The sequence below is a fragment of the Chamaea fasciata genome, unplaced genomic scaffold (assembly GCF_029207755.1).
Source record: "Chamaea fasciata isolate MVZ Bird 193981 ecotype frontalis unplaced genomic scaffold, bChaFas1.0.hap1 SCAF_9, whole genome shotgun sequence".
NCBI lineage: Eukaryota > Metazoa > Chordata > Aves > Passeriformes > Sylviidae > Chamaea > Chamaea fasciata.
The window spans coordinates 25,970,695-26,259,052 of NW_027094094.1; the positions used below are offsets into that span (position 1 = coordinate 25,970,695).

The 288,358-nt window shown below is 40.2% G+C and overlaps 1 protein-coding gene and 3 long non-coding RNA genes across 8 annotated transcripts in view; all 4 read left to right on the forward strand.

Moving 5' to 3' along the window:
- Window positions 1–12,325: 12,325 nt before the first annotated feature.
- LOC136293702 (uncharacterized) lies at window positions 12,326–17,914 on the forward strand. Its single transcript, XR_010722231.1, has 3 exons — window positions 12,326–12,444; window positions 12,523–13,608; window positions 16,771–17,914. It is a non-coding gene; the product is annotated as an uncharacterized lncRNA (long non-coding RNA).
- A 25,746-nt stretch (window positions 17,915–43,660) lies between these two features.
- Window positions 43,661–145,927, forward strand: LOC136294110 (uncharacterized). The gene is made up of 3 exons (XR_010722314.1): window positions 43,661–43,911; window positions 138,700–138,803; window positions 144,129–145,927. It is a non-coding gene; the product is annotated as an uncharacterized lncRNA (long non-coding RNA).
- A 118,167-nt stretch (window positions 145,928–264,094) lies between these two features.
- GHITM (growth hormone inducible transmembrane protein) lies at window positions 264,095–275,733 on the forward strand. Of its 4 annotated transcripts, none has more exons than XM_066191562.1 (9): window positions 264,095–264,166; window positions 267,042–267,201; window positions 268,741–268,840; window positions 269,079–269,190; window positions 270,458–270,599; window positions 271,642–271,750; window positions 272,857–273,045; window positions 273,477–273,648; window positions 274,488–275,733. In XM_066191562.1, exons 2-9 carry the CDS (start codon window positions 267,073–267,075, stop codon window positions 274,573–274,575), a joined length of 1,041 nt encoding a protein of 346 aa, XP_066047659.1. In that variant the 5' UTR covers window positions 264,095–264,166; window positions 267,042–267,072; the 3' UTR covers window positions 274,576–275,733. The 4 variants fall into 4 exon arrangements, with proteins under 4 accessions (XP_066047659.1, XP_066047657.1, XP_066047660.1 ...); XM_066191560.1 differs by lacking the exon at window positions 264,095–264,166 and adding an exon at window positions 265,518–265,588; XM_066191563.1 differs by lacking the exon at window positions 264,095–264,166 and adding an exon at window positions 265,539–265,560.
- An 8,151-nt stretch (window positions 275,734–283,884) lies between these two features.
- The window catches only part of LOC136293703 (uncharacterized), a 7,365-nt gene continuing 2,891 nt past the window's right edge, over window positions 283,885–288,358 (forward strand). The window contains exons 1-2 of one of the 2 annotated variants that reach the window (XR_010722233.1): window positions 283,885–284,000; window positions 286,150–286,212. This is a non-coding gene — a long non-coding RNA (uncharacterized lncRNA). Of the gene's footprint in view, window positions 284,001–284,196; window positions 284,286–286,149; window positions 286,213–288,358 lie in introns of those variants that run through there. The other variant, XR_010722232.1, reaches the window with a different exon arrangement.

Consider the following 288,358-nt stretch of genomic DNA (forward strand, 5'->3'; position numbering starts at 1 on the left):
TGTCAGCCTACTGAGCTGCAAGCTCTGAGGCAAAGCAATGGGCTGCAGTTTGCAGAATGGCTGTCCAAATGCTGGAGTTCCTGGGTGCTAAAAGCAGAGTAAGTACCCTCTTAAAGTGCGCGGTTTTAGGTACCAAGTCAAATCCTTACTGATTCAGCCCAGGAGCTCTATTTAAAAAGTCCATTTCCAAGCAAATTGATATGAAAACAAACTTCCTCTGCCCTGTTAGCAACACAGTTCCTCACGCTCATACTTGGACACAGCAAAGCTCTTAAGCACTTATTAATGCCTACATCCTGTCAGCAATTTTTAATATTTGAGATGCCTTTGATTCCTGTGAGACCTGTCATTAATGTTAAAAATGTTCTTAAACACTTGGTTACTAAAGTTCTGCTCCAAAAGCTATGGACCTTAGTGGGACCCCTTGCAGATTGTTTTGAGGGATGTGAAACTACAAATACCACAAAAAGTGACAGCCAGGCATTTTTATTTTGAGAGTCCTCAGCACGACACTCCCAAAGAATGCCTTCTTAGGAAAGTGTTTTGGCAGGTTTTTAATTCCTTTTGAATTTTATGATCACTAAGCATATGTCTGAATGGATACATTTTGAACAGGGAGGGGCATATAGCCCAAATCTAAGTAGTGTCCTACTGATTCTGTTCTCAAAGTTTTCATGAATCATGAATATGTCCATTCCCACTGTAATACCTCATTTTTAAACAGGTTGCAAAATCACATCGAAGAGAAACTTCCTCGCAAGGCTCACATATATTGGCCAATCATAATTAAACTTACAGAGCAAAAATACCTTTGCAGTGTAGCTACCAGGCACCTGTTTATGGCATTATCCCATTATTTGGGGATTTGAGAACTGCAGAAGTAATGGCAGCAAGGGGTAAGGAAAAAAGAGACAGAAAGTCCATACTTCAGTGATCCCAACCATCACTTTTGATTTTTGACAACCAGTCAGTCATTTACTGCATATCTCATGTCTAGAAAGTATAAATGCTTTCCCTGGTATTATGCAAATATACTTCCACAAATAGCATAGGCAAATACCTGTGCATTTGTCAAAAATGGACTATTTCCATTGAAGATACAAACTAGGTTTTTACTGAGTATTTTGCCTTTCAGCACCAGGCTCCAGTTGGACTCTGAACAGTTGATTCCTTTTGTAACTGAGGCCAGTTACTTTTGAAAGCACACTCTGCTTACTGCTCACTGTAGAAAAACCTCAGCACATTTCTGCAAGAAATCAAAGGTATAGCTTTTTCTCCCCAGGTTCAGAGTGTAATTCATAGTTTTAAGATGGCTCCTCTCCAGACAGAAGCAATGAATGTACAAAATTGTTTCATTTCCAGACATACACCTCAGGTTTACAATCCTTCTCTCTCTTTCTCCTCTATTTCTCTACTACTCACATCACCCAAGAAACAAAGAGGTGTGCCAGGCAGACATCATAACTATCTTCACTAACATCTGTTACAAGCCAGTTTCAATGCTATTGCTACATCTTCTCTCATTCTGTATGTATGAGCTGGTATTAATATCTCCAAGGAAAGCAAATGCATGAATCAATGTGTCTGAATCAAACAGGCTGAACGAATGAAGCATATGTATTAAAAAAGCATGGGTTTGTACATTCAGGTTTTGTGTTGAGCATCGCATGTGGCGAGGGGCACATTGTGGAGCTCACATGCAGCTTGTCCAGGAAAGGCAGGAAAGGCTTTTTTTCTTCCTTGAAAAAAGGTGTGGGAAGTCTCTGGGGCTGTGATGCTCGTCTGTTCTGATGCCACACAGGTCTCAGAGGAAAGGACTGGCAAACAGCCCTCCCATCGAGCCAGAAGGGCAGAGGAGAAGGAGGACAGAGCATCAGAATGTGTCAGGAACCAGGAGCAAAAAACCTAAAGATGTCGTGGCTTCTTGTGAGGTCAGTGCCCAAGGTAAGAAGCTCCTTCAAAGGGAGATGTCTTCAGAAAATACAGCGTGTCCATCCTGGGATGAAAAACAGGGAGAAGGGGAGGTACTATCAGAAACTGTTTCTGAAAATTGCTGCTGAATAGGTGTAGCGTGTATTACAGCTGCCCTTCAGCTGGTCCCTTTTGATTTGCCCTCGCAGAAGCTGCCTGTGGAAGCAATGTTTGTCCCAGTGCTGCTGAGAGTGGATGGGCACTCACTCACCTGGCTGTCTGACATGGGTGAGCTTGTTCAGAGCCACTTCAAGCCCCACATTTCCTCAAGCACCCACTGAGGAGACAGTGCTTGTACTCTCTCCATCCTTGCTGGCCCAGTTCAACCTCTTGTCAATAAGGCAGCCCACTGCCAGTCAGTGAGTAATGGTCCAGCCAGTGCCACACTGACCCTGTCCCCAGCCCCAGAGGCTCCACCTCTTCCACTCATCCATCATACCTGTAAATCAAGTCAGAAGTGTCACAGTCAGCCACCTCCAGCTACCCTGTCCCAGCGAGCTGTTAGAACAATTTTAGCAAAACAATAACAGGAGGTAGAAACCGGCAGCTGACTAATAGGGAGAAGGGTGATTTGCCTGGAATGTATGAGGGTGATAGATACCTTTTCCTAGTGTTCAAATTTGCCCCTTTCAAGACCCGGTGTAGCTGTGGCTGAAAGCTTCCCTCATTCAGCCAGGCCATGTGACTGTCCTGTCCTACGCGGAGTGAGAAGAGTGCATGGCCCAGGAACAGGGTCTACTCATGCTATATAATGTTCTGAAGGCTGGTGTCACTGCTATTTTGCCTTTTGTGATAGCAATAGGCATTTTTGCAGGAGAAAAATATGTACAAGAAGCTCTCCAAGGTCAATATAACAGTCTAAACAGCCAGATGCTATTTCCCTGTGAATTACAAGGTTGAGCAGCCAAACATCTCTTAGTCATGTAAATTATGAAAATTCTGAGAACTGCAGCGCAGACAAAAAAAATCTGTGGCCGCTGAATCATTTTCTTTGGTTCAGAAATGACCGTATCTTACTCTTTTGTTCCAGATTTTATTTGCATTGCATGATTGTGTTTCTTCCTGTCAGATCTAGGAATGAAGCTAACATCTTTGCTTTAGGATATTGTTCTTTTATTATCAAAAAGGCATTCAGCAGACTTGCAGAGATTCTTTTCAGACACGGAGAAAATAATATGAAAGCAGCATTGAGCTATTCCTTTTAAGCTATCTGCAGTTAAAGTGATTATTAAACCCCAGGACAGGTTTCAGGCTAATCCAGATTAATATTGTTTTCATCAAAGCAAAAATAAAGTCATCTGCTTTTTCCTTGTTGCCTTAGGACTGACATTATAAAGGAATACCAAGTGAGATTGGGAATTATTTTCCTTCACTTCCTTTAAAGTTCAATTTTTATCAGTTACTGCTCGTAGTTATCTGATGTAAGAAAGACTACTTCCATTTTGAAAAATGCTATGGATAAGTGTTGTTTTCCCACTTTCACTTGGGAAACATACTGCCTTTATGGTAAAAAAGTCCACAAGATGAAAATGAACTCCTTTTCTGGAACAATAAATAAATAAGGGCTATGCAGAAAACAAGCAGGAGCGATTTGCAATATGTGAATGCAGAACAGATATGAGAATAGCAGTGAGTGTTAATGCTACAGACTTGAGTCTCATCTAAGAAATAGGGGGTAAATGCTAATCTTTTGTTGATAAAGTCAGATGACAACAGAGAAATTAATAAAGGAAAATAGATGTCACAACATTTCATGGAACAATTTATAATATCAGGATTGCCCATGTCAGGACAAAGTGAGTGGAAAATGCACCTATATTAGAATAATTAGGGTTAATAGGCCCTTTGCATTGTAATGAATAATTACTTAATTGACAGGTCAAAATCAGTCTCTTTGGGTTCCTCTAATATTTTTTTATTTCATAGAGTGTAAGAGGATAATAACTGAAACAAACAGCACTGCATCTGGAGAAGGCTTGTGGTCCATATAAACTCAATCATTAAAGTTAATTCTACTTCATTCACTGTTTCCCCAATTTGATCATCTCAGCTGCTTCCCTAGAGAAACAACATTCTTATTTTTTTTCTGTTTTTTCTGTTAATCTTCCTTGGTCTTACATGGCTTCTTGCAGTGGTGCTGTCAGCAAGATGATGTCTAGTCGCAATTAGAAATTCAATCAATATTCACATAATGAGGGTTCTAGCAAAACCATGTCATTTAGTTCAAAGACATGGATATATTACTGTAACAATTCAGGATTCAAGTAATTTAGGGCACCTCAGTGAAAAAAGATAAAATAAAGCTGAAGGGCTTAGAGGTAGTTAATTGTTACTATGGCAACTTCCTAAATAAGCTTTAGATTCTAGTCATTTTTCAGTTTATTTGGAGGCAGAACAGAATCATTAAAAATGAAACTTATTTAAAGCTCAGAACAGTTACGGGATCTTATAGTTTCCTGCTGTTCCTTATAGAGTTACTTAAAGTTTGTCCATGTCAACTTTGAACTGTGTAAAAGAGCAAGATGCAGCCTGCATAGATTAAAAAATGACAGCATGTTATGTAACAATGATCTAATTTAGTAACTTTGGCAATTGTATCTTTACATTTTTATGTCCCACTAGAACTCTTTTAAAAGTATTGTGTAGGAAGGAAATAATCCTCAGCAAAGAATGCTCTCACCTGTCCATAAAGATTAAGCTAAATTGTTATTAAGATCTGATTTTCAACAATGGGCACTGAGGATGGGGGCACATTTGTTGACCCTTCCTTCCACAAAACCCCGTGTGTGGAATAGCAGGGCTCCATTTTAGCCTGGCCCTTAGCCAATGCTGTAACAAATCTGACGATAAGGACCCAGGAGAAAGGCTGCCATATCAAAATCTTGCCGTGCTGATTGTGTCCATTTGTGTTCTGAAAATGAATGAATGTATTTGGCCTCTGTGGGGCTGCATCACTGGGCAGATCCAAAGGGCCTTCTATAGGCAGCAATGGAGACAGCAAAGAGGATAGACATCAGAGTTGAGAAAACTCTCATTCCCTGCACATTAATTAGGTGAGGATCCATGTCAGCCTAAACTTTTTGCATGATGTCAGCAGCTGTAACTCCCTTAACCACTCCCTAGTGAGTGATAAACCAGCAGAGTTCACGAAACAAAATCATGTCTCAGTAGGAGACATCCCTTGACTTCTCACAGAAGTCAATTCATACCTCAGACCTGTTTTCTCTCTTCTGTAGGCTGGAAATCTCTGAAGTCACTGAGTCATAACTCCAAAGTTGTTGGGGAATGATGCCTTAGGTGTGAAGATACTCAGAAGACACCCCTAGAAGCGAAGGTATGAGCAGTGTAGACGAATGCAACGTGTTCTTCTCAAAAATGCAGGACAGGTTACCTGGCTGTGAACTGAGTGCTCCAAGGGTGAGCAGCAGCATCTTTGTAGGCATCATTAAACCAACCTCAAGGAAATTAACTGAGCAGGATGGGGAAACTGAGGTGTGCAGGTTTCGCTCCAAAGGAGGTAAATGAGGGCTAGAAAAGTGACAGCTCTGTACGTGGCCAAGTCAGTACAACACTGTCATAAGGTAATTCCCTTTCTCACCACGTGCTAACCTGTCTTTCTGTCACAATAGTTCTGGATATGGAGAGTCACCCAGCCTGGGAAACACCTGCCTCTGTTTGACAGGCTCAGAGTGACTTGACTTTCTCCATAATCAGTGTGGGGGAAACAGGCTTTGCCAGGCCATGCCCCATTCCATCCCTAGAGATTAAAGTTCAAAAGAAATCAAGGAAAATTAGCCTGCTTTTCTCCCTATATCTTGAATTATGAAACAGAGAACCATTGAAAAAATATATCTTCATTTTCCAAATTAAATTGTTCTGTTGACCTAAAAAGAGAAAAAAAGCCTTTGTTTTGAAATGTAAGTTGAACATCAAAGTTTCATGATAGAAACCAGTCATAATGGATATAAGTTCGAATTCAGACTGGTTCCATGTTACTTCATCAGACTTAATTCTGCTGGTCTTGCTCCCTCCTTTTGTCCTCAGATAACTCCTCCAGACTGTTTTCTAATTTAGAACAATAAGAACGCTCTTTCAAATTTCACATGATTAAAAAGAAATGTGCATCCAGCTGCAAGAGAAACTACTTTTCTCTCCCATCTGAAAAGGCAGTACCATGGGCAGGAATTCTGCACTGCCTATTACTTGCACCACTCCTTTTCTATGGAAATCTGGTCTCCAGAGTTATAATTCAGGGAACTATAGTCAGCAGTAACTTGACTTAATTTATAAGAAGAGTAAAAAATACCTGCTGAGGAAAAAACAAAGGAGAATATAGTCTGATCCTAAACAGCCTGAGCATTATTTACTGTATTTTCTTTTCTTTGCTGTTATACAACCACAGCACCCGGCTGTTTGCTGTGTTGCAAGGGAAGTATTTTCAAGGTTAGCACAGAAGTAATCAACCACTCAATGGTGGCATGAATATTCATATCAAGACACATTATGAGAAAGTAGATAGAGGTAAATATGCAATTTAAATATAGACTACAGCAGGAAATGGGACATGAAACAGTAATTAAATAGTGAAAATTACATGTTATTTACATAGGTAAATACACTGCAGGGGTTATGCATGTGAACTTTTCTATTAGCATTTGTTCATTTGTGATTTAACCCTGATTTAAAGAGGGAGGCTTTTGAAGCATGAAAATGGGAAGAAAGGAATGCTTACTTTGAACTAGAAAATCTGCATTGCTTGAAGGATTACCAGTTTGGGCTGCCAGCCAGGTTTCACAGCTAACGTGGATCAGAATAGGCCTGTACTGCAGAAGGTACTGGTGGCAGCTCTCTAAAGCACAGGCTTTCTCCACAGCCCTGCTTATGCAGTTCCTTCCTATTTGGGCACTGGAAGCATGTAAGTGATGGGAACAAACGCCTGAGCTCCTACTACCCGGGTTAAATGGAAACCATATGGCAGTACTGAATTTCTGGGGGGAAGAGTATCTAGAAGGGGACAAAAGCATTTACTTTCCTTCTTCAGGGAACACCTAGTTTTAGACTGTTTCCTGCTTTTCCTTTCAGAAATGGAAATGTGGCTCCAGTCTATTTGGATCAGCACAAGCACACTGAGCCTCCACAACCATCATACCAAAGGCAGTAATACTAATTTTTACTTCTACTCTGAACTACCTCATCTTGCTGGATTCCATACCTCTGTCTGTTCTTTCTTCCTGCTCCCTTAGCCAAGAGGAAAGTGAGAGAAAAGGCTTGATGAATGGATCTCCCTTCTTCTCTTCAGCTGCCATGAACACAGAGTTCGTTGATAATTTGGATTCCCGGAGAAAATGGCTACTAGGGAATTAATGGGAGGAAGAAGGATGGAAACAGATTTTCCTCTTGCAAAGGCTCATTTCTTCCTTAGCCTTTCACCTCTGGGGGTTGCTTTTGCTTCAGTATTTCCTGAGTTGGCAAGCAAGAAAAACAACTTCAGAGTCCACAACATTTATTTCTTGGTGAACATATGCAGTGGGTAGCTGAGACTACTATGCTACACAGCCACACAAATTTTCTTTTGATTCTGGGTGAGTCTCTGCTGAACAGGCAGTCATAAGTCAAGTGAGGAAAGGGTCTGCCCCTGCTCCTAGGCTGATCTTTGATGTTGCAGATTTGCTCTCTTCTTATTCCTTGCTTTTCCAAGAATTTTTACAGCTTTTCATGTCAGTGTTTTCCTCTTGAATCCCTGAGCTTTAAGTAACCCCATCTCAGCAAAGACTCTTGAGCCTATAGTTTTGCTTTTCTTAGCCTGCGTGGCTTTAGCTCATCTGTTTTCTCACAACTTAACAGCATTTTTCCTCTAAAACTCTGCGATGATGGCAATCGTGTTTTGTAAAACCAGGCTGGGTGCATGACAGCCAAAGTCCTCAGCCACAGGGCACAAAGGGTTGTATCTTCAAGCCAGCTCACATCAGCTGCCCCAATGACATAAGGACTGCAAAATAATGCTCAAAGGCAAATTTGTAAGACAAGTACATGGTGCTGCAGTGCAGTAACATTTTCAAGAAATTCCTGGGTGTAGGCTACTGAGCTGACACTTAGCAAATGCCCAGAATCTGGCCTGAGAGGGTACTGCCCTCCTGCAGGTCCTGTGCTTCTTAATATTGAGAAATGGAGATATTTGACAGGGACTGAGTGGCTTCCCAATGGGCAAGTGTCTCAAAATTGGTGCTCTGGGCAAATTCCAAGCTGGTCAGTCCCATTCTATTTTTGAAGTTCATCTAAAATAGGGGTTACTGTATTTTTTAAATCTAATTAAGACTTCAATTTAGAAATCATGATAATGCAACCTTTGTTCTTGGTTATCTTTCATTTCCAGTTTTCTTTTCATCAACAGACAAATACTGTGGATATGAGGAAAACCCCTGAAAACTCTTCCTATCTTTTATGCATGCTTCAATGCACAAGTGCTCTGCGTGAGTCTCTCTATCTGTCCTCTGTAGAGTGCCTGTGCATATTTGATTTGCCACTTCCCCTTGTGGAGGTGGCAGCACATTGGTCCTTATTCTTTACAGGAAGTTTATTACTTTTTGTGAAGTGTCTTGAGACTTCGTGGACTAAAAGGGTGTGTTGAGATAAAGATTATTTATTATTCATCATTCCAAATACATTTGTTCATACATTCTGAAGCTGGGAACAGAGTGTGATAAGAGACAGCTGCATAGCTAGGACTCTTCCTGAAAGCATGCAAATTATTTTTCAGATGTGAAAAGAGGTAATGGGCCCAAGGAAACACTTTTCTTTTTCCCAGCTGTGTCAGATGGGTCAGTGAAAGCTATTACTTTTCCCCACAAAACAGAGCACAGGGAGACCCCCAATCTATTGATAAAATCACATTGTAGCTATCAGAACAGGCACACAAAAAAGGAGGTAAAAATGTCATAAAAATCACCTAGTCTCAGATTTGAATCTTTTGTACAAAGAAGGCATCCTGGAAAGTGAGGTATCCTTTCTCCCTGTGTGCCCAGCTTCTCCAAGTAAAATTGTTTAAGGCAGCAAGAGGCAATTCAGTTCAAGAAATAAAAGCAAAACCAGCCTTCCTGCAGAAACTAGACATTTTGTGTAACCAAATGGAGCAGAGTGAAGAGTGGATGTCCGTGACTGAAACGACCATGACAAGACTATCTCTCGGTATGTCAGATGGATAAAATAACAACTGACTCCACTGTGGAAATTCAATTGAAACTCACTCATATCAGGCCTTTGGGCTTTCTCAGAGAATGGAAATTAAGATTGTAGTAACCCTTCTCCACCTGTTCAAACGCATCCCACTTCTCCATTTTTCCTCACTGAGGAGACAGAGAGGATTAAACAACTCCTGTTGCTTTTGGATTCAGTTTGAAATTGCTTAGTATTTCACAGGAAGCAATTTTTAGGAGGATAATGCCTCTAACTTGGGCTGAAATCATCTGAGCACCTGTGACATTTCAGACTGAAAGAAGGACAGATTGCTACAGACCAAGCCACGTTTATTGCAGTCACTGCAGTCAATTCTAGAGACTTTGACACAAAAATATTTTATTCCATCTTATTTTTGGGCAATTAAAAGGAGCCTCCATGGAAGGGGAAAGCTAATTTTTCTTTTTCCTGGTAACAGTTTAGTAGTCAGTTCCATTTAGGATGAATTCCAAAGGATTGTTTTCCTCCCTTTAATACTGTTCAGGATAGAGAAGCGTTACAATGGTCATCTGAAAGAGCTTATATTTATATTAGGGATAGCCACAAATTTCAACAGTGGTTTGTCTCTGAAAGCTGCAGGTGACTTTCCAAATTACAGGCATAAGACAAAAGAGATCCTGTTCTGTACTATGCACTGGTCAGTGGTGCACAGTACTTTGGCGGAGTCCATTTTCAATGAATGACTCAGAGAGAAAGAAAACCTGAAATGTTCACATGAAAAAGACACTGCTAAATTTCTGGTTCTGCTAAACTGAGGAGAAGCTGCTGTGATAGGTGTGGAATCCATGGGGAATATTCCTCAAATAACAGCACAAAAAACTTTTCAGAGTGAGCAGGCATCAAGTCAAAGGTCCAGAGTGTCAACTAAATTAGTCAGTGGAGTCCAATCCAGTAAAAATTCACAATTTGTAAATACCAGGCCACCAGCTTCACCTTCAAGCATCCACATACCTTTCAAAAAATATCTTCTTTACTCCTTCTCTGATTCACATCTCTTATCTCTTTCCTTCTGCGTTAAACCTAAGAAATTTGTACAGAACAGATCATAGCAGAGGGTCTAATCTCAGGTGAGGAATTTAGGCAGCACTGTACTTAATTATTTCTTATATCACTTTCTTTCACTTAAGAGATTCCCTTTTTTTTCCTCTTTTCTTTTTTAAGCTCTCAAGAGTGATCAGCTATTTTTTAAGGTATTAAGTACCTTTATTTCCAGTTTAGAGTCCCTGTGTGCATAGGATTCTGCTCTGCGAGACATTCCCACACAGCAGACATTCTGGCATAAAATCTTAAAATCCTTGGTTTGGGGAACACATTTTTCCAGTTGTCTACCTGCTGCCCAAGATAGGAGCAGCGACTGTCTATGGCTCCTGAATGCTGTTTCAAATGATTAATTCATGCCTTACACTCAAGAACACACAAAATATCATGATGAACTTTTGCAAACAGAAAAACAATATCTCCAGGTATTTGTGTTCAAGATTTGATTTATATAAATGACATTTTGCATGTAAATATGCAGCCACTCATTTCACTGCCTGCCAAGAGGCATTTCGGCTAAACTCAATGATGCTCCTCTTAATCCAAAATGTCACGTTCTCCTATGCACCTACTGCAAAGGTTATCGCACACATCTGAAAGTAAACAAATTATTTGGCAAATAATTAAGCCTCACCAAATTTTTGTCTTTTCTTCCTGGTTAAAATAACTTCTGTCAAGGAATATGAGTCCCCAGAAAAGCATGCATCAATTCTGAACACCTGACTTAAGATGATAAGAAAATACTAATTGCCTTCCATTCACCCCAAATAGAGCTGAGTCCCAGCTCCAGGGGGATTGAACAGATGTGCTCAGAGAATACCAAGCCCTGGGCCAAAGTCCTGCAGACAGTCCTGTCTGTAAAGCTTCCTTGGAGTTTTATGAATAACCAAAGCCTCACTTTGTCTTTCCCAAAACTGGTCTTGCACTCAGAGCCCTGCATGAATAGATCATTTATAACATGAGATTGCACTGGCTCAGTGTGTGTTGAGATCGGTGTTTCTTCAGAAAAGTAGGAGTGGCAAACATCACAGAGCATCTCTTATTTTCTCCTTTTGGAGTTCAAAAGGCTTTCAGGCTTCTGATCTGCTAGAAGATCTGATCTGCTACTTCAATACATATTTACTGAATATCTCTGATGTGTCTTTTGTCTGCTCCACAGCTCCTGCAGCATGGATTTCCCAGGCCCCAGGATGCTTCCTCAGAACTGAGGCTGCAGCAGAAGTACCTCAGGCACTCCTGGTGATACTGCCTATATCTACCTATCTATAGGTACCTATCTATAGATACCCATCTGTATCTACCTATGTACCTCCCTATCTATACATTTGACATGTTATAGATAGCTCTGGGGAGAATATGGGACCCATGCTCTGAAAGAGAAATTTGGGTCATGATGATTACATGAGCCTCATCCTCATACTGCAGGATGCTACAGTTACTGCCTCTGTTGCCAGGCAAAATTCATTCCTGTCCTACCACAGAAACATTCTCCAAATTCAGTTAGTGTTTTCACCTTTTCTTCCCCCCTCTATATACTTCCGCCACCTATATTACTTTTAAGTAATCAAAGTTTGTATTATTGATCCCTTCTCTAGCAGAACAACCCTGTGCTCTGCATTTTGTCACAGGTGCAGTTAAGCTGCTGCCATGGAGCTGCTCTCCTACAGCGTGACATTGCCTGCAGCTCAGAAGTCACCTTTGTTTCCTCTCCTAGACTGTTGAATGGGAAGCCCCAGTGAGGCCTGCCTCATTTTAGTCTTTCTCATGTCACATACAATATGTATACATCTTGTTTTGTGATGCTGAAATTAAAAAAAAACTCATAGCTTTCCAATTATACCCCCCAATTTTCAGTTGAGATGCTTCAGAAAGGATTTCTTTTTCCTTTACATGTGTATATCATGCTATACACAATGAGGCAAAGAAAAAAAGAACTGGAGTCTGCCTGAGGAAATTTAAATTTTTTTTCACTTTTAAACCTAGCAGGAAAAAAGGACTAAAATTCAGGTTTCGTTTCTTTTCTTTCCATGCATGCTGAACCTTTTATTAAAAAACAACAACAACAAAGAAGATCAAAATGAAACATGAAGAGGAAATGTTCTTTCATTTTCAATCACAACAAAATTGATGGTATTTTTCACTGCAAGGACTAAATTCCTGCTACCTCAGACTGAAGGAATTTTTTCCAAACTCAAATGGCACGTATGTATGTATCTCCCATAAATTAGGGGAGCCCATAGAGGTTGCTATTGTTCAAATGGTGTTACTTTATTTTTCCAGTGAGATGGCTATGCATTGGTCTCCTGCTGTCCTTCAGCCCTCTGTGTGAGCTAAGTACCAAGTTTATTTTCCCTCAGATTTTTCTCACTAAGACAAGCTTCCAGAACTAGGAGAGGCAGCCTGTTTGAGTAACAACTAAAGGAAAACAGCCTCCAGGTTTTAGCATACAGGAATGTAAGCCGTAGTCCAATTGCTTAAAAGGCTGAAGGTTTGTCTTGAGCAAGGATCCAATCCTCACACAAACACAAGGCCCACATACATGACCAGCAAAGTTCCCAGAAGGATCTGTGATGGTCTGCAATGGAGGATGAGTCAAATGTTAAGGCAACAGAGTCACTCGCCAGTATAACTCATCCTTTAACCAAAGCCTTAAATCTGAATTTCCTTTTCTTCCAGTCCTTACTTCCTTTTTCTCCCATTCCACCTGAGGTGTAAAACTCAGTTTTATCTACAGAAATAAGAAGTCTGTAATCATCTCAGTTCTGTGCCTGTACCTGGAGGTTAGTCAGTCTCCAGGCCTCAAACAGAGGTAGAGTTCTAAAGTACACGTCTCTGTCCTGTAGTTGTAAGATAAGGCTGCCCTTTTCATGGAATGCCAAATTATTGCTCCTTGAACAAGAGCCAGCATCCCAGGAAGAGCTCACCCTGAGCCAAATCACCACTTGTGCTTGTTACTTACTCTGTGGTGATAACCTCTGGCTTAAAACCACATTTGTGGCATTCAACTGTAGAAGAGATGATGGGCTAAATTGCTTCCTGAGTGGCACTCACAAATAAATATTTGAACAGATCAAACAAAAACTAGACTCTGAAGCAACAGCAAAACCAGCAATTAGTTTAGATTTGTCATTGAAAACCTAAATTTTTTTTGAGGCTGAAAATAGTTCAGCTACAACATTTTGCTAAAAGCCAAAAGACACTATATTTGCTGTTTTCCAGGATTCAGCAAAAGCAAAGAAGATAAAACAGAGGAGACCAGGGAACCAGCACTGTATCCATTTCAGCCCTGAGTCTGTGGTGTTGCTGTGGTTCCAGGTGTCGTCAGGACAGGGGGACATCAGGACACTTCAGCCTCTTGATGGCATGGTATGAAACAGCTGGTGAGGAGCTGTGGTGCTACACAGACACCAAAGTCCCACCTGGAGGGAACCCCTCATTAGTTTCAGCTTCAAACTATGGCACCCACCCTACCTTAAGAACTGGGAACAGAGAGCAAGACTGCACTTGCAGGACATTTTGATCACCACTATTAACAGTGCAGAGATGTCTTTTTCTGTAGAAAGAGCTGTGTTAAAAGAAACACAGAGGTCTGGACAAATATAAAAACCCCACAAAATGCTCTCTGCTGTATACAGACATCCTCTCTAGAGGTGATTTTATGCTCTAAGCCCATTCATCTTTTAAGCTCCCGGCTGCAATGAGAACTAGAATGAACTTTTTCACAGATGTTATTAAGATCATTCATGTGGAACTGCCGTTCTGTGCTAAAATCCACATGTTTTGTTTTACGCAATTTCAGGTGGGTCATGTGCTTATGAGGCTGGGCCCCAGACTGGATTTTAAGTGCAGGTCCTTTAAATTGCTACCTCATGCCAAGTCTTCCAAGCAAGTACTTCCCAGTTCTTTTTGTGGATTTATAACTTTCCCAAAATCTCCAGGGGAGATTCAGATTACCTGTCATTAGGCTGCCTTCTCTTTAAGGACCTCTGCATGGCTGTCCACATCCTCCAAGAGAACATAAATGCAAACCCACTGCCTGCCAATCCCTTCCAATACCCAAGACCTTGGAATTAAACTTTTGCAATATTCGAGCATTTTGCAACAAGTAATTTGCACAGAAAACCCTTTCACAGGTGAAGCATTCTCAGAGTCATTTAGTAAGTCAAGCCACCTTTTATTTTAACAGCATAGTCAGTATTTTTCACATAATGTTTAGATGTGAAATCATTAGCATGAATAATTCAGCTATGCTTTTTTATCTTTTTTTTTTCCTATTCACACTCTCCATTAACAAAGAAAACCTGGTGAGCAGAGTGCTGCAGGAACAGTAAATTCATGAGTTGAAAAAATAAAATATATATGTTGAAGCATTTCTAAGTGATCTATTATTCCTGAAATACAATATAACTACATGATTTGTTGATTCTAACTTCGTTATTAACTTTCTTTGACCTATTTGTTAAAAATTGCCTGCATATAATGTGTTTCTTGTACAAAGCAAATCTGTGGAACAGAAAATAGCATTGCTGACATTATGATGCTAGTGCAAAGAAAATAATGTAAAATGAATTTACTCAGAGTTTAGGGAATATCAAAATTATCACTGCATCCATTTAACTCACCATTGAAATCAATTTGCTTTATTCTTCCACCAGATTCCTGCCTCATTTCCTGCTCTTGACCTTTCTTCTCATGCCCTACACTCACTCTGTAGCTAGCTATTTAATATATTTTTTTACATCTTTCTCATTCATTGTGTGACCTCAGTGCCTTATTTGCTGCACCACTCTGACTCTGTGTGGATGAAAAATTTACTAAATGCCCTCAGAGTCATTTGTTGGTAGTTGGTTGGGTTTTTTGTTTGCTGTTTTTCTTTTTTTTTAGGTCACAATATTTTAAGTTCACTTGCCAAACTACAGGGATAATAAATTTCCCAATTAAGCAGGTTTAAATTACTTGTGTTGCAGATTAACCTATGAGCTCTCTCCCCAGAATCTTCCCGATAACTGACAGAAGAGTTTTACTTGGTATATATAAAGCTTATGCAAAATATGATGCTAAAATGTGGCAAAGCCATAAGCTACTGATAGTTCCCATAGCTGACAGTGTTAAGAAACTAGCACTGCTGAGTTTGGAGGTTCAATTAAATCAATAATATCCAGTTAGGAAAAAACTGGCCTTGGCATTTGTAATGTCCTATATTTTTTGTAGTATTGACTATTCCATCCATCTTCAAAATACATTTCAAAAAAATTAAAAAATTTGGAAAACAGCTGATTTAATCAAATGGCCCAATCCCTATATTCCTATGAGTCATTCTGCAAGGAAAGTGATCTTTTTTCAATGTATTTTTGTTTTAGGAAACATTAACATTTAACTGTGTTTAGGAACGTGGAAATTAAACCTTTCTCATAATTTCATGTTGATTTTTAGAAAAGCTACAGCTGGGCTTTTCTTTTGATTATCAGCTGATTTTTGGCTCAAAAGTCAGAAAAAAAATCACCATTCTTTATTTAGCTAATTTAATTGAGTTGCATTGAACATGGTTTTGAAAGGAGAACTGTGAAGCCAATATTACAGTAATGTTAGTTGGTGGAAATTAATTAATTCTGATTTTTGGGTTAATTATTGGGAGTAACTTTATTAGGGGAAAGGGACAATCAGGTGTAGATTAAAGAAAAAAGATTTGAAACCTTGATAAGATCAAATGAGATTAAAACCTCAGCTATGTTCAGAGCAACTATTTTCTTCTTTTAAACAGGAAAAATAGGAAGATTAGCAAGCCAACCCTGGCTATAATTTTGTAGGGGTTTATGGTAACTGTTGTCCTTAAAACGTTCAAGGCTTAGGGTCCATCCAGAGCCATCACTTACCCAGCTGACAGGCAGGGCAGGTTGACTAACTTACTTTGTGTTTCACGGAGGCTTTCCTGGGCACAGCACAGGCGGACTGGATTCTATTCACCCACGTGAATAGAACAAATGAAGGCCTTTAACTGTTGGTTTATGATTGTGACAGGAAGGAATACGTCTGGTCTATTTTTAACAGCTTTTTGTCAGAGAAAGAGATGTCTTCTTTTCAAGGCTTTTCAAAATAGAGAGACCTTAAAAATGTACTTCACTTTATCAGCTCACAGTGCTCATGCAAACAGAAATGAGACAGGGAAGAGCAGGAAGGTCAAACTTGCATAAACACACTGTTGCATATGTTGACTGCCAGGAGAAAGAGCAGCTGAACTGAATGCATTATGCAGAGAAGAAGAAGATGCTACTCTGGCAAAGTCAAATTCCTCTTTCATGCAAGCTCCCACAGGAGAAAGCTTATAACTACTATTTCCTTTTAGTAATGTAGGAAGCATAAACTAGAATGGATTTTTGTGAATCTGGCATGATGTTTTTAATGACAAAGGCAAAAGGAGCTTTTGAATGTCTTTGTTTTAAAGTACATCCTATATATTTTTCTGTTTCCATCAGCAAAAAGCTAAATTTCCTAGAACCATCCTTCTAATAAAGCTCTATTTCTTTTCAGGAACCCCACTTGCTGCTGCAGAGAGGCATCCACCAGAAGCTGACCTCCTTATCTTGAATTTCACATGTAATGAGTAGCTAAACGTGACACCAAATGATTTGAGGAAGAAAATTCAAAGTCAAGCCATTTCCTTTGAAAAAGCCATTTGAAACCTTTGGGGAAGGTTTCTGGGAACATAATTTAAAACTCATTTCCTCACACAAGTGACTGGGATTAATTTCAATAAATCCAGTGTTTACTATGCACAGAACATCTCCTCCTCTCTCACCACAAGCCCTGGACATTTCGGACTACTCTTTCATTTGTTGCTTCCAATAAAAGTGCTCCCTCATTCTGTTTGTGTAATTCAGATTAGTTTTTATCTGCAAGAAAATGCCTCTTCAGCTATTGAGAGTAAGTCTGCTGTATCTGTGGGAGAAGTGCCTGGCCTGGACTATGCAGCAGTGAGGCAGCACCGAGGTCCCTCCGCAAGCCATGCCTGGGACGTGCGACCCCGGCTTTGCCTGTGGGCACCTCCACTGGCAATGCTCAAGGACTAGGGGAGAAGCTGTGCTGTCTGGCACTCTCTGTATTGGAAAGCACTGTTTGCATTTGTAATGCAAAGCAGACATGATTTCAGAACCTGATCTCTTTGACAACAAAGGCTGTAGAAGATTAGAAATACTTAGATTTGCAGTTCATTAAAAAATGTATTTTCCTCTGTAAAAGGAATTGGTTTTCTTAACTCATTTGCCTTGCTTCTCTCTTGAGTGTGTATTTCCATTTGTGTCTTTAGTGTATTCTGGTAGTTCTATGAACTGTGGATGGGTTTTTTGAAACAATTAGTTCCTCTGGGACTATTTTATGAAAGTCTTTTTGGCATTTAAAATATGTAGATGATATCATTAATCCGATTAAAATGTAGGTAAAGTTGATAATACAAAATGTGAAAAAGCAGTGCAAGGTACAATTACTACCTTAATTATTTTCATTATCAATACAATTATATTTTTCAGTTGTTGCTTGCTTAACCTTTTTATTTTTTTCTCCATTTCTTTCATTAGGTCTAATCTACCACTGTGAGAGGCAGTTCTCTGCTTCTTCAAGCAGTACAAAGGTAGAAGTGGACAGAAATATTAGGAGAGGAATAAAAGCCTTTTAATCTCTCTGTGTCTGTCTGAACTCCATTGAAGTCAACTGAGACAGCAGAACTGTTCATTTTTCTAGGGGGATGAGCAATTGGGGTCTGCGTTTATTTTCCAGTCCCGAATGGTTTTACTGAAAAATCGTGACAGTCTATAGGCTTGTAGGCAATATCAGGAAAAAGAGCTATAAAACACCACTTCATCCCTGGAAACGTCCCAGGAATTATTTTAAAGGCCCACTCTATTCTGTTTCACTGGCAGGCTACCACCAGTGGCATTTCATCAGTACAATAGAGCAGCTCTAGCACCTGGGCATGATGGGCAGCAAAATAAGTCAGTGGCAGAAAGAACTGCAAAGTGAAAAGGGTGAAGATAATGATAAGGAAGTAATTTAAGACAGGAATTCAGAGTGAAGAGGTAGGTTTAATTTTAATGGGAAAGACAGGAAGCTCCTGGGTTGTTTACATAGGTTAATCCTCGTGTGATACAGTTCTCTGAGGGAACGAATTTTTTTGACTTGAAATTGGGCTGTGTCTGATGGCACTACCCTTTTTGTCCATTTTAAGGGAGTGATCATGGAGAGATTGTGAGCTGGTAAAGTCTGAATGGAAGGAAAATGCTGGCTTTGAAGTCCACAAGTGCACGAGTTCCCACACCTACACTACAGTTGAGACTAATCAGTGGATGATGTTTTTTCCTCTGGGATTGTCATGCTGCTTTCCAGGCAGCACTCACTTGAACTAATGCAAGCAGATACTTCCAAACCTAAATCTATATCCCTAAGGGAAGCAATTCAAAGTTGAATTTATTGATGTAAATTAAGGACGACTTAATTCCAACGGCTTGTATATGTAAAACGATTTGTCCACATCTAACCCTGGGACTTCTTGATTTCTCAATTAAAGGAGCAGGTTAAGAAACTAGAATTCTGTTCTTGCTAAGACTGTGTCAGTACAATGTATTTTGCGGCATCGTTTTCATTCGGTGTATTTGGTTTGACCACCTATCAAAATAGTCTGTTATAATAAATTAATTTTTGTCTTTTATTAGGTTCTACAAAATCCTTTAAAGTTTCCACATATTTATGTTTGCATGTGCATGATTCTTTGTCTTGCTTTGGTAAAGTGTCTTCTAACTGCATGAGGCTGCAGTTGGTGAAATGCCCGGGGAGGTGGCCATGTCAGCTGAAATTAGGGTGAATTGTGCATGGAGCATGTATTGTCCTCATAGACATGATCTCAGCATCAATGAATAAAAAATATTTGTGCAGGCTCTCCCAATGGGAAGCAAGTGAATGAAAAATGAGAGTCACTCTTAATCTGTATGATACTTTCAAAAAGCACACAGGAACCAATTCGGTCTTTCACACACAATTAAAGGTTGCAGAGCTATCCTAAAAGAAAACCCAGTGTGCAGCTGCCATTCAAAAACTCAGCCCCCAGGCTACCTGAATGAAAGGCTGAGTTACAACACAACATTAGAGAAGCAATGGAGAAGAAGACAGCAATCAGAAAGGTTTATTCTCTAAATGAGCAGCACAACCCCATTAAATATTAAAAACTATGACCATACAGAAGAGTAGATTAATGTACAGTCCTGAAACATGAGTCCTGATCCAGATTCAGAGCTTGGCATGTGTACTGGACAAAACCTCAGAGCCTTATTTTTGCATAGATTATTAAAGATTGTATTAATTCCTCTAATGCCTAGGAAGTAAATGTGACCGAGTTCTCCCACTTACCCTAAAACAGTTGGCAGATCTAAAGTTGAATCCTGACAAGGCTAGAGTAGGAGCACCATTGGGAGGTTTTTTAGTCCCTTTTCTGGCACACACAGGACAGCTCCTGGCCTCTGCAGTGGCCCCTTGGCATGCTGCCAGTGCTGTACTCCTTGATTCTGCCCTTCTGAGCAAAAGGAGCATTATCCAAGATTCACACATACTTTCTGAGTCTGGGAGCCCCTTCCCCTTGTCCCAGGTACTCTACAAAATGTATGGAATGGCCATGGATATGACACATCCAGAGTGAATTATGAGATGCTGTTAAACAACACTTTAGTTCTGTAACTTGGGAGGTGAAAGGGGTCTAATTAGTAAGAAAAAGAACAGAAGGAAAAGAGATAACAAGGCAAGGGAGGGAAAAGGTATTTAGTGATGCCCATGATGAATACAAACATATGAAAGCAACTCAGGAACAGGCAACCTCTAATTGAGCTTTTTTTTCTTCGTGCTACTATGTTCTTGTACGCAGCTGAAGGGAAAGCTTTTTGAAAGAAACAAGCAAGGATTACAAGAGAAGACAAACAATATTCATGAAGCATTTCATGATCATCAGGCTTCCTAATGCAATCCCTCATCCCAAATACTAGAAATGCTTTGAAGTCTGATGGCTGCTCCCTCTGTTCTTCCTCTCCAAAAATGTGGTCTTCTAAAGATAGCACGTTATCCAAAAGAAGCATACTTCAAAATTTTAAAATGTTGCCATAGAGAGTTTCTTTCAAGTTATGTCAATTAGTTTGCTTTTGTAATTCTATTAAAAGAAGTCTATAGGTCCAAAGTCAGCTGTCAGCAGATTTTGTTGTGGTACACCACATGTAGTCCCTCAAACATGAGAGAGCAAGGAAAACACAAGTTTACGTGAGATGACACATCAATCATCCTCTAGGAATACCAGGGAATTACAAGAAAGTAATCTCTGATTTATGTTTGTGCCAGTAAAACAATCTCATGTAACACACTGATGCATTCAGACATTCGCCCTTATTAGTAAATCTCTAGCAGCTGCATGTCTTTTCTCTGAATATGGTGACCAAGCCTAAGCACAGTACACTGTAGTTTGAACACAAAACTGCTGGAAGAAGATACTATTTCTACACAGAGATTTCTACACAAAGAACTCTCAGCAAAAATACCAGTAAACTATCTATAAACTGCTTAGAAATAGTAAAAAACCCCAAAACTCTAGAAACAGCAACACTTTTTCCAGCTGAGAAATGTATGCCAAATTTTAGTTCTACTGTTGAAAAGGCTGTCAACCCAGGCATTCAAATGAAATTCCCTTGGTGCTTTCCTAAACTGTGGTTGAATAAACCAGTAGAAGAGCAAAGGTTTTGGTTAGAAGCACTCAATATCCAGAAGTTCCCAAGACTGGTGCTCCTGTAAGGCATCCAAGTGCTGGGACATGAGACCAGGACATCAGCTGATCTGCAGAGCACTGGCTCATCCATCCCCTGCTCCCTGCATGTGTGTTCTGTAGGGTGAAGAACAGGTGCCAAATTCAAATATAGGTGACACCTCCTTATCCATCCTTTCGTTGTAAGAGGATAGGAGGAGACTGGAAGGCCACTCTTTACTCTGTGGGGAAAGGTCTGGCTGACTGTGCTGGACCATCCCCAAAACTTCTGGAGAAAAGTGCTGTCACAAAGATGGGCCTGATGGTTTGTTTTTAGAGAGATGGACTATGGATGAATAATGGCATTCAAATCCAGCAGATGCATATAATTAAAGCAACTTAATTTAAAATATATAGGTGTGGAAAGGAAGTATAGGAGAAGTGGGTTACTAGCTTTTTTTAATAAACAATGCTCTCTTTAAAAAAGTCTCTGCTCCCTTAGTCTGTTCTATTAATGTTTAGTTTCCTGCTGTACTTGTGTATCTGCAGAACTACAGTAGAAAGCTCAAAATCACATGGCTTATTTGCACTGTGTTTATTTACACCATGTTAATCTCAAGCCTCCATGTTTCTTCTAAGGTACCCATGGGAGATCATGAAGGCATATTTATTTATTTATTTATTTTGATATTCTGCTCGGCTTTGGAACAGTATTTCTACTAACCTCTGCAGCATTGTGGTTTGGCTTTAGTTCCAGGTAGGATTTTGGCAAGGTACACACAGTAATCTGCACTTGAGGTATTATGTTTTTCATACAAGAGCAAAATCTGAATTCTGTGGAGAATGTGTGTTAGTAAGCTGACAGAAAAACCAAAGAGCATGAAATTCAGATGTGTTTGGTTGGTGTTTTACTAATCCACTTAGCATAAAGCCAAACACAGATATGGAGCCAAATGGGACTTGTCTCTGCATCAGATCATGAGCAGGTATTAAGGTTTGTTTTCTACCTTTTTCTACAGACTGAGTCATGATAACACAGCAGGTTCATCTGGGAGCTTTATTTAGGAAAGCCACTGCTTTTATAGGGATGTTATTAGCCCCAGGACTCTATTATTACTGCGTCATTTGTGTGAAAATACAGCACGTTTGGGCACAAGGCAGCGCATCTCCCCCACTGCGTGATGCTGCTTGGACTTGTCTGCAAGAGACATTTCTGGCATTTTTAAGAAAAAGCTTTGGAGGCAGGACCCTGCGGGTCAGGAAGTCCCTTTCCACTCTGTGCTCCTAAGCCATTGCAGTCTGCGTGCCATGGAATCTGCCCAGTAGACGGAATGGGCAGCAAAAGCCTCTGTGAGCACTGGCAGGTTCTGAGTATAACCCAGACATGAGGCAGGTCTGTGCTGTCACAAGCGGGTGGCTGAGTGTGTGCAACACAGCCAAACTTGAGAGCCTGTTTAATTTTATGCACGGAAACTTAAGTATCGACAAAGTTAGGTGAAAGAGTTTGTGACTGAGTGACGCCTAATATTGGGAAAGTGCCATAAAAGGTAAGTCCTCTTGTACATGGCCCTAAATCTTGTTCCTTTAATACTCAAAAAATGCCACACGCTTTCATGGGAAGGGACTTCAAGAGGAATGGTGCCAGAAGATCAAAAATGCAAGTGCCAAGGAAACAGCACCGTGTCGGTGCCTTCAGTTCCAAGCGCAGCTGGTGAAACCGGAGCAGTCCTGCCTGCAGCATGCTGGGGGGTGTGGAAAAATTGAGTTCTGTACTTTGTTACTTCCTATTTTACAGGAACTTTTAATGGGTGAATGCTATCAGCTTCTATGGTCAGATGGATATTCGTAACAACTTCAGCTGTTTTCAACCTCTACTACAGTCTCTGGGTGAGGCTTGGCATTGGAGACTCACACTGGAGACTCACACAGAGAAGTGGGTGTGGTTCCTCTCTTTAATATGGAGTAGTTTTGTCACCCTTCAGCCAGTCAGCCTCTTGCACATGCTTTAGCTTTTGACAAACTGGCAGGCTTGGATTTTCCATGATGGAATGCCAGGTAGCTAATTCCCCTCCGGAGAATGCACGCCATCATCTCCTTATGCAACGCTGCTTCACCACCCAGCGCCATGAAGCCAGAGCTCTGCTGCCAGCACGTGGTGGAAGGCTGAGGGCCAGAGAGCTCTACTGCCGACCACACCGGCTCGGCCAGCTTAAAACCTTGGTAGTGTTTAAATGGTTCCGAGTCCTTCCAGCGCCTTCTGCCGCTGCCGAGCCGAGGGCACCCTCACAGCTGCGCCGCGACAGCACGGGGCAATGGCGGCGCGGCTCACGTGACGCCGGCGGGCGATTTAAACGCCGTTGGGAGCGGGATTCCCGGCCCCGGGACGGGCGGCGGCCGCTGGAGCTGCTCGGTGTGTCCTGCGCGGGGCTGGGGCTGGGCACAGCAGCGGCGCTCCGTGCCCGTCCGTGCCGTGCTCGGGCGGCGGCGAGGAGGGCAGCGCTCCCCTGGCGTCGTGTGCTCCCTCGGCCGCGCCATGCGCGATGCTCGGCGGGCTCCGCTCTGCTTAGCAGCGGAGTCAACCGGCGGGAGCAATGCGAACTCTTGAGTAGGGATGACTGAGGCTTCGTAATAGCTGCGAGTTCGCAATGCCTCGGGAGTGTTGGAAGGGTTGCCCAGGAATAGTACTGTGCGGACGGGTAGAAATAAAACCGATTCGCTGCTGTGGGTTTTGTTTGTTTGCTTTTTTTTCTCTCCGGGATGTTTTGGCTCGGAATCTTGAGATTCCTTGGGTTGTTGTTGTTGTTGCTCCGGGGCCCCGCCGCTCCCTGCCGGGGCTTGGTGGGTTTGGGAGAGATTTGAGCTCCGGGGTGGTCCCTTGTAATCCTTCCTTGCTTCGGTTCTCTCTGCAGTACCACCAGTAGTTTCGGGTACTCAGGCTAGTAAGTCCTCCATGCCCCGTAATTTCATTGCAAGTGTTGCCTTGCATGAATTCCAAACAGGAGCGCTTTTTTCGTTGTTTTGTCAGGTGGTGGAGAGAATTTTTGTGTCTCTTGGTTTGTTTTGTGAACTTTTATCCTAATGTGTGGCTACTTCAGTCTCCAAATTTTGAATATGAAAGAAACATCTGGTTTGTGCTCAATACTGTTATGAGCAGCAAATGCAAATAGAGTTTTGTATTTTAACAAAGCACTCTTGGATTGTCATTCTAATGAAAGTTTCCTACTTCTCAATTATCCTAATGTCAGGCAGGGATTTGCTAGCTCTTGCTTCAGCTGAAAAAGAAACTAACTTGCTAAACATTTCAGTGCAAAACTATCCCTTAAGATAACTGTCCATTTTAATAGCATTAACTAATCTGCAACTTGCAGTTTCTTCTGCTTACCGGATTTTAAAGCCTCTGGGCAATACATAAAATCTCTTTTTAGGTCTTCTACAGTCTGTTGTGCAGATTGTATCAGGCATGGACTAGTACTAAGCTGACACCCAGCTCTTCACACATACTTGATACTGCTGCAAGGTAAAAGTGGCACGGAAAGGACATGCTGACCTAGAACTGTTAGGAGTATCTCCAGTGGTTTTTTGGGGTGTGCATTTCACTTGGGAGAGGGCTCTTTTGAGGCCCACCTAGCAAATAATTGTACCAACATTTCCTGTTGTCTTTGCTTCTGGGATTTAATTTGTATTCCCCTGGTGGTTTGAGTTGTTGCTACAAGTTGTTGAGTTACAATAAACTCTTGTTGAGTTTCTTGTAAGTTTCTGCTTTTTGTTGTATGGTTTGCCTGGTGACTCAAATAATGAAGTCTTTTTTCCAGCTGTTGAGTATCACTGTGATAAACCTGGTTCAATGTAAGAAAGAAAATTATGAATAAAGTGTTATGGAAGTTTATTTTTACATTGGATAATTATTTCGTTTTATAACTGTTTTTATAACTGTTGTGCAGATTACCTGACGGGGAAACAAACAAACCTACACCCAAAAACTTCCTTCCTTGTAAGTTTCCCTCTGTGTGTAAGTGAAATGGTTTCTTTGTCTATCCTAAAGAAAATGGATTTAGCTGTTTTTCACATAACAAATTTCCCCCTTCCTCCTCCCTCTTTAGTCATTTGCATTTTGAATTCTCTGGAGAAGGATGGTAAAATCCTTCTGAGGTGAGGTGAGAAAAGTAGTGGTATTGCCACAAATCGAACTTACTGAACAATTGTTTTTCTGGTGTGTTGTAGCATTGCAGTATTGCTTTAGCAAGATTCAGAGGAGGAAATGTGATGACTGCAAGTGTTGGAGAACTCAGGGATGATGTTATAGATGTGGGTCCATCAGCTTCCTATCTCTCTTTAATCGTCACCTACCTGGCATTGTCTTGTTTCTCATTTTGTGGGGTGGGCACCTTTGCATTTCTATAGCCACATTTATATTTCTAAATTAAGTTTTCTATTACAAACATGTCTTTTCAAATGAATTGCGATTTTTCTGTAGCATCTCTTCATTGTACTTCATTAACGTGATCATTAGTACAGCGTTTGCCCCAGCCATGCAGTACTTGGCTAGAGATCATAGGGCTGCAGAGTTAGAGCACAGTTTACTTCAGTCAAGAGAGGACACAACTGCAAAGGTCGTAGTGCAAAAGGACTCCCAAAGGCTTGAGCATCATGTTCAGCCCCTCCTGCAAGAGATGAGCAATTTCAGCCAGAGACTCCAAGGAATACAGGAGCTGTAGCCATAACCTTATGCCTAAGCTCAACAAGTCTTTGAAGAGAGTTACCTGTCTTCAGTACAATTCCCACCCTGTAGTCACTTTGCTCTGCACAGCTGGGTTGGAAGTGTCTAACATACAGACAAGAGCAGTTAAAAGCCTGTCCAGCAGTGTTTGTAACTGCATGAAGGGCTTATATCATGCTTTGATAATTTAGCTGGAACTGTTGCTTTTTAATAATCTGCCAGGTAAAGTAGTAAAAGGTAAATTGATCAGAAAGGTACAGAGCCTGTGGCTGCTTTCTTCTCTAAAAGCCAAGCAAACACCACAGCTTATTAGTTTCAAAAGGAATTATGTGGAGAAATGCCTGGCATTGCTAACAGATGTTTGGAAGAAATTTGTATCTAGTTTCCTGCTTCCTTTTCTTTATATTTTCCCTAGTGAGTAGGACTAGCCAGAAGCATTTTTCTTAATATTTTAAGGTTATGGGAATACTACAGAGGAAAACAAAGCAGTTATGGTCATGGCTGGTAATGAAGATCACTGGAGTTGGTGGTTATGGAAGCCTGAATATGTGACAGGAGATTCAAGCTCAGTCACTGGACTCCTTTGTGGTGACCTGACATGCACAAATAGTAGAGCTCAACTTTAAAGCATGTTGTATAATATTGAGATCAGAGGGTGGGGGGGGGGGGGGGGGGGAAGGCAACAAACAAAAACAAATTAACCCTTGTCTTGGTTTGCCTGACTGTGGGATCCATCTGTAAATGAAGCAGGTGGGAAACCAGCAATCCTGAACCAAGGAACTGCAGCAAGTCAATTACTTCTGCATGGTACAGACATGACAAATAGAGCTAATCCCAGCTGCTTGCCTCCTGTACACAGAGGCAAAAGATGAGATTAAACTGGGCCATCAATTCTAGTGTGGAAATACTGAAGCATCTGTCAAATATTTGACACTTATGAAACCAAAATTTGTTCAGTCTGGCACTGCTGGAGGAGCATCTGGTAAAAAAAGAGCAGAACCTGGAACAACTTCAAACAAAGTCTTGTTCCTGGAAGGGTATTGCTATGGTAACTAAGTTATCTTAGCCTCACTCTTCCCTTTAAACTAGCCAAAAAGCAGCAAAGTGTCCCACAGGTAATACAGATTCACAGAACAAGTTTATAATTTCTAGTAGTGAAGATGCTTTGGTGTTCTTTTTCAGATATCTTAAAAATCCTTATATGCTTAGAAATTAGGCATTCTGATACTAGAATACCTAAGGAGTGAAAATGAAAACTGAATGCATTGTGGTGGTTTCCATGGAACTTGTCACTTTGGGAGTGAATATTGTAATGAATACTTGGGAAATCATGGTGGTGGTTTGTTTCTGCTGTGTAAAAGGCTGAAATGCAGCCTAAGGTTTCCATCATGATTTGAAAGTATAATATGCTGAGCTACATTATATGTTAATTTTGTTTTATTTTTGCTGCAAATTAGACCTCTTTTAGCACAGTTATAATATAAATCTTACCTTGAAAGCCATGCTGTATTGGCAGAAGATGAAAGCATGAGTATACTGTCATATTCATGGTCTAATCTTACTTCTAAATGATGTTTCACGGGAGTATCATTTAGCTACAGCTCTCCTGTCTTTTAAATGGAGATAGAATTTGCTTGTCACAGAAAGTTGTTCTGAGAATTAATTGCCTAATGTGGTATGTATGCACTGCTTTGAAAATTAGGGCATATAGGTGATGAACATCATTACCAGGTAATTATTATTAATATACTGACTTATAATTAAAGCAGCTATTGGTAGATGAAGAAGGTAGTTTCTGATTGCCCATTTTGATGCCAATAATGCTACAGTCGTAAACCTGATATAATGGGGTGAAGAAGCAGCTGTGGGAATTGCTGCTACTTTGAAGGAATCTCTTTCATCACTGTAACCTAATGGTAGAATGAATACACATTTTACTATTTACCCTGTTAAGGGAGTGATAACTGTAACTACTGCCAGACAGGCAGCTTTAGCATAAACAAAAATGCAATAGGGTTCTGCACATCTCTAGACAGGAGATTGTTGATGACTGGCAGCACATGAGTTGTCTTTTCTGACCCCAAAGGTAAATGGTGCTGTGTAGTGTTTTTGCTGCAAGCAAAATGCCCAATGTATGTGTTTTAAATTAAGGGAGTCTATTAAAAAGAAGTATCTTGGCAACAGTATGTATGAGTGTAACCAGGTCATTGTGTTAGAATAGGAAAAGCTCTGCTGATCAAATTGTTAGGAGTTCAGTATCCAGGCTGGGGATGAAATTATGAATGTGGATACTGTAAGACCTAATTTCTGAGATAGATCTAAGGAGTTCTGTGCACTCGCTGTCTCAATATTGCAGTATTGGAATTGCACAGGTAAAATTATCTGCTCTAGGCTGGGTGATTATTTAGGAATGTAAAGCAGTGCAATTTCATCTGAGACCATGAGTTAACAGTTCCTTCAGTTTCAGTAGTGCTGCAATTAAGAAATAAGTATAGCCAGAAAATAAAGCACCAGAGTATCTTACCTAGCATGGACTTCCCAACACAATAGCTTCTAAAGAGAGTGTGTTAAATTTGTATCTGTGGGGTTTTTGGGGAAGATGTAATAAAATCCTGACTCCACAAGAAGGAGAATTTGGGAAGCTGATTTTGTTATTTACATCCAAAGCCACCTTATAATTCTGATAATTGTCAGGATACTGAGAGGGAAGTGATTAACTGTTTCTTTCCACTGCGTTTTAGAGGAACCTGTAATAAAAGGTTCCTATTAAGAAGCAATCTTAGAAGAGATGAATGTGTGTGATGTCTTGTGGCTTCAGAAAAGGATGGTGAAATACTGTCCCGTGTTTCAGAGCATCTCTAATTTATCAATGATCATGCATAATGATTTTCTTGGTAAATTTCATAGAATCACAGTATATCATAAGTTGGAAGGGACACACAAGGATCACAAATCTTTTAGATTTGAATTCCTACGTCTGAACTTTTTTGGGGGCTCAGTGAAGTAATAAATATTGTTAAACATTGATTTACTGCACTAATTCTTGATTGATCTCTTAAATGATCACGCCAACCTAATGGAGCGATTAGGTCTTTTGGTAGGTTTTTATGTTGGCCAATTTATTTTGATTCATTAAGTTTAATAAAGAAGCTCATTTAACATGAACGTTTTTATATTTAATCACTTGATACCTGCTAGGATTTTTTCAAATAGTAATTCTGTCCATTCATCTTGCACATCTAAGTTTAAGGGGCAGAGAAGGGCAATGAAGCTGGTGTAGGGTCTGAAGAGGAGGAGCTGAGGGAACTGGGGCTGTTTAGGAGAAAAGGAGGCTAAGGAGGGACCTTAAAACTCCCTGACAGGAGGCTGTGGGCAGGTGAGGATCAGTCCTCTCCCAGGTAACAATGACAGGACAAGAGGAAATGGCCCCAGGCTGAAACAGGGGAGGTTTAGATGGGATATTGGGAAAAATTTCTTCACAGAAAGGGTTGTCAGTCTTTGGAACAGACTGTCCAAGGAAGTGGTTGGGTCCGAAAGCCCTGAGGTATTTAAAAGATGTATAGATGTGGCACTTAGGGACATGGTTTAGTGGTGGACTCAGTGTCAGGTTAAAGGTTGGACTCAGTAAGGTTGCAGATTTCTTCCAACCTAAATGATTCAATGTGACACTTACGTGAATTTGATTAATATGTTTTCAAGCTATTTTGGCTGATTTTCATCTAGATCATTATAAAACAAGTCACTTTTCTGTGCTCATTTGAAAAATTCTTTTTTAATGGAAGCAATTAAAATCAGATTTTTTTCTTAATTTGACATGCTCTGCAATATTTAGCTTTAGACATGGGGTCTGATTTACTTTTTCTGTCTTCTGGTGTCAACTATTGATGGAATTATGGTGTCAAGCTTTATGGAATGGGCTTCATTTTTAGATTCAACTTGTATAATATGAGCAATCCTTGGTTTTTGTGAGATCTCATGGGCTTGCTTTCTCTCTATTTGAAATAAAATTTGGAATACAGGTATAGCTCCAAGGGCAGTGATTTAAAAACTCTCTCATATAGTACAAATATTGATGAGGGTGGGTATTTTCCATTTTCTAATGCTAACTGTGGGGGGATGCTTGCAATTTATCGTGTTACAGTTTATTGTAAAGCCAGTAGAGTTGAGAGCCAGTTTAAATAGCAGTCCTGGGTTAAATTGTTTGTAATCATTGCATATGAAGGAGGCAGATGCTAAAAAATCTGACAACCCCCCGGCCCCCAACTTTTTAACTTCTGGTTCTGCTTTGCTAAGCTGTGTGAGGCCTAAAGCAGGTTTTGAAATAAATTTAATGGGCTAAGAGAGCAGTTCTTCCTTTGGTTTTTTGACCTTATTTTCTAGGAATCCAGTGTCGTAATAGATTTCAATTAAAAAAAAAAAGCCCACAGGGAGACAAAAATGTGTTATCCAGCTTTGACATTTCTCAGCGTTTTCATTGCTTACTACTTACTATACTTGGTAATAAGTTTTAGAAGGGGAATATGACTTGGAATTTTACTGATGTTTGAAGTCTTATTTCATACTGACATTCTTGGCAAGGCCCTCTACTTTTTTCCTCTCTCTGCACATTTCCTTTCTACAGTTGTTTGTATCTTTATTCATCGCTACATGCTAGCTTCAAAGAAAAAAATAATCTTTAATCTTTTGATTCTACAGTGAGTTGTTTAGGAAAGAATGAAAACCACTTTGTTACTGGAATAAAAGTTAAACATTTTCTTACAGTAGCTTGTAGAAGTCCCAAGTAAGAAATGGCATCTTACTGTGGCAAGTTTTACATAAATAAATAGAATCTGGTGCCTGATGGTGTACTAATGTAAGCAATGGTACAACTGCACATGTAATGATGGGGAAACTTGTTAACATGTTGGTTGGGTGGGCAGAGCTCCAGCCAGTAGAGGATGAATAACAATACTCAAGTAGAACATCACTTGCTCTTTGTTCTGCCCCTTCAAACTGAATCATAGAAGAGACAAAAAGGAACGTGGAGGAATTGCATTTACCAGAGGCCTTCCAAAAATCCCAAGAGTTAAAAGTACCACATTGTTTTCCACGGAGAGGTGATTGTGGTAATGCATAATTAATTTAGGTATGTATGATGAAGTCAGCATTACACAGGTTTAAAAGACCATGAGAACCCAAACTCAAGGTGGCAAGTGTAGTGTGAGTAAATGACTAGCTGAAGATCCTTCATAAATAACATAAATTGCAGATTGAATGGGAACAGGATGAGGCACTAGTTTTAGCTTGGAGGGGTTTGACCAAAACGGAATTCTTCCTTATGCTAGTTTATGCTGAAAAGAGTTCAGAACGATGAGGGCACTGTGAAACATTTAGTTAGAAAAGGAATATGAAATTCTAAGTTGAGCTTTTATGGTTTCTCTTAATTTTGATGCCAGTCAAGTAATCAGAACTTAATTACTGTTTGAATGCTTTTCTTGTTGTCTGTCAGCGGGTCCTGTGTCAAAAACAGATAGAAAAAAAAGCCAGTTTGTCTTCAGTTGTGCCAGTCATGTACAAAGTTGACACCTGCAGCAGTGTTAGAGGAGCTGGCATGATGGGAGGACAGATTTAGCATGAATATCATGCAGATTGCGGGACATAAATTGTACTGATTCACTGGGTTTGTTTTTAATGGCAAACTGCCCAAAGACCCAAATGGACGAATAGAAAGTTTCTCTCTAATTCACTGAAAAATCAGCAGCCCAAGGACATGCTGATTTATCCTATATGCTTCTGCTCCTGGTTAGTTCCAGCTGCCAATATGGTCTCCTATCTCTGTAGTGCTACTTTTTAAGAACATGTGTATCTTGCTGGACTTTAAAGCAGATCCACATTTTGTATAACTGTACTGAAGATCAGGCATTCAATCAAACAGATTATAAAACTCTTTCTGCTTTTAGCATTTATTTAAACATAAAATTATTTTAGCTATAAGTGCTAGAGATCCCTCAGACAGCTATTTTAGTCTTAATCTTAATTATGTATGTAATCTTAAGTAGCTGCTGATGGAGACTGTTAATAACTGGTAGATTCATGCTCTTAAACATCTTGTTTTCAGCCTAGGTAGTTATGTCAATACTAGGTTGTTATGCTACCTGAAACTGTCAGAACAGTGTTGGTATCATTCATGGCTCTGCCATCCAAAAGGACCTTATTGCATGGTGTGTGCAAATTCAGAGTTAATCACTCTGAATTTTGTTTGAGTTGTTGTTTGTTGGTGCCTTTTCTCACAAACTACCTCTTCTGCAGCTTTTCTTGAACTCTTTTCTTAGTCATTGATTAATGTAAATAATGTATAGTTACCTCAGCTTTTGAGTGACTCTTAACAGTTTCCATTTGCCAAGGCTCAGGCTTGTTCATTATTTTAGAATTCTTTTTCCCGAGTTCCTCATTTAAATGATGTGGTCACTCCATTGTTAATTATCTGGGTTTCTCAGACAGTGGTAGTAGTAGACGTAAATTTTATTGCTCCACTAAGTGATTATTGGTTAGCAACGATAAAAATTCAAAAGCTAGTTAAAGTCTTGCATGGAATTAGTTTGGTACTCATTTGAATTTGGCAAATGTCTTTTTGAATGGAAAAAAAATGAAGAATTTTTTTTCACAGTTGTTTCTAGGATAGTTCCTTTGGGTTTTTCTTGGTTTAATTAGTATTATGCTTGGTATTTCCCTATGGATTTAATTGACAAGATCTAGAGTATTAGGTTTTTGAAAGATAAGGATCTGAGTGTGTTGTTCAAAACTTCACTTGAGAGGGTGCCATGAGTCTCCAAGGGGCTAATTGTGAGCTTTGCTCCGTAAGTAGCCAGGCTCTGTCATGGAGAGGACATCAGCCAGGGAGGCTGGTGAATTTCCCTCCGTGGTTCCATCAAGTTTGCCCCTGAGTTCCTCTGACCTTTGGTAGAAGTCCCACCTGATTCTTACCTGTGCCACTGCGTACAGCTCTGTGCCCATTTGCAGTGACTGCCACCTGTGAGGTACTACACAATGCTCAGAGCTTCTTTTATAGAAGGAGTGCTCTACACTGGTCTAAAATTGTACAAAATGGGGAATTGCCTGTCCTCACGTGTTTCACATTGCCTTATTTTTCAGCCTCAGTTTAAACTGCCAAAGCAGTTCAAAAAGTGCACTGCTTCAACCTGACATGAAGGTTTAGATAAGGAAGGATCTAAACAGAGAGGGTTACCCTCCTCCCCTTAGTCTTTTCTGAAGGACTCTCTCATCATATGCCTCTTGAATTAAGAAGGTGGGTTTTGGATGCAGCTAGAGGTGGAAGAATCTGCCAGTGGGTTTTGGACATTGGCTAAAGATGTTTAAGGGAAAAGCAGCTGTTTCTTTTTTTCTTTTTTCTTCTGCAGTCAGAAGTCGTGATTTTCATTCTGAGGAAAGGTGAGGCTAAATGGAATGTGTAAACAGACAGTAGTTGCATCTCTTTTATTACTTGAGAACTTTTTAGTGTTATGGGAATAAAAATGATATGAGAACCTTTGTAAGGCCAAAAGATGAAACTGTTTTAATTGTGATGAGAGAGGAGGTTTGCTTTTCTATAGTGTGGAATATAAACTGCGTAAAAATAAAATGCAGGCATGTGATTCTTGTGCAGCTGAGACCATACCTTTTAAGATGCTAGATTTGGGAAAGGAAAAGAATTACCTCTGTTTACTGATAAAATTTAAAAATGGTGATGCTACACTGACTGAATGTGACTCAGCAGAAGGCTCGTTGTAAGGGCCCTGTAAGGAGTCCAGGGTTCCTTACAAGCTGGTTCAGGTCTTGCATAGTGCATGATTATGGGGTATGGGTCACTTGCCACAGCTGGCAATACAGGTATTAGTATAACTAAATATTGGAAAAATGCTTTTGAAGCCTTAAATGATTCAGAAAACTCAAAACCTAGATGTTGTAGAAAACCTGAGTTTTCTGAAATAATGCAAAGTGGGTTGTAAATAACTGGGTTTGACTCTTCTAGGTCTAGTGTTGAACACTTGTGGAACTGCTGTGCAGAATCAGCACGGAATATATTTCTCCTCTGAGGTCTTTTCACACCTGCATATTACTGGTTTAGAACAAGAGCGTCAGACTTGCTGTATGCGCTTTTAGTTTGCCTGTAAGGCGCTGTGTGTTCATCAGATCTATGCATTTCACAGAGTTCTTAGGAAGTAAGTGTATGACAGAGTTGTTGTTTTGCAAGATTTGTTTTCTGGGCTTATTATTTAAACTCCCTGTTGGTGAAGGGGGGGGAGTTGCTGAAATGTCAGCTGCTCAGCATGAAACTCCTGGGAGACAGGATTTACAGTCCTGACCTGAATCCATGCAACCTCTCTGAATACTGGATTGCTGAAGTGCTCTGTGAAATAGCACTGTGCTATCAGTATGCCAGCAGCAATAAAGATGTACTGCAGCTGCCTCAAGAATGCTAAATTCCCATGCAAAGTTCAGGTAGGAAGTTTCAGGTGCATCAGTCATGTTTGCTCTTTTTGTAACTGTCCCCCAGTTCCATATGTAAACATTTAAAAATAAACTTTCAATGGTTAAACTATATAAAAGAAATTAACACTGGAGATAGAGCTCCTGAAGAAGTTAATATGATGTTCAGTGCAAACTCCCTCATTGATTGATCCCAAACGACATTGCTTGAGGAGTCAATAATTAAAGACCCACTTAGCTGGTTTTTTTCTAAATTACTCTTGTATTTCTCACTCTTCTGCCTCTGAGTAAATTTCACAGTCATTTAAAGTGGCAGGATTGAGAGTGAATACTAGTGCCCTTACTGGTTACATCTCTACAGTTAAATTAGATGTGCTTTGGATCGTTTTCAGACAGTGAGGGCAGCTGGCATGGAAAAAAAAATGTATCTGCATTATGGAACAGTTTTACCCTCCAGCATAAGGAACAGGTGGGCAAAATTCACACTGACATGTTTTTCTCTGGGAATGATCCTTGTTATCTGCTGTCTCCAGGGAATTGTTTAGTGGGATGTGATTTGCTACATGCCAAAACCATGTGAGACTGAAAAATATAATGGTCAGAACAAGTTTCAATGCCTCTTAACACTGGTGGTCTCTTTCCTGGCACTGCTTAATTTGCTAGCATAAATATACCTTCAGATAGGGTTCATTTTAAATCTAGGAATCTAGTGTAAGGTGCTGAGCAAAGGCTGATAGAGAAATGACAAAATAATTCTTCCTATCCTTACTTCTCTGCTTGAATTTCCCACGGAACACATAGGCAGTGCATGAGGCAGACCTTTGCACAAGCAGATGACATCAATCCTCTGAAAGTACCTGTGCTACCCTTGGAGGAGATATCTGTACAGGAAGGCTAAATATTAGTTCGAAGAAACAAGTCAGAAATAGATAATAGAACTGTGAAATGCAGGTTTTGAAATAGCTGTTACAATTGTATGTGTGTAAGGTTGGTTAGAGAAAAGCACAAAGATAAAACAAGGTAAGGAGCGCAGCTGTGGAGTGTTGGAGAAGGAGCCTCTAACGAAACAAATGAAAAGTAAGGCTCTGGCAGATTGTGAGGGAGAATCAGTGATGGAAAAACAAAACAGGGTATTACAGTGGTGTTAAAGGAAGGCCAAAGTAAATGGAAATTGGAGACCAGAGTTTTAAACAAACAGAAAATCTTGGGTGGTCTGAGGACTGGTTTAATAAAATTTAGGCATTTAAATGAGTGAATCCTTCCAATTTATAAAGAATTTGTTTGGAGGACTTTGAAGAAAAATCTCACCTGAGTCCCTACTCTGTAGCAAGTACTTTGTAATTAAATTCTAGTGTTATAAATACATATTATAAAGTTGGCTTTTCCCAAGATGTGTGCTAAATGATTAATAACATTGTGGTAAGGATATAAGTTTTTACTTCTGTATTAATAAAGAAAGTTAGGCATAGTATGCTTAAACTGTCTGTTTGGCCAGAATAACATCCAGTGAACATATAAAGAAGACCCTGCTGTTGAGATACTAACTATCAGCATCCACCATCTGAAGAAAGTATGGACCAAGGCCCAAACTGGAGGTGATAACAAAGACACAGCCAAGAAACATGCATGCTCTAAAAAGGCAGACCCAAGGAGAGACCATGCAGAACAGGTCCTAAAATATAGAAACTAGTTTACAGAAAAATATGAATATCCAACAGACTAATGCAATAGAAAGGGTATTTAAAGAACGACTATGATATAGCAGTGTGTGGACTTGGCTAAATGCCAAGTCACCCAGACGGCCACACTTTGCTTTTTTATCTCTTTATTGTCTTATTATTTTATTAAATCTATTTCTTAAAATTTACATAAAACGTGAACCTCATTTTTCACAATCTGGGGGCTCTTGCTGTAGTCTGCTGGATTCATATTCTCAAAGATGTAAGATTCCTTGCCTCATTGCATAGACAGTAAAATAGAAATGTTCCTTTCTAATAGATATATAAAGCAGTAAGGATATTTTAAAATTCCTGTCAAATCACTCCATGTAAATTACCTAATCAGATACCATAGCTACATAATGTAATGTTAAAACCAGCAGAATCACAGGAATCAGCTATCCCTGTTCCAGATTACAGGGTTTTATAATTGCAATGTTTCTTCATCAGCCCACCCCACTTCATGCTGTCACATCTTTGGAATTGCTATGAACATTTATCTCTATATAGATTTTCATCATCTTAAACATTTTTGGTTTTCTTTTTTTTTTTTTTTTTTTTTTTTTTTGGAAATCTTTTATTGGTGAATGCTGATGCTGGCATTTTGGGTATATGCTAGTTAGTGTAATAGAAAAACAGAGACTCTGTTTATTCAGGAGTACCAAAACCGTAAATTTGATCAAATAGTTGAGAGTAACATGCTTAGTTCCAGCTCAGAAGTATAGAATAACTTTTTTCACCATTACAGCCTCTTTGTAAAATAAAGAGTGTGTGAGTTCATAAACTTCACATCCTTTTTTTCTCAAATGCAAGGCTTTGTGCTATTTGCAAGACATAGAAATCAACTAAACCTCTCCTTGCTCTATGATAGTCTCAATTTCACTGAATTTCTTCCTTCTGACTGTGAGAAGAGCAAGCACTTATCTCAGGAAAGGTTGTACAACCAGCGAGTGGCCCACTAGTGCAGCAGTGCCTCTAAAACCAAAGGTTACACCAAGCCCTTCTTGCTGAGGTAACTCCAGCTTGCTTTGATAACTGGTGCTCATTCTTTACAATATTCCCTGAACTCACCGTTTTTGCCTATCTCCTCTGAGCTGCCCTCCATCGTGAGGGAGCAGCTGCATTCCCTGGCTCAGACTATCTTGGAATGATTACTGGTGTGTAACTCAGTGAGCTTAGTACATCATTCACAGCAGTGACCAGACCTCGTACAGGACCAAATCCTGCAGTCTTAGTCATTTCAGAGTTAACTGGATAGCCTTCAGAGCCTCTTCTATAGAAAACACAATGGAGGAAAAGGATGTTTGGCTTAGACAGGAGACAAATCTGTTTACACAATGCAGTGCAGGTTTCCATATCTGAAGATGACCTGGGTAAGAAGATTTGTCTGTGACTTCATCTGAGTAAGGCTGGCCAGGAAAATTCTCGTGAATACTTTCTCCATTGGAATACAGAAAAGGATAACTTCAGCCATAGTCCATTCTTTCCAAGTGACCAATCTCTGTGCAGTAGAATTTGCTGGCTTGCTGAAATCAGAATGGCTTGCACAGACATTTTCATTTCAGCAAAGCTGAGGTATGGCTCTGACAGATCCCTGCTGGGTTTGTAGGGGGCTCTCCTGCCTCAGCCTTTGGCAAGCTGCCTGGCAGGTTGACAAGCAACAGAGCATGACAAACTAGGGGCTTCTGGCACTTGTTCTCATCGCTCCGTGAAAGGTGAAACTTGCAGGCTTTTTAAGATTCCTGATTCCAAGGCAACTTGGTAGGTGGACTGCTCCAGACTGAGGACTTGCTTTTTTTTCTAAGCTGTGGCATAAGAATATAACTAGCATCAATGCTCATCACAGATGACAGTTTTTTAAATAGCTTTGCAGAATTGATAGGCAAGAAAAAATTAAGTCAAATGTTTTGCTAACATGTGAAGGGAAAACCTTTCTTGATTTGACAAGAAAGTAAACATATGCTATATTTATCGAATTAAAATATTTATTTGACATTGTTGTTCCTTGATAGCAAAGTCCAAACTTAAAATTGCAATATATTACCACAATAAGACTCTGTAAATGGGCTGCTGTATGTTTTTGTCAGTAACTAAATACCATATATTCTGAATCTTGTTACCACATATGAACTGGGACATTTATATGTGGAGTAGATCCAAGGGCATGGAGCAGCTTTGTTCTCTGTTGCTTGCCCTGCCTGATAGTTCTTATTATCAGGCTGTCCTATTGTGACTGAATGTGTTGAAGGGAGGTGAAAAGTAACAAACGAAGGCCTGACAAACTACTCAGTAATGAAATGTTAGTCCAACTTCTGAAATAAAACTGAGGCTTCCTCAAATAACTTGTCAGGTTATAGATCAATCTAGAAGTGGCAAAATATTAATTGGGCCCTGATAATAGGAGTTGTACTGTCTAGGCTGAGGACTGACCTTTCTGGTATCAGAGTGAGTTGAGAATCAAGTTTGATCTTTTTGAGAAAGAATGCATCTCATACTTGAAAAGATAACCCCTACCAACACCACTGTGCTCTTCTGATCCTACTCAACAGCATTATAGTTCTGTGGTCTCCTCTGTCTTTGCCATTGGTGCTTCCAGTCTCTGAGGTTCCATCTCCTAATACTGACAGAACATACAGAATGTGGATTTTTTTTTTCAGAGCTAGAAGCTCCCTGAAACTCTTCTTTCCTTTCCTGAGGTTGCCCTCTGCTTTCTCTATTTTGTTTCACTCCTGCGTGCTGATTCAATTGAAGTGTAAATGTATTCTGAGCATTTTTTTTCTAAAAGGAATTCAACTCAGGCAGATCTCCCAATTTTATATATGCCTGAAATATTTGCTTTAAGAGAATGAAATAAATTTGCAGTGCCATCTTTTAAATACATCTTCAAACTCTGTTAGCTTTCATCACATTTTGATCAGCTACTTGCTCTTATGCTAAGCATGTGATTTCTGCTCATTTTTTAATATCAAGCAGGAAGTGGCTATGAACATGTTCTCAGAATCACAAGGAAAATGTTTTCTTTCAATATCATTCTGCAATCCTTATCCTCTCTGGGATATACATCATACAAACCCTTCTTGATCACTGTTCTAACTCCTCTTTCCTTTCCCCTACTTTAAATTGCCATGTCTGGCTTCTTGTCTTGCACTGGAGCTCTACTGCAATTTCCTGTAATATTCCAACCATGTATCTTTCAATTCAGTACAAATTGGCAGTGCTTCTGCAGTCAGCATGCATATCTTTCCTTTCTTCTGCCATGTGCTGCTCCTCCTTCTTCAAAGTATGTCTGCACCCTTTTCTGTCTATAGGAATCCATCCTTTCTGTAGACTTTATTCTGGAAGTTAAGCAGTTCTGTCAGTTTCCTGATTAGACCACATCTCACAGACAGCAATTTACTTCATGTTTCTTCTTAGATTCACATACTTGAATTCCTCCTCTCTTGTTTATTATGTCTTTCTCATTCTCAGAGAAAGAACAGAGGGACCCACATGCAATGTGTCACTGTCTTTTAAATGTTTATCCTTAAACCCATCTTTTTCACTTGCTAGCCATGGTCTCATTATTTCTTTCTGGTTCAATAACAGTTATCCATCAGTGGCTTTTTTCCTGAGTAATGTATGTTTCCTTTTTATCCTTTTAAACCCCTTTTATTTTATTTCAGATACAATGCATATTGTATCTACAGTGAAGAGCTAATACGTGTCCTCTTCCACTATTGGAATAAGTCAGTATTTCAATACAGAAAGTTTAAAACAAACAAAACACCTAAAAGGTGTTTGTTACATTTCCCTTAACCTGCATTTGAAATTAAGTACTCCTTATTCTTTTAGCCATCTTTTCATCTAACAAAATGGTGTTTTTTAAAAAATCTTTTTAATTGCCAATTTGTGCCTCCCAGAATATTAGTAGCATTTACACAGTGTTGCTACTGAAAACAATTCAATTTCTGTGAGACTAAAAAAAAAAATAAATTACTGGGCTTTGTGCTATTGGATCATTAAAATGGATTGGAAATGAGGCAAGGGTCAAAAGTGAACTTAGGTTTAGCTTGATCAAAAGCAGAAGCAAAGCAGTAAAATCAGCATATGTGTCTGGAACAACAGCTAATGTGTAGTTTATGCTAAATTCAGAGTTCCCATGGGAATATTTCCTGTTATAGTAACCACAGAAAAAATCTGGAAGGTGTATCTCCAGGAACATGGTGGGAAATTTTAGGTAGGCATGTAGGGCCCTGATTAAAGTAAGAAAGTAAAAGCCTAATATAGTTTAAGTCAACGTACATTTACTCAATGTAATTTAAGTTTACTTCTCTTACCTGACCTGCCAGCCCAAAAACGTGCTGCCTTTCCAGCTTTGACCCAGTAGGGGCTTCAGCCTTTTCCACCATAGCCAAGACATCAGCCTGAAGACTAGAATCTTATCCTGTCCTCTGTTATTTGATTTGTTACTGCCCAGTGATATTCATAATTATGTCCATCCCTGGGGGAACTACTTTCCACCATTAATGGTTTGTTATAATTCTTTCGGAGGCCATGGAATCAACAGAATCATTGTCTGGTTCCATTATTTATTTCGTTGGTTGTTTCTGGGCATCTTCCATCTTCATTTGCCATCTTCCTCTTCATTTAGTTTCCTTTTTACAGCATCGGCCTTCTTGCACAAAGGCACATCCAATAGTCATCCCTTCTGGTTCCTAAATGTATGTGGGGGCTTTCATGAGGGCTGAGATGATGGTTTGTGATGCTAGAGCTAGCTCGACAAACACTTTTTCTACATTTTCTTTGTGTTCCCCCACTGTATTGTGCGGTCTTTTCTTCTACACCATTTTTTGGAGCTCCTCCCTGGAGTTCTCCCCACTCTGTGCAGAAATGGGGAGAACTCTTGCAACAAAAATAATTGCAAATATACCCTCCCTGTGCAGCAAAGATCTGTGAGCCTGTGAAGTTCTGTTTGACATGCAACAGTAGGACATGTGCTGTCACATCTATAAAAGTCAATCTGAGATAGTTATTGTTTTAGTCAATGGAAGTCTATGTGTGTTTAATAAACTGTATTTTAAATTACAATCTGAGTGCCATTGTGATTTGTGGCAATTGCAACAGGAATCTTGTTGCTTTCTGCTGAAATATTAGATAGAAGCATAATTGCATAATCCATATAATTTGCATGTTGGCCTCTCATATGCATTCAGATCTGATTAAAATAATCTCTCCTGCCATCCCGTTTGTGTATTTGTAAAGGTCAAATGTGTGATTAGGCTTGACTATTCAGCTGCAGGATGTAGTGGACTTTCTACAGCTTTTGTAATGTGATATGCACAGAAGCCTTTCTGCTTGTAAAATGACATCTATTGCTCTTGAGGGTCATGGGTACTGTTTTTTTTTTACATACATTGTGCAAGCGGTGGTGCCAAATCCTGTTGAGCCAAAGAGTGAAGTGTGAACCTGACTGGAAGGCTGTGGTGTTGCCTTGGCAATGCTCAATATTGAAATGCTGTTAGTCTTGAGTCAATTTTTTTTTTTTTTTTGATCTTTACACTCATGTTGCACTCAGAACACTTAGTGCAATAGTTATTTATGGGGAAGTAAATATAATTCCCGTTCTCTTTCCCCTCTTTGAACAAGTGGAACATCATTCTCAGGACATCCAACGCAGTATCTTTGAATGCTGTAGCTGTTTTCTCTGGGCCTGTGGCCCAGCTACAACTGCCAGGGTAGCACTTGGACATGTAAACCTGCCAGTAGTTACCAAACATTGTGTGTGTGTGTGTTGTCTTTTAAGTAATTTTGACAAATACCTTTTAAATTCTGGAGAAGCCAGCAGGACACAGTTTGTCTTCGAGAAGTGCAGTGACATAAACATGTTCAGTGTATTTCATGGGGATGTATCCATCTGGATGTAAAGGAACTATATTGACAATGGCCTTTGATAGCACCTGAGGTACTCAAAATTTTATTCTAAGCTACATCCCTGTTTTGACATGGGAACTGGAGGCACTGGAAATGTGTAGTCCTGAAAGATACCAAACATGTGAAGCAACAGAGGTTTAGATTCAGGGCCTGAGGTGGTCTGAATTGAATTTCCACATCTATAATAGATTCTCTATGTTATTTTGAAAAAATACTTTTGTCATTTAATGCCAGAGTGCTTTCTTCCTGTGAAGAGGCAAAAATTTTGCAATGCTGATTACAATTTAGTACGCTCTCCTCTGGCATCTCCTCATGCTTTACTATAAATCAGAAGCCTCTGTGGCATTGCTGCTCTGTATCTTTCTGGACCCTCCGACAGGTCTGGTCTGAAGCTTCCCAAATTAGGTTGATTGTCACTTTAAAAAGGATAGGAAACACTTAAGTTGACTGATTGTTTTCTACCAAAGGTGAACTTCTCAGGGACTTATCAGCAATGCAAATCCAAGAGGGGCTTTAGATTTGTTCTCAGTGACTCTTGCATAACCAGAGTCTATTGGCAGCTACCGGCACATGGATAATCTGAATGAAATGAGTTGGTGTTTGTATCCTTTTTCCTCATCTTGGACTTATCCTTTTAATCAATAATGTTGTGGATATTCAGAGTCTCTGAGGAGGCCAAGAATACAATAATATTGAAAGAATGGGGGTGAAATGATAAAGGCTGAACAATGGATTACATGCACATTTCTAGTCGGGCTTTGGTTGATTTGTACCTTCAAAAACCATCTATCTTGGGTATTCTGCGAAGGAAGATACACATTTTTTAAAAAAATTTTAAAATATTTTTAACAAAAACTCTTTCAGAATTCTGTTCCAGGTTCAAAGTAAAAGAGAATAGTTACACTGAATGAGTACAATACAATGGGCAGATGAGAGCCCTTCCATTTCTTAATAGTCTTTCCCCTTGTAGTCAGAATCCTGTGGCTCTCTGGGGAAGAGAGTTCAGACAGTGTGAAATAAATTCCATCTGGCAGTCACTTCTCCCATCTCCACGTCCAGAACTCATTAGAACTTAACAGAATTCTTCAAAGTGGAATGAACTTTCTTACTTAGACAGTGATTTGGATCCATTTGGTCCTCCTTATGCAGGACCTTTTACATCCTTCAGATGCAACTTCTCAGTTCCTTAAAAATGCATGAAATGGGAAAATTGGGTGCACTTCTGTTTTCCACCTCTGTTCGCAGATTCTTTTGCTTGGCTGCAGCCATGACAAACCACAAGCTACTCCTTCACAAGCCTCAGTCCCACCTGAAGATATTTGCTATCTGAACCTGATTTTGCCTTACCTTAGTTAAAAGCTGCTTTGGTGATGCCAGTATATGAAACAGCTGAGTAAACACCTGTGTAATATATACACAATATACTGCTCTTTAATGAAGCCTAAACTATACCCTTCCATGGCAGCTACTGCTATTGCAGGTGTTAACTACCTACACCTGTGCTAATTACAGGTGTTAACTACTTACAGACACATTTAGAGAGATTCTTGAATCAGTTATCCTGTGTAGAGGTGTTGTGATTAAAGAAAAGTAGTCAAAACTTTATTAACTATGCCTGCCTTTCCTGATTGTCTCCTCCCATTTTATCTGAATTTGCAAGTGTTTTCTTTTATCTTGGAGATTCTGGATTGTGTAGAGCTGGATCTGGTTTGGCAGTGCAATTGCAGTTGGTCAGTGCACTGGTATGATGCAGGTGGAGCTAATCTGTCTAATCTCACTAAATTAGTCATCGTGGGATGAAATGGCAGAGGGCAGACAAACCGGGATTCTGATGGGACACATGTGCTGACACTCAGAGTTAATGAGTACTTCCAGAAGGATCTCAGGGTCAACGCAGTGGCTCTGTCTCTTGAAAGAAGAGAGAGCTGTTTTTATTTGCTGGTCTCGTTTTGGATTATTTTTTTTTTAACTGGATTATGGAAAGAACACTTGAGATATCCTAAAGAACTGATTTTTCCCTCTGCTGCTGTATTACGCGGAATCAGCTGATCCATACTGACTTCAGTCCCAGTTCGGAATACTTATACAGATCAGAGGCAAGTCTTTCCTATCTCTACTCTCATCACTCTTCAGGGTGTTATTTCACCCTGCCTAACTTTTCCATTATCCTTTTATTGTCTCTGTGTCAGTACATTTTCCTCTTGGTACTTAGCTTTCTTCAGCAAATAAATTGTTTTCTTCTGGCTTTTTAAAAGAAACTTATGTGTCTAATGTTCAGGTTTTTTAACTATTACATAAGTCAGTGTTGTAAACAATTTGCTGTCAAAAGCTTTTGTTTATTTTCCTGAAACCCTGAGGCTGAAAGCAAGGAGTTGATTTATGTAAAATTCAACCCTGCTATGGATACAACTAACAGTCTGTCCATAGAATAGGTTGTTTTGGTTTTGAATAATTCCATTAAAAGTTGATTAGCTCATGAGGAGATCTCAGAAGAAGGTATTTATATGTACGTGTGTATATATATATGTAGTAGGCATTCTTATATAAAAGAAAAAGGATTAAACAGAGTACTTTCTGGACTCTGCATTTTTCCCAGGATTGGCATTATATATAAGGAGAAAAAGGTAGAAGAGAACAAATTCTAGGAATAATAAATCATAGTGCCTTCATTTACGATGCAGCAGTTTAGACCTGGAAATGTTTCTGCAATCACTGTTTGAAGCAATAGTTTTCCTTCAGCTAGGAAAATAAAAAGTCACTGTTTTGAAAACATAAACTTTGATGCAATACCTGGACTGATTCTGTTCTCATTAGTACAGCTTTTTAGCCCCCTGTTTAATTGGTGTCAGTTCTTGTGACACAATGTCAGTCTGGTGGCAGTTTGAGCCTGAGCAGTGGAAATTACAGTGAGGATGGATTTGCAGACTTAATTTTTATTTTTTTTACAAAATCCTTAAAATACATGGAGGAGATAGCTTAAAAAGAAAAAACAGCTCTGTATATCCCAATTGTTGAACGGCTGCTAATTGAAAGGACAGAAGTGGCTCAGAGATGTTCACGGGAACAAAAGGTGACCACTCAAATGGCAAGGTTATGACAAGCCTCTTTTGCCATATCCTTACCGATACTCTCCTCAAACGGGAAATACCCCATGATTAGCAGCTGATCAAAGCGGGCGTGCAGCCTCTGAGCAAGATCCTACAGTTGCAGGAATTGCTTCTAGAAAAGCAACAGCTCCTTCCCAAGGGAGAGGTAACCCTCTGCCATGAGGGCCGGGATGCGCCTTCCCCTTAAAGCCGCGGCAGGAGCCTCACAGCCCGCAGGAACATCGCCCTCTTCTGGGAGCAGAAATCCAGAGCTGTGGAGAATGTTTTTCAAAAATGCAAATGAGCTGTTTTCAACCCTTTTATATTTATGACTGTATTACTGCGAGGCCGTTAAGAGTTTTAATTTTGTAGTTACCCCACCTGCTGTTTCATTATTAAAACCTTGGGTCTGATTAATCAAAAATGTATTCTGCAGTCAGATCACAGCAGTTTTATAAAATTTGTAAGCATGACTATACTGCGAAAGCTATTCATGACTGAAATAACTTTTGAAGTTTCTGATACGTTTATAAGTGTCTTATAAGGAAGCAGTTTGGCAAAACGGGTGTTACACCTAGAGACAGAACCATGATGCTGCTCTGAGGGATATTCTTTCCTTTTGTATAAACCCCCCCACCCATACTACATGGAAAGGGGCAGAGTTCGTGTGATAAGTTATTTTCATGAGCACTTAATGACGTAGACACCAAAGGGATGTGGCTGATAAAATGGCAAAAATCATGGAAAACTTTGGCAAATTCAATCTCCTGCATCATGTAATTTTATTGCAATTCTGTGTCCCTAAGGGAAACTGTCACTGAGCCATTTGTTTTAAAACACAAATATCTTATGAGGAGGGTATTAATGAATCCTCACACTTCACTTAGATCAGTAAACCTCTTTACATCAGTCTTCAGCTTTTACTGGCTCCCAACTTTGCTGAATACTTTTCTTACAACAGAAAATGTGATGAGAACTTGCAGTTCATGTTTCCATGGAAGTTTTCATTTGATATCTGAATAGCCTTCACTGTCATGTAGCCTGGGGAGAATTTAATTCTTCAGTTGCTGTGGAATTTATGCTTCCCCTGCTTATGTTTGTACAGAAGCTAACACCAGAATGTTGCTGTGTATCTGGACTTTTTATTTCTTTACTGCAGTTGTTAGTAGCTTGAACGGGAGCTCCTGTTAGGTTTTTTCCATACTCGTGCTGCCATATTCAGCAAGTTTAATGAGGTAAAAAATGAAAGCAGCTCTGAAAAACAAGTTTCAGGACAGTAGTGTCCAGAGTTAAGAGGGACAGAGGGTAACAGCAAAGAGGCTCACACTAAGAACAGAATTCGTTTAGTACTTTTGTAGCACAAAAAAAAAAAAAAAAAAAAAAAAAAAAAAAAAAAAAAAATTAGAAGAAATAGTGTAGATGGATAAATTCTTCAGACTAATGGTTTCATTGCAGCTGAACACTGTAAATCTCCACTTTCCCTAGTCTATTGGACTCAGAACAGAATGAAAACAGCTTGTCTGATGTCTGGAGCAGCTCAGAGAAACAGTATCAATTCATGAGCTATATGCTATAAGAAGTCTGTTAATATTAAAGTTACAAAGGAAAATTTCCAATCATATGAATTACATTTTAAAGAAATAAAATTAACCTGCTTTTGGGAGCCCAGTCCTTAGTTGACCTTTCTGGTTACAAAGCAATTAGTTCCATGTACAGTGCTTTGGCAGTATATGAGGCACTGGGGAATGGCAAAATGTTCTGGGGAACTTAGTGAAAGTGAATGGAGGTTTTTGAAAGAAGAAAAAAAACCTCCTAAAACCAGAAGTGCATCTCACAAGCTCTTATTCTAGTCTCACTCAGGTATGTGCTGTTTAGCTAAAGGGAGGAGTGTAATTTTCTGGACATGTTTGATGTACCTGGTTAAAGACTAACACCAAGCTGCTGGAACAAGTCACCTTGCTCCAGGCAACTCCCCACGTGTTCTGACTGTAGCACCATCAGAGCGAGAGGCAGTGTGATAACACTTCTTGCTTTTGCCTACGTGCTATCTTTGGCAGAAAATGGCTGGCTGGAACTTTGCTTTGGGTATCGGAAACCCAGTGCTGAATATCAGCAACATCATTTAGCGTTTTCAGGGAGAACTTAAATGGACACTGTACTTCTTGAATTTTCTTTGTGGATTATGTGCAATCTTGCATTGCCTGCCTTTCTCTTCTTTGCCCTCACAAGAAAACCAGTTACTCTAGAGAATTCTTACCAAAATAAAATTTAATAGAGACTGTTTCAGCCTTTGAAACGAAATTCTTTTCTTATATCCTGTGAATGTGGTGATATAAAAAAAGATGGAATCTAAAACTTAGTAAGTAATAGTATTAAGCTATTGAATGAGGCACCTTGGAGGGATTTGATCTTTTAAATAGCATTTAAAAAAATAAGATTTTAAGTAATGTAAAGCTATATCAGATTGTTTTCAGAGGAGCACATCATGATACATGTATTGTGCTCAGCCTGTGCAGAAAGAGTGTGTTGCACTTCAGCATAGAAACATAAGAATTCTAAGAAATCATGGTTCAACCTACCACTAGTCTTTTATGTCATCTGGAAAAATCAGCTTTGAAACCAAAAAATGAGACATGTTTGTAAGATATCTGTTCTGTTACTTCATGTGATGTTTAAGGTTCTGAGCTTTGCCTGAGTAACTGTGTGCATCAGAACAAGTAAAAGACTTTCCTTAAAGTCTTTTCAGGAACATCCCAGGAAAACTTTGCTATTCATGATACTCAGGGATTTTTGTTTTTGAATTGCAAGGGCAGTAGACATCAGTAAGAACGAGGGATATACAGGTATTTTCCTTTTAAGGATCTCAAAAATAAGCAAGGTTATTTGAGCATTTAGTTGACTTGTGGTATAGAAAAATGGTTTTTCTCATATCTTTCTAAAAAGGGTTTAATATAAAAATATATTAGAAAATTGATCTAGAGTATGTTTATGCTCATTTTGTATTTTTCCACACAGCAAGCATCAGAGCTTTCAGTCTAAGAATCCCAACTAGGCTGTGGATGCCTTTGGGGCAGTGCCATTTCATTCCCCTGGCTAAACATAACCTCGTGTACTTGAACTCTCAAAAACAACAATTTGCACAAAAGAGAAGAAAAAGTTGTTCTGGGAAATACATTTCAGAGGGGTCTGATTGCTAAGGCTCTAGTGGAAAGGGGATAGGTGTTCCTGTTGTTTTTCTGACCCTGGCTTACTTGCTGATGCCTTGCATTATTAATTTAGAATACTTTGGTTTTGGAAGCTCCATCAAGTCTTTCAGCAACTTGGGGTATTTAAGTCTGATGCTAAAAGTTAGCAAAATTGTCTTTTTTTTTAGCAATATGGGCATACGTTTTTAAAAATCTCAGTTATAATAGACAACATCAAAGAAATACGGTAGGGTGATCAAAACCACAGCAGTACTGGGCAGGGGGAAACTGGCATGATAGTGAGTAGAAAATAATTTTCCAAGAATTAAGGAGAAAATTGCCTGGACTGCAGAAACACAGGATGGAAAATGTTGCTTTCTTTTTGGTTTTTGATCTGTCTCTTCAGTATAAAATCTGTAATCTAACAATTGCAGTTAAATATAGTGACCTGGTGAAACATATCAATATTTATTTAAAAGCAGCGGTGAATTAGACTTGTGGAGCAGTTAACATTGCAAGGGAGTCTCTGGAGATGATGAATTCTACCTTTACTGCTGAAAAAAAGGGTTAAATTATATCACCATTGAATTTGAAGTGAAGAAATAACAACTCATGATTTTCTGTCTGATGCATTTACTTTGGGCTGAAAATTTAGAAACAAAAAATGCAAACTCTTCACACAGTTTTCTCTGTCTTACCAAGTACTGTCTGCTGCTCATCTGTGTTCAAGGGCTACTCTACCTTTAGTTCAAAGAAGCTTTGCAAAGTCAAAGGGAGCCCAAATGTGCACATCTTTACAGCATCAAAGCAAGTTGTGTGGTGGTTGGTAATTTTTCTTGTAAGTTGTTAGGAAAAAAGCCACGATAAAACTGGTTTTACCTCATATCCTTACCACTGCACTGAAGTGGTAAGGAAAGAGGTGATTATTCAGCTGTGTTTTACCCACATTCACTTTCCATAACAGTCTTCTGCCACTTTGAATATTGTGTGTAACAGTGCAAGAAATTCATCGGATCTCTCCTGTAATGATGCAAACAGTGTGAGGGGAGAGGACTGTGAACTTACTCAGAGTCAGTATCATTATTTCTAACTGTCCTTTATAGCAAAGGGAGAGATGCTGTTGTGCTGACAATCTCACTCCAGGCAGCTGTACCATGCACAGGCTTCCTACGGATAAAATTCTTTGCTTCTCTCAAAGCAATTTTCATCCAGAACCAAGTTGTACATGTACTTAGGATAGAGTCTTACAACTGAGTTGTTGTTCAGAATGTAGCTTAATGTATTATCTGAGGTAGTTCAGAGATACTAATAACACTTTCCAACTGGAAATCAGACTGTTGCTGGCCTCAGTTCTATTATCTGGTGTAGATCACTTGAATAAAATACATGTATTGAATTTTTTTAAAGAATATTTTGGCTAGAAGTTGAATATGGAGGGCATTATGCATATGTATTAAAAGTCTTTGCATGCAAAACTCTGAGAAATAGGAATAGCAAGTCCTCTTATGTGTGAACATTGCAGCATCCATTTCATTAAAATAAGCCTGTTTCATCAGCTCCATGCTGGCAAAATATTAGCATTTAAAATTCATTGATACTATGTGATTTGGGATTAGATACCATTTTGTAGGGAGTTTTTGACTGGATTGAGATTCTGCAGTGCTTGATGGGTTACAGTGGATTCTGCTTTGGGTCTTCTGCTTCATCTGCCAGTCAGTGCATCTTAAAGTGAAAGGTGTTACAGCCTTGGAGTGCTCCTTTATCTGGTGGTTCACAGCCACCTCTTATAGCTTGGGGAAGCCATGCAGAATGGGGAGCACCTTTGTTGTAAGCCTCCAGGAAACCAATTCAGGCTTTATCTTGGCACTAGGGTATCCTGAACTTTCTAGTCCCTGAAAGTAGTGACACTTCCCTGAGTTCCCTTAGGGGAACCTGCATCATTTTAAAGGAACCTTGAAGTTTACAATTTTCCTGTTGGTACTGGTGAATAATCAAGTCCCAGCCAGACAGGCACTGCTTGGGTTTTTCTGTATGTGAAGTCATATTTCTGAAAGCAAAATAAAGTATGCAAAACGTCCTGTCTTAACTGGTGCCCAGGGCATGTGTTGGTCAGGCTTAAAGCTTGCCAGAAAGCTTTAGTGGGTTAAAATTCATCAGAACTTCAAAGAATTCTAGGTCCTTATCAGATCAGGAAGGAGGGGAGTGAGTGGGACCCAGTATGTGCAGCATGTTCAGGTCATTCTGTGATTACATTTTTTTTAATCCCCCCGCTTGGTAAAAAGTCCAGGGGAATGGTTTGTAACTGAATATCTAATGGAGTACAGAATACAGTAGACTTTGATAGGCATAATGGATCACTGCAGGAGTTCTCACTGCAGCTTTCAGTCACAGGCTATGAATGTGCCAGATACAGCTTGAGATTTGATTTGATTCATTACCCAGCCCTCTGACTGCACCCATATGCAGAACAGGCTAAAGTGGGATTTCTTGACTGAAAGGCCACCTGGAAGTTCTAGGAGGCAAGCAGGTAGAGAAGCTACAATCAGACTCATAGAATGGTTTGGGTTAGAAGGGACCTCAAAGATGATCTAGTGCTACCCCTCCCTTCCACTGCTGTGGGCAGGGACACCTCCCACTTGACCAGGTTCCTCAAAGTCCTGTCCAGCCTGGCCTTGGAACACTCCCAGGTGAGGCATCTACAACATCTCAAGGAAGCCTGCTCCAGTGCTTTACCACCCACACAGTAAAGAATTTCTTCCTGATGCAGTAAGAAAGGCTGGAGCCTGCTGTTCTTTTTAACAGCTTGTTTGTCCTTTCAGCATTGCAAACCTTACCCAGATATCTCTGTTGGAAGTTCCTGTGTGACACGGCATACATTTGTTAGAGTCCTCAGAACAGGAAGGAAGGCAAAAACTTCTTTAGATCAGTTGGACAATAACATGAAGTCAGGAAAAACATCATATATTTGCTCAACATGGTGATTCTCTCATGTGTGTGCTCAGTCCAGGTGAGAAATTTAAGAGCTAAAGGGGAATCCAGTGACATGACAGCAGAATGTCCAGGCTATGATTAGTAACAAATCTTGGAACAAATAGGAAGAAAAACAGAACATTGCTGGTGATAAGCCTGGCATAAAATAAAGAGAGCAGAGAGAGCTTCTGTTCCATGCTGTAGGCTGTGGTACATTTAGGAAACTGGTGAAAACAGGACGTGGGAGGAAAAGAAGGGAGAGAGGACACCCGTGGAACTCTAGACAGTGTATGTTTCCACAGGTGGACCACAACAAAGCTCTATGGCTATCAAATAGGACAAAAAAATAGAACCAATTGACATTCCAGATGGCAGGAAAAACTACACACCCACACACACCCCCCTGTCATCCCCTCCCACCACTCCTGCCCAATCAAAGCAAAAAAGTCATCATGTGCTTAATGACTACCTTACAACATACAGGTATTTGTAAATTGTAAACCACCATTCTCCAGTCCAGTGGAGAATTGGAATGGAGAATGGTGATTCACCTTCTTGGGAAATTTGATTTTGTACCAATGCATCCCTTTCTGTAACACAGGAAACACCAAAATCCCACCAAAACAGTGTTGCCTTTTGTTTTCAAGATTATCGAAAGGAACAAGAATAAAGCTCCCAACTGATCTAGAAAAAGAAACCCACTGGTTTGTTAATGCAAAGAATTTGTCAGAGAGGAAGGAGTTTTCCTGAAGACCAATCATTTATAGTCTTTAGGATTATGGCAAGGTGCAGCCATTTAACGTGTACCTCAGAATATGAGTCAGCTATGTTATGATTTCCCTGAACGTATTTTAAAAGATTATCTGAGATTCCATTCATGAAAAATGGGAAAGAGCTGAAAGAAGATACATGAGATACAGTTTTACAGTGCTAATCTTTAAGGGTTTTGGAGGTGGTTTTTTTTTGGTTGTGGGTTTTTTTTTGTTGGTTGGTTGGTTTTTTTGTTAGACTCTACTCTTTGATATTGGCATGAATAATGCAAAAAGGCAATGCCCTGACTCTTATTTTAGATTCTGCTTTTTACATTGCTTTAGAATTGCTGATTATGTTCGGATACCATGGAAAACTGATGCAGAGAATCTTTAATTCCAACAACTGTTGCTGCTGACCAGCAAGCTTCACTGTAAAAAATTTAAATCCCAAGATTTTACTGGTGGAAAATTGTGCAAGTTCATTTATTTCAGTGCATTAGGCAAATTTATGCTATCTAAGGATTTTACAGATTATTGCATCTAAAGCTGTATATTAGAACCCTTAAATATTTCATTAATGGAAGATGATAATTGCTATCTGGATAAATTACTTTAAAAACTCACATATTTTTAAATGCTTCAGCTTATTGCAAGTACTGATGAATTTGCACAGTTGGTGAAAAAATCTTTTGAAGAGATATTTTTGCTAAAATCAGAAAAAGAATCTTTCAAAATAAGACTAATATGCAAAATAAAATAATATAAAGTCAGTAAAGCTGTGTTTTTAAGGTTTCTTTGTTTCTAAGGGAAGAATATTCTGAAGCAGAATAAAAATTCATACAATCAGAAGTTAGGGAAAAAAGGGTGAATCCATGATTTTTTTTTTTTTGAGAGTAAAATTATTATGATTGAGGAAATAGGATGGCAGAAATTGTTAGTGAGGATATTAAAGAAGATAGGATGCTCCAAGGTATATTTGGAGGAATTATCAGCTGACTCACATGGTGTCTTTCAGCACAGTTTGATCTCCATAAAAGTTCAGCAGGGAACACCCAGTTAGTTTTGACTCATTGCCACAAGGAAGTGGTCTTCTGATTTAGTGGTATTTTTATCCAGGTTGTCAGTGTGGCTTGTTACTGCTTCCTTGTTCCTGTTGCTGATGCTCTCCATCATTATTGTTTACCACCACCGTGTCAAAAAGCCCTTTAGTGCCTAGCATGGTGCAAAGGAGATCCTGTCTGTCCTGGGAAGTTTGCAATTTGTGTACTGAGAGGAAAGAAATGGGTGATTTTAGGGTATGTAACTTAACCGTTCTCAAGTCTTTGATGAATCACCAAAAGCAGCCTGTTTCTCCTCATTAAGCACAGAGGGATTCTGCAGTGATGAGCTCTGCAACAGGACCCACACTGCAGGGTGTGAGGGGAGATGGATGTCCCCCAGGATGTCACAGTGGTGAGCCCTGATAGGACGTCACCCCACACTGCTGCTTACATCCCTAACTACTTTACAGAGATGTCATGTTTACATGTGTTTAGGAGAAGACAGTTGCAGACAACGTGTCAGAGGATGGCTGTAGGGAGGGTAAAGATATATAAAGTACTGTTGTGAAAATGGGAGGGTGTCGCTATAGAGTGTCTAGGCCTTCTCTGAGTAATTCTGAGTACTGACATGAATTCTGAGAAGGCTCTATTGGACTTCCTTGCACCAACCTCTATTGTGGTGTAGGATACATTTATAACTGCTGCAGTTTATACAGTATACCTTTTATATGCTGGGAGCTACTTTTGTGTGGGTTTTTTTGGTTGGTTTGGTTTTCTGATTGACCGGGGTATTTTGGTTTATGTTGGGTTTTTTTTTTTTTTTTGTGGGGTTTTTTTTTGTGGTTTTTTTTTTTTTTTTGGGGGGGGGGGTTTGTTTGGTTGGTTTGGGTTTTGTTTTGTGGTTTTTTTGTTTGTGGAGACTTGCTTGTTTTTTTCCTTGGAAGGAAAGACCTGAGCATAAAAGGTTCTGTGATACAATTAAAAAACATAACAAAACACAATAAAAAGGAAGGGTTATGTGTCTCTTAGGGCCCTTATGGGATTGGTGACAGCTTTGTTTTGATCAGGAGAGGAAGCCTGGCCTATTTTGGCAAGTGCAGGCTCCTGCGTGGCCTGTCCTTTACCTGGCGGGGTGCTGTGCTCCCAGACACTGGATCTCCACTGCCATCTCCAGCTGTTGCAAGCTGGGGTAGTATTTTTGCTGGTGATTCAAAGCCAGCTCTGCAGTCCCTCCCTGAGTTTCAGACTACAGCAGCAGTTCCTCTGTGCTACAATGACTGTGAGAAGGAGCAGAATGGTACAAATACAGGCAAGAAGGACATTTCCCATATCCTTATCTGTCTTCAACATGTTTCACAGTGGACTTCTACTGAGTGAGTTGTTGCTGTAGCAATACTGATGTACAGAATGAGGAAGAACCTTTTAGGGAAGCAGCTGGCAGCAGCCTGGATTACACCTTCCACATGGAGGATAAGTAGGCTGATTGAAGCTGTCTGTCAAAGCCTGGCTAGAGCAGTTTGTTTCACCTGGCTTGCTCTACTACAAGTCAGTATCATATTTTAATGTGAATTAGTTTTTAAAGCTGAATGCTGGAAGGAATTTCTTTTATATTTTCTGGACTGTTTGTAGAGATAAAGAGAAGGCAGTGTTAGGCACTGGTAGAATATGAAGGCTGGTGAGCCATGTAGCAATGTCTTACAAGTTTACAGCACCTTTTAAACAAGAAGATTCTAGAATGTACTCTGTAGTTTGAATAAAGAAACGTGTGTTATGAGTTATGATGCTATATTGGTTCTTGATAGAGACACATAAGTTTGTATTAGCTTCTATAACAGAATCAACTAATAAATTCAACAGGTTTGTTAGTCCTTAAGCTAAGTATTTCAAGAATCCTTTGTTATGCTGTGGAACACCACTGTTTATAGTGAGGATTGGGTAGTAGGCTAGTGATGGCTGTATCCAGAGCTCTCTGAATGATGAAAGGGAAAATGGGGTTGATTCATGTAATTTTTGGTCACAAAACACCCCCTTGGTCCTGACAGTAATAGCTGTAATAAGTAGTTCTTGTTTTGTCTGTTAATTGTGGCATAAGCCTGTCAGTGCAACAAGAGTTGCAAGCTCTTTACCAGATTGATACTGCTAGTAGGTAATTTGATGAGCTACAGCCCATATTTTGGGATTTGATAATCTATCAGTTGAAGAAAGTTCTTGACTTCAGGGAGATTGGAAACCTGTTCTCTAATATTAATTGTTTTGGAGCGCTTGAAATGCTGGCCAAAGAACATTTATACCACTCTAGCATTGTGTAATCTTGCTTGTGCAGCCTAGTCACTCTACTGTATATTTATTTCACTTTACTCATGATTCCAAGAATGGACAGAAATGGATTGGAGTTCTGTTGTTAATTGTGTTTCTTAAATAGCCACCCAGTGGAAGGGGGGAAAATTGCTTGCATGCTGGATGCCAATGGAGATTTTTGCTAAAACAGATACACAGTGAGCTGATATTATACTAAGAGGGTCATGGTAGTTCAATCTGGAAGAAGCTTGAGTAATTTGTCTAAATCTAGACTCAGTTAAATTTTGCCCAGCTCTCCTGATTTACTGCTTTACTTAAGAGTGGCTGTGGGTTGTATTTTCAGTAGAAAAGAATGGGATGTGGAGAACAGAAAAAAAGATTAAGTTCTTTTCCTAATAAAGTTTTTGCATTTTTTCACACTTTCACTAGAATATTATAGAAAAACCTCTCCATAAAAAATGAAAAGGATGGCATTCAGCATCCTGTGGCTCAAGAGAGCATAGTCCAAAAATAAGTCTTTGCTATTGCCATGAAAGTTGCTAAAATCTTATTTAGTTTTAGACTGTCATAATGATGCTTCATGTGAAATGCACTTAAGGGTACAAGGGAAAGCCTTTTTTATGTGTGTGAAGCCAATAGAGTCACATCTTGGTCTGATGCCCAGAATCATTAAGAGAAATTAAAATTATAGTAATTGAGTCCTCAGTCTTTTTTTCAACCACTAACAGAGATTTGAGGTAATTAATTATTTTAACCAGACATAAATATTAAAGAATCATGCCTATGGAATCTACATATTATGGAAAAAGATCTGTCTTGGTTTTTTGTTTTGGTTTTTTGTTGTTGTTTTGTTTGGTTTTTTTGCTTAAGGATTTTGTTGTTAGGCAATATTGATGAAATCAGATGTGTGAATTCAAAGTTGGAGCTTTCATCTGTTTGCCCTAGCTGTTGTGGTATTATATAACTTAGCTATATGTGACAGGTAACAGCATTGAGTTGCTCCATCCTCTCTACTCTGCACTGGTGGTGCCTCACCTAGAGTGCTTGTCCAGTTCTGGACTTCCCAGCACAAGAGCTTGGACATACTGGAGAGAGCACAACAGAGGGCCATGGAGGTTATTGAGCATCCGTCCCGTGAGGGAAGGCTGAGACATCTGGGATTGTTCAGCCTGGAGGAGAGAAGGCTCAGGTGAATCTCAGTGCATATAAATACCTGAAGGGAAGGTGCAAAGAGGAGTGAGAGGTTTTCGGGGGTGCCCAGTGACAGGACTGGAGTGCAGACTGAAACAGGAGATTTTTGTCTGAACATCAGGAAACCCTTTGCTGTGCGGGTGACTGAGCACTGGCACAGGCTGTCGAGAGAGGGTGTGGAGGTTTCATGCTTGGCAATGCTCAGAAGCATTCTGGACATGGTCCTGCACAGCCAGCTTTAGTTGGCCCTGCTTGAGTGGAGTGCTGGAACAGATGACCTCCAGAGGTCCCTGGCAGCCTCAGCCAGCCTGTGATTTACATTGTTTGCATAAGCCTCTCTAGAAAGCTCTAACAGATGACATTTGGGAAATAAAAAACCAGATACAGCAGTGGGTTTCCTGCACAAGTTTCAAGACTGGAATTAGTTCTTATACAGCTTTTGATTTTCATACACGTGGTGTAATTATTCATAATTTTTGATCACTACAGTTGGACAAAAGACAGAGGAAATGCACAAAATACTGTGATTCTCAAGACCAATAAGGATAAGCCAACCAACCAAATAAAAATACTTGTACTATCTGTCACAAAAGGCAGAATAATACAGAAGAAATTTATGTAAATGAAATTTCAGGATAGGCGTAAGAATTATTCAGACACCAAAGGACTTGATAATAGACCAACATAAACAGAAGCATCTGTCTTTCTGAAGTGCTGGCTGATTAAGAAAATTACTGCATGTGTTTAACTAAGCCTTTCTACTAACCTTAGTTTAGTGGTGAGGATTAGAGGCTTCGTATTTTTTTGATGGAGAATTTTTAATTTCATCTTTGTCGAAAGTCACCTAAGCAACCTTTTCATTTACCATGTTGGTCTTGAATATTATTTGTAGATCTGGAAGCTCAAATGTGTCAGTAGCTGTAAGTAAAGGGGAGAAGGGATAGAACAAAAACTGTAGGAGGACTTCTTTGCCTCCTGCTGATCCACCTGCATAGAAAAGATTCTCTAAGCACCTAAATCATTGGGGTTTAGTGTCAATTGGCATTACTGAAGCAGCTATCGCATTGTGCAGAGGGGATTTTTTTTTCTCGGAAGACAAACTCCTTTTCTGCAGCCCCCACTGTTTTCTAGAGAAAATACAGGTGTTTGCCAACTCTTCTGAATGAAGTCACTGGATTCTTGCAAGCTTTACACAAACATAAAAAGGCATAATCTTAACATTTTAGAAGAAAGTGTGTGCTGGGTTTGGCTAGGATAGAGTTAATTCCTTCACAGTAGCTGGTATGGAGCTCAGTTTGGGATTTGGTGTTGATAGTACGTGTTTTTGCTATTGCTGAGCAGAGCTTACGCAGAGCCAAGGCCTTTTCTTCGCCCCACCAGTGAGGAAGTTGGGGGGATGCACAAGGAGTTGGGAGGGACAGAGCCAGGACAGCTGGCCCCAGCTGACCAAAGGGATATTCCATAGCACGTGGTGTCATGCTGAACATAAACACCTGGGGAAGAGGAAGGAAGGGAGTTGGTGTTCATGGTGATGGTGTTTGTCTTCCCAAGTACCTACATAATGGAGCCCTGCTCTCCCGGGGATGGCTGAACACCTGCCTGCCCACGGGAAGTGGTGAATGAATTCCTTATTTTGCTTTGTTTGGGTGCACAGCTTTTGCTTTCGCTATTAAACTGTCTTTATCTCCACCCACAAGTTTTCTCTGTTGCTCTCCTGATTCCTCCCCCATCCCTGCGGGGGGAGTGAGGGAGCAGCTCTGTGGGGCCTCGTTGCCGACAGGGTTTAAAGCACAGCAAAGAGCATCAATAAAAGTTGTGAGGAGTAGACTGCCGTAATATTACATGCACTTTAAAAATTCTCTTCATGACTGAACTGAGCAAAGTGCTATGAGGGTATAAGAAATGGTAATGTCCCAAAATCCACTTGCTGAGTCTCTGTTGTAATCTGTGCCTACAAAGAAGTTGTGCAGCATGTGCTACGTTATCTTTGAGGAACTCACGGTTTGCCAGGGCAACGCTGAGCATTTACTCCTTGGGAAATACATTTGCTTCATGTGTGCTGCAGCCTGGCACACAAGTGGGAATAGCACAAGAGAGCCCAGCAGGCTGCTGCCATAGAGCAACTGAAGGAATGTCACATTTCTCTTTGTTGTTGCTGTAGTCCCAACACCAGAACAGAACAGAAAAGAGCTGGTTGAGTGAATTCCAAATTTTAGCAAGCTAGTCCCTTGCCATGAAGTTTTCTGATGGTGGGTAGAAGGAACAAAACAAACCTGCAGAGAAATGGCTATTAATGAGTTCAAAGAATAGTACAGAAGTTTCATAAACTGTTCTATGGGAAAAGACCCTTTGAGTAATGTGATTCCTCTCACTAGCACTATTCCAACCAGGAAATAGTAGAGAATATAGTATACCTATGGAGCTGGGGGTACTGTAACATAATCAGATACTTGCATTTCAAGTGTACCATCAGAACTGATCTTGCATTCTTTCTGTGTGCACCTGGATGTTTTCCACAAAGCAATATAATGAGAAAGCTTAGTCCTCAGAGATTTAATTGAGCAAACTCACTCGAGAAATTCCTTTACACCAGTTTAAAAAAGTTTACAAACTATGGCTTTTCCCTTCTCCACTTTCTCTTGAAAAGAAGAGAACCATTAGAGCAAATCAGTATGTAAGTTTCAATGTCTTCAGTGGTTAATGTGGTTTTTTTGTTTGTTTTGGTTTTGTTTTTTTTTTTCCTTCTGTCAGGGTTGTACTTACAAGCAAAGAAATTGAAATACAATATCAAGCCCAGGTGGAAGTCCTTCCCAGGACAGTTTTCAGGAGAAAGAGAGTTACTTGCATTTCTGGAAGGTGGTTTGCAGACTTAGAATATTTTCTTGTTTGTTGTTCTCCTGTATAACAACTGCTACTTTGCTTTGGCAACAGAATTTTCAATTTAACAAGCACACAAATGTGATTTGGAAGCTCCAACTCAGTAATGTCACCTCCTTAGCTGTTTAATGAACCAGCACTTCCCTCCTCTAACTTTAATGGATTACTCTAGAACAGAATGAAACTCATCCACAAAGAGCAGCAGAGACAGCAATTACTGAAAATTTCATCAAAGAAAGTTTTCAAAGCTCTTTTTGTCAATTTATCAAGTTGTCTGTGACGTTGAGACACGTTTAATTTTACAGCTTTGTTTAAAAGGCTTTGCTTTATGTATCTACCTTCATATGTATGAGATGTGTTGAAGAGCACTGTGTTCATTTCAGGGCAAGGTTTACTCTGTAGCCCTATGATAAGAAGGGAGAAAAAGCCAACCATTTACAAAGGAGCAGCAGGATAGAAAATATCTTTATTTCAACTGAATTACCTGTTCCTTTAAGAGATCAGGAACGTACTGGAACCTTGATGACCTACTTTTTTTTTTTTTTTTTTGTTTCGGCCAACCCAGAAAGGAAGGAATTACTTTTTGCCTAGCCGTATTAGTTGTGCAAAACCACCAGAGTTCCTGGGCCCTGCATCTGCAATGCAGCCAGAGACTGATTTTTCCAGCCTATGCAATGGGTTTTTCATTCCTTGAGGCCAGAATTCATTCTTTCCTAAAATTTCTATAGTCTACAATTCCATTTTTCATCTGGGCAAGCAGTGATTTGGATTATAGGTGAATAGCTGTTGTTAATAACTCTTCAGAGTGAGAAAATCAGTGAAGTACATGAGCAGAAATAATGTTCCAGGAATGACTTATATGAAAAAAAACAAAAGGATCAAATTGTGTCAGGAGCAATTAGTTCAAACATATCAGTGAATATTGCAGTGCCTTTTTAAAGGCATCACTCAAATTGAAAAAACAAAAATCAGTGGAAAGGGATCTTTTCTGTATCTTCCCAATTCCTTTTGTCAATAATGTGTGTATGTGCTCTGCCTTTGTCTATATCTGTATGTGTTTGAATATTAGTGTGTTTATATACATATATCTGTATCCACACTATTCTCTTTCAAGTTATGAAAGCGTTTGCTATGAAAACCCATAAAACTGAAGCCATGAACTGACTTTATAGAGGAAACATTCTACTAAAGGGTCATAATTTAAAAGGGGACGCCAATACTTAAACAGTTGTAGTGATGTTTTAAGGTGGAATGTGTGCAGTCGCATCACGTCAGTGATGCCAATAAATAAATGCAAATAAAACTTATTAGGAACCTTACACTGTTAGCTCAGACTTTTAATATAGAGGCTTCATACCAGTTGAAGGATTAGCTTCTTTTTCACTAAGCAATAGTTACAGGTTTTCATTGAACCATTTTTATGTGGCAAAATTAACTTGTGAGTTTGAAGATGGATCTTCCCTGAGTGTGAGCATAAATATTGTCATAGCAACATTTGTGCTTCATTACTTTCTGTAGCAACAATCATTTAATTAGGAATTGAAATTAATTTTAAGTAGTTTTGTTTAAAGCAGCACTAACAACTCTCACAACCAACAAAAAGGTTTTCTAATAGCTTGAGGTCTGGTTGTGTTTTTCATTTTGTCTGTCTAGAACTCTGAAAGCATAGTAGTATCTACTGCCCAAACAATGTATGACACTGAATAGTGTCTTACTCCCTAAAATAAAAATATAGAGCACAGGGTCTCAGTTAACAGTTAAGAAATGAAGAAGCAAAATTTTTAAAAATCAAACATTTGTCAAATATTGAGAGAAAGGTTTTGCCGCTAAGCTAGGTGCCTTATTTTATATGAATATTGATTCTTGTTCTGCACCATGTTCTACATGTGGTAAAACCCCTTTTTGATTGTAAATTAACAATTGGTTGGGCAATGAGTCAAGAACTCGTTTTCTATTGCTGAATGCCTTGGTAATTGATCAAGGTGTTGTTTGAGACACTGTGTGTGACCTCCATTTGTGTTCTCTGTCTTAATTTGAGTTCAGAGCTTGGCATAATAGTTACAGTATGAGAATATAATTTTACTGCTTTCACTGTATTGTGATGCAGAGTTGGCTATACAGGCATCATGGCCATTACAGCCATGTGGGACTAGAAGCAAGTAAACAAAGTTCAGTTTACTATGTGAACATATGCACATGTATATAAACGTTCATATTTCCATAACATATAAAGTATGTCTGAATATGTATATTTTCATCACGTAAAAATATAATCTCAACATTGTTATCTTCTATGCTTTCCCATCATGATTTTATGTTCTTGAATTAAGCCTCTTGCCTTTAGCTGGTTTGTTGTGTCTTCTCTCGTAAAATGTAGTATTTTGAGGATCAAAAATATTGCTTCTTTTCTGGAGCTCTACCTGGATGAGTTTCTTAGCTATCACTACTCAAAAAGAGTTACACTGTGAGCACTGTACAGTGTGTGCAATTATGAAGATTGCTTAGACAGCAAAGCTATGGAGTGTATTCTCTTTCACTATCTAATGAATTCCTAATGACTATCCACAGTCATTCAAAGAGATAATTTCCTTACTAAGATAATCTTCTTTTATGTACCCACATTTTTTGTTACAGGAGCCATTATTGTGCTTTTCATGTCTCAACCCGCTTCCACCTTTTTGAAAGGCTCTTTGATTTTGCTGCTCCCTTTTCTTAATTTTATGTGACATTCTGTACCTGAGTGCTTTTGGCAATTCCTGAGCAAGCTTTCCCTGTCTGCAGAGAGTCTGTTCTGGCTCATCTTGCTTCCACAGTGCAGCTGGGCATGCTAGATTGAATTTTTCTGCTTCATACATGCCAGCTGCCAGACCTTAATCTCTTTCTAAAACCAAGAATTATCAAACTCCTCAACTTTTTCTCTCATTACAGTAGCTTGAGGCCCATATGGCAGATTTACATAGGAAGACAAAACAAAGCAATTCTGCAATTATCCTCTAAGCAAAGGCTTCTGTGTTGAATCAGTCCCATTGCACAGATTTTAGTGGAGCGGTCTCATGTGTCTTTCTGACAAAGCGATAGATTAAACTGGGCACTGAGAGCACTGAATTTTAATCTGCATTTCAGCACTGGCTGCCTGTGTGTCCTATGGCTAGTAATTTCACCATTTGCATTTTAGATTGGAAGGACTCTAGAATGAGGAGTCTTTACCTGTCTCGCTAAATTTGCACCGCGCTGCTACAGTAGGCTGCAAACCTTCAGCATTTCTGCGTTAGAAGTTTCCTTCAGTCACTGACATTGTATTTGTGATCTGAAACAGTCTCAGCTGCTTCCATGTATTAGAGGACCTTGCAAACATTTATAGCTCAGCTCTTGAGTTTTCATTTACTGTGTTTTACAGTGAAAGGATTAGGGATGAGAAAGCTGAAGTTATATAATGACTGTACTCTGTCCCCTAGAAGGACATTGTATCCTTGATTCGAGGTGAAGCTGCAGCAAACCAAGAAGTTCTTCTGCTTCTGAGAGATGCGAGTTGACAGATAACACTTTAAATGCATATGTTGTTATTACGCTAGACTGAGTTAAGGTGACAAAGGTAGCAGGAGTATAGAATCACTGAATTCTAATCTGGATTTCTGGGGAAGCATATTAATTGTAAAACTGCATTGCTTTGTTGCTTCCTCAACAGTACACAGGTTACAGATTTAGTTTTGAGGATGGCTTCTGCAACAGCAGGAAATCAGAAATATGAAGGTGTGACAGGTTCAGCACTGTTAATATCAGTCCAAAGGCAAAAGTGCATTTCTCACCAGCAATCTCCCTGAAGCACCTTGGAAAAATTGTATTAGTACTTTGACCTGATTAATTAATGTGATGGGTAAGATTTTTCCCTGGGTCCTCCTCAGTAGTACTGAAAATCTGAACTTGACATGACTCATAGATAGAACTGATGGAAAAGCCAGCAGAAAAGGGTTGTCTTAGTGATAGATATTTTGTCATGTGTATCAAGTATTTGTCAGTGGAGAGAGGAGAAGGAAAAAAAGAGCAAAGTGAAAGATATGTACAACTCACTACTTTTCTTCAAATGTCTTGTTTTCCCTCTTACTTTGTTATGGCATATGCCTTTGTTCTTTTGATTACTGAATTATATCCAAATATTTTTATTTCAGAATCAGGAATACAGGCCATTAAACATGATTGTTTCCTAGTCTTTTGATTGCATACTTTTTTTTTGTTAAAGCAGTCTCTATTATCAAGGTATTGATCCTTGTGAAATTATAGGGGTAGGAGGGAGAAGTCAATAGTGATTGTTGCTGTCCTTTTTTTGTTGTTTCTGCTTTGCAATTCATTGGAAGTCACTCAGCAGGCCCTTCCCGAGAGCTCAGTTGCTAATATAAGGTAAATAACAGGAAATAGTGGAAGTAAATGACCAAATATGACTTGATGTTGAAATTGTGAAGCTATTTATGTGCTGGTTTTCACCTTAGCCAGCTGCCATTGTTCCTGCAGTCCGTTGCATCCCCAAAATTGCACTGTTTTTTCCAGCCACAATTCCATGTGTTATGCTGATGTAGGGTGACTATCCAACATGTGCTTTCACTTTCATGTAGTTCATTCAGTAATGTAGCTACAGATATGAGGAACAGACCATTAACTGCATTGGGCTCAAGGACAAAGGGGGAAAAATACATTATGAGTGAGACTTGTTGAAAAATGTAATTAAAAGGCAGATTTTTCAGAATACGGTGATAAATCATCTTAGCCAATTGTCATCCCTTTGTCTAAATAAGAGGACAACAGTAAATAACGTACTGCCTGTTTCATGTGCACAATCAGGGTCAGAGGCATTTCTGTCAGCACAAAATCTACTGAGATGGAGAACAGGCCTATGATTGTGCAACTCCAGTAACTTCAGTTAGAAACTTAAAATTTTTGGATTTCTTTACTAGAGAAACACAAATTTATTTATTTATTGCGGAAAGAAAAAAAAATCAGAATTAATGAGAGTGTTTTTAAAAAGTGCCATTTTCTCTTTTTGGCTAGAGTGTGGTCACACTCCCATCTCTCTGGTTCTATTTTTACTATTTTCCAGTAAAATGTGATATGCCTTTCTAAAGTTTCAGCACTCCTAAGCTAACTGTTTTTTAAAAGTATAGGTTGCTCATGACATTCTGTATAAAAACATCATACCTGTAGAGTTATAGGCATAATTTTGGTGCTTTTGTGGGTCTTTTCGCATGTGCACTTAAGAATAAAACGTAGAAAAAACCCCACAAACCTTTTTATTAGCACTCTTGCATTACTTCACCTCAGTCCCAATTAACCTTCAGTTTATGTGAAGCAGCAGGCACTGTGTCCTTGTTTCCAAGTTCTCCAAGTTTTATGTGAGCTGTACCATGACCTTAGTACATAATAAAAATATGTATTTAAAAATAGACAGAAAAGTCAGAAAGGAGAAGAACTTTGGAGTGGCAGTACTACTTGACATCACATGTCCTTTTCTCCCCTAGTTCTTCTTGTTCCCTACCTATCTGGTTGATAAATAATCTCTGTGTTGCTTGTCTCTTCTATGAAAAGGCTCATTTGTACTTGCAGCTAAGGAATGGTTTTAATTTTTTTTTGTGTGATCCTGCATAGGGAGTCCTTGAGATGTTTCCTTATCCTTATATTTCAATTATTTTGTGACGTGTTGGGTATGCTCATCTTGTCTAGGACCTCCGGAGGAAAGGGAGCTCTTTTGACATGTGGGAAGCAGCAGTCAGCGTAGCAAACTGTTCCCACTGCCAGGATTCTGTGGAGCAAGGAGAAATGTAGGTTAAAATGGCTGGGCTGCTGCCTCTCTCCTTCCAGTGGCCTTGGGAACACCTGGTGGATGCAGCCCTACAGGGAACATGTGTGTCACATTCCCTGGTTTTTTAAGCATATGTAAAATAACTTTTTACTAGGAACTTCTACAGGGAATAGCTTTTCTAGGGAACTTGAATGGTGAAGAGGAAACACGCAGCAAGTTTTACACCTCTGGAAAATTAGAGAATAGGGCAGGTATTCTTTCAATTAGGATTTTGCAATTAGTGATCTGTCAAAATTGCTTGCGGCTGTTGCTGTTGGAGCATGTATTGTAGAATTTCACCTCTAAAGCAGAGAACATTATTGAATAAAAATCAAAGGAATCCCAGGGCTCTGGTCCTGTGCTGGTGCAGCAGCAGATGGACAGGAAATAAATGCTACCTCTATAGGGTTTTCTGGGGAATAGCTTTTCCGAGTGGCCAGTGCTTATTGCTGGGATTGGACCTAACTCTCAGCCACTTGCCTGGTTGAGTTATGCCAGTAAGAAGCAGGAAGATTCTTCCTTAATTTAAGGGCTTTGAAACAGTCTGTAACAAAGGGCTTGGCAGAAAAATATGACTGCAGCAGCCTAAATGAAGTTCAGTACGGTGCCTAAAAGTGTGTCTTCTGTAGCTTGTAAATCCTCTCTCAGCCATGCTATTTGATCCATTATGGATGCGGGACTTTGGTGGAAACATTTGCTCACTTTGACTAATTGCCAGTGTCCAAACAAGGTGATAAACCAGTCAGCTCCTTCACGACTCAAAAACCTGCTGACAGATAGCAGCAAAATGGCATCAGATGCCGAGCAAGAACTGATACCACTCGAATAAGCTAAGGGAGAGATTCGTGATTCACATCCAAGGTCCTACTCTGTATCTTGCTTTCTTCTGTGATAAGGTACAGGAGTCTGAGCCCAGATATCAAGTACAGCAGAACAGCATGAAACTTTTCTCATTTGCTTGGTGGGCAAAAGACCTGCTCCTCTCCCAGATGCACTGAGGGCAACAACCCAGTTGATGGCAAATTCTGTGCCTCTGCTGACATTCCCTGTTTGTCAGGAAAGAAACACCACCTTAGCACAGATTACTGTACTTGAAATCAAATTCCAGCCTAAACTGCTTTATATGGAATTGTGTGGCAGCAGGCTCATGGAGATATCTTGATATAAGGAAAAAAACCCAAAATCTCAGACACAAACACCCTAACAATAACAAATCCAACCCCAAAAACCCTGAAAAAATGAAAACCAACCAATCAAAACCCCACCAAATGCAGGAGTCCACACTGACTACATGCTAAAGAATGCATAGAACCAAATTGAGCCTGATTTCCCAATGTAAGATCTAGACATTGACTTTAAAATTCTGCAGACTTGGTGTCTTCTACAGCAATAGCCAAGGTTCTTCCATAAGAAAGTAGTTATTGGGATAATATTTGGGCTCAGAGCATAAGAAGACCTAACAGAAGGGCATAGCAGAAGATGTTAATAGAAAAATCCCCACTAGCTAGTCTGCAATAATGAAGATTTGTTTATTTTTTATAATCTGCAGACTAGTTATATGTAGGAAAAATTGTGTTAAGATCAAAGTCTTTTATTCAGTTTGTTTTACATTCAAGGAAGATAAAGTATCCTAACTACAGCTGTTCAGGTAACTGAATATGGGAGCAAATACCCAGATATAAATGACTACTACTTTGTAGAGCAGCCAGTATGCTAAAAGGTATATAAATAAATGAAACAGAAAAAGAAATATATGGAAGTATCTAAAATTGCACATTTTTTTCGTATTTTAGGGTATTTTTTCTTGTCTAAGTTGACAGTGATTCATGTTCTTGAATCTGGATTTATTTTTATACTTATTCATATATGGTGTAACTACTGTTTTACCTGAACTGATTTTTTTTTCTTGCTGCATTGCAAGCATACATGGAACTATAAATTCCATGTGCATGTCAAATTGGATTGTCATCCAATTTGGAGTGGAAGATACCTTGGTTTTTTTATAAACTCAGTTTCCATTTAGGATGAAATCAGTATCACACATTGTGTACAAATTCAGTTTTGTTGGTAACTGTTGGTCCACAAGAGTTTTGTTTTGCCCCTAAATTTTTCCTTCCAATTGACACATCTTTATTCACACATCATGCCTTAACTTTCTGAAAAGTCTCCAAGCCTTGCTTTAATGCCTTCTGAGAAGACAGTTTATTCTCCTTTGGCCTATTTTAGCTTGTCCCACTGTTTTTCTGGTCATCTTTTCCTGTCTTATAGCGTAATACCATAGGGGTTTTCTATTCCTATTTTTCCATCTCATATCACAAGAGTGCCATCTCATAACCTCCTAGGAGATGCCACCTTTCCTCCAGTGTCAGTATTTAGCATCTAAGCAGTGAAAGCTCTCAAGACTCCAGGGCAGCAGGTAGATGGGTACCAAGCCATGAAGTTGATAAACCGGCCTGTTTGTGACTCTGACAGCCTTTTCAAAGAAACTGCCAACAAACGATTCTGTCACAGAAGACAGACCATATTAAGGTCTCACAAGGTTCATTGATCTGTCCACTGACTCCTGACCTAAAATTTATTCTCAGATGCAATTAAGGCCTTCATTTAAGGACTTTAAAACCTCAGTTGTTTCTCTCTTTTGTTCACAAGGGAGCATACAACAGTCTCATCAAAGGACAGGGTGTGAGATTGCGTTGCTGTGCTAATCTACTTTATGAGAGAGCCTACAGCAGCTCAAGGCCACTGTGGTGTTTTTAAACTGTTTTTATTTCCCTCACAGGTTATGTATTTAAGCAATTTTATTTTTTTTTTTCTGTGCTGAAATTTACCACCGCAGGTGTCAGAGTGGAGTGCCAGGACTACCCCTTCCGTTGTGTGCTAGGTGGCATTGTGGGGCCATCAGGGTTATACTTCTCCTTGCACTCTTCTTTAAAGTGGCATTTTGATGTCATCCACCTGGCTTCCTTTTTGCTTCTCATCCTCTTTCACCATCATCTTTTTTCCAAGGACACATGACCTTTTGCTTGGCTCAGCTAATCTGGTTTTACGATTAATTGTCCTTTATGGAAGTATCAAATGGAATCCCGCTCATTGTCTACCTCTAAAGAGGAAGGTGTGATGTGTCTAAATTCCCTCTGCTTTTTATTTCTCCTCTGGGTCAAGCATGATTTATTGACTGGTCAAGATGCTATTTTAAGCATGCAGAATGCACACAGTAGATGTTTGTGGCTGAGGTTATTTTCACTGCTATTGGGGTCACGGGCACAACAACAAGAAAAAAGCAGAGCATGGTTATGACTCTGGGGCTTTTGTATGTTTGGTTCAGTGTATGGGTTATAATGACCCAAAGAAGGTGAACAAAATTAAACCAAGGTCTCCCAACCCGCAAAATATTGATGTGCAGTTAGAGGCTGTGCACCAACCAAATTGTTTCCCGTTTCCTGTTAAATGTCAGAGTCATTAGAACAAAAATAGAGGATTAAGAGCAGTAATAATGAGGTCTGCATGTCTGTCTGCCCTCAATGTGGCTTATTTTCCCACCTGTAGTGCTCAGGTTCAGTGCGCAGAACGTATACTGTGAACTGAAGAACAAAATATGGAGAAATAGGATTGCCACAGATGTCTCATATAAAAATGTACTAATTAAAATGAGAAATGGCTGTAGATTATAAGGTCAGCATTGTTTCCTTGGTCTCACAAGCAAGGAGAATGGCTCAGAGCAGGTACCCTGTATTGGAATTGAACCCTGTAGAAAATACTGTGAACTGGAAAGTTACCAGCACAATCTAGTTAGACAGGGAGGTCTTTGAACGCATTACCTACAAATGGAATGGAGAATTCTTCTTTGGTCACTATTTTTTCAGTCAAATTCTTTTCCCAGTTATGCCATGTCATGAGCTGGCAGGGCAGGGACTGTATCTGTTACTGAGAGACAGGCTCATCAGAATCACATTGTCTCAAACTGAAAATAATTAGAGAATTTAATATATCCCAAAAAAACCCTAATCCACAAAGCAATATTTGAATCTTTTCTGGTCTCTGGTGACGGATAAAAAAAGTGGTATTTTGAGTTTCATGGTTAAGGAAATAATAATTGAATGTGACTTTTTAAACTATTCTCATTTTTCTTTTTTGTCAGCTAGTAAGAAAGAATCTAAATAACATTTAGATGTTGTAACACACAAGCTGTTTTTTAAATCAATGGATTTAGGTTTGATATTCTTTTAAAAACTGACTTTTTTTTAGGTATTCATGACACTTTTCTTATGGGAGAAGACTTGCTACATATTAAACTTTTTTTTTTTTTTTTGAGCAGTGGGTAAAATGGAATATAGGCTTGGCAAGCATTTCTTCAAGCTGGCATATGTTGAACAGAGGATGCCAAGGTACAAGTAGCCAAATTAATTATTATTGCTTTCTGGACACTGTTGGAAACATTTTTTGTCCATCCTTCTATGCTGACTTTTCCAAAACCATTCCCTCATTCCTGTCACAGGAAGACACTTGAACATTTTCTTGCAAAACAACAAAGGATGCATAAAGAGAAAAGTAAAGCAAGATTTTGCCCAGAATTTTACATTTAGCATCAGCTTTTGACATCTTCTGGAGTGTATGGAGCCAATGAATCACAATATAGTCAGTCAAACAGTCAAAACAGGACTTTGAACTTTTTCTGAGATGGAATCAGTGACAAATGCTCACATCAAAGGTGTTGGAGGAATCTATTTCAATAGCTAGTTTTCTGGTCTCCTGAAACTCAGTGCTGAATTAACATTTGTGTTATTATTGGAATTTAATTGTACTGGTTGTTTTCCGTAACAGACAGGTTTGAATTCGTGATCATTCAATTATTGAGTTAAATAATATAGTCCAGGATGAGATTTTCAATGATGACTAGACAATCATCAGTAAAGCAGACTCTGCTCTGAGTTTTCTGCACCCTAAAACCACAGTGGCTTACAGCATAGGACTTTGCAGAGGATACAGACTAATTGCCCATTACCAGGTCTGGTACTTGAAGGCAAACTTGAAGAATTTCTGCCTTCTCTGACTTTCCCTCAATGAAAATAAAAACAAAAAAAAAAAACCCCAACAAACAAACAAAAAACCCAAACCAAACAAACTCCAAACAAACAAAAAATGCAGCAAAACTCCCATAGCTTACTCAATTTATTTTAAAAACAAGTAATTCAACAACTAGATTTTCAGAAATGCTGGAACTGCAAAGTAATCTCTTTTCTTGGTCTCATTTTTATCACTTGCAGCAGATTTTAGCCATTTTTTTCCTGAAAATGATTCAGAAACATTCAAGGATATTTCAGCAACTCAAGTTTAAATGCTTTTTTAAATGTGCTATTAATTTTGCATTTAATTACTTTAAAAGAAATGCTTGGGTTCAATGATCCTGATATCAAAATAAATTCAAAAAGTAGTTCTTCTAAGTGCTTTTCCAATTTATTTCTGCTCAGACTTTGGGAGTGAGCCATTTTAAGATGCTGGTTTGATCCTCTTTTTGATCTGACGCTTTCTCTAGCAATATCAAGACTAAGATATTTCTCTTCTTTACTAAGGATTGTCGTCACCTAATGAGTTTTGGTCACAGCTATTTGGAGATTAAAGACTTCTCATGCGGTTTCTCAGTACTGAGTGAATCAGTTTTCTGCTAGGGTTTTTTCTTTTTCTTTCTAGATGCTAATTGGTACCATATCTAAAGGTGGGCAGTGACTGCATTTCCTATAGTGCCACTTCCACCTTACTCCCAAATTTGCATGTAGTTATACTTTAAATAGATTTGATGTGTTTATTTCATGTGCTTTGTTTTATCCTCTTCTGTATGCCACAATCAAAATTAGGCTCTTTCATTTGAGATAAAATGAAAAGTAATAGCTTCCTCTATGCATTTTTCAAATTTGAGTTGCCAAAACCTCTCTTCAGCCCTTTATTAGATTTGGCTTTGTGCATTTGGGAGGTGTTACACTTGGATTTAAATGGATTCACTTAGGTGATGTGTTTAGACAAATGTTGTGTCTTAATGTCATTTTAGATTAGCGGCTTGCTTGTGCAACAGGTTGTGGAGGAAGTACACGGTAGAGACAGTTGAGAAAAGCTTCTGCCTTGGGGCACATTGCAGTCTTACAGTTTCCGTGACCTCATGGCCAAGCCACAACTCCTGCTATGAAATCCACCCTGACTGCTCCAGAAATTAAAATACTGGATTCTGATGTGGGTCATTATGCTGGCTTCTGACATTTATCCTTGCAGGAGATGGCCTTATCTGAGTTTGTTGAGCTTTGGGGGGTTTTGTGGGTTTGGAATTTTGCTGCTTTGCTTCCACATGACAATCTTTCTCTGTTTTCTGTGGGCAATCAGGAATGAGAAGAAAGACTGTTGCAGTATCTTGTGTTTTACAACTTGCCTTCCCCTGCATCTCTAATATTTTTCTAAGATTTGACTCTTGTAGTTTCTGGTAAGTGGATACTGATGTCATAATAAATTTAGGAAGTGTTGAATCTTAGGAATTAGGTTTATGTGCCTAATTCAGGATTTAGTTCCCTCACACATAGATTCTAGTCAGTCATAATTTCTTATCTCTCTAAGCTTTTTCCCAGCTGATTCTGTGATTTAAAATAATAATCTTGTGGTAAGAGGCCCACAAGTGCCTAATTAGTCTGTATGTGAGAAGAACATTCCATTGATAATTATGTCATCTTAAAGCAGTAGGTGTGACTTGAACATATTAAGCCCCGGGAAGTCATTTGAGCTGCCTACTGCACGTGAAAGGAGTGCAAAGGAATAATTTCTTCAGACCATTCAAATTCTTTATTATTGTCATTTCTGATGGTTCTTCTATCAAACATATTTCTGCTTGCTACATCAGCAGTTCCTGATGTCAGCAACATGTCAGTTTGTTCTAGTTACCAGTTTAAAATTTCCTGATGATCTGTTTCTGTAAATTTACTCTCTTTATATAACAGAGGACACAAATATCTGAATATGCTGAATTTTCTAGAAACATGGTATTGCCCTGGTGATGTGATCACATGCAACTTTCTGGAATTCTCTCTAGGAAAAAAAGAAGTGAAGCAAATACCTAATGTATAATAGGGTTGCCTTGGTCTGATATGGACCAAAGTGAACTAATGTGGTTTACTTGAGGTAGGGAAATACAGCATAAATCACATAACAGAAGCATATGTCATCATTTCAAAAACACTTTTGTAATTTTCACTGATGTAGTACTGTGGGAATGAGTTTCAGCTCTGTTTCTTTCATTTTGGTCCTGCATCTAAATGTGCAAATAGGATTTGTGCTCAATGAGACACCAACACACTGAAATTCATAACATTGCAAAAACTTGGCTCTTAGGAGAAAAGCCCAGAGATCTGCAACCCAACCTCCTGCTCAGCATATGTCCCATTTCTGGTTGCTCAGGGCCTTTGCCTAGGAATGTTTTGACTGCCTCCAAGGATTTTTGGATAGGTTATTCAGCATTGCTGGGTTTTTGGGAGAGAATTTCTCTGCAAAATTAAACCTGCAGTGTGAGAGCTCCATAATCATTCCCTGTACCAAGTCTGCTCAAGAGTAAACCATAAGGAAAATAATTTTTCCCTTGAAATTAACCTGATGTTACTACAGTGTTGTTACACTTATGGGAGTCCAGGGTTCAGCAATGGAGTTGTTACACCTGGATTCCTTTTTGGGCTCAGGGGAAAAAAAAAAGGAATGTTTGTTAAGGTTCCATGAGAATCACTGTCACCACAGTGTCCAGTGACCACAGCAGGATGAGCAGAGCCTGAGGCTCAGTGCTCCATGGGGCCACATCAACTCAGGAGTTCCTGCAGGAAAGTCACCCTCCTGCGTACCATGTCTGTGCCCAAATGTTTCACATTCAGGCATTGCCAAGTTTACATCTCACACTATAATCACACCATGGATTGCACAGTTTAGCTGACAAAAAGCAGACCTATACCACAGCAAACTTAATAACATAGCAAGTGATTGATATAAACTGACATAATTTGTTCTTTTTTCCCTGATTTTGCTGGTGCACGATTCTAGCTTTTAAAAAGTTTGTCTCAATATGCCTCTGATTTTCACCTGTTGAACCTGCATGGATTTCTATTTGTGACATGAAAATTAGTTGCCATGGAAATGATTGCAGCAGGAACAGAAGATCTCTTTAACAGGGGACTTAAAAAAAGATTGGATCTATAAGCAGATGGGCTTAGCAGTGAGCAAGGAAGAAATATCACCTAAAATCTAAGGTGGAAGGGGCAGGATTTTTTTTTTCTTAACTGTCTAGGTTTTCATTTGCCTCACAGCATCATCTTAAACGGTTGCTGATTTCCTAGAGCACTCTTTGCCTGTGGGTGTTTACCTGACATGCTGATTGACATGAAAGCATATCCTTATATCTGTGGTGACCGAGTACCAACTTTAGTGCTACTAAAGGTAGAATGAGTTGCAGCAGGTAAGTAAAAGTTCCTCTGTAGGGGGGCAGGTGTAAGAAAGGTGCAGAGGGTTCCTTTGTTGGTCCAAAAGATGACGCAGCCCACATTCCCCAAATTCTGTGCAACAAGAGCATCTGCCTGATGAGCACACTGACGACAGCCTGGAGATTTGGTTCTGCTTAGCCATATTTGCAATGTTTTCTTGTCTTAATAAGGATCTGACCTGGGATATTTCTAGGCTAGTTCTTTTGACTGGGATAAGAATTAAGTATAATTCATGGTGGGACTGTCAGGCTTTCACTGGGATAGCTCTCATTCACAGCATTGGCACAAAAATTCTCCTTGTTTCTTTGGAAAAATCAAATGCAATTTCCATTATGGAGGATTATAGTCTTTCTATCCACATATCTATATCCATAGAGATGGGAAGCTGACAGTCCCATGCTGTTGGGGAGAATGCTCAGTAGATTCAGCTGTGGTGTGATTGGTGAAAAGGACAATTTCAGGGAAAATCAACTAAGTTGCATGTAATGTAGGGGACAAAATTTACGTCTGTAATTTTTTTGCCTAGGTATAGTGCTAGTCTGGAAATTCTAAAAGGATATTTACAGATGCTCATTTTTTTTGTCATTGTAGAGAAAAGACAATTAGATCTGCTTGTTTGCACAGTGAGAATGTTTAAGGGTACATGCATCTCTTGCTAGTACTCAGAACCTTAGTCCTCTGCAAGGTGATGAAGGGATCACATACAGCCTGGGTTAAGTTCTTATTAGAAACAAACCTTGTTTCACCATATCTTTTGAATAGGAAAATAGGTCAAATAGGAGTTTGACCCTTTCTTGTGCAGTTATCACCTCTAGTGCTCACAGCAAAACTTCACGGAATGCCCCAGGCAAAACAATTTAGCTCCACCCATAGCCCGGGAGGATGGGCTTTAGTGAATATACTGCACTATCCTGACTGGGCTGCTGTCCTGTCATGGTGAGGCATTGGCTTTTGCTGGCAAAGTATAAATATAATACCTCAGAAAGCTTCACTTGCAGTCACTGGAGTAAAAGATTATTAAAGAAAAAAGCTCAACATTTAGTTCAGACCATTCTTCTGTTTGGTTTTGATGAATATTTTAGTGTAAAAAAATATCAGTACCGAGTATTAGATTTATGTACATGAAGAATATTTTCCAAAATCACATTATGAATTTATACAGATGTCTTTAATCAGAGGACAGAAATTTTAATTATTATGATTATAAATATATTTTAAAATACAATGCACAATCCAAGTTAAATGGCAATGCTTGATTTTTGCTTTATATACTCAAGATGAAGGGCTCATCAGTAATCTCATCATGGAAGATTATTTGTAGCAGTGGGTCTTCAAATAATTAAATTATGATGTATTAGAATATTTTAAACTGCTTAAGGCCCACTACAAACAGAAGAATAATTTGATGTAAATTACTTATTCTAGCTGGGGACTTCCACAGCAATGGTCAAGGTCATCAGAGTTATTCTGATGGACATCTTATTCTTAGCAGCCATTTTTCCAAATTTACAGTGAACTTGAGCCCATCTGCCACATCTCCATCTCTATTTCCTAGAAGCATTCCTAGGTGAAATTTTTTAAAATACTTCTTTCAAATGTTTTTGACTAATGTTTTAGTTCCTTTCTTTCTTGTGTAATATATGGAAATAACTTCTTTCACTGCATAGGTAAATATTTTGTATTGCTTATATTCTAAGCATCATCAATTTTTCATTATTATCCAAACATATACTATCATGAATCTAGGGTGTTTGAATATCTTGTATTCAAAGCCTCATGTTTTCTATGTGGTTTTTATCTTAACTACATACATGTGGTTTTCAAAAGAAGTATAAAGGTGTGAAGTTTGTCTTGTTATTTTTTAACCTACAGCTGATATTTTTGTGCACAGTTAAAAGCAGTCCTTAAATAGAAAGATTCCACAGGCATCTGCACTTAATTATGCAAATAGAGTATCACAGAAATCACAATATTCATGGTGACTTCATTGTTTTTATCTTATTTATGTACCTTCCAACTCTCTGTGAAGTGTAAAAGGGGCTTCCTTCCAGTGTCTGCATCTAGTAGTCATATTTCCAGTGATGGATTTGTAGGCATCTGAATCCCTGAACTGTGGGGCTCTATTTTAGCAAGGAAAAACTGAAGGGTTTGGATTCACCAGCCTTGTCCCACCTAAATAATCAATATCTTCTTGGAACATGCGGAGTGTGAATGAAGTTTGTGTTGCTGCTCCACGGTTATATTCCTTCCTGGATTGGTGACTTTAATGATGCTCCTGAATGATGACCCACAGCTCTTGCTGGCATCACCTGATGCAAACATACAGATTTCAGTGTTTTTTGTCTGTGGGACAATATTGAGATGAATGTACAGTACCCTGCAGGACAGAGTATTAAATGCTTCTCACCTCTAAGCTGTGACTAAGGTTTCTAATTTAGTGGAGGGGAATTCAGTACCTTTCCACTTTGGAATAGGAAAGAAAGATTTCTAGGCCTAATTAAAGGAGATTTTCAGGTCTAAAAAGGTAGAATAAAATCTCAACAACTGTCAGCAATTGATGGAGAGACGTGAAGACTGATTTTGGTGATCAGAATTCAATTTTACTCAGGTTTTCCAAGAGCTTATATACCATTTCAGTAAGGTTAATAATTTCTACTACAATAATTAGGTTAAAAGATCATACAAGCAACTTATGCATTTTACAACACCTTTCTTGTAGGGGGTTGACTGAATCTCTCCTCTTCCCTTAAGCAGATTTAATCCCACCTGCTCATAGTCTCGAAGTTTTGTTTGTCCTTGCCATGGCATCCTGGTCATCAGACTAGCTATGCTGATTAAGTCTGCCTTACTCTCTGTCTTGTGTATTCCCACAAACAACCACAAACAGAATCTCACTGTGGTAGTTGGAGGCTATTTATTTTAAAAAACCAACCAAAACCATAGACAATGTGGTTAACACAACTCACAGTGTATATTCTTACTTGTCTGTTCTCTGGCATGACAGTAACACAATACCCTAAACAAGACAGCATGTTATGAGACAGCATTTCATAGGAGGAAGCTTTTTGCAAACTAAAATGGACATTTCTGATTGAGATGACAATGTTTTGTGCTACTTTACCTCATGCAGCATCTACTCTTCATGCTTCCCTTTTGACAGCAAGGGTGTTCCCATCCCTCTTCATTAGAGAGCACCTAACAGCAGGAGCCCTCTGTGCCCTCCCTTGCTTAAATGGTCAGCTGGCACCTCCACAGCAAAACCCAGCTGGAAGAGGTTTTTTAACCTGACCTTTTTTAATTGATGTCAGAACTCCCTGGTAAATGAGATCTCTGAGCACTGTGAATTTTCAGCTTTTGGTTTTGTCCTAAAGTACATTTGATTTGAATTTGCTTAGACTACAAACCATTAAATCTACCATTTGGATATCCTCCTATTTTCAAGATTTCACCAGGCTGAAATAGGCATAATTTTCTTTTGGGTATTGGCTACAGCTAACTGTGCCTGGCAGTACTTTCAGCCCTAACATGTTGCATAAATCTAGCCTTGGACAGTCCACTCACAGCAGCTGGCTGTGAGTCCTGTGGATTTATTTGGAGATTCAGGTACCAATGAAAGGGAAACTTTTTCTTCTGAAGCATTTTCAAGGGTTATAAAACTTCTGTGTATGCAGAAGAAGAATGGAAACATTTTCGGTGGTTTTCTCTTAGGGCAGGAAACTAAGATGCAGTAATAATCAGTTAGAAATTTATTCAGACCTCTTGCTGGGAGGTGATTCCTATCCTCTTACTAAAGGTCTGTGATTGATGCGCTTTTTTTCAGCATTACCAGTCGTACTTTGGAATGTCATGATGAAATGAATTGCCATTTTGCACTGTTTGCAAGACAGGGATTTGCCCAGCCTGACTCCACAGTGAAAGTAGAAAGAAGGTCAGCAGTTATCCCAGTTATCCAAGCTGTAGCTGGATGGAGAGGAGAAGAGGTGGCCATTTAAATGTCTCTTCTGTGATACACTACCCAACATCTGTTGCTGGTGAAGCCAGACACTTCCCATCAGCAGCCTGCCTCTACATTTCTGTGTTAGCCACCTGGTTTAGGGAGGTTTGTTCTTTTCCATCTCTCAGCAAAGCTTTTGCTTTGGTGTTCAGCATCCTTGGCACAAACTTTCCAGCTTTTCCACCACTTGTTTTGGCTGCCACTGTTTGTCTTTGCGCTGGCACACCTGGGAAGCACTTGCTATCACACCAGTTGAAAGGCATTTTAAGTTGTTCCCTGCTGTTTTCTGCTGTGCTGCTGTTTCTGAGCTGAACACAAGCCTGATTATACGGTAACTTGAACCTAATCTCAGACACTAATGATGTTTGCTGGGCTTGTGGATTGGACTTGGGCATTAAACATGTATTAGAATCATGGCTTGAATGAGAAGCAACAACGTTACCAAACTAAAAAAATCCCAATCCCTTGCAAATGTAATATAAACCTTACAGACATAATGAAAATCAAAGTTAGTATATGAAATTTTTTCAATGGCATATTTATTGTAGTAAGTTTGCATAAAATTTCAGTCTTTTTCTCAAAATAGCAAAGGAAATTATTTTGTATTTAATTTCTTTATGTGACTACCTTTCATGGTATTGAGCAAGTATTTGATGCTATTGAGCAAGTATTTTATAAAATGCTTTCACATCCAGGTTTTAAAAATGTAAAGAGGACACATCTAAAGATTTAGATCTTAATAGAAATCAGTAAGCTTCCAGTACTCAGGTAGAACATTCTTCAAAGAAAGAGTGATGAGATATGGGAACAGGCTGTCCAGGTACATGGTAGAGTCACCACCCCTGAGGTGTTTTAATGTAGCACTCAGTGCCATGGTGGTATTGGAGGTCTTTTCCAACATTGATTCTGTGATTCTGTTAATCCCAACCACTGGACGTATAAGACTCACTAAACCCTGTCTCCATTATCACGTAGCAAATATGTAAAGCAGAACAGCACTAAAAGGTGTTTCAGAGCCTACAAGGGTGCGATACAACACTGATAGTGTGTGTTTCAAAGATAATGTAAATGTAGACTAAAATCCCAAGAATTTAAATTCAGAATCTGGAAAGGAGTAGGAGCTTACTATTAATGATCTTGGGAACCTTAACAGGAGTGTGTTAATTTAAAATGGTTTAGACAATTAAAAGACTATAGATAGCTGCTTTATCTAGGATCTAATGTTTATTTTGGTTTGTAAGTTGTTAATATTTTATAAGCCTCCAGGAGTTTCAATTTAGAAACTGGGCTACTAAATCACTAAAAGTATTGTAAAATTGTGATAAAAAATTATCCTATGCTGTCCTGTGCTATGACTGGTTAAAACCTTCTGTATCATGAGTGTTTCACTTCTACAAACTAAATGATGTTGTCCTCCTTGCTTTGTGTAATCTAGGGATGCCTTTCCTGCTTTTAAATACAGTGGGATCAGGATGTGAGCCTGTAGTGTTCCTGGGGCTGGACCAACACTGCTGCTTGATTATAAAAATGGGATCGTTTCAATAAGGAATAATAGAAGTTTTAAAGCTAACAAAATATTCCATCCTTAGGATTTTACAATGTATGAAAATATAGGAAATGAAATTGCAAATGCTGACATGTAATCCCACTGGCGAGGAGGGTAGAGGGCAGGGAGGGCAGGCAGCTCAGTGATCAGCAGGAGCTGGCAGTGAGCATGGATGCTCATGGATAAGGTTTTTTGTTTTATTTTTATCATGATGCAGAAGGTGCTACCACAGTTGTGTGAGGAAATGACTTCTACAGAATTCCTTGAGGAAACCCTGTAACGAATGTAGCAACTTACACAGAAAGTGGTGTGTAGCTCTACCCCACTGCTCCCCTTATCTCACCCAGTAGAAATATACCCTGGCCTATAGGTATCAAGATACAGGCAAGCCAGGGAGCTGACGTTTGTTTTGGCTTCTATTTGTTTGGGGTTTGTTTGTTTGTTCTGAGGTGGGGTTTTTGGTTGTTTTGGGGTTTGTTTGTTTGGGGGGTTGTTTGTTTTGTTTTTGTTGTTGTTGTGTTTTTGTTTTGGTTGGGTTTTTTCTGAGGAGAGAAAATGCATTCTGGTTGCTTTCCTCTGTTTTCATGTTGTGTATCCCTGCCATCCGAGCTGTGCTAGTGACTCTGACCCTCAAACCATTCACAGAAGAAATGCTTTTCTAGGCCAGTCTCCCCTCACCCTGCCACAATCTGTCTGCGGGGGTGAGAAAGCAATTCATTCCCTGTTCCTGTTCTGACTGGTCAGGGCTCTTGACAAGATGTCAATGCCTCCTGTGATAGCTGTTCTTAGCCTTTTTTTGTGATTTGAATACCTTACTTGGAAAAGAGCCCTGAGCTTGTTGAAATAACTCCACAGAGACTCTGAGAGAGCTTTGAGATTTTAAGACCAATCACTAAACTGCACTGGCTTTGAAATACAGCCTTTTATTCAGTTACCTCTAGTCAATTCAAGCTGTGGTGTCCTTGTATCTCTGCCACTGTTCAGCTGTTTGTTTCAATGCTTTCACAGGGCAGATATATCCTCAGCTCTCTCTGTGACTGTCAACAATAAATGCCCATAGAGTTCAATAGCATGATATAAAGAGAATGGTGTATCTACTGCTTCCTTTGAATTCTTATAAAAACAAACAAACAAAAAGAAGTAGGAGAAGCTCTTCGCTGAGCAAGCTTTTGAAGAGTTGGAGTGGGCAGCAATGCATTCTGTGCTATGTGGAGAAGGAGTTATCAGCCCTGATACCTCTAGTCTGTATATTCATTATTATGCTTTTATCTTCTTCCACCTTACCAGAATATGATAGTGATAGCAAGAAGTTTGAAGTTTAACCAAATTTCAGTGACTCTGGTGGGGTTTCTTCCTTTCTGCATCACTGGATGACAAGGGAATGAGAAATCTTTGACTCAGTTCCTGCTTCTCTAGTCTAGGATGACAACTGTCCAAGAGTTGTCCTCAGCAGTATTAGGTATTTCTCTCATCCTCATTAGGCATTTCCTTGCTCTATGAAGGATTATTCTATGAGCAGAGGAGCTACGGAGTTCAAAATGAATACAGCTAATTATAGTTTGAACACTTCAGCCATTCTGGAGCAGTCTGGGAAGGGAATACAGTTGGGAAAAATTGCTGCAAATATGTATGAGTGATTAAAAGGATGACAGTGATTTCATGGGCCACTTAATGTATCAGATGCATCTCTTGACACGAGGTAAGGGGGAACTACGCAAAAAAGGAAGCTGAATGAACTATGATGTAGAGCCTCTAATCTTTTATGCTGTACGAACATGATGTGTGCTTTGGGATATCCAGTAAATAGCATGCTTCCTATATTCTTACAATGTAGTGATGTAGGCCCTTTGGAGGATATTCCAACAGCTTCAGCTCCTATTATTTCTCTTCTGAGTTCCACAGTACTGCTTGGCTGGACTGCAGTGTGAGTAGATGAATTATGGAAATAGAATATTTTTTATTTTCTTCTCCTATTAATAAGACCACATGAAAATCTCCCTCAGGAAAAAAAAAAAATCTGAAATAGTCTTTCCTGAACATAACATCATGAAGGTGACTCATTTTAAATTCTCCATCATTTAGGGACCTGTGGTATCTGTACCGCCTGTTGGTAATGTCCATTAAGCAGCAGCAAAAATGCATTTTTTTTTCCTTGGTTAGACACTCCAATGAGTTCAATTCTGCAGGAAGAAATGTCTTTTACTCTAAATATTTTTTTTGTTCCCAGTCTAAATGCATTATGCAAATAATTCACTTCATAAAAAGATAACAAATGTTTGTGTTTTGGTTTGGATTTTTTTTTTCAAACAGCTCTGAACATGATAGTTCAGGAAGCCAGTGTGATTTTAAAAGCTTAAGAAGAAGCAGCTACAGTATAATAGGATCTGGGTTTTATGCAAATAAAACCATTATGCCCATTACTGGAGCATAACAAAGTAGAGAGACCTCTGCACTTATGGGCAATATGACAAGTGCTTTATTTATGATAACTCTTAGAATTTTCTCCTGGCATTTTCTTGCAGTTCCATGTGGTGTCCAAAAGGCAGAGTTTTATGTTGCTGAAAAGAACTCTCAATATACTAACAAATTACTTTGTGCAAAACAAATGTTCTTCTCAGATTTTGTTTTGTTGCCTTTTAGCCCTCCAGCAGTCCAATATAGTCTTGACACTATGAAGAATTGTACTTCAATATATATATGGTTAATCCAACATAAGCATGGATGGTGGGAAAGGTCTTCAACTCTGTGATTAAACAGCTCCTAAGTGTTACAGGTTCAGTGTGTAAAAGTCAACAAAAAACACCTTGCCACAGGTGAGACTGCAGAGTTCCCATTGATTCTCCTACTGCAGCAGGCAGTGGAGTATGTGAGCTTTCTAAAGGTCTACTCAGATGTACCAATGATCTGAACATCTTCATCTTTGTGTCTATTTGTCATTTTATCACTCAGGTTTTTGCATTCTGCAGACAGTGTCCTAAGGCATAGAAAAGCTGAGTGATTTCCTAAGTCTGCGAAAGGGCAGATGTGACCCTTGGCTCTGGAAAGCCAAGGGACTATTTTGATCATCCTTAATTTCTAGAAAGTCTGGCTTGTAAGTCTGTGCGCTTTTTGACACCATCTTTTTGATAATTCAGTTCCTTCGAATTATACTAAGGAAAATGCCAAATAACTTTGGGTTGAGTGTGCCTGAAATTTATTCTTAAACATATGGTATCTAATGAGATGCTGCTTTCAATGAGTACCTTAGTAAATCTCTGAACAATTCTTACCTGCCTCCAAACATGAGACGTTCTAGGTTCACCTCCATGGGCAAATTGTTACAGCTAGTAGAGTACATTAATATTTGTTCTTTAAACTTGATTCTGCATGATTTGATCACTCTCCCATATTACAACTTTACTCCTCTGTCTCAATAGACATTGAGTTTCAGTGCATTGACATGGCAGTGACCAACAAAGGGACTCTCTGTGCCACTGCAGCTCTTAAACCTTTGGCATAAAAGTTATTATTAGTTTGTTTTTTGAAAAGAAAAATGCCCATCCATCTCAGTTACTGGAAGCTTACAGCGCACAGTGAGGAACCTGTGGCTAAGGATATCTTGTTTCTGTGGTGGCACTTTCGTTGCAGTATCAAGGGTCATAAAGAATAAACCTCCTGGACTTTAAGGAAAGCCCACCCTAAAACCTTCACACTTCTGCTGACAATAGTATTCTCTCTGTTAGAAAATAAAAAGTAGGCAAACCTACTTTCTCTTTTGTTTCCCAGTCTTCCCAGGTAAGTCCCACTCACCACAGACAGTAGCTGCAGAAGAGAGAGAAAATTGTGATGTGGTGTAGCAAAATGGAACAGATGACATGTAATGTTCCTAGATGTAGCCAGGTTATTGTGCTGTAGCCTAGGAAAAAGGAAGAGTCCAGCTCTGCTTCTGTCAGCCACAGAGGTAGTACCAGTTCACATATTTTTGAACCAATCACAGTTATTTCTATTGTGAATCTAATTAACTTTGGCTTAGCTGTATAAGTCAAAGTTTATCCTCTGCTCCTCTGTCCAGTGCTGCGGTTGCTGTGCTGGTCGTCTGTGCCTGAGTGGGGCTATTGGCAAGGGAAGGCAAACATGCTTTTCAGAAATTGAAGGACTATTGGGCTGGTGATGCTTTAGCACTGAGCACCCGTTGGATGCAACTTCCCTGTCTGGAATACCCTCAACTAACATCAGCCAACAGTCCACACTGCAATGCCTTTTGCTTCAGGTTTTATGTGCAGTACATAAAAATGTGACAACAGCTCCTTGAAGGCATTGTGCATCTGACCTGTCTCCTTCACCAGTGGGAGGGATTTGACAGCAATAGCTTTATAAACTGCTTTGAAAATAAAAATCTCCCATGGTTTTATGGATTTCTGCTGACTTAAGTGCAGGGCAACTGCAGAAATTTATGGGCAAAGCACTTCAAGGGACATAGTTGGCAAACTACCAGCCTTTATGTGTGTGTGGTAGGACACCCACTAAGCAACGGGCCTCATCAAGTAGCCCTCATGCAAATATGTGAATGCCACCAAATGGCCCTTGTGAGCTCAGTATAGTTTTCCTCAGTGAAAAATGCTGTAAGCAGAAGTACTTAGAGAAACTTACAGTACTGCAGTAAGCAGAAATCCAGATATTGTGTGTAATTAAAGTTAGCAAGGTTAGTGGAATGTGCAGATTATGCAGGCAAGTGTTAGGATATATAAGGTGCATTCTGCTATTTCATGTGACCTGGTAGGGCAAGACAAAACATGTTTAGCTTCATAGGGCAACTTATGAGAAAAAAAATGCTAAAACTATTTGTAATCAAATGTATCCAAATTTATTTATGGATCTATCAGCTTTTGATACAAACTCAAAACCAGTGAAAGCATTTGCACTTAGAAAATCAATCCAGAATACCCACAGCCTGCTTAATATTAGTATAAAGGGTTTTTTCACATGTTTCAGTAGCTTAGTATAATACTTCATTGACTTGCATCTCAAACAATTTGTGTCCAAATCTTGGCATTGAAATAACTTTCCTGCACAATGAACCATGAGACAGGAAACTTGTCTTCAAAGTCACCTGTTCACGTTGGAGGTGGCATGTGATTTCCACCCAGAGGCTGGTTTACTTTTGCTGATTAAATTGTGATTCCCTGGATTAGAAAACTGTGCCATTAATAGCAATGTCAGCCAAAAGCTACACATGCTGTAGAGGAAGGGCCCATCTTGTTTTCTCACTCTTGAGGGGAAGTTTAGTCCTGCTGCTGGCCAGCTGCAGTCTGGGCTGTATCTAAAAAAGCATTTCACTGTTGCTGCATTTCCAGTCTCAGAACTGAAGTTCAGAGGAATGATCTTAACACTTTTATGGAGATAAACCCAAAGAATGGTGAAAAGAGTATTAAAGAATCAACTGATGCAGTCAGAATCTGGTCTGCTTTCTCTAGGTTTGTTTTTTACAGTCTCATGAGTGGTACTTGTCCTGTAAATTATGAACATAAGTAGATTTTTGGAGGTCATGTTACTTTGGTTTCTTTGAAACATCACCCAGCCAGTACAATGAACATGCATTTTGGGGAGAGCAAAATTGCCATGGTGTATCAACAGGAATTATTATTTCCTTAGAAACACTGTGACCAAGAACTCCATAAGGTATGAGGGAAATGGTTTTGGTTGTTGAGAGGTGAATTAAAGTGAGGACAAGAAAACGACGGCAGACATGCCTGACAGTAAACAGAGTTTAAGGAGAGAATGGAATTACACAGCTGGACAACTCAGATACATGGTAAAATATTGTAGGCTTTAAGACTCTGTGGATTCAGTTATTTTAATTAACATATGCAGACCCAGAATAGGCTAATTAGCTCAAACAGGTGTCCCATGAATTCGTGTAACCTGTCACTTGCAAATCCAGAGATTCCACCTGGATCTGTGCAGGAATTCAGTGTGTCCAATGCCCTGGTGGAGTGGGAATGACCTGCCAACAGAAATCCCTGTTCCAGAGGCCACTGGGGAGGAAGAGCCTGGCTCCTTGCAGAATCCACTTCTGCCTCTTATCAACACAACTGTGTGCTTGTATGTTGGAGCACTGCAGAGGAGGGAAGAGGTTAATGGTTCAAAAGTTTTAAACTTTTTTTTAGTGGGAGGGAAAAGTAATTAAATACTGTAATCTGGTCAGTTATTTAGTGCAAAAATTCAGAAATTGAACAGTAAAAGAAAGGTTTATTTCTCTTTATTATTTTATTTGTCTTTGATACACCAACAGTTGCAAATATGTAAAGACAACCTCTGTTCCAACATGTTTTGAAAACACATTACTTGAGCCATAACATTTTTTCCCTTGGGAAAAATCTAATTTAACCCAGATCATTATATCTCTTCATAAAGAAAAATACTATATATAGTAAAGGGAGTCATCACAAAACTAGGTCTGTATTACTTATTAATGAAACTTTTCTAAACTATAACCAAATAATAAATTAGATTTAAAGTAGCCTCTTGACATTATTTCTTGCTTAGAGATTATACACTTAATTCAGACCTAGGACACTGTACCTTGGTATCTTATTTGCTGAATGTGCTAGAGCTGTTCTCTAAGACCAAAGGATCCACTTTGACAAAATATTAATTCTTTCAATATATATATAGGTGGTTGTGAGTGACTGACATTCCTACTCAGCTTTCTAACACAAAATCTGGTAGAAATTCTGGGTACTTGAGTCTCCCAAGTAATTCCTCTTATGGGATGATGGGTTTAGTTGCATTGTAGACTTTGTGTGTATGGGTTGATTATTCCTGTTAGACACATTCCTCATCTTAAATTTCCAGCTCAATGTAAATAAACATGATTCAACCATATTGCTTAAATAAGATAGGGTGAAATATGTTGTTGTGCTGCACAGTTTCTTACAACAGTTTAATTGAGAATCCCCAGTGTTTTGAAACAGAGACTAAAAATTTGGCAGGAGGCTAATTTACTATCACGGCTGTGCCTGCACCTGGCCTAATGCCAAGGATGAAAAACATCATCTTCCACATATTCAGCAGAAGCCTGGCAGAATTTGCCAAAGTCCTTGAAGGTGTGTCCTTTCATGGGGGGCTGCTGGAGTTCTTTAAATGTCCCTGTGAGTGCTGGTCCTGCCAGCCAGGGCTGGTCCTGGGCAGGACACGATCAGAGGGGAAGCTGAGTGGCAGTGACAGGTAACTGTGCCCTTCTGCAACTGTATGGCAGGCAGGATGTGTGGGATGAGAGCCCATCTGGACACAGGAAAAGCAGAAAACCAGTGCGTTTTGTCTGGGAATGGGCAGCTGCAGAGAAAAGCCAGGAGAGCTACAAGTTTAAAAGAAAACACTTCCTCTCTGTCTTCATCCATAATTTTGTTTCACATGAAGAAAATACTCATCTCCCTGCTGTAGATCACCCTCATATGCTCTTGATGTAAAAGCATCCTCTAGGAGCTGACCAATGTGTGTTCAGCATACCCTCATCTTATCAAATTGGTCTTTTTCCACTTAAATAACCAAAAAAACATAAGTAAATGAAACACTTTTGGTTTTATGTGAAGCCATTTTTACTTTTATGATTGTCTAGTAAGCTTTTGATGGCAATGTGGTGGTTCATTGTAACTGCATCGTTTTGCTCTGAGCTGACATTGTACTCATAAAATCATGCATCTATGAACTGACAACAGAAGGAGGGGTTTTTTTGATATCCATAAAAGGGAAGGTGAAAAAGTTGAAATAAAATAGCCAGTAGTTTTATATTGTTTGTCTACAGCAGTACAACAACAATATAAGCCTGATGACATGGAAGTAAGTTTTCTCCCTCCTTTGAAAGATGTAAAGTTACACCTGGAATTAGCAGTTCCTTGAAATGGCAGTGCACCTTTATAATTAACAGGCATTAAACCTGCAGATTAATTTTTGGGGTGTTCATTATTACAACTATTTCTGGGTGAAATTGGCGGTTTCACTGGTTTTCTGTAGTCATAATTGTGAGGGTGTCTTGTGAGTAATGCCCACATCACCCTGCATTACTTTAGTTACTTCTCTCAGTTTCTCCTAGAGTAGAGAGATATGAATATATGTTCCTAAATTCACAGATGATTTGAAAAAATTCCGTTACCTTCCAGTTCAGATATAACAAGTCCTCTGTTCTGGTGGCTTTTTCTGCAGCATCCATTCCACAGTAGTCCTCCACGACTTGAACTGAACAATGCCTTGCATCATGTAGATATATTCTATCTATTAACTCAGCATTAGTACTTTCACCCTCAGAGCCCCTAGAGCAGATGTGTCTGGAGGAGATTTTGAAGGGCCAGGTGAGCTTTACTAACTGGGTCTGCTCCTCTTGGTTGTTTTTTTTGCTCTTTTTCTACCTTCCCTGCCTTACTTGCCCAGGTGTCATTGTCATAGCTGATAATCTGTTCAATAGCATACAGAACATTTCCCTCAGTCTTGATTGCTTGACGACAGCTATGCAAAGGGACAAAACACCATTGGAATATAAATGAAATTCTGTTAAAACTGAGATAATCAAACTTAAACATGCATGTTTTGTAGACTGATCAGGCTTTGTGAGGCATGAAGGCCAAACAGGTTGAATCTGGGCTGTGACCGTGTCATTTGCCTTAAGAGAACAAGTCTTTGTTTAATGCTATCAGCATTGCCCGCTGTGTGACCCTCCAGATTTCTCTGTAGGCACATAGGCAGGATGGCACCAGGAACAGGAACCTGTGTGAGACTCCAGAATACAATCTGTACATGTTGTGGCTCAAGGTGGAAGAGATAAGAGAATTGCATTTTCCATCAGAGTCATCCCAGACTTTCAGCATCTCTTCTGCCCTTGATAGAGATGAGTGGAGCTCAGCAAACCAGGAATGAGAGGCTGCAAAATAGCAAACACTGAGGTTTTTTCTGTGTCTTTGCTTTGTTACAATGCAGAGTAACTCATTTTGCATTTCATTAAACACAGCTTGGGATTCTGAAGGTGATTTTTATTTCCATCAAATATGTGAGCTTTGCTCACTTCCTTTGCTGGCTAAAAAGGGGTCTTAGAATGAAAAAAACCCAGAGCCTAGAGCTGCAAACAGTGCATGAACTGACACAGCCTCACATTCTGCTGTGGCTTTGTCTTTGATGCAATACTCAGTTTGTATAGAGTCATCAAAACACATTAAAGTCAGAAAAAAATAGAAAAACTGACAATTCTGATTTTTTTTTGTCTTCCCCAGTTAGCTTATACTGATCTCCACAAAACTCAAATGCTGTGTAATGATGTAATTGAGAAGAAAACAATCATATAAATAATTTCTGCCACCAAAAATAGCAGTGTTTTTAAAACAAAACCTGCCCAGAACCATTTTGTCAAAATACCAGTTTCATTGATCTGACATCTTTTACAATCTTAATTTAAGTTTGGGATTTAGTGTCTGAAAAGCATGGCAGATTAAGGGCTTTTGGGCAAAGAAACGTGCTTGACTGACACTAATACATGTGATCCCATCTGGTTACAGATATGAAATATGCTTTCAAGCCTACTCCACAGTATATTAAAGGGATGCTTTTATAGTGTGCTGCTCTGTGCCAGTTAACAAAATGCTTTTTAAAGTGTCTTCAGGAGAGCTTTTAGAATTTTCCATGTCCACAACCATAATAATTTGAATAATGTTAAGAATATTCTCTGTGAGGTCTGTGCATTAGCACCAAACTCATACTAAGCAGCAGCCAAAACTGTATAGTCTCTGCTGACAAAATTATTTTTAAGGACAGATCCTGTTAACCCTACAGGGAAGTTCATTGACCTTGAAAAAATTATGAGAAAGTATAGGAAATTATATGCTCTGAGTTAATTTCAGAGTCAGATTCTGTCAAAATCCCACTTGTTTTTTTTCTCCACAGCTCTGAGGTTTCTGTGAAAAATATAAATGTTCAGGTTATGATGCTTCAAGGTTGGATTGAGACTGATTTGACACACAGCTACTCTGAAGTAGAGCAAACGTGTGGGAGAAGCAATGCTGATTGCAGAATGGAATTCTGATCCTTTCTAAGCTTCCATGTGCAGGTTTCCTATAATCCTTGCATTCCTCCAAACCAGTTTTAATTCTGAAACTGCTTGTTTTCTGCGGTGTGAAATTTGTATTGCTGAAATCAAATGACTTGGCTCCTGATAAATAAATGGAATACTTAGGAGACAGTATGCACCACTGATGCCACCTATGTTTCCAGATAAACTTTTCAAGCTCTGAGTACAACCTCTTTTAGGGAACTGATTTCAATTAAAAATATCCTTAGTTTTGGTGTGATTGGAATATCTGTGAGACTAGCATGACTGTAGAGGCTTGATAAGCAGAACACAATTTAGTAAGTGTTGTGGCTTGTTTTATTTAGATTCTGCTTTTGCTTGGGGATAAAAATAGCCCACAAACATGGTGAAGAGTGAACGAGTTAACTTGAGATTCATGGAAAATGAAGTAGATAGCTGGGAGTAGATTGGTGGTATGTACACCTGAAGCTGGAAAATTAAGGTTCCAGCTGACTAGTCAGGTTGCCTATAGCTAAATAGTGTTCAACCGCTGCACCAAAAATTTCAAGTATTGAAACTCTTTCTTTACTGTCACTGAAGTGGTAGAGGAATTGCATCTGTGAGGAAGTGAAGATGCCACTAATTTGTAATTATTAAAAAGTCTGGGATTGAAGAATTTCCAATTACTACTTAGATGACATTTTATTTGGTGAACAGATAAGGTGTTTGCATCCTTTATTGATACGGATTTCTCCATCAGAACTCCCTAAGGTGCAGCACCCAGGGAATCTCTGGGAAGATAAATTTTGATTACAAATGGTATTTTTGATAAGGACCTCAGTGGCTGGAAGTCACGTTACAGAATTTTCAGATCAAATACTCATCTTGACAATGAAGAGGACTATTTTACCTAAGTTTTCTGTAGAGAGATATTTTCAGGAAATGTATCTTCTTGGAAAATCCCATGCATGTTGATGGCACTATTCTAAATGGAGATCCTAGTACTATTACAGAATTCAGGACTGACCCTAAGGTGCAGACAAGTGTAGCTGGGAGGAATGCAATTCCTGGCATTAGTTAATGCCTAAGAGCTTTGGCCTTGCACTGTCACATTCCCTTATTTCTTTCTATATCTCAATTATACATTTTTTGATTGTACTAAAAAGGTGATTGGGAAGCAGTGTTTTCAATCTTCTGCTGGCAGAGGCTTTTACACTGTGGGACAATGATGAGCGTGGAGTTCAGTAGCAGGCTATTCCCAAAATTCACAGTCAAGAGGCAATGTATGAAGCTGAACAGTGGTAAAGCTTTCTAAATCAAAGGAAAGCATCGTTTTTGTGGATCTTAAATGTAGGAACAGTACTTTGCTCTATAAACGCTAATACTTTTGAGCTTTCAATCTTTGATATCATTAATAGGCTTTATGAGGAAATGGGTTGCAGCCTATTTTGGATAATAATATCAATGTTTTTTGCAAAGTAATACTGGTAGTTGTGGGAAGCATTTTCACTTCAACCACTAATACAAAGGCGTGTGTATTCTGCTGACTACCATTAGTGCGGAGTTCTCCCTCCTTCCATTCTTTTAATATCGCTTGATTAAGCTTTAAATTTATTGGTTTTATTTTTCCTCCCCTGGGATCCTGAGTGTTTAATTTTAATAACTCTATCCAAAGTATGCATTTGAGAAGGGAGATGGTCAATAGCAGACTTTCATTGCTAGAGAGGTTCTCTGGCTACACCCAGAAGCGCCTTGTGTTTGTGAACTCTCTTCTCCCTGCAGGAACATTCTGAGTGCTTTAAAATCTCACTGACCCTGCAAATTTCTACATTACATCTGTACCTGCACCATTTATATTTCTGTAATGTTTTTTGCATTCAAAGGTGTTTCATGCAGTTTTGCAGAGCAGTCTGTGTGTTGACTGGGACTTCAGCAATGGCATCTCTACGCTGGCATTGTTCTGGAAATCTCTAGTTGCTGTATTCCATCATCTGCCTGTTGTGTTGGGTAGCCTTGTTTAGCTTAAACAAAGATGAGAATTGGTTCACTGAGAGAGTGGTTAATGTTAACTTGTATCCTTTTCCAGTGCTCTGCAGTGTTGGGCATTCTCTGGGCGTGACACCACAGAGGCTGAGATTTGTACCAAAACTAGAGTGCTCTTAGCTGAAAACAAGCTGGGTTTTCTCCATGCAGCGCTGTCAAGATGTATCAAATCGGTTCTGGACTGACACTTTCTGAAGGAACATTTCATTTGTAGTTCTAGTGATCTGCAATTGCTGCAGTCCTGATGCCTTATCCTCATTTGTTATACTTGCATGCTGGCACTTCATTCTCACTGTTTCTCACTGTTTCTCAAATTCAGACCTTGGAAAAATTTCTCCAGCTATTTCTCAGCTTAAATGCACTGTCACGCCTGTATTTCTTATCTCCTCTCCTGCCACTGATATTTCTCTACATCATCTTTGTTTCATCTGTCTCTGCTTTCTGCCTGTGTTTACATGACACTGTGCTTCATGCATGACCTTCCGCTTAACGCAAACCACAATTATTGAAGCACATTACAGAATTTTTAGATCAAATATTTATCTTGACAATGAAGAGGACTACTATTTTACCCAAGTTCTGTTTAGAGAGATACTTCCAGAAAATGTATCTTGGGGATAAAAATAGCCTACAAACATGGTGAAGAGTGAACAAGTTAACTTGAGCTTCACAGAAAATGAAGTAGATGGCTAGGAGGGGCTTGATGGTATGTACACCTGAAGCTGGAAAATTAAGCAACGTATGAAACCTTTCTTAATCCATTAAATACTCAATCCACAATGGCAGTATCCCACACCACTTGTTTTGGTCTTTTATGCTTGTACTTAAGATGTGCAGTGATGCAGCAGGTGCTGCTCTTTCAGTAGCTATTGCTTATAGGAAAAACACTGTGAGTGTTTTTTCAATGCCGTGGCAAATAATTTGGGTTCCTTTGCTGAAATTGTCAAAGATGTAGATCTTCTGTTTTAACATCAGTATTTTTCCAGTGGGAATTGAATTTAGATAGTCCATACAGCTGTTTCTTTATTTCCTCTAGGCTATATGGGGGCACAAAGACTCTTACAGTCTCTTGGTTACATATTTTAGTACCATGAAATTCTTTAGGAAGTGACCTCCTGGGAGGAAAGCAACAGACAATTAATTCGTAACCCTAAGTGGTAGTGTGTCTGGGAGAACTAAAGACTAATTGAGCTAAGCCTTCACTTGACTGTTTATTTTCATAACCTAATTGTTCATTTCACAATGACTGTAGGCAATGTGATTAATATAAGCTGTGAGAGCAATCAAGCTGAAAGAAGATGGTAATGGACTACATGAGGGTGTTCATGTTCTCAGTCATGTTATTTTGCTGCAGTTTTGTAAAGCTCTTCAACTGAGCTATGGAATGCCCTGAAATTGCTTTGGTAGCCAGCAGGTATATCAGGCTCAATCTATTGACAGGCATAGTGCCATTGCTGGTACTGTTTATAGCAATAAAATTCTAAATAGAGTCCTTCTATTTTGTTTGTCCTTTGGTTCTTTCCTCTGTTTCATCCTATGTCATCTTCAGACACAAGCAAGATATAAATTCTCACTTGCCATTTGCAGGTCAGGTCTCATTCATTGGACAGAGAGACTCCCTCCCAGGAGACTCTTTCTCTCTTGCTTGTTGCTCCATTTTCCCCTTTCAGAAGGAATAAAAGCCCTTTGTCGTTTGGCCTTATTTCCCCTATCGCTTTAAAGAAATGTGATGCTTTTCTCTATATGAACAAGGTGAGGCTGATTGAATGAGAAGTTCTTTCATGTAGTTGCCTGCATTAGACTTTTAAATTGCAAGGCAGAATTAAACTAGATATGCAGTGATGCTTTTATAAGATATTTAAAAGTCCAGTTCTGCTGGCAGCTGGCCTAGATAGTCACAGTATTAGATTTCTTCAGCAAACTGGAAAAGCATGACCTTGACATCTTTGCTTCTGTTAGCTTGAAATAAAGGTGGTACCAGTCATTTGCAAGTGGAAAAAATACATTATAAAGCCACAAGAGATTAACACAGAGTGAATTTTGGAGCCTACGTGTGCTTGTTTTGAAGCAGGTAGACTTTAAAATCTCAAGAGTAAAAAGCATTTTCTTTGGTTCATTTTGTTATTTATGAACATTGTATGCCAAGAAATTCTTCTTACAATCAGCTGAAAGATGCCCACACTTTTATTTTTTAATTATTTTCTCCCTGAAAATAAACCATAGGCTGCATAACCACACTTCATATGTGCTGCTCAAAATCAAAATGAGTGCATGGCAGTTAAGCCAGGCTCATTCCCATTAAGATAAATAGCCCACCTGCAGAAAAAGGAAACTGTATCATCATCATAATTTCATTTATGTTTAGATAGGAACTGCAGAGTCTCACTGTTAAATCAGCACAAGTCAATATGTAGATATGCTGTGGTCAAGATAAATAAATCCATGTCCCTAAAGCCATTCCTTCCTTTTAAAGCCTTTTTACACACAGCTGAAAGAATAAGTTCCTCCTGGCACAATGGATAAATGTGACCCCATGCTTGGTCTTCATGTTCTAATTGCCTGAAGTAGAACCCCAAATGATGTGTATGGGTTTTGTACTGTATTTTAGTTATTTTCCCAGGTGTACTGTTTTTGGGACATTAGTGCATGACACCCAAAAGTACTGTACAAGGATAAGTTTTCATAATTTTTTGTTTTAGGTGAAAATTTTGCTTCGGTTGGGCCCTCAATGCTTATTAATTTCATATAGCTTCAGGAAAGGAATGCCAAAGAAGACTCTTAATTTTAGAGTTGCCAATAAATTAATTTCTAGTGTTTTCTTCTCAAAAGTACTTTATGTCAGAGTGGTCCAAGTTCTTCACCCTTTGCTCATGAAACTGTGACAAAGTCCAATATTGCAAAATACCCTGTCATGAACCAGACACAGAGCATGTTGGTATCGCTGGGAGATTGAAAGGTGTCAGTATTGGTGCCTCAGGCATAATTCTTCCAGTGGGATTGGAAACAAGAGTGCCTTCTCAAAGGCAAGTCCCACTGAAGAATGTGAAATCCCAGTGATCTGAACCCATCACTGAAGGGATCTATGGAGGAAAAGCAATTCATCCTATTCCATGGAGCAAAGGCTCACACTTTTCCTACATTTTTGAATGTTTTCAGTGAAGTTGACATAGGCATGACCTAGCCAAAGAAAATTGTGATGTGAGAAGACACAGAATTGTGTTGAGCTACAAAACAAAAATTAATATATTTACTATGAACAGCAATAAAAATACTGGAAAATGATGGCTGCTCATCGATACAGGAAAGGTGATTGGATTTTGAATGTAAAGGAGTATTGTGCGTGTGCAAAGAGCAAAACACCAAAGCCAGAAAAATGAGTTTTCCGATTTCTTTTTTTTTATTTTTATTTAGTCTTAGAAAAATTGTTTGGTAAGAACTTGATGAGAATGTGTTAGACATGAGGAAACTAACCAAATTTGATTTTTTTTTTTTTGCCTTACATTGCTTTGGAAACTTCCTCTATGGAATCTCCATCATGTCTTAAAATGCAGTCTAGTTCCTTTCCTAAGTCTCTATCTGGGTAGTGGATTAAATGTTTCACAGCTGAATGGATGTCATTAGGTCCATGCTGTGTTTATGTTACTCTGCATGTGCCACCAGGCTCTTTGTAATTGGTGGCCTTTGTACTGCAATTATCACTAAGGAGCTGCACACGTGCTCACCTCTGCAATGAACTACACAGGTGTACTTGTGCATTTAGTCAGACAGGAGAGTCCAGCCTGCTCCTGCAGCAGCTCTCAAATAGCCCGTCTCTGTTATCTCTGCCTTCTGCACAGGCTGTGGCTTTAGTTCTATGCGTTATACACACCGGCAGCAGCAGGAGGCTCTTTTACATGAAGTGCTACCCCTGGAAACACTCCACTGTCCTAGAGGAGCACCAAGTAAATGGGGGCTGCCCCTACCTGCCCCAACAGTGTGATTTCTCTGGCCTGAGTAGCAGTTTGCTGACTAAGGGAGGAAGAACTGTTTGTTTCATCAGGGAACGTCGTTGACAGCACCCATTAGAAAGAGCATTTCATTTCAGTACTCAGTGTCTATTCATAACAAGATTTTTAAACAGCTTTTGAAATTTATAAGGGGGTAGTGCTAATCTTTGTTCCTACTGTTGGTTTTCATGCTTATAGGAAGCAATTCTGATAATAATGTTATACAAAGTAATTCAAAGATAAAGAAAAATCTCATGTTATATACTTCCTTTGTGATATCTATGCCACTTGCTCTACAGATAATTCCTTTGCATTCACATCTGATGAAGTAAAATACTGTTTATCTGCCTCCTCTGTCAAAAGAATATCTGATTCTTTCACCGCTTCCCTCACCTTACAGATTACCTCTGGCTAAAAGTCTGTAGAGGCAACAGGAACATCACCTTCATTGAAAATGTGTTATTTTCCAGCATTTCCATATGAAATTGTTTCATATGAGACTGGGAAAGAGCTGAGGCTACATAGATTTCGTCACCTGGAAGCCCCTGGGAACAACGCCAGTTTGTTTTAGTAAGTTTAAACTTTTTCACAGAATGATAATTCCAAGTCCCTTTGGTGTCGCCAAAAAGATCCCCAGCAGTTATGACAGACTTTTATTTACAGCCTAACAAAATAAGGCCCTTGAGTGCAGGACAAAACACACTAATAGCTGTTTATGGACTATGATATAACTGATGACTTGGTCATCAATGTCTGAAGGAAGAGTTGCGTGTTTTCCTTATACATGGTAGCTGTTTTGTGACACCCACAGCCACCACAAAAGCTCTTCAGTAAATCCAAATCACAAGTAAAAATATATATTTCCTCCTTGCCCAGAGATAACTATGAGTCTGTTCATAAATTAATGTACTGAAAATACGCAAAATTAGATCAGACACAATGTAAAACTTCCTTAAGCTGGTACATAGATGCATTGGTGCCTTTTGTAGCTGTACAGTCTTTCTATCCTTACTGGCAGTTAACACTCACCCCCTTTAAAAAGTGGAATGTTTGACCAAACAGTTACAAATAGACAGGAATATCTGAAGCGGTAGCTACAGGCTGAAAGGCCTCGGTGTAACAGTGTGACCTGCCAGCCCTTCAGCTCACAATGGGATGCTGTGATGGACACATGCAGTTTTCTCACTGAGCCCAATACATATTTACAGCTGCCTCGCAGAGAACTGTAGCTTTGTGAAAATGGAACCAAGTTTTGTATGTCTCTTGGAGGATGTGTTTACTGTGAGCCTAAGCTGAACCCCCCTTGGGCTCACTGCTTTTTAAGGCAAGAAACAACCCAGGCTTAACACAGATCTCTTCCTCCCTGCTCAAGCAATGAGGTGTGCCAGCCATGTGTCTTCAAGTGTCTGTCATTATGTCCAGCATGTGCTTTTCTGCCACATGTCATTAAATGAAAGGAAACCTTAGGATTGTGGCTTACCAAATTATCACTGTGGGTTTTGATTTCCAAGGCTCTCTTTACATTTCAGCTGAGGAAACAAATGGTAAAAAATTACAACAGAAAAGTTGTCAAGATGCCACACACCTACCATGATATTTTGGTGCATCTTATTTATTAAAATGGAGTGGATACAGATGAATTTTTTGCTCAATATTTCTCACTTCATCTGTCATGAAACAGGAGTTTTTGCGTGTGCTGATAAATGGGTAGGAAAGGTGCCTGGCATGATTTCTCTGCTGATTGTTAAATACAAATGCGCTTTGTTGAAATGCTCCATTCTAACTTGCACTGATACACTCCAGAGAATTAAAATGTCCTATATCATGTTGAGGAGCAGCACTTTTGAGAAGAGTAACTGTCCTTATTCCTCAGAAATGGAAGAACATCGCCAGCACAAAAGTATAACAAAGTTTTGGTGCTTGGTACTTGTGAGAAATGCTGTGTTTGGTAAATTCTGTCTGTGATTTATTCGCTTAGATGTTAGGCAACTGTTCAGGGAAGAGAATTTCTCTGGCTGTTATCCTATCCTAAACTTAGGGTCAGGCTCCAGGGGGAGTCAAAAATGCAGTGATAACATTGTGATGTGTTACAAATAGAGCAATCAAAGTTGCAGGGCTTAGTGCAGCCCATGAAATGCAATAGCTGGAGGCCATGTCAAATAAACTCCCCGCAGTGAGCCTCCTCTGCCTCGCGTGATACTATTGATCCAGGAACTCCTCTAAAAGCACAGGAGAGCCACAGTTCTGCTGCAAGTGATCTTTTGTACTTGCTATGAGTTGGGACAGTAGTTTTGTTCTTCAATGACCATAATGATTTTTTAATAATTTGGAGATTTCTATTACTATTGGAAGTCTTGGGATCAGAATAAACGAGGGTTCATTCTAGTGAAATTCCTACTTAGCTTTAAGCTAATGTATTTCAGGTTGCTTTGAGGCTTATCCTATGTATTACTAAACACAGACAGTAGAAACACATAATATCTTTTTGGAAAAGAAGGGAAAAAAAATCTTATCCAGACAATATGCAGTTGACTACTGCATATGGAAATAATTCGGATGTCAACTGATTTGACTAAGAGATGTGAGGAAATTAATTTAGAGTGCCTGTAGCTCTTTTCAGTTCGGAAAAGCATGGTTACTTGCATAGAAACTATTTTCCCATCACCTTGTGTTGAACTTAATTATGACACTAAACCCCTCAGGACAGGAATGAACCCAAAATACCAATCATGTAGTCAGCAGTTGGTGCAGGTACCACACTTTATATCTGGTATTGGGAAGGGATGTGTTGGAAGACTGAACATGGAAGCAGATCAGCTGACAGGTAATGGTGTCAGAAGCTAAAGGAAGAAAGGTCATTACTTTTTCATTCTAATTCCAGCATGCCTTTGTGAAAACATCTGTAGAAAAACAAGTGACCTGAGAAGCAGCTGTGCTGTGGATGTGAGGTCTGGAAGCCAGCCATTAGCTCTGTGAAAAGTGATTAAGCTTGGGTGCCATGTCCTTTGTTAGGGCCGTTCCAGCAGGTAGTGAGGATCCCATTAGCTGCTTTTAGTGCTTACAACGTTTCCCCTACTGCTTAGGTGCATTAATTAACCAGTGATTGCCAGTACATGAGGGGAGTGAGCTGCTCTGGGGGTTTTGCTTTATTGCTCCTCAGGGGCCAAGAAGCTGCAGCTGAGCTGGAGTCAGCTCTCAGCTTTCCTGTCCTGTGGAGCCCTAAGCTTGACTCCTCTTCCATGCTGTTCAGCTGGGACTTGGTGGGTAGAAAATTGCTGCTTTGGGGAAGTTCATTCTGTACTCAGCGGTTCTTTTGTCTTGTCCTTTCTTTGCTTCTCTCCCCCAAAAGTGGAGGTAAAGTCTGGTTGTTCTGGCTCTGCCTGTGGCTTGGTACCTTAGGCAGTTGTACTTTTTGTTCAGGCTTATGTGTTGCCTTGGGCTAAGCAGCCCTGAGGGGAGTGGAATTGCCTAGATATCTGGGTAGGTACAGAGTGTACAACTTAATCAAAAAGACGAAAAAATGTTTTTAAAATGTATTTTGACTATGAGTAGCAACCACCCAAAGGAAAAAACAATGCATGAAAGCCTTAGGAAAGAAGCTGAAAGCCAGACCTTTGGCCAGTATGAAATGTGTTGCTGAATTGAAGTCTGATCAGTGCCAGCCGAGAGAGAAGCCTGCAAAAAAAAAGTCCAAGGAAATGAAAGAAGGGAATGTCTCATACACACAATGCTATGTGACATGTAATTCTTAGAGGAATGGAAAGAATGTTGTAAAATCAAACTGCAGTCCACCTTCCTTTTTCCTCTCTATTGATTTGGAAATTGCTGGCCAATTTTACATGTTTCAAGTAGCAATCCTAGAGGTAAAGGTAAGGTGCAAAGAAGGAAGTATATGTGGATATATATACTCAGTATTAGACTCCCAATGCATCAAACCAGAGGTTTTAGAAAATGCTTTGTACGACATGAGATACAGTTATTTCAACTGTAACTTAAACAGTATATAACAACTTCCTTTAAGGCTAGGCTGTACTGCTGATATTGAGAACCTGCTTCTATCAAGTCACTAACACTTCTAGTCAATACAGTACTTTTAAATTAAAGAATTATCACATGTATGCAACTTTCAGCATACTGCCCTAGTTAAGTGCTTGAAAGCTATAGTTTAGATTTAAAATTGTATGAGAAAGGCCCTGAACTAAATCCATTATTCACTTCTAGAGATGTTTGCATTTGGCAGTTCTGTCACAAGCCTTGCTGTTGAGCTTGCTAATATTTTGCCATAGCCTTTCATGGTTTTCCTTACTCATAGGCTGGACAGGAGATGTTTAGAAAAAACACTAAGGTAAGGGCAAGTGTTGCAACTTTTGAAATTTAACTACTATCCTTGTCCACTTAATCTTGTGACATCTGGCAAGAACTGAATATACAGGAAGGTGTGTTTTAATTTTTCGTTAGAATCTGACATTATAAAATGCTTCTGCTACTCAGTGAAGGCTGAAGTCCAAGTTGCATACACAAACTGTACATGAAAGAGCCTGTTTACTATCCAGAATGTTTCTAAGAAGCGTGGAGTTTCTGTTCCTAACTGTTTGTATCTAAAGCTATGGACTGAAATAGCTGCAAGCATCTTTGAATTTCAGCAACTAGTTAAATATTTATATAGCAGTATTGCAAAATGTATATATACACAGGCAGCCTTTTTAGCTTGGGGATGTAATTAAAGGGGCACATGAGTACACGAATTCTTCAAGCGCATTTGTAAGTTTTTAAAGGACTCATTCTAAAAGTAATAAAACAGTACTAGTATTGAATATTCTTAAAGTATAGGTATGAAAATGCAGTGATGTTGTGCATGATGTTAAGACATTTTTCGCTGTAGGCTTGAAAAAGCACTGAGATACACTGAAAGTACTGTGAAATGGGGAACTCCTCTGTGTGCCAGGATTAATCAAGGAGTGGGTTGTTTGTTTGAGTTATGGGTGTGTATAAGGTAGTCCCTGCACCAATGGTTCAAAACCAAGCCAGAGTTAGAGTGATGCTTTCTGCATTCATGCAGCATTAGAATAACAAATGGTAGTGTGGGATTGCAGCTGTAAGAGAAGCTTGTAGTTCCTTGTTTTCCTGGTCTTTTATTGAAGCATTTGAAGGTCTTGAAGGCTCCAGTGTTATGGCATCTATTTAGTACCATCTATCAACACCAAAGACCACTGAATCTACATAGAGATTGTCATTCAAATTGCTTCTGTGTGAAAATTAATGACAATATTTTAGCTTCCTGGTATTTCAGACTGCTTGACTTTGAGGCCAGATCATGTTTAATGATGTCAATCATCTTCACATCAAAAAATATATTGGGCAAAACTGATAGGGTGTACACAAGCTTCTAATTGTTACCAGGTGTTAAACTGAGACCTCATATAAAGGAATTAGTGTCATTTAGTATTTGTTTGCTCCCTGTAATGAAAGTCAGGATTGAGATGCTGCTATGGATGTTTTATATAATGAGGACTTTGGATTTTCATTCTGTGAATGTAGTGGTTTTAATATGTGCTGAACTGAAGCAAAATTCAAATTAAGAAATGTAAATATTCATTAGCTATGATGAAGTTAAAGCTGTGTTTTAAAAACACTGTTTCATTCCTGAAAGGAACAAATGGGCTGGAGTGCTTCTGCTAGCAGCTCTTGGTGTCATTTTTGTGCCATCCCCCATTGCGACAGTGTGTGCAGAGGGGCTGCACAAGGACAGCAGCTCTGCTTTCACTGAAGTTACCTAAGAAATTTTAGCAGAGGGATAAAATTATGCATTTCAGCCTTCATCTCTATTGACAGTGTAAGTGCAGTTCAGGCAGGTCACCTTAACAATCTAATAATTTCAGCTTGAAATTTCCTAGCTGCTTTTTCCAGATAACGTAAGTTTCTGATGACCTGTTGTGAACCCTGCAATTGACAGTTGGATTTTTTCATCCAGTTACACCTTAAACCCGCTGGACACACCAAAGGGTTTTAGAGAAATGTAAATTCTCAGTTTAAAAGACTGCAACCCATTGGTGAGTAATTACAGTTGATAATACCATTACCTCCTGGGCAAAAAAAATATAAATCCTTTATTTAGCTGACTGTTTCTAGCACTGCTTTCCAGCCACTGCATCTTGTTATCCTTTTCTGTTTAATAGCTCCTAGAGTCAGATACCTTCTTCACACAAAAACTAACTAGAAAATGTGGACATTCATCATCCTGTACCTCTTGATAAGGAGAAAAGACAAAACTCTCATGAAAAACATTTTGCAGCTATGATCTATTTTGAGAGGCTCAATTTTTCGATTGCAGAGGTGTAAGTACAGAAAACTAGGCATGCCCATTCGGTACTGATAATAAATCATTTTTTAAGTGTATTCTGATTTGCAAGTTGCATTGGTGAAATAATGAACTATGTAGGCCTTGCTGTAGTCCTGGCAACTTGGTGAGTCCTCTGTGCTGGAGGCTGCTGAGTGCAAAGGAGGATGTAGTAGGCAAAAAAAAAACTGTTTGCAAATTTGTCAGCCAGTAGATCCATGGTTTTGCTACTTAAACGTTTATTGTGCTCATGTTGAACATGTGTATTTGAAAATTTTGTGTCATGAGCCAATTCTTATCAGTTTGGTGCTTCAGGCCAGGAGCCCCTTCGTGCTCAGGGCTGCCTCTCTAGGTGAGGCTTGCAATACCCACAAAGGAGAATACAACACACTGTGCACAGAATTACTCATCTCTTGGATTTTCATATGTAATGCATTCTAACAAGCTCTGAATCATGTCATCGGGTACGGTGTAGTACCCCTCCTTGTTTTGCCTATTGACAATAAACCATAGCAAGGACAAAGGGTGCAGATGGCCTTATTCAGAATAGATAGACTCACTGGAGAAGTTCCTGGAGGATTTTCTCACACTGTTCTAATATGAGTTATAAATAACATGGTACGTCTCCCTAACTACAAAAGACATTTTCATGTCTCTCTGAGTGTCTAGACTTGTGAAACGGCTATAGGTCTCTTCCAACAATGGAAGAAAATACACTTGTGGATCCCTGAGAAACACAGTTTTATGTGCCACTCTCTCAAATGTATATGTTGGAAATCCTCTGTATCCTGAAGCTCAAATAATGAGAAAAGTGGCTATCAGGTGAATTCTTGAAATCCTAGCAGATGGCTGCATCTAGCTTGATATAATTTCATCTTATCAGTGATTTTTGAATTGTCTCAAATGTCATCATCTATGGTAAATTACATATTGCATCTGTTCTGCAGGAACAAGTGAGATCGGGACTGAAATGCTATTGAGCACACTCCCATCTGCCTGAACCAAGGGGTGCATTTAATGAGATATCTTTTCTTCTGCACTACCATTGTGCCAAATGAAACTAAGCATGTCATGAGGTTTTTTCCAGGAGGTGATGCAAATTTTAAACAGTTGGGCAATAATTAGGAATGGCTTTTTTAATTTTTTTTTTTTAACCAGTGCCTTGTAAAAGAAAAAAAAATAGAAATTATGAAACTTACTTTCACAGAAGTTTTTTGGAGCTTCTTTTGTTTCATTTTGTTTCACATTAATTTCCATGTAGAGTACTGCATGTAATTTCTGTTACTTGCAGTTAGGAGAGAAGTTAGAAGCCTGCTTCAAATCAGAAAACTGCCCTGTCACCAGCTGTGGCTCAGGTTGGGAGTACATTCATTCTACTGCTCTGAACTACCCAGAGCAGCACCTGAGCTGGCAAAACCACTTGAGGAGAGAGTATGGAGAGTTATTCAATGGGTTCCTTAACAGCTCAGGATGCCATGTCCCAGAGCAATCTGAGCTTGTGCTGCAGAGACATGCTGTCCTCCTGGACAGCTGAAGGAAATGGAGCTGCAAGGCAGTTGCCCCTGCCCCTCAGTGTGCTCTAGAAGCACATTCCAGGCTGGCCACTCGTGTTTTAGAAAGACACCTTTCTGATGTTCCTGTGATGCCCTGCTGGGCCGTTATAATGGAGCACTCACCTCCTCCCATCGAGTGCGTACCGGCTGCAGGAGCACTGTGAACTGACAGCTCAGTAGCCAGCAGCTGGAGCTGGCATTTCCTTACTGCACTTTCTCTTGCTCCCCCCACAGTATTGTACATATGCCTTCAAAGGTGCTGATTCCTTTTACCCGGGAAATTTGCCATTTATGTCATGGTATCTAGAAAGCTTTGATATTCGGAGAGCTGTTTTGGGTGCTGTTTGAAAGGTCATGCATATAAGTAATTCTACAGCCTATGTATTATATAATTTGGGAGTAGGAACATCCAAAGATTGTTTTGTAGCTAAGCTTTGTGCTTTGTTTGGTTTTTTAACTACTTCCTTTTAAAAGTACTGGGGATTTTGTCCCCCCTTCTTTTTTCTTTTCCTTTTCAAATGATGCTCTGTGAAAAGGATTGTGCTCTTCTTTCTACTTTATCCTGATAAGAATAGAAGTGCAGGCTGAAATCCTGAATCTTAACCTGAGAAGATTTGGAGAGCTTTTAGAGTGCATAAGACAGCCTGTCTCTTATGCATGCTAAGCAAGAAGAGTGCATTCAGAACGCTTAATCTGGATGAAAATAGGAATTTTAATGCAGTGGTACTTGACTTTTTTTTTTTTTTTTTTTAATCTAGACTAATATGAACATGTATTGGGAGCTATTTTTCATTTCATTTTTACAGTGAAGGCAAACTACATTGTGAATTTCACTGTAGTCTGAAACACCTTATTCCCTAAAGCTGCACTTACAGCATTTCCTGCTGCAGATGCGGTGTCTGTTGGATCTTGGAAACACAAAACAGTTCATTTTTTTTTTCAAATTCCTTAAAGGCACACATTTTTTTTCCCAGTTCTGTCAGATATTGTCAGTAGATCTCCCTAGTCTAATTAAGTGGTCATTTAATCAGTCTTCAGGCAGTAGTTTTTCATTTTAAAGGACCATCTCAGAGAAGGGCAAAGTGCTCCTTTAAGACTCTTGAGATGGTCTTCCTTAGTGCTGTTCAAAGTCTTCTCGTAGCAAACTGTTGCAGCCAAATTCCTAAACCTCCTGATAAAAATCAAACACTTCACAGTATGCATTAAATATTCTCCTTCAGGAGTAATTTTTGTCTGAAAGTGAAGGAATTGCTCTGAACTGTTCACTTGGCCTAGTTTGGGACCAGCAAATTGAATGATTGATACTTTCTCTTCACAACTGATTTTTCTTTGAACTTAAGTTTGAGGATTTTTTTCCCAGCAACTTGGTTTATTGCTCTGATGAATTAGATGCATTTCAATGCAGATTTTTTTCTATTTAATTCCAGAATGGAGAGGCTGACATGGTTTCTCATGGTTGTGTGGGGTTTGTTTGTGAATGTCTCGGCGCTGCAGCAGCCTGTGGTAACGAGTGACACGACGTCCCGTGGCTGTGCCCATTGTGGTGCCCTGGGCTGGCTGTGTGGCACAGCAGGATCGGAGGCTTAGGCAGGCTGAGCCACATCTGTGCTCCAGAGATACTGCACCTCTTCTTTCTCTATTGTTTTTAGCAAATGACTACCTAAAAATGGCACCAGTAGGCTCCCAAGTGGTCTTATATTGGTCGCTAGCTTTTGGTCAGGTCTTTTTGGTTGCTTTTTCCTAGTTGCAGTTGATTTTATCTTTTGTCTGAACCTCTCCTTTTTGCTGTTAGAGCTTCCTGGCTGGGACTAATGATGGCATTTTAGGCTATAGAAATTGCCGCTGTCTATTTTGGTTCTGCATTTACAGTCTCTTGTCATGTGCATTCATCTCTGCTTGTTCCCGTGGCGCCGTTCTTTGTCTGCTAAGCCGTGCAGTCTGTCCCGGGCTCTCCCACAGCAGGCAGAGCCTGGCTCCTGGGCAGAGCCTTCAGGGCCCCCAGCTGGGCTGTCACATGGCCACATTGGTGACAAAATCAATCTTCACAGCCCAGGCCAGCCCAGTGCGCTGCCAAAACCTGGGCCTGAGAGGCAGTGTCAGGAATGACCCTGTGCCTGGTGGTCACCAGTGGCAGGCTCGGGGCTGAGGGCTGCCTGCATGTACTGGAGCAGGGAGCAAGCTGACACTTTAAAAGATCATGTGTGATGGTTACCCCAGTCACCAAGTGACAGTCTTCGTCCTGCATGTGCAAAAATTGCTGGCATGAGAATTGCAGGCCCCAGTGTTTCTGGGACTTTTGTCAAGTAAGTCATCTGCAAATGTGTGACAGGTCTGGTTTGGTGCCCAGATCTCACAGCCCCCAGAATGAACCAGAGGCTTTTAAGTGCTGCTCCCTATACAACACGAGTTTCTAAAGGCAATAGTAATTTTCTGAAATATGCAGACCTGTCAGTACATGCCCTTAAAAAATCTATCTCCAGGTTTCTTGTAGGCTCCTTTCAGGTACTGGAAGGTCACAATTTGTTCTCTCCAGAACCACCTTTTGCCTAGGGTAAACAACCAACATTTTTAGCCTTTCCTCACAGAAGAGGTGCCACATCCCTCTAATCATCTTGGTGGCCTCCACTGAAGTCCCTCCAAGAAGTCAATGTCCTTGCTGTGCTGGGACCCCAGAGCAGGATGCAGCGCTGCAGGTGGGGTCTCAGGAGAGCGGAGCAGAGGGGCAGAATCCCCCCACTTGCCCTGCTTTGGATGCAGCCCAGGGCAAGGCTGGCTTTCTGCCAGGGCACATGGCCTGGTCATGTGCAGCCTCTCACCCACCAGCACCCTCAAGTCCTTCTCAGCAGGACTGCTCTTGCTATGTTCATCCCCCACTCAGTATTGATACACGGGCCTTGCTATGTTTTATTTTCCCAGTTTAATGTTACTGAGGCATTTCCTTTGACATACACTCAGTGGAGCATGTCAGAAGTGTGTAGTGGCTTTCGAAAAAGGTTTAAAGCAGAATGGATCCATCTTGAATTCAGGTGCCAATACTGCATAGGCACTGACTTTTTCCAGCCAGGCGAGAGACCTGTGCCAGCTACGTAAAATTTCCCGGTGTCTGGCTTGACTCTAATGTTGTGGTAGACTCATGAGCTGAGAGTCAAAACTAATGCCTTGTGCACAGTCAAAACTCCCTCATAAAAGAGGAAATGCATATACAAAATGATTACCGCTCAGAATGGGCTCCCCAGGGAGGTGATCATGTCACCAGTCCCATCAGAGTTCTAGGAGTATCTGGACTATGCTCTTTAGTCGAATGGTTTAGTTTTAGGTAGCCCTGTGAAGATCACAAAGTTGAACTTGATCCTTATAGGTCCCTTCCAACTTGAGATACTTTTTGATTCTATGATTCTATCATATTTCTTCACAGGGGAAAAATGGAGGTCATCTGTTATGAAGCATTAACCTTGTATCTCCTGCAAACAATGCAATGCCTTTCTTAACACCACCAGAAAATGAATTACAGCAGTGTCTGTAATTCCATTGTATTCCATATGAATCATAAATTTTGCAATCTATATCGGTAAAAAAGTATTTCAAAAGTGTTAAATATCCAGGAAGGATGTTAATCCCTGTTCTATTTGATGAGTCTCTGCTCTAATAGTCTAACACTCTGAAATGTCTGTATAGACTGAGATGAATTAGTTAAGCTGTGTATACTGAATTCTCATATATTCACAGTAGACAAGCAAAAGATTATGTTAAGGAGAAAGAAAAGTAATTTTTCTTTAATTGCCTAGCAAATGACAAGAATTTTGAGACTTGACTTCTCTCTTGTTTTATTTTTTTTTCTCTTGATTTAATTACAAAAGATTTGCTGCCTGCAAAAAGTGCCTGCCTTGAAAATTAGATCGATGCACAAACATGCACCGATCTTGTGTCACGAGAACAGGCAGTGGAAGCTTCCTAATTTTTTTATTCCCAGTGCCTTCCCTCCTCAAAAGAATGGTATTGTTTGTTCTCCCTGTTCCCCATTTCCCCAAAACAAACCTATTTAGGGAAAAATTCTGTGCCCTGACCTCTCAATTGTTCAGCTTTTCAAAAGAGTGCAGATGTATTCTGGATGATTTTGTGGGTAACATCAGGCTCTTACATCTGTCAGCCAGAACAAGAACGTCAGACATTTTTGATGAGTGGTCAGGGAGCACTTTTCTGAATAAGGAAAAGGTCTGGCACCCTAAATCTTATGTTTTTATGTATAAAAGACTTCTCTTTGTGGAGTTAATAGTAATGCAGATGTTTGATCACATGCTGTGTAATTGAGGCAAGATTAATAATTGTTGAAAAGCAACAATCTTGTATCTGGAAGACGGAGTCATTTGCGCTTAAATTAACTTTACCTTATCCTGTGTTTTCATTGTTTTCTAACTATACGACAGATTTTAGCTTACAGCATCAACATATACAGGTAGGAAGAGAAATGTTTCGTATTTCCTTCAGCACCCCGAGTCTGGTACTATGTGGTGTTTTTTGTTAATATCACAGATGATGAAATAAAGAGTGCACTGAATACATCTGCAAGTGGTACCAAGCTCTAGGGAAAGGCCTTGAGCACCCTGGAAGTGTGCAAGACAATCTCGGCCAATTGGTGGAATCACCTTATATAAAAAGGATTGAAAAAGGCTGAATTCAAACTGCAGTACTTTAATAAAAGGCTCCGTCTTCCAAACACAGGTCAGGAAACAGGCCAGGCAGAAACTCTGTGGATAAAAAGCTAGTCATTGGCCTTGTGCTGTTACCAAATGCATTGACCCCAAATATCATGGTTGGGATATAAAATGGGTACCCTATTGAAAATAAGTCGGGATATGCAAAGAAATCTTTTGCATGTCATTCAGCCCTAATAATAGCCCTGCTCATGTACTGTTGTCTGGTTTTGAGCACCATACTTGGAAAATCCTGGACCCAGTAGAGCAGGACCAGAGGAGAGCAGCAAGAATAATCCAAGGTATGTGAGTGCTGAGAAAAACTTTTAGAGAGCTGGATATAATTAGCCAATTTAAGAAAAGACTGAGGAGTGCCACAGTAAGTCTTCAAAGGCTCAAAACTCCAGCATAGCCCTTCTGGAAGCACAGGTAGGCATTGCAGTTAAGGTTGGTGATTTTCTGGATTTGATATGGCTAAAGGTCATTAATACTGTAATTTTATGTACAGGTTGCAAATATTAATGCTTCAATATAATAATATTACAGTGGACTTGTGCTTAAATAATAATTTGCCTTTTTAAATGTATTTGTAAGTATTTACATCTCTGGGCATGTATTTTGAGACTTGTGGTTTGGTTTTTGTGGCATTGTCTCATGCCCCTCAATGAGTATAAGGAGAGGGTTGTTTGAATTCCTCTGTGCATGGTGTGGGAGAAACAGCAAAATTCTCAGGAGGTTCAATAACGAACTTTTATTTGCAAACTTTAGATCATTAAGGTAGAACAAGGTACTTGACCGATTTTAAGACATCCAAAGTAAGGCACTTGGCAAACTTGACTTAGCAAACTTTAAGTTGGGAATGATGTCTTCCCTGTAGTGCCCTCCTGCCATGGGTGGCCTGCTTCTGCCTTTGACCCAGAGCAACATTTGTTCTCTCTGTCTTGAGGTACATGTCTGGATCTTCCTATTTTGCAGATCTCGTCCCAAAAAAGTAGCAGTTGATATTCACAATAAATTCTCTTTGCACAGAGTGTAGTTTTCTTGGGTTTCAGACCTGCAAAAGGATTATTGCACTGACAGATTATATTTTTTTTAATCAAAAGGAAAATATTAGGTGACTTAGTTTGACCTCTGTCCTTACAATATTTCCCAGTTAATCTTATAAAGAGCTGAGTCAATTTTCTTGAAGATTGCTGTTCACCACTTTAGGTGCCAATACATGGGCAATTCACCACTTTTGATTTATTCCACTGGTTATTTGCTTTAGTTCTGTAGGCTTTTAAGACTTGACTCAGGAGGAAATCAGACAAGCCTCACTTGGGTCTCACTGTGGACATGAACTTCCAGAGAACCCCGGAGAATTTTGCTATTAGCTTACTTAGTGTTTTTTTCAATTAAATCTGCAAGAATTGGTGCATTCTCCCTTCAGTTTAATATTATGGTATTTTATTTCTTTAAATTGTGTGTATGTGACAATTTCAAAGAGAATTTCTCAGCACCAAATTCATGATAGTTTTAATACTGTGATTAAGGCCACGTGCTTGCAAAGAAGCTCATGTGGGAGGGCAGGGTTTATTTGAGAGAAATAAATGTAAGGTATTCATCCTCTCTCAACCCTTCTTCAAAAAGCAATAACTTCTGGTTGTTTTTGAGGTTCTTATTTTTATTTCTATATTACTTAGAAACTTCAGATTTCACATCATCCAAGTCACAGAGTTAAAACAAAAGTGAAGTCATTACCTGGTTCCTTTTCGTGTGAGACTTTATAAGGCTTGTTGTTCAATATCTGGCGTACAAGGAGGGGCTGGGTATTTATGTTAAAGCATGAGAGAGAACACAACTGTTATTACATTATTGCTCAGTAATTTTGCATAGTAAAACTTCATTACAAAGTGAGTTCCTGCTCACCTTAAAAGGAGTATTCAGTAACTGTGATTTACAAAGCCATCAAAACTATGGGAATGTTTACTTTAATCAGAACTGTAATTATGAGGAAATTTGCTGCAGGAAAATTTACTGGCAGAATAAAGATTAAAAAGATCTGAATATTGTCAGTCATAGTGCAGCAATTAAATTTTCAAGCCCAAGAGATCCTTGTGCAATGAAAAAATAAAGTAAATCCTGTCCTTTGATTACAGTGAAGAAAGTAAACTGCAACTGCTATTGTAACTTTTTCAGATAACAGTAGCAAATGTCTACAAATGGACATGGACACATTCAATGAATGGATTTAATTCCCTCTCTGAGGCTGGAATTACCCATCAATAGAGCTACTTGTAATTAACTCCCTGTTATTAAATAATTCTCTTGTCTAGAATGTAACTAAGCCACTAATCTGAAGAACCATTTTCCTTATTCCCAGGGCTGCTGGAACCCCTGCAGCTGCCATGTGGATGCTTGTAATATTTAATGCACTTGTCTTTCCGATAATTTCTATGCTGTTGTCCCTTCCTTTCAGGAAATAAATGTGGTCATCCCTATTGTGAGCAACCTGACAGAGCTTGGCTACTGAATAGAAAGGGGCAGTATGTATTAAGTGGAACTACAGGACCTAAAATCTGTTGAGAAAACTGATGATTTAAAAAAAAAAAAACTTAATGGAGAGATTTATTTTTCTGATAGTGATTTCTCACCAGTAAGAAGAATAATCTTACGAGGGAAATACAATCAAATTTGGAACCTTAGGAAGTTGCATTCCCACACTTGCTGATGCAGCTGAATCACAAGGGCGTGTGGAAATGGCACAGAGCAGAGCAGTCCCCGTGTTAGCTTGAGGCCCAGTCTGATCTAATTAACCCTGCTCAGAGGCAAGGTTAATGAGCCTGGGTCCGGTCCGGCACAGGAGCTTTTGTTTTCAACTTGCTTGGAGCTGCCCCAAGGCTGTATTGTAGGAGTGCAGCAGAGACATGCAAGTTATTAAAATACAAACATGTCCTGAGTCTCTGAGATGCCTGTGTGGTTTAACGCAGGGAGATTTCGTTGTTAACGGCACTCACTCTCCTGGGCTGAGAAACTCTCTTAGAGCTGCACCTGTGCAGTCCTTCACTTCCTTCCCCCACTGTCCAGCAAGTCAAAAACCAGATATTAAGAAATATAATATCTCACTGCTTTTATTTCTAACTTCAAGTACTTAATGAAAAAACCAGTTTGGAATAGCTTTATGGTTTTTTCCCTGTAAAGGTGCATCTAATAAAAATCACAATAGCTATGCAGACAGCACATAATTTATAAATTAAATGATAGTAATTCTACTATTAGTAGAATAAAGTGAATAGTCTTTCTTCTAAAATGATTTGTTACTGTCATCTTGGATGGCTTATGCCAAAGGAATGCAATTTATTGCATGTTAATTAGGATATACAGATAGTAAACACAAGGCAGGAAATAATTTGTTTTTCCTGGAATATCAAGCTATGGTCTTTCAGAGCAGTATAGGAACAGTGTTGTAAAACAGTTAGCAATAACTTTCCAGTGAATAATTTATATTTTTAATTTCTGTCTCTTTGTGTGTCATTGGATTTCCCATGTGTGGATTTTCCATGATCAGTTTTCTCTATTACTGCATTTGCATTGAAAAGGTAAATAATTAATGTCCTCCTTTCTTTCCCAATGCCCTAATATTGACCGTTTTTCTTCTGGAATTACTTGCCTACATCTCATGGTCCCAGGTTTCTTGGCTCTGGGTGTTTTATATCAGTTTTCTAAAATGGGGGTTTTTTTCCCCCCAATCCATTATATGGTTAGATACTTTAAATGAATAGTTGCATGTATGAATTTCAAATTCATACATATTTGAACTAGTAAAATGCATTTATTGAAAAGTTTGCAGAGTAAATATAAAAATGGATACTGATTAGTCCAAATATAATTTCTAGTCTGTATATTTGCTATCAATTTGTTCCACCACATGCTTTCATCTATGTCATGTAGTTAAATGTTTTAGCAGAATTTGTCATGAAATGAGTTTGCTACTGAAATGTCAGCTCAATCTCACTTTTGGCTTCGCTATATTGAAAATTGAGAGTAGTGGTAATAATACTTAATGAAATGTCATCTGAATAGCTAAGTGATCTGGGGGTGCTTGGAAAAGAGAATAGATATAACTTATTTGCAGATGGGGAAAACCGAGACCTAAAAATAAGTGAAAACTTGCCCAAAGTCACTCAGGACTCTGGAAGAAAAGTCAGAATTACAATAAAGGTGCTTCAAGTTCCATTTCTCAGCTTGCTGTTATAGGATCTATTGTTCAGTAAGCAAAGCCTGTGACAAACATGTCATGGATCTGATGTAACCCTTTAATAAAGAGAAAGTGTTAATAATAGCTCAAAACCACAAAGTAACCCTAGCTCACAAAAGGCGAGGCTGTCCTCAAGATGTTTTTCCCTTCTTGATTATTTTCCTGGAGTACCAGTGCATGCAAAATGCTTCATGGCAAATTTGCCTTTTTATTTACGTATGTGAGCACTTCTTAATGCTGGCCATTAGTTCATGACTCAGAATTCAGCCAGGTATCAATATCATATACTAAATTTGTATTTGTCGCAGGTTTCTGATAGATATATAGTATTTATATGTGTTTTTCTCTTTTGTGTCCTCCAGGCAGAGTAGTGTGCTGTTCTCTGCATCAATCTGTGTGTGTAAATTCAAGGAGGGAAGCTGTACGTTTGTGTGGTAGCCCACGTAAGCTGCTGGGGTCAGACTAATTTTCAAGTTCTAATATTTTGAGGTTGCATTCCCATTATCACACCCTTTTGGTAACTCAGGGGAAACTTCAGTATTACCTGAATGGTCTGTCAGCAGGACAGAAAAATATCTTACTTCATTGAGTGGTTTTTGCTAGAGAGAGAGAGAGAGAGAGAGCACTCATAATTGCAGTGATCATACAAGTACAGTCACCTTTGGTGTTCCGAGAACGACTTGCCCCCCAGGACAATCCTGCTGGCTGTCTGCACAAGAGCTTCCTCAGCACGGAAGCAGAGTGCAATCCTCTGGGGGATTGCGCCATTTATTTTGTTAGATGCCTCCTTTTGATTTTTCTCTTACATATTTTTTCATGTCTGAAATGAGAAGTACAAAGCATTGTTTCTTCTGTTGTTTCTAACTTTTTTCTTCTTGATGCTCCTAGTCTTTTCTCAAATCAGTTTAAATTCCTTCATCCCAAGAGTCTGTGAGGAAATCCTTCAGGTACAGATTGGTTTTTACTTAAATGGTGAAAGGATTGTGTTGCTGTTTCCACAAGGGGGTAAAAGAAAAGTAGATTTGTTGCAATAGCCTTTTTTTCCCCCTTCTTTTAAATATATCTGTATTGTTTATTCTTTAAAGCCACAGTGGAAGCTTTAGATGAAAGAGTTACATGCATAAATGCAAAGCCTCTCCTGGTTAATCAGTATTCCCACAAGAAACATGGGTGAGAAAAGGTGGATGAGCAGAGCCTGGCTGGACTCATCGGCTTGGCTAAAAGGATGATAATGGGGGGGGAAGCTCTCTTTTGTTTGTTTACTAGCTTTCATTTTTATTCCCCTCTAGGCACAAAACAAGCAAACCGAGCTCTATTTAAAAACAGAGCATGCCCTTGCTCCTACACACCATCTTTTCATAATCAGTATCTTGGTAATCTTGTGTTAGGCTTTCTCTGTGAGTATTTTCAAGGATAAAAATAAAATCTAAAAGAGCACCTGGGGGGGAACTCTGCAGTCTCAGGAAAGATAATTTTCTACCTGATTGCATAAATAAGAGAAAAAATTGGTGTGTTGAACTTCTTGTATCTCTTAGTATTAAGGCCATGATTCAGATAATTGTTTTTCCATAGGGTCAGGCTTCTATCTGAGCTCTTCAAAGTACTTCATCCCTGCGTGTACATTCATTATATCATCACAAAATGATATCCAAAAGGAATTGCTATCAACTGCAGTGGATTTCCCCAGAGACTTCAGGATTTAATAACGTGATCTAGGTTATGTCTTTTGCAGCTTTCTTCAGCCAGTGAGTTTGCTTAATGAAGCTGTGGAAATTTGAAAAGCAGATGTATTTGCCTTTTGCCTTGGGGAACCAGACAATCTTTAGTTGAGATGTTGGGAAGAAACTGCCTAATCTGCAATTGCCTGCCTCACATTTTCAAGACCTGACAGTTCCGATAGCAGCCTGTTGGAGACACAGTAGTGGAGTGGCTGGGTTGATTGCCAGCTTTTAAGTAGTTCTGAATGTTCTGATAATCCTTATTTCTTTATTTTCATAAAGAAATATAAGTTAGAGCTGCTTCAGCCCTGGGTGATTTGGAGCAGACTGTGATCGTGACAATGCATAGCTTAGAAAAGGAACTCCATCAGAAAATGGTTCAGTGCTTTTGAGCTCTGCTGTACAATGGGCTTTTTTCATTGCTTGTTTGTAGAGGTAAAATGTAATTCCCTCGAATATACTTTTCCATCTACTTTCAGTACAATACAGAATATGGTATTGTACTAGTTCTGTCATTTGTTTACAGCTCTGAGAACTGATTATTGAGATTGATGAAGCGATTTAGAGAAAATATCCATTTGTAATTGACTAATTGTCGGATGTACAGGCAGGTTTTTAACCTGATTTGGTGTTAATATTTATTGAGCTTCACAGAATGTAGATGAGAACTAAGAGATCCCCTTTGTCCAGCAGCATAGTAGGTTACATAAAATGCACTTAATGACAATTTCCCATTGCCCGTTTCCCAGGTGCAAGTTTGCACCTCTCATACTTAGTAGGAATCATTGTATCATTTTTGGAAGGATGAAAAATTGCTGGTTGACTTTGCCAAACTGCACAGCACAGATGGAATCGTGTGATGGCTTATGCATCTTGTACTTGTGTGTCTATCAAAAGCAGTAGCAAACAACTGCTGGGTTTATTTACTCTCCCAGTGACCAGCTACTGGTGGATTCAAAAAAGCTATTCAGACCAGGCCTTTGGCAGAAGTCCTGTCCTGTGCTGGCTGCTTTTGTTAGGAACCAAATTCCTGTAATCACTGCTAACAATCCCCACTGACAGCATCTGCTTATTGGCTCAAAACTTGAGGCCAGAGGAATTCTAGTTCAGAAATACAGAGTTTACTAGGTACGTAGTCAGTACGCACTTATACATCTCCTCAGAGTGTTTGAAGGGTTTGTTTCCCACAGTGTCTTCATTTTGGGAACTCATACTAGATGTATAAAAATTGAGATAACTGCTACAATTTGAGTGACATGCTGTGCTATTAAAACCAAAAGTCTTAAGAAATATGTAAGGGATGGTGGTGAAAGAGAGAGGGAGACTTATGATTATGCAGAAATTTTATGTTCAGTTCTGCTGATCAGGAACAGTGCTTCATTCCCAGAAATTGTCCCACTGCAGATTAGTGTTGCAGACTCAGAAAAGGGTCAGGTTGGAAGGGACCACGGTGGGTCACCAGGTCCAACCTTGCTGCTCAGGCAAGGTCAACTAGTGCTCATGGCACAGAACTGTGTTGACATGGTATTGTTAGAGTCTGCATCCACAGGTGAGAGATGGACTGGTCTTTCTGTGAGCACAGCCAGCACCAAGGAACCCTTTTCACTCTACTTTCATGGTTCCTAAAGTCTACCTACAATCTTCCAGATTTTAACCTTCCTCTTGAGAATTGCAGACTGCATTCAACATCTTTTCAGTCTTCTCAGAAAGCCTTTTATGTAGTGTGGTCTATAAGAAACTGTGACAAAGTCCCCATTTCACCACCCTCACCCCCAAGTACGAGATAGGATACACCCTTGAAAGCAGGGAATTTGTATGGAAGAGTTGGCCTTTGAGACATAAAATCAGAGAATGATTTGTCTTGTTATGCCACTGACCTGTTTCAAACCAGGTTAGGGAGGGTCACCAGTGTTAAAGGAGAGGATTGAGCCATCACATAATCTTCCCACAGGGTGTTCTGCAGGAATGGAATCAAAGTGGTGATCCAAAGAAAAATTGCTTTCCACCTTACTGCAACTTCCGAAAGAACCAGATTCGGTGTCCTGGTTGTTTGCTATCTTACTTGACCTGTCTTTTCATTTTGTACAGTAAATTTTCACAGTTAGATAGTGCTTCTGCTGCCTTTTGGAAGCTGTTCTCCAGACCCACTTTGTGTCTGGGGCAGCTACATGCATCTGCTTTGTGTTCATAGACGCCTAAGGCTTAAACAGAGAGTCTTTGTCACCACCAGGCTAAAACTGGCATATCACTGTTGTGGGGGAGCTGTCAAACCACAGAGTGTCTGATTCTTGCTGTTCGATGAAGATCCAAAAGCAACACTGCCTCTGTGAACAAAGTCCAGTCCATATCTGCTCCACAGAAAACAGTCAGATACAAGATCTTCTGCTCTCTGCCCGTAAAAATGTGGTTGTATACACCTAAAACACTGTCTGATACTAACTTTTGTGTGCTTTTATTATGGGAGGTAAATGAATGTTTATAAAACTGACAATTCTTTTTTAATTTTAATTTAAATTTTAAGTCTAAGAATCTCTTAAGCCAGAGGAGATGTGAATAAACATAACTGAAAAGCTGAAGCAAAATGGTAGTTTTGGTTTTAAAGGACTTATTTAAGTGAGGGGACAGAGCTGTCAAAAACTTGGGCTTATGTTATGTTGTCAGTTTTTAAGCAGAATTGTTCTTTGACATCAAGGACCTGTGTTTTGATCAATGCATAACAAGTTACTGCATTTAAAAGTAAATTCACATTGGTAACTAATGTGACATCTTGTCCAGAAGGAACAATTCTTTTAGAATTTGCATTCCTTGATCTTTGTCAGGTTGAGCTTGGGTGGTTGTGAGGCACGGTTTGCTGAGATGCTGGGGATGGAGCAGTAATTCGGGCATTGAAAAAGGCAATGCTGAAAATGCTGCTGCTGAAAGCTCGTGTAAGAGACACAGATCTGATTGTTGTGTTGGTCTGACATGTGCAGATTTACAGCCATTACTGTCAAAACAAAAGTCAGCATCTCACAGGGGGGGAGCAAAACCAAACAGCTTCCATAAACATAAATGTCAAATATTTCACTTTATTAGTTCTCATAAAGATTAGGGAGGCAGGGAGCATGTCAATGGAACTGAATAATTATGGCATAATTAATCTTTTTGACAATATGTGTTTCTCCATTGGGCAAGGACCACTGAGAAGAAGCGGGCTCAGCTTGTAACTCCAGCCTCCTTTTTTTTATTTCTATGGATATGTTTTCAAACATTGATTGTGGAGTGAACCTGAAAGTTGGTGGAATGTTTGTAAATTGGAGGAATAAAGTGGGTGAAGTCTTTAAGAGGGAATAGTTTATTCCTGTACTGTACAAAAGCAAAACAAAATCCTTCATTTCAGTGCTTGTGCTCCACTTCTCATTGACCTTTTTTACTGCGGAAATTACCATAGTTGTAGAAGGTCCCAAGTAGTAATAAATTAGTGTTGAATCTAGTCCACAGAATTTTCACACACATCTCTCCAGGTCTGTAGCATCCCTACATTTCTTACACTAAGCTTATAGCAGATTGTTGTGCCAGTCTGGATAGGATTCTGTATGGCAAATGCCAGTGACGACTTGAGTTTAGTCAAAATTAGGATTTGAACTAACTCTTCCAGAGCTTAACCTGATGTACCTGTAAGCTCTCCAGAGATTTGTGTGACTTACAGATGTCATGTACGTGACCACTGGAGGACATGTAGTGAGTTAGATTCATGTTTGCTCCTGTGGAGTATACAGAAAACATCAATGTCATTTTGCTTAAGTGTTTTAGCAGTCAAGGTTGCAGCCTTGTTTCAATGGGAGACACATTTGTCAAAGCAGAAAAGGCTTCCCACCACATGCAGCAGCCGCTATTCTTTGCTGCTTTTTAGTAGTTTCTGTGATTAGCTTCTACATTTTATTGACAAAATAAATTTTATTTGAAATCTTTGCTTTCTGATGTCCTTACATTGTTTGGGGGAAAGAGAACATTTGAGTGTTTTGTAGGGTGAGGACATTTGCATTCTAGATTGGTTTCATGTGAACATGGTCCACGGTGGTGCAGGTCCCTAAGCACCTGCTTGCCTGGCGCTGTGACACTGTTAACAGCAGCTGAGGTTTCTGTTTGCGTGTTCCTAAGGAAATAGCGGTTCCTAATGTATTTTGTAATGCAAGTTTTACTTTGAAATGCTTTTTCCAGACCTCTGAGGCAAAGGACTCTTTTCTGTACTATTTGTTTGCACAGTGAATTATTCTGAAATATAAAACAGAAATTTAAACTAGCCAATGGCAACGTGATGTTCTTCTGAAATAAAGTATATATTCAGTATGTATTTGGAATAGAAAATTATTTGCACAGGTTTAATATCCCAGTGGATCGGAGTCTCATGATATTTTGGGACTCCCGTGTTCTTAATTGTATAGAATTGTATATTGTGTTCTTAATTGTTCTTAATTCTATAGAAGTTCCTCAGGTGGACGACAAATGAGGTACTGGCTGAGCCTGCATTTTAGCCCCATGAAGTTAGCCGTGTAATGAGATGATAGAACTGTGGACATTTCCAACCTCAGCCATAATGCTAGTAGCAATTTCTAGAGCATAGCATGTCTGAAACTGGAACAAAGAAATTGAAAGCCAGGAAATAAATCTGGGACAAAAGTCCCTGATCTTGTTTGTTTGATTGTTTTTGGGTTTTTTTTGTTTTGTGATCTCGGCACTTAGTGGACCCTGAGGTCTTTTGAGAGCTGTGATAAGGAAGTTTGCAAAAACATAGATTGTACCTAAGGCAAATGAAGGTATTTAATGTATGATCAGTAATACATTTGTTTTCTTCCCACATTAAATGTTTTGTTTCAAAAACTGGTTCAGTAAAGCATAGGATTAATCTGACTTCTTTGTGCACAGAGATGGCAGAAACTCTTGCTCCTGTTACAACTGCCTGGGTATAAACTCAGTTTATGTAGAGAAACGGTGAAAAATAATGTTGTGTAGATAAATTATTAGAATTTGCTTATGGTTTCTTTGAGACAGTTGAAACGCAAAGCAGAACTTCCAAAATCATAGAAGATTTTTGAACTTATGTGCCACCATTATTGCCTGGAGTCAAAAAAAGTTCTTCCTTGGGGAGTTATTTGCGTGAAGGAAAGACTTGCATGTTTCAGGAAGAGTAATGTGAAGTCAGTTGCTTGTGGTGGGCCTTGTACATTCAGGAAAGTGTTCAGCTGTAGTGAAAGGACTTCCTCTAGAGGCTGGCACTGGTTTTCAGAGAGGGAAATCCATAATTTCTGTAAGCAGCCAATCTCAATATAAACACTGGTAGTTTTCACAGGACTAATTGATGTATTAAGCTTGTTTTGCTGAACCATATGCAACAGATTAAGGTCAGCAATCATTTTTCAAACACAAAGGACAAAAAAGAAAATTATATGCAAGGATAGTTCTAGTGTATAACTGGAGTTGATAATAAGTTTCACAATATCTCGCCACTATGACAGCAACACCATTTAGAGACCATGACAAGCAATTTGTAACAGAAATCACTACCAATGAGCAGGGCAGACTCAGCTTGGTGAATTATGTTTTCAGGGACTACTACCACATTTTCTGCTGTGATGTGTGAATGAGCAGGCTTGGGATGTAGATGTTGCTTGAGGGAATTATGCACATCTGCTCCTGTCACTTCTGTAGTGCTTCCCAATTCTGTAGTGCTTCACTGTTGTGTGGTATTTGTGTGGTATTTTTGACTAACGTGACATCCTGTGGTTTAAGTCAGAATGGAAGGGTCTTCTATAGCTTTGCTCCAGATCTACTGTACTACTGCAAATTGATATAATTTACTGCTAGAATTTCATCACTGAGAAACCCCCACTTTTCCAACCGATGTAAAGGCTCCCCTGAAGGCTGGGGAGCTGGAAAGAAAGAAAGAAGAGTGCTGACATGTTGATTTTTGAACGCTTGCTGTTAATAAAGCCAGCTGCATTGCTCCAGCAGCCATGTGGCTAACTCAGAGTTTGCCTGGCCTCACGTGGTAAAAGTGCTTCTCATGATAAATTTGCTCTGCTAACCTCAGCACTTTTTGGTCTCTGAGGTATGCTTCCACCTCTGAGGAAATTGAAATTCAGTGCCATTGGAGTTGTTTTATGCCTGGAGAAGAGTGACTAAAAGAAATGAACCTATGGTTTCCTAGCTGTGTTAAGAAAGAAAATTATCAGAATACGAAACAGCAGCAGAAAACTTCCTGTGTTCCCAAAATATTTAATAACTATTTATTATATCTAGCACTTTCAACCAGACATATGGCGGCATAGCATGAAAATCTTTGAGACAAAGCATGCTAGCCTAATGCAGTCCCTTTGTAAAATACCGCATGACCACATGACAGAGTCGGGCCATGTTTAAATATCAGTAAAAGAAATGGCCCCTAGTGCAAAGTGCAGGGTTTCTTACAGCAAGTGTAGTGAGCCAATATACATCGTGGACACTAAGATTTGCCCTGAAGTAAGGAACAAATATCTGTCCACCCAAACAGCAGCTGTGCACCTGATATTTTCAAAATGAGACTGCTAAAGTAGGTGGTATCCACTGAATGGCCAAAGTTACTTCACATTAATTAGTCTGCTTTGAATAATGGCATTTATCTGTTTAGTCCTTAATGATCCCATTTTCTTGCTTACTTTTTCTCATGACTATCTTTAAATGTTTGAAATAACTATGTATTCAGGTGTGCTGGATTTGGCTGGGGTAGAGTAGATTTTCTTTGTGGTGGCTGATATGGGGCTGTGTTTTGGATTTGTGCTGCACGCAGGGTAATATTAAAAAGACATTTTTGTTATTGCTGAGTAGGGCTTACATACAGCCAAGGCCTGTTCTGCTGTTCATGTGACCTCTCATGCAGGTACCATCCCCACGTGTGAGGAGAGCAGAGCAGGTTAGAAATAAGGGCACAGCTTCATTTAGGAGTATTTGCAGAGGGAATTTCCTTAGCTAGGGAGAGTATGTGTTGACCACATGAAGGCAATTTTATGATGCTTTTCATGTCACTTGGTTTTGAAATAAATATTTTGCAGGGCAATCTTGTCGGGAAAAGAGCAATGGTAGATTATTAAAGCCAAAAGATAAAGAATAAGTGAAGTTGTTGAGCTTTGCACATTTTACATTGTCTGTGTATGAGTTACATTTGCGAGGGGAATAAATACTGAGCATATCACTGATGTGCAAGCCTAATTAATTAAATTCAACCAGATAAACAGGACAAAGCGCGAGACTCTAATATATCTACCAGAATTCCCATTTCTCAAAACCTCACACAAATAAATACTATCTGGACTTATGCCAGCAAATCTGAAGTGTTCTGAACTACATAATTTATCAGGGGTAACCAATTACCTTAATCTGCTATGATTTGACTTCCTGGTATGAACAACCAACTTTTATATCTCCGTTTATCCTAAAATACAACTGAATATTGTTGGTTTAAAGTACAAGAGCCTTGAATCTCCTCTCCTTCGGGAACAAACTGTTGGCTTCTGTCAACTGTTGTACTCTGATAGCCCTTCTTTGCAAAGACCTCCTTTTCCCTAAAAGTGCTTTATTATACATAAGCTTCGAAAAAGGCATTTTGAATTCAATTGTGTAAGAAATGTATAACTATGAAGTCTGGGAATTAGCTGTTAAAAAAAAAAAAGACAGTGAACCAGCTGAAGGCTGCTTGCTTTCTAGGATACAGATATTCTCTGGCTTTTAATTAGCAGTATAGCTAATCGTCACTTTGGGTGGGAAGGAGTTACTTGACTCAGATATTTGTGTCTGTAGTTGTTCACTGCATGCCTTTTTTGCACTCTACGTAGAAAAATGTTTCATGAACCCTTTCAGCTGTGTAGCTGTCAGTTTAGAGAATGCTTCTTGTGGCTTCCTAAGCAGCGTTGTAGGATGCACCCATTGTTTAATCATATGAATTTAATGTGTGGTGTTCTTCAGCTGCACTGTGGCTTTGCACAGTGAACAACAAACTCAGAGTGTCCAACAGTGGAAGGGTGAAAAGTGACAAACACGGTCTCTGATCAATGGGGAGGTTCAGGAGCTGTTCCCCAGCTGGGAGGGGTTGTGGTTTCTGCAGCAGGTGAGCACTCTTAGCCTTGTTATTGATGGCAGGTGTATGGGTGGAGTGGAAGGCTGATGCACTACAAGCCTGTAACTTGCCTCTTGCTTTTAGCCCATAGCATTTCAGCAAATAGTGGTCGCAAAGAATAAATTTCATGATGCAGATGTAAAAGCTGTCTTGGCTTTGCCCTTGAGCAGGGTTTGGTTTGGGCATGGGCTTCTGTGTAACCCAGGCAATGTGTTATGCCTGTGTTTTACAAGACTTGAGGGAGTTAACCTCAAAGAAAGCCTACAACTTCGTCCTTGCCATTTCTAATATGAAATCACTTTTTTTTATTTCTCTTGTCACTTACAAATGTACCTCCAGTCTCTTATTCTTTCTCTCCTCTATCTAATTATATTTTTTTAAAAGGTGCCATTTTCTGCAGATTTTGAGAGGCATTAGCAGCTCCCTTTCTTTTGGCATCCTAAATAAGATGAACACTCACGGATAGCGGTATAGCAGTGGGAGGTTAACAATCACCCGCTTTAATCAAAAAACTTTACATTTCAAATGTAATCTAGATCTAGGGTGGGGAGAGCTTTCAAAAAGCTGCAGCTTAGATGTTATAATTGGCTATTTTGGGTTATATCACAACTCATTTCTTTTCTCTGGAGGCTTTTGATCAAATGGGAAGAAAATATATTTAAAACAACTGGTGTAATTAAGATTAAATACCATACTTTTATTGTATTTTTAGCTTCTAATAAGCTATTACATTTTTGGAGTATTTGTCTTACTGTAGTGCCTCCATTCTTGACCACATCTATTCAGAAATCATACTGGTAACATTTTTTAGACTAGAGCCCATTTTATTTCTCTTGCTTCAGAATTTGCAAAATATCATATTTTTATTGCCTTTTGAACACCTTGGATTTATAAGGGTCCTGTGAGCTGTAAATGAGGACAAATGGAAGGCTAAAAAAACCCTGATGGAAAAATTTGTTAAAAGTTTGTGCATGGCTTGCACTTCACTGTCTTCTGTGGCTTGAGGACCAATGCCACTGACCACTGAAGCAGGTGTGAATTTTGCTACTGTCTTTGGAAGGGGTAGGTAGTGTCCTCATAGCTCTGCTCAGACCCTAGTACTTTCATTTTACATTACTCAGTTCCTCACAAGAGGTTCTTGGTTTCTTCCACAATTTGGCTTTCCAGCAGGTGATTTGGTCACTGTCTACAAATAAAAAATGCTTTTCACTTTGAAAATTAGGAAATAGTCTCAGGAGGTAAGTACTGGCTTCATGCCGCTAAGAATGGACTTAGGAGGATTTAGCAAATTCATCCATGCAACTCAGTTTTAATTCCTCCTGCATTGCTGGAAATAATATTTTACTGACAAATATTCAAGTGCCACAATTTAATCTTTTATGACTTCTCCTGCTAGAATGATATGTGTATAACTCATGTTCTCTGCCTGACAAAGCAAAGATCACTCTAAAAGCCTGTCTTGTCCTTCTCTGCTCTTCAAAATGTTTTAGAACAACCAGAAAAATATATGTTCCATAATGGGAGCAGCTTCCACGCTACACTCTTCTGTTAATCTCATCTGCTCTTTCTTATTCTGAGGCTATAAAGGAGTCAGTGAGCATTCTTTGGGTTGAAGAACAGAGTAACAGAGTTACTCTGCTATTCCTCCTGCTATTGCTGTGAGGACTCGGCTCCTTTCACGCCATTGAGAAAGGCAGCTACTGAGAGAATGTGTCTCCCATCCATATTGTGGCACTGGGATAGTTGCATCAGTACCATGGTCATGGTGGTTTAATGTTAATAGGTATTAGTGGTTGTCTCTTGTTCAATACAAAAATTAATTAAAGTACGTAAATTTTGGTTTCACTTACGTGCTTAAGGTAAAAGGGCTCCTGTACTCTGGATAATTTTGCCATTGATGAATCACCTTTGTGATTACTCTGATGGCACTTACTTTGTTTAATTGTATTTTTCTGTGGGTTTGACTTGTCTACTAACACTAGTGTTAGGTTTTTTGGTTTGGGGTTTTTTTCAGTTAATGTAAAGTATTTCCTTTTTTCTCCCTTTATTCCTAAAGCAGCCTTTACAAAGGATATCAGATACCTTGCAGAAGATACCAGATACCTCACTTTTCTTATTGATTCCCTTTCAGAAATCAATGCTGACTACACCAAATCACTTTCTTGGTTTTATATGTCTAAAAGTAGTTTCCAGAATTATTCACTCCATCAGGGATTGAGTGGTGGTTGACCACTCTATAGTTCCCCAGATCCTTCTCCTTGCCTTTCTTCAAGAAAGGAATGACATTTGGTTTCTTCTGTCCTGGGGAGCTTCCTTTGATCACCGTGACCTTTCAAAGATGATTGAAAGTGCCATTGTACTGACACTAGCAAGCACCTTTAGCACTTGGGGGTGCATCTCATCCTAAATACCTCCTCACCTTTTCCATTTTTATCTACAACTTGCATGTAACACTAGTTAATTAAACGTATAACTATATCCAAATGGCAACTATTTCACAACCATCTTTTCCCCCTTAAAGACATAGTTACCACTCTCTGCTTATCTACTGAGCTCTTGCCCAATGGTACTTTATCAGGTGCTGAGTTTAAAATCTTTGACAAACATAACAGAGAAAATCAACTATTTATCTTACAGCAAGGAGGGAGGAAAGTTTGCATTTCTAATTTTATGGTGAAAATTATCCTACTGTCATTATTCTGTCTCATGCTTCAGCACAGATTTATAAAGCTGATATCATATGCCTCCTAGGCTGGCACTCTGAGAAGCAGATAAAATTCTGTCTTTTTACAAGCCTGCAGGGAAGAGCTAATTCAACCAGGTTAGTCATGATTTATGAGCATTTATCCTAATCAGCTTTTCTGACGAGGCTCTCATTGGGATCCCACTGGGTTTGAAGCAGACACAAAAATCTAGTTTCATTTCTCATTCTGAGATGTGCAGAACTTTTCAATTCAGAGACTTCCATCTGAACACTTGGTAAAAGTGACTTGAACTGTAACTGCTTTGGAAAGTTTCTATTTCTAACCTGTTTCCAACAGCTTCCCAGGGCCACTGAATATAGTGTATAGCTCATCTGTGCTTAGTGTTAGGGGTGCTGCTGAGCATTCAGGTGGTGCTTCACATTTTCAATGGATACCAATCGTAATGTTTATTATCATTCTAAAATCACCTGTTTGGGGTAATAACTCTTTGAAATGTAAAGAAACAGAAGCAAGAAAATTAAATATTCTTTCAAATAAGCAATTAAAAAACTGGAATCTGGGGCTGCCCAATCTTTTTGTTTTCCCTGTTTTCCTTCAAGCAATGTATTTTTTAAAATAATGTTAAGAAAAAAATCCATCATTGCGCACTGGACAGTTGCTGACTTTGGAGGACACTTGGCAACAGTTTCACAGACGGAGAAATATGTGAAGGGCTTCTATGACGTTCTGAATAATGATTTTCCACCTGGACCTAGTGGTGGTTTAACTGTCTCATGTCCATGAGGGATCTTATCTTCTGTGACATTTTTTCTGGTTATTCCCTCCAAAAGTGACATTTAGAAGGAGGTAAATGTTCATTAGATGGAAGATGTAATTCTGATGTTCTTAAGTGCCTACATACCTCCTGAGAGTACTGGACTTTGCTTTTTGGGGAGGCGGATGAGGTACTGGGAAAATTCAATGAACAGTCTCACCACTGGCTCTTAATGCTTCAATAATCATTTCCTTTCATATGTTTTTCCTTTAGAATTTAGCTTTTAATACTCACTGTGGCAAGCAGCACTTTAAAAAAAACTGGAGGCGATTACAAAATTCACATGTAAATTGGGAGGGCATGAGGGAGCATTTGTTACTTTGAATTAACAGACCTAGTGAGGTTAAGGATTTTGGCAATATGATTTATGTTATCATTCCAACCACAGTTTTCCTCAGATGTATATGGAATCTAACCTGGGGAAGACAAACTCAATTTGAAGGATAATTAATTTGTAATTTCACTTTAGCTCTAAATCTGTCATGTGCAAACCACGACATTTAGAGGAGCATGAAATAATGGTTCATGTCAGGTGCAAAGAGCATTGTAAATATTCTGGAGAATGGTGGAGATTCTTTGGTGTAAGAGTCATGTGAGCCTTACAAAGGAGGCACAATTCCAGCAGGTTTCACTGCATCTTGTGTCCTATGGTGGGCAGGCTGGGATCTTCTTCTCCAAGGAAGCCTCAGGTTGTAGCTCTTCACAGCTCCTTCTGGCTGATGATGTCTGGAGTTTAATAAAAGAGGAGATCTTAGTTAATTAATTAGAGGAAAAACTCATACTAGCAGGAACGCCTTTTAAAACAGCAATATTAACAGCACTTATCCACCAGGAAAACTAGAGGTGAAAAAGTTCCTACAGCCAAATGAATTAAAAGTAAAAAAAAAAAAAATTGAAGTTTGTTTAGCCGCATTTGCAGAAAGTGTATAGAGCATAGGCTCACTGAAAGCCATGTCCTTACCTAGATTTATACTACCAGATTTGCTAGTATTATCAGAGCCTTCATAAGCACACTTTTTCACCTCTTCATTTGCAGTTCTTATCCTTTGATGGTACTTTTATTTTCAAAAAAAGCATTGAGGCTTTTTAGTGGGAGAGTAACTTTAAAAAATCTTTTAGAGAAACTCATGATTCCCACTGACCACTCAGGCAAGGTTGAAATATTTGAATTGCTATCTACTTTTTGAGTAAAATATGTATTTCTTTGGTTTCCTGGGCACAGTGGTAAAAGCATTCCAAGTTTTTTATAGCTTACGCAGGCAGAGAATTTTCCTTCTGAAAACCACATTTAGCTGAAAAAAAGGGAGAGAGAATTAATCCACAATCTAAGTCCACTTTCAGAGTGTGGGTTTATTTCAATAATGCTTCTTTATATGCAGTTTTCATTAACATTTAGAATTAGCTTCTGCCCAGCCCTACCTATTGTCATACAAATAATTTGTGACTTGGGAAAAATGAAGTATTTAAGTATTTTACCCTGTAAGCCTTACAAGCAAACCCTTTTTATTGGAAGAAGCTCATCTTTGCCCCTGATGGAGAACCTTTTCCTCCACTGTTCCCTATAGCTAGGAGCATTCCTTTTAACAGGTAACAAAGCATCATGCCACAGTCCAAAGGCTGCCTTGGGGCAATCTAAATATTCCTTTCTAGGAAGAAAGAAAGAAAGAAAAGCAGACACTGGCAGGTGTTCAGAATTCATCTAATGCCCCAAAGCATAAATTTGCAACTCAGAAAAAATTAGTGTCCTATATTATAAAAATAATGAAGTGAAATTTTAATATCCTAAAGTTCAGGGATGTTCAATTCCAGAATTGTGGCTCAGCCCATCAAAAGAAATGAATCATCTAGAAATTGTGGTGACAGGTTCATGCTCAGAATATTTATACCATGGTTGTGATTGATACATGAATTTAGACAGTTTGTAGATTTGCCAATGCTGTTTCTCTGTCATCAGTTTGGTGTTTGTGTTCATTATGACAGAGCATGAGGTGTATTCCTGATCACAGAGTGACCTCTGTGCTAGCAGTTGTATCTGAGAAATTGGCTATGGATTTTTAGCTCTCTTTCCCACACCTTTTCTTCTCAATTGGGGTAGTTCTTTAAAGATGTTATGCGGGAAGCCCACCCCCAGCTAACAGTAAACAAATGACTTGCAGGGCACATAACTGGTGTGTGTTAAAAAAACCCAAAAACAAACAAAAAACCCCAAAAACAAACAAACAAACAAACCAAAAAAAAAAAAAAACAGAAAAACCCAACCAAACAAAAAAACCAACAACAACAACAACAACAACAACAACAACAACAACAACAACAACAAACACCAAACAAACCACAACAACAGCAAAGACTTTTGCATGTGTTTAGTGAAGCAGCCAGTTCAGATCATTCCGGGCAGCAGAGCAGTTCCACCTGGCATGTTGCCACAGCTCGAAACTTTCTCAGTCGAAACCCACCATGAGTGTGCAAACTGATAGACATGGAGTTACGTGCTTTGGATGAAATCCTGCTTCTGCTGCAGTCAGTGGCAAATTTCCCATTGATTTTTCTGGAAAGCAGTAACCTTGTTTCATGCACCCAGCCTGTTTTACGTGCGAATCTCCTGAATTACATTATGCTAATGTTTTACCTTGCATACACTAAAGATGGCACCCTGTATTTGTAGTCTCTCAATAAACACCAGGTTAGGTCAGCATGTACACTACAGGTCCTGCAAATTCAGCAGGGAATTTGCCAGGTCAACAGACTTGTACTGACTTGGGCAGTAACACCTACAAAAATTCTGGGGACTGTCTATGCCTTTATCCTACTTCCACTGATGTTCAGACTAGAACAAGCTCAAAGTTTGTTCACCACCACTACCCAGGACCACTTAGAGGCATTCATTTCACCCACATAAAAATAGATTGAAAGCTTGTCCAAATTGAAAAGGAACTGAATGGTAGCTGTATGCTTCCATGCTGATAGTGGAGATTAAGCGTCTCAACAAAGGGTTGAAGGTCAGTGAGTTTGCCAACACTTTAGCTTTCCAGGGGCCATTGTTACCCCTGTTGATTTATATCAGTCAAGCCTTGATCTAAATTACTCCTCCATTCTTTAGGAAAAGGCTTCTGTCCTGCAAGTAGACCCACCTGTACAGACAATGGTCCCAATGTAATTTTGTGGTCTTCTCTGGATTTATATCCTGGGTGAGCCCACAGGAATGAGTTCCTTAGGTATGATAGGCACAACAGGCAATAAAAAGTGTATACAGGGAGACACACAAAAAAGTCTACAGCTTTATGAGATAGCTTCAAGAGCAGTATTTGTCTAACCCAGAGAAATGAATTGAAGGCTGTCAGGAGCACAGAAGGACATTTGCAGTGGCAGCAAAATAGAAAGACAAACAGTCCAACTAAGGCTTTTGATCTATCAAAAGAAGAAAAGTCTCATGAAAAGCAGATGAACAAAACATATTTTGTGCTTCCTTTCCTTTTAGCACTGAAAAGCGAGGAAGATTCATGGAAGCTTGACAGATACTTCCTTTATGATGAAATGCACCAAGAAATTCTTTTAATACTGGTTTAATGAAAACACTACTGGCTTTCTTTATTTTACAGTTTGGACTGTGTTTGTCTTTTGCTCAAGTTTCCTGCATAACTTTTTTGTTTAGTGGTGATGGGTTTGGTGTCTTCTTCCCCACCCTGAGAAGTTAGATCTACGTGAACTCAGCTGTACATTAATTGTAACAATCAAAACTAATTACTTAAACTGAAATGGGATATCAGTGTTTAATGGTATTCAGTAAGTACACTAAACAGGGAAGCTTTCCCCTTTTTGGATGCCAATTGTTTGGTAACTATAAAGAACATTTCTTACAAAAAGTAAAGTAAAAAAAAACCTTACTTGCTCTGAAGTTCAGATGTGATATCAGTGGTGATCTGTGAACAGCACTTCATTCAAAATGAACATTGAGTGAAAATAAAATGCAGCCTACAATGTAAAAATATTATTGCTTAAGCTAGTAGAAATTCTGGAATTTTTACCCCCTCAGTTCATTATATTTTTAGATATAGTGCTGATCATGTTTACTTCAGAGAGGTTATTTTGTTACTATCCTTCTTCAACAGTCCTGGTCTATGTCAGATTTAAAAAAAACAAACTACAAATCAACAAAAAGACCCAATCAAAAAAAGCCTTTAGAACAAATCTTTTTAAAAAGGAGCTTCTCCAGAATGGGAACTGCTATAACGAATGAAATATACCAAAGTGTCTCATGTTGTAGTTTAAATTATTGTGGACTTATTTAAGGGAAACATAATTAAAAGATAAATTTCCTGAGCACACTACCTCATTTCTTCTATTAAAAATGATTACTCCTCTTCATCTAAATCATCTTTACTTCATTTATAAATAATGAAGGTTATGATGTGCTGAAAAGAACAAGAAAAATGTCAAGTTTGGCATCCTAATTAATTTGATTAATTCAAATGAAGAGCTACAAAGCCCTATTTTCAGCTGTAGAAGACAAATATTGAAAAGATAAAAGTAGAAATAACAATCCTGAAGTATTGCGAGGTAGATGAGGCTAGATTGAGCAATGGTCTTTGTTTCCTCAGTTTGTCACAAACTTTTGGTATTGTTTAAACAGGGGGAATATTGAACATTGTTTTCTCACTTCTTCAGAGATGTACATGGAAATGTATCCTGGACGAGGGCTTGAGCAGTGCACTCCCAAGTGCACTCCCAGTTACTGGGGTATGGAAGAAAATACTTTATGTATTAAAAATTAAAGGGGTTTTTTATTAAATTTATTTTTTTTAATAAAAAATTAAGGGTTTTTTAAATTGTGCTTATTTCACCTTTCATTTCCTTTTATTTTTCATTTCCTTTTTTATGTATGTTTTTATAACATAAATAATATGTTACTAAAGTAGCACAGGTACATTATTTACAAATATATATATATGGATTGCATATTCAAAAAAGTTCAGTGATAGCAGTGTGAGATCAAAAACTGTTGATCTGGAGAGCAATTATCCAGATGACAGGTCCACACTAGATAGAATTTGTGATCATAGAATTGTCTGGTGGTATTGATTATGCATGGCTGCATGTGGAACGGGTGCAAATGGAATTTAAATCAGAATCAGTGCTTGAAGAGTTTACAGAAAAGGCTCCTGGTTTTTATTTTTTTAGAAGATAAGGCCAAAGTTGTTAGAAAGGTGATAGAAAGGTTAGACTGGAAGCAAGTGATTTACAACTCAGAAAAATGAAACAAAACAGTTTTAGGAAAGATAATGCAAATAATCAACAATGACTCAAGAAATCTGTAAACCAGTTGTGCAGATAGGAATTTATAAGAGAAAGGAAGGGGGATATAAATTTGAAACAAAGTAGCACAAATGGTCAGAAGGGTTTTGAGTAGTACTATGGATACTTGCATTATGGAATAGAAATTAATCATTTATGTTGACTTGGCTCCAAGTATGGCTCTTTCTTGAAAATTCCATTTCAGGTTACTGCTGTATCAGAAACCTATGAATACCAAAATGGAAGGAGTTTAGGACCAGTAAGCTACTATGAGAAAGATCACAGTTATGAGATTATGTATTGAAATTAAAAGATTAATTAAAACACACCTGTCTTGCAAAAGAAAAGAGGAGAGGGAGACAAAGGAGAATAGGGTGAGGTAATATGGCTTAAAACGTTCTGAGTGGCTCAGTGAAGAGGAGAAGAAATGAGAGAAGTGTTAAGCAATGAAAAATAATGATGGCTTCTATATAAAATCCTTAATGACAACAGGATGATGATCAAGTACTTGAATTTTCATAACGTTCCCGGTACTACGTGTTTTCCAAGAACATAAAAAGATGTTTCAGAGTTTAATGTTTCAAAGATGGACAATAGCTGAAATAGGACAGGTTTCTGAGATCAATGGGAGTCTGTCTTGGCACTAGATTATTTTATATTTTTGGTTGTGGTGTTCCGGGAGGAGATGTGAGACATATACACTGAAGTTATTTAGATGATGGCTCCATGTCGTGCAAGGATGACAGAAGCACTCAGTCCATGCTTACGGGGTGTGCAGGCACACTGGGCTGGTGGGTTATGGCAATCTGGGAACTGAGACTGCCTGGAAATGTTCCTGTATAGTGAGGAAAGAGGTAGTTATCTAGGGGCTTTCTATGAATAAGGTGAAGCACCTGTGTAATTGTTTGGTTGGATTAGCGCAATTGTTTTTTCATAGGGAATTGTTTTCCAGATCAGATTCAAGGTTGCTTTTTATTAATGATTTGTCTTTCCTTGCCCTCTAGAAATTCATTTTTTAAAAGAGGATTTGCATCCTGATGTATTTTTTAGCATGAAGTGCAATTGATTTAAAATATAAAATGAACAACCCTAAGTGAAGCATCTTTATGAAATGATGTAACCCTTTTTTAGTGCATTTAAGTCATGCTATTTCTGTTATTGCACAAGTCTCCACAGAGCTGCCTGAGAGCAGTTATAATATGGTTTGAAGGTCTTGTGGCTTTTGTAATGTACTAGACAAATGTAGATATGAATCAAACCTAATTTGCTTTTGCCAGAGATGACTTCTTATCCCTCTAAATAAAAGCTGCCACAAACACACCACAAAACAAATCAGCTTGCCTTCTGCAGTTCTTGTGTCAACCCACTAAAATCCTTCACCGAAGTATGTCTCACAGAACTGTTACTCTAATGCAGATCCCAAGGTGCTGGCTGCCTTCTATCATTATGTTACCTGTGTCTTAATGGGCTTAAAAGATTTTTTTACAACATAAAATGTCAAGACTCGTACTGACACAGCTCTGAACTCAGAACGGAGATAGCTAACCACAGAAAATTGTAACATTAAAATAACTTTCTGCTGCAGGCATGATCAGACACTGGAACAGGTTACCCAGGGAGGTTGTAGAGCCTCCCTCCTCAGAGTTATTCAGAACCTGAGTGCACACAGTCCTGAGCAACCCACAGTGGAAGACCTTGCTTTGAGTGAGGGAGGTTGGCCTAGATGATTTCCACAGTTTCCTGCCAATCCCAGACCTTCTGTGATTCTGTGAAGAAGCCAATTATTTTCAGCAAGCAAATATTCTGTTCTACCAGTTGTGGTCTTTCTAGTTTCTGTACGATCTCTGGTCTTGTACCTCTCTCTCACTTCAGTCATGTGCTTAGTGCTCTCTGAAAACCTAGCTTTGTGTTGAAAATGGTGAATTTCTCTATTCAATTTAGATTACTAGTAGTAGCTCAGCAATGGTCAGAAGATGATGATGTTATATACAGAGTCTTCTTATTGACTGTGCAGCAGATAAACATTAGTAAAAAACATCCTTAAGGGATATTTTGAATGAAAGAGCAGTGCAAAGACAAAGTGAAACAATAAAGTGCTGACCTTTATTTCACTGTGTTAGAGACTTTTGTGTCTTTCAGGATCTCAGAAAGAGTAAGAACATGAGAGCTGACAGTTGTATTTAAATAAATTAGGTAATAATGCATGTATTTTATGTAATGCAATTTTAAAAATCCTTGCAGTGGATCAAAAAAGATGCAGAATGGCAATACTAAGAGTCATTTGCCTAGGAGCACATGCTTAAACTGAATTCCCACTGTAAGTCTTCATGCAGGATCCAAAAGCTTTCTTTTCCAGTGCTCTTCAGGCAATTTCCCAACCCACAGGCCATTCCAAAATAAGTCCTTCTTGTATGGACCACATGCCCTCAGTCTGGATGTGTAAAGGAGCTTTCCAGAATTTCAACCTGACATGCCGAAGTCCACATTATTACAATAAAACTGGCTGGAATTATGTTTTCTCTGAAGAGAAGGAAAGGTCTTGTGAATTTTAAAGTTTTATTCATGAGATCCTTAGATTACTTGCACATTTTAGACATGTCCTCCATTATGGCCACCAAAGAACCAGAATTATGAAATGTACAAGTGAATGGGACCCCTCAGACTCAGTGACAAGGGATATATACTCTACCTGACTGAGAAATATTTTACTTTCACTGTAACCTCAGGCCAGAATGATTAGGACATATCTTGATACCCGAGAGGGATAATGCTCTACCATTTCAAAGCATGCACCTCATAACCGTGCATACGTCTTTTTTATTTTCCATCTGTATCCCCATACTCTTGCCTATTTGTAACTAACCTTCCCACTCTGCAGATCCAGGAGGTATCAAATTTATCCTTTTCCTGATTTACAGGACAATATTTTGAGGGAATATTAGCTTCAAAGGGTAATGAATGTGTCAGAGTGTGATTCTTGTATCTTGATTTTTAAAAAGTGAAAGCTGGATAGAGCAGGAAACCATAAATCATTGTTTACTAAGGGTCAAGTTGGCAGAATTGAATTGTTGTACATATGGCTGGAAGCAACTGGTGAGCCAGTCAGGAAGGAGGCATTGGCTGGCCAACTGTTATTTGAATTAGGTATTACATATCCCGATTTTGTCCAGCACAGATGTCATGGAGACACAAAAGAAGATGAATACCCTGTAGCAAGGGAAAGGGGGAAATGTATACACCCAGAAACTTTATTTGTCCTACTGCATACAGAATGAGTTGCCTAATTTTCATTCTGAGAAGTAAGGAACAATTCTCCCATTTCGCAGGCTAGAAGTTTAGGCACAGCTGCAAGAGGTCACCTCATCAGACTTCACTGGTTATGTACTCCAAAGCAGGAGAGTAAACCCCAGATCTCCAGAGTCCCAGATTACTGCTGGAACCAATTAATGAACCCCAGGCTAGTGTCTCAGATGCATGGTAATTCTGCCCAGTTCCTCTCAAGTCCCGTGCTTGGGGTGGTTTTCCACATAAGTGTAATGACATAAGTGGTATTGTTCAGATCTGAGCTGGTAGATACCTCAAGAACATTGTTGAAAATTGTCTTCCTGGAAAACAGTTGTATTTATAAATGGGGACTGTTAATTCTTTCTAAAGGATGAGTTTTTCCACTTAACCTATGCCTAGTGCTCTTTGAATATTCCAGTGTCTGCTGTAGACATGTGAGTTACTTAATGGGAAAGGTCAGTCAGCACTTATTACCATTAAAAACTCATTTAGATCTGCTGATCCCCTTGATGGTGCTTTGGTTCTCATGGCACACTGGGTTTTATACTCCTTTTCAGAGTTTGGAACCAGGGGTGTTTCATTGCTCCTTTTGAAAACTAGTAATAGCACTCAAAGGATGAGTTATGTGTCATGGTGCGCTTAGATCATTGCTGCTACATCTGAACTGCTCTTGAACCTCGCTACATATTCCTCATACTCTTTTAACTCTTACCAAGTCTCTGGAAAGGTAGAAGAGCTGTGAAATGGAAGGGTTTTGGTGTGGCTGCCACACAACTTTCTTGGCTTCTTGCCCAGCTTCCAACCTAACCTTCAGATCCCCTGCATATCATTTCTGGTGGTCAACTAACAAGACAGCCAAGGTCTTTGAAAAGGAATCGGGTCTGCATTGTGCTGTCAGCAGACAGTAGGGGTACAGGCAAGAAAGGTATTTCTATACAAAGCCACAGTATTTCCTGTTTGTTTGGGTTTGTCGTTTTTTTCCCCACTGTAGTTTTTTGGAAAGCCATTTGCTAAGACTGACAGAGAGATGTAATGTAATTCATAGTTGTGGATTCTGGATTAATCAAGTGTGCAAGTTAGAATGAGGGCAATGTGGGCGCTGTTCCAAATTCATACATATTCGGGTGATCTCTGTGGCTTGAAGAAATGTTTGAAAGTGTGTTTTTAATGGTGCAAATATGGTTCTGTAGTGACCATATTCATCCACAGTTTCTATGAACCTGAAAAGTTATGCTTTCTATTTGGTTAACCAGAAGTTTCCTTGTGTATTCCCAAGAGAAAGGCATAGTTAATACAGAATATCTGTTTGCTGCTGAGCTGACCTTACTTGGCATTACAAATCAATAAATCACAGACAGACATTTCTGTGTCACCTTTCTCAGGATATGAATTCTCCTACTTGCATGAGCATTTCTATTTTAGAGCAGTGTAACCTACACAGGCGTGTAAATACTGCAGTCAACACCACAGTACCTCTTGCTGGAGAACATGTGGTACAGGCACTAACACCTGCTGTTTCTGCTTTGTTCACTTGTCTCTTCTGCATTCAGGTAGATGAGGTCTGCTTGGTTTTAGCACGTTCTAATAGAAAAATCAAGTTAGAATTTCACACTGTGTGAAATATTTAGGCTTGTCTCTGATGCTGTGTATTAATAATAGCATATTGATATAATTAGCTATTGGAATATCGGTGTGTGTCTTTTTTTGGTTTTTGACAGAGTGTCATACATGATTATTAATGAAAACAATAATAAAAATCTACATTCAATTTCCAGCAGAGAGGAAGCTTCCTGGTTTTGCTATTTTCATCTGCCATGGGAAAGACAAATAAAAAGATCTAGATTCTAAACCTAAATTAGTCTTTTAGAGGAAAACCCAGAAATGTGACTACCTTACATGCATTTTTAAGTGTGTATTTTTTTTTAATCTATTTTTCTCTTCTTTTTTTCCCCATTTTTCTGAATGTCCCAATCAGTGTTTGGATTCTGTAGAAGCACCTGCAAATTGTGCAAATTCAAGCTCAAATTATAGCTGTCATATCATTCTCATTAGTCTGTGTCCCAAAACAATTCAATGTACTAATAGAAATGTAGACAGCTGAAATTGATAAAGGTTTAATCTGGATGATTTTTGAATTGCATTCCTGGAAAACAAGACTTAAATAAGCCAAGACTCATTTTTTCCATATGAATGAGTATGATACTCCCTGCAGGATGGCTTTGATTTTTGAGCAGTTCTATTCCTAATTTATATGTCGTTCTCCAGAAAACAAGGATTGGCCAAAATTGACAATTGCCTTGTTTTAAACTGTCATGTTTCTAGCAAGCAGCCAGCCTTGCTCAGCTGACAGCAGCAGCTGTTTTGCCAGAATCTCAAGGTTTAATAATCAGAGGAGTCACTTAAGATTCCTGGTCCAGGGAAAGGTGTCCCTGTCCGTGGTGGGTTTTTGGAACAATATGATCTTTAATGTCCTTTCTAACCCAAACCATTCTGTGATTCCTGCATGTATTCTAAAATTGCATTTGCTGAGTGCTGCCTAAATATGTATCTTCATCTGCTTAGGTTTGCTTCTATTTTTAATTCCTAAGGAAGTGAATATCTGCTTTTCAGAAATATCTGACCTTAAGCTAGGTTGATGTGGTTGATGTGAGACTGAGATGCGCAGATGGGTATCTGTCATAGAATTACAGCTTTCAAATGCAAGGACAAGATCTGCTTTCAGAATCAATTGATCCCTGAGGTTTGTACTCCTTTGGGGTTTCTCTGGAAGGTTATATCAGTATCACAAAAATGCAGAATATCTTTGATGCAAATGCCACCTGATTCAGACTGCTGAAATATATGGGCAGAAAGTTTCGTGGCTGATTCCACACATCCACTGGATTCCTCTCAGTGAATTATAAAAGAAGGATTGCTAATTTGAATAGATTCTTTAAAAAGTAAATTTTAAAATCTTCAAAGTATTTGTTGTGTCCTAAAAGGCGTTTTTGTTGACTCTGAACCTTCTTTAACTCCTTTAAATCTAACCTGCCCTCCATACTGGCAAAAGGGGTCAATTTGAAAATCTCTGCCTTAATCAGTCCAGCTGTAGAGGATTGAATTAACAACACAAGCCTAACAGAGCTTCTGGAACTGCAAAAACTAAGCCAAATACCAGTTTTATCAATTTGCTTTGGGAAATGGAAACACTAATTATTAATGGAGCTGTGCAGTATTTCATGACGTGCAATTTCATTTCTGACAGATCATATAATTATATTATGGGGGATGGGATTTGCAAATGCAGGGTACTGATCTAAGCCCCCTCACAGCAAAAAGCTTGGATGGCTGATAAGAATCAACTTCAATTTTTTTTTCCTTTCTGATCCCTTTTTTTATAAGTTTTTATGAATTATAGATATGTTCATGCATGTGCACCAGTGTAAAAGAGTGCATATTTTCTTCAGGCTTTTTCATTATGACTTTTATTGAAATGGCCTCTGTGGTCTTGAAGGGAGTAAAATGGAACAAACTTTCTGAACATATATTGCAACAATGAGGTCTTTGATGTCTTTTCAGCTTCAGTGATGTCTCTTTTGTCCAGATAAAAAGCTTCAAACAACATGAAAAAAAAAAAAAAACCTTGTTCTGGAAGTTATTGTTTTGATTTTTTATACATTTTTTTTTTCATCTCAGACATTCTGATCACCATTAAACCATGTTCCTAAGCGCCATGTGGACATGCCTTTTAAATAGCTCTCAACCACTTACTTCCCTGGGCAACCTATTTCAATGCTTGGCAACCCATTTGGTGAAGAGCATTTTCCTAATATCCCACCTAACCTTACTCTAGTGCAACCCGAGGCCATTTCCTCTCATCCCATCACTTGTAGCAGGTCGCTGATCATTTCCCCTTGGATTATGGGGGCCTCATTCTGCTCCCCATCTTTGTCTTCCAGTTCAGGAAGCTGAGTACCTGGACAATATCTGGTTTTACTGTTAAGGACGGAGGCAAAGAAGACATTAAGTACCTCAGGCTTTGTCACTGTGTTTCCCCATGAATCCAGTATAGGATGAAGATTCTCCCTTGCCCCCCTTTTGTTGCTAGTGTATTTGTAGAGGCATTTTAATTGTCTCTTGTGGCAGTAGCTGAATTAAGTTCTAGTTGGCCTAGAGATTTCCAGTGCTCTGCTAAGCCTTATAGGAGAAATTCCACATAGCTGTATTTTTCTTAGGTAAAATTGTAGGTGGCATGTTTTAAATGACTGTCTCCTTTCTTCCATTTGTATTAAGTGTGACCTACCTTAACTTATGCAGTTATCTTGTCCCAAGGTAAGACCAAACCAAATAAAAAGAGCAAGAATGTTATCTTTCTAAAGGTCATGTCTCTTATGATTAATGTGCTGTTTTGAACACAAATATCACTTAGCAATTATAATGTGAATGCAACTACCAAATTTTAAGAGAAAACCAGCATGCTTGTGTATTTATTTAGAGTTATGCTAGCCAAAGCCATTTGGAGAATGAATGTTTCCCATAGGTATCCATACTTTATTCACAAATCAAACCAAAATATTGTAAAGGCCATGAGTTCTTTTGTAATTTTTACATTCCAACCTATAATTTCAACCTGACATTTCCCATCTGCCTTAGATGAGTGGCTTCTGTGCTAGCTTTTATTCCATTGTTAAAAACATGGTTAATAATGTGGAAGGTGAAGGGGAAATGCTCATAGAATAAGGATGAAGACAGAAGGAGCTTTGTGTCTTTGGTGATTGTAATTACTTCCTTTTTTTTTCTTCTTTTTTTTTCCCCTCTTGTACAGCCTGGAAGAGCTGCATGGACTGCCCTGAAATGCCAGCTGTCTGTCAATGTCATCCATCAAGGGTCGAGCAAGGACTCGCTGTGACAGACACCTCTGCCTTAAAGGTAATTACCCTGAACCTCGTAACACTGAATTAAGCATTGGTTATAAAGCACGACGCTTAAGGCCAGCGTGGAATGTAAGGTTTTGCTTCATATTTATCTTGCAACTGCTTTATTTACACTTTGCCATGTACTGATGCTATAAATTAATCTGCTTGAGCTGCCTGTGCTGATCCCAGAGTGGCGTTACCTGGCGCAACAGCAAACAGCATCCATGTCAATGGTCCTGATATTAGCAAAGGAGCAAGGCTTGGAACTCAGGGCTCTGTCCCTGCCTCTGGGTCACCTTAGGGAAATTCTTTGTTAGCTCTCTGCTTCAGAGACCTCTCCCCTACCTAGAGAAGAATTCCAGTGTACCCCCAGCTGGATAGTTGCAAGAGAGATACAACACATCACTTGGGGCCTGTGATTTAAAACTAGGTTTACTTATTCTTTACTATTTTCACTGGCTATCACAAATCTCTGGTTTTTCAGTCAGACTTTTAAAAATCAGAATAAGCAGATTGGGGCTGGAAGGATTAATATGTTTCCTTTGAAACTAGAATTCTAGTATTTTGGACTGTGCACTGCATTTCTTTTCTCAAAGACTGCATATAAAATGCTATTTGCTGACTTCTCATTTATATAATTAAAGCAAGCCCAATTATCAGAAGGAGTCTTATGAGGCTTAGCTGCTCTCCTACATACTCACTGCTTTACATCCACTAAAAATTATCTTCTATTTCTCCCTTCTAGAGTAAATATATAGAAAAGTTAGAAAAATTATCCTATTGTCAATTTACAGAGAGAAAAACAGAAGGAAATAGGGTACATTTTATTTAATTTTTTTTCAGATTCGGTAGTTATCTAAAGAGCTATGGATTTTCTAACTTGTTTGATCTGTGAATGCAGCCAAACATTTCTAATCTCTATCAGATGTTCTGAAGCTATGCTTTTTCCCCTCTACACTGTTTTGAACACATCATGGTAATGATCTCCTTCCCCAAGACCCTTAGCAGAGAAACATAAGGGGCCCTGGCCATGTACATCCCACTGCAGATTTAATTTTGAGATTGCTTTCTTATCTTAGTGAGGAACTGTATCCTCTGTTTTTAGAGGGCATTAAATATTGTACAGCTCTCTGTGAGCAAGCATGCAGCCCATATTCTTCAGGATTCTTCATATTGCTAAATCAAGTGCCTCTGCACGACTTCAGAGTCAGGGGCACAGCTCTGCTTCTGTGTGCCCCTGCCTTTCTGAGGCACAGGTTACTGAACTTGTCAGTAACCCTTCTAACTGGTATGAAGTAAACAACCCAAAACTGGTAATGCAGTCTGCTTTCATATTAAAATGAGATGAAGAAGGTTTCTCCTATTTTGAAAACTGATCTTCCACAATGATCCGTTTATTGGCAAATGTGCACTATTGTAATGCTGCTTTCTTAGTGGGGAACGCCCAGGATGAATTTTAAAGCAATCAGAAATACAACGAGGACTTTAGTAGCACCAAGTATTCTGGATAACCTGGAGCTTATCTCAGCAAATGGCAGAGAAGGTGGTGACACTTTCCTATTCCTGCACTGAGCAGGAAAGGACCTCAGCTGAACCCAAGGATTGCTGAGATTGTCAGCCATTTGTCAGCACCTCTGGTGACTTGGACAATATTTTCCATATTGTAAGAAGAAACTCTCCAAATAGAAAGATTTGCTACTATGTGAATGCGAATCTTTGGGTTGATTAGAAGAAATGAGAACAAACTTTTCCTGATGCTCTTTCACAGTTTGTTTCAGAGGTAGTTGAAGTTGCTTGCAGCTTTTCTGAACTCTGTCTGTGCCACTTTGCTGAAGGGTAGCTGCTTTGTTTGTTTGATAAGACTCCTGGAAGTGCCAAAGTAGAAGAAGCTTTCAGATGTGATCAAAATTCAATTTCTGTATGGAAAGTGCCTTGACCCCTCTTTAACTCTGTTTTAACTTCCTCAGACTGAAATTCCAGGTAACCTCATATTCTCTGTCTTGTCCTCTTACCAGCTATGTCTGATATTATATAGGCCTGTGAGGGAAAATGGAAGGAACTGGATTTTAGCCTAAGAATCTGAGAGATACAGCAGGCTTTAAATATTTTAAAAGTTTCTGCAAGGAGAAAGAGGAACAAACTGTTCTCTTCAAGTTGTGAGGGAAAAAGTAAGATGCTTAAACTGGAACAAAAGCAGATTTAGGAGGAGCTTTGTAGAAAGAATGCTCCAGTGACAAAGATAATTAAGGACTAGAATAGCTTGCATATAGAGGCTGGGGAAGCTGGAGGTTTTTAGAGTGGTTACAGAACCATCTGTCAGAAATGTTTTAGTTGATTTGGGGCGGGTGGATGCACCAGATGATCCATTTGAGTCTCTCTTACTCCTTTCCTAGGAATTAGCAGTAAGAGCCTAAAGAAAGGGTAAAGACTGCACCAAGCATCCACAGCAGGGTCACTTTCATATTCCAGTGTTGAAAATACAGCTGTAATAACAAATTTTGTCACAGGCTATGCAACTCTAGTCAAGCAGGTCAAGTATTCTCTGCCACCTTCCCCTCAGGCACTTGCTGATTGCTGGATCATTTGGTTTAAAATAATAAAGGGGGTTTTTGGAGCATTTGTTGGAGAGATGTGCGTGGGTTCGATTTACAATAAAGTATTGTCAGTTTGAAAAGGATTGCCATTATGCACATTTGTATTGTGTTGAGGAATGGGATAGAAATTCTCATCTCAGATCATATGGTTTCCTTCACTTTGTATGTTGTGACTTTTGAGTAGTAAAATTACCTGACGGCATGGAGGGTTAATCCAGTTTGTTTTTCCTATAATTAGCAAACTATTTTTAACTGGAGGTGAATGGGTTAGTTGTAGGCTGTAATATCTGTATGTCACACAGTGTTAATTTTAAAAGCTAATTTATTTCATTTCACTAGCAAATATTCTGCCTCCAGGAATTATCCTTTCTGTGAAAACTGTTCTGTTTTCTATTGTCTATTAACATGATGCTTTGAGGATATTTTCTATGGGAATGCTCAGACTTAGAGCTGCGCCCACCTGCAATGATATAACTTGAAAAGCAAATTGCATTATCCTCTCAGTAAGCATTTTAGTTCTTTATTGTCTTAACCTGAGTTCTTGTAAATCAGCCAGAGCAATCAGTTTTAATGACTCCTCTAAGAGAAAAACAAACAACAATGGAAAAACTCTGCTTTTTAAGTTTAATCCAGAAAAAAAAATAAAACAGAAGCACTGCATTTCCCCCTCATCAAAACCCCTGATAAGTAACCAATTCTTATTGTTTGTCCTATGCTGGAGGTTGTGAGATTCCGGAGAATATCATCAGTAAAACTGAGAAGCTTTTTTCAGTGTTTGCTGTGAACAGCAGTAATTCAGCAATCTGCTCAAAGGACTGCACCAACAGTAGGGGACAACATGGCCGCAGTCCAAAATAATCTGATTCTGGTCATTACATATTTAGTGATCCCCAAATCAGTTTGCATCAATTAAGGGCTCAGTTTGTTTTCACTGAAACACAGTGCATGACTTCTCAGCTTAATTCAGCGTCTCTTCTGCCAACCACCCAAACAAAAGTGTATTTCTCTGAGATGCTTTGGTTTTTTAAAGGAGAGAAAATTTGGAAAACCTTTAAAGACTGAGTATAAAAACAAGACGACTAACTGATTTTTCTGACTGCCAGGCATCTACTCCTTCCAGTTGCGGGAAATTCCCTCAACCGCAGTGTCAAGAGCCCTAAAAAGCAATGGTAAAGCCAATGAATTGTTTAGATCTGCTAGCATTCTCTCTTCTCTCAGCAGACAGAATGTCTTGATTCATGAATTTTTAAGATTATACATTATAACCATACAATCATAAAATAGTTGTGATTGGAAGGGATAACTGGAGGTAATCATCCAAGTCTTATAGATGTCCTAAAAGTAATGGATTATAGTAACTGCATTCTAAATCTGGTAACTTATTTAATTGTTAGATGACTATAATACAGTATTTTGGAGATTTAAGGCCAGAAGCCCTGTTTTAAGGGGAGGGGAGAAAAGTACATCAAAGTCACAGCCTAAAAGCTGGAAATAAGAGAAGAAGAAGAGGATGAGAAAGGACGTGACTGAAGGACATTATTCTTCCACCTGAGAAGTAATAAGGTACAGGGGAAATGGACTTATTCTTTCCAGCTACACCAGTTGCACTAATAATACAGTACCTCCTCCCGTGAGCAGTGGTGTTACAACACTACTGCCTCAAAGACAGGGATTTTAACCTTGCACTCTAACAGTGATTTCCATGTTGAACAGCCTTACTCAGTAATAGCAGTGTGTGCTGTTTCACAGCAGCAGAAACAAGCTTGAAGCCCATTTCCTTTCAGACTTCAATCTCCCTGTTTCCTAAGGCTTCTCTCCTGCCACGATACTCCAAGCAAGTCTCCATATCTAGAGGGGCAGCATTTCTGCAGGTGGCTCTAATGTGTGCATGTGTTAATTGTTAAGCTGTCATCTGCCAAATAAAGGCTGATGACCAAAGCCTGCCTGCCTTGCTCTCAGTGGTGGCTCTGGTTTGAATCTCTTACCTGTTCAGGTATGGATCTTTACAAAACCTGGGGGAACAGCAGTGGCTGGGCAGAGCTGATAAGAAGGTGAACTAAAGGGTTTTCTTTCCAGAGGACATCTTACTAAACATGTTTTTAAGAAAAGCATTTCCGCCTAAACATTTAGTGTCTGAACTCAATCACAGCTGCTATACAGAAATCTGTATTCTCCAGCAATGAAATGTTTTATATGGAATTCTGGGACAATTCCACTGGTGGTGGATCAAAGCAAATTTCAATACAATAAACCATGATCAGACAGGTTATAGAGGCTAATAAATATTTTTTTTTTCCTAAATGATTGTTTAATTAAGATATAAAGATGCCAAATCAGATCTCTGTGGCAATATAAGAAAATTTTGAGTACTAATAATGTGCTATTTGGATAAGTTTCCTTTCCATCGTACATATCTGCACGAGCCTGTCATTAGCGAGGAATAAAGTACCGGTACAAAAAAAAAATGGTGAGTTCTTCAGTATCTGTACTTTATTTGTAATGATCACTGAGATATAGATAGATAGATAGATAGATAGATAGATAGATAGATAGATAGATAGATATGGAGTTTTATTGTTTTAATTAAAACCATCACAAATTTAATTATTTAGAAATTTAAAGAATCTCTGAGATAAAAGGAAATGTGGGAAAATATACAGAAACATGTACTTATATTGAAAAGTTCTTTTCCATATCATGGTGCTCAATACATATTTTATTTATTTATATGTTATGTTTTTCAGAAAGGAAGTGTCTGTGAGATGAGAGACTGCTTGGAAAGGAAGGGACACCCTTCTGCCCTTTGAGCTGTTGAAAATGCTGTTGGGAGAGCAACTCCCAGAGCACAGGGGCACACAGGGAGAGAAACACAGCAACAGGAGCATCAGTGGCACAGTGCAGACTGCTGGAAGGAACAGGGACGTGCAACGTGTTTAGCATCTGCGAAAACCCAGAAAGTGACTGAGTCAGGATTAAACCAAGCCTAGGAGGACTTATTCACCAAAACCACAGTAAGACCTTCATTTCTACGTGCTCTTATGCTTACTGTTTGTTTCTCATTTTTAAAGTTTGCCTTCAGTTTGTACTTAGAAAAAAACTCATGTTTGCTCTCGAGAGCCTTCTGCATATTTCTGGTGGGCTCAGGATGATTGAGTGATTAGATTTGGACTTTGACTGGGTCTTGTTGTGCACTGTTCTGTGGAAGCACTTTGTCAGTTCTTCCAATAACTCTTTCACCCTCCATGGAACAGCAAGCAGACTTGGCATCTGCTGTGTGCACAGCAGCAACTCCTGCTGAAGTGGTAAGTACAGTTCTTATGAAATCATGCAAGGAGTGCTGGTGAATTAAGATACTAATTTTCTGTTTTCTCCACTGATTGGTAGTAAGATTTTGCTCTCCTTATGTAATGCTTGGAATTACCATCTTTTCTTAATAATACTGCCATATTTCTGTGACACAGTAAGAGAATCAGACATTTTCTTCTTTCACATATTTGCTTTCCTCTTTACAACTTTTAAAATCACATCTACGAATTGTGGATAAGCTGCTTTTCACATCATTCAAGGTCGAAGCACTATACTGTTTTATACTGGGTTAAAAGCCTGGGCTTCCTATAAACACTTCCATGAATTACCCAGTTTTTGATATCTTTATATTCTTAAATGGGCACCTGGGAAATTTGCTATGCCTTTGAATGGCCAGTGCAACCTCAGAAAGTTCATGTAAAAACAGCAGTTGTCTCAGATGAGCAATAAATTCTAACCTACCTCAATAAAAGTTACTGGCCAAATACCATAATTACAGCAAAGGTGAGTAACTGATTGTTAGTCATCTCCAATTTCTATTCAGTTTCATCTTTAAAAGACAGGAACCTGCTCTGTTCAACTGCCTCATTTTAAGAGTGCTTGATCAGCAAAATTGCATAGCAAAATGCAAGTACAAACTATCGAGGGGATTGAAAAGAAAATTTGATTTTAAGAAATGCCTTTGTTTTTGCTGTGCTGGAGCCTGTTTAGGTTCAATTTAAACTCTGCTTCCTTCAGATTTTATGGAGCTTTTACTTTCGTGCCTACGAACAGCATCTGTGTCAAAATCCACATCATAGAATTAGGCCTGTGGAGACACTTTCTGACACATTCCCCTGGATACGTGTAAAAAGAGGAGAGTCTCCACAGCATAATGTGAGATCAGCTAGACAGCTTCGCACTATTAAAGCTGTCATGCTGGTATCCATAAAGGGACCCAGGGTTTCCCTCACACCTCTTGTCTTTTTGAAGACTTCCCTGATTGTTCCATTGGATGTTCCCTGTTTGAATGGCCAGATGACACTATCAGCTTCTATTACTCTACATGTAAACACATAAAAAATCTTAGCTCTAGCCTATCCATAATGTCCTTTTATAGGCAAACTACTTATAATTGAGAAGATAGTTGCTCTTTTGCAATAAGATAAGCATTATGTGATTTCACTAGATTTCTTACCTGGCCCGTAAAATGTGTATAATTTAACATAAAATATGGGATATAACAGAACATACAAAAATGTTTTAAAGGAAACAAAAACTTTGTCATCATCAAGCCTGGCAAATAGAATTGATTATTAATTGATTATTATGAATTGATCATTTATAATAATATTATTATATTATTCATATTTGGACTGAATGTTGTTCATGAACATTTCATTGGACTGACAGTTTAGGCTTTGATGTTTTTCAAATCCACAGCTTCACACTAACAGGAAAAACACACTCAGAGTGGTCTCACTGGTGTGAATACACCCACAGAAACAACCCTGCTTTCTGTCCTCTGTTCTCTCATACAGTGGCTACTTTTCGAGATTTGAAAGGTTGATACATTTAAATGGAAACTCTTTCTTGTGAGAAGTGTCTAACCTGGTCCTCAGGAGGACTAGCAAAGACTAGAAGGCTACTCAGCATGAGCTTGAAGTTGATTATGACAGATATTGGCATTCTGTCTAAAAGCATGTTTGAAGTGAAACATTTTAACTGCAGTAGACTGAAATCTGTCATTGTTACCTGAGCATGTGTAATAGTCTCTAGGCAGCCTTTGGAGCAGAACAGTTTAGTTGCAGAAGGCATGGTTTCCTGAAAGCCAAGGTTTTTACTGGAAAAGCCTGGACTGTCCAAACAGTAGTGGAAAGTACAATCCAGCCTCTCTTGAACTGTTAAATAGCAGTTTACATTTAAGCAACAGTTCATGAATGGGAAATTGTTTACTGGTCTTCTTTTTCATTCAGTCTGTCTTGAATTAGCTATTCCACAGTCAGAAGTGGGGATGGATGGTAGTCACAACTGGGATGCCCTGGAAAAAGTACTTTTCTCCTTTGAGACAGACTTGTTGAAGGCATGGTGCTTACTTATGGTGTTCCCTGTACTAGGGATTTCAGGGCTTGGATATGAGGGATATGAGAACCATCAGACCCAGGGAATGTTTATACAATCTGCCATGTTAAACCCTGCAGGAAACATGGATGTGGAGCTCTGTTTGGTGGGCATGACAGAGCTTCTCATGGTGGCATCTGCAGCATAAACCAAATAATGTATCTTGGCATCAAGACGGCATCCTTGACACCAAGAAGGGAGCAGCTCACAGAGCTTTTTCTCACTGCCTGAGCAGATGGGAGTTTTGGTTGCATGTAATATGGATGGATTTGTTAGCCTGGGTCAGTATATAATTGGTAGTGTTTCAAGCAAGATCACTTGCATAATAGACCAGACCTCTTCTCCAGACTGTGCAACCAGAGGAGAATTATGGCTTTCCATTAGTAGGGACAAATGTAAATATTTTCCACATAGGTCTAAGATTTTTTAGGGGAAAAGAAATCAGAAAACTTGAGATAAGATTTTTTTTTCACTTTCTGTTAATACAATAAAACCATGATCTAGTGCTATTTATATTTTATCTTACTATTTATAAAGCTAATATTTTTCATATTTTTTATGCCTCGTGACAAAATCTCCTACAGCAGTTGTTAATTGTGAAGGAACTCAGAATGTTAATAATTAGAACAGAGATAGTGAGGTAAATTCACACACAGGTCCTATTGCCAGCTCAAAACAGGGAGTGCTTTAAATATGTCTTGGGTTTACATTTATTCAGAAATGATAGATTATCGGAAAATACAAGACCAAAGAGAGGTACCCTAGGAATATGCTACTCTATGGAGCAGATATGCTACATCAGAAATGTCAGACTGCTCCTATGACCTCATGTGATTTTTGTTTGCATTGCTGCTTTTAATTTTATTATTGTAAAAGAAGAAGGTGCAGCTAATCAGAGGTGCTCAAAACCTATTTTACCTCAACAAAGAATAAGTTTCTAACCCTACACAAAAAAATAACTGCCTTCCCTTAACATCAGCTTTCTGTACCTTCCTCTTTTTCTTCTTTTTTCAACTCTATCAAATAGAGGGACTAATGTATGGAACCCAGTGCTCATTGCAGTCATGTGGTAGGTAGGACCTGTCTTTGAGTGAGTGAATTGACAGGGAAAACTGACAACTGTGGAAGAGCTAGGGGAGTCTGGGCTGTGTCAGGAGCTGGGTGTCTATATCCCTATGATCAGAGAGTGTACCAAGAACTCATTGCAGTCTGATGATTTCAACAACCATCCACTACTCTTCTTGATGTATTTCTGTGGCAGTGTGGCCCTGCTCTATGAGAGCAGAGTTCCTCTAAATCTAAAGTGCATTTTTTGGCATTTCCCTCCTTTGTTTCTCCCCCCTCAGCCAGAAATTCAATACAGCTGTGACTTCACAGTCTGGCAGCAGCACGTTCTTGTCCTGTACAACCACCACGTGTCTGTCTTGTCCTTTTGACACAATCAAGAAATCCTTTCAAGAGCTCAGCCCTGTATTTATGTGTGAGACCCTATTCCAGACTAGGACCCGATCTCCTGCCCTCTGGTATCTGTTCCTACTTTGCTGAAAGATCACATCTGTTCAGCCCAGCTCGGGTCCATGGTGTCACATTTCTGGCCCTCACCATCTCCCAGAATTGGAGCATTAGCTCCCAGCACAGAAAAGAGCAGTGAGGAGAAGAGAACATTTCCCATGGGATCCTGGGTCTGGTGCTGCTGGTCTTCAAAGTCTCACAGGCAGCAGGATGACAGCCAGGGCCCTGCTTGAGTCCAGAGCTTCTTCTGGATCTATTCATCAGACATCCCTCATGCTTCCATCCTTCCTATTTCTTTTCTGGTGAGGAAAACGAAAAAAAAATGCAGAGACTAAAAGGAAATCACAAATCAGGAATGCAACTGAATGAGGATGAGATTAAAATAAAGAAGGAAAAAAGAATAAACTAGAGTTCTTAAGATTTCCTTCATGCTATAGGGCAAGGCATGGATCAGTCCATGTGTTATCCTAACTAATTTGTCTTCCTTTAAAAAACAGCCCTTTTATAGAGATAAGCTTGCTTAATCAGAGTGTTCTTTGATGAAAATATATCTAGCTAAAGTGCTAATTCAGTGAGCATTTTCTTGACAGTGCTATTGTTTGAAAAAATCTGTTTTGGTCTGTAGCACAGAAAAGGTGGAGTGCCCTGTGGAGATTTTCCCTTTTAGTATGCCAGGCAGTTGCTTATTTCTCCATACAATAATCCCTGAGCCGAACCCCTAGATTTACCACAGACAAATAGGAATATTCACAATACATGTAAATGAGCTTTTGGTTGTGAATAGGATTTGTTTGCTAGCTCTTGATCGCTCTCTTTCTTTGCTGTTCTTTATGCTATTGTTTTCAAAATTGGTGCCATATAGTTAAAAAATATGTATTTTGAATGGATTCTTCACAATATGACACCACTTAAAGGCTGGATGTTGTCAGAGGCAGATACTTAATCAGAGCTTAATCAACAAACTGGAAGAATCAAAATAAGTTGATGATCAAAACAAAATATAAATGTATTCTCTAATTGATTAGAGTGGCTTGGGAGGTTCTGTAAATTAAAAGATTTTGCTCAGCTGGAATGAAAATCAACCTTCCTTCCTATTTTCCATCCAGAAGTAATATTTAATAGTAATTCAACAATCTCTGCTCCTGAGGAAAAGTAGGAAGAAGATAAAAGGAATAAAAATGGCTCACAGAAAATACCTGATGATATAAAGAGTTCTACTTTGTATGTGTGAATTTAATCAGGACTGAGGTGGAGGCAGGATGATGGGGAAATCCTTACAGTGAATGGGGAATTCTTCAGTGCCTATGGGAAGAGAGGTGTACATATAAAATCTGCACCAAGTGAATCGTCCTTGGCCTTAATATAAGTTAAACAATCCTTTAATTATTTTAAAGTATTTTTAAGCAACTTTTTCTGTTTCCCAGTTACTGCTGCCACCATAGGTAGCTTGAGAAGCCCTCCAGAATGTGAATACCTCAAAACAATCTCAGCTCAGGCGATTGAAAGGCTGTTTCAAATGATGAGGTCAAAATAATGCTGGCTGGTGCTATTCAAAAAGACCTGCACCTTTCTTATTGAAGTGCAGTAAAGATCCAGCCATCAGAATGTGTAGTCAGATAAAAGTCATAGGGAAAGGCCTCAGGGAATATTTTGTCATTAGACAATTAAAGAATAATAATTTCTGTGGGAAAAGTAATTATAGGCATATTTACAAATAACTTATTTCCATATTTAGTGGGCTACAGAGTATTTTGGGAGACCTTCCCCCTTCCAATCATATTTGACATAAAATAATTATTTTTCTTTTAAGAACACATCCAGTAAAATGAATATGAAAAAGCTGTCAGACATGCAATTGTAATGGTATAGAAAGAAAAGCTGGGAAGTGAAAAATATGGTATATTGAGAGAGACATCTAATTTCTGAGTCCCGAAGTTTAACTTGGCTGCACATTGCACTCTTAAAAATAACAGAAGAAAGGGAGGAAGAAAATAAATCAGATAGAATTTGTCAAACAATAGTTTGTGCATCCCAGAAATGAGAAGCAAAGACTTACAGCATGCACCCAGGGAAAATGGCTTTTCTCCTCTATAGGTAGAGCAGCTTCTCACTCAAATTCTTAGTCTAATTCACTGCTTCCCGTGTCTCAGGGCTGTATGATGACAGACACACCTGCAATTCAGCAGCCCAATAAAAGGAGTGAGTTTCAGAGCTGCGCAATTTTTCAAGGTGCAAGCAATGAATGCAGCACAGCCTCAGCTGCTGGGTGCACCACCCAATGTGGCACCAGGCAAAGTAAATCGGCTAGCCTGCTACTTGAAAAAACTTGCCAGGAACATTGTTAGATAGAAAAATAAAAAGTAGGATAAATTGTTTGCAAAAACATGACGTGATAGAATGATAAACATGATAAAATAAGAATGATCTTTTATATGGGAAAAAAAAATCTACTGATGTCGCATCAGAATACCCAGCAACTTTGGAATCTTATTATTCTTGTCAGTTCAGCTGCCTCCAATTAAGTATGTACCATATGTGATAATATAAAGATTCTCAAAAATTCACAAGTCATAATTATTTTTTGGGAGAAAAACATAGTGTTAAGTATATTTTAGATTTTTCTCTTTTCTCCTTGCATCCCACCCTCTTTGCTCTAAACGTTTTTTTTTTCTAAATGCCTAAATCTGGATTTCCTTGCCACATGGAAGTTTTATAAATTAACTGCCTCTGCCTAGCAACTGTAGCAACATTTCAGGGACAGTTAATGATTTACAACAATTTGAAGCAATGGAAAGAAAACCTCACGTGCCAGAGTGGCTCTTACACTATCCTTGACGGAACTCATTTGCAGGGAAAGCTGCACCACTGAGAATCTTTTCTAGAGCTCAGATCACTCTTTCTGTTGACAGCTCAATGTTCTAGTGTGAAAAAAGGGCAACACTTGGCCTTTATTGAAGTTGCAGCTTTGAGGTCTACTGCTACAATATTTGCAGATCAGTCATACAAAGAAAGTGGGGTTTTTTAAATAAATTTATTTACTAAGTTGCATAGCCACCTTAACTCAACCAAGTATATTTAGTTTTATTAATTTTAAATGCCTAAGGAACCATCATGGGCTTATGGCTTTGCAAGTATAAGGAAGGGGAGCAGACCTATTCTCCTACCACTCTGTCTCCTCAGTTTGGCAACTGGGAGCAGTGGGGAGGTGTGAATGTATAAGCAAATGGGACGAGGCAATGACACGAGTGGGGGCTCTAATGCACTTGGAAGCTGCATGTTTGATGTTCCTTCCCCTCTTTACTTTGCCAGTGGAATGCTTTCTGACACTTACTGATTGTCTTCTAGGGCAAGCCTCTGTTTGAGTCCCAGCCCTCAGTGCCACAAAAAGAAACCGTTCACTCAAAGGCTATGGAAGTGGAACATATAACTGAGAGAGCAGATAAATCATGATCATTTGAAATTAAGAGGCTCTTAAATAGGTCTAATCAACATGTCTGTCTTGAGCAGAGGTTGGAATGCTGAACTGTAGGAGTCAGAAACATTTCCATTTTAATGGCATTAAGTAGGACATGGGGCAAGACCCTTGAATTTCTCTGCTAAAGTCTTTGTCTTCTGAATGGGAGTGGCTTAAGGATGTGGGAGGTTCATATCTACTGGCAACAGGGACTGTACCATAGAACATCATGACCATAGAACATCAGTCAGGGACTAGAACACACCTGGGACAGGAGCTGAGCAAATGCAGAAAACAAGAACAAGAAACCCTAAGCCCAAAATCATTATGTGAATTTGAACAGCAGGATCTCAAAGTTATTGCAGAGCCGTTGTATAACAACCGCCCAAAGATAATCAGTAGGATGACAGAGTCATTCAGTATGTTTGTGTTAAGAGCTGTGGAAAAGTAGGCCATGGAATTCTCAATAGGGAGCAGAAATCAAGAATTGTGGTAAGTCAAATAAGGCCAAGTGCAACAGGACCTTACATAGACATATCCCACACACTTTGGCTATGGCTCTTTTCATTATCATTGCTTTTTTAGTAACAGTAAATTCAGCCACAGATGTTTAAAAACTGTGATTAGAGATTCTGTGCTAAGCCGAGAAAAAGAAAAAAAGGAGCTGTACCAGCCTTGTCTTTCTCTTCTAGCTTTCATGAAGCATTCATAGGGGGGCCTCTTGGAAAAGGATCAGAGTTCAGTGAAAATATACTGTTAAAAGGCCTTTGATGAATCCTGGAGCTACCTTGCTGCTTTACACCAGCTAAAAAATACATGTTATTAAAGGAAAGTAATCATGATTGTATTCTGACTGTATCTTCTTTCAAAAAGGTGTCATATGTCTGTGTCCTATCTAAGAAAATAGCTGCCCTCCCAAGCCTGCCAGCAGGTAAATAACTTGTCTGGGTTGAGCTGCAAAACTCTGAGACAGTGGAATTTTCTTGCAGTGCTGTGCTTCAGAAACACTGAGAATAAAGGGCAAGGGTTCCATGACATTGCATTTGGTGGTGCTTGGGAAATAGTCAGTGTATATGTGTTTATGAGCCATTAGGTGAAGCCAGTTGCAGCCTACAGAGGCTGCAGGCTGGTATTTCTGCCACAGTCTTTCTCATGGTGAGAGTTAAAGTAAATCCAGTGATGTTACTAGAGCTGACAGACTGGAAGCCTACGCACAAAGCTGCAAAATGGTGTAGAAAACAAGGTATCCTGTTGTTTAAAACAGCAAACAATGTCTAGTTTTAAGTTTTATCACTGTGATTTAATTTGGTTCAAGCACAACAAAGATTTTCAGTAGTGATTTCTGCAGTCAAAGAACTAGTGTCCTACCAGATCCCACATCCTGGAACATGTCAAGTGAGAAGGAATCAGCTAAAGTAGAGGAGAATGTGGGATTGGCCTTCTCTTCTGTGATCAGTAATCTCCTAATGCTCCAAAATGCTTGTTTCAAATCCTCTAACCCACAAAATGTGGTTGCTGTTGTTACATTTCTTATCTTGTCATCCTGAATGTCACTACCAGCTATATTGTTAAGTGTTTCATGAGAAAAAAACCACACAATCCTGCGATTTTGAAACAGTTCCATCTGTATTTGGCAGTAGCCAATTTTACTTCTACACAGCTACCTTGGATATAGACAATGTGTTTAAATAAATAAATAGAGTCCACCTTTCCAAGAGGCTTTAGAGTATGAGCAGAGGCAAATATTAAAGTGCAGTAATAAAGGAGAAGGAGTAGACAAATTTGGGAAGCTTAAGAGATTAATAAAGGCAGAGGCTTTTTTTTGGAATTTTCGTTAGCAGTGTGAACTTTGTTGTATTACCATGACATGCTGCAGATTCTAGAGATATGAGAAACCTCAAGGCTTCTGCTTCGTATTGCCTCTTGAGGTATGTCAAAGCTTCTGGAAATTGTAATTCAAGTAGTTACTGCATGCCATTTTTCCTTAACTTGGGTAAAATTCATCCTTGCGCAAAAGGCATTTGCATCACTTCTGGATTGCCAGATTTTCAGTGCTGTAGAGAGCAATGGCACTGAAGAACACACTAGAAAGAAATGGTTGAGTACTCTCCATAAGACACAATGGGATTTGTCTAATGCATATAACTAGAAAACCTTGAGCAATTATACTGTTTAGCATGGTGTTTTCACATTCTTGAAAAATTTTCTTGCAAGTTTGAAAATAATTAGTGTTCACTTAACATATTTATCTCCTGCAGTCCAGCTGCTAGTTTGGAATTTCAGGTTGTTTTTTTTTTCCTGATGTTTTTGCAAGGTTTTAATGATAGGATGACAATGAAAGTATTAAATAAAAATATTTACAAAGGCTCCAAGTAGAATAAAATAGGAGGAAAAGAGTCAAATATCCAGATCATTAGCTTTTGTGAAAATGAGAAAGCTCATTACATTGTATTTTTTTTTTGTGGACTTTTAATAATATATTCCCATAGATGTTTGAGAGCTATACATGAATGCTACTATATTTCATCTTCCTTACATGGTATGTGCATGACCAAGTGGATATCTGAAGTGCAAAATCGTGAAACTTTTCACTGGTGTAAGAATTGCACTGTGTATTGTGATGGGAAGAAGCACTAGAGTGTGTTAGCCACTATCCTTTAAGCCTTTGAAACCTCGATTCCAATCTTGGCTTGAATTTCAAATGAAAATAAGTAAATACTTCATCTTTAAGTATTAAAGATTAAGTTTTTACCAATGCCCTTGATGAAAGTATCCATCACAGGAGTTGATGTAGTTCTGTGACTCTTGCTCTGCTGAGGACTTTAGAACCCCTAGCAGGGTTATTGATGGTTAAGGAAGAAATGTATATGTCATACTCAGTGCATAAAAACTTCCACAACAGCAGATTTGTTCAGTTTGGGAACAGGGCACATTTTCAGAGCAGTTAGAAAAAATGAGACCATCGAGTCCCTGAAATGAGCTGCTGGAATCATTGTCACAGTTCCAGGTTCAGTTTGGCACCCACTGTGGCTGCACCTGCTGATGCCATTATGTTGACAGGTACAAATCACCAGTCATGAAGGAGAAAACCATGAAACAGGCGACAACTGGTGCTGACTGCATAAAGTAATTACCAATCCCAGAGCCTGAGGCAGCAGGACCTAAAAGGAAGCAGGTGGACCACCAGGGGCTGTGTGTTTTCTCTCCGCCCCTCGAGCACAACAGCCGCCAAACATGCAGAGACATTTTGCAAAGGGCTTGCTACAGGGAGACTCCCAAGGATGTGACAAACACACATCTTCCAAATACCTACACGCCTTCCAGAGATTTTCCACTTGTATTTTGAAGTTGAATGTATTTTGCATCTTTTCTGAATGTGCTGAGTTTAAGCAGAGAAGGATGGAGTTTTTGTGTGGTGTTGAGCAGTGTGAGCTTTAGTTTCGCCATGTGTCTAATTAGGTGGCTTTTTTAGTGTGTGCTCTGTACAGGCTAATTAGAGGAGTCTGGCCTACAGCCAGGTTATTTCTTCCTTAAAGATTTAGTTGCTCTACAGTGTTGTTGGAACAGATTTGTCTTTGTGGTTCAGAGTGGGAATGAATAAATACCACAGGGGCAGAACGTTACCTGCCTTGTTGATAGAGACAGACTGTAAGTCCTAAATGGATGATATTGGCACTTGTGGAAAGTCAGTTCTGCTCCTCACTGATCATCAGTGACATTTCAGCAAAATGTCCAGCAAAGCTGCAATCACAGTAATTGCATAACAATTGCAATCACAGGCCTGTTTGGCCTTTCTGGAAGCAGAACAGCTGTTTGTTGTACAGTGGGTAGGTTTTCAAATGCCCTGGCAGTGTCAGGTTTGTTGGTGAACTGTGTAGCTTGCTGAAAAACTGCCTGGGGATCAGGAGTAAGGCATAGACAGAAATGAATGGGATCTATTTTAGCTGAGCTTGGCACAACAAAGAGGGGTACCCAAACAAATCCCAGCATCTCAGAGGCACAGAGAGAGTAAGCAAGCTTTCAAAACTGATGTCTTTGGAGCGATGTTTTCTCTCCTCTTGCTTTTCCTGGTTTCTGCTTTTACTCCTCATATGTATATCATATTTATTACTTCCCTTCTACTCACTTCACTGTAATTCTTAATAAAAAATGTTAGGTTTTGTTGTCATAGATAGTGGCCATTGTCACATATGCACCTCAGAGCACTGTAAAATAATGGCTGAGCTTGAGAAAACTCAGCAAAAAAATATTGTTCCTTGAAAAGTGGGATTTTCACCAACTATGCAAAATGTAAAGTGACCAGAGCAGGAGCATAATGTCTTGTAACTATTCCTCTATTAGCAGGTATATTCTGCCCTTCTTTCTTACCCTTGATCATTGTAGAGCACTCTTTCTCAGTGTTTCTTGTAATTGGTGATAGATTTCTTTATGCTACAGGTAGTCCCAGATGCTGACCATACGACCTCTAATCCTCAGAGTAGAACAGGGAATTGGTTTGCTGGAATATTTACATGTAAAAAGGCAAAATCCTTAGTTCAAATTATGTGGCTGAATGGAGCTCATCAATCGCAGAGAACTGTAAGACCTGACCCTGCATCAAGTCAATAGATTTTGGCCTAGAGGTGGTGAGGCTAAGAAGACATTGGCTGAGGAAGGATATGTGGTGATATTACCAGCCCGCTGTAACAAAGAGCTCTGCACTCATATGGTAATTGGAAGAGAACTACAGAGGAAGAAAGTAATTTGGGCAGGGGAGTTTCTCAGCCAGCCCCTGGTCATGTATTTCAGCTGCCCTCTTCCACTTGTGGGAACTGGAAGTGCTGCTGCTGGCAGGTGCCGTCCCTCCCTTGCCTGTTGGCACTCTGGTCAGGTGTCCTGGCTGTTACCTCCTTCCTCTCCATGTCCTGGTTTAACTCTGCTTCTCATGTTTTGAGCTTGCTCTCATTTGCTCTCTCAGCTGTTTTTTGGCTCTACTTCTTTTTTTGCCATTAACCATGTTCCTCTTGAGGTGTTTAATGTAAATCGACACATCTAAGTCAAATATGAGTTTGGCACTTCCCTGAGGCTGGGAGCAGAGCAGCCATCTGGGCTGCAAGCCCTGCTCTGAGGCTGGAGGGTTGTGTGTGGTTTTGGGGAGAGATGCTGTTAGAAGATGAGTGGGCAGAAGGCATACGCTGCTGCTTTTAATTACAGTCAGGGGTGCACATCGTGAAGGTCCAGAGTAAAGTTGATTTCTCTGCTATTTTTTCTCTGCATTTTTACCTCACTGAATGATATTAGAGTCAATTCTTGCAAACCTGTGAGGTGCCCTGAGAAAACCTGTCCCAAACCTTGAGGGTCCTTCTCAACCTCAAATCGTATTTCAGTCAGGCAGCCTAAGAAAGAGTTGGGGTCATTGTTCTCTTTTCACTTGTCTGTGACTCGAGAAGGAACACGTGTGGTTGTGGGAGTGGGGAAAGGCAGTTTGGCTCAGTGGGCTTCCAGCCCTTCCCTCTGCACCCATGTGCTGGCTTCTAAAGGGACAGAGCTGCAGGAATGTGCCCTTCTCTTTGCACACAGATTCAACAGGGACATGGGGCCACGTAAAGGACACAAGGTGACCAGAGGCAGAATTTCTGTCACTTCAGAAGGGGAGGGATGGGACAGCCATGTAATTGTCACACGGGAACTTTGGATATGGAGGGAATTCTCTTCCTCAAAATGTGGCAAAATGTGGGGCATAGTAAAGGACCAAGAAAGAAAGTCTAGGTATTCTCAATAAAGCAGGCCCTCAGTGTTACGCTCATGACTTTTCAGACTTGTGGCGTGTCGACCAGAAAGCTGCATGTTTTCTCTGGTGAAAGAAACTTTTCCAGGTTTCCCACGCAGAACATTGAGGAGACAGGAAAGATGCAGAAAATAACAAGGGAAAATTCCTGTAGGAGTCTGAAGACCAGCCCCAAAAAAAGTCAGAGTCACTGTAAGACACTGGGATAATTCTTGCTTCAGAGCCAAAGGGCAGCATCATTCAACATCATCCTGCTAACTTCTAGAAAAAAGAGTAGGAAAATACAGTGGTGGGTGAGAAAGCCGAGTCTGTGGTGTCAGAGTGCAAGAGGCTGCAGTTAGAGCAAGAGAGGAGATGGAAACAGAGCCAATAGGGACAAGAAGAGATTGTGCCAGCAGTAGGAGATGAAACCTAACCTTGACCAAGTCTGCAACGTGTAGGAACACCAGCAACTTCAGCAAGAGCTAGTGCCCTAATGCTCAAGCGAAAAATTAAATGCATGCAGGTTGTCCTTGTGTTATCATGAGGGAATCCTGACACAGAGATGTCTTCTTTATGTTATTTCCTGCTCTAGGTCAAGGGTCTGACACTCTTGGACATAACTGTTAACTGATAGTGGTTTCTCAAGTCACTTTCTGCTTTCAGGACTAAGAAGGTGATCTGTTGTATGTAAGGAAAAACACAAGGTCCTCAGCCTCACTGTTTAGCATTTTGGAAGGGACACAATGCCGTATGGTCCTAGTCCAGAGGAACTTCAGACAAAGCTTCTACAGCTCATTATATTTTTGACATTGTCACAAATTAAGGTATTTTTCAATGGCTGTTGCTTGGCTCTTTACTCAGCTTGTTTTGTGAAGGAAGCTGAATGAGTTTAAATCTCTGAATAGGTAAAATAAGTTTTATTTCATTTCTTGCTGTTGAACTTATAATGTCTGCAATGAGTTTGGGGGTTCAAACCTTCATCTTCAACCCTAAGAAATAAAAAACCCTTAAACCTCTGGGAGAGAGTAAAGGCAAGGATGTGTGGAATTTAAAAAACAAGCCTCAGAGGATGAAGTGCACAGTGAATTATGATTCATGCTGCAATACGGATTGGAACTTCTCACGGAAGGAATCATCAGGAAGCAACAAGCAGTTAAGGATGAACCCAGAGCATGCCTGCAATTTTAATGACAGGAGCCAATCCTCAATAGGCACGTTTGTTTGTTATGGTGAGCCTGAGGAGCTCATTTGGGATGCTGCCACCCAAAGAGCATCATTCTCTTCCTCTGTGACTCAAGCATAGGCACGTAGGACAGTGATCTTGCACGAGGCTGAATGTTTCAGGCAATGTGTATCCTGTTTGGAGTAACATTAACAGAGCATTTTGGCACATGCAGGCACACTAACAGATTGCAAAACCACACTGAACTCCAAGGAAAAGAAGCTGTTCCCTCAGATGGCTCTCCATCCGTTGATGTAAGCCAGCCAGCTCTTCCCCCTTGCATTCAGACCCAAGATTTGTCTGGGGTTTTTTTCTACCTCCTACTTACAGGCAAGGTGATGGAATGCTGCTGGGTATGGGGATTGTTCCAGAATCAAATCCAGTTGCTCTTTAATTTTAAGGGCTTCATTATCAATTCACAGCTGTACGGCTTAGCCAGAGGAGGAGAAAGCAAGCATAGCTGCTTCTCTCCTACTGGTTCCAGGTAGTTAACTTGTGCACATTACTCCTGTATTCTCATTTTCTGAGACTTAGAGCAAATAATGGTCCAACACATGGAAACACTAATGTGCCTCTGTTCCTGCCATCAGCCCTGCAAAGCCCTGTCACCCTTGCTGTGATCGTGCTGGTTATAAGTTCCAACAATGCATAACCTGATTTGCTGCAGGAGGTGTGAGTGTCCCAGAACTGTGTTCTTGCACTGATCAGGTTTGCCCAAGTAGAGGTCACATCTTTCCTCATTGTCTCTGATGTGAATCCATGGCAGATTGACTGACATTAACAATCTAGGAGAGAAGGTTCTCCACATTCCTTTTCATTAATGGAGAAGGTCCTGCTCTTTGTATAAAAATTGCATTTCAGTGGTTTTGGAAATTCTGTAGTTTAATGAGGTCAATGTTCTGCTTTAGAATGACAGGTTTGCTACTGGTGCTATTTATTTTTATGATGTTTTATGTCCTTGAGGCTTCATAGGTTGGAATAAACTAGGCAAAGTAGAAAGCCAAAGAGCAAATAATGTTTAACATCTGTCAGGTATTCAGCTGACACAGTGAAAAGGGAATGTGGACTTATAGTAGATACTTTTTTAAAAAATTGGAGGTTTACAAATTGAAATAGCCCAAGTGAAAATCTCACAATGAGATGAAAACTAGTTTCAGTGCTTCAGCTTAATGGAGTCTTCTAGGGGGGTTGTGATTCCTTCCTTTCAGCCCAAAACACTCTAGGGACACTTAAGCTTTCTAGTGATGATAGGCAGCTAAAGATACCTGTGCTTTTAGGACTTGCTAAAAAATATAGGGCCCAAATCTGTAATCTTTTGGTGACATAAGGCCAGGGGAGTCTCCATGTCATGGTAAATTTGGGAGGGGAACAGTGCGAGGTGTATGGCACTGCCACGGCAGATGTGGGAGGTGCCCCCTTGGGACAGGGGAAAGCCCAGTGCTCAGTGATTTATGTTTTTTTTTCCTTTGGTCTCTCACACTACGAGCACTGGGTTGTACCAGGACAATGTGTACCACAACAGAGCAAGCAAGAGCCTAAAGCCTTCTTCATCCTCCCAGGAAGTGTCTGACTGCAAGGTGACAGACAAAATTTCTGTAACGCTCCATGGAGACATTAACATTAAGGATGCCCTGATTTAGTAATATTTACCTTTCTCTTACAAGCAACTTTTTGTTATATTGGCTAGAATAACAAAATAGGAGGCTGTGCTAGTGGATGGTGACAGAGACTGCAGCTGAAGTAGTGGGTCTCTACCTGGCACCTGTGCAAAGCCTAGGAAGTGTTAAACAGCTGGTAACACTGTTAAAAAAGAAAAAAAAAGTCAGCCTGAGAGAGGAATACCCTCAGCAGCATTTCCACTGGAACCCACAAGATCCCAGACAGCTTCTACCCCTGAGCTCCCTCCTGGAGGTGCCTGCCTTCCTTCCACCTTTGTTGTCCCTCCAAATGTGTGTGTTGAGGAGCAGCCAGAGCACGTCTGGTGGGAGCCTCTCAGCTGGCCCAGCTGGGGAGCACTGCCTGCTTCACACTGGGGATGGGATTTGTCTCCCATCCCTCCTGTGGCCAAGGTCATTAGGACCCCAAGCACCCTCTTCATTGCTGGTTTTCACTGAGGAACCAAACAAGGACTTCAGGGAGTGTTAGACCATTTCCCGCCATGTTTGTGTGTGCAGGAGGATCAGTGTTCACTGGGAGTGTTCTCAGCAGGGCACAGCAGTCCCACAGCTACTGCACAGGACAGGCCCAGCTCTGCTGGGATGCTCAGTGCTGCAGGGGACTGTTCTGCAGGTCCCAGGCTTATATCTGTGTGCTGGCCATGAGAGGGATAAATGCGCCTTGGAACCAGCTCCACCGACCTTGCTGGCCAAGGCTGTTAGCTATTACTGAGACAGATGTGATAGCCTACAAGAGTATGAGTGAGGAGTAGCATTATTTCAGAAAAAGATCCATATTGAGCAATTTGACAACGTGGACTGCTTTCTTCAGGCAGAAATTTCTAGTAACTGGGGGAACTTGGTTTTACTCAGTGATTTTTTTTTTCCTTCTCTGTGTTAGAGCTCATTTGTTTCTTACTGATTAAAGGAAAAAAATCTTTGGAAGCAGCAGAAATGATTTACAGTTTAGTTCTTTAGAATAGGAAAATCAATCAAAATATTTTAAAAATAGAAGATAATAACTGGAACCGCTCATCAAGATTTAGGACTCACTGCAGGCTTGATTGAGGACTCTAAAATTAGCTTTTATTTTATTTTTCATGTAAGCATGTGCAAAGCACAACTCAGTAATCATAAAACTGAAATGTCACTGAAAAATGGTTTAACTGGATCTTTGTATTAGATTAAAACAGAATGTCTTTTCCTGCCGTAAATCTCTCCAGCAAGTGTTCTCTCAGAACATGTAGCTCCTTGTTTGAGACTATGTTTCCACGTCAGACATTTTGCAAGGCTTAAGTCATGTATGTACTCTTCTTCAGTAGGAATACTCTGATTTACACCAGATCGTGAGTTGGTTCTGTATTTATTCTTTGTTAGTCCATTTACATTTCTCTCTCCGTGGATTTAAAGTCTGCTGAAAACTGGTATCATCAATTAGCAGATGCTGTCCTGAGCTGCCCCTTCTCAGTGTCTTCCTTCAATCTTCATTGCTTGCGAGCAAGGGGTGGAGCCAGCTGAGACATGGAACTTAAAATGTATTTGCCTGCCCTAAGCTTTTGCGCCACTTCTTTCTGTCGCTCTCAATCATTCCTAGGTTAGAAAGCCATCAAAAAAATCTCTGTGCGCAGTATGGTTTGCCCTCTGTTCCCATCCCTGAAAGCTGAAGTTATTTAATGAAATAAAGCACAAAGAAGCTGTAATTGTAAGCAAACATGTAGTTTTAGTTTTGATTCTAAAACATTCGGCATTGCTCCCAAATTGCAATAAAAATTGAAGTCTTTATGCATCCTGATAAATAAAACCAGGTGATTTCTAAGGTAAGTACGTTTTGCACAACACCTTACAGACTCCAAAGGAGACTCTGGAGACTTGGTCCCTATTCCAGTTATTCATAATGCTGGGCTGTAATGAAGTCACTTATCTCTTAGCTGCTGTATTGCAAAACTGCAAATACTGTCATAGATCATCTAAATGGGGTATCTGGGCATCTGTTCCAAATGTTTGTCTCCTTCCTTCCCTCCTACAAAATAATGGTACTTCTTTATTCAAATTACCTTATTTCGTACAGGGCAATGGTGTTGTCACAAGAAGAAAGCAAAAATTATTTGCCTACAATAAAAGTAGAAGGGTGTTTCCAGTATGAGAATGATAGAGATTTGTGTAAGAGCCAAATCTGCTTTCTCTTGCTGTCTTTAAATTAATGTTAAATAATATATGTATATATAAACATTTCAGAATGAGTTAAGCATTTTCTTCAAATTAAATCATTGCCAAATTTGAGCTAAAACGTCTGTTACCTTTAAAGCAGGAAATTTTTTAAGATAGAAAAAGAATTAAACCTCTCATCTTGGAGGCATCAAACCAAATGTCTTTATTTCAAAGTGGTGTGGAGTTTTTTCCCAGTAGAGTTTCTTCCAGAAGCCATCTGATTAAACATTAGCAAAGCTGTTCAGTCAGTCCAAATACTTGGACATTCTTTTTCTTCATGGGGAAAAAAAAAAAATCTGAAAATGTTTTCCCAGCTCTCAGATTTGCAGCAGGCAGAACTTTGTTATCCTCCTACGACCTCCAAGTCCGGGATGGCTCTTTCACTTTAGTCTGAGCTGCTTCTAAATAAAAACTACCAAATCCAGGGCTGTTTCATGAACCATAAAATACATTAGCCATCAAAAGAAATGGAAACTTTCCTCTATTTGCTGAAGAATTAATAAGCAAAGTGCAATGATGGTTACAATTTAAGAGGCAGGAGCACAGCCCTGGTTGCCTGGAAACAGGGGGATGCCTTTGGAAAGTCACACCAGGCTTGCTTAGGAGAGCAGTTCCAACACAGACTGATGCCCCTCTTGTCCTTTTTAAAAACATGACTTTCTCATTGCTTTTTAAAAAGACTTTAATGAGTTCTCAAATTTATTTAGTGTTTACTGTGTATTTCAGTGCAAGGATATATCAAGCAATAGTCAGGAATTAGAGATGGATCTGAATAAGGGTCCCACATCCAAACTTTGAAGAAATTATTCAGATTTCATAGCTGCTTTATTTCTTTTACTGATGACCAAACTGCTCAGGAGTGTTCAAACCTGGGTCAACCTAGATAGCTAGAGCAAGCAGAAGTTTGGGGATTTTGCCAGTAACCATACATGAAGCTGGGCTCAGTTTAAAGCCTGTCTTTCATCTTAACTAAGCTGATTTAAAGCAGTGTGCATAAAGTAAGTTATATGTCTGCAGGAAAACCAATATCAAATCCTGACCAGTTGTGGGAAAACCAAAAGTAGCAATTGTATTAACATTGCCAATGCATTCAATTTTCAGGCATCCTTTTATGCAACTTAATCAGCAAAACCATATAGATAATAACCCCTGTGCTAAAAAGACCGTCAGAATCCAGCATATATTATGGCTTGTAAGTATGACATTATAATGAAACCAAAGCTGACATACACTGTTCTGCCAGTTCTCACCTGCGACCTTTTGTAGGCATGCTGAGCCCTGGGGACACAAACCACCCCCAACAGTCAAAGGAAAAGTGGAATTTCTTTGGAATTACCCTCCTGGATTCAGTTTCACAACAGAGCCCCACCTCTGGGGTGTGGGGACCATGTGAGAAGGAAATGCAGGTATCCCAGGTTCCAGCATCACAGCCCTTTGAATGCAATGACTTGATGAAAGCATCCAGAATTTCACTTAAATGTCTGGGTAAAAAAATAACTCAAATCCAACACTTTGTCTAAAATAAGTCTTCCTTCAACCATTATTTGTGCCCACTGCAACTGAGCATGGGAAATATCTTGCCTTTCATGTTGTGTTTTGCAGAACGTTTGATGCTCCCAGCTTCTGAGTAGCAAATGTAGACACACTAAGAACAGACTTTTTCAGAGTCCCCAGGCATGGAAGGAGTTACTTTGTTCAAAAATGAGTTAAAAAAGAAAAAAAGTACTTTAGAGGGCAGAAAAGGATAGATTCGGGGTATCAGATTTATGCCTTCCACCCTCACTCTTTGATTGCTTGAACCTTTCATTACCACAGTTTCTCACTGTGTTAAGGTGGAGATAATGCATTTTTCCTAGGACTATTGTGACAGCTAGTGCTTTGCCAATTGCTTTGATGTCTTTGAAGGAAAAATACTCTATCTGCTTAAATTTAGACTGACAGAACGTTGTGAATCAGGTGCAGGTGGCTTTGACCAGGTTCCTGTAGAGCCCTTTATTGCATGAGGTATGGTGATTTTATCAAATACAGCTTTCCTTTTTTCATTGCTTCCCAAACGATTGTGATGTCCCCCACAATGTGACACTTCCTCGCCGAGAACTGTTTGTTCTTGCATAACTCCTGTGTGTGCTGAGAAATAGGAATATTTCATGAGAGCCTTTGTGCCTGGTAATTTTATCAGTTCTTATCAGGTTACAGAGAAAGAAGTGGCAGTAAATTGGATGTCTTACCTTGAAAAGCTTTCAAAAAGTAAACGTGACATGGTGAATAGATGCCTGGAGGGTAAGAGTTTTTTTTCTTCTTGGGTTACAGGAACACAGACAGGTCAATATGACAGAGCTCTGTTAGTATTCATGAGGCGACTTTCCCTTTGCCTTGAGAGCTCACTGTAATGGCTTGAGAAACATGCTCCACTGTGGTGGCTAAATGGCAGATTGTATCCTGCATTAGAGGCTGGGGGAATGGTGACAGGTCCTGAATACCAATAAAGTAGGAGCTGATGATTGCTGCAATTTGCCAGTGGCTGTGAAGTGCCTGAGACAGACAGCAAAACCTTCCCTTTTACTTCTCTTGTGGGTGCTTGTCAGAGTTCACAGAGAATACTGCACCGGCAGCTCAGACAGCTAAAGAATTTTCTCATTTCATTGGGTCACATGCACCAGGCCTGGTGGCAAGCATAGAAACCCCTCATCCCGTGACCACAGAATCCTGCAACCTGGGACCTTGAAATGGTTTTTCCCAAAGAAATAAATTCCACCTTGTGTTATCAACCCAAAGGAGGGAGGGGAATCAGGGCAAGACGGAGTCCCTTGAGTATAGCTGGTTCTCAGCAATGGTCTGTTTGTGTGAAATCTGAATGTTAAAATTGGGTGAACATCCAGCTGTAGTTAGATTAAATTCTTTACCTTATTTGAAAAAAAAAAAAAATACAACACTAGGTTAAACGTCTCCATTTCATTATTTTACCCTAGAGCTCTTCAGTACCGTGGGCCAATACTTCTGCTGGCATAAATCACCATCATTAGGCATTTGGGTATAACACCAGCTGAGGTCCAAGAGCTTGTACGGATGGATTGATCTGCTTTTAGCCTTACATTCCTGGTTCCTTTTCCCATGTTGTTTTTGTTGTTGTTCCCAGCTGGTTTCTCTATCTGTGAGATTTCTTCCTCAACACTCAACATCTATTAAGAACAGACTGCTTACCATTTCTTTAGATCCTGTATTTGGGGTGCTCACAGCCAATTTGATGCAGCCAGAACTTGGCACATTACGGTTCCCATGCCGTTGCTTGTACTTGCTGAGGCAGCATCCCATCAGTGCTGGCAGCGAGCAACTCCAGAGGCAGCATCCATCTCAGCCTGCTTTATGTGCCCAAATCCAGCCTTCCAGCCTGCAGGAAGGCAGGGCTTGCTGTTCCTAAATCGACAGATCGGGACACAGAGGCCAAGAAGAGCCATCCGGCCTGCCTGGTCCTGATGTTTGCAGCCTGACCGTGGATATATGCCCAACTCCATGAGCTCTATTTGCTGCTGCTTTGCTGATGAAAAACACTTAGTGACTAGCCAGAAAGGAGGCAGCTACTCCAAACAAGAAGCAGGCTGGGGTACATGTACAAATTATGGACTCAGCACCTGTGTTTTTTTCTGATTTAGATGGAATACGCTTGGAGATGATGAGACAATTCAGTGGAGTCAGGATTTTGTAATTTGTCTGCTGCTGGGTGAGGCACAAAGGGCCTGCATGGAACAGCTCCCTGGACCAGAGCAGCCGGGTCCTTTCCAAGCAGCTTTCCTTACCAAACAGGAGAATAGGAATTGTGTCCTAACTGACGTGTGGGGCGCCCCACTGGACATAATCATTCCCCAGGCACTACCATTCCAGTTAAATATGTTACCATGGCACATATTTTGCAGGCAGATGATTTAAGCTTTTTTGTTAATTTATTATTAGGCTGTACTTCTGCTGTAGAGAAAGCAGTGTGAAGAGCCCTTGTTGCTCCAAGCCTGGAGGTAATTACCGAAAGTAGACTTTAGAAGGTGGAAAACACTCCGCTCCCGGCTCCTCTGCAATGCCTTCACCCGTGTTACAGCTGGGTGACTCACGGGAAAATGCCACAAGACACTCAGGGGCCGCTTGTCTGCCTGGAAGCCACAGCAGGTCCTGTGTCACAGGGACACCTGCTGGAGCAAAGCCTCGCAACAGCTGGAGACGGAGCCCAGCGCCCTGCCCCATGGGTATGGTTTGAAATACAACTGAACTCTCATTTAAATGCAACTAAGCTCTCATTATTTCCTTTCCTCAGCTAATTGTACTGCTCTGCGTCTTTGTTAAATTTCCCAGGCATCAGCACATACGAGCGGATGATTAAAAATTCTCTTTGATTTACATGCTAACACAGATGACTGACCTTGTGCCATGCTACAGCACTTGTCAAAATGCTGCTTCTGTAAGAGAGTTTCTTGCTCCTGCTGTTTGTGTGAAGAGTCCCGGCTTAGTCCTTAGGGAGGTGTGGGGCTGTGCTGTCCCCTCTGACCAGAATGTCATCTGGAGCTGACACTGCTGCACAACCTTGAGAAAAGGGGCTGTGTGTTTTGTTTCTCCCATAAGGAGAGCAACATAATGCTCCTTGCACACTGTTGCGTCTTACAGACAGCATCCCACACATCCCCTTCTCTGCTCCTCAGGGGCAACGAGTACCCTTGAAGCAAATGGAAGGAGCACACCTTATTCCTCAGGATCACTCTGACATAAAGCTTGATGTCATGCAGAGCAGGGAACACTCCTTTGTGAGGTCGCTATTTTTCTCCCTGTGCTGTGGAGCTGTAGAGATAATAGCTGTTAGTAGATCTTGAAGAGATTTACTGCTTAAGCATTTAGGAATAGTAAGTCAATCACTTTAAATCACATCTCTAACAAAGAAATTTCATTCTGAATCATAAAGTGTTTTAGTAATACCCTTAGGAGCAGTATCATTTGGGACTGCTAAGGGCATAAAGTACAGTTCTTATCTTGTCCACTAAGCATGTACCTTTGATTCACTCTGCTGCAGCTGGGGTATAGTATTGATAATTGTGCAACTAATGATACCTGGTCATCATCTCTCTGTGCCTCTAGTGAGCTGTAGGACAAACAAGGGAAGCTGTCATGTTTTCAGTCCTTCCATTCAGGTCAGTTTGATGATCATCAGCCAATTCACATCCCCACGTACCCAAGTCTCTTCTGATTGCTCAAACAGTAGTGATCTCTAAGATATTTGAATTTGAGGTCACTTTCTACGTGGCTGCTCTCTAGCCACTCCTCCCAATTTATACTTAGTTACTCCATCCTAGATGCAGAATCTGGCATTTTGACTTGTTCAATTTCATCCCAGTTGCCACTGCTCAGTGAATGCCCCAATCTATTTGTACCCCTCCACAAGGCATCTTGAAACTAACAAATGCAACATTTTCAAAAACAAGCATAAGATTCTGCAAACTATTAATGTCTAATACTGTGCTGCAGGAGTTTAAAATGTGGGATTGTGCTGATGTGATTCCTCAAGGAGAACGGCATTGTCTGGGTCAGATTTCAGTCTCATTCAATAGTTATTGTGTCCAGGGAAAAAACAAAGTCATTTCCTGTTTGCTAAAGAGGAATTTGATAAAACTCAGTTTCTGCTCTTCTATTCATGTATTATACCTACAAGGCTGATAGCTGGTAATCATGGACATTGTTCTGTGGGAAGAAATAAGTGTAAATACATGCCTATTAATGCACATAGATAAAACAGGGGTAAAATCTAGCATGTGTTAACTATTGTGAGGCCTCTCTTCTCCTCCTGTAGTATGTAACCTTCATCCATATTGGAGATCAAGGATAGAGAGGCCCTTTATACCACTGAGTTCTGCAAAAACAGGTCCTCAGTGCTCAGATGATGACTATCAATCATTACAACTTAGATTAGCTCTCAAGTCCATGCAAAGACAAATCTCTCCACTCTTCTTTCTTGTCACCACTATTGATGAGCATCAGTAAGGAGTTTCATTTCCTTTGATAATGTCATTTTAGATGTTTGTTTCAAGCTTTTATGATGCAGAATCTCTCATGGAAAATGACAGGTGATACAGTTCTATAGTACAAATGCTGAACTGGAAACAAATGCTTTGCAGAGTACTTTCTCAGTACTCCCAGAATCCATCTAGGCGAAACTGGAGCATGTGATGTACTAATCTTTGGTTCTGAAGTAACAGATCTACTTACTATTTATGTATTCAGTACAGGAAACTGTCTGCCTTTAGTACTGCTGATGCAGCAGTGTGTTCAACAACTGCAGAACCCAAAGTCCTATTTACCAGCAGGTAACCAAGCAGAGGAGCTCAGTGCCACAGCTAGCAGACCAGGCATCACCTCAGATCTCTAACTGGCAAAATTCCAATATTTTTGCAAATAAGCAGCTTTGGGCAGTGTAGAGATGCAGAGCTCATGAGTGACATCAATTCACTGGCTTGTGTCTCTCCCAGTAGAGCAGCAACACAAACAGTACATACAGCTGTGTGAGCAGTGAATCCAGGGAAACTTCTGCTGGTGCTCACAGCAGGCACCTCTGCCACAAGTAATGTCACATCCCTGTTGTCATTTTGAGCACTAGGACATACACTCACAAATTTCATGAAGTGTTTGTGCCAGATTTCTCATGCAGGACATCCACTTCTGGTATATTTATTGAGTATTTATACTGTACATACACTGTGTGTGTACATATATAATATACACACAACTAGACAGAGCTAGGAAAGTTTTTTCCTGTGTATCTGGAGTCTGTTGAGCATCTGTTTGCAGTAATTTTTCTTGGGCTGTGCTTTAAACCTGCATTTGGAGTGGCTGCACAGCTTGGACAATATTTGCTGTTCCCTGAATTTCCCTTCTCCCTGCTGCCATTGTGGGCTCAGTTGACTGGAAAGTGTCTCTACCCTCTGTAGAGTCAGTCTGATTCAAGCAGTAAACCCTCTCTAATGTGAGGGGTAATTGTTTTTCTCTGTGAGGTGACCTTAGATAATTTTGTCTGCCTTGTTTCCAGGCGTGTGAGAATCAGCTCTCATGAAACTATGGTGTCATGTTCTGCATGTTTTCTATAGTCCCTCTCCAAACTGGCAAAGTTTATATTGGTAATCTACAGTGCTTGTTTCAAGTACAAACAAACCTAATTCCAAGAGAACAATATCATTATTATCTGCTTGGAAAAGTGAATATAGTATGCACTTGCCTTTGGCTTTCCTACAGAGGGACCCTTGCACTAATTCTGAACACACACTATGCAGACACGCTTGGTCAAGCAATGGGAAGGTTACTGGTCTCATTCACATTTTTCAGGAGTGCAGTGTGTTTGCTAGGGATGGTAGCAAAATACAGGTGGGGAATGAAGACTTTTAGAAATGTACTTCAACCGGTGAAGCAACAGAAGTAAGGTAGGCATACCTGTAGTTGGTGGTAATGTACACAAAAGCACATGGAGAAATTAGTCCATGATGAAGGCAAGGTCACTGATGTTTGGGGGATTTTTCTCTCAGAAGAGCTGAGTGGAGAAAATGCTACACTTCACCAATCTGTTGGTAGAAAATGTTGCTGTTAGTACAGAGAAGCTGTCTTTAAAAGAGAGGAGGTATGGGTAGGCTCATGGTGGTTTTGGGCAGAGAAAGATCATGGCTGAGAGCTGCAACAACTCAGTGTCACCCTTCTCCCAACTGCAGGAGGTAAAATTCATTTCTGTGGGATGAGGTAACTCTCACTTGCTGAGTGAGGCCAGCCCTGCCAAGACTGAGCCCCTGAGCTCTCCATCTGCAGAGAAGTGCTTTTACTGATGATACTAAAAAGATGTCCAGATGCTCTTCCTGTTTTGCATTTTCAGGCTGCTGCCAAACACACTGGGAAGCCATATTGTACAGATGAGACAAGTCATCTCCTGTATAAATTTGTGTGCAATTCATAGCCCATGCCTTTATTTTCCAGCAAACTTTCTTTTAAAGGTCAAACCAGAAATTTGGGAAGGCATTTTGTCTCTCTCAGGGACAGAATACAGCCTCATTTCAGTTATAGTACCTGGTTGCTTACACGGCCTGTTAAACTGGATCCTACTGGAGAAGAAATGTTCAGCAGGAGAGAGTTTAAAAGTAATTAGTAACAGGGGAAGTCAAAAGGTAGCTTTAGTACAAGTCGAAAGTACTGCATAATAATGATTAACTGGAGAGATAATATGTAAGTGGAGAAAAGAACAGTTAATTTATCAAGATAAACAATAAGATAGGTAAAATTAAGGGGAATAGGGGAAGAGATAATTAAAACCCAGTATTGTTAAATACAGACCCACACTTTGCAGGAGCTAGGCATTTATTTTTTAATGGAGCCCAACCGAACAATCGAGGCAATGCAGGCTGTTGGTAAAGAGCTCCTAAAAGAACAGTGGAGCATCAGAGTAAAGGTATCCTTTAGGAGACATTTATTCTGCGTATAAACAAAATTGTTTTGCTTCTATTTTGCCATCAGCATAGAAAATTGCAGTATGTCTCTATTTGTCTGCAACTTTGTAACCTCTAACTGGAGGCGAATGGAGACTAAGAATGTCATGCTGGCATAAGGCAGAAGTAAGGAATTTTTAGTGCATTCAGCCTTGCATGTGTGAAACTCATACCAGAGTGATAGATAAAAGATACATAAAAAATGCCCTATAGAAAAGCAACAATTTCTACTGTGTTGCAAGAAGGCAAGCAAAGGAGCTGGGAAATAAAGGGGATGTGAAATATGGAACCAGTTCCTCTGTCCTGCATCAGAGTTCTGCTTTTTTTGTTTCATTCATTTGGGTTGTTTTATTTGGTTTTTAGCCCTTTACTATTAAAAATAACTGGATTGCTAATAACATGGCCTGATCCAGAATTTTGGTGATAGGGAAGCAAGCAAATTTGGTCCTCTTTATAGACATACCCTTTCTACCCTGATTCTTAGCAGAAGTCTATTTGTGAGTATAAATATCTTTGTTTCTAATACTCTCAAAATGGGCTGGAAAATACAGGAATTATTAGGCCCACTCCATTATTAGGCTTAAGAAAGCTGACTTGAGTGAAATTAGATGGGTTATCTGGGATTACTCTGCCAGCCAATGGCACAATGAAGAATGGTAGTTTCATTTTCTGCCCTAGCACTGATGTGCCATGGTGACAGACAATGGGATATCAGATATTCGTTGTAGTCTTAGAGATGCCACCTCTTGTCTCTCCTGAAAATGTCTGGTTGAGGTTTCAGATTTGCCAAAAAAAATTGGACCTTGCCAATTGCAAGGGACTGAGCTGGGTGGGGAAGTTGGATGAAGAGAACCCATGGCTTTCACAGGAAACCTCCAACAAAACAACCAGCATCTCTGCAAATACCTGATTTTCAATAGGGGGCTCCTCTGTCTGGTGTTTTTAAATGATCAAGAAATTTAAAAGGGGGAAATACAATCCACAAATGGGACCACAGGTCAGGGGTGTCTCAGAGGTGTACCTGTCATATCTATGTTTGTGGCTAGCCAGAGAAGGAGAGTGAAGATGATTTAGATCAAAAAGAAAACTCCCCAGTGGCTGCTTCTTTGTTTGTTTAAGTACCATCAGCCGCATATCGTTTGACTGCAACCACTTTGTAAAGGCAAGAGACCATAAAAAAAATATGTCTTTCCTAAGAGTGTTTCTACTCTTTCATCTGGCAGCCTGCCCTAGTAATGTTTCCAAGGCAGAGTTTCAATGGGAAGCTGAAAACTATCCAGAATTTGGGGTTTATACAATTCTAACATTTAGCATTCAATAAGATATATCAGAGGGCATATGCTACCATAATTATTTTAGTGCTGTGGATCCCACTGAAAAGAAAATAATTTTTCTCTGGGTAACAATTTCTTCCCAAATCCTGTTTCACTGAAGCAAGAATTTCAATAATGGACTGAAACTGATTAAGATCTATAGCAGGTGACAGGTTTGAGAAAGAATGGTGTTTTCATAATTTAAAAATAATAATGGAGGGCTTTCTGCTTTAGATGCTAATGTGTGTCAGCAGCAAGGTAAAAGATGTCTTAGAAAGTGCTTTTCCTGTAGATGAAAAGTATTGTAAGAAAACACATTTCCCCATGTTGCAAGAGAAAGTGAAAGATGGGCACTGAAATACCATTTACATTTATATATCGCTTTTCATTCTGAAAGAGGAACAGCTGATTCGAGGTTACCCTGGTTAGAAATCCCTTCACCCACCCCAGAAGTGCAGTCACCCTCAGGAGAGGGATGTAGCAGGTGTTCAGCAGCGTATGGCACAATAGTGTGAACAAAAACATTCTGCCAGGTTAAACATACTGGGGAATTATATTCAGGCGAGGCTGCTGTGTGCAGGCTAAAAGTAAGCTTGGGGTTTGAATTAAAGAAAAATTGGATCCAGGTTGTGCTCACATTTTCAGCCTGTGACTAAACACGGTAATGTTTAAATGCAGCATCATTGATCTTTTTTTTTTTTTTTTAACTCACATCCACTTTTTTTTCTCTGTAGGACATAGATTCTCCTCTCACAAAAGAGAATCTGCCAGGGTTTTCCACTGAGAGCAGCACTGAACCAGATCCTAAAAGTGGAGTGTAGAATTAAAGAAGTGATACGGGCCTGTGTCACTGGAAAGGTCATCCACTTGCTACTCTGTTTCCTTTCGCTTCCTTTTCCCCGTCTTTCACATCCCATTATATCTCCTTCTGAAATGGGATCTTACTCAGTTCCATGCAAGGATGGCAGAGATTCTTCTTTTTATTGTGTGGAGCCACCTAAGTGGGATTTCTGGGTATCTTCCTCATGTCAGGTACTCCCAGACAGATGAGACATCGTGAAAAAGATCTGGTGCCTGATCAGCAGCAACATCACAACAGATGTTTTGGGCACTCATTCTGCTGGGTTGCTTAGGACAAAATCTTGCAGACCGTGGTCTGTTGTTAAGGCCACCAATGTGAAGTTTTGCTGCTACTTCTGTAGAGGTAAGGCACAAGATATTTGGAGCAGCATGTGAATTTCAACTGGAAATAACAGATATTTCTTACAATACAAGGCATCTGAAATGTTTTAGAATTATTTATGTACATGGTACTGCTTGGTATATTCCAAGCAATCCCATAAAAATCTTGCAATATTAAAATGCCTGGATGATTGCAAAGACAGTTTTATGCTCACATGGCCCCTGGCTGCCTGGGACTGGTTAGGGCTGACCTGTCAGGTCAGAGCTGCAGGTGGGCAGGAGGTTTTAGCCACGCACTTCTTTGTTCCAACCACTGAGGACAGCAGGAACCTGGCACAGTAACTTGCTGCTCCTACTTTTCATTCACAGAGCAGATACTACTATTGTTCCACACATTGGAACACTGAAAGACAGAAACAAGCTGCGTCTCTGAGAAGGTCCGTTCTGAAAAGAATTGCACTCTAATGGCAGTGATGTGCTAAACTTGACATTTTTTCCTCTTATGTAATCAATTTTCATATCTCCTATGTTAGTTACCAGTTCCAATAATGGAAAACTAATATGCTGATGCCCCAGCTTTGTGGCTCTTCATGTGTGCACACAGAAATTGTCAGCAAACACCAGTGTCGGGAATGACTTTTAAAAAGTCATATAAGGAATCAATGGTGCAATCAGGAACAGACAGAAATCCTGACTTATTTGTTACTTTCCTGGTGTGCTCTTAGCTGATGGATACCTGCAACCTCAATTAACTCATTCCCTATCCTAACGGTTGTATGCTTTCTTCAGGGAGCTGCATATTTAGTCTGTCTTAGCTCTGCTTTAATACACATCAAATGTAATCAAATTCAAGCTACTATCTATCAGGAAAGAATGAAATGAAACGAAAATTACAGTTAGGACTCAATTTACAGTAATTTGTGATGATAATGGCTGTGCTTACTATCTTCCAAGATGTGGTCCTTGCTTTAAAAAATTGGAACCTCTTTTCCTCTTTTTTTTTTCCTTTTTTTTTTTTTAATTTTTTTTGCAATTTAGCACTAGTAGGAATAAATTTATTATCTGGAGGTAAGGAGTTTTCAAATAGTTCAAGAATATTTATGTTTTTTAAATTCTGTTCCGGAAAGGTAGAATGCATGCAGCAAATGGGTGTAAGAAGTGTTAGAGCTTCTTCCCAAAGTTCTTACCTTTCTTTAACTGCAGATGGATGTCTCCTTGCTTTGGCATAAGTATGACAAATCACCCATAAAATGTCTGTCCATTCACCTTATTCACATCGCTACCTGCTCTGAAAATTATCTCTGGGGAGGGAGAAAGAGGAGGGAAAGGAGTCATAGCTCTTTTCAGCATCAGACATAGCACTGGTGGTGGTGTGGCTGTCACCATCACAAGTGACTGATCTGGAGCTAATAAAAGGGCAAAATCCCTTCCCCCTCCTTCCCAGGATTTCTGGGCCCAATCACAATGATGAAATATCCACTCTACAAAGGAAAGCTTTGATATTTTTCATGACAAATTGTGCCGAAATATGGTTGGAAGCTTAATACCTTCCCCAGTGCTAATGTCTGGGAGAAATTTCTGTGCTTTCAGTGATGAACTGAGGTAATGAAACTCTTGCCATGCAGTAGCTCTAAACTGAATTGGGGGTGGTAGGTAAACTGCTCTCTTTCTTGAATGCTACTTGGTATTTTCTGTTCAGCTACTGATAAGGAATGTCTATGACTATTATAGAAATGCCCTTATTTTTAATTCTTCCCATATAAAACTACAGAAACTCTGTCAGGCGGCATTTCTCATCTGCCCAAATGTGGGTTTGGGTTTGGGTTTTGTTTTCTCCATAGCAGTGCTGCTGCATCTTACAGACTAAAGTGAATTTTTACCACATCAACACCAAGGAGGCAATTTTGGATTTAATTCAAAATATGAAATATAATTTTGTGGGAACAGAATGAGGATAAGAGTTTGAATGCTTTCTTGAGTCTTTCCAGCTCAAAAAATGATAAAAAACACTTGGCAAAGAGGTAAATTACCAGATCTACACAATCTAGTCTGGAACAAATATTTGTTTCTACAGGTTATTATTACTTGCATGATTTTAATTCCTAAAAAATATACTCTGCAATTTATTTGGCTGTTCCTCATTAACCCAATGATTAATGCTTTTCCAATACTACCAAATCAAATCCATTTGGCCAAAATTTCCATTGATGAATAGAGGACTGAGATCAGGAAAACGATGGTGAAAAACGCTGGATTCATCTTAATATTGATGAAGATTGGTTTTTATTGTTGGTTTTGCTGTTGTTATTATTATTTTCATTATCTTGTGACATTAGGTCACTATAAATTTGCATGAGTCCCTTCTGTATTAAGGGAGATTCATGATTTACATGTGGGGTGTTTCACAAGTGTAAAAGCAGCTGAATCCACTTCTGGTTACTTGTTTTATTAGAAGAAGTGCTCAAGCTAATGTGAGGAGAGGTTATTTCTTTTACTGGTAAGAAGCATCAAGCAATAAGAGTAGGTTTATCACTCCCATTGTAAGAGTGCTAAACCAACTGTTTACCCGTTACAAGTACCATTTAACTGTAAATTGTACCTTTTTTTCTGTGCTGTACTTTTAAAGATGCAGGTAAATGTTTAAGGATTATTCAAATGGACTGTTTGATAGGAGATTTCATTGCAGGTTGCAAAACCATATGGTCAAAATGGCCAGAACACTTCTGTTGAACAAACCCATCTGGCATGTGAGAGAGTCCTCTCTGGGTGATGGGTGCTAACACCTGTAGCACATGTAGTTTAGAGATGCTCATGCTACAGAGGAAGAAAAAAGTCAAGGTGAGAAGTTATTTTTCTTTTCCCAGATTAGCAATCTGTTATTTCCATAGGATACAGCATCAGACCAAGTCTCCAGTGTGTCATCTTGGAATATCAGTCTGCTCTAAGGCAACTCACAGGTGGAGGGAAGATCCTTTGTGACCTCTCTGAGCAGCTGGTAATAATTGCTATAGGTACACTGAAGGGCATGCAAATAATTCTCCACAATCAGCAAAGAGTGACTGAGATGTACCTGAAAACAGAGTAACTGATGATGACCTGCAGAAGGCACTACTGCTGCCTGGGGTCCTTCTTTACCTGTGCTGAATTTTACCACCAGCTGAAAGATCTGACTTTTCTTTGCAATTGTTATGTGCAAGTAGCCAGCGCGGAGGATCCTGAAGCTTTCCATGACTCCACAAAGCAGAATTACCACTGACTTGCAGAATATGTGCTTTCTTCTTTTCTGGAGCAAATAAAATCATTTTTCTGCTTGCATAGCACTTACCAGGTATCAGCCTCAAGCTGAAGGAGACTTACCAAGCTCACACACAGCAAGGAAAGCCTAAAAATGGTAGGAAGAGCATACAAATGGCCTGGGTGCAACCAGCTGTCACACTCAGAACTTTGCTTTCATCTTTGGTTTTCTGAAGGTGGGAATTGTTGTCAGCAAACATGAAAAATTTACTAAACCTTCAGTTTAGTTTAGGGCGTAGCAAATTGAGGGACTTTTAATTTGGGAGGAAGAGAATGAGAGAAGGATCCTGGTCTTCTCTTTTCATGTGCATGGATAGTATTGCACTGCTGAAGCTGTGGATCAGCCCTAGGGAAATATGGGAGAGCTCGCTGTGGGCAGCATCTGCCAGTAAACTTTGGCCCAGGATCACTGCACATTTGTAACCTGCAATCACATCCTCAGCAGGGTATTAGACGCGTTTGCTTTCATGATGCACTACCTTTCTAAGGCAATATAGCATTTCTCAGCCCTGTGACTTTGTCTCCAAGGCAGCTAAAACTGGAGGTTTACACAGTGATTCTGCAGAGGGGAGTAAATCAAACAGGGAGAAGAAAACCTCAGGATTTCTCTGGCAGCTTGATGAAAAGCATGGCAAGACTAAAACTAAACTTAAGAATACCTCACTGCCTGGCTTCTGTTACAGGCACTGGCAAAATAAACCTCTTTCTCCATTTTGCTTAGTTTAGGTTTTCCTAGCAGTTTCCTCATTGACCAAAATGTTGCTCCTGTTTGTTTTGTATCACAGAAATGCATTTTCCATGCAGGTAGTAAAATAAATAGCAATTTTTGCACCTCACAGCATGGAATTCTTATTGAAACAGTATTTTTACAGTTAAATTTCCCTTTGGTTGACTCTGCAAATGCATTAAGCTTCCAAAATCAGATGTCCATCTTACCAGTATTTTATGGAGAATCTTGAGGGATCCTGGTAGAGTTCAGGATGCAATTGGCCTCATTCTTTTACCTAAGCAGTTAATAAGTCGTTTGATGGTACTTGCTGTGTATTCCTTCTGACCTCAAGAGAAGAGTCAACATTTCTCTAAGGATTCAGGTTGGGTTTCAAAACACTACAATGACAATTAAGCCCCGTTACTTAGGTCCGGGCTTCAGCAGCACACAGGGGTTTTTTCTCAGCGAGTGGGACATGGGATAAGCAATCCCCCACAGGTCAGTTCTGGAGCAGGCTGCGTGCTGGCTGCCTAGCAGGTGAGGGATGGGCACGTGCAGAGCACTTGGAGCACACTGCAAAACTGCTGAAATACAACCTTCCCCAAAGGCACAGGTAGATCTTTGGCATAGAATATTGCTAGTCTTGCTTTTTTGTACCACATCTTTCATCTGTTTTCTGAGGGAAAAAATAAGCAAAATATGTAAGGTTGGTGGGGATCCAGTCTGTCTTTCCAACCTAAATGAGAGATCACGACTTTTTTTAATTTATTTTTTTCCAAGAAAAATATTTCAAAATAGTGACTCTGGCTTACAGAGTGGAAAAATTAAAATTAAACATGTAAGAAACATCACACACAGTACCCAAGCTGCTGCCAATTAAGAGGAATGTGTTGGTTCGTCCTGCAGAGAGGTGAAGGAGCCCATGGGAAATGCAGATTCCCCCATCAAGTTCCCCACTGCCACCACCAGGAGCCAAACTTGGGACACCAGAGTGGTGGCTGGGTGAGCCCTCAGGGACTTCAGGCAGCCAGCTTTGATTTGGATTTTATGGCACATGTTTTGGGACATGGCTTAGCACAGATATACCCAAGGGGTTGGTGGAGTGCAAAGCTGGCTGTACACATTGAGCTGCAGCTCAGGACACGCCTGCTTTGGGATCTTCCAGGATCTGTAAATTTGTGGTACTTGAGAATTGGACTCCATGATCCTTGTGGTCCTTTTCAGCTCAGAATATTCTGTGATGCTGTTGGGCACAGCAGTAACGTTCAGTGAGACACTCCCCCTGCTTTGATAATACCTCCCCTCTGAAAACATTGATCTCAAACCATCTGCTTAAGCTTCCAGCTTGGTGGAGGTCTGGCAGGCAGCAAGGAGGGGGAGAAGCACTGCAATCCCAAAACCATCAGCTAGCAGTTAAGGTCCAAGGAGAGTACTTCAAAATCCAAGGTGAAAAAACATTGCAGTGCTGTATTACATGACTAATAAAGCAGACAAGCATCATCAAACACCCACAACACATTTATAGGTTTAATTTTGAATTTTGTAAAGTGGATTAGAGACATTTTATTCATTAAGGAGATAAAAACCCTTTTTCTGGAACTCACGTGTTTTATTAAAAAAGTTTGAGTTTTATAGGTGGTAAAAGAACCATAAACAGAGCAATGAAATGGTCAGAGAAAAAAAAAGTCAGTTGTGTAAACTGCTTTAAAAAGAGCAAGGGCATTTCTTTTGCTTAAATCCCTTTTTTAATGGATTAATGCATTATTAAAAAAAAAAAACAAAAAAAACAGATTATGTACATGGACGGAAAAAAACCCCGTGGGCCTTTGAGTTCTCTCTTGTCTTTTTCTCCTACTTACTGAAATTTGTCTCCCAGTAGTATTTAGAGGCTGTGAGACTGAGGCCTCTGTGAGAGCTTGTAAAGAAGCACTCCTGACCTGAACTGGAGGAGCATCACTTGGATGAAAGACTTGATGGAAAAGTCAAGGTGAGGGTGGAGACAAGGGAAATAGGGCCTTGCGTTTAAAACGGGCATGATGGTTACAGGAAAGGGTAATGTGAAGTCATAGAGCTTTTGTTTTGATGGCTAATATGGGTAGGGCTACTGGGAATAACCTTGTTTTCTTATTGTTTACTCCATTTTCACGTCATGTTTTCTCTCTTCTCCAGTCTCCTCCACTATATCCCTCTCTTGCTCTGCAGTTTCTCTCCCTGGCTCACGGTCTTTTCCTCCTCTATCTTTGGTTTCCTGTCTGTAACACTCCCTGCACTTTCCCTTCAGAAGCTGTCAGCCTTTTTCTATTCTACTGGCTCCTCACCATCCACCCTCTCCTTGGTATCTCTTTAGAATTATTTGCCAGTTTTGAAAAAGGTCTTATAAAAAAATGACATTTATAACCTGAGCACATGAATAATTTGCCGAAGGTCTTAATTACCTGCCAAAAAGAGAGCTAATCAGGAAGATTCACTAGGGATTAATTGTGTTGGGAAACCTGGGAAATTTTCTTCACCTGATTGGACCTTCCAAATGAACTACTAGGTACCTTTTCAGCAGGTATGGGAAATAGTAGTTTAAAGAAGATTTGTGTTATAAGCAAGGTGCCTTTTCTTTTTTTCTTTTTTTTTTTTTTTAATGAGGGCAAAGAGGTATGTGCCTACAGCCAAGTTACTGCTTTGAGAAGCATTTGTTGCAAAAGTTGCAGAACTGTCTGTAACATGTTTGGCAGCAGAGTTAGACCATGCACAGTTTTTTGACGGCACACCCATGGGTTATGCCACACCAAGATATCCTTCCCTGTGAATAGGATCTCTGAGCCACCACCTTGCTTAGAAGCTACTTAGAAGTCACCTTGCTTAGAAGCGGAGCAGGTAAGAGGTAGATCCAAAATGACATTATAGGGCTTTCCTCAACCCATGAGCCCTGCAAGTGTGGATCTGACAATCCTAACAAAAGACAGCTCTGTAATTACTTTCCACCAACCCTTCCTGGTGAAGGATTTCATCCTCATTTCAGGGCTGGAACTGTTTCTTTTCAAATGCATGTTAAAAATAGATGGAAGCCAGGATATTGAACAGGTGCCCTTGAAAAGCAATTTTTAAATTTTTAACAGGATAGTATTATTAATCATCAAGAAAGAGAGGATGGGTGTGAGATTTCTGAAGTATTTTCCTACTCTATAGCACAGGCTCTTTCTGAACAAATCACTGAATCTCCTAGTCCCTATATGACCATCCTTCAAAATGGAAATGAAGCATTCCCTTTTCCATTTTGTGTGCCTTGTGTACTTAAGTTGTAAACTTGAAAAATAGTCTGGCTATTGTCACTCCTTCATTGTGTACATCACTTTTGTAGTGCAAAGGGGAAACTGTGTTAGAATAAGGAAAAGCAAACCATCTGAATAATATTCCTTTTTCGCTTCACTTTTAATCTTCATGTTAAAATGGTCTCAAGCCTTCCTCCTGAAGTCTGTGAATTTAAAATAAGAGCACAGGCTCTCACAGCTCTCTCCAGTAAGGAGGAAAGACTCTGGTTCCTATGTAACCTGGAATTAAATCACAGATATTACTGTTGTGCATCCTGCTGCTTTTGCAAAGGAGGTTTATTTTTTCTTTTTCTTTTTTTTTTTTTGCTATTATTCCCAGGGATCTTCTATTGCAGGTCACAAACATATGCCAGCTCAATGGTCCTTCAGTTTATTTTTGTCTTCCTGCAAGGTAACCATTCATCCATGGAGTAATTTCTTTAAATGAGGCATTTTAATCCAAATTGCCAGTTAATACCTGCAGGGTCAGCTTCCCTCCCGATCAGCTCTGGAAATTAAGGGAAGCTTCAAAAGCTGTTGTAAAGTTTTCCTTGCAGAAATTGGGAAGGATTTCTGAAACACAGTGCAAAATTAGTAGGATAAGCTCTGAACCTTCAGTCAAAATGCAAAATTGTAGGGGAAAAAAAAAAGTCAAGTGTCAAATTAAGTCGTTGTCCCAGTCTTTCAGGTTGTGTGGACCTGAGTTCAGATCTGAAGGGCTCTCTAAGTAAAAATGAGGCTGGAGTCTCACTGCACTGCACTTGTTCATTGGCTGAGCAGTGTTATGCTCTTCTGTGCTTCTTCCTCTTGAACTGATTCATTGTTTTCTGTGGTACCATAAAACTGAATGACCATTCTACTTGTAATTTTTTGTGTTTATAAAGGCAATTACTGTAGTCTCCAGTTAAACTTCAAGAGAACAGGGCAAGGATCTGTAACATTATCTCAGAGGAAGGGTGGTTTTTTTTGAAAACCTAAGCCAGCCTTCCACCACCACCCATGCAGCCTTCCACATTAAAGTACCTGTGGAATTTGAGGGGAAAGCACACCCTGTGTATTTGCATGGCCTTGTCTCATTAGTAAATACTAATGGATCCCAAGTGCACAAAAAAAAAAAAATCTCAACTAGAAAAATCATGCAGGTCTCCTATTACACCTTCCACTGGAGTAGCAACTGAATCAATAGGTTCCTCTCTGAAAATTAGAATGTGGGTTATTAGAGCTGAGTGTGATAATTCTTATGAATGGTGGTGGCTGTCCCTGAAGGAAAGCATATGGACACAAGCCAAGCTTAAATCAACTAGCTAAATCCATGTCCTGTAGCTCTGTTGGATCTATTGGCTTCTGTAATCTGCAAATTGGAGAGAAAGCTGCTGACTTTTATTGGAGGTATTTTTAAGGTTTTAAGCTTGCAGTCCCACGGAAAACATGTGTGTCCATTCCCCCTCTTATTTCCCACTCTGTATAGCCTCTTTTGCCTGCCAGCAGGTGTAGCTTAGCAGTCAGCTAAATTAAAGAACCAATACAGAGAAGAATTAAAAAAGAAAAACAACACCTGTAATTAAAAAGACTGTAAGTTACCAACTGGTGCTGTATAATTAAAACTGTCAATAATTGTAAGTGTTCTCTAGTTATTCATTCATTCCTTGTTCCTTTTAGCTTTATTATAAAAGGAAAAGTATAGCTACCTGTTGGTAATCATGGCATAGCCTAAAGACTTTCTACACCATTAGATGGAGGAGATTTAAAGCTGTTTATAATTTCTTATAAATAGTAGAAACCATGTCAGAACGCTGTTCCATCTATTGGACTCAACCTTTAAGCAATCTGTCCATAATTGCACTAGAAAATGTTCAGAGCAATTTGCCAGGCACCTATGTGGACAGTAAGTATCCTGAATAACGTATGATTGTTGTACTCTGAGCACCAATAATAGGCAGAGCACTGAATGTTCCTGCTTTTAAAGCAAAATGTAATTGTTTCTGGAATACTTACATTTGAAAAAAACATCTGAGTGTTTTTACTGATTAAAAATTATTATTATGTTTTGACTTTGGAATAATGCAATTGTATAATGCAACTATGAGGAAGAAATGAGTTAAAGGGAACTGAAATTACTTGCAAAATTGAAAAAAAACCCTCATCATATGTTTTCTGTCAGCCCAATTAATTTAGCTGCAGCCGTACAAATTCTCCTTTCTAAGATGCCATTTAGGCATTAGGTGGTTAAGAGCTGATTGCAGTTGTGCTTAGGGTATTGCACAATACAGATGTACTGCTTAACCCATCCAAACCTTCACAGAGTTTTCAGCAGGTTCTGGCTTTCATTCCCTCTTTTTCTTCATTACTGTTACAACTTCAGTTACAGTACCTGTGCAGATGATTGAGACTGATCATTGTGATTTATATGATTCAATCAGTTCAAGTCAAAATCTACCAGCCCTTGGTGTGTGTCTTCTTCAGCAACTCTTGCTGATGATGGCTGATAGGGAATTCTCAAGTGCCCTCTTTTAATCCTTCTTTAGTACTCTCTTTTACTGTGAAAAATACCAGTGTCCAGCCTTTTATTTAAATTTCAATTAGACATAATTTGATATTAGATACTTCTAGAACCTGCAGATATTTATTCTGTAAGATCTTAAAGAGATGGCCTACTGTGTGCATCCTAACAACTGACGTGCTTTCTTCTAAGTTCTGCCCTTCTCTTTGTATTTTTGTTTGCTACAGTGCTATTTTCTTTGCTCTCAACAAATATATTACTCCCCAAACCGCTGCTGCAAAGCTTTTTTTGTCCAGTCGAGTAGTTCAGTATGTTCTATTCCCCTTTGCATCCTGATTCCATCTTCCCTAGGCTGTAATTCCTTGGTGGCCTTCAGAGATCTTCTCTGCACCCATCCAGTGCTTAAAATCTGGTTCCTGCTTCAAAATAATCATTTGATTATTATATTTCACATATTAGGTTTCTAAACAAGTATATTCATACCTTCTGCCATCAACAGGCCTTGGGAGAAATCCCTCATAAGCTTCTGCTGATTTACCTCATTATTTGCCTTCAGGTGCTTCTTTCAAGCCAGTGACTCTCTGTGTGTTGGAAATGGCAAGATCCATTTTCACCTGAGGGCAAGCTACACATTTACCTCTGGAGGAGGCATGAGCACAGGCAGTTCCCATGGCTCAGCTAATGTGCTGGAAATCTCCCCTCCAGCTTTTCTCACAGTAACTTGCTCATAAGCCACACCACCAAGCTTCACCTATCAGCCTCCCATTTGCTTTGAGCGAGGCTGATTTCTCTTGTTCTTCCTCAGTTCACACACTGCAGCAGAATATTTAAACTGGAAGGAGCTTTCTGTGCACTTAATCATTTTGCCATAATGTTTCTTTTCAGTTTTTATCATATTTTTTTTTTTTTTTACTCCAAATAAAACCTTAAAGGGAAAGGTACAAAATAAGCCCAAATTCTTTCAATTGCTGAAGCAAGGAGTCTGCAGTGAAACTTCTGCTTAACAAAGTGGAAAATAAGAAAGCATGTTTTATTCCATCATTTATTAAAATTAAGGGAATGAGGGCCTCATTTGCTTAAAAATTATCTATTAGTATTCACCTGATGGCAAGCAGCCTTAATCTCACACCATTAAAGAAAACAGAAGCTCATTAAATAGTAATTCTTTTTAATAGTGACAGGAGCTTGGGTTTGAACAGCACTGCTCTAAGTTCCCGTGTAAATTGTTCAAGATGATCACCAATGAGAGACTTTTTTGTACCTCTCCCCACTCCCAAGAGCTTTCATTCCATATGCAATCACTTACGAATGCCAGACAGGGAAAGAGCCTTGTGTCAAGGGAAAAAGCTTTCACTGTCAGACTTCTGATGTTACAAAACGGGAAAGAAGCCTTTGGATACAGAGCAGGGGAAGTAATTCCCGAACAAGGGAGGAGAGTTCTGAGAGACATGAGAGCTTTGGGGGTCAGTGAGTGTTCTTAGCTTTTGGCCAACACTGCCACAGCAGTATTTCCTGTTTTGAAACAACAGGAGGCACGTTGAATTTTTCTGCTTTGACAGCTGCTGTTTAACCTCTCATTACCAAATTTTCAAGCCAACATCCTTTTGATGATCTCTCTCTGGCCACTGTTATGCTTTCCCTTCCTCCAAAGGATTTAGTCATTAGTGCTACCTTGTTGCTGTGTGGGCCTGTTGTCAGCACTACCTGACTATTCACATATTAAAGCCCTACAGTAGTGGACAGGGTGCTCTTATGCTCATTTTAAACCATGCTTGAAATTCCCATTCCACTCTGAATGTTATAAAATTTCCTTTGCTCTCATTACAGTCCTCAGCATTTCCACTGCTTTGCATGGCACAAATCACTACCTTCGCTTCGTGCAGCCGAGCTGCTTGTGGCTCTTCTGATGAACAGCCTCAGGCCACGTGGCCCTATTCCTTATTCAACATTATTCTGTTCTCTCCTGCACCATCTCCTGTGCCACGGGTGTCTCTGGGCCAGGCATTGTTTGTTTTGGGTATGTGTGTGGGAAGATTGCTTAGTGCTGCTCCTTAGACATGCTTAATTCAATTACTGCCAGATTTTCTAGGCCTCTTGACATTGCTATATATATCTCTTTAGTAATAATATCATCAATTATTTAAATTTTAATTTGTGCTTGCAATAATTACATGATCCTTTACTGCAAGGGGAAAGAGATCTCGCTTTCCACAATTGTATGACCATGGCTTGTCCTCAGAGGCCTAAGTTTTATTTAGCATCAAATGGAATCATTGCTAATACTCATCAACTAGCCATTATCCTATGGGAATGTTTCTGTGGGTCCTTACTGTCTGAGGACATAGCTTCTCTGAGAAGTTATTAAAGGTTTATCTCACTGGACTGGCTGTCAGTGGAATGGAACTGACACACTCTTAAACTCTGTCAAGGCAGTTTTGCTCTCCCTGCTGCTAGTTCCAGCACAGGTGCTGCTGGGGTCCCTGGCAGCGAAGCTGCTGGGTGTTTATTCTGTAATAGACAGAGCTGCTGTCTGTCTCCTCACACACACCCCATCACCTTGCCCAGACTGCTTGAAGGGCTGGGCAGGGGAAGGTCCTGGGGAATTATGTGCTTACTTGCTTCACAGATCCTCAGAAAGATATTTCCAGGAAACCAGGATCTCATGTCAGCACACCGAAAGCAGGAGCTGAATTCTGGTTGTCCTTGCCAGATGAGACAGCTGGCTGAGAAAGGTTTGTCAGAAGATTGGAAGAAGGTTAGCATGACATCCTCTTATTGGCCTCGTTAGCTCTTCTGTACTTCACTTTCTGTTGCAAATAGGTTTTTACAGTTAGGATTTGCATCAGCATTCATACTTCTGCTGTGTTATTACCTACTACAGTTGCTTCGGGTGACAGAATCTCCCTCTGTGTTTAGCCCTTGCTATTACAAGAGGTAGATTAGTCCCGTCATGTGCAGCAGCAAATACTGTGGCCAAGTGCAATGTACACATTTTCACTCAGTGTGCTGTTGATGTTCCTGTGCTCTATAAACTCTGGGTTTGTTATAGTCTGCGTGCTGTGGGCATTCCTTTCTGTGACTCTGTCAAGCCAGTGGGGTTTTGTTCGGTGAGGGTTTTTTCCAGCAGTCATAGGATTTTTTGGGATGAAGATTTTGATTCCTTTCTTTCCGCCATCGAGTTTTCTAGCTAACTCCAAGGGTTTAGAATGTTCACTGTTTTTCCTTTTGTTTGCTGCTTCGCAGTGGAAAAATGGTAATCTGCCCATAGATAGAGCAGCACAAAAAACTAATGTTACATCACATATTCTCTGCACAGAGAATGTTAAGTAAAATGTTATCCCACAGAGAGTTAAAACCTGCTGGAAGAAAGGGTTTTCTCCCCTCAGATCAGAGAAGCAGTGCAATTCATTCTGCCCTGGTTGCCCTCCTGCCTACAATGTGCTATTTCACTGAAGCAAGCACCTGTCAGTACTCAACAGAGAACAGCTTTTTGGTGTAGCTGAACTAAGGTGAAAAATTAAAAATAATTTCAATTACAGCTACTCTTTTGGTTTGGGGAAAAATATGAAGAGTGGATTTACTGGGATGAACAGTAAAGGAGCTGTATCTCTTCCCTTCTATTCCTTGTCTTTCCTTAACCCCTGGACTTCATAGTCATAATGGTAGTCTTGATGATGGTCTTTTCTGGAAGCCAAAACCAATTTCTTCTTGTTAGAAAAACACACGTAATTTTTATGGCTAATTAAACCAGGGAAATACAAAAACAAGCACAAACATAGATACAGGGAAAGCAGTAGGATTATCTCTTTTACAGTGCCCACAGAAAGGAATCAAATGGATCTAGGATGTATATGAGGTTTTTTTGATTTCTGCAGAAAAAAAGACATGGTGGGATTTTGCAAGAGAACTTTTTGCACATACTAACAGACATTTGCACTTTAATTTCACTGGATAAATCTGCTACTTTGGTTTGGTCAGATGCAAACTTTTGAAAGGCATGGCTGGAAAAAAAATTGGTTTGGGCAAAAATCCAAACTTTTCATAGAAGAGCATGCTTTTCAGTACAATAAAATGAAAAAAAGGTAATCAAAGTCTTGCCTTTCCTCCAAAAGTGGTTCCAACAGATGATGTTGAACAAATCCTTTTTCTGCTGCCTGGAGCCAGTGATGATCATAATCACAAAGGGAATAAGAACATGAAAGAATAATCACAGCATCATAAAATTGCTTTTGGAGAGATTTTTGCTGAATTCCTTCTAATTTGAATGGGAACCACAGCCTTGGTTTGTGATACAAATGTAACCACAGCATAACTCTCATTACCAACCCCTTTCTTCTGAACAAGCAGTGGATGTTGTTGTACCCCCTTTCAAGTCCTCTCTTGTAAGATTTAAGCCAAATGTCAAGTTAAAACCTGCCAGTTTGGGTGCAGTGACTCCACAACACTCAGATGTAAACACTACATGAAAACTAGAGCCGCTGCACTCTGGCATAGCCTGTCTGCACTATGGCATGTTGTTTTACAATTCCATAGGGTTCATTTTAACATGCAGTAAAAACATGCCTTTTACAAGCATGGCACTAGATCTTTCATGTGGTCATGGTTTACATTATTTCTGAAGAAATACATGATATGCTGTGATCTGCAGAGCACTGTACACGTCCATTAAATATTGCATGAACACCAACACCGTGGGGAACATAAAATATTGAATCTGAGCAAATGGATAGCTCAGCATAGGGGAATGCAGAGATTTTCACCTGTAGGCCACCAGTTAAAAAAACAGTTTGGATTAATGCCAACACCACACCAGATATAACTTGGCAGGTGTTCATTGGCTGAAATTATTTATGTCCTCCAGCTTCTGTTGGAAACAAAAGGGTTGTATCACACAAGCCATGGTTGTTCGTTGCACCCATGAGACAGATCGTTGTTTCCATAGAACTGCTAAGCTTTAAAAAGACCTGGATACTGTGAACTTTCCAGGTGTGTCTAGGACAGGGTCAGAGTCTTAAGACTTGAAAATTGCCCAGGGTTTTTATTCTCTCTGCAGAAAGAAGCAGTCTTCCTTCTCCAGGAAGGCTGGACTGGCACATCCTCTAGAGTATGAGGCAGTGATGTGACTGCACAACCTCCCTCCAAAGCCTTTTCTCTGTTGGCCGCCTGATCTTTTCCCAGGACAGCACAAACCCCTCGGGGCTGTCTGCTCAGGGCCTCCCGCTGGGGAAGCATTTCTGGACCGATCTCACTCTTGCTGCTTCTTTGCTGTTCTCCCACTCCCTTGGTTTAGGTTTTGTAGCTGCTCCTGCCTGCAAGGCAGCGATCACTGATGTGTTTGTTAAGCTCAGGAGACATAAAGCAGATGTTCTTAGGACCTTGCCTGGGGAATATTTCCATAATAGCAGCTCCCAGTTGGACTCATTGCTGTTTCTTCCTCATTTTCCAGGTCTACAAATTCCTTACTCATCTCTTTAGCACAAAGGCACAAGTTCTTCTCTGACAGACGCTATCTTTACTGACTTCATAAGAGGATCTATTTGATTCTTTGATATGAATATATCCTTATCTATCTCTTCATCTGTCTTCAAGAACAAGTCTGGTCTATTGTGGTTCTTCTGTGGGTGCCATTTTTTAACAAAAAAAGCTCTCTTTTCTCAAAATCTCAGCTACAGTAACAAGGAGAGCTATCATCTGTCTTTACTGTGTCTTCATAAAGCTTGTCCTCTAGGCTGAAATGTGAAGGTTGAAGTTCTGGTATCTAGTAGAATAAAATGCTGTGATCTATGAAACCCATGTATTTTGGAGAACACAAAAGTCTGCTAATTGGTCTCCTACCTGATAATGGGGAAGCTGAAGGTGCAACCACCACTAGCAAGTACAGTTGCTTCTTTGAGGACTTTAGTGTAGCAGAAGTACATAGGATTTGGTGTTCCTAAGACCCTAATAGGACTGGTTTCTAAAATTTCCCTCAGAAATCAGCGTGATGGCTCTTGATCCATGGGCAATGGAGCAAGATTGGAAGCAAAATGGTATGATTCTATGGGTAGGAAAAAATTTCTGGCTTCCAGCTCCTCCTGTGTCTTGGTAACTGACAAGGAAAAGCAATGTGCAATGTCTTACCACCCTCAGAGACGGCAGCTGAAGCTCCTAGTTGTCCCTGAGGTCTGGTATAAGTGGGAACTGGGACCCTGCATATCTTAGCACAGCACGGTCTCTGCTGTGTGCTTTCAGAGGAGCTTTGTGCAGTGCCCACGGCTTGGAGAGGGGCAGGAGAGCAGCTCCCACCCCTGTGAAGGTGGCAATCCCACAGCTGACCCCAGCTGTGACTGCCCCATGCTGTGCACGGCATCAGTGCTGTGTGTGTACACAGGGAGGTGAGGGCAGCTGGAGGGCATTTATTTAGCTGCCCTACAAAGGGATGCCTGTTTTCCAGGAGCTGTGGGCACCTGTCCCACCTGCCTGCTCTGCGTGGTCCAAGCAGCCTGTTTGGGACACAGAGCTGCAGGGCAGTGCTTGCTGCAGTGGCTGCTCACCCTGCGTGAGAGGGAGAGTGTAGCACTTTTGGGACTAAACCTCTGCCTTCTCCTGCTCATCCCTCGGCATGGGAGGAGCAGAAAACGCCCCCTTTGTCCTCCAGACTGAAGGGAGGGGTAGGTGTTGGTATTTTCACCAACATGTTGGTATTTTCACCAACATTTTCACAGATGTTGGTGAAAATACAGGTGAAAGTGCCCTTAAACAGCGGAATAAGAGCATTGCACTAATTATTAGTGCCTTTTTTGTGTGAATCCACACCTTGCAAACCTAGGGAAAGTAACTGCACATGGAAAAGCCATGAAGGAAAGGAAAAGCCCATCAGAGATAGGTGATGAGTGGATTTGGCCAGCCCAGAAGACTGGGTTTTGTAGAAAACTTAAACTCATAATCAAAACAGCTGGCTTATTTACTCTGCCAGGCTCGTAAGCAAGGGAGGCTATTCCAAGGCATGGTGGCAAAACTGCTTTTTTAGAAACTGCAAAACTGCTACACCTGTGTTTTGTGTCTGTTTTGTGGATAAAAGTCACATTTGTTTAATGACTTGGGGTAGAGCTGGGGGAGTTAAAAGCCCGCACTTGATTTCTCTCTTTCAAGTGAGCCTGGGCAGGCAGCAATGGACAACTCTGCTGTTTATTGCAGCACAGATCCGCAGTGGCACAGAGCACTTTGGCGTCTACCACATCCACTGCTTGCCTGAATTTACAAGCAAATGAAATCTGTAAGAGCACTACAAGGAATTCCGAGTGGATCCCATCCCTCTGCTGTAAGGTCATTATGCAGCACAAAATTAGGTGGCCTCAGCCAACAGCTGATGTCTCCAGCACACATAAGCCCCAAATATAGCAGAGGCTGGATGGAAATTCCCATGTTACTTTCTAGATTGTCTGTGGGAGTACAACAACTGCAAGAAAGTAATAAAATGTACAACTCAGAATGGGCTGGCTTGCAAATGCAGTTTGTCAGTGCAGTACTGAAGCCCCTACTGAAAATTAATTTGCCCCTCCTGCAACACCTTTAGGTGTGAAGTCCAACGTCATGGATTTCTCTGCAAGATCAGGAGTAGAAATTACAAGCTCTAGGCAGTAATTCAAATTGATTATCACATTCATGCCTCTTCACACCAGCATCTCGGTTTTGACACCAGTGCTGCTGAGAGGCAGCAGATGCCCAGGCCCTGGCATCAGATCTCAGTGGTGGAGGAATTGGGCCATATCCTAAGTGGGCATTTTAATTGTCCTTCTTTAAATTAAAGAAATTCACCTGTGCCAAAATGAGCTGGTCAGAGAGCACCCTGGAAATCCTGGGGAACTCTGGGGGAAGCAAAACCAGCCTCCCCTTTGCAGGACTGAAACCACCAGCACTGGGGCTTCAGCCTCCCCTTTGCTTCATGTGGCACGTTCATCCTGAGAGGCCCTTGTGGAAAAGCTCTTTTCAGGACAGAGCCCAAACCACCAGAACCTGTCTTCCCAAAAGATGTGGAGTTTCTTCAGTGCTGTGGAAGATGTGGAAGGTAGCATGTGTGTACTTGTGCTGTTTCTTAGTCTTCTTCTGAAGAAGAAGACCACTTTTAATACGGAAAACAATGCACAAACTCTCGTTTTTAAAGGAATTTATTATTTCAAGTGTATAAAGGAAAGTTTGTCTTCCCTTCTTCCACTACAACTCAATTGCATCTGAAAGCAGAGATAGTCCTTCTTTGCTTCCTGTGTCTTAAAAATGTTTTAAACTTTGGTGGTTTCTTTGGTAGGAAAGGAATTGTCTGGCTTCTCTTTTCAGTCATGTTTTCTTTATTTATTTACTTGTACTCTGGGAGTCGAAGTTCACTTGAGGCTACAGGAGTCTGAGAATATTTATTGTATGTCTTTTTGAATAATAGATGCATTTTTTTCAAATGCAAATCACATGAAAAATGCTTTAATATTTCATATTGGAAAAAAAAAACCTCCCAACTTCATTCATCCTGAAACATAATACGTCTTTCTGTGATTTTGTGGTGTTTATTTTATTTCAAATGAAATTGGTAAAATTTTAAAGAAGTTAACATCAGAAATTCAGTAGGTTTCATTTTGAAAATACCTATTTTGTTCTTTATGTTTGCTGATGATATTGAATATATTTTTTTCACCAAGGAAATATTCAGAAGAACTGTTTCATTAGACTTTGTCTCTTAAAGCTTTTTAAAGTTTATTTACTGTTTCATAGTAGACAGAGTCATAGATCATTAAATCCTTTGGACAGAGACTGATTTCATTTTGTTATCTGGATCAAGTTGGTTCTGATTAAAATGGGGAGCAAAGTGGAAAAATGCTTTTATGAGCTTTCTTTGTGTGCTCACAACCACCTGGAAGAAAGAGCTTCATCCGAAAGGTGTTCTTTAGCAATGCTTTAACCTCTTCTTAAAACATTTCTTTACCAATTAACAGTCATGAAATCAACAGTCCCATCCATGTATAAAAGCAAGGTTTTACAAGTTGGTTTAGGGTGTTTTTTGGTTTGGTTTTTTTTCATGACTGCATATTTCCCAGGGGAAAAAAAAAAGAATTATATAAACATCCAGGTCTGAATTCTTCCATCAATTATACATGGAGATGCTGGTGTTTTACATAAAGCCTTTAAAAAAATTATACTGTTTTGACTATCAGAAAGTATTGAGGTGAATATTCTGTTCTCCTCCAAAACTTGTAGCTTTACATAAGAAAAAAACCTCAGAGGGAGTACCAGTTGTAATGCTTTTATTTCAGAAGCATTACTTTTGTGATATAGTCGCCATGCAATAGTGACCCTACATGTTAAAAGTGTGGAAGATTTAATGATACATAAAAGCTGAGGTGCAATGATAAGGACATAAAGATTGATTGAGCCATGGTTGTTGCTTCTTTGAATTTTTGGGTTTACTTGACTTTTTGTTTTGAACAACGGGTGGCAGGCAAATAACAAAAGAGGGTGACACAATGTCCAAACAGTTTCCCCGGGCTGGCCAGATAAGCTGGAAATGCTGGAATTGTGATCTGTGGGATTTTTAACTGACTTTTCATGAACAGGAAAAGTGATTAGAAAAGGGAGCAGAGAATTTTTTTAATAATGACTGTTTGGACTTCAAAGAGCTACCACGCTTTTCAGCTTTGAAGGAAAGTAACATAAAAATAAAAGCAGAAAAGTTGGGAATTTAATGCTTGTTCTGGTTTAATGATGTTTTATAGTTCGTAGACTCTTAATTGTTATATCATGCTTAGCATTTTGTGTTAGGCTGAGCTATGAATGTTAATAGTGGTTTAACCCACCTGCAGTGTCGACTACTGGCACATTTCATGTGACCTCAGGACTCACACTTAGTGTCCAAATAGGAAAACACCTCTTCGTTGGAAGCACAGCCTGGGAGGATCTATGTGAGTCAAGCTTCTCCTTTAAAACACTCCAATGAACACATCTCATTCAACATGATCTGTTTCCTAGCCTAGCTGGGCAATTAGGCGTATGATAGAAAATAGGATGAATGAACGTGTTCTTAAACTTCGGAATGCAAATCAAGAATGCCATGAATTGTTGCTTCTCATATTCAAAATCTAACAGGAAGATATTTTTATTTTTAAGCTCTTTTGGCGTTGTTAATTTTGAAGTAACATAGGTATTTTTTACACTCACACCAGAGAGCTGTTTTTCCTCTTTTTTTTTAACTTCCAAAGTTGTTGGAAGTCACTTCATTTCTTTTTTTCCTTCCATTTCTAAATTCATTTAGTGTCCATGAAAACTGTCAGACAAATAGTGTCACACATCAGAGCACAGTTTGGGGCAGCTCATAAGCTTTCTGCATCTTGCTTGAAAGTTTGGGGGGTTTTTTGCCACTCTATTTCTGGCAGAATTAGGGGAATTATTCACAATGACTCATTAGTCTGACAAATTTTGCCTTTTTCCTGTTAGTCCAGACATTGCCCAAGTAATTTGAAGCTCTTGGAAGTTAATGCAAGTTCTTTTTTAAACTGTCCACTGAATGAGATATGGGAATAGCACTTTGAAGATTGTACTTGATAGTCAAAATCTGAGACTTATAGTTTAAATGCTGTAGATCTAATTAGACTTGTAGTTTAGGCTTGAAATTATCTAAAAGTTACACACTGACTTGGATATATTAAAATTAATGGTTTGGGCACTAAAAATGCGTAAGTGTCTGAGGCACAGCTTGAGAAACTAAGTCACAAAATGATTCTTCCTTACTATCTCACTCTGAATTACTTCAAGAATAAAATCTGGTTTAGTCCTAAATGTGAACTGTAATGTTTTAAGGAGTTTTTTCATATTTTGCTTTGTTCAGTTAAGTTTGCTCAGTAAAGGACCATTCTGTTTGTTTTCCATGAGTGCCTGTGGTGACAATCATGAATCCCTGAGCTGCCCAAGACACTGCATGTTGAAAAAACAACAGAATTTTTTGTCAAGGGGTATTCAGGGAACTCTTCAGGCCTCTCCTGCACAGTTCAGTTGGTGGCCTTGGACACACAACACAGGGCCACAATTCCCTTTGTACCTGTTGCACCCTCCCTTAGGTGAGCCAATCCCAAATGGAATGATTGCCATGAAGATGTGCATTAGCATGACTTTGGGCCAGTCTTTATTTTGATGGGACAGGTGGGACAGCATGGGTGCCTCTGGCACCTACTTTTGACCGAAGTATTTGATAAATGCTAAACTGAATGCAAGTGGTTTCACCTTTATATTGCACTTTGTAATTTCAAACCTCCTGGAGTTCTTATATCTTTGCCTTTAAAGTGCCGTGTGAATAACTAATTGAATTAATAATCTACCTAATATAAAACTCAGGTTTTCCTTAAAAGTGAAAGGCTGTTTCCTAGTCCTTCTTTCATTACAGGAGAGGAGAATAATAAATGTAGAGATGTGTAATTAGAAGGACCTTAACTTACTTGGCTGAAGGCAAGCCCTAGTACAAAGGATGTTTCAGGGTCTATAAAGACATTTCCTCAGCATTGCCTTGCAAAATGGAGTCATCTGTCATGTTCCGCAAGGCAGCCAAATCTAAAATGCTTGGTGGGGGGCATGGCTGCTGGACCCCTTCCAACAGTCAGAGCAGAGAACTGGAAACCACAAATTAATCAAACTAACCTGATGCTTACAAGTCATGGCTGAAGCAGGACACATCCAGTATAAATTTCTCCACTATTCATCTCTGAATGTATATCTAAATTCTGTGCCTACTCACAGCAGTGTTTCTTTACTTTTATTTCTGTGTATTGTACACTTGCAAGAGCACACACATTAAATTACTCTTTTCTTCTTTTTTTTTTCCCCTTCTCTCTCTATGGTGTCATTATATCAGAGGGAGTGATCTTGGACTAATCAAAACATATAAATAATCCAAAGAGGGGAAAGAAGTTGAAAATTAGTACAGAAAATACCTCCTCAGCAACAGGTGTTACATGTATGGAAGAGGATTTCAGATATTTTGAAAGTGTCTAGCTAAATCCTTAATCTGTCTGGAGATGCTAGAGAGTGTGTAAGGATCCTTTCCTTAGTTATATGCTTCAATTAAAGTTGAGAGGGAAGGTGTGTATGAATACCAAAAATGGCTTTAAAATCCATTTTATACATTTAGCAAGTAAAGAGCTGTCAAACTATTGTCAAATGGCACTGAGGCAGCAGTTGGTGATAGCAACAGGTGGACTGAGATCAGCAAGGACTATTTCTGCCCTCCCCTCCCCATTCCTGACACGGGAGACCCTGGGGTTGAAGCCTGAGAGGCTGTGCAGGTTGTGGGCCAGTGAGCCAGTCAGCCGTGGCCAGTGTGGACACTGGGGAGAGGCAGCAGAGAAAAACTCAGGGATTGCTAAAATTTTTTACAGCCAGCCTAGGAATGTTGTTTTTGACAGCCAGTTCTACTGAACTAACTAAGCGAACACAGACCTGAATTAACTGTTTTGTTTTATTTTTACATCCATTAACATGAGTGCAACTGTGCCTTGAATGAGGCAGAGAAATTGCTACATTAGAAAGAGATTAGTACAGTGTAACGTGTGTAATCTGAGACAACAAAACACAATGTTTAAGGAAGTCAATGAATAGGTAAATGAACATTTTCATTTGTTTGTTGCCTTGGAAGTCTGACTCCTGAAGATCTTTGCACTGCCCAAATTGAGGTGATGCTCTCTAAATGACTGATGGCTCCTGATAAAACATGGCTTGAGTAAATGACTAATGTTGGAGGGTGTGAGTCTCCCCTTGCTGCACACTGAAATGAATTGTTACAAAGTGCTGCCTGATCCAGCTAAGCCCTAAGGCATGGGGACAGATGATATCTTTGAAGTGAAGTGCTGGTCCAGAAGACTGAGTCAGCTTGCTTGAGGTATGTCTGCAGAGACACACTCCTGTGGTCTTTTGAATTCAAAAACCCCCAGAAAGTTATACTTCACTTCCTCTGATTTCCTTTTCCCTGGCATTTCACTGTTGTTTCTTTTCACGTTTGCTATTATTCTGACCTGCCAACTGCAGATTTTCTGAACCTTGAACAATAGCTGCGACTTTGCTGTGAGAACTCAGAAACTCATTAACAGAAGGACTTGGCTTTAAGCAAATGCCACACCACATTAGTGTAATTCTCAGTCACCAGCTAGCTCTTAGCTTGGCCCATTCATTCAGGCAGAGTTCAGAATGCCTCCTTGCTGTATCATAGTGATATTGTGATGATGCTGATTACTTTTGTCTCCATCTGTTTTGATTGATAACTCAGGCAATTATTAGCATTCTGAACACAGCAGGAGCTTTTCTCAGCTCTTGTCAGCATAAGAGGACAGTGGCAAGGAGGAAGGGAATTTGTAAGCAGAATCCTGGGGAAAATAACCTACAGAGTCAGAAAGCATTAACGAGAGAAGTGCTACTATAATTAGATGCTGTGCATGTGTGCAGTACACACAACTTGCATTATGCTCTTCTTGGGGTGCAGCCCCGGGATCTCACAATAACCAAGATGAAGATATCTGAGGCTTACTAGCAGCTTTCCACTGTGTTACTTGCATCTGCCTTTACAGGTGAAAGGAAGGGTAAAACTGGGCTTATGATTCAGCAGCTGTATATGAGATTGCCATTGAAATGGCTCTTCCTGGGCTAACTGCTAATTCATCATTTATTACAAGGGCTGCAGAAACAGCACAGAATATTAGTTTGCAGTGCTCTGTGGCATTACCCTCAGAGCTCATCAGAAGGATCTATCTTAAAATGCTACAACAGCAGTAGGGGGATGAAGCTGATTTTAGGCTTCCCCAGTGCACCATTGGACATTGGTCCAACAGTGCTTGACATACTTCGAAGCCTGCCTCTGCCTACAAAGCCTCTTCCTCCTCCCCACAATTTACATGAGAGGCTGTATCCATCTCCAGTGCCAACACTCTGGCAAGTATCTATTCTATCAGAGTGTCAAAAGAGTATTAAAGTCATTGTGGCAGAAAACTGAAAAGCAAAGAAACATTATTGTGGCTGATGTATGACTCCAAGAGCCTGAATTTCAAAGCATGCTAATGCCTTTCCATGATGTAGGTGCTTCCTTTCGGCTGGGAGCACAACCAAAAGTGTCCCTGAGTTCCTAGGGCAGGGGAATAACTGAGAAAAATCAAAAACCTACTTGACTACATAAATAGGTAAATGGAAAAAGTAGCTCTTGTTCCTGGACCACAAGTAGTAGATTAAGTAGTGAGTGTGTGTTTTTGGCTCTAGCTGGCATGCACTGTGAGTGAATAGGAAATGAAAGCAGTAGGGTGAGCTCTTCTGGGGATTTGAGCAGTTACAGAATATTCAGATTATTCCCAAAAGAGAGCTTAGTTTTTATGTTATCATTTTCTCCCCTGACTGGACTAAGGTCTGCTGCTTTTTATGAAGATGATGGCCCTGGTTGTGTCATTGAGTGGGCATGGTCATCTGGGAATGAAAGTGGCTCATTTTATTGGCATGGTCACAGAGACAAGGTCTGTGTCCTGATTCAGGGAGCAGAAACTGATCTCTTGTTTATGGAAAACTGTGGAGAAGGGAGAAGAACAGTCTCCAAGGAAAATGAGATGTGCACTATGGAGACGTGGCCACAGAGCTGCCTCCCAGCACAACTCAGCAGCTGCAGAATGAGCCCAACACAGCTTGGTGTGTGTAGTCCACACAGCTCCTGGGCCTCACACTCTGCTTCCACGTCTCCCAGTGCCTTCCTGAAGGCAAAACTGGGCTTGAGGGGGTGCACAAGGGCTCAGCCTGGGCCACAGACTCTGCCTCTCATTCGCCATGAGATGTAAATCTCTGAGACGGGAGTTTGTATTCATTGCTGATTCAAATCCTGGCAGCTCAGGGAAATGCAGATCTCATTTGAACCTCTAAAGCCCACTAACAAGGATACTGCTAAAATCCCTAGCTGTTTTCATGGAGTGCAATAGGATTTAAATCTGCAAACAGTCTGGTCTGCACAGGAGCTGATTTGAGATCTCTTGCTCAAATGCAGTACAGTGGTTTTTTCTACACCTTTTTTGTTTTTTCTCTTTTTTCACATATAACTTTGCTCAAATCTGGCTGGTGTTAGTGATAGTGATGAAAAGACATAACAATGTAATTTCCTTTTAAAATACAGGACTTGAACTAGAAGGGCAAGCCCAAATAAGGGTCATGCCTGAGGTATTGATGGACCTCTAATGTTACTAACTGGATTATGTCTGGTGGGCTGTCAGCCTGAAGTTAATGGAAGGGTAATGAGGACCTAACCATAAACAAACTTACTTGAGGAGAGGGGGTGAGAATGTTTGACACTGAAATGACTTTTAGGGGTCTCAGGTGACAATTTGAATGAGTCATTGATGTGCTGTTCCACTAGGGAAATTCACTCAGTCCACGATCAATTTCCCCTGACACTCACAACCCTCACAGGGTTTCCGGTGTTGGTTATTTGTTACCAGGCAAAAAGAATTTGATTTTCATACTCCCTAAGTGAAACAAAGTTGGAGAAATGAATAAGACAAACAAGGTCATCTCCTGTGCATGGTTTTGTAAATTAGATTCCGTTTCATGCACACACAAAAAAGGTAATAGCAGGTTTTTTTCCTTCTTTACCGCTTTACTTTCCCTCAGAGTAATGTGTGGGTTTCTTATTTTTTAAGCCAATATAAAAGACAGACAATAGATGAAGCAAGAAAAATGCGCAGTTCTTTTCAGAGGGGGCATTAATCTCATGATACAGGATTGCTGACTTCTGTTGGCCTTCCAGCTCCACAGTTCAGTACTGGTATGTATTTTGAGGGCCGTTAACACCATTGCTAAATAGCTGCCACTGAGGCATTTCCAAACTGAAATTCTTATGTGCCAGAGCAGGATTCTTTATCATATTACTGTGTGATGGCTAATGGCAGCACTGCATGAAAAGCAATCTTCGGGATGGCTGCCCAGCTCTGCCAAAATGTACCCATCCCAAGTGAAAACCATCATGTGGCAGCTCTCTTGAGGAACCTGGTACTTTGTAGTGAAGTATGAAGCACCCAAGTATTAATTTCAGTGATTAATCTCAGTTACATTTTTCTGGAACAAGAACCTAGAAGAAAGTAGGTTCTCAGCTGAGTGGTGCTATGCTCAGCGGTGGGGAGGCTGGCTCCAAACCTTGTGCAATATTGTGTAAGACTTCCAAGCACCTTTTACATAAGAAAATAACTTTCTCAAAAGGTACTGAAAGAAATAAATGTGTCCCAAAGAAACCTTACCACAAAAATATCAGGCTCATTCGTGACAGATATTGAGGTGAATTGCGGGATGTTAAAGCCATGCATCTACCCTGGAGAGACTGAGAAAAATATCTGTATTTAGAAGATGCTTGTAAACCTACAAAAAGTGCTCCTGGAATATCCTTAAGTGCAGCATGGTAAAAAAATTGGAAGGAAACAGCTGCCTTCTGCAATGCTTTTGGATGATGAGTAAAGCAGGATACTGATTCCTCCCAGAATGTCAGGAAATTGTTTTAAGCAAAAGTTTCTTTTAAGGTTGACTATCACACTTGATGCTTTTTATGACAACCTCAGCTTTGTGAACCACAATATAAGATCAACGTAGATGAAGATGTACAGATGAGACTTCCATGATAGATTGTGTTAATTTTAACTTCTAATTTTTCTTCTGTCGAGCTCTGTTTGTCAAACATGGTTTAAATAAAAATTCAGGACATCAAATAACAGATAGCAAACACTAGGATATTAAAGCTAAAAGGCCCAGTAGCATGTCAGTTCATATTTCCTTGGAGAATCTTTAATTTTCTTGTTCAGTAAGACATTGCCTGACCCATCCCTTGTACAGTTCCATGAAATGTTATCAAAGCAAGGCTTCTCTCAGCATCTCTGGTTGTTCTCTGACTATGCAGTGATACCTGTTCATATTGGATCAATCTCAGGCAAAAAATAATCTTTGCTACACTTATGCTGGCGGAAGACCAATATTAACCAGGAACAATGGCTCATAAAGTAGGAGAAGGATTTTTTTTTCAATGCATCCTGTTATGTCTTTTCTGTACCTTGCAAAACATGAATGGTATCCGAGATAGTGAACAGTGGCATTTAAGTGACAGTGCTCTCAAGAGAAATGCAAAGTGGTGCATTTGGTACCTCAGCTCCTCAGGCTGTCTTTTCACTTGCCACTACAAGGAAACTGTCTTCAGTCTTCCAAATAAGCAAATTACTTTAATCTGAAAAGTGCCAAATAGTATTAGGCTTTTCTTAGGAATTAATCTAGGCAAAAGGAAGGCTGGCCCTCTAGGCAAGGGAGTTTTGTATCTATAAACTACTGCTGCTTATTCTGTGTGGAGCACTACAAAATTAGTATATTGCTGATAGCTTTATATTTTCATTTGCCTACTCAGCAGTTACATTCCAGTAGCTTCCCCAAATTGGATATTAATGATTCACACTCTGCAATTTGTGTACCCATGAAGCGGAATTGCATAATCTAAAAAAAACCAAAGGCCATACCAAGGCACTAACAAGATCTTCCTCTTGATTTACTGGCTGATCCTCCATTCAACCTGATTTTATGGCAGTCAATGCATTAGCAAGTTCCATTGCACCATCAGCCTAAAGGAGAAGCCCACTAATAGCCCTGTGTGCAGCAATGGTAGAGGATCAGGCTGAACTTTCTGTCCTGAGGCCCAGAAAGCATTAACCCCTTTGGGAGCACCCCGTGGTGATGAGCAGGAGCTCTGGTGTGGTGGAGAGAGAGCTGGAAGCAGTGACACAAGGAGGAGGGCAGAGACGGTGTTGACAAACCTCTCCTGGTTACTTCTGCATGGGGCACTGCAAGAGCAGCAGGATCCATTCTCCTAGTTCCTCTGGGAAATGTGTAAGTGTTTTCCTGTGTCATTCTCCAAGTGGAAACCTTATTTCCTCCTAGTGTTAGTTAATGTGCAAAGGCGTTCTTTTACTGGTTTGTTTGGGGTTTTTTTTTGTTTGGCGCATTTTTTTTAGCAGGTTCTGAGTGCAGCAGCTCATTTTCCCTTTTGGTTCAAATGAGCTCAGTTTTCTGCTCCTGGGACTCTTCACTTCCAGGGTATCCACTGCTAATGAAAAAGCCAACCTCCTAACACTGGGATTCAGCTCTTGCCCAGGAGGGCAGTGTTAGAATAGAGAAGGATAATTATGCACTGCTATATTCCCTTGCCTTATTCCACATGCCATAAGAAATTGTGCACGGAGATGAAGCAGCAGCCATGAACTGCTGATATTACCATTACTTATACAGTCACGGAAACAAAGAGCCCTTGCAGAGAGCTCTGCCGTTGACATGTGAGCCTTGGTCACCCCTGGGCCTGGGATTGTGCCCCTGTTCCTCACCTGCAGTCCCCTGTTCCTCTTCCTTAGCTCAGCACTACAACAAATTAGACAAAAATTATCTCTGTGCTTGCACAGCTTGTGCTGAATCCTTAGTGTGCAGGAAGATCTAGATCATTGCTGGAACAAGATACAAGCTGATAATAACCCCTGCTATTAGTCCATTTAAAATGGGTCTAAAAGATGACCTAATTGTGATAATTGCCTTCTGGCATTGCTTGTGCAACAAACCTTTTGGCTGCATGTGTAGGCCTGTGCCCAACAGTAGGCAGTCCTATCTCTAATATCTGAGCTCAAAGATTAAACTTCCATTCTGCAGAGCTGCCATCTGCTGCAGCTTGTGCCCAGCCACTGAAGAGCCTTGATCACTGACCTTACACACAGCACTGGCGTTGTCTCTGTGCTTTTCCATGCCACCTTACCGGTATGACGTGCTTTGACTAGAACAGACTGAATAAACCAAAATACATGAAACATTCTAGTAGGTGAACAGAGGTGTTAACTAGCCCTTGCTAGCCCCTGCCTTGAGGCAGGATAAAGTAAAATCTGAAATAGTTTTCAAAAGTTATGTTTACCCATCAAATGACTAAGTACGAGTTCTGCATATTGGCACTGACTGTTTCAGGCTTGCTGCTGTCACCTGCAGCCACTGTGTGTGTGACACTGCTCTGTTGATGCTGCCATTGAACTGAGTGAGGCCATCATTTATTTCCCTGGGGTCCTGTGGTCCCAGCATTTGTGATAAGACAAGATGGCACTATTTGAACTGAGCCAAAAGGAGCCCAGGCTACATTTGCACTGTCTTGTGCATGTTTTTGTTTCCTCTACTTTGTTGGGGGGCAGACATGCTATCCCATCTCCAACAGAGCTGAAATGCAGCTTTTTAGCAGACTGTCAGAAATTACATATTGGCATTTTAATTAATTTTATTTAAACTTGGAATCCTTGCAGGCATGAAGGCAGTCTTCCATCAGTCCTACCGCCCAGCAGCAGGAGCTCTGTGGCTGCCCTCTGGGGCTAGCCCAGGATTTGTGGACTTGCAGGAGAGATGTACAGAGACCAGGTCTGGGAGGAGGTGACTCTGGACTAGGATGTTTGCAATGGGTTAATGATGAGGACCACCTGGTGCTCTGGACTGAGTGTTTTGAGTGGCAAGTATGTGATATAGTAATCTCTGAGAGCCAGACGGAGTAGATTTAATGTCAGGAGACATTTTCCAGGGATCAAAGCAGCTTATAGAAATAATTTATTTTTACCTTTAAATTAAGAGAAATATTATAAATGTTAAAATGGCCCTTAATTCATGAGCTTCACATCCCTGGGGTATGATTAGCACCAGATAACTGGGTCTCCCTGCTGTGCCTTGTTGCTTAGTTACGCTACACAAGTACACTGTGCTTTCATTTTCTGTCTTATGTGAGCAGAAGCAGCATGAAATAAAAGTTCAAAAAAAAACTGAAAGACTCTGAGAGGACTCTCAGCTGTATTCCAAATCACTTGGGCTCCAGCAACACCACATGCACCGTGCTTGCTGTGAATGGAAAGAAGTTTATCCTGATCATGGGTGTAAATCAGTAGAGACCCCATTAGCTGCAGCTGCTGGAATATAGCAGTGCAAACAGAATCAGAATCATGCCCAAAAGACTGATCCTTTGTGGAAGTAATTTGTTTTCATTAAGAGAGATTAGCATCACATTGGTATGATAAACTTAAAAGGCCTTGGAAGTGCTACTGTTGTTCTTAAGTAAATATTGATTCTTAAAAAAAAAAAAAAAAAAAAAAATTAAAAAAATTGCAGATTAATCTCCTAAAACAGAACTGCCTTGAAGAGCTGGATACTTGAAGAGTGCACAATGTCTTCCTTTTTACTGGCTTTATTAATGAGGGTTTGGTTGTATTGTAAAAAAATCATGGGAGTCATTGTTCTGGTGCAGCTGGGAAATCCGGGGAAAGCTCCATGCAGAAAGATGTGAGGACCTGCAATGAAGAGAGGGACATCAGTGGGTTGCAGAATAAGGCTTCTGTTCACTTTGGGGTTTTCTGCTGACTGCATGGAGAACATGTCTTTCACAATACTTTCTTACTGTCAAAATACTTATTTTCCTATTTCGTTTGTACTGTTAATGGATTCTTAAATACAGGCACATAAAGGTCTCATAGGAATTAAGAGAAAACACAGTTTTGCTTAAAAAAATTATCCAGCAGTCCAAATGGTTTTGCAGAAATTCTGAAACACCTCACTCTAAGTACAGGGCTGAGTGATAACAGCAGTTTCCTTGGAGGACTGCTAATATTTCTTTGCCCATAGTGGCTACAAAGTCTGTTAACACCAGCTTTTATTAATCCTTTTATTTCATGTCTGGGGCTTCAACTGCACAAAAATTAGAGAACAGAGAGGTTAGTAAATGTGTTAGTTAATTCCCTCAGACTGAAATGGGCCAAAGATCCTTAGATTCTTGTGTATTATTTTGGTTAGCTGTTAAATTTGACTTTTGGGTTTTGTTTTGTTGGTTTTGGTTCGTTTTTTTGTTGTTGTTGTTATTGGGGTTCTTTTTTGGGGGGGAGGTCGGGTTTTTGGGGGGTTTTTTTGGTTTTTTTGAAAGAAGACTGTGGAAAAGATGCCTCAAATAGTAGTTCAGCAGTAGTTTTTAATGGTGATTTAATAAGTGTGTGTTAAAAATTAATTTTCCACTTCCAGTGGGGGAGGTGAGGGAGATGCTGATGTAGTAAGGCAAAGAACTGGCAAAAGAGGGAATTCTCATGAACTGGCAGTTCTGTGCTAGATTTTGGAGGGTGAACAAAAGATGCTGTTTTCTGGCAAAGAGCATCTCTCCTGATTGCCTCATTCATTCTTAAGGATTATGTCAATCAGCCATTGGTTTTTTTTCAGAGTTGGGAATACCCAACACTACTGTTGTTATATGAGCTTGGTGGGAATGTTCTCCTGCCAAGGCCAGAGTAAGCAAATTCAGGGAATCTTGAGGTGAACAATTACTATAATTTTCCTTCAATTCGCTTTTGACTGATGATAGCTCCAAAGTGGTAAAACCAAGGCAGCAGCTTTGCCAACTTTTTTGCTTTTATTTCCTAGTATTTTTATGTGATGATAGATATACTCCTCCCTCAGATATGCTCCCCTTATTCTTATCCACATTTTACACTGTGATCCCTGCTTTTGATATCCTTGTGTTTAGACAAGCAGCCAGCCTTTCTGTAGCAACAGATAGCTGTGTAATTTACTGAGAAAACACTTCCTTTCCTGGATACTTACTAATATGGAAGAAGTTTTTATCCTGGGGAACCAGTCGTTCTTCCCCTGCTACCTGTGATAGATAAGATATTGCATATTTAACTAGAAATGAATAGACAAGTTTTTTTCATTTTCACTTGTAATATCTCCAAGGCACTCATCAGCAGGCTCCTTGGTTGAGAGCTTTTGCCTGGCTTTCAGCTGACAAGCCAATAAAGCTGCAGGTATGTGGGAATGCAGTGGGCTGACTTAGTCCATGTGGATTTAACATATTCATCCCATTAGTAAGGGACAAAGGAATCTTCCCTTTTAGATTTGGGTGCAGGGGTTTTTTTCCTGTTTAATGTGAATACATGGAGTCAGTAAGATAGTAACCAACTGTGTAAAATCCTTACATGAAAGAAGAGAAGGAAAATGCATGCCAGTAGAGATTTAAAATTTTTTTTCCCTGAAGTTGAAATATATATATATATATAGATATAGATATAGATATAGATATATTTCTTTTTCACTATTTTACTATGTTTCAGCACAGTCACTTCCTGCTTAATGTGGTAGAAAGTATGGATGCTGGAGCATTTGGTGTATCATTAAAAAACATTACAAATAGCTTTGAATAAAAAAAAAAAACTCAACTAGGTGTTCAAGACAACTCTTCTTTAACTAGGTGCACTGGAAAGTGGTCTCTGTGCCCTGCTGCCTGCTGAGAGCTTGAGGGTGTACTCAGACCACATCCAGTGAGTGCAGCCTGTGCAGGCAAGAGCTGACACGGCAGAGGCACTTCCCTGCTGCTGGTTCACTGCTCTGAGTCAGGTGAGCTTCAGGGGTGAAGGAGTACTTGCTTGCTCCGGCGCACAGGAGCTCACTGCACACTCCCTGGAGGCTTGTGACTGCCCAGAATTCTCATCCACACACATCCCTAAGCCCTACACATAATGTCAAATGGAAAAAAGAAAAGGGGGGGAAATACACTAACATCTTACCCTAACTGTAATTACTACCCAAGAGAGATGGCAAAGCATCATTTTGAAGCTAAATATCCCCTAGGATAATACAGATGCTATCCAGCAAATATTTGGTTTACCTTCCTGAGGAAAAGTCCTTCAATGGGAAAACCTGCCCAGTCAGAAATGCTTGCACAGTGTGAGAATGCTTACTGGATAACTGGATAACTTCTGCCTCATATTTTTTCTGAGTGTAACACCACTGCAGTTTGAGATAGGTTTAAATCAATGTGGATGATAGTTAGGCATTCTGGTTTAGAAATGAAAAATTGATTTTCACCAGGAGGATATTTCAATAAGGTCAATAGGGGCATGGCGCTTGAGTAAATCAGCTTTTGTTCACAGTTTACAAAACCTCTGTCACAATAACTTAGGCATGTAAACATTTGTAAAACCAGTGTCCCTTGAGGGAAAAGTGGTAATCAGGGCCTTCTCCTAGAGCGAGAGGAGCTTGGCTCTACTGCTTATATCAATAAGCATTGATTGAGTTCAAAGGAGCTCTGTGGATTTACATATCCAAAAGTCCTGCTCAGGAGATTAGACACATCTAACCTGTTCTGCTTGCAACCTCGGATACCACATGGTTCAGATGGTGCGATTCGGTGTCCTCTCTGCCCTGGACAGAGCAGAGAGCACACCCTGCCTTAGGACTTTGCAAAGTGAAAAGCTGTGCCCAGTGGTTCTTGGGTAGACCCTGCCCTCTGCTCCATTGGGCTTTGGCTAAGGAATACCACCAACACTGTTTTGCTGCCTCTCTGCCCCTTGCTCCTCCAGCAGCCATCAGAGATACAGGATGCTGTATTGGTTTGCCACAGCCTGGTTTTTGGTAGTGAGGGGGCCACAGGGGTGGCTTCTGTGAGAAGCTGCTGGAAGCTTCCCCCATGTCCAGCAGAACCAATCCCTAATGGTTCTAAAGATGGACATACTGCTGGCCAAGACTGGGCTAATTAGAGAGGCTGGTAACCCCTCTGTGATAACATATTTAGGAAAGAAATCAAAACAAAGGGCACACAGTTTTTCTTCTAGTCAGAAAAGAGGAGGAGGTGAGAACATGTGAGAGGAAACAACATGGAGACACCAGCTTGAGACCAGTGGAACATTTTGTACACCTGCAAAACTGAATCTAAGTTCTGGTAACTCCTGCAACAAGGAACAGGTAGTTCTGTTTCCCTTTGACACTTGCACAGATTTAGCAGCCATGGGATAAGTAAGGTATATATTCATCCAAGCAATCAGTGGGAATAAGGGGAGACATCCCTGATCCACATTATCATGAAGAAAACTAAACCCTTCCTTTTCTGGTTTACCTGTTTCTAGTTTTATCACAAGAGTCTCTAGGTTTGCTCTGTGTTTTCCCAGGAACTGTTTTTATGTTGTCACAGTCAAAGCGAATTTCAGGTTTCATGAACTTCCTTTCACCTAATTAGACATAAGCAGTTCTTGGAAGCTGTTCTTCCTTTTATCCTGGAAGGTTTAAAAATGTGAGGATCAGTAATAGAAAGCTGTAGGTATCAGCTTCAGAGAATATTGTGGTTCTGAGCAGAGCTGATTGATATGGAAATGCTGAGGATTAGCAGTGTAATACTCACACTACCTCTGTACACATTTTACAAGTAGAAAAGACAGTGGTGATTTTTTTCCCTCTAGCAGTTTTGACAGGAGAAAACTCTAAATGCAACTTTTCTAAAACTTCAGTGATTGTAACATGGGGAATGCAGATGATGGGGGAAAGGTTGTACCCTGTTAGCTTCTTTTATCTGGCTGGGGTCTGCTGACAGAGTATAAATAAACCTGCTGTAGCAGGAAAGCAGAGTAGGAATTGAAGGAGGAGCTTAGCAGAAATCCCAGCCAGAGACTATTTGAACGGATTGACTGTGCAGCAAACCTGAATTAATACCACTAGGGAACACTAGATAAGAAAGCTCTTCTTGGGGACAGCTCTGACTAACCTGCATTTTAAACCTATAGTGCAGTTCTGCAAAGCTTTCTGTCTTTGTTGGTCTCCTGATAATTTCTTCCTTGCTTAACATACCATGAAAAAGTTTAACCTTCCCTATCCAAACAGACACACACTTGAAAATTGAAAGAGCCTCCTGAAGTTCCTTCTCCCAAACAAGATGTGTTCCATTTTTTTGTGGCCACTTGACACTTTAAGCACCTGCTTAAAGGAAGTGGATTGTCAGCTCTCCCAGCCGTCACTGGGGCCGTGGGGTGGAGCTGTTTGCACCCTCTCATCACTTACACATCCTCCCCACCTCGAGGAACAGTCCTGGAAGGCGACCTCTTTGTGACACAGGTGCTCATTTAATTTCAGCACTTGCTCGCATGCAGTGAAGCCAAGTGTGGCTCCTGGAGAATTCTGTTGACTTCAGGAGATTTACTGTGGTGTAAATCAGAGGCCAAGTGACAGAGGAAGCCCATATGTTCTCCTGGAGTGCTGATTACAGGGGAAAGGAGCTGGATCAGAAGAAAATGATTGCACCCAGATTGTTTTCAATGTTTTAATGACTAGCTTAAGGCAGCAAATAAAAACAGAATCAGGGGTGATTTATATTTTTGCTGAAATCTAAACAGGCCTGGCCCTAGGCATTTGCATTTGTTCCTGTCTAGCACTGTGGCTGACTTCAAATCTCTTAAACTGCAAGAACTGCTGAAAGAGTGAAGTGAAAGCTGCTTGTATAAGTCAGTGTCAATACTCTCAGAGACAACATAAAGGGCAGGAGGAGGTATAGCATGGGAAGAACTGGGTTGCAGAAATGTGTTGCAGAGGAGGAATCTATTTGTAGGGAAAACACTGCTAACCATGGGAAATACCCTCCACTCCCCTCCCTGATTAGCAATAGCTACTCTGGTAACCTATTTCATTGAGATCAAGACTTATTACAGAGTCACAGAATATGCTGAGTTGGAAGGGGCCCACAAGGATTATCAAGTCCAACTCCTGACCCTGCACAGCTCCATGCCCAAGAGTCATACCATGTCTCTGAGGGCACTGTCCAAACACTTCTTGAACTGTGTCACTTGGTCCTGTGACCACTGCCCTGGGGAGTCTTTTCTGGTTCCTTCTGTGTGACCCACTCTCTGCCTGCAGAACCTTTTTCTGATATCTACCCTGATGCCCCCCCAGGACACGATTGGCCCTCCTGGCTGCCGGGGTGCTGCTGAATCGTGCAACTTTGCATCAACCACATCCCTTTCTGCAGTGCTGCCTTCCAGCATCTCATTCCCCAGTTTCTCCGTACATCCAGGGTTATCCTAGCCCAGGTGCAGAATCTGGCACTATCCATTTTGGAATTCATATGAGTGCTGTAATTTGTCAAGGTCTCCCTGCAGGGCCTCCCTGCCTTTGAGGAGCCAAAGGCTCCTCCCAGTTTTGTATCATCTGCAAACTTGCTCAGTATCCCTCCCAGTCCTGTATCCAAGTCATTTATGAAGATGTTGAAGAACACAGGGCCTAAAATAGAGCCCCGTGGAACTCCACAAGTGACAGGCCTCCATTCTGAAGTTCACCCCATTGTCACCTCATAATGGGTTTATCCACCTCTGGACATTTTGTCCAGAAGGATCCTATGAGAGACAATATTGAAAGCTTTATTGAAATCCAAGAGGAGGACATCAGCTGGCTTCTGTTGATCAACAAGATGGCTTACCCTGTCCTAAAAGAAAATCAGGTTTAATAAGCAGGACTCTCCTCTCATGAAGCCATGCTGGCTGTGACCTATAGCTGTGTTGTCTTCCAGGTGTTTTTCAATACTTCCCAGAATTATCTTCTCCATAACTTTAGGCTAACAGGCCTGCAGTTTTGGGGTCCTCCTTCTTGCCTTTCTTTTTGAGTGAGGTCATTCCTCAAGGACTTGGGTGTCTTGTGTTGTATCTACTCCACAGGTTTAGCTGAACAGGAGAGGAAAAGAAGCTAAGACTTCAAATATGACTGAAAAGTTTTGCAGCCTGTCCTGAACTTTCTTTTTTACTCCCTTCTCAAAGTCCCAAACAGAAGGATGCTTCCAGAGTAAAAGCAGCACCAGGGTGATTGGCCCTATGCATAGCCAAAACCTACTGCCATTTAGGGCAGCACCTTGTTAGAAGGAGAAGAAGACCATAAAAGACTGTGGTCTGGAGCCCCATAAAGTAAGGTTTTTGCTGCTGTTAAGTGAGGAGCTGAGGTGTGGGACAGCACTGGTATGTATTCATAGCAGAGAAGCACTCCCTGTCTTTCCACAAGCAGGGAGACCATTGCACCTCATTTTTCTTTAGTCACAAGAGCAGCCTCCCAGACTCTTGGGGGCTGTTTCTGGATCTCTATCCCAGTTTGGTCACTCCAAAGTTTAGTTTTGCTTACATTGCTGAAAAACCTTTGTCTGTCTGGCAATGAGCCTAAGGACCACGGTCATTGGACCAGCAGGCTGGGTCCCAGTTCACCCTGTTTGGTTGTATCAGTGTGCTCCAGGGTCAGGAAGCTCAGAAATGGCATAGCCAGACCCCCTGAGTGAGGAAAGAGGGCTGAAGCACTTTCTATATAGGCAGTGAGGATGTAGCAAAATCTTCATATCAAATGGATGTTTCCTTTATTTGTGGAATAGTGGATCCCTCTTGCATTCAAATTCACATAAAAGGTGAAGTCTGTTCTTCCTCACCCACTCAGAGATGTGGTGTGGGTGTTTCAGTGACACACTGAGTTCACAGCACCATTTCTCAGCTCCTTGTTAATGCCTGCCACAGTAGAAATCTCATTCATGGATGACACTGATCTTATCACAGATATTGATTCATCAGCCAGAGCTGAGTATAAGTGATGAATTTTTCCTACACAGTTCTTTGATGGCTCTGATGTCTGATACCAGTGGAATAAGCTGGTGTTGGCTGATTTAGAGTAGGTGGTCTCAATGGAGGTGGTTTTTTTTTCAACTGAGGCTTCTCTCTGATTCTGTGAAGACATGATGTGTGGGTTTGGATTACGTATTCTTCAGCAAAGGGACTCGTAATTTCTTTTTCCAGCAGTTTCCACTGAACTCCAAGTGTCTATTACAGAAGAGCAGATCAAAATGGGGAGGAAGGGTGAGGCGTGCTGCTGATATTTGCTGGTATTAATTGGAATGACTCTTTCAGATGAAATCTCTCATTAATAAAATCCATTTTAAAAAGTTAGTCCTGGAAACTGGAGTTTGGGATGTATTGGAACAAACAATACCAGGGAAGGGAAAGTGTAACTGTTGGAATAATTTCTGGTTTTGTTTTCATTTGTCTGTTTTTGTAGGAGAAGGGATACAGGTGACCTGGCCCTGATAAGTAACAGCTGTGTTAATTACCCAATGCAGCCTTGCCCCTGATGAGTCACAGCTGTAGCCAATAAAGAGAAGTGTGGTAAAAGGGAGAGGGTGAGCTGCTGAGGGGAGGATGATAACGGATGAGAAAGTGGGAACCAGAGGATCTTCAAGAAGAAGGATTCTGAGGAGAGAATTACTGCTGTGAGGTCAGTCTGAGTGTGCAGGTAGAGTCTGTTGTTGGAGTCTGCAGTCATAGTCTAGCTAGCAAAAGCCTGCAGTCAGAGTCTGCAAGCTGATCCCTGCAGTTAGAGTTAAGTGGGAAATAACCAGCAGTCAGAGGCTGCAAGGGAAGCCTCCAGTATGAGCTTGCTGCAGCCAGAGTCAGTGAATGGTTGGAATCAGGATGGCTGAGCTGTGAAGAGAAATAAACCAGGACCCTTTTCATGCTGTGATAAACAAGTAGTCTGTGTCTGGGCTCATTTCTGCCCTCTAACAAGAGGGCTGCTGCAACATGTTTTCATTCTGTTTGGGGAATATGGGGAAAACCAAGTGAAATTCATAATAACCATAAGGCATTTTAGCTGCTTTAAGTTTTGTGATCTCCAGATTTCCAAGGTTCAGGTAGAAAACTATAGGTCATTTCTGGGAAGGGTGATAGTTCCCTCTTGTACAAGTCAAACCTGCCTGAGTAGGGACCATGGATACTCTTGAGTTTTCACAAGTTACGTTTCCCAGGGCACATTTTCCTTTGCCAACAGACTATTAATCATCCTCAGACTTTTGCAGGATTGAGTTTTGATGTATTTCTGTTCATTCATCTACTTCTTGCACCTATCTCTATGTCCAGATAAGCAATGTCCTGTGGCATTGTCTGTTCTCTTCGGTGCTATTAAATATATATAAAGCCATGCAGCAATTCCAGTCAGAAAACTGCAGGACACGGGCTCAGAGAGAGATGTAAGAGACAAGGTGCTGTAAGGGACAGCACCATCTGCTTTGTTGACAGTCACTTGTGCAGTGAGGACAAGGCACTGATTAATTTGTCAAGGACTCATGTGAAGATCTGTGAAAGAAGGCAGATATGGGTATGCACAGTGCCTGAGGGGGTGTGGGGGGCACTGAGATGGCTGTCATGACGAGTGAGAAGTGTGACAGAAGCTTTCAAAATGGGTATTTGGACATCTCGCTTGGAGAACGTGACAAAGGCATTGACACAGCTGGCTGTAAGACCACAATGGAAGTTGCAAGTTGTTGCTGAGCAGCAGAATTTAAGTACAGGTAGTTATTTATGGTGCACAATAAGATGTGAAAAAGAAAGTGCCGGCTGGCTGCTAACCCTTGGTTGATTTTTTTTTTTTATTTATATATATATATATTTCTTTCACTGAAACCTATGAGTTAGAAGGTCTGCTAATCTCCACTAATTGGCAGTGCTGCTGCCAGGCTCGTGTACAAGGGATAAAGGAGCCAGAAGGATGAGGGACTGCCAGGGAGATACAGTGGAGGGATGAGACACACCCTCAATGAGAGTTTTCACAGCTGCAGCCCACTCTGGGTTTTTTCCCCAGGCTCTGTGTTCTCCTAAAGCCATGTTATAAAATGGAGACAAGTTATGTAATTAAGCAAATTAAAACCAGTCTAGAGGCATTTCTGTCAGCCTGGCTAACAAAGACAAAAATTGCTTCTTTCACAGAAAAGCTGCAAAAAAGAATTATCTTCTAACAATTGCTGCCAGTGCTTTAGATCAAAAGAGAAGTTTGATCAAATATGGATGGAAAAGCCTAAGAAATTCTGGGAGAATTTTTAGAGGGAAGGGAGTGTCAAGCAGGTTTGTAACAATCTCATCGCTTTTATCAATTATCTGGAAATCATCTGTAAAGCAGATCTGAAAGATAATGACTGACATTAACCTTTTGGGCAATTCAGTGTTGCCTATTTGTGGTATTAGTTACCTATGGATCAACAAAAAATAACAGGTGAAGACCCCTAACTCACAATAGCTCGGTTCTGGGCTTTTCAGGTCTTACCACTGACAGACAGTTTATGGCAAGGGTCCATTGCTGAAATAAGTCCATCTGGCATGTCATATCTGAGTCTTCTAGAGAAGCTTCCATATGGGGTCAAAGAAGCAAAGAGGAATGCTCTTGCATCCTCAGCACTGCATTTTTGAAAATGAAGAGATTAATACCACAAGTATGGTTCCATCCTCTCACAGGGACATGCATATACAAAAAAAAAGTAAAAGTGAAATTACTCAATTTTTAGGGACTCCACACCATGAAGTGTACAGACCTCTCAAGACAGGATGCTTTGAACTGGACATATTCCTTTCTCAAGTCTAATCCAGTTCAACAGTAGTAAGTGTGAGGAAGATGAAAGGGTGGAAGTATTTGAGGTTCTGCTGCTCTGGAATGCTCACACATTCATTGCCAATCAAAGTTATGTGGATTGTGTGTAGAGACGTTAATCACAGAACAGGTGTAAAGGAAACTTCCCATTTTCTGCCAATTGTAAGGGCACAGGATGCTTAGTGAAAGGAATTCCATTTTGAACTCATGGCTAGCCACCCAACAGAGCAGTGCAGTCTGCTCTTCACTCTTCCACAGACAGGCAAAGAAGGACTGGGGCACAGATCCCTTTCACTTCCACACAAAGTCTTTACTAATCCCTTGGTTACAATAAAGATTTGTCTCAGTCACAAACTCCTAGTCAGACTTCTAAAATACTACCCAGCAGCAGGATTGACATTGGAGCTGGGGAGACAGACATCTGCCAAAGTTTAATTGCAGGATTGGGGACTTATGTTAATCAGAAGTTTGTTCCCAAATCTGTTAAAACCATGAAAAAAGTTCAGTGGCTTTGGATTAGACCTTCATTTATGCTGTTTGGCTACCATGTGCCAGATTGATCTCGAACTGGCTGGCTTAGTACATTTTAAGGTGTTGGTGTCCGCTTCCTTCAGGTTTTAGCTTGGAAGATTCATTCACTTGGGAAAACATAATTCCATAATTACTGTGAATCCTGGTTATAAAAAATTAATCTCATGAGAAACGTGTTTTCCTTGCTGATTTTTCAGGAGGAAAATTGAAGTTACTGGACAAAATTTTGGAGGCATTTTAAAATAATGTGTGGACAGTGGATTTTATTCTAGGTTTCCAGGTGGCTTGGGTTTGGGGGGTTTTGGGGCGTGGTTTTGTTGTTCTTGTTTTGGTTTGGGTTTTTTTGTTCGTTTGGGTTGTTTGTGGTTGATTTTCTTAGATTTTTCCTATTATTTTTCTTTCTGATCCTTAATGGTAAATCCTTTGGCTGGTAAAATGCCTCATGAGGCATCCCAGGCAATTTCACCCTGTGTTTTACATGCTATCAAAATATATGTCTCCAGCCTGTGCAGCTGCTTGCTGTCAGGTTCATTACATCCTGAGCATCCATGCCCCCAAGTGATTCCTGCTGAAGCTTCTCTCATTCATTGTGGGAGATGACAGACTCTGAGGAGAGCAGCTGATCCTCACGGAGGTGGGAGTGGAGCTGCCAGATTGGTTGTCCACAGAGGACAGTAGGCACTGAGTAAGTCTGCAGGGAAGGAGGATACAACAGGCAGTTGGTTTTGTCTTTCTCTGGAGCATTTCGTTCATGTTCCTGGATAACATGTGCTTTGTTTAGCCTTTGTTCCACGTGATAAACTGACAACGGCTAAGGATTTTAAATCTCTTTTCCTTTTGTTTCCCATGTGTTCCTGGAAATTGCAAAGTGATGCTTCGTGTTTCAGACAAAGCCAGTTTGTCCTCTACAGAAAAGCTTGGTTTGTTTTACTGCATCCAGTGTTAAATCATCTAGAAGTGCCATCACAAACAATTACACCTCGGTGCTTTACATTCTCAAACAGAGAAGTGGGAGGGTGGACTTTTGGAGCACACTTCTAAATTGGTATAACTCCACAGCTTCAGGGAATCATTGCTGCCCTGCAGAGTCAGTAGATGCAGGATGAGAAGTGTGTGGCACACACGTGAGATGCGCAATTTACTGCTCAGTGCCCTGTCCTGGAGCACACATGTCCCTCTGTGACCCAGGGGACACCAACAAGGCAGTGGCACTGGGAGGTTGCCAGCTTCACAGGCTGACAAGAGCTGCCACAAAGCTTTCCCAGCAGGGAAAGAAGTTGGCATGGCTGCAACAGCTACTACCTTGCTCTGGATGGGTGATACCTTTTGCCTGAGAGTACGAGCAAGGCCATAAGGTGCAGAGGCCAGCAGGATCAGCAGTGACCTGGGCTAGTGACCCCATGGTGAGGAGAACCATGAGGGGAAAAAGGGCACCTGGATCTGGGCCAGCGCTGCAAGGGCTTCACCTTGAACCTTGCTGTGCAAGGCTGAGGATTCAAGTTTGCCTGGAGCAGCATGTGGTGTACCTTGACTGTTAGTGCTTGTTTTAAAGTCCAACTCTCTCCACATGGCAGGATTTTTAAATGACAGGTGTGTGTGCTTCTATGAAAGCATTGCCTTAGTTCCCCAAACCCTTACCTAAGTGATCTTGTCAGGTGAACAGTCAAAAAGAAAGGCAGGAGAGGAACTGTTGTTGCAAAACTACCACTTACAAAGGATGTCTGAATTGTGCACAGTTCATCCAGGTAGCTGATGACTGAAGATCATTGTTTAATTTATAATGACAAGAGAATTTGAACAGAGATTAATATGATTCTGCACCTGCAGATAGACAAAGGTGGGATGGGCAAATGTGAATGTTCAGTCTGACATTAAGGAAAAAAAATTCAGTGTTTAGCTCATCTGAGCATTAGGGTCAAGGACTCCCCTGGTTCTCACTTCATTAGAGCATTTAGTGCCTTGTCACAGAAGGACTCTCTGAGGACTGCCTTTGTGATCACAGGCTGAGTTCCATGGCAGAACCCAGAGAAATACAACGTTGTATTGCATACCCAGCAGAGATTTGAGCTGACAACAGTTGTGTTTGTGAACTTAGTGCCCTTTTATGTTACCCTGCACGTAAAAAAATGAGTAAATAACACTCAGAATGCATCACCATGAATCCTTCCTTCTCATGGGAAAGACTTCATGGACTAAGCAGAGGAACTCTGATCTTCACTCTGGCACTGGCAGAGGGGCACTTCCCTATTAAGCACATTTCACACAAGGTGCGCATTTGTTGACACCTGAGCTGGAATGGCTGTTTAGCACAACACAGAGTCTGGTGCAATTTAAAGCCTCTAAACCAGAACCACAGACATTCCCTTTCCTAATTTGGTGCTGGCTCAGGTCCCCAGAAGGCTTGAGCATAGCAGCACATTAGGCCAGATCCAGTCCTGCCTCTGCAGCAAATCCATGAGTCCAGATTATTGTTCTGGTAGTTGGAGGATTTTTTGTGTTTGGGAGGTGTTTTTGGTTGGGTTTTATTGTTACTGATGTTTGGGGGGGTTTTTTTTTGGGGGGGGGAGGGGAAGAGAGAGAGAGAGGATGGGATGGTTGGATATTTTTCTTTTCCCCCCTTAGGTGATCTGACATCCTTAATTTTTCTGTGTAGTTCTTCCTCATGTCTAAATATGATTTAGTAAGTCTACTACTCCCCCCTCTGTTTTGGCAGCTGCAAGTGGTCTGTCTTCCTCACTCCTCAAAATAATAATAATAATATTAATAATAATAATAGATTTTGAAGAGAAAGTTCATTTTTTTTTTCCTTTATAGCTATCCATTGCCTTTTCCTCATAATTCAATAATATGCCTTCTGCTTACATCTAGGTTAGTGGCAGCTCTTAGCTTGAATACTTTGGCCACCTCTAATGTGATAACAAATTGCTGATTATCAAAGGAGTGGTAGCACTTATTGGACTCCACCACACACTAAATCTAGATTAAGGAATGTTAGAATTGAAATGTAGGCAAGAGAATGGTTGGTTCCTTAATCAAAATGCTATTAAACAGCAGAACCACAGCCCATTACTTAGGAAAAAAATTTAAAAGGGATATAATGGAATATTTAATATGACAAATATGATGAAATGGACATCTGTTATAGCCTATCATATCCTAAAATAATCAAAGAAGAGGACAAGTGAAGCATGTGTTACTCCTAATGGTTATAGGAAGGGATGAAAACCTGCCTTTTGTTTCTGACTGTTAGCCCTTATGGGAGAGTTCTGTCTGTCTAGTGACTGTTCCACTGTTCCTCTGCAAAGTGGTTGTAGTAACACCTGGCTCCTTTACTGCACCAGCTCAAACCACCCAGTCTGTGGAGTACCTGGGGGGTTTTTTTTCTCATTTTTTCCTTCCAAATGAGTAATAATGTGGTCTTTTTAGTTCTGTATGTCTGGTTTTTTTTCCTTGAGGACATCTTACCTTGAAGTTCATATTTAAGAAGAGATTCTGTTTTCATGTCTCCAAGTTCATTTATAAAAATGACCATTTTAGGACAGCAATTTCTGTTACTTTAATTCTATTCTATGCCTTAGAATTTTTCTTAAACTTTAATTTTGGTGTCAAGAAGTCTCTGGATGTAAGTATCTCTTATAGAAACACACTGTTTTTATTTTCATACAGAAAGATCAGAATATCTGAAAAACATAGCAGCAGTGTATATAGATGCTAGGGGAAAAAAAAGAAACTTACAAAATAAGCCATGTGATCTGGTGCCTGATGTGAGCATAAGAAAAAAGGTTAATGTCTTTTGAATGATTATGTTAAGAATGAGTATTAGGGCTTTGTTTGGAATTAGTTTTGGAGGCACTCCTTTTTGCTTCTGACTTGCCACAGAGCAGTACTAACTCTTTCTTCTGTATTTTTTTTCCTGTCTGAAAGAGCAGAAAGAGGCACTTCTATTTATTTATAATCCCTTAAACTGAGATCCATAGCCTGGTGTTCTTGGCAGATTGCATAAAAGACCCATCTATGAACCAATAAAGAAATGCTCCCAGATTGATTAGACACTGGATAAGGCTTAGGCTGAGGAGAGCTAGCCCAAATCCATTTGAAGTTAGGTACAGGTCTGAGTTATGCTTCATCCCTGCCTGCCTTTTCCTGCCTTTAGCTGCAGTCCATTGAAGCTGTTGTCTAGGATACAGGCAGGCTTACTTTATTCAGCCCATGGTTTAAATGCAGAAAGAAGGATAGTTTAGGGACGGATGCAAACATCCATGTGGCATTTGACAGGTCACTTATCAGAGCTGGTTTCATCTTTCATGTGGGAAGCTGCATGTTCTTAGGAGGGGTCTTGAAAGTACAGTGATAGAGACCACAACAGGTGAGAGATAAACAGACATCCTGATGTCTGCATCCTACAGCTACATCCTTCTGTGTTCTGTATTGGTGTTGCACAGCTGGCAGTGGGGATAAAATCTTCCACTTCATTCTCTTATTTCACTCAAGTTTAAAACTTCCCTTCATACTCTCCTAGAGAGTCCTAGGGACCTGAGAAGCTACAGACAGTCTCTACAGATCATCCTGAGCAGCAGAACACAAGCATCTCTGTCTGTGGCCGTCCATCCTGAATGGGTGAGAATTTGAAAGCCACATTCTGCATGCTGCGTCACCACTAAGCAGCTTTTCCTGGCTGAAATGACACAGGCAGCACGTGAGGAAGAGGAAGGGTAATGTTCTGCGCATGGGCTTTCCTTGCTAGGTGATTATGGTGAGGAAGCAGGAGCCCACCATTTTCTGCTTGCATCTGTCAAGGAGGATCATGGAACTTCTGCTTTGACCACTTCCATTAGGGAGATCCTTCACCTAAGGAAATGAACTCTCCTGTGTTACAAAACATCATAATATTAATAAAAGATGCTACTGCAGGTGAATGATTTAGAGACATCGGATTTTCCAAAAAAGTTGGTGGGTTCAGGCTAATATGTAGGGGCTTGTGCAAGTCAGCCTTTCCCTTCCTGTGATGCAGGAGTTCTCTGTGGCATGCAGAGCAATTAGCCAGTGTCTCTGGAAAGCAGTGCTCTGCCTCTCAAGAATAAGCACACAGGAAGAGTCTGGTAAGACCTTCTGAGCTACCGAGCTTTAATCAACATCCTGCACAGAAGAAACTGCAGGGAAAACTCCATTATTTTTCTAAAGATTAACAGGGGAAAAAAAAAAAAAGAACAAACAAATCCCCAATAATCACAGCTCATATATTCTTCATGGTGTGAGCAGTCCTTAGGTAGATACATCCACCATGGGAGGTATGTGACAGCTTCTAGGCACAAACTGCTGCCCTTGGTGTGGCCTACAAATTGCTGTGTACACTAGCTAACACTTTGCTGATGGGCTGGGCTGTTTAACAGGAAAGAGCTCTTGACTAAAAACAGGCCATTTTTCTCCTTCAAAGCAGATCTATTTTCTCATCACCACCTTTCATAGTAATTCAGCGATACCCAGTTTGCTGTGCCAGCGTCATTTTCTCTGGCTGTTTAATAACCAGGCTCTGAACCAGAGCTGCAGAGTATCTCATTATTCTGCTCCAAAGGTAGGAGAGGAAGGGTAGATGTGAAGAAAAACATCTGTTTCTGAGCATGTCATAAGTAAGGTTATGCTGCCAACTGCAGTATAGTATCTGGGATACTGTAGTCAGTATCCCTGCAGCAGCTGTAGGAGAGGAATGAAATGAGAGGAAAGAAAAATCAACACAGAAAAACATTATCGATTTCTTTTCTGCAGCACTGAGTTTAACCTGAGTTTAATATCACTCGAATTTAAAATATTTGGGAGCTGCTGTTTGCTAATCCATTTGCAGACTTGGATGAAGCTCCTATTTGTAGTCTCTGGAGGATTTGCAAAATCAGAAGGCTCTGCTGATGTTCCCCGGTGCCTCAGAAAGGAGACCCATTGGCTCACATGTCCGTGAGGGAAGTCAGACCATTCTGAAATGTTATGAAAGCAGCATCCAAGGCGAGCTTCACTGCTGTGAGAGAAATGTCCGTCAGAGCAGCACAGGTGCCTAAAGCATAAGGGAGAAAACTGGAGTATAACAGCCTGCAAAGACACATGAGCTGTGGATCAGCTTTCCCAGTACAAAATCTGGAGTCCGGGGTTTGTTCTTTGCAGTGCTGCTGGCTCTGTCTGTCATGATCTGGTCACCCAGGGCCAGAGGGATGGCACTGCCATCGGCTGGCACAGCTGATGTGTCCCAGCAGAGACCAACAAATCCTGAGGCAGAGAAAATCAATAGGTGCAGCTGAAATGTTTGGCATTTGCCTTTTTGCCTCTCATTTCTCAGAGGTTTTTTCAGGGCACAGGTCTGGCTTTAATCTGGTCACTCTGAAAGTCCAGGGAAGTACTCTGACATGACACCAGGTCTTTCCAGCTTCTCTGCATAAACCACACTTCATTTAAAATAAATTTCTTATGGGAATATTTGACATAAAATTTCTCAGCTGGCAGAGCATTGCCCACCACATGCTGTGTCTTTCTTTCTGGAAGCTAGTACTACAGGAGAGCCTGAAAATTACTTTCTTGTAATGGGACTGCCTTCTCTTCACTAGGTTTGCATTGATTTTTCTATCCTTTTCAGCCATGAGTTAAAGGACATTTCAATCCCGCCGCTCCAGTATCTGAAAAGGTAAAGCATTCTGCCTGTGGTATTGCAGTGACTGTTTCAACATGGCTAGAGTTAGTTGAAAAAAAGTATTTCAAAGGTGTTTTTAGGATGGCTTTGCTTTTTTAGCTGCCTCTTTAAAAACAAAGAAAATATAAAAAAATATAAAAAGTAATATAAAAGGATGACTGGGGAAATGTGGACACTCTGTGGAAGGAAATGGGAGACCTGGTTACCCAGGACATGAAGAAGTCTGAGGTCCTTAAGGACTTTTTTTTTCCCTCAGTCTTCACTGGGCATGAAGTTCAACAAGGCTAAGACCAGGTCCTGCACCTTGGTCAGGGCAATCCCAAGCACAGGCTGGGTGGAAAAAGGATTGAGAGCAGCCCTGAGGAGAAGGTCTTGGGGGTGTTGGTTGATGAGGAGGTCGATGTGACCTGGCAATGTGTTTGCAGTCCATAAAGCCAGCTGTGTCTGGGGATGCATCCAAAGCACCGAGGGCAGCAGCTTGAAGGTCATTCTTCCCTGCACTCTGTTCTGGGGAGGTCCCACCTGGAGTACTTCATCCAGATCTGGGGTCCCCAGCATGAACCTCTTGGAAAGAGTCCAGCGGAGACCACAAATGACCAGAGGGATGAGGCACCTCTCCCATGGAAATGAGCTGAAAAAATTGGTGTTACTCAGCCTGGAGAAGAGAAGGCTCTGGGGACACTTTGGAGAAGACTTACAGTATCTAAAGGCAACCTACAAGAAAGATGGACAAGACTTTTTACAAGGACATGTAGTGATAGGACAAGAGGTAACAGATTTAAACTGAAGGAGGTAGTTTTAGGTCAGATATGAGGGAGAAATTCTTCACTGTGAGGGTGGTGAGGCACAGGAACAGGTTGCCCAGAGAAGCTGTGGATGCCCCACCCCTGGGAGTGTTCAAGGCCAGGTTGGATGGAGCTTTGAGCAGCCTGGGATAGTGGGAGTTGTCCCTGCCTTTGGCAGGGGGGTTGGAACTAGTTTGGTCCCTTCCAAATCAAACTGTTCTGTGATTCTGTGACAGACACACCAGTGCTCTTTAGCCATGGAGCTTACAGCACAATGCTGTTGTGCAGTGAGGACAGAACAAATCTAGCCAAAAAAAACACAATCAGGAAAACTTGATAGTGTTCAGCCTAGGGATTTTTCACTTGAGAAAATTTTGTCATGAGATGCATTATAGTTTGGCTGCTAACATTTTTATCTTTTTTTTTTAACACCATGAAATATTTAAGATGAGCAGAAGAGAAGTGAGTAGACATTTAAACCAGGTGTTTTAATGAGTAGGAAATTATGTAATTACAGAATCGAGAAGGAAGCTTGCATTTTGGGATCACTGATTCAGTCCCTACCAAAATCAGCAACAACTCTGGGATTTCTACTTGCTCTTTGCTTATTTCTCTGCATCTCACAGAGAAGGTGGAAGACATTTTTTTTTCCCCTCTCTCCTGCTAGACTCTACTGGGAACCCAAGGACCTGGCTAGGGCTGGCCATTATTCCCATTGCTGAGATAGGATGTGGATAGGATATGTTGTTCCTACATCGAAGCCTTCATACCTGAGTCCTTTCACAGCTGGTTTTCCTCTCTTCATCTACTTGCTTTCTTCAATAGCAAAAAAAAAAAAAAAAGTTACTTTCTGTAGGAGAAGGGAATACAGGTGACCTTGCCCTGATAACCGCTGTTAATTACCCAGTGCAGCCTCACCCCGATGAGTCACAGCTGTATCCAATAAAGAGAAGTGTGATAAAAGGGAGAGGGTTAGCTGGTGAGGAAGAATCATGGAGGATCATCATGGAGCATCATGAACAAGAGGATCATGAAGGAGAAGGATCCTGGGGGCAGAGAATCACTGCTGTGAGGTCAGTCTGGGTGTGCAGTTAGAGCCTGTTGTTGGAACCTGCAGCCACAGTCTAGCCAGGTAAAAGCCTGCAGTCACAGTCTGCAAGCTGATCCCTGCAGTCAGAGTTCAGCAGAAAATAAGCAGCAGTCAGAGTCTGCAAGGGAAACCTCCAGTAGGAGCTTGCTGCAGCCAGAGTCAGTGAATGGTTGGAGTTAGGATGGCTGAGCTGTTAATGCTGTGATAAACAAGAAGTCTGTGTCTGGGCTCATTTCTACCCTCTAACAAGAGGGCTGTTGCCACTTCCTATTGCTAAGACAGTAAGGTGGGTATGCAGTGGCTTAGTATAGCTGAAGGATTCAGGACCATCATTCAGCAGGTCCAAAACATTAGTACTTTCAGAACACCTGTTAGAGTATTTACGATGGAAAGTCTTGCAGCAAATGAGATGAGCCTCTTTCAAAAGGTCTCCTTGTTTTTGAAAGTTTTTGGAAGACTTCTGAGACATGAGCCCAGAAGGCTGCCCATTTAATAAACGAGAGACCAATTTTTGTTTAATATTGTCTGTTTCAGAGAAGATGCTCCTGGCAGATGCTGTTTATTGAAACAAAGCTTGATGGGTTTTGCTAATGATGGTGTATCCTACAAAATATTTATGTTCTGGGAATACTCTGAGTTGTGATCTTTTGGTAGGAGTTTTTATTGATGGAGTCTAGTAACCCATTATGGCAAATTTATCCTTTGCTTAGAGTTATATATATAAAGCCTTTCCTCTGTCATTAGTTTTCCTGTCTCCAAAATGAGAATTAGCATTGCAGGATATTATGGTATGGGTGAAAAGATGAATTGTTACTCTTTGGAAAGGTAATTAACCTCCAAAGGCATCTGCCAGAGAGCTGCCATTATACCATCAGCTGCACTCTGTTTCAGTTTTAGCCTTTTCCTGTCCTCCTCCAGCTCTCAGTGGTGTGTTGTTTATCAGCTCAGTTCAGAGCAAGCAGGAAGATGGATACCTTCAGCACAACACCTGCAAGGAGCAGGGTGACAAATGCGGGGCTTTCACCAGAGGAGCACCCTGTGCTTTGCTCTCTTGCCGTCAGGATGCAGAGCAGAGCTGTGACCTTGGCAGTGCACCTGAGCAGGTGTTGGCAACATCCAGTGATGCTGATTAATTGTGCTGGCTCAGTGCAGGGAGGGCTGCTCGTTAATTCAAGCCTGTGTCAAGGAAAGAGGAGACCCTTAGGACAGGGCCCTTAGGTGAGCCCTGCTGGTCTGTGCCATGGAAAGACAGCTGTGCAAAAGGCACGCTGACTTTGTGGGAGAGAGAAGGGGCAAGAGCATCTCTCTCACTGGCAGTTCAGGTGTGAATCCTGGTAGGAGTGTAATGTAGCACTGAGAGAGAAATACTTAACCTGACTAAGGCACTTGTTTGCTAGTAAACAAGAAATACTGTTCCAAACAGAGATGATCAACAGTGACAGAAAAATTTAGGAACTGGGTAGAAAGCTTTATTCTGCCTTGATCACAACTACCCGTTATGTCAGTAGGTTCTGATTTTTTCAGACTAATGGTGGGTGTACACTCATACTAACATGTAACTGTGCACTGATCTCACCCTCAAGGGACTGTGGATTTATCTCTAATGCTGTCAGGTTTATTTATAAAAGATAGACTACACTTACAAATGCTCCATTGTGCTGTTATTTGGAACAGAGTGAAACCTGGTCCCAATGGATAAGGCAAAATGGAAGAGGGCTTTTGTCGCTCTGATTCTTTAGCCTTCTGATGATGTTTACATAGTTCTGGTGGAGTCTCTCACCAATGTAACATAAACAAGTAGATTGTTTTCATACCAGTCTGTGATGGAGTGGTGAACTGACCACTGGGGTCAGAAAGGTGTTCCTCTCATCTACCAATCCTTGATCAAACTCCAAATCCTATTTAAATCACAAAATGATTACAAACTCTCTCTTCCTCTGCTCACCTCTGGACCTGAGTGTGGTTCTTTCGTGTCCCTACTGGTGACAGGTTTTTAAGTCCTTGCCCTCCCAAATTAAGTGATTTTTAATTGAAACCTTCAATGAGTTTCTATCAGGATACATGGAAAAAGGAAAAGACAATGAGAATTTCATACAGAATCCCTGGTAAAGAATATACATTTTGTAGCAATGTTGGAGGAGTGCTTAACTTCCTGTGATGATGATAGCAATAACTAGTCTGCTGCTGCTTCTGTTGCAATGCATGTTTGCCTATTTAGACAGCTTGGGTCTTTGTCACCCTTCAGTGACCAAACTGTAGCTTAGCTTTTCCATAACAAAGAGCTAGAAAGATGGTGGAGATAATCAAGAGACATCTCAAATAGCAAAGACTCTCATGCTTCCTGGATGTCTTTTCTCCCTGGATGCCCCTGATTTTTTTCCTTGGCACTTCTGTGTGTTATTGCCTAGCTAGGTTTGTACATGCAGTCTCCAGTTCTGGAGAGAATGCTCTTGCTAGATCAGGAAAGATTTCCAGAAACTTTGAGAGGTTTTCTCCCTCCTCTTATATGTCTGTTGCAGCATGTTTATCCAGATGTGGTGCCACAGCCGTACATACCTTTGCCTTCCCCATCCATAATGTGGTTGGATTTTTGTGCAGATGGGCACGTGAATATCTGTTTGCAGAAAAAGCATGGCTTCTTGTACAAAAATCTCTGCTTACATAAGAAGCACGTTGTTCTCAGCAGATAGTGAGCTTGCTTTAAACCTCGGTTCTTCATTAAGATCCAAATGCCACAGTGACAGAATTGAACTCACTCTAGTATAAAGACACTAGGAATGTGTCTAAGCAGTGCTTGAAGCTTTCAGGTATGGGCAAGTGCTGCTGCATAAAAAAACCCCAATTGTTTCCAAACTCTGATAGTGGTTTTTATTTCACTGTTTATGTTGCATTCAAAGTATGAAATGATGCCCCTCCTGAAGTGCAATGCTCATTTGAATCCATGGGTTACAGCCTCTCCCAGTCTGTGGGAGTCTCTGCATTGATCTTGGCAGGCTCTAGACAAGTGTAGGCAGAGAAGACTGATGGTGTCACCAGAATGATGAGCAAGCTGCACCCCCTCTGCTGTTATTGAGAGCTCAACTCACACAGCCATTCTCCTCAGGTTCTTGCTCTTTCCCAGGTAGTAAGTAGATTTCATATGTACATCCTTGCATCCCTATGCAATCCTTGCCTGGTAGGTAATGCTTTGTAAACAACCATCCTTTGCTAGAGCAGTGCTTTCCTAGAGCTTTGACTCTGAGAGTTTCTGCAGGGGAAGCATTTCCTCCCAACATTCTTTTGTATCTTCTGACAAATGGCTCTGCTAAAAGAATTGTGAATTGGTGTGGGTTTGTTTCTTTTTGCTGCCTCTGCTGCTTGAAGTATTCTCAGGAAGGTCAACTGACCTTTATCAAGCCCTGGCCACTGGCAAGATGATATCCATAATGAATGTACTTCAAGCAGCCAGTGCTCCAGCATGAGTGGTTTAACATCTGACCCCTTCAGTACAAATAGTGCAAGACACAGAAGACACTTGACTCCTTTTCCTAGAGGAGAGCAAACTCCAACTGTGTACCAGATAGGGTGTAAAATATCATATCCTTGTGACCTAGATAGAAGAATAATGCATCCAGTCTTTCGCTTGGTTAAATATCACAGTTCTTACAGCTTGTTTAGTTTTTCCACTATATGTGTGACCTGTACTGCTGTCTGGAAAGATGCAAAGCTTACAAATTTCCTGCTGTTTGTTTAGGTTTCTTTTAATGTCACTTGCCCTACCCTCGAAAGGAGAAATACCTTAGTTAAATCATTAATATATGGAATAGTAAAATGAAGGCAAACAACAGCCCTGAGACTGTAACACATACTTTTCACTTCCTGTGATATAACATCAAGTGCACCACATTGACCAGGATTTTTACTAAGACTCATGTTGTGTTCCTCCATATCATGATGGAAATGTTTTCTCAGTTAAGCAGAGGTGGAACACCTCAGGCAGAGAATGCACCTTGTGATGAGAGCTGACTGAAAGGTGGCAACGTGGCAGTGTAGGCCTTGAGTGAATACAGTGAGGTGGAGCATAAATGAAGGGCTTCCTCACTACTCTCACAAATTTTAATCCATGGCTTTTTTCTTAAAATTAAGAAAATTACCCATATTAAGCCAAATATAATGCAAACATGTTACAGAAGTAATCCTTTGTCCACCTTAGGGTTTTTTCCACATGAGCTGTCAGGCTAAACAAACACAGAGTGTACCACAGGGAAATGTTGATGGAAAATCATTGTTCTTCCCTGTGTTTGAGGGAACAAAAATGGGGAGATCCCCACTGAAGGGGAAAGACTCGTGCATTGGCCTTATGATTTTTAAATTTGCATGTGTTATGACATTTCACTCTCTTAGTTATAGCATGGCTTTCTGATCATTGTGAGGTATGGTTATTGCACTCTCCTTGAAGTTTTCATGTCTGATTGTCTCCTTGGGGAGAAGCAGTTGAAATTTTGAGGTGGACTAGGTTCCCGGTTTAGTCTCATCTAACACCTTTTAAAGGAATTGCATCTTTCTCTTTGAGCACTGAAACTGTGATCTTATGATGTATCATTTATGTAGGGAGAGACCACCCATGCCCACTGCAGTGTCTCTATTTTCTCATTCGTACAGTACGTCCAAACGTACTTCTGTTCCATGTCATATTCATAACTGACCTAAAATTAACTTGGGCTTTTGCTGTTGCACATTGTTACTGAGTTTAATGACAGAAAGAGTAATCTGGATTGATTGTTTGGGATTAAAAGACACTGACTCCCCTTCCCCACTCCCTGGTTCAGCCAGTGCTTTGCAGCTGTCCTGTGACACTGAGTGGTACGTGAGTTTGCTTCTCTCAGACCTGGAGGGCAGAATTCAAGTCACTCTGTGTGGAATTTGCCTGTGTTTGAAAACTGAAATAGTTTGTCTCCTCCGTGCAGAAGGTGTTTTTAACTGATACATACATATATATATATATATGTAAGAAGATCAGCTCAGTAACTCCATTCTTGGGTTTCACTTGTACCCTGTAGTTGAGCAGCTGTTACACAGCTAAGTGCTCTGCCCAGAGCATAAGCATAAGCAGAGGTGGTCCCTGGGAAAAGAGAAGAGGGAAACAGCAATGCACCTGAACTGGGGACTCTGAAGAAGTGAATTTCTTCTCATTTCCTCACCCAGGTGGTACTCTGAGTTTACTGAAGCACTGGTTCTGCAAATAAACAAGGCTAAATGCTTTATGCAAGAGACGAAAATAAATAACTGAGGTTAAAACTTGCTAGGATACCTACACTTCTTTGACTAAAGACTAAGTTTCAAATAAAGATGTTACCAGCATCACAAATATGAGATTTTATATGCTGTCTGCAAGGCAGCCATTCTTTCAAACAAAGGAGGGAGGATAAAGCCAAACAGATTGTGCAGTAACTGCTGTAGCTAATCAAAGAAACAGGAGAAAGTAGAACTTAATGAAAGAAAAAAAAAAAAGTCACTGCAAATATTTCAGGAAAGGACCTACCAGGGGATGTACCTGCCCCAGTGATCCGAGTGTATATTATGTAGCTAACTCAGTTGCTAAAGCAGACTTCCATTTCAAAATCTTGATCAAAATCTGTGTGTTTCAGGTTGGTTTGGATGATAACCAAAGGTGCCAAGTGTTCTTTCTGTTCTGATAGGCCGAGTTAAGGTTTAAAACTCAAGCAGATTTCAAAGGCATGTTCATCTCTGGGCCATTTGGGTTTTGGCTGCTTTAAGCTGCTCAGTGTGTGAGGGGAGCAGGCTTGGCCCATGCTTTGAGTCAGGTGCCATCCATGCCGTTGCATTAGCAGAACACCTAAATTAGGATAAAAGATCCAACTGAGCATCCAGTGAACTGCAAGAGTTTGCACGTGTTCACCTGCACAGGACTAGCCGAACATGCTCTGATCTCCTTTTGAATGATAGTCATCTTTGCAGTATCAGAGAAATCTCCATCTCTGTTAAAGCACAAGCTACTGTCTGTTCTGTGTTCTGGAAACAGAGGTTTGGGGTCTATGGAACTTAAGTCTATACTAGATATTCTTATATCAGCAGCATTTGCTGGGGTTTTGTGTGTTGAGGCTTTGGTGGGGATGAATTTGTTCTGGAGGCTTGTTAGTTTCTCTTTTTGCTTAGAAGTCAAGTGGTTCCTCATGTGAGGGCACAATAAGCCTTTTGGTAGGGATTTTATACTGACATTTGATCATTATGTGTGGGTAGATTTATTGTTTGATATAATTTTAAGGACAACTAGGCTTTGAAATACTCCCTTCCACGACCAGAGGATACACAAGAAAAGTAATAGGGATGCGATCATTTGAAATAGCTTCTTATACTCAGAAAATTATGATCATTTATTCCGTGTTCCTAATTCAGTACTCATCCTGATTTAGAGATTTTAATTTTACTTGTAATGTTATTACCAGTTGTTAAATTATAGAAGTCTATTTTTCTTCTGTATCTCTGATCTAGATAAATGCATAATCAGAAGTTACTTGAGCTCATTTGAGATTAAATAAAAGAAAAATGAGAGAGAAGCTTGAGGAGGTGGAAGTATTTCAGGATGTTATCACATATTGCCTTAGCACTTAGATTCCAAGGTGATACATACCTAAAAACGCTGAAGACAGATGTATCTGGCATTATCTCATCCTCTAAATGCTTGGTAAAATTACAGAAAAGTGAAATAATAGAGAAAAGGGGTTTTTTCTTCTTTTTCTACCTCCACCTGTGACAGTTACCCTTAAGAAAACCTGTCACATCTTTTGATAAAAAGTCCATCTTCAGTCTTAAATGGGAACTATCTATGCTGAAGCAGAGATTCAAAAGCACTTTCTATAAGCAGTCCCTCGGGAGCCTTTAGCTCGGCGCTAACACAACAACGACAAGAGAAGTCGGCTGCCGAGCGGCGCTGTCCTGGTCAGGGGAGGCAGGGGCAGCCTGAGCCGGCTCCGAGCCGCGCTGGCCCCGGGCGGGGCGCTGCCCCGAGCCCGGGCGGGTTCGTCCGCCCTCCCGGGGGAGTTCACCGCCCGTCTGCCCGCACAGCAATTATTCCAGCCCGGGAGGAGCCAGGCGTGCATTCCTCTTCTCTCCTTCAAAGTCTGAGGCAACACCGTGGAAGTAAATGGGGCTGCACTCTGCTTCACAAGCAGTTTTGGGGATGTGTCAAATAAATGTACGTGGCTCCGAAGAAAAAGAAGCGAGAGCTAAGGCCGGCTCCTCACCAGGGGTAGCGTGGTGCAATGCCTTGCACTCTCAGGGAATTGTGACCGTTTCGTCCAAGTGAGGATCTGTCCCCAGGTGTGCTGTGAGCAGACAGGCATCTGTCCCTGACCTCTGCAGGAGTTTGGGTGAGAGAGAACCCTGTAAAGAGCCCAGACTGTCTTTCTCTGGCCCCTCCTTTTAGCACAGACTGTTATCCAGGACACTTGCTTGCAGAAAATGCTTTTTGTGCAGTGGTGAAAACTCTCTGAATGCTGCTGAAGGACACTGTTTTTCTCTACCACACATGCACTGTGTCCAGTAGAAATTGATTTAAAAACAAACAAACGGGGGAAAAAAAAAAAAACAACCCTATCCCAAGAGCCGTCCAGGGTGAATTTTCTAATTCGTTCATGTGGGAGGGAATGAAAAGCTCTGCATCCTGCTGGTTACTTCTCTGCACTGAAGGATCTCACCGGGTCTGCAGCACAGGAGAAAGGCAGTGGTGGACAGAGGCGTGTGTGTGAGCAGGAGGGAACAAGGATCTCTGTGTGGCTGCAGGATATGAGGAGAAAGAGTGAGTAGCAAGAACCTCTCCTTTGAGACAGAAATACTTTAAAACGTTTTTCTGAAAGGGGATGCCTAGTATAGACCCGGTGAGGGAGGGGGGTGGGAAACACACACCAAAAAAAAAAAAAAAAAAAAAAAAAAAACAAAAAAAAAAAAAAAAAAACACCCTTTCAACAATAGAGCTACTGCAATGGTGAGCTCGATGGTGCCACCCAGAGTACCTTCTTGCATAAAATATGATGCTCTGTGTGGGTCTGGAAACTGGGAAGATTAAAGCAGATGATCTTTCTGCATGCAAAGCAGCCAGAGACAGCATGATGGATTATTACTGAATGCATTTCTGACCGTGCATAATTGTGTTCTGATCTTCCTTGTTGAAGTTTTACCACCATCTCTCTGCCCTACTCTGTTACTTAACTCATAAGAGCCAAAAATACTCTTTACTTCTGTGTTGTGACCATAGCGCTCTCTGGGGTCACTTGCATTGGAAGTAGGTTACTGCCTGCTCCAGTAAAATATTAAAATAGCATTAGAACAACCTAGAGCAGACCAGCAAGGTGAATCAGGTTCATGCAAGGCTGCACGTAAGGTCTGGGAAAAAAGTATCTGCTCAGATTTTGATAGGCATGAGCTTTGTTTGCCACTTTGTGGTTATTTCTGCACCGTCTGATGTCTGACGTGCACTGAGAATGTTACTGCAAAACAACAGAGGGGGATTGTTTTGTCATTTAGTTTCCTGTCATTTCTACTTGACCTTTATCAGACAAAAACTCTGCCGTGTATTTACTGGATAAGGGTTAAATAATCCTTAACATGTATTGGTGAACAACACAGAATAAAAATTCTCTCTTGCTTTCAAATGAAAAAAAAAAAAAAAAGAAAAAGGCAAAATGAAAGTGGCCACGTGCACTGGGAGTTTCAGGAACCCTGAGATCCAACTGCTGAGGGACAGGCAGGTGGTCTTTTCTGCGAGCTGAACTGCAGCTCTCCTAGGGACAAGATTTCTGGTGACATGGTTTGTACTACTGTCCTCTGCATTGCTGAGAAGAGATTTATTGCAGGCTTGTCAGTGTGGATCATTACCTACCTTTACATCTGTGGGGTGTCACCTTCTTCAAATAATCTATAATTTATCCCCCACATTAAACAACTTTTAATTGCACACAGTACCTATGGACACTTAGGTGCCTTTCACTTCTTAATAAATACAAGTGAGAAATGCAGAAACTGCAAGAAAATGTCCTCCTTCTTTCCCTTCCCTAACTCAGTAAAAAAAAACTAGAAATTTAAGGAAAGATTTAAATCAAACTTATATTTAGATATTTTTTTTCTCAGAAATAAATAGCAGAAGTTATTTTGAAGCAAGGTTTTAAATGGAGATATTACTCCAATACTCAAATCCCAGAAGCATTTCAACAGTCTTTATTTCAACACTTGCCATATTGGCAATTACTTGAGATTTTTATATATATATATAAGTATAGATATACCCACAAGCAGTCTACAATTTACATTCAGTATTACTGTTGGTCCTTAGTATCAGGCTGTGCTAATTAAGTTGTAATGAACAAATGTGCATCATTTGCTTTCCAAGCTTTTCCATCTAAAAATGTGAGATTTTTTATGTTCATTATAACATTAATTCTCCACTTACATACTGTTACTGAGCCTTTTGGATATAACCTTCAAGAATATTGATGCTTTCTATTTTCAACATTTTAATTTCTAGCCTCAAAAAGAGATGTCAACAGGTGAAAAGTGTACTTTAATGCATTATTATGCTGCTTAGCTCTGTCTCTAATACTATGAATATTTTTCATTTATTCAAAATGAAAGAATTTTTGTCATAAATATACCTTCCATTATTTTTATGTGATAAATAAATGGTACAAATAATACATTTCTCACTCTCTAAGACATAAATATGGTTTAATTTGGATCAGCACATAGCTAGTAGGGGTATATAATTCTTTTTGATGCTTCCATTTTTTCTTTTAAGGTGTCTGGAATTGTCTCATTCCAATTTGCACAGGACTCGATACAAAATGACACGTTTATAGAAAGCAACTGGTTGCCTCCAGACAGCAAAAGCTTGGTTTTTCCTGACCTCAAAATGTTTGCTTGTCATGAGTTGCAGAGAAGGGAACCATTTGGCTCAGCTCTGGTTTTGGCTGCCATTTCTCTGAGCTGTTCAGCGAGGCACTGAATTCCTCCCTGTCCCCCAGTTGCACTGCAATATGTTCAGAGTGGCTGAAAATTTCATGGCATAAATTGTTGCCATGCTGAGCAGAGCTTGGCTGCAGGGCCCTGAGGAATAACTGCAGGCCTTTTCCATGGGACAGGTTTTCCATGGGTGCTCTTCTGTTTTGGCCAGTGCCAGACCATGGTGTGTCAGGAGCTGCTGCTTCCCTGCAGCTGCACCTTGCTAACAAACACTAAGTTGGTACCTCCTTGCTGAGGAGAGTCAGCCCAGTAAGCGCAGCTTGTGAAAAGAAAACCTGCCTGCAGGATTAGCTGTATCTCTGAAATCAAGTGCTTCTGATGGTTGTTCCTTTTGAAGCCAATCCTCATCCCTAAAAGGATTCCGAGTTGCAGTTTCTTGCCAGGCAGTCCTGTCTTCCCACTTGCAGACCAAACCACAAGGGCTGGCACCAGAAATAACTCCATGGTCTGTATCCTAAAGGACACCTGTACTGAATCCTGTTTAAAATACAGGATGTATGCAACTTCTCTGAGGTTGCAGTTGTTTTCCTGCTTCTGGGTGACTTGTGGTGAAGAGCAGCTTCTCTCTCAGGAGTTGTGTAGCCTGTTCCTGCAACTGAGGGAAGGTGGAGGGAGCTGGCAGCAAAACATACCTGAGTACACATCAGGGCCTCCAAAGCCACGGGGAGGCCCTGATGTGCTCCAGGAGATCAAAAAGCCTAGAGAGAGATCAAGAGCTGTGACGCAATGTCAGTGTTGAGAGGGCAAGAGAAGCATGAGGGAGAGCATGTGTGCTTCCATCTGAGAGGCTTCCGGACTTTGTGGTTCTCTCTGCACACCATCCCCTGCTAAGTGCACGTTTCCCCTACATGGCACTAGAAAGTTGCAAGCAGGAACTTCATGGGGGGAAAATGGAAACACAAACCTGTCCTACAACCACGCAGTCTTTTTCTTTTTTCTGATGGCAGCATCCCACTGCTGCCTGGCTGGGCTAAGATGTTTTCCCTTTGGGACCTGTGGAGTTTTCACTGTTTTTACTCTTGTCTGTCATCTATGTCTTTGGCATAGTCCATTTTTCCTCTAGAGAATTGTTTAAGACAATGCACTGAGGAATTAGTTCATGCAAGTCATTCCTGAGCACATCCAAAATGCCTTGAAAGTGATGAAATGTTTTTGTGTCATCTGTGAACGCATTGATATTTATCCCTATTTATCCTTCACATTTTCAATTCAAGCAGCACATAATTTATCAGCTCTGTTGTCAAATGCTGCATGTAATTGTGTTAAATAGAAAGCTTGGTGGGAGAGAGGGGAGAACAGATGCGGGGAGATAACCATTCACTTTTTCCTAGGAGAATTGCAGAGCAGACCTTGCATTGAATTTGGTGGCCATCTACTCTTTTCAAGTACTCCCATGGCACATGTTGTAAAAGTGGAGCAGCATATCAAATGTAAGAATGTAGTTTAGCAGGGGCAGCACAGGTAGACGTCTCACTGGAATGATGCAGAGCATGGGACTGGAAACGCTTCGAGGGTTTGCCAAGCTGAACAGTTGCACAGCAGGCCCTTGCTCATTGACATCCCCCTGAAAATGAAGTCCCTTGGATACGAGATGCCAGTACACTGCAGTGGTCTTCTTTCAGTATTAATATTATGCTACTTTGTGTAGAATTTAGTTTAGTTCTTTTAGTCTTCTTCATGAAAATGTGCACAACATGGTTAACAGATGGCACCACTTAGACTGGGAATGTCAGCTGCAAAAGAGGCTGGAAAAAAGCTAGTGACGTGCTTTAATTTCTGTAGGAGAACATGGCTCTGTGTTCCCTGGTTGCTCTGTATTCAACAGCTGTGGAGTCACAGCCAAAGACCTGACAGTCAGATCCTTTAATGTGTACTTTGCAGAGTTGCTAATTAAGACACACATTTAGGGAGCACACCTATAAAGTATGGCTATGAAAGTAGCAAGGGGGACAACTTGGGGGCAAGGGTCTCTACCTTATTCCCCACACTAAGGCTACTGCAGCCTGTGTGACAGCTGGTTCTTCTGTGGCTTCTCCCTTTCTCCATTTCTCATCATGACCTCTGGTGTATTGACAGAACAGTCCTTTGGAAAGTGTTCTTGCTTATGTCTTTGTCAAAGACACATGGACACATTCTCACAAAGGTTTTTTGCTTCTTGTAGGCCTAAAAAATGACACTGAAAACATTTAGATGTTCCTGCCCGCTGTTATCTTCCACTCTGGAGGAGCTTCAGTGCAGGGAGCATGTTGGGAATTGACAGACATCTTGATGGGTTTCCCTGGACCTGGTAAACCAGGTTCGGAGAGAGCCCTTCTGCAATTCTCCTTTTCCAGCACACTTAGCAAAGCACTGAGGAAGTACACTGCTGTTCGAAGGAATAGACTCAGTGCCTGCAGTATGGGGCATTCTAAGGGTAGTAGGGAAAGAAATCCTTTTTCTTTCTCTTTTTTATTATTTTGATGATGAATGGAGATATGGAAATTGCAATAAAAATCTGTGTTCTCCCAAAGAGCTTTGCTCATGGGAAAAGGGAACGTTGTGACCTGGAACCTCAGCACATTAAGAGCTTTAACATTAAGCCTAGTCTTTGACTATGATGTGTTTAAAAAGAGGAGATTTCTTTAGTTTGGATTGGTTTGCCCATGCAAAGGATGCTGCTCCAATGCAGAGCAGTGCTGTGGTATTACTCCATTGGAAGAAACTTGTAGGGCTTTGCCTTTTCCCCTCCTGAATGCTGAATCTCTGCTGTGAAACCTTAGCTGGCATTGCCTGCTTGAATTGGACAAAACAAGGCAGCTACTGAGCTGTCACAGGTGCGGGGAGGCATGACCAGAGAGCGCCATCCAGGCACCAATTCCTCCCAACCACATAACCCTTCAGCCAGCGTGAAGGGAAAAGCTACTCCTGCTGTGATGAAACCATGCATGCCCCATGCACTGACTGTGAGTGAGAAGTTTAGTGCTGTAGCTTGAAAAGAAAAAAGGGACACAGGATGTGGTCTGCTCTGGTGTGTCAGCCATTGGGGAGCACTGACAGTGCCTGTCTTGGGCAGAACAGGGGGTGTAAGGGATTTGAGCAAAAAGGGTTGCTAGACTGGTAGTTTTATGTCAGCCCTCACTGTGCCAGAAGAGCAGCTTGTCGCCTGTTAATAGATGAGCAGAAATTTCTGTGCCTCTGTAGCATATTAACAGCAGTTTGCCTCTGTTTTGTTACATAAATAGATTAAGCTTTAGCTGTGCTCCTATCAGACAAATTTTCTTTGCCTTTTTTATTTTTTTGTAATGATCGTCAGATAGTCTCATCAGTTTTGTCCTACAAGCAAAGCTTTAAAAAAACCCTGAAGAGCTGACTGAACAGTTGCTTTTCTTTCAGCATCTGTAGCTGTTTAATATTTTGCTTGTCTGTCTCTTCAGGTGCACAGGGGAGAGAGAGCTGCTCTCTCCAGTCTGTATCAAGACAAGCAGAACTTGATCAACTGGGGAGAGAGGATGAACTGCCACAGCAGTGCCAAAATTTCTGGCTCTGCTGTTCGTGTGTCAAAAATTGAAAGTGTAACTGGGTGAATAATCCTCAGGCCATAAAATTCATAAATGTTTGGGTTTCAGCCAGCCCTTTAGTGGGGATTTTGTGTGTCCAGTTTTAATTCTTCCTTCCATTTGACATGGTAGTAATGTAATTTATGCAGTTCTGGGGGTGTGGAACCAGGCAGTGCTTTTTATCATTTCTATTTTATTTATTACTTAAGTGCAATGGTGACCTGTTACTCTCCTTATAAAATCAGAATTTTACAGTATTTAAAGCAAACTGCAGAATGCATCTACATTTTAAAGTATTTAAAGCAAACTGACATGTGAAGGAGCTTTGTATATACTTCTGGATACTCACTACCAGAACTAAATGGACTTACATTTGTTTAAACAAAAAAAATCTTGATACTGCTGTTGTAATATAAACACCTGCTATGGTGAGGTCAGGCATCAATGACCTCAGTGACAGAGCTTTCTTTAAGCAGTTTTGCAAACAGTGATTGTTTCTTTCATGGACAAATTGCTTTTTGTGTTAAATTTCTGCTTCAGAACCTCATCTAAAGTCAAATCACTACAAGGCCACAACAGTACTTGTCTCACAGGCTGAATCCTTTGTTGGATTTAGTATCTCCTATAACTTTTAGCCTAACACTTACCTCTTGGCAGCCTCTTCAGGCATGGCCAGTAATGAATTCAAGAGATGTTTCATGCCTTAGCCAGGAATTTATTTATCTCACTTCTGTGGATGCAGAGTGGAAAGACAGGGTATTGACAGCATGTCTTGCTGGCATGTACTGAGAATTATACTGAAAACGTATCCCTAACTACTTTTATACATCTGAATCCTGTGCAACAGCTTATTCTCTAATTAGTTCAAAATGTGTCTGACCTTCTGTAGTGAAACTATATCAGCATGAAATAAATCTTCTTTGGACAATGGTGAAAGGAGTTAAGTGCACTTCAATTTTTTTGATTGGCTGGTTGGTTTTGCTGAGTTTGTTTTGTTGTTGTTTGGTTTGGTTTTTATTGTTTTGGTTTGGTTTTTTTGGTTTGTTTTCTTTGTGGTTTTTTTTTTTTTGATTGGTTGGGTGTTTTTGTTTTGGGGGGTTTTTGACACAGGCTTGCATGCCTATATTGAGGCTCTGACGCTGTAGGCTCTTTGTGTGACGTTGCAGAAATATGTTAGTATTCATGACCTAACCTCGAATGTTATTAATGCTCTCCTGCATTCTGCTCACAGTGCAAACATGTAGGCAACTCTCACTAATTCTCCAGAGCCAGTAACCCAGATTTAGTCTCGCAGAATTTGCTCTTACACATGGTAATAAAGCATGGGAATGATATCTGACTGTGGTCATCTTAGGTATAAAAGCATTATCAGTTCTTGAAGGCTGAGCTACAAGTTATTTCCGTGAGGCTGCCTAATTTTATTTCTCCTTGTATAGAAAGGAGGAATAATAAGAACAAAAGCTTTTGGGAATAGCAGGTGAAGCAGCTTGGAAATTTTTTCACCTACATCAGTGACTCCTCTGTAGTAATCAGATGCTGCTCATTTGCTTTTTTCTTTTTTATTATTATGAAAGTATTGGTTTGGTGGGTTTTGTTTTTTTTTTAAATCACAGCTGTGTTAGCCCTACTTCGACCCCCTCATTCCCTCAGCAGTGGATGAGAATTTGCTGCAGTGCATTCTGATAGCCTTAGTGCTTGTCCTTTAAGTCAGTTCTGTGGTTAAACAGATACTTTGAAAAAGATGACAGAATCCAAAGAGGATGAAAAATCATCCCAGTTTTCCCTAGGGAAATAATATCCTTGATGTAGAGTCTGTGTTACTCAGTTTTAGTCCTGTATCATTTTTGTGCTGTCTTATTTTTTCCCCTTCTCAAAAAGACACAGGGATCTTGCCAGGCACAATATCAGCACAAGAACTACAAAGGGCCCTAAAATGCATCTCCCTACGTGCCAGGACAGCAGAGTAAAATACTGCAGCTTTCTGTGAGAGTCCATTTTGTACCACTGGATTACAAGAGAGTGTCACATAAAATTTATTCCTATTTTCTGACCTAGAAAGACAGATGAATAATGTAAGATTGTCATAAAAAAGAAAACTAGCTCCAGATTTATTCTTTAAAAGAAACAAATACTATTAATTTCTTCCTCTCTGGTTCCTTCTTCTTGACTAGCTCCCTAGCAATCCCTTCTAAAATTCAAATTTGCATTTCTGCCAACTTGGCATGCTATATAGAAACAAAGCTTTTCAATAATATATGTGCTGTGCCTGCTCTGAAAGCATATTTTGGCAAGGGCTTTTCTGACTCGAACTGGTATCCACTGTCAGAGATTGCTTTTCTATTACTATTTAATTTCAGCACAGCCTGAGAGAGGCTGCTATCCAAGGTCCTGGAGAGCAGTGTAACACAGGCAACCGCTTCCTGCAAGAATTTAGGGACTATCAAGGAGCCAAAGAAGCAGCCCTGGAAATTTAAATCCCGCATGCAAAGAGCAGAGCTTTTGCTTGACTGTGCTCCCAGTGAGGTTCAGAGCTGTTGCTCCTCAGGCATTTCTGGGGATTCATGAACTTGCTGCATTCCAGAGAAGCTCGGTGCTAAAGGACTCTGCTGCTGCTAATCATCACTAAGGGCAGGGTTGGACACTGAGGGCTGTTAGGACCTACATCAAGAACCTTTCAATTTCTAACACTCCATGGGGAGGGTTTTTAAAGAGGTTCCTACTGGTTTCTGCCTAGCCCAAACCAGACTGTGGGCCAAAACTATTGGTAGTGAGAAATCAGTTACAAGGAGCATATCCACAGATGTCAGTCCTGGTGGGAGGTTCTTAATATTTTCCCTGATCTGCTGAATCACAGAAAATAGATATGATGGGGTTTTCTGGGGTATTCGTAATCTGAAATGATGATGTGCTTACTAGTTCTTACTAGAATGAGTACAAACCCTCCCTGGATTCAGTCCATCCTTAGAAGCCTGCCATTCACAATATGCTTTAGGATATTCAATTACTGGATCATTTATGCTAAAAAATAGAACCATAGAATGGCCTGGGTATTGGTCATGGGTACGAAACTGTAAAAGCCTACTTTAGAAAGTGTTTGTGCCACAATATAAAATTAAGCTCCTCAGTATATTAATATTTGTGGCTAATGTGTAATTCTATTAATAATTTTATAGAAAGCCATGCGATAGGGTGAGTGCTTTTTAGGAATTTTACACTAAGGGATACAATAGCCTACACTTTTTTAAAAGTAAAACAATAATTAAAGCCTGTTCTTCCTACAATTCTCATGGCTTTGTTTCTAAAAGCCTACCAAAGTTAAGAATTGCTGAGGCATGAAATGCTGGCAGTTAAAATGTATATTTCTCTTCTATTATTGAGAAATACGTGTGAAAGAGAAACTTCAAAAGGATGAGCGTTTTTAGTAAATCTTACTTCAGAATGAACATTCTTCCTTATTTTCAGGTTTGGGGGGAGGGTTTTTTCCCTGTTAGATTGTTTTTTCTCATTTGTGTCACTGACTGTATACTAACACAAATTGATGATGTGTCAAATGGCTTGTTTTTATTTACAAAAAAAAAGATAAAATACTTCCCATTTTAAGATCATTTTTTTCTTCATTCAGTGGCAAAACAGTTTTATTTTTCATAAGATAGAATTGCAAAATAGTTTTCCAGTATTTTTACATAAAGTGATACAAGCTGCATCACAAAACAACTTTCCACAGAAAATTTAGAAAAAGTGGTGAAAAGCAGAGCAATGTTTTAACTTCAGATTAAAACCCAGCATTTTGATCATTAGGAAAGTAACAGTAAAAATGTATGACCAGCATCAATTCTCAGAATCAGCAATCACTGTAGGTAGTTTTTTTGATTTTCTGTTCCCTTACTCTATCAAATTTCTGTATTTGAATATTTAGCTCAGCTTCCTTGACCTCCTTCCTCTCTTCAGCTCATGTTTCTGTCTGTACTTCCTCACATTGACACATAATGAGGAATTATTTATAGATAATCGAATCTCTCTCAGTTTTGCAGCCACTGTGAGACTGCTGTATTGCATACATTTGTCAATAAACCACAATGTGATTTATTTTGATGTACCTACAGCCATCTTCACAGATGGAATTCACTTACAAAAAGATGTTCACCTGCTTTGCAGAATTGTTCCTCTCAGGTACTGTTCTCATTTTGACAAGCTTGAGCAACAAAACCAAAGCTAACAAAGTAGCTGTAGCAGCCTCTCCATTGTGACTATCCTTGGGAAATACCAGTGATTCATGGTTTTTTTAGAGTTGTGTTTTAGCTTCTCCACAGATGTGCTCTTGTTGCATGCCTTCCTCAAAACTCCTTCGTTTCTCCATTTTGTCACCATATTTTTGGATGGTATTTACAATACCCTCAGTGCGTTCTCAGTTGCAAGACTCTGTCTGTGATCTGTGGTCAATAAAATGGGATAAGCTTATGCTTATGGACATTTATGGAGCAACTTGGTATGGCTGGAACATGTACAGAGCACACATGGAAGAACAAGATGAGTGTATGGGAAACCAAATGCAGCAAAAATGAATTTTGATCTATTGCTTATTTTCCTAAGCGCACTGGCATCTCTCTTTACAGTTATGTTGGCCCCACTGACAGAGGGTTCTCCTGTTAACTACACTGCCACACCATGAGTTTCCTGCTTATCACAGCTGTCGCATTGCTGAAGTGTCCTTGGATATGAAGCTGTCAGCTTGCTGTGTGAAGCCAGACCCATGTCAAGCAGCTGCCACCCCATATTCATAACTTATTTTGAATCAGTCTGAAGGCTGCTTGCCTAAAGGGATGCTGAGAAAGTTCTTAAATAGCCACCTTTTCTTATCTAAAAACAAATTCTAGTAACTTATAGGTATCACCTTGGTAGGTGTGTATTTAAGGACTTTTTTTTTCCCCCTTCTTCTAACATATCTCAAGTTTGCAGCAAAATCTGTATTTCACCAGGCATGCATATACCCAGTGCACATCCAATCTTTGACCGTCTGTGTGGATGCTGTTAACATTATTTATACATTACCAGACATGGGCTGGAAGCAGCAAGATAAAAGCTGTATTTTATGAGTGCTCCCAGAAGCACTACCCTCAGTTGCATAATTACCTGTGGCATCTGCTGGGAGACCTGTGTTACGAAACAGTGGGAGCTATTGATTTGCATACAACTATCACTCTGGTTTTCCCCCATTTGTCAACTGACAACAGCATACTCAACAGCTTCTTCCTCATCTAGAGGGGGACATTATCCCTGCTTTCTTCTGAGGCCAGGCACACAACAGGCAGCAGCTTTTGGGAAGGGAGAGGAGGCAGGTGGAGCTGTCCTGCACCAAGTGTCTGTGTGTGCACAGCAACGTTTGGTATGTTGCCATATTTGGTGTGTTGCCTGTGTGTGCAAGGGAGAGGTAGAAACGGGTTGAATGTTGTGCTGCAGGCTTCCTGTTGGCCTCCTGCAGTACTAGGAAGAATTGTACCTCTTTAATCAAGCACATAACTCTAATTAATAATGAGGAAGGCCATCCTGCCTAATTAGGGTTTCCCTGCTGACCCTGCAGGAAGTTACTTATGAACCTCATCAAATCTGCATTCATTCACTCAACAAAACATCGTTCATGAATAACTTTTCTTTTTGCCTGATGCTTCAGCTGTCTGCCTTTCTCTTCTCGATACCATCTTTTCTTGCCCCTCTCCAGAAATGCAATGCCAGACAACACTTATTTCTTCCACTCTTCTAAAGAAAGCATTAGTCCAAACTAATGCACTTAGTACATGCATTGGCATTTTTGCAGTGGACAGGAGAACAAGATTTGCATTTGAGAGGAAGAAATGCTTTCTGACAGCGAGGATGATGCAATAGACTTCTTTAGGTAGGTGGTCTCTCCAGGACTAAAAGGCTTTAAGAACAGTTTAGGCTATTTTTCACCAAAAGTGCTGTAAGTTGCATTTGAGTCTGTTTGGGGGCAGGAACTTAAACCCAGTAATCATTCAAGGCTCCTTGCATCATCATTATTCTTCAATTATTCTTGCACAATAAATTCTGCAAGTTGAACTCACTGCCTGCCACTGTTTCCAGTTAAAAGTTTTTTGGGGTTAGGGGACATAAATATAAGAGTAATTAACAAACCTGGTGAAATTTTTAGTGACACTTTTAGGTACCTCCAGGCATGAGATGAGGTACTAAGCTGTACCTTAGCTTGAGAACATAGTTCTGTATCTCTGAGAGCCCTTCAGCCTCCAGGCTATTCCACATCTGAGCTTTCATGGCTCCTGTTAAGGAGCTGTTTCAGTGGGGCTTTGCAATGGCAGTGTCAAGAAGCAGACAGGGCACACAGCTCTCGTACCATCTCATTGCCCTGCAGGTAAAGGATCAAGGCCCCTCCTGTTCCTCCCATGCCCCTTAGATAATTAAGGATTTCAAGCATGCTAAGTTGTGTTAATTACCAACCAGTCCTCCTGCTGCAGGAATCTCTTCAGGAGAGACAATGGTTTCTGACTGCTTGCTGTATGTGGCGTCTGCAGAGCACCACTTAGAGCAGGTGAATGTTATCATATCACTGGAAAATGTGATGTACTCCCTCTGTCAAATTTCAACTCTGGTAAATTCCTTCCACCTACTTCCCACTTTAATGGAGAGAAGTATACTTCAATTCTTTTTCTAAATATTTATGTAGAGTTAAGGGGGGAAAATTAAATGTTTCTTGCTGTCCATTCCTCGTCTGGTTACAGCTGAGCAGTGAAAGTGTGAGCCGTCTGTATCACTACATTTGAATGGTAGAGTGCTTTGAGAACTTTGGGAGGTAAAAAGATTTTTGTACCAAATCTCATCCCCAAAAGTGTTTAATTGACTTCTTACAAAATAGTGCCTGCTCTTAAATTTGGTGGAATAATATGGAGGTCTCCAATATACACTGTAGGTCTGAAGCAAGACAAGATACAGGTAATGAAAGGTGAGCCTGGGCCGTCAAGCCCAGCAACTGATCAAAAGTTGCATAATGTCAGTGCCTCTCCAGGTCCACAATTTTGGTTTTTCATTGTTTCTGGATAATTTCAAATTGAATTGAAGGCTTTTCCTGAGTTTCTTCCAAGCCTTTTCTAAAGCCACTGATGTTACAACTGAACAGAACACGCTTTCAGTACTTATTTTTCTATATATTTTATGGGTTTTTTTTTAAATGAGCCCAAGTATCTACAAAAGGAGAAACAGTCAAAACCCCACATCCAAAGGAATTACAAGAGAAGAAATCCATAGTATTCTAGTATAGAATGAGGCCTAGTAATAAACCTATTCTAGTACAGAATGGTGGTGTCTCATTTTTAAAGCTCTGGTTTTTTGTAAAGAGCTAAAGCATGCAGTTAAGGAAAGTATATAAGCAGATTTGATTTGCTGGAGAGCAGTTAGCTGGAATGCCAGCAGCTTTGCCCCTGCAGGCTGCATCAGCTGGCACAGCAAGGGACACTCTGTGGTGACTGCAGGGACGTGATGTCGACCTGCCCGTGCCTGCAGCCCCTCTGTGCCACTGGCTGTGGCTCTGTGCTTTGGTGTCTTCTTAAAACTCTGCTCAATGCCTCAATGTTACCCCAGCTGGTAAGACTCAGTGTAAGTGCTGAAGAGTTTCTAGAGTTGCATCAATAGTTGCTATGGCTGCATTCTGCCAAGACTTTAACCTTTTTTTAAGGCAGTTGTGCACAGCGTTAATGAGTCTCTGCAAATAGAAGCCTGTATTAAATTGGCACTGGAGTTTGTGCCCTGGAGTTTGTTCAGACACTAAACGCAGCTGAAGGGAAAGTCTGAGTATTATTCTAAAATGTTAAGTACCCTGAATTTCCTCTCTTCTTCAGCTGATGCACAGCAAGTCATCCCTTCGAAATGACCCTGTTAGCTTGAGTTAGAGGCATTTAGTGTTATGACTCAGCCAGTGCAAGCTGTATCTTTTTAATTCTTTCTTCATCTTCCCTTCCACTCTGAGGCCAGCTGATGGATGCAGAGATGGGACTGGGTGAAATGCCAAAAGCAGCTCTCAGCATGCTGTGAGCCCTACAGGAACCAGCCTTTATCTACCAGGATTGTGGGCTAAACTGACAGGCTATGTGCATGTTCTCTGTAGTGCACACACACCTCACACATAAACTTCTGCTCAGTATGGCAGTCTTTATGGTATTTTTGAGAATTGCTCAGGTTACTGAGCAAGATGCCTGAAATGATGCTTTGAGCATTCTTAATACAAAAGGTTTGTTTAATAATCATTGCATCTTAAGGCTTGAACAGCATTTCAAGCCTTTCTTGCCATGTTATCTGATTTTAGCTCTATTTGCTTCACAGACAGACTATGCAAATCCTCACAACATATCTTTACAATGAAATGAGAAATTGCCAGAATTTTATTGCTGGTTTTCTTCTCTGCTACCTCCTTGGCAAAAACCACTCTCAAATTGTTTCTCTCATCTGGTTGGTATCAGCTGGGCTGACAAAGTAAAACCGTCAAGATCAGAAATAATTACAAAAGCTTAAGGGAAATCTGAAATGTGCACATTCTCTGGAAAAAAGACAAAACACATTTTCCAGATAACTAAAACAAGTGAGCATATTCCATATAGGTTTTCTTAAATTATATATTTAAGAAAAAGAACCCCTTATCTTGTCAATTGGATGGAAGGAATCAGAAGGATTTAAGTCTGAAAGCGGGGCACGGTATGTGGATTATTAAATGCAGAAAAATTTTAAAGACTTTTCAGGATGGAAAACCAAAATGTGACAGGCCTGATCCTCTGTGACACTCAGGCTTCTGAAAGCATTCATGGTTGACTGGGAAGTGCCACAACAGGGTAGTGGGAGGACCAGGCTTTGCTGGGCAAAGTGGACTGGGGTAAATGTTTCCAAGGGTAAAGCAGAGGGAGGAATGGATCTTCCAGCATCAAGGTGGATGTGGAAGGATCTGCTTCTGCTTCCATGGACCTATCAAATTTGTTCAGTACTGCCTCCATGAACACTGCGGGTTTTTTTCTGGTGGGATGCTGCAAGCTTTTGGTTTCTCCCATCTTCCCTAGCAAGATGAAAGGAAGGGAACCCAATAATTCTGAGAGTAGAGGTGCTGGGAGAGCGGACATTCCATGGTTCTGCACGATGCTGGCAGAGACTGGAGCTGTTTAAGATGGAGCCAGCATGTTGAACATCAGCCTTGGGGCTTCTGGGCTCCTAGGAGCTTGAGGCCCATCGGCAGATGGCTTTCCTCAGTAATTGGAACATTAGGCACACTTGGTAGGGAAGGTATCAGGCTGGCAATGAGGACTGGAGAGCCAGAGTGGCCTTCATATGCCTGGTTCCTGATTGCTGCAGGCACTGCCTGAATGGACCAGAGGTGTGGGGGCAGCTCTGGCTTCTCCTGTTTGCCAGGCTGGGGCTGAGCTGAGCAGCAGCTCTGTCCTGAGATGTGGGTGAGTGTCTGCACTGTACCTGCATGGAGAGGGCAGCAGCCTGGCAGGGCCACACAAACAGGTTTGAGTGCTTGCTGAGTGAAGAGCAAATGTTATCTCTTCCAAGGACACAGGAGACTTTTGAGTTCATGGAAACAGAGGATTAAAAAGCCATCAGTGTAAAATAGTACAGTTTAATTTTCTGAAATGCAACCAGGTAGGTGGGGAGATTAAATTTTGGTCCATTTATTCTCTCCCCACCTAAATCTCAGTATTTTTAAAATATCACTTAAGAGACATTAAAATAGGTCTAGACTTCCAGTAAAATATTGATACAGTTTTTCATTTCGTGATGTTTCAAGATTTTTACATCAGGTTGGGTTGTTTTCTTATAGCGTATGCAGCCTGAAGTAGAGGTTGTAGTTGTTACCTAAGGCTTATTCCAGGTGAAGGGTATTTGGCAGTGGTATTTGTTTGAACTTACTTGTTTTTCAGAGATTTCTTTACTTTGCACTTCCTCTGAGGTTAAGCTGCCAAATAGCACAGCTTGGGCTCTTTTACTGGTTTAGGAAAGACAGAAAACTTCCCCCTGAAGACCATTAGAGGTTAGGTCTCTTCCTCTAGATTTAATTTGCTGCATTCCACTCATACAGAAGGAAGGAGCTTTAATACTCTTGGCAGACAACTGTATTGTCATTAACAGCTCAAAATAAGCAGTTATCTGATAACACTGATAAATGACTGCCCTGCAGGGAGTGTGCATTTGAGAGGCATTCCCTCAACTGAATTATAAGGTGGGTAAGAACACCCCTCCTTCTGTGCGAGTGGAACAGAAGGGCACACTACATCTCAGGTTATGGGATTTATGCTGCTTCACTACAGCATGTTAGAACAATCATACAAATATTTCCATGCTGCTTGCAAACTGTTGGAAGGGGTATATTTGGGAAGTGGAAAAAGATGCACATTAGTAATGTGCATTTTTATTGTACATTCATTATTTTGTGTATTTAGAAGTATGGCGTTTTAGAAGTTTAATAAAGGTAGCTGTTGCCAAAGAAATTGCAAGCAGACCTCCATGTTGATAATTTTTCAAAGCAATCAACATATAAAACCCACTTAAAGTTTTCCTTTGGTGAGATGTTGGCATAGGGTCACATCTGAATCCAGATAGAGGTTTGGAACTTTCCTAAAGTTTTGGAAAAATTAGATCTGAAATTTGCTTTTCACCATTCCTCACTGTTTTTTGGAGTGATACCACCAAGAGACAATTGCCAGTAGAGAGTAAAAGGGTGGACCATGTGTCTGGTTCCATGTGGCATTTGCTAGAACTGAGCATAAGGAGCATTAACATTTAAAATCAACTCTTGAAATTTGTCCTCTCCTGCTGATAGGAGATGTTGACTAAAACCAAAACTCTAGACTGGTGAAATTCTCCACATCGCTGTTGTGTAATGAGACAGGCCATGCAGTGAGGTTTAGATTGCTCTCACATTTGAGGCATGTTTTAGACACGTATTTTTGATGGAATCGTGACTTGGCAACCAGTGCTATCTGACAGGCTTTATGAGAATGAGATTTCTTTTATTTTGTATATGTTTACAAGAGCAGCTATTCTTTAATAAAATAAAATGTTTTCTTAAGCCTCTGTATTCACCTGTACAGACATTGAAACCAAGCAGTTTAGTAAAACAGTCTGGAGGAAGGCGGAGTTACTGAATTTCATTGTGGCATGTTACATAGTACTCTGTCTCTGAGGTCACTGGGTATGATGTATAAAACCAGAGTCTCTCAGAACACCAGGCACTCTTTCTCCCATTCTTATGCCTCATTTGTATAATGGGGGGTTTTTTTCTGGCTTTGCTAAAGTATCAGTAATCCAGTTGAGTTCACTTAAAAGCTCAGACTTTCCCAGAAGACTATTCATCTTCTCAGATGCAGAAAATCCTGCTGATCTTATGTCATTAAATATCTTGGAATATTTTCAGAGAGAGTAGGATGATGATCCTTTTGGTTTGGACAAAACATGGCTCTGACATCCTAAATTTTTCAAAGAATTCAAGGAGTTAACAGGATTTCTTTTTTTATTTCCTCCTACAGAGTCTTGTTATCAGCAGAGACAAACATAATTCTTGTTCAGTGCTAGGCCCTGATTCTGAGAGGGCTTACGCATATGATTAGATTTCAGTGGAGCAGCTTGTGTATAAATTTAAACAAGAATTTTTTGCAGGGTTGGAACTATTGTGAATAAGATGCATATTACTCCTGGGATCTTTTGATGAAAGGTGGTGTAATCGGTATCACTCAGATCAGATATGTTGCTTTTACATGAGTGCTGTGCTTGTAGTCAATTCATTTTCTAACATTTAGAATAAAAGATACAAACCCTGGATGACCTGAAAAGAGAATCAACATATCACAGGCACTGCATATAGATTCCTCCCTAGCACAGCTGGCTGACAGCTATTTCATGGAGTTAAAGGTCATACATTTTTTGTGTGTCAGGCTACAGTTTGCACACAGATCAGGTATCTTTGACGTTTGTATTCACACACACCACTTAAAAGTTCTTCCTGCTGACTGTTATGGAGCTCAGAATTAGCTGGCTGGCTAAATTCACACAACCTGATTTTTCTTTTGTGCTGCCCACCACCACTGGCTATTATTAGATGTGGCAAAATTATCAAAATGGTCATAAGCAGCCACTGATTTGTGGCCAGAGCAGGAGCACTATGGATAGGCTTGAAAAATGTCATCTGAATAAAAAAGCATCTGCTGCTTTCCTTGGGAGGTAGTGCAAAAACAATGGTTTATTTTCTCTCCATGCATTACAGAGATGGAAGGGAGAGCTGCTTGCAGCTCTTTTCTCTCTGGAGGATTCAAACTCATCAGGCCTCTGAGAGCCCAAGACTGAGGCTGTCATTTGCCTCAGTCTGTGATCCCTGTTATATTTTGCGGGCTGAGCATCACAATCAGTGAGCTATTGAGATGGGCTTAAGGTTCTTGACATTACTTGAAAGAGCACCCCAGAGTTTCCTTTGTGGCAGTTTAATCAGAAATGCCCCATTTCTTCAGAAAAAGGCTGAAGTCCCGAGCTTATTCAGGATTGCATATTTTACTTTTGATTCCCGTTGAATCAGGATTTCACCCAAACTGGTCTACACATGGTCTCTTTGTAAAGTGCCCACCACCTGAGTGATGTAAGGTGTGTGCTCTTTCAGGAGCATGTGCCACATTTCATACAAATTTTCTTGTTTTCTTCCTCATTCCTACTGAGATACTGCTATTTCATGCCTTTATAGCCAGTCTCCTATATAGAGCTAAAGAGAAGCTGTATTTAACATGCCCTACCAAGAGCACTACCAATGGGTTCCACCTTTTTTTTTTTTTTCCGCAGAACTCAGCCAGAGACTGAAGGTTCAATGTGTCTCAGAGCCAGTGTGTACATGCTCCCATAGTCAAGGGATAAAAGTAGCTGTTGCTACAGTATAACCCATCTCTGTGGTTCCACTTCTACCTTAGGAGCAGATAAACCTGGAAATGGCTATTTCTCTCCATGGATGAAATGAGAACGTAGCCAGAGAGTTCAGATACAGATACTTGCTTTGTAGACCTGTAATTTGCATACACAAATCCGTGCTGATGTGTGCTGAGCAGGAGTAAAGCCCTAGTGGCAAGTGGGATAAGCAGTGCAAAGTCTCATAACCCTACAGATTTGAACAATTTTGTGGACAGAACACCCGTCTGTGAGGCATTTCAACAAATAACTGTATTTAAAAGTTACCACTACATATGTTAATGACCTAGTTTTTCTTCATTTACTTTCTAGTATAACTGTGTATATAAAATTGAAACAGTAAACTCTAGGAACTTTATCTGTGGTTTTAATACGGCATATATCAGTTTTGTGCTATGAACTTGGAGCACTTGCCAAACATCTCAATGAAAACCAATAAAGTATCTTTTGTATCTAAGGTAGGAAAAAGGTACCTACCTCTGTAGCGCAGTGAGCTCTGTCAGCAAAAGAATGTTGGGATAGTTCTGACTGCAACAATGAGGTTACAAAAAACATTCTAAAGTAAAAACTTCTTGCCACCACACACTGCATGTTAAGGGCCAGGAGTGAACTCTGAGAGCTGCAGAATTCTGTCTTTGTACTGCACTGCCATTGATAAGTATTCCCATTAGAGGGAAAGTGATTCACCCAAAGTAGGATGTCGACAACTTTGCTCATTCCCACACACTTTCTTTGAACTAAGGGGTTTTTTATTGTCAAGGTCCCTCAGGATCTTAGTTTATGAGAAACTTCATGCAAGTTCAAAACATACTTGAGTCTTTTCTTGGTTCTGGTACTTAAACGAGGCAGGTTTCTTTAATTATTTAATTTCTCCTTTCTACCAGCAATGACTGGTTTCATTTTTTCTCAGCTGCTTGGTTCTGTTGCACCACTGAAACCCTGGTATTGCAGGGGTTTGGTTCCAGGTTTGTTGTTTGGGGATTTTTTCGGAGGGTCACATCAAGGATAGCTCAGCATATTGAAATGAATAGCACTGAATGAATAAAAACAAATCTAGAAAGACATTTAATTCTGACACCTAATGACATGCCAGGATCAGACACACACTACATACCTGATAAAGCAACAGCTGCAATCGGGTGAAGGGGATGGGTCTTGAAATGAAGGGTCTTTTAATGTTCTTGTCGTTGCAGAACATCACAAAATATTAAGAGACCAGTAAAGAAGCAGTATCACATCCATCAAGAAAATGAAAGCCAAGTTCATTGCACAGTCACATGACTCCTATTAAGGGCTTAATAGAGATTCCCTTTACTGCTGGATCATGCTATAAATAAGCAGATGGTGGTGATTTGGGGTCCAAATTGTTGGATTTACATACAAAATGTCTTTGGAGAGCAGGAAGAAGGTTGAATAGCTTTAAATTAAACAATAAAAGCATACTGTATTTAAAAAAAAAAAGAAAAAAAAAAGATGGAAGCAAGAGCAACAATACTATCAGTATGAAAAGCTCAAAGTTTGCAGATCTGGCAATGTTGTAAAGCTGATTGAGATAATACATAATTAAGATTACTCAAATGCAGTAAATTGAAAAATCAGTGCAGTCTTGTTGATTTATAGCAGTAGAGTTTTGCTTTTATGCTCTTATGATTTTATTTTCAAGTTAAGACTTCAAATACATTCATTTAAAAATATTTAGTAAGCTGTAGCCATAAGCCTATTTTGGATGGTTCTGGTTACACAGCTTGCATCTGAAGTTTTCTGTACGTAATATTTGTTTTTAACCTACTTTTCAATCAAGCTGATGGAAACCTGCCTGCCTTGATTTACACCCTCAGAAGGATTTGTGCCGTAAGATCACTCCTGCCTGCTGTTGTAACATGATCCTGCCCCAACTCTTACAGCTCCTAAAAGCACACACAAATGGAAAAACTCAGGACAGTGTTGCCTACCTTATTGGCTTCAGTCCTGAGCAGCAGTGTCTACATACAAAGAGGTTTATGCCGATGAAAAACCATGTTATATCAATGCCTTTTACTTCTCAGGACTAATTGTGTCTAGTATGGATATCTTCTGGATGTTTTTACATCCAGATACTGATACAGTGAGTGTTTTGTAGAGGTATTCAGTATGCAGTATGAGAGCAGCATGGGTAATAGCACATGGAGCTTTTGCCTTGGAGCTCAAGGACCTATTCAGTTGCCCTTGAATGACAAACTTATCCTACAGGAGGGACAAATGGGAAGGCAGCCACACCACTGAGACAGGATAACCCTGCCCAGCATCCCTCTGCAGCTCATGGCTAAATACCACATGTTGTTTTAGAGCAAGGCTGCTTGTAGCAGGTTATGTTCTCACACAGAGGATAAAACTACTTTGCCTGCTGGAAATCTCCTCCCAAGCATGAGCCTTGTGACCTCATGAGAAGGGACAGCGTTCCCTACAGCTGTTATTTTCATTTGGGTAGTTAAATTCCAAATGAATGTAAACTACTGGAGGGGAGTAGAGAAGCTGGAGTTTGTCCAGGTAAATATTGGCATGTAATAATTGCAAGTGAGCTTGTGTTTGCTTCTCTGGGAACGGTTCACGAAATTCATGTACAGGCTTTGCCTTACCCACAGCTTAAATGCAGCTGTCTCGGGGGAAATATGGAGGGTTATTTAATAGTGCCCAGCAATGACACAAAACTACTTAGGGCAGGAAGAGAAGGCACCATATTAAATTAAAACTGCACAAAGCAAAATTTAGGAAGACAGAATGTAATTACCCAACTTGGACCTTGGCCAAGGCACTGATGCTAACACCTTTATTATTAAAAAAAGGAAAAAAATGCCATGAGAGCCAGGAAAATCAGAAAAAGATAAGACCTTGCTTTCAGTCTCTTTTCTGAAAGATGGCACCTCAAGTAGCACAGTGCCTGTTAGCACTATGCCAGGGTATTGATTCAGTACCTACTAAGAAAGAAGAAGGCCACCCACTGAAGAACATGCATAATTAAAGCTAAAAAATGAGCTGCTTTCTCTGTGAAATACAGAGTTCTCATAGCAGTGTTTCCCCAGGAATAGACATCGGGGGAAAAAAAAATAGTTTGCACTTAACCTCCGAGGAATTTTGCAAAGGTCGAGCACTAAAGCCAGCTGGATGCATTATTTAGTGACTTGACCATTTTATTACTGAATATTTCATTGGGTTTGTTTTTACAATCAACTATTTCTGTTCATGTTAAAAGGAGTTATCACAAAATCCCATTTTTACTGTGGTAGACAGTGAGACGGAGGCAGCCAAAGGCAGCAGATATATCCAGTTGTCCTTGATGTTCAGCAGCTTCTAGTTCCTTTGGGTTCCTTTAGTAACTCCCACCTTCCAGTGATTTTCTTAGTGTTATTCTAGGAGGCTGCAACAGAAATCAGGATCCTTGTTGCTGCCCACCAGTGTTCCACAGAATTACTCCAATTACACTGTGTGGCCCTGAAGACACATGATCAAATACTTGCAGGGTTCTGTGGGCATGTGGGATTAGGGAAAGGGAGAAAATGAGTTGAAGGCCAAGGTACTGTGGTGGGAGCACAGTTTTGTATTTTCTGTGCAAACTAGAGCCCCACAGACTGGAAGTGACCCATATGTTTACCACAGTTATGATTTCAGTTGTGGACTCAAATTCACCCTGGATGTAGCCATTTATCTTTTACAGAATGGGTGTCTTATTGAAGGAAAATCCTGAGATTTCACCTTGATCAGAAGTTTCAGTTGACTGAGAAATCCTTTGAGACTTTGGGGTCCATGTTGTGCAGAAGTTCTTTTCAGGCTAAAATTCAATAAGCCTGTGTCAGATGGTTACTCAAATAAATTTTTGACCTTCACCAGTCCATTGTGCTCTTTTGCTGAATGGGTAGATCTAGAGTTTTAGGAAAATAGACACAGAAGGTATAGATAGCTTAAGTAAAAGTTGCACGTTGTCATTTATTTCATATTCAAAAATATGGGCACTATTTATCTCAATTCCTTGCATGTTTATTTGGTTTGGGTTGGGGTTTTTTTGCTACTGGGATATTTTAACTTTCCCAGGTGCATGCTAAATTATTTTTAAGGTTGAAATTGCAGAGCAGGGCCTGCCTTTTATGAATGAATACTATTAAGCACATTATCTAGTTATGCTAAGTCTTCACAGGCAGCAGCTTCTACTGTATAGCTTTTCTACATAATAAGCCCTTCAGAGCCTGTGCATTTACCAATATGATTTTATGGGTATCTGTAGTAAGCTGGAACATTTTAGATTAATAAATTACATAGCAGCATTATTATGTGCAGGCTGTGTTTGCTCCACAGTTACAGCTGAGAATGACTTTTCTGCTGTAAACCCAAAAAGCACAGCTGCCCTTAGATATTCAGAAAAGCTCTATCCACTTCAAGGTGTGTGTAAGTAAAAAGTTATAGGACACTGGACAGGAGAATAAGAGGCTCTGTCTTTCTTGGGCCTCATCTTATATGCAGAGGTCTACACTGAGTTGAAAGAATTTCAGAATATAATAAATAAAGCCATAATATACCTGCAATATCTGAGGAGAAAATTCTGCAGTTAAAAGTGGTGTTTGCAAGGGTCCTGCATGAGCAGATCCTTAATACCATTAAGAACTCTTGTTTGAAAAACCACTGCATGTTTTCAATATTTATGGTTTATCATGGATGAAAGGTTTTTCTCTCCACAGGACAATTTCTTGACTTTTGGTAGCTCTTTTTTTGATCAATGGTGAGTGATCAAACTCACTTTTCAGAGTCCTTACCTGTGGTGTCTTCATGAAAAGAAACATAAACTCTTAATCTTCTTTACATACACGCTCCTCCTTTGTTAATGAGTAGGAAAGGCTAGAATGCTTTTCTCTTAATCACATAGTAATTTCACTAATTCCAGCCTTCTTAGTGATCATACCACAAACCACAAAAATATGCACTTTAAATTTCTTAGAAGACAAAGAGAATACTGTATGTGGTCTTCATTACGATACCAGGCACCACCCATTATGATGAAGCATCATTAAAAAAGAGTGAATATGTTTGTAACCTTCTTGGCCAGTAGCACACAATTACTGCATGTGTATAGAAAGAAAAATAATGATCTGATGCCGTAACCAGAGATACAGATGTACACAGTGAGTCAAGATCCATTTTACATGTTGTCATTGCTCCCTTTGGAGCTTGGATGTGCAGGGGTTTCTGACAGCCAGAGACAAAAAAGGAAGCATTGGTTCATAGCTCTGAATTGGGATAATTTATCTGGAGTTTCATCCACACTGGAGACTCACCCCACTCCTCCACAGTGCCTCTGCTGCGAAGCTGCTCTGCCACACCCAAAGGCAGCATGCAGGAAGCTCCCCAGCTATCAGTACTTTTAATCCCATGTTAGCACATGAAGGGTTGGTAGTCCCAAAACTGTACCTTTCTTCATCTTAGCACCAAGCTATCCTCCAGCAGGTTCTAGCAAAGCCATCCACAGAGGACTGAGCTTTGAATCACAGCCAACCCTTCCTGCTGCTATATGGGATGGCCACAACATGGCCCCTGAACTACAGAAGTAATGCTTTTACAAAGCTCCTATTTAAGAAGATAGTGACAAAAATAATACCAAACATTCATGTATTGGGATTACTGTAGAGGCTTCTTCAAGTTTCTTTTTTAATTAAGTTCTTTTGCAAAAGTGCTCAATGCAAAAAGGTCACATTTTGTTGAAGACGTACCATCTTGGGAAAGGACATAGATAAGGGTACAGCCATGTTCACACTTCTGAATGATTGGGTTGGTGTCATGCTCAGTATTTAAAGCAGAGGGAAGAAAGAGAAATGGAGGGATATTTGGAATGATGGTGTTTGTCTTCCCAAGTAACTGCTGGGTGTGATGGAGTCCTGCTTTCCCGGGGATAGCTGATTACCTGCTTGCCCATGGAAAGTGTTAAACTAATTCCATGTTTTTTCTTTCCTTGCTTGTGTGACTTTTACTTTCCCTAACAAATTGCCTGTATCTGAGTCCATGAGTTTTCCAGGTTTTGCCCACCTGATTGTTTCCCCAGTCCTGCCATTGCAGAAGTGAGTGACTGACTGTGTGGGGCTTGGCTGCTCCATGGGGTTAAATCAGGACAAGGTTACTCCCTACCCGAAGAATAGCCCTGATTCAGCTAAAATTGTCACTCCCATAAAGAGGAAAATACTAGTTTTTCTCTGAGTCTTGGGATTTTGTTATTACTATTGATTTAATAATCGCCTTTTCAGAGACTCTGGTGACAAGAAAAAAATTACAAAGGGGGTAGATAATAGGTAGCATCCAGTCCAGGATTTTATCTGATTTCCTTCAGTCTGTCGTAGAGTGATGCAGCGAGATAATAGTGCTGACTTGAGTGCAAGCCACTGTAATAGGGTGGAGAGTCAGAGCCAGTAACCTTCTCATGGTAGCTCTAGTAAGTACTCCAGTATTCACTAAAAGAGGAAATCCCTCCTTGTCTTCTTTCTGGTATTCTGTAGCTTTTAGTTATGAGCAAAAATGTAAAGGGTTTTGGTTGTCTTATTTTCCCAAAAGGAATGATTCTATAGAAAACATCCATTACTGCTTACTCTTTAACTAGATGTTATTCCCAAGTGCTGTGTAATCATTAAGTGAGCTTTAATTTAACAAGTGTGCTGCTCTTAGCACATTTTCACTTATGTAGTAGTAAATTAGCTATAACAGATTGTGGCTGTTCTCCATCATTTAGCAATAAGTAAATCTTCCCATAAATATCTTTAAAACTAAACCAAGGTATTTTTATGGCACTTGCTCACCACTCGTTCTTATTTCTCATCACAGCTTAAACAATATCCATTTGAAAGAAAAGATTATTTTTCATGCTGAGGTTCAAAATTTCAGTTCATTTGCTTTCTGGGAAGGAAACTGCACCACCTGAGGTGTGTCTCACTTGGCCACCTCTGGTAGATGAGCAACACTTTGATAACAGGGATGGGAACACTTCAGTGGCCTAAGTGAATTTGCTGGATCAATGAGGCATCACTGCATTTCCTCAGTGATTTCTTTCAGTGTCTCATAGTTTCACAAATTTATATCACAGATCTTGCTTTGGTAGTAATCAGCAGCAAGTTTGTGAATGACTACAATGCTAAGGGCCAAATCCCAAAAACACAGTAACCGAACCAGAGGCTGATATTTAGAGGAGCTCTCACCTTTTTATTTGCAGCCTTCTGAGTTTGTATGTTAAGTCAAGCCTCTATGCCTGTGTCTAAAGGGGGAAAACTCCTTCTGAAAGACTGTCCTTATATGACACTTCTTCTCCCTGTGCCTACACAGATAGGGAATGACCATGATTAATTAGAACAGCTACTAAAGTAATTTCTTGGGACCAATGATGATACTTAACTTGAATATTGTTTTCTCCAGGGCTTTGCCCTGATCCTTTAGGACTGTGCACTTCAAAGGGAAAAAATGGCTCTGGCACTTACATTTATGCTAGGCTGACATTGTTGGTTTGCTGCCAAAGAAACATATCACAGAGGCACCAGCGGAGGGATCTCAGCCACTGAACCTTGGTACTAGCCTTACAAAAAAATCACTTAAGTGGTGACATAGAATATCTCTGTCTGTTTTGTCCTTAAAGTTATAGAAATGCCAAGTTAAATCACAGCTTTCTCATATAAGTACATGACCCTTCAGAATCAAACTGATGCCATCAGCTTGTTTCACAATTCACAGCCTGAAGCAAAGTCTTAGAGAATGAAAATTTTGCTTATAAAAATCCTGCTCTATCCTCACTCTCTTATTGCCACCTGCATATCACAGACTTCTTCATAGGACATTATCCTTTTGCTGGAGTTTTCTATATTGTGGCTTTGGTTTTTGTTTGTTTGTTTTTTAAGGGCAAAACCAAACATGACATTAAAAAGAACTGTTATTCTTCTGACCACAGGAAAAAAAATGTGTCTCCATTTAAAAATAATTGAATTTTCATTTGAAATCTGTTTAACCATAGTGGCCTCTTGTCAGTATTCTCACTCAAATGTTTTTCTGATTCTTTGACACCTCTCTCTCAGTTTGTGGGGATTTTGGTCTCCAGCAGAAGCCAGCTTAGAACAAAGGAGCTAAAAGAGGCTAGTGGAATTTGAGTTGCACACGGGTGTTGCATTAATTACTTTTCCACTGAGTCCATATGTTATTCTAAATATACAGAATGATGGCATTAGATGTGTAATAATCAGTGATTTCTCTCAGTAGTTTTAGCTGAATTGTGAGATAGAATTGTTCCCTGGAAGCTTATTTTCACTTGGCAAAAGGAAATACATTCATCTAGTCATGCAACTGCAAAAGCAAGACAGAACAGGAATTTGGCCAGCATTTTCAAAACTTCAGTTTTTTAACATGTAGAAACTTAGCTTTTCCTTTATAACAAAGGAAATCAAAACAAAGTCTTACTTTTGTAATCTGGGGGGTTTTTTGAGCGAAATTTTGGAAGTGGCCCCCTGTCACTAGAAAATTCTATAAATATTGCTATATTTAGAACTCGGATTTCTGTCTGGGCGATGTGTACATACAGCAGTATTGTTCCCACTCTTCTTAAGGATCTTAGTTTGTTAATCCATGTTATTTAGAGTTTTATTATTGCAGTTTATATGCTATTCTGAAAAAGGAGATAAAATATTTGTAGAGCATCATATTTTTTCAAATGTAAACATTTTTCATTTGTAAACTACCCTTTAGAGTCTGTAGAGAAAGGCATGTGTAAGTCTAATAAAAGTTGTTTTACTCCTGCATCTCCATAAGGTAGCCTTGCTCTCAGTTCATGTGATGCCTCTGTTTGTCTTGTCTTAGTGTATTAAACTACATCAGCAGAGGTTTGATCTGTGTATTATGTTTATGTGGCTCTGCTTAAAATTATAAAAGGGCAAGTTCTTTAGGACAAACCTCTCAGAAGTGGAGCTTGTTTCACAATATTTTGAGAGCAATGTGTTTCTGTTATTGACAGCCATAAGTCAGGGAGTGCTGCAAGCAGATAGCCCAGAATCACTACAGGTGTCCTGGTGATAAGACACTGCTATGACTCTGATTGTAAAAAGATTTGAAATTTTCATCAGATATGTAATATTAAAAGCATGCTGGATAAATTATTAAAAGGAAAAGGGAAAGTAGCTGAGTTGTTTAACACCTTAAATAAAAGGAGAAAGAATAGGTGGATCAGAGAAGCCTAAAAAGCAAGTCTGTTTGATCTTTTATCATCAGATGTTACTTGGACCCTGGGAGGTTTCATTACCCACCTGGAAAGTACAGGGCTTGTTTATCAGAGTGCCAAGGCTTACACTGAAATGACAGTCTGGTCTGCAGTCCCCACGGGATGGTGTGGGCAGAGTCATGGGCACAGGTGAGCTCACTGATGCCTCACCTTTGGCTCCTTGGAAACCCTGGTAGCACAAGTTCAAAACTTCACACACTGTGTTTCCTCAGCCCTTCATTGAGAACAGGCCTTTGGCTGCAAACCCTTTTTGCCAGCCTTTGATTTCTTGTCTGCACCATGTGGCTGCTATCAGTTTACAAATAAAGAAAAATTAAAATTGGTTTATGAACTGTTACTATTATAACTGAGTTCTGCTATTAGCTAGGTCTAAATGTTTTCATATATTCCACACCTCTGTTGCCCTTTGAGATTTTTAACTGTTGTTTTCTTGTTCATTAATAATTTCCTTGTATAATTGTTCCCAAGAGAATGAACTGAAAGAATTATGAATTAATTTGCATCTTTTAATGTACTAATAAACTTTGCAAGTAGAAAATTTCACTCGATCCAGGTGGAAACCAATCACTTTAAATCAAAGCTTACTGAATTTCAAATAGGGGTTTTTTCAGGAAGTTGCAGAAGAACAGTTAGAAGCACGTTAGAAGTAATTAGAAAGCACAAAGAGCGATTTCAGACAAAGCCCTGGGTCATTTTTTTTTGCTGCAGCATAGAGTTCACAGGCACTTAGGAAAATTAGTATTTGTTGGATTTAAACAAAATGAATACCAATTTCTTGGAGGTTGAGAGGTCTCAGGCTCTAAATGTAGATTTCACCCTTTCATTGAAAAATATTTTTAAACTGTTTCAGCTTTTTTATTGTCTGATGTAAATAAATAATTCAGAGTATAGCCTCTAAGACAGGGTTCAAGAAAAAAGAAATGTCCTTTAATGTACAATTTATTCAAATAGAATCTCGAGTGAAAAAAATGTTCTATCTTACCTATTCATTTATAACCAAACAATGTCAGGTCCTTGTTCACCAAAGCACTCAACTTCATTTATCTCTGAGCACTTGAAAACCAAAGTTTTTCTTCTGAGTAACTAAAGAAACAAGTTCTGAGCCTCTACTCTAAGTTGAATAAATGAGAGTGTTACTCACATAGTTACTCACAAGCTTAAGTAATTTACTGAACTGGTAATTTGACATCCAAGTTTATTTACCTTCATCTATTGTAGCTTTGGTTAAATCTGGGAATAGAAATGCAAGCTCTAGCCCCCACTTTCCACATGAGACACAAAATATGTAATTAATGGAAAAGACAGGTCTCGATATCAAGTTTCTGATTTTGGAAGTTTATTTTAGTAGTTGCTAAAGTTTAGCATTAACATTTGACAGCGGAAAAAAACCCATTTGTTTAAATGGCTACAAACTGTCAGGGCCAGAATGAATCCCAGCTGGTGTGGGAAAGGGAGGACAGTGCAGAAGGAGGGACTGATGAATAACAGAGAGAAAGCAAGGATAAAACACGGCAGGTTTGGAAGAAGGCAGAAGAGTGTTGGAATTGTGACCAAGGAGAGACCAAAAGAATGTCCCAGGAGGTGAGAAAAGGCCAGGTGGGGACTTGAAGAAAGAGGAAATGGGGATGCCAGGCCAAACAAGGGGGGCTGCTAACAAGGCAAAGGAAGCTGTGCCTCTTCCCTGAGGGAGCAGATGCAGATTAGGGGCACAACTTTATCAGGATTATTGATATGGCTGCAGAGAATCAAACCTATAAAAAAAAATGTCCAGTACAACCTGGGTGGTGTCTCCTCTTGGAAAACAGAAAAACAAAGTAATTTCTAAAAATATGGCCTAAATATGAATGATCAAAAAAACTGAATGCAGGGATTTTTCAGCAGATCTGGATGTTTAGACTTATGCCCCTTAGGGCTTTGAAGAACATAAGCTGCTTTATCAACCTAGCCTGATAGGTTGCCCCCTTTTTTAGCATGCCCGAGAAGGAAAACATTGTATTGACTGAAGAAACCCCCAAGAGAACCTGTTTCTCCCACAAAGCTACCAGGCATGCAGGTTTCCACACGTTCTACCTGGAAGTGTTTTTCTGTTGTAAGTTTGAAGTTTGCAGAGTGCTTGCAAAGCAAACTTGTATGTGTGCTCAGAGCACTGTTTGTCATGTAAAGTACTGACAACAGAACACCCTAGCAGTATGAAAATACACATTAAAACAGTCGCTACTTTAATTCTTCGAGATGTATTGTTTGATTTTTCAGTCTGTTGCAGAGACTAAAAACAGGTAACATATCTGTTTGTTTTCCATTCTTAAATGATTTTTACATAAATGTATATATAAACTATTTTTTAAATTTTTTTAATGTCTATGATAATTAAGGGCTATTTTTCCTGTGCTCAAAACAGCATTTTTACACACAAAATGTCCAGCTATCCCTTAAAAAGCCCAGAAGACACTATTTGACACCAGAAGTGTCTGCCATGATGGATTAGTTTTATTTTAGCAACAGGTAAAACGTGAAATTCTTTACAGCAGACAACTTTTCTCCAATTCCAGACTGGAATTACTTTTGCTTAATGTAAGTATATATTAAAGTCCTCAAAATATACAAGTTGCAGTACAAATTTCAGTGCAATGATTTTTAAAACAGGCAAAGTGAAAAAATCATTGCAGAAAGGGGGGAAGACACATCAGAGCCAGCACAGTTCGGTACCACTGAAATGAGGCTGCTGTCCAATTAAGATGTTTTGAGATCTGGGCAAATAATCCAAGACCCTGAAAATTATCACACCTGTAGAAAATATGGACACTGCTTCACTTCTGGCACATCCCAGCCTGCTCTTGCTGCCCAAATTCCTCCATGAAGGACTTATTCTTCCATGCTAAAGTAATACTCTATTATTTAATGGCTTTTTTTCTCACCAGGCTTTAAGAAAGTCATCTTTAAGTGCTGTCTCCCCAAATTCCCTCCACACTGCAGTGTTTAATGATATCTAATCTAAAGCCAGAACATGGTGCTTAATGAATATTGATTTGTCACATGAATACCAGGAACAGATTAAGTCCAAAAGTTCCCTGGAATCTGCTGGGAGAGATATGTGGAGTGCTGGAGTCAGCATAGCCAGAAAACCTTCAAAGTATTTTTCTTCAGCTCTGATTTGAAAATTTCAATGGCAAAGTTTACCCTAAGGAGAAATGGTGCTAAGCAGTGATTTATTTATTTCCTGCTGATGAACACAGCCATGTGAACAACTGAGATTTTTTTTTTCCTTGCAGGAGGGTGCCAGAGTTAAAAGCTTAAGCTTCAAAATTGACATTGACCCTATTTATTAGCACAATAATGGGCCTGTTGTGGCTCCTGTGGCTTTCCAGGATTGTACAGGGCTACACGCAAGTGTGGTTTTGCTGTCCCAATGCAGGTGGCTGGCAAGGCAGGGTGCATGGTTGAAAATACACCCTGTGGTGTCTCCTGGAAGATGACGGCATTACTCATGAGCCTCACTTTCAGGGCAAGGCAACAAAATCCCTTCAGAAACTATTTAACACTGAGAACAGGCTGACTTCATTTTTTGAAAACACATGGTGTTTTTCCTGCAGGACTTGGGGAGCAGAGCTTGGATGAATCTCTTTTGGAGTCAGTCAGATCAGCTTTCCTTTTGGAGGCCACCATCCCCTAAGCCCTGGCATCAGCCATTTATGGGAACATCACTGCTGGCAACTAGCAGAGCTGGGAAGCAGGTGCAGAAGGGCTGTTTCTCACTTGGTTCCTGCCTGGGAGAAAGGTAGGGTTTGGAGCCTGACTGCACACTTCCCTCAGGAGACTCCAGTCCCCTCATAATGGCATTTTCAGATCTTGCAGAATTTCTAATGAGAAGTTACCCCTCTAATAGCAAACTGTATTTGACCTTCTCTAGAAAAATGTAAGATTTCCAACACATGCAACACATGTTGTTGAAAACATGGCCTATTGAAAGAAAAATTGTGAGAAATTTTACCTACAAGTAAAAATTTTCAGTACAAGTTTTCCTGTTTATACTTTTGATTACTGAGGAATTGTTCACCTATTTTCAAAACACAGTATTTTCATGAGGTTCTTTTTTACTAGTATTATTTTTGTTGCTTTGAAAGTAAATTTTTTTACAACTGTTTACTGTGTTCCAAACACCTCTTATTGGAGTATGTAAGTCCTAAAAAAGCCGTAAGTGCTTCAGATCCTTCAGGATTCATCAATACTTCATAGACTCATAGAATAGCTGATGTTGGCAGCAACCTCTGGAGATGATCTAGGCCAAGCCTTCTGCATAAGCAGATTGCTCAGGACTATGTCTAGTCAGCTTTTAAAAATCTCCATAGAAGTATTTCACAATTCTCTGAGCAGCCTGTCCCTCTGTTCAACCACCCTTAGAGTAAAAGAGGAAAACTAATCACTAAAAAATTCTTACTTAGAAAGGAAAAAAAAAGTCTTACATTTCAGTTTAGGTCCGTTGCCTATTGTCACCAGAAATCACTATGAAGAGTCTGGCTCCTTTGCTCCCTGCCATCAGCTATTTTTACACGCTGATAAAGTGCCCCAAGCGCTCTCTCCTGATGGAGCAGCCCCACCTTTCCCAGGCAGTCGCCCCTGTGGACTCTCTCCAGTGGTCCCTACCTCTTCCTACTCTGCAGCTGGAGTGCCCAGCCCGTGCTGGTGGATGCGGCTGCTCCTCCCCATGTGCAGGGCTTTGCACTTCCATTGCTGAAGTGCCTGACATTCCTGTATGCCCAATTCTCCGGCCAGTGGACCTCCCCCTGGATGGCAGCGCAGCCACCCTTTCGAGTTCTGTACACTGCCAGCCTGCGGGCACCTCTGTGCCATCACCCACGCCGCTAACAAAGGCGCTGAACAGCGCCAGGTCAGGAGGGGGATGCACAGCGCAGCGTTTGAACGCGGTCCCATGAAGGAGCGGTGCTCCGGAGTTTAAAAGGCAGTTTTTATGTGGGCATTTGGCTGCCGTCTCCCCGCCAAGCCTGTGCGTCCTGCTGTTATCCCTGCTCCTGTCGGCAGGAGCTCCAAGCGCTGCAGCACAGCTCGGCAGCATTGCCGGCCGGCGCAGGGACCGAAGCCTTCCTGCCCCGGAGAGGCGCAGGGGCACCCCCAGACAGCTTCCAACCTGCTGCTTCCACCTAAGAAACTCCTCAGGACATCAGAGGCCGCTGCTGCCCGCCTCACACACGGATTTGGCCAGCTGCAGCATTTACAGGTGTTCGCCATCGAGGAGGAAAGGAGCATCTCTTAGCAGGCAAATTTCTGTGAGAAGGTTTCTACAGCTGAGTTTGCTGCAGGGTGGGCCCTCTGTAGATTTGGGTTGCTTCTGACAAAATTATCTATTTAAGAAACAGTTCGGGGAAAAGCTGAGATGAGGATCTTATTTGAAAGTCTCGGGAGAGTTCTTTACATGATTATATGCTGTAGTAAAAGAGATAAGTTTGATTCCTTGCATAAATTATTACTATTAATAACTTAATTAAAATTTAAATATTAATTATTATAATGAATCCTTTAGTACCTAACAATTATAGAGTGTTACAAACTCTGAAATAAGCGCTACAAGTCTCTAAATAAACAACATATTCATGGCCTGAAACTGACTTTTTTTTTTTCTTGCATTATAGGACACCTCAATACTATAGGCACCAAACCTCTGGATTTTCACTTACTCCAACAGAAAGCAAACAAGTGTCAGAGTAAGTAAGAATCAGATTTCAAATCCCAGTAGGTCTGGCCTCCTCTGATAGGATTTCCACCCTTCTGTCACGTATTCTTCTGCTTCATTCTTCTAAATTCAAATTCTTCCTCAAGATCTTACATGCTGGTGCACTTTAAGACCTCTTCCATATCTGATCTCTCTTATCTTGACTTTGATTTTGTGAACTAGCAGGTCACTGTATTTCCTTTCTTATAGTTTAAACAAGGAGGCTCTGAGATAAAGAAAGGCTAATCTCATAATTCTCAAAAGCGTATCTGTAACTCTATTTCTAGATTTAATTCTATATTCAACACATTTTTTATTATATTTGTCTTTGATCCTGCTCAAGACTCTTCACAGTCTGTTTTACTTGGCAGTGAAGAACCATGGCCATATGTAGTGTTAAGGCTGAATGAAACTAGAGAGCTATGGCTGGAGTGGAGCTGGAAAGGGGCTCCCAAAGCAAAATTTGGGATCAATTTGAGGATTTGGGAGTCTAGGGAAGTGCTGCTCTGTCCTTCCTAAATCTCAGTTTAGGATTAGAGTTACGCTTGGAAAAAAATCTCAGAGCTGCATTTGGAGTGAGGCTGGAAGGAAGCTGCCAGCAGAGAAATAGTTTAGCCCAAAACGAAATGTTTAGCCCCGAGAAGGGCTGTGGAGCGCTCCTGCAAGGCTGGGATTAGAGCTGGCAGCATCCATTTTTGTAATTCACACACAGAACGCTGGTTTCTGTGCTCATCTGGCATGCGAACACCAGCCTTAAAGCATGTACTGTAGCCACAAGGAAGAGAGCTGTAACTTCACATCCAAGGAGGTTACAGAGGGGGAGATTGACCTCCCGCCTCTAGAGTGCTGTGCTCGAAGGGAACGAGACGCAAAGGTCCTGAGCTTTCTGACACACTGGGGGGAAGGACAAGCCTGAAATTCACAGGGGCCGAGTAGCAGAGGCGGCAGCGGCCGTGCGCTGGACAGGCACTGTACCGCTGTACGCCTGCAACACTCAGCGATGCTGCCGTACCGACAGACAGACACACGGCCCTGTTCCCACCTCAGGACGCCCGTCTGCTGGCGCGGCCCCGAGCCGGGCGCGGCCCCGAGCCGGGCGCGGCCCCGAGCCGGGCGCGGCCCCGAGCCGGGCGCGGCCCCGAGCCGGGCGCGGCCCCGAGCCGGGCGCGGCCCCGCCTCTGGACCGGCCCCGCGCGCGCCCCCTGCCGGCGGCCCCGCCCGCGCGCTTCCAGAACCGTCGCTGCCCCGGCCAAAGATGGCGGCCGCGCGCGTCACCGCCCCGCCGGCCAATGGCGCCCGCGGGCCCGGGGGTCACGTGGCGGGAGCGAGCCAGTCGGGGGGCGGCTCTGCGTCACTTCCGCCGCCGGGGCCGGGCCTGCTGCGGGGGTGAGCGCGTAGGAGGCGGCGGGGCCAGGTGCGGGGCCAGGTGCGGGGCCGCGACAGGTGCGGGGCAGGGCGTGGGCCGGGGCCGGGCTTGGGCCGGGGCCGGGGCCGGGCTTGGGCCGGGGCCGGGGCCGGGCGTGGGCTGAAAGCGGGAGAGGGCCCGACCCGGCCCGGGCTGAATCGGGCGCCGGCCGCCGCCCTGCCGGGGCTGGGAGGGGTTTCTGCCCTCTGTGGTGCGGCAGTGATTCCACTGCGCTACGTTACGCTACTGCCAGTCAGTGTGTGGGAATGTCGTTCTGGTTTTAGTTCTCTGCCCTCCTTGCTCTTGATAAAGCTCTTGAAGTTACCTTATTCTAGATACCAGTTTCCAAAAATGAAGGTTAAAACCGCCGAGTTGGCCCTGTCGGTTCCTGCAGGCCGTGTCACCCCCGTGGGAGAGCTGCGTTTAGTGGCACAATCAGGACGTGCCTCGGAGTTCTTCGCGTTACAGAAGTAGCGCTTCATGACTGCGCTGCAGAGCGAAGTGACCTTCTAGCAGCAGGATTATTATATTCTGTGTCACTCCTCTGTGACTAATGCGAGCTGTCCGGTGTTGTGCGTGCTCGTTTCTCACCCGTGTTTAAACCTGCCTTCTTTTAGAACACTCTTAGCTTAGATTGATCTCTGCACACGTAAGATATGGCCTGTCATTTGAAGGAAGTCACTGTCAGTTTGGATGTCTCGTGATATCAGAGGCTGTGTGTAATTGTAATTAAGGTACATTAAAGTGACTCCAAGGCCTTGGGGTTTTTTTTTGGTTGTTTGGGGTTTTTTGGGGTTTTTTTTTTGTACGATGTGCACCATTTGTGGCAGTGATCTGGCAGTTTTCCCGCTACCAGTGGAACACACAGGTTGGTTCTGCTGGTGCTGTGGTGTCACTGTTTTCTGGTCAGAATTGCACCTGAACCTCTGTTCAGGGCTGTGACCTTGACTGAATGCTGTGCCTATAAAGTTAAGTGATTCTTTAAAGGATGGCTTAAAATCTCTCTCTGAGTATTTTCCACCATAAATATTGTATTGTGTTCTCCTTTGGGTTTATATTTACGTGAGGGTTTAAGTAAATTTGGAGTGCAGAGTAGTCATGCAGTGTTGTGTCTCAAAACGAAGGTTAGTTGCCAAAATAAGTCGAACTTAAGTACACGAAGGGTCTTGATTTTATTTAAGCATATGAAAAATGGTATGTGCTCCTGTTTTTGAGTAAATTGTGCAAGATAAGTCTCTGATGGAACTGGTAGACTAAAGCAAGGTTAAACTGTGTATTTAAGAAGGTTCTATCTCCTTTTACAGTACTTCAGTGATAATACTCTTTTTACTACAGATTTTCATTGGTTGGTTTGGGTTTTTTCGTCACTCCTGTTGTAGTTGAGAATAAGTGGTAAGTGTACCTTGTCTGAAAACTGCGTAACAAAACAGCAAAATACACTCTTTTTTTTGTGCATTTGCAGGAACATAGTGTGTTAAATTATCTCAGCAACCATGCTGGCTGCCAGGCTGGTGTGCCTGAGGGCTCTGCCATGCCAGACCATCCGCCCCACCATCACTCAGGCTTCCCCAGCCTTGAGGAGCTCCAGTATAAAAGCATACAGGCTGTGGCAGCCTAGCCAGGTAAGGAAATTCTCTTGCAGATGGCCCTGACTGCACATACTTTGAAGGGTTGAGTGTTTTGCCTAAAGAATCACTTTGCATGGAGTACCTGATGTGCATGAGCATGAGTCTTCTGCTTGTTTGAGGTACCTGCTATAATTTACTGAAGGAAGAATGTTGTTCAGTTAAAACACGAGGGTTTTGGAGAAGTTGAAGTGAAATCTTCTGTTTCAATGGCTGGCTTGTGTCTTGAAATTAACGGGCAGAAGAGCTCCAAAGAGGTAGTTAGGGATGGACAGGCCTTACTAGGTAAGGTGGGAGGAACAGAAGTTCTTGTCTTATCTCCCTGTTCCCAAGTTAGAGTTTCCAATGTAACACTAAAATAAACCTTTTCTTTTCAATTATTGTAGTCCCAATATGTGTTTAGAGCTGTAGTCTAGGATAGAGCAGTTTCTGAGGTGTGGCAGGACAATCACAGATCTAACCAGCATTTTTAAAAACCAGACTGTCATTATCCTGAGGTACTGTTTATTCTATTATTTACTGTTGAGAGAGGAGGTTGCAGACCTGCAGCTCACAACTGTTTGGGGCTGTTGCTGCTCTTCTGTCATCATGATGAAAGTGCTAGTGGAAAATTCATCAGCTCCTTTGTATTTTCCTCTGAAGCATTCTAAGTTTGTGGGTACGCGGTGGATTTTTGTGTGTGTGTTTTCTAGCTTCGGGCGGGATTTCATCAGCTGCCAAACACAACCAAACTGAAGGGCTCTGGTAAACTCCTTGAATTGTAATGTTCTAATGGCTGATGAGAGTAATGCTTGTAGGTTTTGTATTTTAGTGTTGAAACAAACTCACAGCTTGATGTGAATCCTTGACTTTTAAATTTTAATGTTAAAATTCCTGTAAAAATGGTCAGAAAGCTTCAAAAGTTGTTTTTGAACTTAAATATGAGTGCATTCTGTGTTGCTCTTGCAACTTACTAAGATTTTGAGCAGCATACTATAATTACTTGGAGCTTGTTGACCTTAAAAATCTTGAGTTTCTAGACCTTCATTCAAGGTCTGTTCTATAAATCAAGGTTAGACTTGAAAGCAAAAGATTTGTGCTGATTTTCCAGCTTTAGCATCTGTACAACGTAAGTGTTGTGCAAGATTTTTTTTTACATTGAAGTGTTTGCGCGAAGAGTGTTGTAGCCCAGAAAGCAACACGCTTTTTTACAAAACAAAAAAGTAACAATTATGTTTTTGTATTTAACAAAGAGGCTTTTGTTCAGTACAGCGTTCAGTATGGGACTAGTGTAAAGGAAATGCAGTCTGAAAATTCCAGCTTCTGGGATTCACTGCATTAGTTCCATACTTGTAGAATATGTGAATGTTTTTCGTAAAAGTTCCTAAACTTTAATGTTCACTTGTTTTCCTTGAGTACAGTTGCTTTGTGTATATGAAGGTAAGCACAGATGAATAAGAGATTAATTAACAATTTCAAGTGTGGCAAGAAAGTTGATAAGACTACCTTCTATTTTATTTCATTAAATATTTTGTATGTTATTTCTGAATCTAACAGAGTTATGCCAGCAGAGTAAGAACAAGTGCAAGGCGTGGAAAACTTAGCCAGGAAGTGAAAGAAGCAGCATTTGAGCCATCTGCAGAAACTGCACTTAAAGGTAGAGGAGCTCTGCTTTAAATACTGAGAATCTTTGAAACTTAACTTAAAACTTCTTCAAAGGAATATGTTTGTCACTACTGAAATTGGTAGTGAACTGACTTGAAATTGTGAAGCTTTAAGAAGGAGGGGTAAAATGGAGCAGCTCTTGCAGATAGATCAAAATTCACATGTGGATGTTGTTAACTTTCCAAGAAGAAGCATTAATGAGAATGTTTGGGTTTTGTTTCTTTACCCAGCTGATCGCCTGGGGAGATTCATTGTTGCTGGAGGGGCTGCAGTTGGCCTTGGAGCCCTCTGCTATTATGGGATGGGCATGTCCAGTGAGATTGGAGCTATCGAAAGGGCTGCGTAAGTACCGTGGTATATTCCTTTAATGAAGCAAATCTCTTATCTGTCTCTTCTTTAGCTGCTATCACCCAGTGTACACTGATGCTTTTCTAAGCTCTGAAGAGTAAACCCCTACCTATGTCTCTGCAGGTTTTTAAAGCAAAATTAGAGTTATTCAGCCTTAAATGGGTAGTAACCTGAATGAGTTTGTTTTGCTGAATCTAATGTGAAGAGTATATAAACCTGTCTTATGAGGTGTGCTCCAGATAACTTAGGAAGTGTGGTCTTCTGAAAAGCATTGCTAAGATCAGTTTCCATGGTGTTCTTATGAGACTGTTCATTAAACTTTAATGCAGCTGTTAAAAAAGTCTCCATTAAACACCATATCTGGCATAAGCTTTGATCTAATAAATGTGTTCTTAAAACTTTGATGAATTGTTTCTTGGTCAAAAAAAAAAGCTCTGGCTGATAGCAAAGCTGTATAGTTACACTTAAAAGATGGGTAGTAATAAGCATGGGCTTGGGAGAAATGTGTGTTGGGAACATTTGGCTTTATTTTGCATTTGTATTTGGAAGTGGCAGTCTGCATTTATATTTAACGTGTGCTGTGTGTCTATGAGAAGCTTGTCATAGATAAAGCTGTGTCTAATGTTTTTCTGCACAAGCCTTGAATAACAGGTCAAAAGATTGAAGTGGGAAAAAATGTGTGAACTATGTTTAAATTTAGTGTTAGCAGGGAAAGTTTTCTTGTCTGTAGTGTGAGCAAATGAAACTGCAGAAACTCACTTAGGTCTGGGTCTGTTGCTATTGTTAGAGCTCTCTAAATGACGCTTGTGTCCTGTGGTGTCAGATAACCGTGTGCACTGTGACTCAGCAATTTGTGAGCTGCTCAGCAGGCTGCTCAGTGCCAGTACACATTCTGCAGACCTTTCACCTGAAACCAGTTTGTTATACACACACACACCTTTCTCTTTTTTTTCTGTCGTTAAAAGTGTTCATTACTCTGTTTTCCATGCATGCTTCCTGCTTGGCATTGAATTATAGTTAGCATTATTTGTAATTTTAAATGTTTCTACTGAGTTAACATTAGATTAAATCAACAAGACTGACAAGTTCAGTCCCCATTGTAAAGTAAACTCATGGCAGAAGTTGCTAGAGCACATCACTATTATGAAACCTCCCTTATATCCATGGCTATGAATGCACTTAACAGCTTGATTGTATTTTTGGCTGCTCTCCATTCTGAAAGTGGTAACTGCACAGCTCTGTATGCCTGGTTATTTTTCAGTATTTGGCCACAGTATGTGAAGGACAGAATCCAGTCTACGTACATGTACTTTGGGGGCAGCATTGGCATGACAGCCCTGTCTGCTGTAGCAGTGAGCAGATCTCCTGCACTCATGAACCTCATGACAAAGGGCTCCTGGCTGGTAAGCTTTGGTATAAAAATAAAAGTATTGGCTGAGAAATACCCCCTAATTGTGGTTGATATTAAAAAGAAATGAGAAATGTAAAGTACTTGGTGGAAAGTAAGGCAAAACTTAACCTACGTTAGTGTCCTTATCCATAAAGACTATTCAGATATCCTGATAGTATTTTGTAATATAAGATTTGCTGATTCTAGTCACATTCTAACATGTTTTTCTTATACTGCTTTGATGGTTTGTCAAAGACAAACCACATGAGCAAAAAAAGGCTATGCTATCCTTGCCAGCTGTATATATGCAAGTAAGAACCTCTTAGAAATAGCTACCTAAAGCTAATGGCACAGTTTCTATTGCTGTCTGTGAATAGAAACTGAGGTCCCTGGGCATTCTTACTCCTCCCTGTGCTCTCCCATGTAGCACTTTGAAAGCTGTCTCCTGTTTACCAAGGGTGAAACAACACTGGTAGGTTTAGTATGTATTCAGTGTGTTGAGTGCAGTGAAACAGTAACAGTTAAATGCCAACACCTGCATAACTTGGGGAGATTAATTTGATAAAGCATCATTGGTGATAGAAGTTGTACACTGACCAGTTTGGTAGATGTTGAATGATTCTGCTTGAAACCATGAGTAAGAAGAGGCACTGAGGTTAAAAAATCATTGGTAGCAAAAGCCTGTAAACTGGGTGGTGATTTTGGGTGAGAAATGTACAAGAAAAGAAGGAAGGCTAACACATTTCAGGTACCTTAATGAAAGTGAGGGGCAGAGCCATGGGGTTTCATTTTCTTACTTTACACAGCCAAGAGAGTTTCCAACTTGACCGTTAAATTTGGATTTCTAAAAAATTGAGTGAAAAGAAATTAAACTTACTACAAGCTAAGACCTGCAAAGATTTGACTGTAACCTTACAGGAGTACAATCGATGGATGCTCCAGTTGTGAATTAGGTTGCTGTTTTCAGAGTCAGTGTTGACTTTTAGACTAGGAGATTAGAACAGAGAGCCATATATCTGTATGCTAACATGAGCTCTGTAATGCTGTTTCTTTAGGCAATTGGTGCAACTTTTGCAGCCATGATTGGTGCTGGAATGTTGGTCAGGAGCATACCCTATGAAAATAATCCGGTGGCTAAACATGCAGCGTGGATGCTGCATTCAGGTATGTGGTTTTGGTGTGTGTTGTAGAGATGTCTGTGCTTCAGTGTGACCAGATGCTTACTCTAACAAAGCTCTGGCTTTAAAGGAAATTTTTATATACTGCTGTGGGGGAGTTGAGATTTTTCAGAAATCAGCGAGAACTCCTGAATGTCAGGGGAAGATGTCTTAAGTATCCTTAACACAACTCTAGTGTTTCTCATAATCTTTTAAAAGTCATGCCCAAGTTAATCTTGAGGTATCTATACTCTACATTGAATACAACTAGATGGTTTCACGGCTTCTTTGTTTTTGTGACTGCTTTCTAACACTGCCACTTCTACAAGTGCTCTTGCCTACACTAACAGTGTCTTCAGCTGTGCAGGATAGGAGGTATTTGAAAACTTGACTAGAAAAAAAGAGATTTTAGTAGCAGTTTACTTCTGTGATGTGTCCATCAGGTATTTAAGCTGTGAGTACAGATCAGTTTCTCATTAATGATGCCTATTTCAAATAACAGTGGCTCTCATTTTTCAAATCTCTTTTGCCAGGAATAGTTTGTTGTTCAGAAAAGACATGTGGATGTTTGGCACTGGAATCATATTTGCCTCTCTAGAGCTAACATGTCTGCCAAGAAGAAATTATGTTTGTTGTAGTGATTGTTATTAAGTGAAACAAACTAATGAGGTGTTAATGGGCTAGATACACATTTCCTATAAGTCTCTAGCAAAAATATGACTTACTTGCCTAACTAATTGTTGTATCAGAAATCTGTCCTGCTCTACAATGTTGCATGCTCCTGATGCTATTATGTTTTTGATTAGTCCATGCTAAATATCTCTTCTTACCAGCTTTCTTATGAGCCAATCAGTATGTTGACTTTTGTTAGTCTTTTTTTTTCCCAAGATGGAGCTTCCTGAAGTATTGTAGTGATAAATAAAAGTACATCATGAAATTCAAGGCTGCTAATTTATTGTGCTCCCTTCTGGATAAGAGCACAAGCAAGTGCATTGGTGTTTTGTCGTGCGTGGATTAGTTTGAACCATGCTATCTGACTGGAGATGGAAAAATCAAGTGAGTTTGGCATGCGGTGTCCCAAGTCTTACATGTGTTCTGTTTTGCTTTGCCTAGGTGTCATGGGTGCAGTGGTGGCTCCTCTGGCCTTTCTTGGTGGTCCTCTGCTGATCAGAGCTGCCTGGTACACTGCTGGGATCGTCGGGGGACTCTCAACTGTGGCCATGTGTGCTCCCAGTGAAAAATTCCTGAACATGGGAGGACCACTTGGCATAGGCCTGGGCTTTGTTATTGCTTCTTCAATCGGTAAGATACTGTTTCGATACTGTCATACTAAGTAGGCTGTAAACTTAAGCTACTAAGGTACAGCTCACAGTTAGTTGCAGGCTGGTCTGCCCAGTGAAGATTTGCCATAAACATAGCCCTTGCAACTCCACCACAGCAGAAGATACTCTGTTCATGTTTGCTTTTGAAAACAAATGTGAAGTTATAGTGCTGGTAGATTGACCTGAATAAAAATGTAAAGTTCCCTGGGGTGTTCAAAATGAATGGATCAGGTTGTAAATGTGACGTCTTCAGTGTGCATGCTAAAGCTCTTGGTATCAAACACGTACCACAAACTGAGAATTGAACACTTGCTGAATGAAAAATGTGTGCTCCAGTGACTGGAGTTTGACCTAAGCCTGAGTAGCAGATACACACAGTTACTTTTAACACTGTTGTGCTTTCCTCTCCAGGATCCATGTTCTTGCCTCCCACCTCTGCCTTTGGCGCCGGCCTGTATTCGGTGGCGGTCTATGGAGGCCTGGTGCTCTTTGGCATGTTCCTGCTCTATGACACGCAGCTGGTGGTCAAACGGGCTGAAACTCTGCCTTTCTATGGAGTGGCTAAATACGACCCCATCAATGCGTAAGTGTTCTCTGCTAGCACAGCTGATGGCAATGTCTGCATAAGAATTTCTCTCAAGTTAGATTGAAGTATGCTTTAAAAATAGCCTTTTGTTTATTGTTCAAAAGTGTATTGCTTGTTAAATGTGAAGAATCACAGGGTTTGGAAACAACAGTGAGAAAATAGCTACTGAAGTTAAAACTGAAATCATTGTGAGAATTGTAAGAAATAGAATTGAGCATGTGGTGTCATATGCCTCTAGCAATACATTCTAAAATGTATTTTTGTTTTCTAAAGCATTGCTGGCAGAGTTTATAGCTGCTTTCTGAAAATAACTGTCAGTATTAGTTGAGAGAAAAAAAGTTTATCTTCCCATAGTAAGTAAATAAATAATATTTATTAGTCTTTGTCACTAAATTAAAAAGTTGCAATGGTGTGATAGGGAAGGAAGGATTGACTCTTCAGTAAAGACCAAGTCTGACTAACAAGTAACTTTCTTGTAAATGTCTGTCTGATGGTGAATTTTCACCTCCTTGATTCTGCTTTATTCTAACTAAAGTATAGTAGTACTGATCTTCATGAAAATTCTTGAGATAAACAGATTGAAGTTTAGTATAAAAGCAGAGGCCTCTGTATGAGAGCACTGTACTGTCTGTCAGGATTTCTGTAAATAGCTCTTGCTGGTAGAGGGGGTAAGACAAAATACAGGTGTTTTTTGACATACAAAGCTCTGAGGACAGTCATAGCTGGGTTTTGTAAAGATAGTTCATGCAGGTTCTGAAAATGAAATGTAATGGTGTGAAACACCAAGTAATTCTGTGTCTGTTCAACAGTAATAACTGTGATTTCTTGTGTCCTAGGTGCCTGGGTATCTACACTGATACACTGAACATCTTCATTCGGGTGGCCACCATGCTTGCAGGTGGTGGAGGTGGCAGGAAAAAGTAAACAGAGACTCACCTTTGCAACTGTCTGACAGCCTACCTAGTGCACATATTAAATAAACATTCATGGTTAAAGCAGTAATGTTCCAACTGAGATTTTTAAAGCATTTCAGCATATTGGTTCAGTGCAATGTGATTCAGTCTTAGTTTTTCTTCAAACACTTTCCAGCTTTGTGTTTAAAATAGTCTGAACTGCTTCTAATTGTACATTATTTTGGGAAAGTAAATTATTTTTAATATATGAATAAAATAGTCCTACCTGCTTTTTAAGGGGTTAGATGGCAGTTCAACTCTTACTTTCTTTTTTATTTTTACTATTGTTGCATAGTAAAGGAAGTAATTTTTGAGCTGGTATCCCACAGGCAGGTAGGGGTACAAGCTACTTCATGAAATGCTGCTTAGATGCATCAATTTTCAGTTAAGTTTCATAAATTTTGTTTTAGTGACATCTTCAGAAGAACTGAATAAATTGCATGTGACCCTGAGTGCAATCATGGCTTTGACCTGGGCAGAAATTTCAGAAAAGTTTAAACAGTTTGTTTAAGCAAGACTTGACAGGTTAGCTGACCAAAAAGTGTAAAGGAGACAAGATATGGGAACTACGCAGCATTTGTCTCATATGAACTTCAGTCTCCTTCTGGAAGTACACATGAGAATTCCTTGCTTTAATGTTGACTGGCTATAATAGCTATCTTATTTTGTTACTAGATTTATAAAACTGTTGAGAGGCAATATAGCTGTGTCTTTCTTCTGGTGGCTAAATTCCCGGACTGCAGATGAAGGTCTGTCCAGAAGAATTCCTAGTGGTCATCTCTTGGAAGCTTGTACAATTGGCACAGAAACTGGGAATTGAGGATGGCATGCTGTAAACCCCAGGATCATAAATTTGCCATATCATCATATGCTTTAGTCTGTTTAACTGTTCTTCAAATTGATTATGTTAAACTTGGTCTAAAAGAAATGTTCCTTAACAGTGAAATTGGTTTAACAGTAAGAAATTTATATTTTCCAGATTCTTTTGCTATATGTTGGAATAGAAGGGAAGTTCTTGGGCCATGAAAATTTTGGCATAATGTCAGCACCTCATATTTTCAGTTTCTGGTAAATATATTATGTTTATGTATTGACCTATGAACAATAAAAATATAGCCTCACAAGTTGACTACTCTCACTTTTCCTCATGTCAACAGAAATATTTTTCAAATATTTTCAAGTACCCATGCACTAGCAGCTTGGTGAAGAATACTACAATTTTTTTTTTTTTTGTTATGGTTACAATTCCTTTGTAAGAGAGTACATACTACTCTGTAAAAAAATCTGTAAAAATGGTTCTCAGTTTCACTGGCTAACACCTTTTTGGGGATGTTTCCCAGCTGGAAGATACTGGCTCCACTTGAAGTGATTCTGTTGGGTTAACCTGTTGGCCACTTGTTGCAGCCAGTGCTGCTTTTATGTGTGTAACACACTGCAGTATTTTTTGACTCTTCAAACAGAGGGAAGAAAGAGTGAATTGTGAAGAATCTTGTTGCAGCTCCTTTGTGCCCAAAGATTACAAGGCACAATCTAGTTCCTGGCGCTGTTACAGCTGGAGGGACATCTGTAGTTCTTAGAAGGAAGAACTCTTTGGATCATGTCAGTTGTAAGTAGCCTGTTCAGAGAGTTTTATCTTTATAAGAATTTGATAGCCTTAATTTTTTCATACTTTTACTGTAATAAAACACACAGCAGTGTCTTTGTCCTCAAATTCTGAAATGTACAGGGAGCTGTCTTAAAATTCTGACATTCATGCTTGTTACAAAAGAAAGCTCAAAGACCCTATGTCTGGATTCTGAGGCTGAAGTTTTCGAGGTTGGCTGTGAACCAAGGGAAGGATTTCAGACTGTTTGGGATGGTGAGGTGTGGAAACCAACACACGATTATGGGAGGTGTTTGCATGGAAAGCAAGACCAACAGGAAATCTAATAACCTTTTGAGAAATGGTGCCTGAAGAAACATGAGCATCACTTTTGCTCAGTCTTGTGGAAAGATGTGACTTGGCTTCTGTGGATGAGATTACAGCACTAGCAGTATTTTCCTAGTGTTGGTCTCCAAAAAAAAGGAAGAAACTTGAGTTGTTCCTTTACATTTGAGGTCTTAAGTCAAAACCTAAGATATATCTTAATTAAAACAGCTCTGATGTGATGTGAGATGAAAATCTAAAGCCAGCACTACTGACAGTGACACCTGGTAGACCTACTCAAGATCATAAAACTGGGATTTTTTGCAGGTCCAGGCATGACTCATCAATATGTAAATTTAATTTGGCTAAAAATTCCCCACCTTCTTTAGTAATTCCTGACTATGCGTGCCAGAGAACATTAGACGTAAGCATGGTGTTTAGTCCACAATTTAATTAAATTCTGATCTTTGCTACTGATTATAGCTGGTTTCTAGAGATTTTCATGATGTTTCCAGTAATTCTCCTGTTAAATCATGATCTAAATAGGCAGCTACATAATGTTTAATCATTTACTTCAATTTTATCAAGAATACAAAACAATTCTTTTCCTAAGAAAGTGTTCTTCACCATCAGCTGGTATAATTAAGAAGGCCAGATGTGACTGACACATGTATTTTAAGTGTGCATAGCAGAATTCAACATGAAATTTAGATCTCACGTAATGAAATTATTGAATATAATTAGCTTTGCAATTTTCATCCAGCTTGCCCTACCTCTAATGGGGCTGAAAGCTGTCACGTAATAAGCACTTAACTTCATAAAACCCTTATAGTTCACCTATAACACAGGGACAGGGCATGCCTGGTGTCTTTATGTAACTTTGTCTTGGTCCCAGGACAAAGATTATTCCTTCCTATTCCTGCTGTCATTAAAGAGCAGAACTTGTTTTTTTCACTCTTCAATATTTGGAAATAATGCGAGAATACAGCGTAATTTTCCTTAAACTTCAGTTTATAGCTAATTTGGAATTCAGAAATTGTTTCCATAAGTTCACTTCACTTCTGGAAATAAAAGGGAAATGCATTTAAATAGCCCCTCAACATAGTATTTAAGTAAGAACTGGATTTTTAGCTCAATATGTAGCCATCTCAGTGACCTTTAGTCATGGTTAAGCAAGTGAGATGAGGAAAGCAAGACAGGCCTCTTGCAACACAGGAAACGATCCATCAGGCGGTGGTGGGGGTGGCTGTTCAGATCTGTCACCTGGTGCTGGAGGAGCAGCTGCTGCAGAGGCATGTCACCTCGTGGCACAAGGCGTGACACGGGGCACTAGGCTAGCATCCACCCACCCCGTTTTACCCCATACTACACTGCACTGACACCATTGAAACACAAACCCAACCTGTCTGAGTGATGGCTTTTAGATCTAACCACTTCTCCTTTGTGTCAGTAAGGAATAGGAATAGGTCCAGAAAATACCATCTTTGCTAATCCCTTCACTCGGTTTTGACACCACTTGGTGTGTTCCTGCAGAATCATTAAGCTCCTGAACAAATCTTTAGTACTGCTGTAAGGCATTTCTTTTATGAGCTTGTGCACAAGAAGTAAACCTTTATGGCAATATAGTGGAGTTTGTTTTTCCTTCAATGAGCAACCTTGTAGTACATTATGTATTACATAATTACATTGTGTAGTCTTGCTAGCAAAGAATACCAAAAAGAACTACTGAAACTGTTTTTTTAATTATCACAGTTTCCTTTAAAGAAAAAGCATGGCATGTTCTTGTAATGTTGGTCAACAAAAAATTAAAGTGGGATAGGGAAGAAAACAAAAAGCTTCTAACCACTATCACAGAAAAAAATTAATTAAAATTTTAACTGGAAAATCCAGGATTAAATATAACTCCCTTGAAAAATACGAACTTGGCATTTTTAAAAATTGGATGGTGGTCTGGGTATCTGTGTACCAGACTTCTTTCTGGACACTAACTCAGCACCTCTGCAATGGTGAGATAGCAGAGTCATGATAATAGTAGGGTCAGTAGATACTTGTATCAATGTCCTTGGATTACAGGTCTTCCTGTACTGAATGCAAGTCTAAATGTCACTGCATCATCCCACCTAGAGTGATGCTGCACATCTACTGACCCTGCTGTTCCTGACTGTAGCAATGCTCCATTCAGACATGGAGATCATTTTTTCTTCCTAAACTCTGCAATACATCCTAATCCATCATCTTTTCGAAGAAAAATTATGCCACAAGTTTAAAAAACCGAACTGCAAAACCAAGCAGGAGTTGCATGTCTCGTAGCACTACATTCTTTCAGGACTTCTGAAGAACTTGTAGGAGCAAGAACCACTGATCAGATTCCTCCTCCCGCCCAAGACAATATAAGAAAACAAAATTCTACATGTTATTACAAATTATATTTGAGTACCAAGAGGATGAGAACATCTGCCAGCTGAAATGAAATGCAAAAATCTTACTCTTCTGTCGTTTACATCTCATACACAGATGAATTAATACAAAACTTGGGCTCTTAAAAGCTGCTGCAGAGTTCTCCTATCCCATCAAACTTCTGTGTAAAAGAAAAGCCATTGCTGCTGAAGTCTTTTTTCTTTTACTCCTTCCTAGTCACATTAAGTACAATTGAGGTGACTATAAATGCTTTGGTGGACAGACTGTGTTCAATGCATTGATATGGATTATGGGATTTTAGCAAGCTGACAGTAAATGAACAACGGAACATTCTTCTCAAATGTCTCTCTGGAGGAGGTGGCAGGAAGAAAAGTTGAAATTCATACCATTATAGGAATGCAAACATCTTTAGCCTCTAAATTCCTTAGTTCAAGTTCTGGACTTTATTACCAACTAATTTTGCTTCTATGGAACGATCTGCATATCTACAATGTACAGTACAACCAGGAAGAGGTGACAGTGGCCAAGTAACAGCATCAGGACAAAACATTCTGTTATGTCTGCAGCCACCTCCTATCAGATAGCAGAGACAGGGCTTATTCATGTTTTTAAGGAAGAGATGAATATGCCAAACAATCTCAGAATCTTTCCAAAAGCCTAGGGGCTGAAATCTGCACAGTATTTTCTGTTTTGGAGGCTCGCCAACTGAAGTAAACACCTTATCTATTTGGAAGAAAAGAGTGAGATCCTGGCCAAGACATTCTGTCATTGTGCCACTTCAGTTCCTCTTACCAAGTTTTCTGGAACTAAGCACTGGGCAGCCAGACTAGTTACTTTGGACAGAAGGCCAGATAGACTTCATATTCTTCTATCATCTTTCTGAAAAACAAAGCAAAGGAACTGCTGAGCGAAACAAGGACAAATCCTTTAGAGCCATGGTAAGTGGCAAGAGGGATAACCTTCCCTGCTTGGCTGCCTGTTTTTTCCCTACTTTGGGGGAGGTAACATGCAGTGGGAACAGATCTGCCTCCACAATGAGAAGGTTACACTCCATAATGAGGTTACACAGCTCCTCTCACCACCCCATCATGGAAGTGTGAGCTCTGGCAGAATAACTGTCAAAACCAGTCTCTTAAATCACATCTTGCCTGAACTAGAAGACTGGGCTACCACAAGGAAGAAGTGTTTCCATCACACATACACGTTGAACACTGCACCCGGTGTAAATGTCTCTGGCCTGAACCCTTGCCTCATTTCATTATGCATTTAGGAGCCTACAGCAACCAAATAAACCTCATCACATCTAAGACTGAAAAACCAGAGAGAGAGCACATTAAGTAAACGGGGAAAGGGGAAGCATCTGCTATTCCACCTTTACCACATTGCCAGCAGGAGGAAAGTTAAAACCAAGCAAAATAAAAACAGCTGCAAGTTCCACTCTAATAGAGCTATCCAGGACAGTGACCTGGGAAGGGAATGGAGTGAACACACAGATCTTAGACCCCCTGAACAGCACACATGAGACCCACAGACACACCAGCTGGCAGCTGTGCAGAGGCTTTACTTGCAGGCACAACTTGAGTGGCAGGGCACTCATTAAAAAAGCTGCATCAAAGATGCTTTAAACTGTTCCAGGACAGTCTTCAAAGCATTTATCAGCTCACCATAAACTGCTAGGAGAAATTATAACCTCAGTTATTCTTCATTCTGATCTTTGTTAGTTACTATATCCCAGATGTTGTCATTCTGCTCATATAGTGACTGCTACAAGAGCCTTCAGTTTCTACACCATGTTCCCTCCTTCCAAAAGAGGCCAGCACATGCTCTTGGATAACTACATTGGTTCACCATAATTTGAATTAAATTAACTTTGTATCATGAAAGTTCTTAATGTTTCCTGCCTTCTCACAGCTCAAAAGTTAGTTTGATTTAGCTCTAAATTTAACAAGACCATTTGCTCCAGCTATGTTATTCTCCTTATGTCACAAACAGCTGCTTCAACCTGGTTAGAAGAAATTTTCATATACAAAATGCAGATTCTTCTTAGAATGGCATGACCTTTAGAAATACTAATGAATCTTATATTAGCATACCACCTCCAGAAATAATGACTCTCTGAAGATTGCAAATTTAAGAGTTTATCTAATTTCTTTTTGGCAAGCACAAAAGAAGACTCTGGGTCACGCCTTAATTTAACTTAAAGAAATCAAAGTACGTTCTTTAAGATTTTGAGAGACGTCCTACATGGCTTTTGAACACCAGGTATTAATGCAAACATAATGCAAATCTCAGGATGCATCCCTTATTTCCCTGGATTATTCAGAAATACCTCTGCACTCAATTTCCTTCCCAACCTTTTTTCAACTGGAAAGATGTACAGCAGCTGCTGGTCATTTCATAAAATTAATGTCTTACTGAAGACTATCATACAGACGTCTCAAACTTCCAGCTGACAGACTCCAAGGACACAGGTTAGCAGGCTATTTACTAATTTGTGGTTTTATTCCATCTCCTGTCTCCAGTCACTCCCTTGACACAGTTCTGTCTTATTATTTTGTATATTCTGCAACCTTATTTGGTAAGGACTTTTCTCTCAGGACAGGTCTAAAGATAATGCTAGGTCATTGCTTCTAGTCTTCCATTTTCAGTTTGCTTAACATTTCCCGTTATGTTAGTGTTTATAGAAGCATATGAAACAGGGCATTAAGAATTACAGGGTTTAACCACAGCAACAATCAGCTTTTACAGCCTAAAATATAAGATATAAAGCACTGAAATTTCTTCTGAAAGTATTCCGTTTAGGAGGAAAAAAAATCTTCCTCAGCTCTGTTCTCTAAACTGCTAAGCAATATATAGTGCATAGACCCCAGTACCTACCCAAATGAATCTCAAGGTTTGCAACTAGGCTTCTTAATTGGTGAAAATAAGTTGTTTACGATACCCTCACCCCAATAATTGATATTTATCATATCAATTTATATTGATAAATTAATACTTTTTTTAGTTTTAGGAAGTTTTCGGGGTTTCTGTTTTCATTCCAAGAGCAGCCTGACAGTAAGACAGCACAAACTCCTCAAACAGATGCTGTCCTTGAAAAAGTGGGCACCTGTTCTTGTTCCTATCAAACCATCTCTGGGGCTTTTGGGTGTGCAGGGATGACTGTACAGGTTTGCCTCATTTCCCATCATAGTAGCTGGAAGGCTTGGATTGTTACAATAGAGGAGACCAAGTAGCAGCCTGCCTCTTCCATGCAGAAAACAAGTGGGGCACTCAGGTAGCACATGCTGTTCTTGCTTGGGGTGATTGGTAAAGTGCAGTGATGTGTATTTAGAAAAACAAGTCTTTTAAATACTTCTCTTGCCAATATTATGTTGTAAATACTTCAGAAGAAAGATGGGGGAGGGGGTTGAGGTAGGTGTTGGCAGAACTTTTGTTTAAATTAGCATAGTTGGAAATGTCAGTAGCCATCTTGTGATGAGGTTCTGTTTTGCAAGTTATCTCCCATCTTATCTGGTTACTTTTCTGTATTCATTTTTTTCTTATCATGCACACAGAGAGGCAAGGTGATGCTTCTAGTTAAGGCTAAAAAGACATGAACATTTATTTGGGTATGGTTGTGGTTTCACCCCAGCTGGCAACTAAGCCCCACACAGATGTTCACTCACTTCCCCCAGTACATGAGCTTGCCTAGAACTTTCTCAGAAAGTGTAATGGAGATAAAATACTGCAGTTACCAAGTGAAATACTTGCTTCAGTGCTACCACTACTCAGGCCGCCTGAGTGAACGTTGAAGAAAAATTACTCTCCTACCAACACTTTCGTGTGCCTTACTGACATTTCAGGTCTTCTGCAAACCTTTGTGAGTAGGCTGGCCAGCTCCATTTTACATGCTCCATTGATGTTGGGGTTTATGTTATTTGATTCAGTCTTAACCAGCAAAAGCGTTGACTTTAAAGGTACAAAATGATGACTCACACCCATATGTTTCAATATTCAAAAGAAGCCTGAGATCATAACAACAGCATTATTGCTCTGTTGTCATTCATCTTTCTCTCCACGGGCTGAAGCGTGAAAGTCCCTCCTGACGTGCTCAGCAGGGATGTGAACTAACGGCCTTACTGCAGGCTGAACAAGGTGTGCCAGTGCCAGGCAGGGCTTTCATAAAACTCTTGGAAGATAATACTATCTTGTAGCAAATTTTCTTAGTGATTTGAATCTTGAACCTTGGTAATGCCGGCCTTGGCACACAAAAAAGGCAGTCAGGCATTAGCAATCTTCACCATATATGGATATTTCTATGTGGGAATGCAGAAAGAAGCTTTTGGGGCTAAATTTGGTAGATAAAGGGGTGATCCAATTTGGAAGGCTGCTGATGCAGTGCAAGAAATAAGCCAAATCCCAAATCTGCAATAGCAAACCTTTGAAATTGGGGCTGGGGGCAACTTACCTGCACCACAGTGAAGCCTTCTATCTTGCTGTAATTCCAAGTCTGGGTGGCTTGCAGACACTGCTCCCACCTTTTAAGGCTACATATCTTTTAACATATTCTGTTGTTAGAGACCCAGATCTTACCAGATTAAGCTGGGAGTATTGGGTGCTGCCAAACCTGAACTTTTTGCCTTTTTTAAGAGACACAGCTCTATAGCTGATCCCTCCTTGAAGGACTTTTCTTTCTTTTTTTTCTTAAAAGTACACTCTGTGAACTTTGATACTGTGTTTAATTTGATGACTCCTTGATCTGAGCTGTTAGTTGCAATCTCTATAACTTAATTGTTCAGATATAATAGAAACTGAGAAGTTAATAGTAAACTCAGAAATCTGATGCTTACCCAGCTGTCCTGTTAATTATGGTAATAACACACTGGCAATTGCTTTGATTAAAACACCCTGGGTCTGGTTTGCCTTTTCAAGCCCAGATCACTGTCCAGACAGATTGAGTTCTGCTGTGCTCTCTGCCTTTCCAAGCGTGCAGAGGAGCACACCAGGTCCCCTGGAAAGGGGGAAGCACCGGACAAGGACTCTGCCTCAGAGCATCCCTGTGTACTTTGATGCTCCAAGCTCCTGTGTGACTGGTAGGGAACTCTCTATGCTGCCTGATCCTGAGTAAATTGCCTCTTGAAATAGGAAGTGCTGTTCTTTTCATCTGTCGAGGTGCAATAAAGGCCAAATCTCCACCCATTCTGACTATAACATTCCTTTGACTCTGTCTTATAAAAAGCTGAGGTTGTGCTGGAGACCAAGACACTCATTCAGCCTCCTCAGAAACATCTTGTGACTAGTTGGAAGGATGAAGCTCCTGGCACTTTGCGGCCTTTTGTTTCTCTGTCTTCTGTGCCTCAATGTCTTTGCTGTAGAAGGTACAGTATACGAAGTCTTCTAAAAGACCTTTATCTATTCCTATTCTTTCCTTTTTTGATATAAAATTCATATTTACTATGCTAAAGGAAACAAACAGAGCTTGACATTGAAAAGGAGGATTGGACTTAGAAAAGGACTTAGACTGCAGAATGTGGTAGCATATCAGTGCTTTGGTTTGTGCAGCAGTGTTTCCTCTGTTATTGCCTGTTGCCTGTAGTACAGCATGATTATTTTATCTTAATCTGCGTTCTGAAACCTGCTCTTCTGAAAATACTTCCTGTTATATTTTCCCAGTAGATAACCAACCATCCACCAGTGTAAAAATAGTATAATTTTCTCAGTAGTGGGAAATGTGTTAATGGAAAAAGTTTCTGCCCTTGTGAAGCAAGGGAACATGAATCAGTCAGGCCAACAGAGTATATGAGAATTTCTTTAAAGAGCAGTGAAACATAAGAGAGTAACTCTTCTGATCTTCAATCAGTCTAAACTTTTTTTTCCTTTTTTTTTTGTTTGTTGGTTAGGTTTTTTTACTACTGATATTCCACACTTCAGTTGTAGCACCTTGAGGCACTTAGTTACCATTTTGCAGTATTCCAAATACATGGAGCAGTCAAAATCTTGAAGAGAGAGGATTTTCCATCTGTCTATAGCCACATCTCTGCAGATGTCACTGTGCATTTGTAGAAGGACAGTTCAGTAGAGTTTTTAAATTGAGTGGTGTAGAGTTACCTGTGCAGATTTGAGGTTTGATATTGTAAATCTCTGAAACTCACCATGATTTTTCATGTGTGTTTTATACAAGATGTAGAGAATAAATGTGAAATAAGGAATAACAAATAAGCTACGTGTCCAAAGGTCACGAGCAGCAGACTTGCCATACTTGATATTTCCTAGAAACCTTCTAAGAATTGCATTATGTATAAATATGAGTATGGAGTGTTTCTAGACGTGTCTTCAGGATGGTAAAGGAAGCCTGTCTAGGAAGGACAGGAGATGGCCAGATCAATAAAACACAAATGATGAATACCTGCAAGTTCCTGTAATAGTTTCCTTTTGGTTGATGTGCATGGTACTTCAGTGAGTCAGAAGGTGGGGAGGAAACGTGCAAAGGACACTGTTCCTTATCTGTAAGTGCCAATGTGAAAGTGTCTGGGTTTGCAAGAGAAATGTACTTTGCATGCTAAAGCTGTTATAGCAGAACTAAATTATGGTGATAAGGTAGCTCAGCCTCCATCACCAGTCTTGGCTATAAACTGTGCCTCTGTTATTTCCAGGAACATTGACCCATGTTAGATTTTGTTGATGAGGAATCATCTGTCTCTGTCCTTTCTGCTCCACCTCAGCTCCAGAGTAAACCCTTTTTTCCCCCTTTATTGTGGCCAGCACATACTATGTCAACTGCAGTCAGCAGCTCACTTATTTAGCTGTGGTGGGGAGGGAACATTTCAGTGGCTTTGCCCATCCAAAGCAATTTATTCTACATTGCTGTGCATCTGGACACAGAGATGCTCTTTTTTTCCTGTTGGTAATTTTTTATATTTTCTTGAAGTGGTGTAACTATAATTGTATTGCCTGCCAGTGTGACATTTCGAAGGATAAAGAAATCTTCACAACGTGTATCTGATGTATCAATGAGTAATGATGGAAAAGAACAAATAAATTTCTGTTCCACACTAGGGAAAAAGCTGTGCAGAGATCTAAAAATCAGTCACGATAATCCTTTGTTTTACAGATCTCTCCATACAAGGATGTCAGTGGTAAATGCAGTAAGAAAACGTCTGTGGACTCTGACACATTTACTGTATATGTATGGTTATTTGCATTACCTGTCTGCACTGATAATGTATTATTTTTCACCCTTAGGTCAGAAGGGTAGAAAACTCTGCTGCTCAAAAGGACCCAAACTCAGGAAAAGAACAGATAAAGGTAAAAAGGTTTAAAATCTCATTAGATGAATTAGGTAATCATTAGAGAGAAATCTCAACATTCTGGGTATTTTCCATCTACAAACTTTACAGAATTTTCCATGCAGGTACATATTAGCTTCATTGTATCACTGAGAACTTGTTCTCTTTTTCTTAGGAAACTTACTGAGTTTTTGGATCAGGAAGAAATAAGATTAGAAGAGATTAGAATCCAATTAATGCCCATAGTATAAAACAATCATGAGAAATACGATAGTCTGAGTAAAGGAGTATGTTCCTCAATGTTCCTCATTGATAAGAACAGTTGCAAAAGTGAAACATTATCCTGGCTGTGCCCTGCTGTATTCTATCACCATTCATCTGTGGCTGCATTCATCTTCATGTTTTGGGAGATCAACCAAAGTGTGATTCTGTAAATTCCCAAAAATCCAATTGTTGAACCCACAGCTCTACCAGGAACAAGAATTAACTGAGATTGAATTTGTCCTAAATAGGTGTGTCTAAAGACAGTGCAAGTAAAAGTACATATTATTCCTGGCTTCAGCGAGACCCCAGTGGAAAAAAGCTAGACCATGAACAAGTCTAGGATAAAAGGATTAGTATGCTCTTTAGAATCTTAGCATTTTAAATCTTAATGTTTCTAAATTCAATAAAAGGTCTAGCTGATAAGTTTTGTTAAACTCTAAAGAATTTGATCTAAAATAGTTTATTTCCTGTTTCTAGTCTTTTAATCATAAAATAACTAATTTGAAATTCCAAGAAATACATTCTCATTGATAAAATATCTTAAATGCTTTATTACTTTTTTATATTTAGATGACTTAGGAGGAAATCTGTGTTCCTCTACAGTTTTCCTTTTACTGGAGCCTTTCCTTCCTGTCCAGTCTCCCTGTGCTGAATCATGGGCTCTATTTTATAGGCAGAGTCCCACTGGCACCACGAGCAGTGAACAAATTGCAGAATTATTATGGGTCAGGGGTTTATAGCTGTCTGGGGCTCCTCATTTAATCAGCAGGTGTAGTAGCAACAGAGGACTTGAGCAATAGCAGGTTCCCAGCTGGCCAACAAGGCCTGGGGAATGCAATGCCAGAGGCACAGAGGTGGCTTCTGTCGCTGCTGTGCTGGATTGCACGTGCTGCTGCCTGCCTGGTCCTGTATCCTTTCCATGTTACTGAGACTTCTTGTGATCAGCACAGCTGTTACTGTTCAATCTGAGTACTTTCTGCTATCTGCCAAAATAGAGGGTGCTTCAGGCTTTTTTACATGCAACAGGCATGAAAACTCTCTGATAAAAGTGCTTGCAAAGAGAATGTTCCTTTGAAAGCAGATTGTTGTTTCCTGGGAATGAAGTCCAGTAATGCTGGTCTCATGCAGCAATGGAAGGGACTGTGCTGAGGGGGAGAAAAGAGAACAGAGGAAGCACTCTGTTAAAACCTGTAAATTCACCACAAAAATCTCCTACAGAGGGAATCTGAAATGCTTTCCTCTGCTGCAAGCACAGTAATACTTTATGATCTTTGCTTGTCCCATTACACTCTGCCCTGATTCTCTGAGCATTCCAATATGCTTATTTGTAATCATCTCCTGTCCTTACCTGCAGCCAAGCCTTTTTTAGGTCAGGGTTTGTTGTTTATTTGCTTCCGTATAGGTCCATCTTTCTGCTGCAAATGTCTTCCTCAGATCAGCTTGTATCAAAATGCTTGATTTGAATTGGTTTCTACTCCTGAAAAGCAGCTGTAAAAGCTTGGGCCTAATGCAGCCACTGCCCAAAGCCGAATTCTTCTGTTTAATGTGCAGCTCTTGACTGGAATTGTCCAGTGTTGGGTTTGTTTTGTATTGTTGCTATGAGATTTCTGGCTGACTTGTGCTGTCTTTTTTAGGGGGATATTACTAGCTTTGTGGTCTGCAGGCAAAGCACAGGGGCTGTTTTTCAGCACTGCTGTGCACTGTTCTTTGTGCTGGGCATGTGCCATGGGCAAGATGCAAAGCCACTTTGAGACCAGCTCAGTGTGGCTTGAGGAGAGGGTTCTGTATAACCATATATAACCACACTGGCTACTTCTTTTGAAGCAAAACCACTGATTTCCTAGAATGTTGTCATTCCATCAGAAACAATTGCTTCCCAGAAAGTAAATGCTTCAAGCCAA

Bases quoted from the DNA above. Each gene is read 5' to 3' on its own strand.
- GHITM (XM_066191562.1), top strand. From the start codon at position 267,073: ATGCTGGCTGCCAGGCTGGTGTGCCTGAGGGCTCTGCCATGCCAGACC. The intron at 267,202-268,740 runs GTAAGGAAATTC...TGAATCTAACAG, and splicing joins GGCTGTGGCAGCCTAGCCAG to AGTTATGCCAGCAGAGTAAG. The intron at 269,191-270,457 runs GTAAGTACCGTG...GTTATTTTTCAG, and splicing joins GGAGCTATCGAAAGGGCTGC to TATTTGGCCACAGTATGTGA.